General features: G+C 43.0%; 19 protein-coding genes, 1 long non-coding RNA gene and 1 other non-coding gene across 28 annotated transcripts; 13 read left to right on the top strand and 8 right to left on the bottom strand.

Moving 5' to 3' along the window:
- Positions 1–1,049: 1,049 nt before the first annotated feature.
- On the bottom strand, positions 1,050–33,718 carry igf2r (insulin-like growth factor 2 receptor). The gene is made up of 51 exons (XM_037448896.2): positions 33,482–33,718; positions 32,428–32,567; positions 28,458–28,576; positions 26,547–26,645; positions 25,837–25,969; positions 25,214–25,325; positions 24,521–24,629; positions 23,835–23,994; positions 22,458–22,641; positions 22,218–22,321; positions 21,520–21,684; positions 21,290–21,433; positions 21,024–21,179; positions 20,778–20,915; positions 20,308–20,458; positions 19,879–20,047; positions 19,599–19,714; positions 19,028–19,187; positions 18,632–18,808; positions 18,444–18,539; positions 18,241–18,342; positions 17,458–17,620; positions 16,509–16,685; positions 16,276–16,422; positions 15,493–15,671; positions 15,060–15,147; positions 14,686–14,895; positions 14,433–14,563; positions 13,670–13,773; positions 12,976–13,109; positions 12,631–12,827; positions 12,306–12,432; positions 11,972–12,103; positions 11,019–11,178; positions 10,795–10,903; positions 9,882–9,963; positions 9,533–9,666; positions 9,013–9,162; positions 8,754–8,918; positions 8,258–8,468; positions 8,003–8,155; positions 7,530–7,764; positions 7,198–7,334; positions 6,874–6,991; positions 6,089–6,235; positions 5,767–5,951; positions 5,177–5,363; positions 4,935–5,084; positions 4,780–4,849; positions 4,044–4,340; positions 1,050–3,965 (listed from the first exon to the last, which is right to left on the bottom strand). Exons 1-51 carry the CDS (start codon positions 33,616–33,618, stop codon positions 3,819–3,821), a joined length of 7,497 nt encoding a protein of 2,498 aa, XP_037304793.2. The 5' UTR covers positions 33,619–33,718; the 3' UTR covers positions 1,050–3,818.
- Positions 33,719–36,267: 2,549 nt separating this feature from the next.
- On the top strand, positions 36,268–37,944 carry LOC119195061 (zinc metalloproteinase nas-15-like). Its single transcript, XM_037449663.2, has 7 exons — positions 36,268–36,351; positions 36,458–36,527; positions 36,613–36,727; positions 36,875–37,047; positions 37,248–37,329; positions 37,486–37,607; positions 37,871–37,944. Exons 1-7 carry the CDS (start codon positions 36,268–36,270, stop codon positions 37,891–37,893), a joined length of 669 nt encoding a protein of 222 aa, XP_037305560.2. The 3' UTR covers positions 37,894–37,944.
- Positions 37,945–38,983: 1,039 nt separating this feature from the next.
- Positions 38,984–41,396, top strand: ttll2 (tubulin tyrosine ligase-like family, member 2). The gene is made up of 3 exons (XM_062559786.1): positions 38,984–39,205; positions 39,572–40,905; positions 41,075–41,396. Exons 1-3 carry the CDS (start codon positions 38,984–38,986, stop codon positions 41,394–41,396), a joined length of 1,878 nt encoding a protein of 625 aa, XP_062415770.1.
- Positions 41,397–57,396: 16,000 nt separating this feature from the next.
- LOC119194519 (12-(S)-hydroxy-5,8,10,14-eicosatetraenoic acid receptor) lies at positions 57,397–60,176 on the top strand. Its single transcript, XM_037448599.2, has 2 exons — positions 57,397–58,213; positions 58,679–60,176. Exons 1-2 carry the CDS (start codon positions 57,665–57,667, stop codon positions 59,138–59,140), a joined length of 1,011 nt encoding a protein of 336 aa, XP_037304496.1. The 5' UTR covers positions 57,397–57,664; the 3' UTR covers positions 59,141–60,176.
- Positions 60,177–65,001: 4,825 nt separating this feature from the next.
- LOC119194802 (12-(S)-hydroxy-5,8,10,14-eicosatetraenoic acid receptor-like) lies at positions 65,002–68,579 on the top strand. Its single transcript, XM_037449207.2, has 3 exons — positions 65,002–65,459; positions 65,966–66,371; positions 66,772–68,579. The coding sequence occupies exons 1-3, from the start codon at positions 65,302–65,304 to the stop codon at positions 67,240–67,242; spliced, it is 1,035 nt and encodes a 344-aa protein (XP_037305104.2). The 5' UTR covers positions 65,002–65,301; the 3' UTR covers positions 67,243–68,579.
- Positions 68,580–70,469: 1,890 nt separating this feature from the next.
- Positions 70,470–96,939, bottom strand: msraa (methionine sulfoxide reductase Aa). 2 transcript variants are annotated; one of them, XM_037449208.2, is made up of 6 exons: positions 96,702–96,939; positions 85,928–85,996; positions 85,560–85,679; positions 82,121–82,225; positions 81,227–81,333; positions 70,470–71,378 (listed from the first exon to the last, which is right to left on the bottom strand). In XM_037449208.2, exons 1-6 carry the CDS (start codon positions 96,835–96,837, stop codon positions 71,208–71,210), a joined length of 708 nt encoding a protein of 235 aa, XP_037305105.1. In that variant the 5' UTR covers positions 96,838–96,939; the 3' UTR covers positions 70,470–71,207. The 2 variants fall into 2 exon arrangements, with proteins under 2 accessions (XP_037305105.1, XP_037305106.1); XM_037449209.2 differs by lacking the exon at positions 96,702–96,939 and adding an exon at positions 94,350–94,567.
- Positions 96,940–103,646: 6,707 nt separating this feature from the next.
- Positions 103,647–133,810, bottom strand: ift172 (intraflagellar transport 172). Its single transcript, XM_037449626.2, has 48 exons — positions 133,631–133,810; positions 133,064–133,207; positions 132,588–132,700; positions 132,446–132,485; positions 132,186–132,251; positions 131,955–132,034; positions 131,690–131,777; positions 131,400–131,614; positions 131,135–131,258; positions 130,907–131,002; positions 130,457–130,618; positions 130,113–130,166; positions 129,740–129,843; positions 129,016–129,101; positions 127,570–127,682; positions 124,868–125,035; positions 124,144–124,280; positions 123,120–123,227; positions 122,108–122,192; positions 121,862–121,954; positions 121,513–121,590; positions 120,495–120,743; positions 119,530–119,608; positions 118,935–119,055; positions 117,345–117,489; positions 116,199–116,288; positions 115,948–116,045; positions 115,599–115,734; positions 114,571–114,687; positions 113,589–113,731; positions 113,085–113,178; positions 112,412–112,476; positions 112,142–112,322; positions 111,879–111,988; positions 110,439–110,568; positions 109,333–109,431; positions 109,114–109,223; positions 108,606–108,669; positions 108,167–108,253; positions 107,880–107,996; positions 107,666–107,776; positions 107,402–107,521; positions 107,026–107,121; positions 106,262–106,321; positions 106,074–106,172; positions 105,152–105,305; positions 104,855–104,946; positions 103,647–104,399 (listed from the first exon to the last, which is right to left on the bottom strand). The coding sequence occupies exons 1-48, from the start codon at positions 133,667–133,669 to the stop codon at positions 104,310–104,312; spliced, it is 5,250 nt and encodes a 1,749-aa protein (XP_037305523.2). The 5' UTR covers positions 133,670–133,810; the 3' UTR covers positions 103,647–104,309.
- A 610-nt stretch (positions 133,811–134,420) lies between these two features.
- On the bottom strand, positions 134,421–134,492 carry trnaa-ugc (transfer RNA alanine (anticodon UGC)). The gene has a single exon. It is a non-coding gene; the product is annotated as a tRNA-Ala (tRNA).
- A 2,715-nt stretch (positions 134,493–137,207) lies between these two features.
- Positions 137,208–156,906, top strand: cad (carbamoyl-phosphate synthetase 2, aspartate transcarbamylase, and dihydroorotase). Of its 2 annotated transcripts, none has more exons than XM_037448728.2 (44): positions 137,208–137,632; positions 138,363–138,502; positions 138,649–138,778; positions 138,937–139,079; positions 139,266–139,407; positions 140,059–140,230; positions 141,163–141,348; positions 141,449–141,558; positions 141,775–141,917; positions 142,022–142,153; positions 142,423–142,656; positions 142,747–142,968; positions 143,511–143,699; positions 143,801–143,925; positions 144,206–144,339; positions 144,459–144,571; positions 144,851–145,015; positions 145,102–145,187; positions 145,384–145,630; positions 145,735–145,833; positions 146,128–146,352; positions 146,488–146,670; positions 146,762–146,980; positions 147,096–147,263; positions 147,399–147,581; positions 147,820–147,924; positions 148,357–148,602; positions 148,698–148,779; positions 149,100–149,266; positions 149,388–149,552; positions 150,070–150,201; positions 150,512–150,713; positions 150,810–151,000; positions 151,136–151,276; positions 151,770–151,859; positions 152,056–152,134; positions 152,335–152,528; positions 152,644–152,718; positions 153,176–153,388; positions 153,976–154,101; positions 154,220–154,375; positions 154,528–154,629; positions 155,082–155,176; positions 156,188–156,906. In XM_037448728.2, the coding sequence occupies exons 1-44, from the start codon at positions 137,542–137,544 to the stop codon at positions 156,285–156,287; spliced, it is 6,642 nt and encodes a 2,213-aa protein (XP_037304625.2). In that variant the 5' UTR covers positions 137,208–137,541; the 3' UTR covers positions 156,288–156,906. The 2 variants fall into 2 exon arrangements, with proteins under 2 accessions (XP_037304625.2, XP_037304624.2); XM_037448727.2 differs by having other exon boundaries at positions 152,056–152,197.
- A 777-nt stretch (positions 156,907–157,683) lies between these two features.
- dnajc5ga (DnaJ (Hsp40) homolog, subfamily C, member 5 gamma a) lies at positions 157,684–170,782 on the top strand. Of its 2 annotated transcripts, XM_037448731.2 has the most exons (7): positions 157,684–157,873; positions 163,014–163,141; positions 164,145–164,358; positions 164,567–164,723; positions 166,029–166,207; positions 166,702–166,741; positions 166,935–170,782. In XM_037448731.2, exons 2-5 carry the CDS (start codon positions 163,023–163,025, stop codon positions 166,202–166,204), a joined length of 666 nt encoding a protein of 221 aa, XP_037304628.2. In that variant the 5' UTR covers positions 157,684–157,873; positions 163,014–163,022; the 3' UTR covers positions 166,205–166,207; positions 166,702–166,741; positions 166,935–170,782. The 2 variants fall into 2 exon arrangements, with proteins under 2 accessions (XP_037304628.2, XP_037304629.1); XM_037448732.2 differs by lacking the exon at positions 166,029–166,207.
- A 1,545-nt stretch (positions 170,783–172,327) lies between these two features.
- On the top strand, positions 172,328–180,423 carry trim54 (tripartite motif containing 54). Its single transcript, XM_062559838.1, has 9 exons — positions 172,328–172,592; positions 173,012–173,190; positions 174,855–175,041; positions 176,261–176,356; positions 176,766–176,999; positions 177,854–177,876; positions 178,664–178,788; positions 179,489–179,581; positions 180,143–180,423. The coding sequence occupies exons 1-8, from the start codon at positions 172,407–172,409 to the stop codon at positions 179,566–179,568; spliced, it is 1,110 nt and encodes a 369-aa protein (XP_062415822.1). The 5' UTR covers positions 172,328–172,406; the 3' UTR covers positions 179,569–179,581; positions 180,143–180,423.
- A 1,838-nt stretch (positions 180,424–182,261) lies between these two features.
- Positions 182,262–185,646, bottom strand: uts1 (urotensin 1). The gene is made up of 2 exons (XM_037449727.2): positions 184,183–185,646; positions 182,262–183,831 (listed from the first exon to the last, which is right to left on the bottom strand). The coding sequence occupies exon 2, from the start codon at positions 183,826–183,828 to the stop codon at positions 183,400–183,402; it is 429 nt and encodes a 142-aa protein (XP_037305624.2). The 5' UTR covers positions 183,829–183,831; positions 184,183–185,646; the 3' UTR covers positions 182,262–183,399.
- Positions 185,647–185,796: 150 nt separating this feature from the next.
- Positions 185,797–194,641, bottom strand: mpv17 (mitochondrial inner membrane protein MPV17). Of its 3 annotated transcripts, XM_062559839.1 has the most exons (9): positions 194,507–194,641; positions 193,902–193,982; positions 192,166–192,281; positions 191,429–191,521; positions 190,465–190,560; positions 187,097–187,129; positions 186,959–187,011; positions 186,647–186,712; positions 185,797–186,131 (listed from the first exon to the last, which is right to left on the bottom strand). In XM_062559839.1, exons 2-9 carry the CDS (start codon positions 193,972–193,974, stop codon positions 186,023–186,025), a joined length of 639 nt encoding a protein of 212 aa, XP_062415823.1. In that variant the 5' UTR covers positions 193,975–193,982; positions 194,507–194,641; the 3' UTR covers positions 185,797–186,022. The 3 variants fall into 3 exon arrangements, 2 of the variants coding, with proteins under 2 accessions (XP_062415823.1, XP_037305623.1); XM_037449726.2 differs by having other exon boundaries at positions 185,797–186,712; XR_009942834.1 differs by lacking the exon at positions 185,797–186,131 and having other exon boundaries at positions 186,624–186,712; positions 190,465–190,591.
- A 4,230-nt stretch (positions 194,642–198,871) lies between these two features.
- LOC119194980 (poly(A) polymerase type 3-like) lies at positions 198,872–201,901 on the bottom strand. Its single transcript, XM_062559577.1, has 12 exons — positions 201,630–201,901; positions 201,210–201,380; positions 200,981–201,047; positions 200,809–200,890; positions 200,576–200,685; positions 200,422–200,475; positions 200,208–200,319; positions 200,025–200,114; positions 199,769–199,907; positions 199,463–199,535; positions 199,262–199,382; positions 198,872–199,125 (listed from the first exon to the last, which is right to left on the bottom strand). The coding sequence occupies exons 1-12, from the start codon at positions 201,635–201,637 to the stop codon at positions 198,989–198,991; spliced, it is 1,164 nt and encodes a 387-aa protein (XP_062415561.1). The 5' UTR covers positions 201,638–201,901; the 3' UTR covers positions 198,872–198,988.
- Positions 201,902–203,057: 1,156 nt separating this feature from the next.
- nt5dc1 (5'-nucleotidase domain containing 1) lies at positions 203,058–243,967 on the top strand. 2 transcript variants are annotated; one of them, XM_037449391.2, is made up of 13 exons: positions 203,058–203,268; positions 203,361–203,464; positions 205,723–205,814; positions 206,267–206,338; positions 206,469–206,578; positions 206,693–206,772; positions 206,857–206,938; positions 227,601–227,775; positions 229,746–229,843; positions 234,621–234,742; positions 239,605–239,778; positions 241,262–241,430; positions 242,294–243,967. In XM_037449391.2, exons 2-13 carry the CDS (start codon positions 203,372–203,374, stop codon positions 242,401–242,403), a joined length of 1,377 nt encoding a protein of 458 aa, XP_037305288.2. In that variant the 5' UTR covers positions 203,058–203,268; positions 203,361–203,371; the 3' UTR covers positions 242,404–243,967. The 2 variants fall into 2 exon arrangements, with proteins under 2 accessions (XP_037305288.2, XP_037305287.2); XM_037449390.2 differs by having other exon boundaries at positions 203,058–203,464.
- Positions 207,483–213,038, bottom strand: col10a1b (collagen, type X, alpha 1b). Its single transcript, XM_037449389.2, has 3 exons — positions 212,922–213,038; positions 212,343–212,475; positions 207,483–209,429 (listed from the first exon to the last, which is right to left on the bottom strand). Exons 2-3 carry the CDS (start codon positions 212,458–212,460, stop codon positions 207,574–207,576), a joined length of 1,974 nt encoding a protein of 657 aa, XP_037305286.2. The 5' UTR covers positions 212,461–212,475; positions 212,922–213,038; the 3' UTR covers positions 207,483–207,573.
- Positions 243,968–244,508: 541 nt separating the features above from the next.
- dse (dermatan sulfate epimerase) lies at positions 244,509–259,841 on the top strand. Of its 2 annotated transcripts, XM_037449877.2 has the most exons (6): positions 244,509–244,616; positions 246,455–246,898; positions 250,386–250,639; positions 254,394–254,633; positions 256,133–256,340; positions 257,122–259,841. In XM_037449877.2, exons 2-6 carry the CDS (start codon positions 246,474–246,476, stop codon positions 258,857–258,859), a joined length of 2,865 nt encoding a protein of 954 aa, XP_037305774.1. In that variant the 5' UTR covers positions 244,509–244,616; positions 246,455–246,473; the 3' UTR covers positions 258,860–259,841. The 2 variants fall into 2 exon arrangements, with proteins under 2 accessions (XP_037305774.1, XP_037305775.1); XM_037449878.2 differs by lacking the exon at positions 244,509–244,616 and having other exon boundaries at positions 246,765–246,894.
- A 2,467-nt stretch (positions 259,842–262,308) lies between these two features.
- On the top strand, positions 262,309–264,206 carry ndufaf4 (NADH:ubiquinone oxidoreductase complex assembly factor 4). The gene is made up of 3 exons (XM_037449879.2): positions 262,309–262,511; positions 262,670–262,764; positions 262,952–264,206. The coding sequence occupies exons 1-3, from the start codon at positions 262,367–262,369 to the stop codon at positions 263,255–263,257; spliced, it is 546 nt and encodes a 181-aa protein (XP_037305776.1). The 5' UTR covers positions 262,309–262,366; the 3' UTR covers positions 263,258–264,206.
- A 1,828-nt stretch (positions 264,207–266,034) lies between these two features.
- On the top strand, positions 266,035–268,114 carry LOC134107851 (nucleolin-like). The gene is made up of 3 exons (XM_062559785.1): positions 266,035–266,581; positions 267,514–268,056; positions 268,089–268,114. The coding sequence occupies exons 2-3, from the start codon at positions 267,531–267,533 to the stop codon at positions 268,112–268,114; spliced, it is 552 nt and encodes a 183-aa protein (XP_062415769.1). The 5' UTR covers positions 266,035–266,581; positions 267,514–267,530.
- A 1-nt stretch (position 268,115) lies between these two features.
- Positions 268,116–270,428, top strand: LOC119195004 (uncharacterized). Its single transcript, XR_005114189.2, has 2 exons — positions 268,116–270,047; positions 270,162–270,428. It is a non-coding gene; the product is annotated as an uncharacterized LOC119195004 (long non-coding RNA).
- Positions 270,429–271,814: 1,386 nt separating this feature from the next.
- gpr63 (G protein-coupled receptor 63) lies at positions 271,815–277,184 on the top strand. The gene is made up of 2 exons (XM_037449911.2): positions 271,815–272,259; positions 274,964–277,184. Exon 2 carries the CDS (start codon positions 275,079–275,081, stop codon positions 276,282–276,284), a length of 1,206 nt encoding a protein of 401 aa, XP_037305808.2. The 5' UTR covers positions 271,815–272,259; positions 274,964–275,078; the 3' UTR covers positions 276,285–277,184.
- Positions 277,185–282,169: the final 4,985 nt, after the last annotated feature.

Raw genomic sequence — 282,169 nt, 5'->3', positions numbered from 1 at the left:
GGTTCATCATGTTCTCTAAGATAAGTTAAAGTCAAGTCTTAAGATTTGATGGTAGATGTCCCCAGTCTTGAGCCCTTCGAAGGATGCCTACATTTCTTTGGGCCAGGTTGAAGTCTCAAGTCGAGTTCAGGTCAAGTCTGGGTTCTTTTTGAGTTCTAGATTAATTGAGAAAATCCATTAGGATGAGTAGAAGCATTGGCAGAATTGGTGGATTTTTTTTTGGTATTGCCAATCAGGAGGAGGCCTTGAAAGCAATGATGACATTTGCTACCAAGGAGAATGGTGGGGCAATAACTCACGTTGGTTAGAAGGGTGTCGGTATTTCTGCCCCCCCAAAAAAAAGTCCTGACAATTTTGCACCTAAAGACCACCGCGAGGGGATTTGACGTCTACAAACGCGGTTCTTTATGCAGAAAAAAGATACCATCAGAAGAGCTGTGGTCAGTGACAGCAGACGGGGGCTTTAGTTCTCTTAGACTTTTACAAAGGAAGAACACACTATGACATTAAACTAAAAATGTGAAAATCAATCCATTCAAAAAGTGTGAGATGTTAAGATTTTTTTTAAAGATTTGATTAGTATTAATGTAGCTGTGTTTAAAACAGATGATACCCCTTTTATTTTAAAAGGATTAACAGAAATGGTGCTTGTTTAAATAGTTTTGCTGAATTCATTGTTAATAATTATTGTGAGGCATCATTAACATTTATATATTCACGTTATAATAAGGTGACCTGTGCAACTTTGTTATTGGTTATCGGCCATTGTAGTTTCAGAAAGGTTGGTGATGTCACTTAAACTAGTCCAAGTTGAGCCATGAGGACCAGGCATACTGCTAATGAGACTCAAGTTCATCCAGAGGAGTCCAGGTCAAGTCTGTAGTTCCTCAGAGCAGGTCGGAGTCTCCAAATCAATTCTTTGATCCAGCAGGATGAGTGAAAGGCAAATCTTGAGAGCTCCCAGATGTCCCAATCATCTCTAAAAACAAATTGAGTCTAAAATCCTCAACAAATTCTGGCCTCAAAATCGTCAGAATATGGGATCTAACCACAGCAGACCTTTTTATTCAAATAATGCAATCTTTTTTTATTTGACATCAATGTTGTTTTTAAATATGAAACAAGCAAAAAGCTGAAATAAAACAACATATCAGACAACATAACCTACACCAACTCAATCGTAATAATGAACTTCAAAAGTACCGAATCATCACAGAAAATGCATTGTGCTTTTTTTTTCTTTTTTTGTAAGTCACAGCCTGTTTCTGAATCTCAACCTTAAATCACAGAGGCCAAATTAGCTTCACATAACCCAAAGCATTTCTCTGTAGAAAGTCCTTTCATGTCTGCATAGGGACGAAAAGGTTCAGGACAGCACCATGCAGACACTAGAGCTTTGGTTACTAAATACAGCAGGAACAGACTTTATGCAATGATGGAAATAAAAGACTTCACATAATAAACAGCCTCCTTGGTCTCCTGACGAGTCAGTGAGCACAAAGTGGCAAACAAGTTTTACAGAGTTTTCATGTTTGGCATCCTACAAAAAGGTTTAACAAATCTTAAGTACAATTCTTTAGAAATACCCTGAACGGTGAGCCTTCTTTTGATTGACACAATATTTTAGCTTTTTATTTGTTATACCCAATACCTTTTCTGTGGATTGAATACTGAGAAAACCCCAAAAGTGAATTTACTGACTTGATCCCCTTCGTTATGTCCACAATGTACGTACAGTAATAAATAGTGCGACAGTGCTGTTTGTGAGAGCAAATCATTCCAAAACCCTTTCAATAAATCATGAGGTTCTGTCCCAAGGTTGTATATTAACACACGGCAAATTCTGAGAAAGAAATCAATCTGTGAAACGGTCAGCGGGTTCATTCAGTTAGCCAAGTGGGAATAAAACACCTGTAAATGAGAAGCCTCAAAATGTCCCAAGACAAATACTTTCAAAGGGAGACGGATGGTCTGCAACAAACGGTTGTCTTTGGGTATTAGACTGATGTTCAGACAGAAGACGTTTGAACACATCATCTTGGGACTATGATGACTTGTGATGGGCACTTTTTTTCACAATCAAAAATGAAAATATCAGTTTGTTGCAGCCTTAGAAAACACTTGCTTCCTTAACAGGAGAGAAGAAGAACCATCAGACAAACCCTCCATCTTCAGTTGCAGAAACAAGATTGATTGGTTTTGACTTTGCGACCAAAGAATACAGATGCTCCCATCACACTGTGCAGGATTACTCACATCAGTTTAATATACTATCAAAATATCTCAGGCCCAAGATCTCCTTCATTACGGATATACTATTTGATACTGGTTTGATTATTAAGCAGAAAATATGTAAAATGTAAATAAACTGCCTGCATTCTTGATAATTAAATGCTCCTTATCACATGCATTTGGCTAAAAACGGCTGATTTGGCCCAAACAAAGTCGGTGGTACCTGGTTCAAACATGTCTTTTTTTTTTTTCTTTCACCAACATCAACGATTGCAAATGTAAATAATAAAAATGAGCCTTCAATGTACAGGCCGCACAAACGTGCAAAGCTAATTTTCAACTCTGATTCATTAATGCGAGCAGTGGCGGTAGAAATATGGCTTTTGCGGGAGAGGTGTTAGGGGGGAATGGATGGTGGCTTAAAAAAAAAAAAAAAAAACAGCAAACCTAAACATCTCAAATATCCCTTACAACCTCAGTCCTCGCCGTCCCTCCATTCACACGTAAGGCCATCTCTTTGTTTTCTCCTCCAAACCAGAACTGAGATTCATACAGATAGTCAGATCAGACACGCATTTAAATAACAAACAAACGTGTGAGCAAGACAACAAACAGACAAACAAAATGTCCATATTATAGAACCATATCTTCTATGTACAACGTCTCTGATCAACACAAGACAAAAATCAATCTGTTGCCGGATCAGTTGATGACAACGCAAAATAAGTTCATCATCAGGAAGGCATCACGCTTTCTTTTCGGGGGGGAAAGAAAGAGAAGACAGGCCATTGTAGCAACTGTAAACAGCAAGAACAGACAATCGGATGTCTCGATTCCCGACGCTCTCACGGCCCACGACCCAGGGAACAATGCCAGTTATCCCCTGCTTTGTTTTTCTTTGATGGTGGTGATCGTGGTTTTCCTCAGAAAAAACCACCGAATGGTTTCAATATCGAACTTCTTCACCGTACATCTCACTATAGTTATCAAATAGAGCCATGGAAAATAAAAATAAACTCCAAAAAGGCAGCCAAAGCTTTTCTTTTTATCCGACGCAATGACATGGTATTATTCTTCAGAAACTAATTAATGCGGCACTAAAGATCTAAAGCCATGGAACAACTATGGCAAAATAAAGAAAAACACAGAATTCATATCTTTTCACTCACATTGCTGAGCCAGCTTGTCAAAGAAGGTGCTTTGTATGCCTCTGGGGTTGATTTTTAGAGTCTATATTAGATAAATGTAGCAAGATTGACGTAGCTAAAGTGAATTATCTTATTATTTCACTTTGAGAAATGACTTTTATGACTAAGGTGTAGGTCAAAAAACAGCTTGCGGATCGCTTTAAATAATCATCTACCAATAAATATGGAACCATATTGCTAACATTGAAAGTCTTAACGGTGAACATGACGGATTCTGAAGACAAGTCAAGGCCCAGTCAGAAGTAGAATTCCAAAAGAGAGGAAAGGCTATGTTGTTGTTGTTGTTGTCGCTGCTGCTGCTGCTGTTGTTATGGAGACATTCAATGAGAAAGAAGAGTCCAGACTGGTTGTGGTACGTCAGCAGGATCGGCAGTGACATCACACCCTGAGGAGGTCCTCGTCACTGTCGTCCTCGTCCCGTTTCCTATTGGCTGCTGTGCTGTTGCCGGGGGAGCGAGGTTTCCTGCCCTTCCGCTTCCTCTCCGACTCGTCTAGGAGACCCACCAGGTCCTCGTCGCTCTCCTCCTGAAAAGAAGCACATCCGTGAGGTCTGGAGCGCCACATTAGGAAAACAAACCAACACCTGGACAGATGTTCAGGTACCTGAAGGAAGGGGCTGCGATGGGCCGAAGAGTGCCTGGAGTTCCCGGCGTTCCCGGAGGATTTCACCACTCGCACCCCCGGGACGCTGAGCACCTCGTCCTCGCTGTCGTCCTCGTCGTTCTGCTCGTCCAGCGAGAACGTGCGCAGGCCGTCCGCGTTCACCGGCTTGGTCGTGATGTGACCGTTGCCGTGGTTTTTCTTCCCCCGGTGGGAGGACGAGGAGGATGTGGGAGTTGCTTCGAGCTCCTCCATCAGCCACTCCATCTCCTCTTCGCCCCCTTCTTCGTCCATATTGACCTAAGGATTTACAAGTTGGAACAAACACATTCAACCTTTTTTCAGGCACTAGTTTCAAGAATATAACTGTGAGATAAGCCTATTATTTCTTTAATAATACACAAGTGAAAGTCCATAATAAAATAATTACGTAATATAATTTTATATTATATAATTAGTTCTTCTCTCATTGAAATATCACTCTTTTTGATCTTTGCAGTCAAAATTACTATTGACCCATTTCAAAAGGAAAATGGCAAAGAAAGATTCACTGCTGAACCTTTGGAAAAGTGCGGCCAAGACTAATTACCTTGGATTTTCACAATGTGGGGCAATGCTAATGACTTGATGTTTTTTCTTACATATGGCATTGTTTAAAAGCAAAACACTAAATTAAATTATCTAAGTAGTTGGCAGTAAAAGGGAAAACAGAATTAATTTATTCATTAGCTCAACCCACCTTGGAATATTTATAGGAGACTTGGTTTCCTCTCCTGCAGCAGCCAACCACCTTCTGGATCACCAACTCTCTGTTGTTGATGACAAGACACAATTCAGGGAAATAAAAAAAAAGTTCTTGAAATGTTTCAGCTTCCCTGCTTCCCGTGGTCTCACCTCCTCTCCTTCTTGTGGAGCAGCAGCCCGAGCAGGCCGACGGACAGAACCACCAGCAGCAGACTCAGCATCAGCCCCATCGCCGGCCTCCCCCCGGAGAAAGGAGGGGCATCGCCGTCCCCTATATCTTCAACACCTACGTCAACAGTTCTGCAATGAAATTGGAAAGGAAGACTTAAGCACATATTTGGAATTTTCTTAAACTTACATCTCTCATGTAGTAAAGAATGTTTGCTGCTCACGTGAGACCACACACAGCGTCCGTGTGCCACACAAAGAGATACTGGCATTCATCCGTCTCCAGCATGAACTCAGGGATGCCGACGCCTGCCGACGGGTTACAGTGGAACATGATGGTGGACGACACCATTTTTGTCTTCTCCCGCCCACATGGGGACTCAGAGGGCACCATCACATCCAGGTTTCCTCCTAAAGGGAGAGAAGAGGCGTTGGATGGCATGAATGAGTGGAATTGCGATGATCCAGCAAGAATCAACGAGTTGTAATAATAGGACAACATAAGCTGGCCCTCATCAGGTAACACACAAAAGGCTGATGAAGTCACAACAAGTGGTTTTCATAATTTGTGATGATTTTGGCCGTCCATGCTGGTGAACGTGGTTTGTGGGCACCGCAGTCCCTTTGGAAAACCGCCATTGTCTTACAATCATCTCTCTACACACTACGGTGAGTACATAAACGTGCCCAGGAGATTTGGTTTTTGTTGGCACACCAAACATCACGATCGGTCTTTCGCTGTGATTTGACAACTTAATTTCTAAATAAGAGGTTCAGAACCAATTGCTGCTCACTAAACGTAGCAAGAATTTACCTTTTACGTAGTACCTGGCCTTTTTTGAAAAGCCAATCTTGCGTCTGTTCTGCCCGTTGAGTTTGACCTGGCAGATGTTGGCGCCGAGACAGGTGGGCAGCGAGTTGTTGGTGATGCCAGACAACTGGATGTGGTAGACGTAGCGGTCGCCGTTGGGACGGATGTCTCCAGACGCCTGATGGTGGCTGAGAGAAGAAGGTTAACAACAAAGCTAGACAGACGGCCCCAAGTAGAAAATAAAATGACCTTCTCATTTATGCACAAAAGGGAGATATGTTCAAGGAGGATTACGGCGCAGAGGTGGAGTGTGTGCTTGTGTTACCTGAAGTAAAGCGTTCCCAGATTGAGGCTGGCTCCGGTGTCGGGAACTTGGATCGTCCCATTCACCATCTGCACCTCCCGCTGCTTCACAGCACACGCCAACCGAGTCTCCCAGCCAATCACAAACGTACATGTCGCCTTATCGACGCTGTTCATGCGGAACAAAAATGGGGCAGATTTAGTCTGAGGAACATTTCAGACTTCAAGAACCAATTGAACAAGCGGAGGGAAAATAAAAGCAAAATACCAATAAATGCAATAAATTAAACAAATTCAACATTAAGGAAGGAGTCATCCATATCATATAAAAGTTAATATCTAATTGACTCTGCTTTTGGGGGTGCTGATGAAAAGAAACTACCAAAAGAGATTATTCATCTTCAGTATAAAGCCTTGATATTGATCGGAGAAAACAAAACTCATGACTGTGAATTTTGTGTCAGCCAAGAAATGTTTGGCACCGTGCCCAAACTATGCTTTAATGGGAGATGATTTAACACTAAAGACAAACACTGTTTTGTATAACGGGACTAAAAAGCCTACAGGCTGTGGAACGCAACCTATTGTACATTGCTGCATCAGGAGAGAAGACCTCACAATGAGGAAATGATGCATATCCCGAACAGGTAACGTTAAAACAAATATTCTGTTCTCATTCTTTTATGCTTCATTTACATACAGATTTGAAAATGTTTGCATGCAATAGGATCTCAATCTCTTTTGCCCGTGGGGCTGGAAATGAAAAGCTTTCGAAAACCAGCTGATTTGTTCGGGGTTGTGTGTCACCTGATGAGGGCTGGGTGTCCGACAGTGGAGCCACAGCTCAGCTGGATCACAGTCTTGGCTTGCACACCGTTATCACAGACCTCTTCTCCCGCTGAGTAACTGACAGTTATCTTTCCATCTGTAAAAAGCAGATTGAGAGCCGTGATCCAAAAGCCGTAATTTTGTTTAACTCAAAGCCTGCAATGATTTCTGTTTCATTCAGTCGGTTTGGAGTTACAGAACAACAGCATCACCATCTGTTAATACTAGGGTGATTGAAACGTCAAGCACATATTCCTCTTCTCAAAAAGTACTAAACAAAGCACACAAAGCTCAATTACTCACCAACATGGCTCATTTTCTGGGTATAAACTCGGCCCAGGGTCTGGGTAACTCCGGCTGCTGTGTGCCGGCACACAGTTGCTCCCCCTGGACAGCCTGGCAATCCGCCTTGGATACCCTGACACAGGTTAATGAAGTACCTACAGGTAAAAACAAAAAAAAAGTCATTTAAATAAAGGCGGGACTATAGAAGGGAACATTACTGATCTATTTATTTGGATCCAGTATTATAACATTTAGTTCTCAGTTCTGAAACTAAAAGTGGAGTAGTCATGCCCAATATAACAAATCTCCACCTTTCATTATAAGGAGGGGTTATGTCAAGCCAAACTTACGAATCTCCCTGGTGTCTGAACTTCCACGGCTCAGTGAGGGAGGACAGGGTTCGCAGGTCAAAGGTCTGGTGCTGGCTGACCAGCTTACACTCCATTTTCATCGGGGGACAAACGGCACTGGTGCGCCACTGAAAGGTCACCGAACAACCCGCCGTCTCTGAGAGCAGCCGTGGAGAGCCACGGCCCGCTGACTCGTCGCAGGTAAACAATATGGAGGACTGGCGCTTACCAGAGGCTGAAAGAGCAACGAAGCCATTAATAGAAATGCAACACAAAAGAAGAATGATCATTTGATGAATCATTCACGTTAATAAAAACATGTAATTTTTTTTAGCTTTGCCTGCATTACATCCTGTCCTAAACTTTTCATGTCAAAAGTTCAAAGCTTGAGTAATAATGGGAGTTCACAGGGACGGCTTTAGAGTCGTCACATCTGTGCTGTGTTTTCCTCTCTACTGTCAAAGAGCCTTCACCTGCATTGCAGAATCCCCACTTCTTGTCCTTGTCGTAGTCTGCAGTGGTGGCACACCACATCCTGCCATCTGTGCGTTCGTCTTTGGTGCACGCCGTGTATGACTTCTTCATGAGCGTGAAGGGGAAAACGCACACCTCGCCCTCATTTGTCACTGGGACGCACAAACAAAAACCATCAGCCACCTTCTTCAGTTGTCTAAAACACAGTGTGAGAAAAATGTCTTGTCTATACTAGCAGACAATAGCAGGCGTACCTGGTGGGCAGGCATCTCCCCCACCGTACTGCATCAGTATGGCGTCCTCGTCGTGTTTGTAGTCCATTGTCATGGCCTTGCTGATGCCGAAAGATGATGCTGACTTGTCTGATCCAGAACCAGACACCTGGCAAACCGCGCTCTTGTCGCAGGCCGGCTCGGCCACTGAGCCGCAGACGTTGATGTGGTAGACGCTGGAGCTCGCTGGCACCTGATATACAGAGACTCAACTTCACTACAGCACTTAAAAAAGACACAGCTTGCAGCTTTTGGTGGTATTGCGGTTGCAAATTGCAAGCAGACCGAGCCTCAATGTGCTAACTTCTCCTTGTTTGCATCCGGTAACACTACCATAACACTTGTTTAGCTGAAATTTACGTCAGACAATGGCTGGCAGTTGTGACCTTCAGGTAATGGAAAAAGATGACATTCTCTCGCTGGAGCCAGTGATTGGTTTATCCATTTTGGAGGTAGACAACAAGCTTATGGAGCTCACCTTCACTTCACCAGAGAGGACGGACAGTTCAAAGGTGAACTGGAGCTGGGAATCAGTGAGCTGGCAACCGCTGGCGTTGGTGAGGGCGGCGTCCGAGCACACTAGAGGAGTTGCCCACTCAAATAAATAGAGACATTTCTGCAGCCTCAGCATTTGTGGAGAGCCCTGAATGAAGTAATAAAAAAAAGTCACTGGTTTGTTCAAAGACCTTGAGTAATCGAATGCAACGCCATAAAAGGACAGCCAGGTGCTCACTGACCAGATCCAAGCCCCTCTGGCAGGTGAAGACGATGGTCGAGGTGTAGTTCTGTGCAGGGTCAGCCTCGCACTTGGTGGAGCTGTTGTAGGTGATGGACACTTCCCCTGTGGCGCTGTTGATCTCAGGACCGCTGGTAATCCGCCCAATGTCCTTTAAAAGAGAGTAAGAGAGAAAAATGCCTGATTGTTTTTTCTTCATTATTTAGCTTTAACAGGGGTCGCTATTGCTTAATAGGTTACGGCACTCCATAATGTCATACTTCCATCATTAGTGTTGTTATATTCTTTACCTATTTTTAAACGTGTACACAATTAATTAAAGTTACTGCTTCAATAGCATAAAATGTGTATAAATGTGTATAATGTGATTGCCCTTGAACCTTTTTACTTATTGGCAGGGCAGTTTTCATTTTTCATTCAAATGAAAGTTAGGTGAAGGTAAGTGGTCCTTTATCTACCTAGTATTAGAAAATAGTGTGACAGCAAATGCATGCATCTGGTTGTGTTAGCCAGTTTCTTACCACTGGTGGTCCATTGTCGGGGTCCTTACAGACAGCGGCGCCAGGGGGGCAGGTTACCCCTGGGATGGGGTTTAAGGGCTGGCAGATATTGATGTAGAAGTCTGGAGATCCGTCATCTTGGTCCACTGCCTCGTCTTGAAGGGAAACAATTAAGTGGATTGAACTACAAATGTGGACGCTGCATATTTTTGCTCCTAAATTATGTACATAGATGTAAAGACTTGCTGACATGATGCTGATGATCACGTGCTACACGTGATTTTAGTTATTTGGAGAATAGGTTTAGAACCCATCACTGCATGCAAAAAAAAAATATTCATATGACATGCTGACACCTCGGGCCACTGACCTGTTGCTGTGTAGTATCCATTGATGTGGATGAGAGGAGTCAGGTCTATGAGAGCAGAGCCGTTCTGGACCGAACACCTTACCTGAAAATGGAATTAAAAAAAAGGAAGCAAATACATTTCAGTGGTACATCCTTGAAGTGTCACAGTAATATTTTATTTTTTTGAGCCTCAGAAAGGACTAAATTAATGCACAGAATTTCAATCATTGTGTTCTATACAGTGGTTGATGAAATTGTTCTTTCAATATTTTTTTCTTTTGATGGTCTTGAGTTCTGAAAAGTATTGTAGAACAAGGGTTAGGTACGCTGCCACAATTCCTGCAGCATCCCATCAATGCTGCATTCTTGTGTCCTTTGATAATCCTTGAGAACCTGATTAAAGTCCACCTGCAGTCTACGCTCTAAACTGAAATTCAATCAGCTGTGTGAAATGGCAAATGCAGTGCCAATTTACAAAAGAATGCTCTATGTCATTTTTATATTTATTTACCGTTGAGAAAACTACAAGCTCCGAGAGGCAAGTAAGGGGAATTAACAACAATTCTTGTAAAACAAATAGTATTTTCTCCAACCCATTTACACGGATAATAAAATAAAACCCAAAAATGTATTATGAAAGTGAAAGTCAGCTTTTCTTCCCTGCTACACAGACAGAAAATTAAACTACTTCAACAAAAAGCTGGTTTTATGACAGTACACAGATCAAATACAAGCTGGGGTTAAGGCTTTGTGTAAATCATAACTTTACATTTGATTAACAATATATGTACATTCCTTACCAGTTATTTCTTCACTGCGTTGAATGGGGAAGCCAAACATTTCCAAACATTGGATTTTAAGCTATTTTATGACATATAGCAGTCAATGCGTTCGTCTGACCTACCACACCGAAAAAGAGAGAAAACATACTCACTGGCTGTTCGCAGACCAGTGGTGTGTGGAAAGAGAAGGAGTGTGTGCAGGTCTCAGCATTGGAGTAAATGAGAACCGGCTCTGGCGGGGACGAGCCCATGTTAGGTGGCCTGCAAACACAAATGTAAATATTCAACATAGTCTGATATCTCTTGTCTGCCACATGATAAATACATCACTGGTGTTAATGCAAAAGATATGGTAACACATTGTAACCAACATTACCTGCAGATGAAGTGGATGACGGTGTTGTGTTTGAGTTTGGTATCTGCTGGGCAGGTACTTCCTCCTTCATACGTCAGCTCCAGAACCTGATCCTTGTAGGAGAGTTGTCTGCTCACCTGACCGCCGCTCACCACGGTCGCAGCATCCTTAATACACACAGCTGGAACATAATATGCATGAAAAGATATGTTACAATAACTGCCAAAATACAGTTGTGCTAATAGTTCACCTTTTTGCCCTTTAGAATTTATTTTAATAACAACAAACTCTGACCATGCATCACCTGATTGTCTAGAACCGGGTATTCGGGTGCTGCTTGAACATCTCCATTATATTCCTGATGCAGTCTTGGTTGAGGTATGTGCTCCTTCAGTGTCTCAAGTTTAATGTGCAGTAAATGATACAACCCAGGTAAAAGAGCAATCAATGATTTGAGAATAGATGGAATTTTAGGCCTCTTAACGCTCAACTGTGACGCAAAACAGTGGTGACGCACGTCCTCGGTATAACATAAGCCACGCAAACGAGTAAAACTGAACATTAACCAGGGGAGAAGTGAACGAGCAAATCCAGCCCACTGTATTTGCGTTTACTTTGAAACTTTTTTTAACTCCCTGTTCGAATGCATTTGTTGAGGTGGCCGACGCCACCAATAATTGACACCAACTGGGTCTAGTAATCGTGAAATTGACACAAAATAAGTGCTGAGTGAGGTCCAGCATGTCAATATTAAAAAGTCAAATTGGTGCGTTAACCTAATCTTTCCTTATACATATTGTCCACATTTAGAATCCACCTATCTTTATTCCCATCAAACAACCGGTAGTAACTGAGAAATGGAATTTAGCTGAAAGCTGAACCAACCAGTCAACACCAGTGACTGATACCAGCACCAACTGGTTGAAGGCGACTCTGATTGTCGACAAAGTGAGCTCTGCTTTTGGAGCACCTACCGGTTTCTGAGCTGCATCCGGCGTTGGACACGTTCCCACAGATATTCATGCGGAACATCTTTCTGTGTTCCTGGGGATCGTACACAACGTAACCTTCTTCCTTTGTCAGGGTGTTGAGATCAAACAAGTGACCTAAAGGAAAAGAGTCTCACAGTTAATAGAAATGCAAACATTGAAGGAATGAATCTAAACCGAACAAAGTCTATTAAACACAAATACTGTGTCAACACTGCTTTTTTACCCAAGAAGATAATATGATAACTACAAAGAAATAAGAGGTATTTTATATATACAATCCATCTACAGAGTTGGCGTTTCTCTTTTAATGTCTGACCTGTTGCAGGATTGGTGACCCTGCAGTTGTCGTGGTGGCTGCTGCTTAGAGGGCAGGCCGCAGCCGTTAACCAGATAAAGGTGTACACACAGTCCTCAATGGCAGAGATCAAAGAAGGCCGGGAGTCCTGGATGGTACATAGAAACATAGTTATTTTCCCCATTTACGTCTTTACTCAAATTATTACTATTCCCCTGGTGTTCTTGACATAAGGAACGTAATGCTTGAATTATCCTCGGAGAGCATCCAAGGTGTAGGTTTTTTCCTTTACCCAATACAACCGAATTTCTTGTAAGTTGCACATAGTTTGAAAACTTCTGCTCACCACTTTGTCTTTGTCACATTTAAAGCGTATGATGCTGCTCCTGTTGCGGCCTCCACCGGGACACGCCTGGCCGCTGGTGTACTGCAGCTTCAGGACATTCCCGTCCCACGTAGGGCCTGACTCCACTTGCCCCAAATTCACATAGTCCTCTCCGGCCTTCAAACAGGAGGCTGCACTGGAGGGACACTTCCATGTACCTGTCGATAGGTGAGCACAGGGTCAACTGACTGTAATCAGAAGACATTCAGTCTCAAAACGCTCTAATGGAATTCAAATTGTAACCCAACAAGCCAGAGCTGGACGCTACAGTGTAAGTAACAAAAGAAAACAAGCGTGCACTCTGACCTCCCTGCTGCACCAGCGACCTGCAGACGTTGATGAAGAATTGGTTCTTTGTGTCCTCTGTAGAGGGCTCCGCTTCCCAGTTCCGAGAGTCCATGGCGAGAGGGGAGAGGTCGTACGAGTGTCCCTGATCATCCCTTAGGAGAGAGCACACGTGCAGTTTTTTTAATGTTGGTAATTGCGTTTCCATTAAAATATCTGTTTGATACAAGTATCTTCTATCTCCTAAATGCATCAAATCTAGTCATTTATTTTTAGGAGAGCACTTAAAAACGTCTTTGTCAGTACATTTCATTCTTTCCAGAAGTATGTAGATATCTGTGGCCTCCAGTTGTATTCAGAAAGAAAAGGAAAATAAAATGTTTTTTCTACTTGTTTTTGACATTTTTAAAAAAGCAGTGTAAATGCCCATAACTGGTCTATAAATTACCCATTAAGCAAATTAGGTCAATTTATGAGCTGATACCAAATAGTTATTGCTGGAAAATGTCTATTTTGCAGATGGTAACAAATACGTAACCCGAGGGCTACCTAAATCATATTACTTGCAAAGCTGGTTCACTCGGGTTAGGGAACTATTTGGTTCAGCTGAAGCCCATTTAAAAGGGGGCACAGGTTTTATAAATGACAAACACCTCAAAGGGAGAAGAAATATCAAACGAGACAAAAGAGGATGACATGTGGGGCGGATGGTTACTTGTAGGAGCAGCTCGTGGTCTTGACTGGGACGCAGGCCAGAGCGGTGGGCCAGCTGAACATGTATGTGCACTCCGGAGTCTCCTTGATGAACTCTGGTTTACCCTTAACGAGGGAATCGAAACAACACACAATCGGTTAGCTTATAGCTAACTACAAAGCTGGGATGCATGCGTGTGCTTTGAATTGAGAAACGTTAAATGAGATACCACTGCTGACATTTGTAAAAATTATACATATGTATATACACGCACACTATATATATATATATATATATATGTGCTAAAAATAATCAAATTAAATAGTGGAGAAAGAAATAACTTCCCTGAGCAAGATGCCCAACCCCTAATTGCTCCCCAGGCAAAAATGTAATGCATGGGTTATAATGCAATGTAAGTCGCTTTGGATAAAAGCGTCAGCTAAATAACATGTAATGTAATGTAACTTAAGGGGACATAAACGGGTTGAGTTGCTCCTATAATAATGAAACAACACTAAATCAGTAGTCAATTTTGACAAAGGCAGCGCAGACCAAATCCACTCCTTTCGTTCTTACCTTTCATAACACACATTTTTGCGGGGGAGAAAATTCGGGCTTTTTTTCTGATTCACCCACTGCGTAAAAGGCCTTGACTCTTTACACTTAGTACACATAAGGAATCTACAGGAACTTGTAATATAATGTATTTTCAACAGTCCATTAAAAGCCGATAATGTCTGTAGGATTGGCTGCTTTTCGGTCTTTCGGGATGTGAGAAACTCACAGGGTGCCTGTCAGGGTGGCAGGAGAAGTAGATCTCTGTGGATCTTTTGTATATCTTATGACAGATTTCTCCATTCGTGTAGTTCAGGATGAGCTGGTCTCCCACATAGCTTAGAACCTGGGATGCCATTCCTGTGCACACACACACACACACACACACACACAACAACAACAATAATGACATGCATTCATACATTCAAACAACAGGTTAAATATCAAGAATGTTCAAGCAGAGTTTCTTTAATTTGCCATACCTGCTATCTTGTGGTTGTTCCCTTCCACTTGGCAAGAGGAAACCGTTTCAGGGCTTGTTTCTGTGTGACTGCAGATGCCTTTATGGAGTCCCTCGCAGATCGACAGGTGGTAGACGTAGTTATTGCTGGTTACGGAGTGATCTTGACCCTTCAGAGAGCTCAGGTTGAACTCATAGCCACTCTTGGGGTCACGAACTCGGCAGTCATCACCTGAGAGGACATGTTTGGACGGTTGGAGGCACATCTGGTTTCCCCTCATTCAATATTAGCGGTCAACATTTAAATGGCAGTTTTTTCTGCACATATTAAACGATAACATCAGTTGTAAATCTCACAACATTGATAGCCACAGTTTTTATCACTTAAGCTTTTACCTTGAGACTTCCTGATGGGGCAGGCCTCAGATGTCCTCCAGATGAAGACATATTCACAACCATCTTTACGATCAAACATGGGGGAGCCCTGCAGACACACATGTAATAAAAATATCTTTAAGTCTGTTGGGTTGTTGTCATAGAATATACAAAAAGTTAAGACAAGAGAAAATGAAAACAGACACCCTTTTTTGCACCAAAATTAGCAGAAACATGTCTTTTAAACACTAGAATAACCTACAAATATTAATAGACCAATCCAGAATGCCTTTCTGGTCTAGTTTTTTCCGAGTAAGTCCCGTTTGACTTTATAGGACTTTGGTAAATTGAGGAACAGTGGAAATGTAAATGACTTGGGTGTTACTTATTCAGTCCCTCATAAAAAGCATATCCACATTTGACATGTTCTACTTGCTACTTTACTAATACTCACCGGGTTCTCGTCGCACTGGAAGATGATGCGCGTTGAGTAGCGGGATGTAGAGCCGCACTGGTCCCCGTTCTGGTACACGATGCTGATGGAGCCGTCCTCCGCCGCCTGAGGACTGGACTGGACGTATCCCAGGTTAGAACTCTTCCCATTAATTATGCCACAGGCACCCAAAGGACCCACTGGAGAGAAGAAAAGTAGGTAAATAACTCAGACTGCATGTAAGAACAAGCTCAGAAAGGTCTGTAGATTATCCCCAATAGAGTCATGCTTTCTGTAAAGAGACATGGCTATTGACCTTTTCAAATGTATTATGTTAGGCAACTCACCAACCCAGCTAGAATGATGCTGTTACTGTTACAAATGGTAAGGGAAACAATGGACTGACTGATGGCCCACTTAATGATTTTATGGTCTTAGACCGTTTTGATTTTCAAGGCAACAGCTTGAGTCCATGTCAGATTTATGTCTGCGATGACGACCAAAATTCACAGCTAAGTTAGCTTTAAAATAGCTTTTTTCTAAAAACCCAACAGTAATTTATCACAATACGAGGATAAAACTGAATTTAAAATCAAGCTATTATTGTGCGGTCGCCTCTGAACTTTTCTCCATTCTTTTGTTGGTCTCTGTCTTGGAAGCTTTCAAAATGTTTATTACAGACACAAATGAGAGTTAAAGGAGACATTTTAATTCCCAGTAATTGACCATGTGGGCTGCACATCATAGACCCAATTAATTCAAAATCAAGCCAAAGTCAGTTCAAACCTCAACGAACACACTGACCTGGACAATTGCTCAATGGAGGGAGAGGTTTGCAAACGTTGATGTAAAAGTTTTGTGATTTCGCGGCATCTGTATCTATGACGATCCATGGGCTGTCGTCCCCATCCCGCATCAGGTGCCTTAGGTCATACTCGTTACCATGGGAATCTGGTGAGATCAGAAAAATACATTTAGAAAAAAAACACTTTTAGTTTTCGATTACAATGAGTTTTATTTTGTTTGTCCGTCCATACCAATAATCTGGCAGTCAACTGGAGCAGGGATGCAGGCCAGAGCGGTAGAGAACTCAAAGAAGACGTTGTGGACCACGTGTTTCTGCAGAGTACTCAGTTCCTCTCTCAGGAGTTTTAATGAGCCGGGGTGAGAGGTTGGATCACACACAAAATTAATGGTGAAGGTGTCCCGAGTTGCTGATGCCGAAGGGAAATTTAAAAAGAGGAATAAAGTGCAGAGTTAAGAAAATGTTTATCTTTTCACGTGTAAAGAATCACACCGCTGTAAATACAGTAAACACAACTGCACAACAGTGAAGTCAACCATTAAATGCTTAAAGTAGGACCCTCTCATTTAATCTTCTTTATATGCATGCCTCTGCAAACTGTCTTTGTATGGTGGACACAGCTCACTATACTTCACTGCAGCCGATTACAAATTGTAACCTCAGACTCAGATGTATAACGGGTTGAATGGACCGCTTTGGCCACCCGTGGGCTGTCATTGGTACACCTTCTCCGTGGTCTGCTTCCAAGCTATCTGCCTGTCCAAATCATGCGTAAATGTATCGGACAACACTCTTTGCGTTCTCATGACTTCTTCATGCTCCTTGTGCCAAATGCCAAAACGGAAATGGAAAAAAGAGCTTTTATGTACTCAGCACCCACATCGTGGAATATGATGCAGAAAGATTTAAAACCGAAGAGCTGAAAACACTTACTACTTTTTAATCTAAAATAAAGGAAATAGAGGCAGGTTCCCAAAAATGTCAATGTCAATGTTGAATGAATGAACCTGAATAAACCCTTTTACGTCACTTTCTCAAACCGCTTTTTTAAACTTGTCTTGTGTTTTTTTGTTTGTAACTATGTTGCTGCCTCTCTTGGCCAGGTCTCTCTTGAAAAAGAGATTTAATTTAATCTCAATGGAACTGGGTCATGAATAAAGGTTCATAAAGTATATAAATACCAGTGGGCTCGTCCAGGGTTCCCTTGTATGTTAGGGTGAGCAGGCCATCGGTGGAGTACTGGAGGGTCCTCTCCACCCCCACTGGGCTGGACGGATGCCCCTCATCCAGCTCACAGCCGGCCATGCCCGGTCCACATTCTGCCACGTCAGAGCAGATGTTCACCTACAGGGTGTTGAGGAGGAAGGATTATGAACTTTGATGGGACAGCCGTCCTTACATTTCAGAGACAATAGTCTCACAATGCTTTTAGAACACTGCATGAAAAAGGTAAACCCTGGACTGAGGTATGCAAATGTTCTTTTTGACTGACTGAACTTTTACCAAAGACTTGGAAGCTTTTAAAGAACACATCACGTTTTGCCTGACAGGACATGGTTCTACACGTATTTACTGCAGTACTGTTAAGCATTTTTTAGATCATGGTTTTATTTAGGAGTAGATCAAAAAAAATCAATGAAGCATTTAAGTAATTTGTCATGGAACCGCCGAAAGGTTTGCTTTTTTAATATATTATATTTCTTAATTAGAGATGGTTTACTATTGTGAAAACATTATATAAACTAAACAAACAATTGTGATAATTAATGATTCCACTGTTTTTCTTTTTGCATTAAAATGTATATGAATAAAATGTAAAAATAACTCAAATTAAAACCCCATACTGTCTGAGTGGTACAAAAAGCTTTGTGCAACTCACACACATACACACAGGTATGTTAAAACAATGCATGCAAGATGCCTTATTTATGGTTGGCAAAGTGTCAAGACCGTAACTATCTTACCAGGAAGTCTTTGCCATTGCCATTTGTCTTATATCCAGTCTTCGAAGCCAAAAGCTGAAGGTTGAGTTCAAAGCCAGTGTTGGGATCCACCACGGTACAGTTCTGAGACACAGACACACGTCACTCATTTAATTTTCACAGTCACAACTTTCCATAAAGTTGTATCACCAGACAAGAGAATGTCGCGAAGTAGCTCGACTCACTTTGTCGGTGGTGGTTTTGATTGCGCAGGCGGCTCTGGTCTCCCACCTGAAGTTGGCGGTACAGTTCTGGTACATCAGGAACCTCGGAGCCATGGACTGCGCGGCGTGGATCACAAAGAAGAGTCACATCTCAGACATATGCCAGGCAAGACGTGCTGTGCTCCATTGTACAAACAGCGCCGACTGACCACACTTCCTCTGGAGCAGACCAGGTGGATGAGCGTGGTGTATGTGAGCTTCTGGCCGTCTGACTCGCACGCAGAGCCGTCTGTGAACTCCATCCGCAGCCGGTCCCGCTCCTCGATGATTGGCCCTCGCTTGGAAATCCCCACATTACTGATTGATACGACCTCCTTCGGAGAACCCTGAGAACAGAGTGGAGGAAACGGCTACTAATTGAAATTCATATTGATCTCCTTCGGAGAACCCTGAGAACAGAGTGGAGGAAACGGCTACTAATTGAAATTCATATTGATTGGTATGATTGTTGAATGTTAGCACATTTTTTTCAAATGTTACCAGTATATTTTTGTATATCTTGTGAAAAATAAAAAGATCAAATTCTGTTTGTGGACATCACGGACCTGCACGGATATGTACTTCATCTGGCAGACGGACGCTTGGCGGTCGCAGCCTGGGACCGCGTTGATAGGCCGACATATGTTGATGTAGTACTTCTTAAGGTTCAAGGTGTCGGACAAATCCATGGCCTGCCAGTTGGTGATGGAAGTGGAGCGTGACAAGCTGGAGGCAGAAGGTGAAAAAATACCTGATAGAATCTGTGTCTTTGTTCCTTTATCTTGGTTTTAGTTTATATTTGGATGAGTGTGTTATGTACATAACGTATTAGGGCTATTGAACATTAGAAAGATCATAATTATAAAAGGGAGTGGGGGTAAAAATGACATTCATGTGGTAAAATTGGAGGAAAACACACACACCCACACATCTCTAAAAATGTTGACATGTTTTTTTTTTAACAACCACATTGCTAGCTTGCTGAATTGAGTGAGTATGAGTATTTTCTGTGTTTTTTTGTTTATATTTGTGGGTGTATTCTTTAATTCTTTCACAAATGGCCCTAATACCGTGTACGTTGTCTTGTGACTGCCACAGTAACACCTCGGACTAACACAATATGTCTCAATGCAGTACCTGGATAAGTCGTACTGCTCAAGAGTTTGGGGATCTGTCACCAAACACTCGTGAGGCCTTTCAGGACATGCGTAGGACGTGTACCAGCGAAAGTTATAGGTGAAATTGTCCTCCACCTGGATTCAGAAAATTAAGCTTAAAATGACAGGTCACATTGGTGATATGAAATATACCTTAGATACAGGCGGACCATAGACCATAAAGAAAATGTCTAAAAGTGAAAAAATGAATCGTAACAATGAAAGCAAATACATCAGCAGTATGCAGAGACACAGTTTACCTGGAATTCGGGGTATCCTGCTCCAGCTTCTGGGTCACAGAGGAAAGAGATGACAGAGGACCTGAGAGTGTGTTTTACGTTGTTGTACTTGGAGCCGTTGTTGTAGGTGAGCTGGATCAGGCCGTCGTAGTACGACAGGCGGGAGTTTGCTTCCCCAAGACTCCAAGAACTTATGTGGCAGAAAGAAAATACATAAAAGGTAATCACACCACCATGTCTATCAACATACAGAATAATATAAATAAACAATGCAATGAGACATTAAACAAATGGTGTAGGGGCAGGGCACTCAGAATTACATTTTACAGTCTTGACTACTAATTAAACCCCGATGAGCCCATCTTACACCAGTCCCAAGATGAATTGGTCGTAAACTATATAGTATGATTGACCGTAGAAATGCATGCCTCAATGGTTTCTCCTTCTTACCTGGTTTGGACCTGGCATATACCGGCCTTTTCGGGACAGCTGGCGGCTTTGACGGGACCACAGACGTTGATGTAGTAGTCATAGTTGTCGCTGGTCAGGTTGTAGAAGCTACCGTTGGCTTTAGAGAGAGGGGAGAGGTCGAAAGAGAACCCTGTGGAGCAGCAGAGGCCAGTTATAGAGGAGCACTAAAGCCACAGCATAGAGGTTAAAACTGACATTTATTTAAATTTGAAAGTTCCATAAAAAAGTCAACGAATCATGGCAGACAATTGTGATCTCAAGATTGATCAAAATAGGGTGAACAGCTCATCCTACTATGTAAAGTTGATAGTTGATTAATATAGATAGCAAAAATAATTGTTAGATCCCAGAAAGTAATAAACCAGCTGGAGGACAATTACAAGCAGACTTTGTATCTAGAGTGACATATTGATCAGTTCAGATTCTGGCCATCAAACGTTTGTGCGTACCAGCCTGAGGGTCCTCCACTTTGCAATCGTCCCCCTGCGTCTTGGAGAGGACGCAGGCGGCGGCTGTGTACCACTCCAGCTCGTACACACATCCGTCAGACGAAACGCTACGAAGAACCGGAGCGCTCTCCAGATCTCCTGCAAGAAGAACAGTGTAGGAGGAGGCAGCAACACAACCACATTGAAATTAGAGAGAAGAACACACAGAGGATATTAATCATATCAAACCATCTCCGTGTGGCCTACCGGGTTTGCACTTCAGGATCAGCACAGTTTGGATCCTTGTCTTTTTATTGATGCAAAAGCTTCCATCGGTATACACCAGTCTGATGTCTTGTCCTATTTTAGTCTTCTGGGGTGATGAGAGGAAGCTTCCCAAGCTGATCGTCCCATTATCCTTATCTGAGGGAGAGAGAGAGAGAGAGAGACACAGATGGACGATTAATAAACTAAAAAGGCTGCGAATATCAATTTCGGCCCATATTTTTTCGCCCTCGTATATGGACTCTTACCCACGGCACAGATGGAGGAATTCACTGGGCAGCCGACAGCTGCTCCCGTCTGGATGACTTTGTGACAGACATTCAGGTAGAAACGCAAGTCTGGATTTGGAGATTTAGCGTCCACAACCTCCCAGTTCCCACCAACATCCGACCCTGATGCAGCAGAGACACACAGAAAGGTGAAGATTTCCGAAACACACTGAAGGTGCTTCATTAAGTGGCCAATACCGCCTCCTCACCAGGGTATCTTGTGAGGGGTGAAAGGTCGTAGTGTTTGTTGTCGTCTCTGACCCGACACAATAGATCCTCCTTCTCCTTGACGCAGGCGAATGCCGTCTCCCAGTCAAAGTAATACGTGCAGTCTGTCTCCCCTGCAAAGACTGGATTCCCTCGCCCGCCGTTGGCTGCCAAAAGTAATGCACACCATGGATTGAGGATGATGAGATATCAACAGACTAGATGTTAGAACCTTTACATTTCCAAGGGTGACCGTAAAGATAACACTAATAATAGTGTGGAAATTATTGACAAATACACTATATGTTTTGCTAATAGTGAAAAATGTGCACAGAGTAGAAGCCCTTGAGCTGTAACTGCAATGTTTCTTTGGCTCAGAAAGTATAGAGTTGAAGAAAAAAGTAAAATGTCACTTGAATTATCTTAATTTCATTATGCATAATGTATAGGATAAATATATATATATATATATATATATATATATATATATGTGTGTGTTGTAGAAAAAACTGCTCAAGAAAGCAAAGTACCAATAACTCAACAATGTCATTCTACATACAACCAAAAGCTGGTGCCAAAGCCTTATGAGTAGGTTTTGACGTTATTATGAGGTTAAAAAATACAGTAAAGTGAGCTAATGTCAGCAAAAAATGATAAATGTCCTGGCAAATAACCTTCCTAGGGAACTTTTGTGTCTTACATGCATTCTTGTTGCATTCAAAGTTGATTATGGTCATTCTCAGGAAGCCGGAGGAGCATCTGCTCCCATCTGGGTAGATCAGAGTCAGATCTCCATCCGAATAACTACAGATAAAAACAGGGTTATGGCATTGTTCAAGTGTGAAGTCAGCTGTCAGGATTTATATTTTATTCATCTTTCATCTGTTCTGCATTTGAGTTTCATCTGTTTATATATAAATATCACACACACACGCATTACCGTAAAGTCTGGTTCTGAAATCTTCCTGCCACCTTCTTCACGTCTTCGGTCTTCTTGACCTGACAGGACGATACAAACTGGTTTCCGCCACATTTAATAGTGTTTCCACACACGTTCAGGTAGTAGACGTAGCTGTCACCCCCCTCAGTGGGCCCGGAGTGTGCGTAGTACGGCGGATCTGTAGCTAGACACAAACACACACAAAGCAGCTTCAGAAATGGACTTCCATATCATCACTGTCATCTTATCATGTGTATACAACGGATGTTGTCACAGTTCTACTAAATGGTCATCTTTGGTATACTATTTAAATCAATGTTTTCATTCAACTCCCGGCAAGAAAAGAAATGAGTAGTTCTCAAAATAATTATAGGCAACATGAGGGAGCGCTATCAGCTTCAATTTGAAATCAGCTGCATCCTGTGAGATCAAGAGGAAAGAGATCTATTTTTCTGTTTAAAAGAATGAACGGACTATAAACAAGAAGGTCAGTGCAGTTTACTCATACTGTTACTTCCTCTGACTGGGATAAAAACAGCATCACTGAGACGATTCTTCTGGGTTTTATTTATTCATACATATTTATATAAATGTGTAGTCGTGCAAAATACAGAAAAAGGATTGTTTAATTCACACTCGTCTATCAAAACTTAAGCAAACTGCAGTATGCACATTGTTGCTCCCAAGTCTCTATTCTAGAACATGGAAACACCTTCTTCTGGGCTTCTATGTTAAATCCTGCAGATTATAGGAACCAGATTGAGAAATGACGACATGATTGACTGCCCCATCACTTAAGAGGCTAAACTAAACAAGAGTTGTGTTGGTTTTATACATACATACTGTATATTACAGACACAGATACACACAGACACACACACACATATAACATAAAATCAAATCCAGAACAGTATTCTGAGGCATCGTGGTTACGTTTTTTCAGTCAATGCATTACTAACCTAAAAATATGTTATGATATAGGGACCAATACTTCCACGTTACTCTAAGTTTTTGCATTTATCGTCACTCGAGTTATATGATGATTAGCTCTATTTTTTGTTTGTAGAGCAAGCTTGCGTTTCAGCGCCTTCTTGGGCTGTCTCCTCAAAGCAAAGTCTTTTCAGTTTGTTATATACTGTATATTTGGCAATATTTGCAGTCTTTTTAGTTATTCATTGGTTTTAAGTATGAGCAAATGTGTTTGTCTAGTAAATGTTAAGTCTGCAAAATGTAACATTAAGTGTTAGACAAGTTGAGGCGTATAGTAGAACTTGTTTTGTGAAAGTTACATTACATGTAATTTAGCTCACGCTTATGACGCTTATTCAAAACAACTTTGAGTGTGTTGTATGTCATTTCGGAGAAAGAATTACTTACAACTCAAGGTAAGAGGTGTTAGGTCTATTGCGATGTCGTGCTCTTTGCTGGTCATTTTGCAGCTGTGGCTCTCCAGGTAGTCTCTGTGACATGCGTACTCGGTCACCCACTCCACCTCGTAGCGACAGTTCAACCCGGCTGTCATCTTCGGAGTGCTGCCCTGGGAAACACAAGGGCACTTTTAGTAGAGCAGCAACTGCAGAGTTGGACAGACACCAGCGTCACAAATCCCCCCTATTCCTGTCTCATGTATCTGCAAGTACGCGAGTCCGTGTATCGATCCACGGTCACTTTGTCGAAGCTAACTAAAGTTAACAGAATGGCGGTTGCATTATGATGGTTTGAAGCTTTAATCAGTTAAACAGACCACTACGCGAAGGTAAATTATAACTTTAGCAAATGTACTGTCTGATGAAATGTTGTTTTTGTCGAGAAGCTTCGATAAATACAGCTGTTTAATGGAGATTTTAGACTGAATGAGATATTAGACGGAATAATGGGCTGTATGGTATTGGTGTGTGATTGATTCTTGGTATCCACTAAAAGAGAGGTGTTAGCATTGGTATGAGGAAGGAAAAAATGGCACTCTGAATTAGTTTGAAAATACAACGAAATAGTGTGAGCAACAGATTGTAACAGAACAGGTCTGCCATGTGCGTACTGCATCGTCAGTGTGCGTGACCTACTGAATGTCTGCTTGACGGACAGATGAAAGTGAGGCTGACAGCAGGTTTGTGTCCATTGCAGATATCCGCAGGATGAGAATCATCAGCGACTTCATAGCGCAACGTCAGTCTTCAGAGGAGAAACAAGAAACAACATTAGGCGCTCATTTAATTAAAAGAAAAGTGTAACCCTCAGTAGAAATATTGGCTTCTTATGAGCTTTTAATTAAACGCATCTCTGGTCTCAGCTGGGCTCCAGGCCCGTTTCATCTATTCAGTTTGCCTTCCTCAGGTGGGTCGGGGGAATGATGGAGACCTACGTATGCAAACTGGGCTCATCTACGCCTGTGATCTGGCTCAGTAGATGTGTCGTGTCCTGGTTGAATGACAACAGCGTTGTTGGACGGGTAAGTGTCACCACGTCCTGTGACACAGGTGTCAAACTCAAGGCGAAGAGATCGTCATGACTTGAATTAAAAAGGTGAGAGCAAAGTAACCCGCGGGCCGAAAAGGTGTGGCACCCCTGTGTTAGACCTTTTCGAAAAAGTTACTCCAGGCAGCAGCGCCCGCTTGACAGTGACTCCCCCCCCATCCATCGCGCCAACCCCCCCACCCACTGGTCAGCCGAACCATCCGAGGCATCACCCCCCCCCCCCCCCCCCCCCCCCAATCATTTTTAATAGTGTAGGTGGTTGGTGTTCATCAAGAAGATACCTGTCGTTGGATGACAGCTCCAGCTGTGTGGTAGGAGAGCCCATGTTGTAAGAGCCATGAGTGGTGACCAGACAGGCTGCAGACCCCTCCGGACACGATTTGTCTGGTATGGCTGAGGCAGGAAGAGGAAGGGTATGAGGAGATTGGGTGGACTTTAGTTGTATAGCGCTTTTCCATTCTTCCAAACACTCAAAGTACTACAATGAGCACATGTTGTTTATTCACCTATTCACAACGTTCACAGTTATGACAGGAGCTATCACACACAGGGTCACCTGCTTATCGGTAACTATCATCCATACACCGTAGTCACACCTATGGGAGTCATTTTGAGGGGTTTTAATGCCAGTCTTTCCCAGGAGCATATCACCATGCAGACTAGCAGTGCCGGGGATCGAACTGCCAATCCTCTGATTAAACGATTGCTTAAACATATCTTCTTTTCACTGAGCCACAGTTGCTGTGCCACCATAATTAAGAATAAAATGCCTATTTATAATCTAAATCAAGATAATGTGTACTGTGTAAAAGGTGACAGACTAAAATCTTCTTCTCCCTCTTTGGGGACATTTTCTATCTATAGAGTCATGCATTCATCCATTGGCCTCTCCGCGGGTACTGACTTAGACTCCGGCAGATGTTGATGTAGAAGTCAATGGTGTCGTCACCGTCGTCCACCAGATAGCCATCGTTCACCTTGATCAGGGGGCTGAGGTCGTGCTTCTTCCAGTCAGAGTCAAAGGCAAAGCAGGGGACCTGAGGGGTTGATGGGGGACGTTGTTAACAGATCAAAATCAATTAACACTAAAAGAAACAAAGAAAAAAAACCTATGGAGTGCCAGATCAGATTTTTGTGTAGATGTTAAAACGACGTCACAGTTATGTCCATGCCTCTGTAGAGTATTATTAAGGGCCGGAGCACCTGACAGACGTGCAGTAAGAATAAAATAAAAAAAAAACATAATCGGTCAATGCAATAGGTGTAGTGACTGAAGAGTAAGGGTAAAACAAATCAACTTAATATTTTTAAGGATTTCTTATTAATAATAGTTTTTTAGGCTGTCAGCTGCGCTTTCAAGCATTATTTGATGCTTAAAAATCAAGTTCAATTCATTTCACACATTCTTTCAATTATCCCACGTTAAAGGGCACAATGACACCTTAATGGTGACTACATGTGACACGTCCTCCACACTGCTGTGAAACCCCCTCACAAGGGGCCGGGCAGGCTTCTTTTCATTTCCATTTAAACTTGTCCGACTCATTGTTCCTCGCACACCACACCTCAACGTCAAAAACTTCCTGTCGGCCACTCAGATGTTCCACTACGTACCTCTTTGTGTGGCTTGAATTTGTCTTTCTTGCAGGCGGCGTAGGTCCTCCACTCAAAGTAATGCACACACTGAGACACGGCGACAAACTCTGGCGTACCCTGCAGCACACCAACACAGGAGCATGAGTAATACGGAGGGTTTCAATGCGGTCGATGGATACTTACACACTACGGGGCTTTAAAAACACAAGTTCAAGGCGACGAAAGGAACGGTTTAGCATGAAGAGGATTTATTTTAAATGTTACTTTAGAAGGAGAACATTGTACTCGAGGGCAACACTTGAGGAGAGAGAAGAGTGTTTATCAGCTCCTGTTCTTTGGTCAAAACAGCAACTCATCCTTTTACAGGACAACGTCTTGCTTTTCAGTGATTTCTGGTGTTGTGTGAACATTGCTCTTGACTAAAGTTATAAACAAAACTATTTGTTTTGGACTTGAGCTACCTGAATCAGCTTAGCATTGTCCAAACTAAAGGGTTAAAGGGTAAATCTTAAAAAGGCCCCCCCCCTGCAGTGTTTGACCTCAGTATCGGTCAGGAGCAATTTAGCCATCAGTCCCCATTGAGTTTGTTGTTGTGATGTGCTACACATTTATGCCAAAGGCTTTACACTATTTTGCTGATCTCAAAGGTGGTTGTGAGCAACTGCAGGAACAATGGCAGCGAGGAAAACCCTAAACACAATGTAAAAATAAACATATTTCAACACTTACTTTTTTGAAAGTTTAAATATCAATTAAATGGATTCATGTTAATTGTACTGAAAATGTGTTAAGATTAGAAACACTGACCACATGCACTCAAGTGCACTGCTACAATAAAGCCAAAGCTATAAATAATATCAGTGTCACACTATCCTGCCCAATTTAAGAATTCTATATTTTATAAATACTTTGAAACACAAGTTCTTTAATTGTCAAAAGTATCAAAGTATTGAAAATAACTAAATTCATAAGCTGTCCACTGCTGAGGCTGATTATTATCACAGATGACTGATTACTTCTTCTATTCAGCATTAGATGACTTTGTAAAGTCTTTCATAACAAGCCACTTTCATTTCTCCACTTCACAGAAAATGTACCGTAGTCCGCCTTCGTCTGCTGCTGCTCTGTGGGACTCGAGGCAGGAAGCGCCGCGCGTTAGTGTCAACCCACCTCCCCACCACCCCCGAAGCCGCAGACACTGACTCTGCTGTCACAGCTGAATGTCATTGTCCTACATGATTTCCCCTCACAGTTTATCTTCCTTTCCTGGCAGCAGACTCTGCTTTTGGTATCATTTTATAATGAAATGTGAGTCAACTAATACTAAAAACTAAACTTCATCAATCCAATTTGTTTTCATTGTGCTGGATACAAATAATTAAATACAGCTAGGCACATTACCATTGACTCAATATTGCACAACAACATTTTCATACTTAAGCCAAGTTTACAATCTTGCACCTTTGTACACAGCATGTTCAAATAATCAGCAATGATCCATCAACAGAACAACTCAAAACAGCAAAAATGTCTATGGATGAATCCTGACAGCTGGGAAATCCTTATTTCTGATTGGATCACGCTGAGGTCTATTTGGATGATGCTGATCTTCATGTAAGCATAATCATACATAGACCCACTGATAAAACTCTCCCACTAGTCTGTCCTCTCAAGGTTCCACGTCCATGTCAAGATGTTATATTCATGCACACCGATGTCATTACATCAAGTAAACGTTCAACCACTTCTTTTCCCAATATGAAGTCCATCCAGTTTATCCAAATACCACCATCAACCTTATTTTAAGCATAGGGTCTGTTATTTTAACCCCCCCCCCCACCCATCCCCAACCAGCCTGCCACATAGTAGCCTAAACACTCAAGAGCATAAAATCATCCCTTCCAGAGAAGGAGGGGGCGCGGGTCTTACCAGGGTTTTCCCACACTGGAAGCTGATGCTGGTCTGAACGTTGTTGCTGCTCCCGAGACATTTCTCCGTGCTGTTGTAGTCGAGCACCGTGCCAGACAGCGTCCGCAGGCTCAGCTCACCTGCACATTCAGGAACAAGACAAACAGTCGTTTACGTTCCTATACAACTGTAGCTTTATTTATTCTGTGCATTTCTTTAGCCCCCCCCCCTTCTCTTTTTGTCGTATGCTTTGCCAGCCACAGATAACCATATATGTAGGGAGATGTTGATCTACACAGACACTTACTTAACAATCGATGGTGTTTTGCTTATCTTTGTTATTTGTTATACAGACCCTGACTGCAGCAGTCGGTCAGGGGGAATAATGGCTTACCCCACTGACCCACTCTGACCCACACATGACTTAAACCTCTGGAGCATGACACGATGACTGCTCCCAGCACAAGGTCAGTATTTATCATCTGAATAGGAACCGGACAGCAGTGGGAAATGCTCTGCATGTGAAGAACATTGGGGGGGGGGGGGGATAAATAAGCTTCCAGCCAGCTGGCCCCAAAAAACTACTGCAACGTCTATCAATGCGTTGGCCAAGAACTTTATTTTGCAGCCAATTTAACTTGAACATAAGTAAACGTGGATTCAGGGAAGCATAGTTTTCTGTTGTGTTGTGTTTCAATCAATGTTCTTAACGTTTTTTTAAATCTCCTTGTTTTAGAATATGCACTTTGAATATATTGCTATACAAATAAAAGTTTGTCTAACTGATGACCTCGTTCTAGTGTATATTTCAGTGTTTATGTTGAATTTAGTTTGTTTCCAAGCAATACAAACACTATTGTGTGCTCAAAAAGCGGAACTTCCAGCAGTGCTTTACATGTGTGTTCTGTGCTCCCACTGGATGACTCTCAAACGGACCAGAAAGCAATGTAACAGAACAACGAGGACCGACAAACGCCAAAATCTGTACCTGGTTTTCAGAAAACAATTATTTTATTTAACCTTAAATCAATTAACCTAAAAAAGAAAAAAAACCTTATAGAAGTTACAGTGCTCAAATGTAACACTCTATCACTTTATCACGTGTGATAGTTAATTGATCCACATCTTTGGACTCTTGGTCATAAAAAACAAAACAATTTGAAGGTGTTTTATTGGACTTTGAGGGGAACTATTTTCTAAAAATAAGAAAAAACACTTAACCTAAAATGGAAACATAGAGGTAGTGGCCCATACCAAATACTTGATAGTTGCAGCCCTAACTGCAATACTTTTAACAATCATCAATCTACGGACTACAGCTGCTCTTCATCATAGAGCAGATAAACTTGTATAGCCCCTTTTAAATCAAATACAGGTGGGGTAAGGGGAGCATTTGCTATTCCATCGATTTTTATTTTGAGGAAGCAGAAATTACAAATGTCAAAGTGTAAGAAGGGACAATGTGCGGAAGTGTGACCGAACCAAAAGCAAACAGCAAACAGGAGAGAGAGAAAGAGAGAGAGAGAGAGAGAGCGCTGCTGAGTGAGCGAGCGAGCAAGCAGAGCGAGACATTCTTCTCTATTTGAGGGCCGTAGATGAGGTGTTTCCTTGTCATGTGATAAGTCAGCTGTCATGATTAAACTGTGACTCATCTGAAGACACCGCTCCTTGTTTGCCATTCTGTCACTTGTCCTGTGATGGGCTTCTTGAAACGCAACTAAGAACCCAGTGAGGAATAAAATGAGTCGGGGATATACGGCCCACAACGTCGACAGACTGCGGCGCTTTGTGGCCTCAGAAAACCGGTTTGTCCCCGGAGGAAGAGCAAGTCGCCGTTGTGGGTCTGTGGAATAACTCCGTCTGGCAGCCTGTCGTCTTGGGAAAAGGTCACAGGCAGAGATCGAAGACAATGACGCAACCAGAATGAAGAAACTGGCCCCAAATAATCACAGCCACTCTGTGCCAAAATATAAGTCATCTTTAAATTGGTGTTGGATATTAAGAGTAGCTAAGTGTCATGTGACATTAGCAGGTGTGTTTACAGAGTGTGAAGTGTGAGATTGCAACACCACTTCTGAAACTACACCTAGTCCTTATGCATATTAAACTGTGATACAGATTAAAATTTGCACAAAGAAATCACTGATCGTGACCACTGGGAAAGCACGGGTCGGGTTTAAAACAAAATGCAAAGGAAAATGTAGAAAAAAACAATTAGGGAGTGCTCCAAGAGATTTAAGCAAGGACCGATCAGAAAAAAAGTTTGTTTGATATAAAAATTAAAATAAATCACACATGTCTGCTGATGAATGGTAATGGAAGTAGCTCAATGCTCCCCTGAGACAATCAGACCTGTCATTGGTGGTGTGTGTGAACAATGAAATCAATCAACATTTGGTTTAGAGGGAGCTCAAAGAAGTGGACGGAAAACATGAACTTTGTGAACCTGATAATGTTCTCTGATAACATCTTGGTTAAAAAGTTCTTTAGCAATAACAGTTATTTGCATTACTGACTTTTAATGAATCATCAGCCCAAGCTGATGTAATCAATTGTCTGATTAACACAATTTAAAAATATTTAGAGTGATTAAATAAAGATCACTGTTTATCAAACGACAGGTCTGAGTGGGACAACGCAAATCACATAACGTTAACACAAACACCCCAATTTAACCACCACAGGAAGAAGTACAAGAGAAATTGAAGAATTCAAACAATAATAATTAGAAAACTGGCTCCTTATTTAATCATTTATCAAATTTAACATTTTCATTACTTAAACTAATAACAATTAGGCCCATAAGTTTAAAAACAGCTTTATAATTTAATCTTTCTACTTATTAATAAAATAACACTTCCACAGTGCCACAGCTCTCAATCAGACCATTTCAGAACAACAACATCATCTGCATAGAGCAGAGACAGAGGAGCTTCTGCTGTTTGAGGTGAGGGCTACTGGTCTGGGACACTGGTGTGTGTCAGCAAGATCCCCATCTGAGTAGCAGCTGAATCAGCCTCACCAGCACAGATTTCAGATCTGCTAACGTACCGATAAAGCTCTGAAAGACTGATCAATAAAGCATCACTTCCCTCCGCCTCATGTCAGCAGCTATTTTGGTACTACTTTTCTTTCTTACATATAGTAGTTGTCAACAAACTATTTTTAGACTTTGGTCACATTGTTGGTCAGACACCGCCTTGACCAATGGGAAATAATAAGAGCAATTTTTCCTTCCTTTCTGCCCTTTTATAGATAAACAATTATGGATTAAGTAAGAAATAATCAGCAATCACAGAAAGTAAGAGGGCAGACAATTAAAAAATTAAGTATACCAGATATATTGAAGGTTGTGGTTTTCATTTATAATTAGAACAAAACAGCATTAAAAACACATTTGAGCTGAAAATCATTATAGTTATATATCTTAAACTTTCGGTAAACATTTTCAAAAAATACACTAACTGTGACCACAACAACTGAGATGTAGATTCGTTTCTGCAGTGTGACTAAAGAGCCGTGAAATATTTGGATGTCATAAGACACATGGGGACGCATCAGAGTGAAGAACCAGCTCACATGCTCCTTTGTTCCTCATGAACACCATTACAAAGCAGCCTAATGAGCTGTTAGATCGGGACGTCTAAAGGATGCAAAGGCAAGGTCCAACAAATTTAACACACATCCTGCTCAACAACAATGCAGCATTCACAAGTTTAATTTCATTAATTTGACAAAAGAGGGATCAGGACTTACGAAGCTTCATTCTGTCATACAAGATCATATGGATTTTTATGTATCGTAGAAGTCTCACTGTTGAATTTGTATTAGAAGAAAGCCCTACTCACTCTCACTAGTGGCCAATTACAGGTATTCTACCTCAAATAATTCACGTGTCCCAAGGAACTTGATGAAAGGACTCCCACGATACCACCAAACCAGTCTGAAACAGCAAGAGAGGTCTCATGCCACCACGGTCGGTTTTACTCACCCACAGACCGGTTTTCTCCGGTGGCGATGCTTCGGGCGCAGACGGCGGTGCCGGGGTCACAGCCGGTTGATGGTGAAGACTCACAGAGCTTTAGCGTGTAGCTCACCTTATTATCCTTGTCAAAAGCCTCCCATTTATAACTGCAACACAGGGAATACAAGAAGAGAGGTTAAGAAGAGTTAAGGACAAACATGTTGGCAATGCAGCCCTGCAGCTTCGGCTTCCCAAGACCTTTCCTGCATAGCTGATTTACAGAGCTTCCAATAATAATAATAATATGTAATCTTCAAACGGAGCAAGATGCCGAATGCAAACAGAAATCGTCACATTTGAGAAGCTGTGGCTGCAAAGGTTTTTCTTCCTGCATCCTTTCAGTCTTGTACTGTGAATTCTCTTGAAATATTATTCTATACACACAACATTTGGATCAGAAATATTGGCATTCCTTTTGGTGTAACCAAAACAAGGAAATGACATTGAGTCAGCCTGACGTTACAGGCTGCTAGTTATCATTTCAGCATTATTGCTGTGTCAATATTTGAACAGCAGCCGCCTGAACAAAGCTCCAGTTGAAGGAACACAACAAGCAGGCTGCAGGCCCTCATTTAAACTGTGACATAACTAACGCCACACACTGTAAAGTTTATTATCCCTTTCTGTCTTTCGTTCGGCTGCTGAGAGGAGAAACCGTCACGTCACGGTCCGGCTCGCTCGTGACATTTAACGTTGCTAACATTTAGCGTTAGCTTGTTACCAGACAGCTTTTTTTTTTAAAAATGTGACGTTAGCAGTCAGCAGCATTTCACCAGGATAAGAACCCATGGTACTGTAACTGAAATAAATATAAGAAACACTTAACAGGAGCCAGTCATATAATAGTTTGTGTTGTCAATAAGCAAATAAACCACTAACTACTGCATTGCTGAACTAAACTAAAGTGTGATTATCTGCGCCGCCACGTAACAGCTCGACTCTCTGTAACGTTGCGCGTAGTGTTTTGTAGCTGCGGTGTTTCGGTCGGAGGTGTGACGGTTAGCTAAAACCACAACGTTACCTGCACAGGTCCCGGTACCACGGGCTGCTGCTGTCGTCCTCCGCTCCGGACCGGACCGACAAATAACCCAGACACACCACTAACCAAAGAACCAGCTTCAGGGGCGACGAACGACTAGATTCACACTGAAATAACATGTTTACAGCGGTGGATAGCAGTCTGTGGAGCCTAAGACGACATGATACGGCAGTCTATCTGCGGTGGATCAAATCAGCAGGAAGTGAATCCAGCACGTGACATGCAATCACGTGACTCTCACGATGCAAAGCGGTGTCGCCTTCACGGTCTGTGGGGGAACTTGTTTGTTATGGCACGCATCTAACATTGAAAATTAACATCTTATTGTAAAATGATTAAGCAGAGTGATAATAGTGCCGTGTAAATAGTTGTAAAATGTCCTCTGTGGCTCTGGAAGGGAGCTATCACGCAAAACGTGTAAATATATACTAATTACATCTTCAGTCTCAATAACAAACCACCTCAGCCCCAGTGACTAAATGAAATGAATGATTGTTTATGCTGAACACAATTTGCAGAGTCAAACAGTCCATCAGAAGCAAAAATGCCGACGATTCGGATTTAACTATTACTATTAAAATCTAAAACGCCTAATTGACTGGCCTACCTCACATTCTGGTTCAAGTTTATCATAAAAATCCATTGCTTCTAATTCTCCAAACTTTTTATTATTCCAATATGCATGAGTTGCGATGGCAGTGGTTTCGGAGGTACAGTGTATTTTCCACTAATCCAAGAATTGTACCAAGGGTTTGATGTACATATCATGGTCAGCAAGTTTTTAACATTTTCCATACAATAGCGACGACAACATAAGTAAGAACAAGATGTCATAAATGTGTGCGGCCATCACATATACACATGACATGGGTGTACATTATAAGTTACTCAGACACCATTTAAAGATTAAACATTTCCTATCAGAAAATGTCTACGGCACCTGAAGGCATCATTATTGATAACAAGAACAGACCGTCATTCATTTTTTTGCCATTTAAAGGAAAAGGTATGCTGCTTTTCCAGTTACGTGTCTTCTAGAGTGTGTTCAGTAACTGCATGCAGCATTGCATACCCACAACTATGTATCCATAACCATCTATATCACACTGCCATTCAGTTACAATTTCATTAGTAGTTTGCCAGTCGTCAGAAAAAGGAAAAAGGACAAAGATTCAGCTGCCATTACCATGACCACACCATTTATATGGAGCCTTCACGTGTCACATTGCGCCCTCTAGTGCCCGTGAAAGAACGACAACAAAAACTCACACTCACACTCATCGCTTGCTTATTCAAGGACAGCTGTCTAAACAATGTTGGATATTTAACAATTCTCAGTTACTAGAAAAACTTGAATCATTTTCAAATTTTAAACACACTTATTTATCTTTGTTAATCATAATCATATTAAAATTAAAATCATATTCTCAAGGCTAGGACGTTTTGTTTGCAGCCTTTATATAAAAGAGGGGAGAGAGGAAATAGACTTGTAAAAAAGTTCTCAATCTAAAGTCAAGGAAAGTGTATTTATATGATCAGCATACTACACCCCTAGACAACCACAATCCCCCCCTCAACCCATTTTTGAGCATTGACCAGATATGGCTTTTGCCACCCACGGGTCTCTCACAGCAAGAGCGTGAGAACATATTTTTATTATTGCAATGGCAGATTTATAAAAACTAAAAACCGAGCATGGGTTCAGCATGAAAAAATACCGAAAAATGTACTTTATTAAGTATAAGTAATTCCCAATTATTCCTTTCTGATGGGCCCACACCAGCATTGAAACCAGTTGGATGGTTAATGGTGGTTGTGCAAAACATGTCACAATTTATGTAAAGCTTTTAAGTGGCTTCAGAAGTTTCAGTAAGCCAAATGGGTTCTACCAAAACTCAATGCTCTCTCTTTGAGTTTTGAGTTTGTGCCATTGTAACATGCTGAACCAGATTTGACTACTGTAGACTGTGGACAGCTCATATTGTCTGATATGGTCTTTTGGCACATATAATTTGATTGATGGATTTTGATCACTTCAGCTAAACCCTCAGTGAGAGGCCTTGTGGTTGGCAGTGTGAACAAAAGGCATTGATAACTAATTCAGTTTCAACCTGGGAAATCTAATTATTAAGGCTTTTTGACAATTGCAAATCCATCCTGCCTGCACCCAAAGAATCGACACAACAGCAAGGAGCAGAAGCCAAGTAGGCCTAATGGCAAACACCATTCAGGAGCTCCTAATTAGTGACGAGTGATCCCACCTGCTCTGAACGCGTCACGTCATCACGGAGTCCTGAAAACATGCATCGGAGGCGTTTATGTCCACACCGCCTGTCTTTGTTGAAGTCTTGTTGCAGCATGTGGTTCCTAGTGTTCATCTGCACGGTCACAGGTAAGAACTCAAGCCTCCAAACCACGTATCATTCTGAACGAAGATGGTTATTCTCTTTCTTTCCATGCAGCTGTTGCTGGTGTCCCCATACATGTAACCCAGGGGGCCACCGGGAACCTTATAGGTTTGTGTTTGCATGACTTTTTAACTCTGGACCAAACAATTGATGAGGAATTTGTAGCAGACGTGTAGATCGCCTTGTGTTTTACACAAAATGTCAAATGTCCTTTTCAGGCGTCGTCCCCCAGAACGTGACAAGTCCCACAGCATACTCTGCAGATGCAGTGACTCCAATGCTCGACCCGAATGGGACCAGTGCAGAGACCTTCGAAGGTACATGAGATTTGTAAAATGTTTTTCTAACTATTTTTAATACATGCCATGTACAGTGACTTTTTTTTTCTTTTTAATAGACATTCAAGAAAACAGAATTATTGAAGAGGGAGATATTCTGATTTCGGTAAGATACATTTGAAAAAAGCTTTCATTTTAAGAGTAATATCCCAACCAGGAAGCGAAACACAATTTTTAATTTTTTTGTTAATGATTTCTTTTTAAACCTCCAGGGGGACAGGAATGCGGTGCAGAACCTGTGGTTGGATGCCATCGTGCCTTACACCATCAGTAGTGAGCAGGGTGGGTTTTTTGTTTTTTGATCCATTCTGTCTGACGGCTAGAGTGCAGAGCACAAAACCATTTATTTTGCTTTGCTCTCCAACAGCTCATAGAAAATCCGACATCCTCGCTGCCTTTAAGATGATCTCCGACGCCTCGTGCATCCGCTTCGAACCGCACACTTCAGAGCTGAACTACATCAAGTTCGTCGAGGGCAACGGGTGAGAAGATCAGATTAACCCAAGTTGGCATAAAGCATACATTCCCCTCTCTAGTGATGTTTAGCCACGGAGTGTGAAAATACCAAAGGCCTTTTTCATGTTGTGTGAATGGGCTCTTGTCCTCCTGGTTTCCGTTTGTCTCCGTAGCTGTGCCTCCTTCGTCGGTTGTCAGGGAGGACCTCAGTCGGTGTTTATCGGCGACACGTGCAGCAAGGGCAATATTTGCCATGAGATCCTTCACGCCCTGGGACTGCATCACGAACACACCCGCAAGGACCGGGACCAGTACGTCACTGTGAAGTGGGAAAACGTCACGCCAGGTGAACACTTTGGGGAAACTCTCTCTGGGACTAAACTGCTTTCTACAGTGCCAACATTATACATGTTTTTGGGTTAAAGGCCATAACACAATACAAAAAGGTATATTCTATGAACGCTGAACTGTAAGGTACTTGGAAGCGTTTGGCCGAAGATACTGAATTTTCCTCCTGTCTAAAGTAATCTGTTCTGAATTTTAAAGGCAAACAGGGGAACTTCAAGATGGTGTCTGGCAACACGCTAAACCTGAAGTACGACCTTGACTCCATAATGCACTATGGAAAGTGAGTCATTTATTTGCACTGTAACTTAATGATGTCACCGTAATCAAAACAAATAACCTAGAGAAATTCTTGGTTTGTGGATGTCTAATCAAAAGCTTTACCCATTTTATTAAAATGGGTTACGGCAAACAAGGTATTCTTTTTTTTTTTTTCCAGGTATTATTTCAGTAAAGATGGAAGTCCAACAATGTTGCCCAAGCAGAGTGCACCGCACATCGGTCAGAGAACTCATCTCAGCAAACTGGATATGGAGCGACTGAACCTACTCTACCACTGTGGTAACTCACTAGATCACGGAACCGATGTTCCCTCAGAAGTCTGTTCAGTTTTCCTTGACAAAAGTAGTTTAACAATACAGAGATGCAATCAGTTTGTTTCAGGCTCCACCTTAGAGCGACTCTTATTGAGTTTCCTAGTTGGTATTTGAGCTGACAGTTTTGTCTTTCTAAAGCTTCATGACACATTTTTGCATAAAATTGGTCTTGTTTACATTGTGCTGTTGTGACATTATCCAGGTTAAGTCAGACTTTTTTTCTTCCAGATGAGCGGACGCAAGCACAGTGAGCAGCTGGCTGTTTACCTGTGTATATGATTCAATAAAATTGTTAAAATCTTGCTTTTTGTTTGCTTCTAAAATAATGTACCGCATGTCCCAAAAGCGTCACATAGGGTGGTACTAAAATGTCTTCTTCATGAAGCATCAGGTCATCTGAGACATTTAATCTGCTGTCGGGAACAGAACTGGGCAAAGAAGCTTGTAGATTCTAAGATTCCCATCTCTGGGCCTTCTGCTGAGGTGCTCTGCTAATTTAAATCTGGGATGTAAAACTTTGGTTTTTACATACTCTAGTATAGAGCAGACGTGTTACGCCAAATATTACCAATTCTGAGACTTCAATTACAGGAGGTCTAGAACAACACTGCTCTATCACCGGCACATCATTGACTGAGTGTTGTGCTGCCACAATTGCATAAAGCTGTCTGACAGATGACCTCGAGTAGGAGGAGCTAAAAGCGGAGTGCAACAGTCTCAGTGTTGAGCCTTCAGAGACTTGACTGGATACAAATGAACACTCAGCATTCATCGGTAAGGTTCTCAATTCTAATACAATGAGTTGCATTTATTTAAAGAACTTGATTTCAATTTATCATTTCCTGCATTTGTATCTAAAACTGAGCATCACTGTTGTGTGTAAGTTTGAAAAGCCACTTTATTTTGGGCTACATCAGATGATCAAATGAAGTTAGCGAGACTTGTAGTCTGTTAGTGAGCTGCCTCTCTGCAGCTTGTGATTCTTTTTTAGCGAGTGTCAGGTTCAACGAGCGTCTCTGATTTACCGTTTAAATGCTTTACTTTAAGTACACCGCTGACCTGTTTCCATTTCGGCATTTATTGGCGGTTCCTGTTTGTGATTCACCCATGGATGTAAAGACAACTCTCTGGATTCATTTCGTACTGAGAAAAAACGGATAATTAAACAACATTCGGATGCATCCCTTTTCATGCTTTAAAGTGTTTATTTGATGTGCAGCGGTGGTAATGATTCCCTCTGGAAGCACAAGTTGTTCCTAACGGATGCCCCTGTGTTTAATGTTTGGATTGGAGTGGATGAGTTTTGACGGATTCACCTCTTGCTGCAGTTTACGAAGCTGCATGGCTGCATGCCTGGTGTTCAGACTACATGACCGAGGACCACAGGTGGTGAGGGAAGTGCTTTTGGAGCGCGGGTGGGAGGAATATGACCAAGACCAACGGGAGGAAGAAGACTGGAACCTCTACTGGCGGGGCTCCGCGTTTTGCGTCTCTGAGTATAACAACCTGTTCCCATGGCAACGCCTCAACCACCATCCCAAAACTGTTGGCATCACACGCAAGGTGATAATGGTCACATGTGTTAACTTTATGCGTTGAGAGACTTAATTTTCACAAAGATCCCAGAATCATTCGTGTGTTTGCGCTTTACATGACGATGTTTTCCAATATTTCTTAGTATTGCCAAAATAATCTGTTTTACAAAAATATTACGGTAAGGAGTTTTCATTGCAATCAATTGTTGAAAAAAACGGGATTGGATTTAGTACAAGATTCTTGTATTTTGAACGCAAACAACACTCCTGAAATGAACCATAGTTATGATCCCCTAAATATTACTGCAATACCAGGTGTAAATGAGGCTTTTGCCAAAAATACTAAACTCACAATGATTCCAATTGAGAGAATGATTTTTATTATTTTTGGAAGGACTGCTTGGCTCGCAACCTGAAAAGAATGAGAGCCACGTTTGGTTCAGCTCTCTACGACTTCAGCCCCGCCGCCTTCATCCTCCCCAACGACTACACCCGCTTCCTGTCCCAATACAGCCGTCGGCACGGGACCAGGGGGCCGTCAGTCTACTGGATATGCAAGCCCGTGGACCTCTCCAGAGGCCGAGGCATCTTCATCCTCGAGGACATCAAGGACTTGGCCTACGACCGCCCCGTGATCGTACAGCGCTACATCAGCGAACCCCTGCTGATCTCTGGCTACAAGTTCGACCTGCGGATCTACGCGTGCGTGAGGAGCTTCCACCCGCTGACCGTTTACATCCACCAGGAGGGCCTGGTGCGCTTCGCCACCGAGAAGTACGACCTGTCGTCCCCGCGCAACCTGTACGCTCATCTCACCAACACCAGCATCAACAAGTTCGGCCCCTCCTACGGGGCGGCGAAGGAGCGAGTGGGCCATGGATGCAAGTGGACCATGAGCAAGTTCAGGCATTTTCTCCACATCCAGGACGTCAACGAGCTCCTCCTGTGGCAGAGGATCAACAACATCGTCACCCTGACCCTCCTCGCCATCGCTCCGTCCGTCCCCTCCTGCCCCAACTGCGTGGAGCTGTTTGGCTTCGACATCCTCATAGATGGTACGTTGAAGCCTTGGCTGCTGGAGGTCAACTACAGCCCGGCGTTGACTCTGGACTGCCAAGCGGATGTCGCGGCGAAGAGGGGGGTGATCGGCGACCTGATCGATTTGATGAACTACGCATCGGGCGACGGCTTGAGGGGGAAGGCCCGTCGGAGACCGCTTTGTGTCCGCGCTCGCCGGCCCTGGCGTCTTCCAAAGCCACCCGAGCTCTCCGGGTTTAAAGGGACCGGATTACGGAAGCAAAGAAGCGGGGGACAGTCTTCGCAGGAACTCCCTGTGATGAAAGCTCCTCGCCAGCCTGAAAAGATGAACCCGAGACAGTCCGGACAGTACGTGTCTGTGGCCGACTACCGAAGGCTCCTTCCCCCTGTTGAGTCCACCCAGACACATGCAACCAGGGACGGACCGGCCAACCGAACCCACAGGGACACGACCCGTAACCTGACATTCGGCCCGTGTTCAAGGACAAACGCATCGGTGGGGAAGAGACGGCCGCGTCCGGCGCTCGCTCACAAGCGCGGTCCTCGCGTGTCTGAGGTCACAAACCCCGACCGCACTGAAACAGAAGCTGCGACGGGGCGCTCCGGAGAGGCAGGCGCTTCTTCCTCGATACGTGACACCTCCCATGGGGGGCCGGGATCCAGACGGTCAAAGCTCCCCGACATTTACAGGTACATAACGAATAAAGCATAACTAACGCTTAACATCTGCACCAATACAAGAGACAGCTTACCAACTATGAATGAATGTGTCTTATGTTAGAAATGACATTCTATGTAAATTGAGGCAGAAAATAACACCCTTCATATAGTGTAAACAAATGCTGTGGCTGATTCACAGTGGGAATCGAGGGCCGCTGCAGACGGCGAGGACCCCGGCGCTGAAAGAACACAGTCCTCCACTCAGAGTAGGAGACTTCATACGCACATTCCCCTTTAACGCCGCCACTCTGCGGGCCTCGCAGCCTGAGCTGGATGTTAAGGTGGTCCTACGGGAGCTTCTGAAGCTCCCCGCACAGGTGGCCACACCAGGCCACAGGTTGAGGAGAGAAGGGGAGGACGGGGAGGAGGTGAAAGAAGCGGGTCGTGATGAAGACTTTGATGCTCTGCTCTGGGGGCCGAAGGATCCTCCGCTGCTGAGTCGATGTTTTAAACGCCTTTAAGAGTGTTGTTCATATGCTTATTTTATATATTCATCTCAAGGTCTTGCAAAAGATTAATATCACAGTGTAACCGTTCACATACTTTTGGCATTTCTTTGCAGAGAGAAGAGGATGAAATGTGTTTATTTATTAACGGCCTTAATTTATCAAACACATTTTTGTGATGTACTTTAAGATGTAATTTTGTCTAATTTGTGCAGGTTTAGCAGCTGGAAAAGCTGTGCAATACTTTTGTGTATTTGCCCCCCCCCCCCGTGTTCAGCATGTAGTGGTTTAAAAAATCTTAATGGAGTATCACATGTCGATCATTATTTGGGGATAATTACTGATTATTTTATATTTAACTACATGCTACATGAGGGTAAACGTGCGATGTGAGAACATCTGTAGCCTAGTAAGTCTTTGCTCCCAGCACTGAATCCCCAAACACACACAGTGAGAGTCATGATGTCAGATGGGAACTTCTCTTTGTCCTCTTTCCTTTGTGCGTATCCTGCCCAATGCGTGCTTGGTTTCCTGTCGTCCGTTGGGGTAGATGGCCATAACCGTCCCATCGGGATACTTCCTCCTCTTGTACTGGGAAGTGTGGATTTCTGTCCGACCGCTTGGGAAATTCTCTTCTCGCCTGACCTGAAAGAAACAGAAATCCACAAAGCGACATAAACAAATGACATCTTTCTGCTTATGATCGACCCAACGTGTACATATTGGTGTTAGATTGGCATCCAAGATGGTTTAAATATTATAGACACAAACTACACATGTGATACCGTCAGACTGTAAAATAAGAGATTTTTCCATTCCGTCAACCAGAGTCAAAGGTTTGATATCAAAACTCCTCTGTCAGCTCTCATGGTGTCATTTATTCATGAGGAGAGCTGCGAGCTGTCGTTTAGGTGACAGCTAGTGTTCCCTTGGTCTCTTTGGCGGTCCAGACACTCTGATCTTGAAATAAAGCGGGGACATCGTGCGGTGGGAGGTGAACAAGTGGTGCGATTGGGGAAGATCGTCCGCTCGCCGCCGCCAGGCTACAAATACTTAATCGTCTGGTCTGGAAATAAGATCTGTCTTATCCCCCCCTGGGTATCGCTGTTACACAGGAGACACGTTAAAAAAAGACTACACTATTAGTTGTAGTCAGATAGGGGCTGAATTATAATACATCTAGTCTCTAATTGGTCACATGCTTTGATGCTAATTGTATTTCATTCTAATCAGCAGTACTGTGGTTGTTTTTAGAGCTTTTCCTCTTAAATTACCTGCCTTCTGTGGTAAAAGTAAGGCACTACGAGAGCTGTAAAAATGGACTAAAACTGTAAAGTAGCAGCTATGAAATGAACATAAACAAAGTAACTGTCCAATTCCTGAGGTTTGTAGAACGGTGAATGGTGAGCTTGGGAAAGCTTTGGAAACTGGAATACCAATGTAGCTCTTCCATACAATAATATCTAGTATTTCCATTGTGTAATGTTAGAGCCCTCTTTATGTTTTTTTGTGGGGATTCTGCATTCTTGTGACTGTTATATGTCCTGCTAAAATGTTTTGGTGAATTTACAAATTTACGTCTAACTACCAGACAGCTAAAATATCTCAAAGTGAAGACTAGTAAAGCCTCGCTTTTCTATTTGATACATTGCTAAAAAATATCAATTATAGACGCTTTAAAGATAAGGACGATGAAATGTTATACTCAAACCATGACAGACATCGATTTGTTAGTGCCGGCGCTCTCTCACCAATCTGCTTGTTGGGGAACTGAAAGGCCTCCTGACCACTTGGGTGGGTGGTGTGTGTGGACTGTGAAGCAGCTTAGAAATACACCAGTAACACACATGAGATCTAAGTGATCCAAATCAATCTGATCAAGGTCCAAACAACAATGGAATATTAGCGAGGAAACAAAAACTACTGGTAAAGGTTTTAGATATGCATATTGGTAATGAAAAGGGTAGAAATAGAGCCACAGAACACAACTCACCGCTTTCCCATCTTCCAAATGTAAGAAGTTACTTTGCGTATCCAGTCAGTCGGAGTCACCAGGCTCTCTCTTCTCGGGAGATAATGACATCTCCATCAGCACAGAACTGTAGACACGGCCTTGAGGTGTTTTTGATCAAAATGTTTTGTTGACAAGATGCTTTAAAAGGTGATCATTTGCCTCAATACTCACTACTTTTGAAATATTTTTAGGGAAAAAGATTATACAATATTCAAATGTAAAATGTCCTAGTTGCCACTGAGGAGCGTGAATCCGTGGTTTATTTAAATGGACGTACTAAAGTAACCTTGTTATGTTGGGAAGGTTAAATCAAGTTTGGTCAGTGACACGTCTCAGGGAGCATATCAACTTGCACTGCATAACCCTGTAATGAGGTCATGTCGTGCTTGGATACCAGCTTTTGTCCGTCCTCATGAATTATTGCCTGGTAACTTAGATACCTCTTAAGGGTGTATTATGTACTTGAATCATCTGATACCAGCAAGATTTACACTTTAGTAAAAAGGACCTGGTAGCTTTGAGTGTGTGAGACGTAGGTTGCTTTCACGTATTAAAACGCAGTGTGGGAGTCCTCCTCCAGAATATTTCCTTAATTTACAGTTTTCTAATCAATTATTCTGCAACCTTTTATGGTGGAAAACGAAAACACGTAAGGCTCTCAGTCATTCTGTATTTGTTCTTAAATATGAATTCTCCTGTAGATCTTTTTTTCAACAAACGTTTTTTTTTACATTTACTGTCATATCTGTTGAGACAAAACACTTTTTTTCCTCTTCTGTCTCTAGTGTTTTTATTCTCTATATGTGGATGTGGCAACTATTTGCCTAAATGATACATTTAATTAAGTTCAATTGAATTATGAAGCATTGTAATTGAATAGTTCATACGTGTTTCAGTTTGTTAAAAGAATATGTACTATTCATCTGTGTTCTCTGCCATGTCTGGAAATAGTTTAAAGTTGCTAAGTTCAATTTCCCTAAAATAAAAATAAATAATCGGTTGTGGATATATAATATCAAACAGCATTTAAGAATGGCACAACAGACTGCCAGATGATGAGGATAAAATATGGGGAATATTCAATGTTGATTTTTGTGATTTAGATTGAATATGCAGCATTTTACCTCAGACTGCCCCTCCTGATTTATGAAGCCTGCGTGTGTAATACACAGACTGACCACTGGGAGGCACTGTGGCGCAACTGTTTCTCTCTCAGCTAAGAGTTTTCTCTGATAAGCTCCCCCAGCTGGCGTTGTATGGAATGCCGTTTTAGTCAAAATTAAATAAATGACCAAATACACGGTAATGCATAATGACACAGCATTTCATGATAAATAAATGAATAAATACACGGTAATGCATAATGACACGTACTCGGTAATGCATAATGACACGTACTCGGTAATGCATAATGACACGTACTCGGTAATGCATAATGACACAGCATTTCATTTCACGTTCTTATATGCAAATCAGGGGGCGTGGCTATCTATCACATTCAGAACAGACGACAGAGCCGTGTGCCGTCGACACCGCTAGCGAACGCGGAAGCACCCCCCTCCCCCTAGCATGCTAGCATTAGCGGATCAAATCGATCAACATGGGTTATCTGCAGATACTATTTTGACACATATTGAGGGTTTTTTGGAAATACTAGGGCTTGCGGTTCCCACTTCGGCAGCTCTAGACTGCGGTCAACTCAGGCGACACTCGGATATCCGTGGTCAACTCAGCCGACACTTGAATTTTAGTGCACGTTTATGCTGACATTTACGGTACAATTTCTCAAAGTTTGGTCCGGTTACTTGCTCAATACCGTAAATGTCAGCATAAACGTGCACTAAAATTCAAGTGTCGGCTGAGTTGACCACGGATATCCGAGTGTCGCCTGAGTTGACCGCAGTCTAGAGCTGCCGAAGTGGGAACCGCAAGCCCTAGTATTTCCAAAAAACCCTCAATATGTGTCAAAATAGTATCTGCAGATAACCCATGTTGATCGATTTGATCCGCTAATGCTAGCATGCTAGGGGGGGGGGGGTGCTTCCGCGTTCGCTAGCGGTGTCGACGGCACACGGCTCTGTCGTCTGTTCTGAATGTGATAGATAGCCACGCCCCCTGATTTGCATATAAGAACGTGAAATGAAATGCTGTGTCATTATGCATTACCGAGTACCGTGTCATTATGCATTACCGAGTACGTGTCATTATGCATTACCGAGTACGTGTCATTATGCATTACCGAGTACCGTGTCATTATGCATTACCGAGTACGTGTCATTATGCATTACCGAGTACGTGTCATTATGCATTACCGTGTATTTATTCATTTATTTATCATGAAATGCTGTGTCATTATGCATTACCGTGTATTTGGTCATTTATTTAATTTTGACTAAAACGGCATTCCATAGCGTTGAACTTCAAACCAGTCTCTCTCTCTCTCTGCTTGAACTGCTGCTGAAGGGCCTCCATCTGCTGCCTGAGGGCCTGCACACGCATGCGCACACACAAACGCACACACACACACACACACACACACAATTAGCTCTGGTTGTGACTCAGGTGTTGTGGGAGTATGTTTGTAAATGTTTGCACAGATTTACGCCATGAGTGCAACCGATGACAAAAATCAGGAACAGATAAGGCTGGTAGAAAATGTTGTAGGTTGGGCAAACGTCAATTTCGGCAAACATCTCAGGTTGATTTAATGCAAAACAATTAAAAACACGTCACTACTTTGCAGTAAAACATTTCAGAACATGAAAAAAACAATAAATACAACAATCTTTTTTTTGTCACCCTCACAGGCAATTCAGAATAATATAAAATATATCAGTACAACCTAATTATTATTTGATATATATTTTATATTATACTGAATTTCTATACTAAATAAAAAAATATAATATTGAACTATAAAAAGTGTCAATAAATGTGGAATTTACTCACTAGTATTTGTCTAATGTACCTTTTAAGGATGCTTATTGGCTAAATTGTATGTCACATATTTTGGGCCAGATATCATATTTTACAAATCTAATGGGTGCATTCCATATTTCAAAAACACAAATATTGACATTTTTTAAAATTTAATAATAATCTTTTTGGGGGGGGGTCCACAAGGAGGGGGGTTCCAGGTGGGGTGTCGCCCCAAGGCCTTCTATTGGCCATCCACCACTGATCAGTAAACAGAGGGCTAAGATTGTAGTGCTGCTATCAAAGAGCTTGTTATCTGGTTAATGGAAATGACCACGCAACACCGGGGGTTCCAAAATTCCTCCAAACCAGTGGCTTTGAAGAAATGCAGGGTAGTCAATTATTACAGAGGTTAGGGTTACACAGTCATTTCAAGAAAAAAGGCAAATCACCTCCATCATGTCAATGATCAACAAGCACATGTGCGTTCGAAGCTTGGCAAGGAAAGTGGAAGGGGGGGTAAACTGCTTTACGGTTTCTGGTTGAGAAATGCTTTGGCCCTTTGTGGGGCAACACTGCAACAAAGCAGGCTGACAAATCCATATTTAAAAAAAAAAAGCTTTTTTATTAGAAAACATGTTGGTCTATTCCCCTTACAGTCACAGACGCTGCTCATGCTGCAGGTTTTTGCTGCTCAATTCTGATTTATTGCTCTGATCTGATTTATTTGTTTTTGTGGCCATTAACACAAAGAAAAAGGTTGCATTGCAAAATAATGCGATAATGCGTCCCCGCTTTCCAGTTTGCACAGACGGTGAGGTGGACTCAATGTTCTGATCAGCTCTTTTTCTGCATATAAAGGCAGGAAGGAAAACATATTGAAAAAATGATAGAGTCAACCGTTTCTCATGTTCCCCCATCTTAGTTTGACGTGTTAACACAATAACATTGGCTTATTTGCATAGAACACAAAGTACAGCTAAGGCTGATGGGGTTAAAAAATCATTAATCTCCAAAGTTAGTGAATGTCTCTGTCAAATTTCATGGCAAGCCATTTTATAGCTCAACAGGGATTTTTGAGGAAATTGGCTTCCTCCATTGGGAATGTCATTAGTAAACTCTAAAACGGTTTAGTTGATGGGGTTTGAACGAAAAGATCTGATGATAAACCAGAAAGGTTGGTATGCTTGGTATGCTTTTCTTTAGCTTATATATATATATATATAAACTTTAAAGTACACATTTAGGTATATATATATATACATTTAGGTATATATATATATACCTAAATTTGTACTTTAAAGTTTTTACTAGAGAAATTCTCTCAATGTTTGCGCCATTTTTGATATGTCTGGGCCTTCAGGTGGATTCCTTCTTGGTTTCGATGTGTGTATCTTCAACGTAATCTCAGCTCCTGGACATGAAGAAAAACACAAAAGTCAACAGTTATGTAAAGAAATAATAAACAAAACACATTCATTTGTGGAGCAGGACTTAAACCATGGAAGGATCACCATAATAATTTTAAGATGAATAAGTCCAACAAAACAATAGCAGAATACATGATAAAGTAAGGATTTGGAAGATTTAAATTCATTTAAATAAATGTGTATTGAGTTGCAACCCAGTCTCCAAAAAAAGCGTGAAATGGCTACGTTGGTCCACCGTGATAAACGTAGTCATGTTACGTTTTCCCCCAAAATAACGTTACTATGTTACGTTTCTTTTGGCCCCTTCATTTACATTGCTTTGCAAATAGGTCACGTGACTATCAAGTTTCCCGGTAGCGAAAAGAAAAACATGGCGGACGGTCAGCATAATCTCCGTGAAAAACACAATATTTTAAGAAAGCATCAGCATTTGTATGCATTTCGATGGCATTTCTAGCGAGAAGTATGCGCTATTCTTTCATAATCTTCTATCAGAGACTGTAGAAGACCTTCCGTTTATTCGTTTCTGCGAAGATTTGAGTGTCCCTTTGGGAAAGCGTGGCTACGCAACGCCTTTAACGGCGCATTATTAAAAAAACACTTCCAGTGGGGGCGTTACCGTAAAGAAGCGTTCAGCCTTAAAGCCACTAATCGCCAAACAAAACAAACTCAAAGCACTCGAATCACATTATGACTTTTTAAACATAAATTCCGTTATTTTTATGAGTTTTCAATGAAAGAATCCATCATTTCCGGGGGTAGGCATGCCCGGGACATCCCGAATTATGGGCAATTTTGATTTGTCCAGCTTTTTGACAGCTCCAGTCCCGACTTCCAATCACAGCCTCCTAAATCAATGACGCGCCTAAAACTCTCGGATCGAACATTACGTCTTGTTTACATGGGAAAGGGGGGCGGGGCTTCGCCCTCAGAGCGGAGCGTCATTTCTCGCTCCACACGTCTCCTCTTTTTACTGGCCAGGAAAACGGGCGATCTATCCCACGTGGGTCTGGCTCCATTCCATTGGCTCTGACGAATCCATAGAGAGGCGGGACTTATAATTTGCCCGGCAAACGGAGAGATTTGAGCTGCATTGCTTCCACTGTGCGTGAAGTGGCCGTGAGGCCTCCACTAAAGTCTCTCTCTATTTGTTCTGCTTTACTCAATAAAAGTAAAACCTTTACAGATATACTGTCCACACACTAGGCTAACATAATGGAGACTTCCAGGCTTCGTCCTTTATGTTTTATGGGGATAAAGCCCCTGTAAGTAGTTTTTTCCCAAGCAAATCTGAGTTTCTTCTTTTTTTGTGTGTCCCATACAAATATCAAAATATATATACTGATTTTCACATCCAAACACACTCACTTATGTTCCCTTTTATCATGACAACAAGAAATTTCAAGATATACCTTTGGCTTTCATAAATATGACAGTTTTAGTGTGTAAATGCCCAGCAGTGTACGGTCCGGGGGCCCCTATGGGGCCACTTGTTAGATGGTTCGATTAGTCTATCACTACTATACTTTGATCTGACGACTAATTTGCACATCATGCTCGTACCGGCATGGCTTCGCCCTTCCCAGGCATAGTTCATCATCTTCCGGGGTCCTATAGCCAGTGTTGGGAAAGTTTACTTTCTACATTAACTAGTTCAAAGTTTAGTTTACAAATTTTAAAAAGGAACTAGTTCAGTTCATAATTCAAAATATTTGAACTAAGTTCACGGTTCCAAAAAATGAACTAGTTCAGTTCTTTTTTTCCATACGTTGCTGCGAGCTATTTTTTTTTAAAATTATTGCCACAGCCCAGAACCACAGACAGCAATTATTTTATCAGTTTTAACACTGAAGCGATGCATCAGATTTAATCTTCTTATCCAATTTGAATCCTTATCCAACCAGGGTTTACATTAGCATTGAGGGGACAGCATTTCCCTAATGATTCTTTGATGCTATGTTGCTGTCTATTCACTCCACACTAGCAGCAGTTGCAGAGTTTACCCCTACACTACATTCTCAAACACATGCTGCTTAAATGGTCTTTTTTAAATAAGGAATTATTAAAAGAAAAACAGGACAGTAATCATTAAGGTGCAAATGTTTGCAAAGAAAGGTCAGATTCCTCCCATCCTCACCGACCTTGTCAGTAACTTCATAAACTCTTTAAAATTATTATACGCCGCCTCTTTGCTACACTTATTAATGCGCGTTTATGGTGTGTTTTCTATAGAAATCTGGTACCCCATTGAACGATGTTAAGCTGAACGAACGCGCCGTTCATAGACACCAGAATGAACGAGAACAGTGACGTTCATCGGGCATTAATACAGTACGTTGAGTTCACGTTCGCCCAAAATATCAACAAGTTTATGAACGCGTTCAGGCACAACACTGTCCCAAAAGGGCCGGGATCGCACTTCACCCAGCATGCCTCGGCCTTCACTTTTTTCACTACAGAGTTTTGTTGCACCCTGTGACTCCGGCGTTAGACTCCTTCGACTGAGTTTTAAGATGGGTTGGATGGGTTACTGACTAAAATTTATGCCCCCACCCCCTAACTGCCTCAGGGAAACTTGTAAATATAATAAGTCAAATAAGTCAAACAAGCAAGTTGTATCTGGTTTAACCCTTTTATTCCTGTAGGCGTTTTTTAGGTCTCATGCTGGAAATTGCATTTACACACTAAAACTAGGATAACGCATGTCTGATGATAGTGACAGTGAGTCTGTCGATCAAGATGAGGATGGAGACATAGTAGAGGTTGAAAATCCTCCTTGTTGAACACCCCACAATACATTCTGTGCTCCCTCTGGCATAACATTTCTAATGATATCATGTCCCCCCCTTCAGTATTTTAACAAGCCCTTTAAGTTTACATGTTTTGTATGTGGATTTTGTACATACAGTGTTGGTCATTTCATTTCTTTGTTTAATATTTTTGAATTTATGTTTGAATCCATTTGTGGTTAATGTGCTCAAAATGCACTACTTTCTTAATGCTTACATTGCTTGTTTGACTTATTATATTTACAAGTTACCCTGAGGCAACAGACCTAAATCAAGTTAGGGGGTGGGGGCATATATTTTAGTCGGTAACCCATCAAACCCATCTAACAAGTGGCCCGATAGGGGCCCTCGGACCGTACACTGCTGGGCATTTACACACTAAAACTGTATGATTTATGAAAGCAAAAGGTATATCTTGAAATTTCTTGTTGTCATGATAAAAGGGAACATAAGTGAGTGTGTTTGGATGTGAAAATCAGTATATATATTTTGATATTTGTATGGGACACACAAAAAAAGAAGAAACTCAGATTTGCTTGGGAAAAAACTACTTACAGGGGCTTTATCCCCATAAAACATAAAGGACGAAGCCTGGAAGTCTCCGTTATGTTAGCCTAGTGTGTGGACAGTATATCTGTAAAGGTTTTACTTTTATTGAGTAAAGCAGAACAAATAGAGAGAGACTTTAGTGGAGGCCTCACGGCCACTTCACGCACAGTGGAAGCAATGCAGCTCAAATCTCTCCGTTTGCCGGGCAAATTATAAGTCCCGCCTCTCTATGGATTCGTCAGAGCCAATGGAATGGAGCCAGACCCACGTGGGATAGATCGCCCGTTTTCCTGGCCAGTAAAAAGAGGAGACGTGTGGAGCGAGAAATGACGCTCCGCTCTGAGGGCGAAGCCCCGCCCCCCTTTCCCATGTAAACAAGACGTAATGTTCGATCCGAGAGTTTTAGGCGCGTCATTGATTTAGGAGGCTGTGATTGGAAGTCGGGACTGGAGCTGTCAAAAAGCTGGACAAATCAAAATTGCCCATAATTCGGGATGTCCCGGGCATGCCTACCCCCGGAAATGATGCATTCTTTCATTGAAAACTCATAAAAATAACGGAATTTATGTTTAAAAAGTCATAATGTGATTCGAGTGCTTTGAGTTTGTTTTGTTTGGCGATTAGTGGCTTTAAGGCTGAACGCTTCTTTACGGTAACGCCCCCACTGGAAGTGTTTTTTTAATAATGCGCCGTTAAAGGCGTTGCGTAGCCACGCTTTCCCAAAGGGACACTCAAATCTTCGCAGAAACGAATAAACGGAAGGTCTTCTACAGTCTCTGATAGAAGATTATGAAAGAATAACGCATACTTCTCGCTAGAAATGCCATCGAAATGCATACAAATGCTGATGCTTTCTTAAAATATTGTGTTTTTCACGGAGATTATGCTGACCGTCCGCCATGTTTTTCTTTTCGCTACCGGGAAACTTGATAGTCACGTGACCTATTTGCAAAGCAATGTAAATGAATGGGCCAAAAGAAACGTAACATAGTAACGTTATTTTGGGGGAAAACGTAACATGACTACGTTTATCACGGTGGACCAACGTAGCCATTTCACGCTTTTTTTGGAGACTGGGTTGTGAGTTGCTATCTATCACCAAATGAGCTAACACATTTGTGGCGACCAATCTGGCTATTGGTGCATTTTATTACTACTTAGGCATTCTGTACCTAAAAAAAATGATTTCAGCCTTTGGGAAAATGTCGGAAGACGGATCAGGGAGTAGAAAATCTACAGTTTGGCCACTATGTCAAATCGTACTTTAAACCTAAAAAAATTTTAGGACATCATGAAACACTACAGCAATTATTGCTTATTGTCAAACATAACGTTACAGATACCTTGGTTGGATGCTTTAAACACACAGTATATACACATTTCCAGGAGGATCTCCCTGAGTTGGGTCATCTGTGTTGGAGCTGGGCGAAGAGGGTCGTTGCAGAGGCCCTGATGAAGATCTAAGACGCCGCTCCTGGTTCTGGATCTTCGGTAACATCTGTCTCTCTTCAGCCTCGCTGCCATAATCAGCCTCCCCTCGATATAAATGGGATTCCTGGAGGCCGAGGCAGGGAGGAGGGGATGGGAGCTTGGGAAACGGGTGACACTGGGATGCTGGGTTATTTTCATCCTCCCTGCCACTACCATCACCACCAGTAGTGCTTCTCGCATCGGAATGTGTGGGAAATGTGCTGCGTTTCGTAGGTGTTTGGACTCGACTTGGGCAGCTTGACTGGTGCTGATGTTGTCATGGCAGTTCGCCATTGACCGTTAGCCCGGTTTGATCTTGTGCTGCTTGCTTGGCCTCGACTTGCTCACTCTGCAAAGGATGAGAGTGTGTTATTGTTTCATCACAGCGTGCGGATAGAGTTTCCACATTGAAGCTTGAGACCTTCACCGAGGGGTCGTCCGTGATCTTAAAACCAACAATGACTTCCTGATTTCTCAAGACCATGAGGGAAACCTTGTTGTTGGGGCGTTGGGGCGTCCAGATGTGTGTGTTGTCCTGCTGCTGCCGGGATGGTTCCCACAGAGCCTCCGAGGTGGCGCCACATGAGCTCTCAGACATTTTCCTACCAGGTGCTGCGGATTCAAACTGACCTTCGACCTCGTCCTGATCAACAATCCAGTCCTGTGGTTTCCCGCATGTTTTCCATGTCTCTTCACCTGACCCTTTTATCCCTGAAAAGATCGTGACGACGGGGCGTCGGATTGGAGGGTGATTGATCAATTCTGCATTCTGTATCTTCACCTTTTTTTCTTCTTTCAACTGGGATGTGTCTGGACTTTCTCCCTTGTGATTGGCTATCTTTATCTTCTGAGGGATCTGTTTGAGTCGGATAGGTGGAGTTTCTGTTTTGGGCAGGAGGTTGACTTCCCGCCGGGCTGATGGCCTCTTGTGGGCCTCCTGCTGGTCAGTGCTCTTGAAATGATTTTCTGTCCATCCTGGAATCGCCCTTCCCCTCCCGCGAGAAGTAGCAAATCCTCTGTCAACGTCATTAAATCCATTTTTTCCATGTGGAGGGTGAGGTGTAATCAACCACTTGTGCAACAGTTCTTCAGGTCAGTACTGTACATAAAATGTACTTAGTGTACCTGCTCTGAGACATCATACGCTTGTTAGGAGGTGTGTAGTCGGTGGACCCAAAAGCACGCACACAACAGCACTATGTCCAGCCGATTCTTTTATTTTGCGCTGTGCCAAGAAGGTGAATCAAAAACAAAGCAGATCTTTCAAAATGTAAAGCAAAATGCTCCTCAGGCTCAACAGGGGTCGGGAGGGCAACTCCACCGACTTCTTGTAGTCCGAGCTGGGGCAGGGTTCTGGTGTCGAAGCCCGCGGTCCGACACCACAATCACGAGTCTCGTACCGCCGTGTACTCCGTGGTACTACGTGGCTCTGCAGGACCCAAAGAACAAAAAATGCAAAACAGTGAACAAACTCCGAGAGCTCTGTAGACGCACCTGAGACCAGCCTGGGAACTGGGACGAACTGACGACGCGCCTGGGAACACTGAAGCCCTTATACCCGCCACAGGTGATCACTGCAATGAGCCACAGCTGAGCTCCCAAGAGAGGGGCAGGGCTGAAGGTGGGGCCCAGAGGTGGAAACTATATGGAAAAAAACAGACAGGGCAAAAAACAACAGATATGCAGATCGGGTTCCTAACAACGCTTTCAGCTGATCCTCCACACACTTAAAATAACAGTTGAAAAAGAAATGCAAAATAACATCACAGAGTTGAGGTAACAAAGCCGTGGCACAAGTGTTCAACTAAATTTCCTGTTTACGAGTATCAGATCCAACGACCTCCTCTCTCTCTCTCTCTCCTCCGTCTCCTCGGGACGGACTGATTGGCCTCTGCGGTGGTGCCGAAGTGTCTCTGGTCTGCCGTCTGTTCTTTGGATCTAAGTGCATCTGAGAGGGAGACAATTGAAGCACGGCGCTGTATGTGATGCTGACAGGTCACCAGGAAGGGCATCTGCAGGATAGGAGAGAAGGATAGCTTCAACGCCAAAGGTGTGTGACTGGATGAGTGCCAGGCATGACAGCCTGCTGTGAGAACATTTTTGGGGGTGAGTTACAGCAGAGGATAGAGCTTAATGCCGGGGTCACAGGAGTCAGAAGTGGGCCCGACAATCTGAGAACAGGGGTCGCACTGTCGGACTGTCGGACTGTCGGACTGGCCTCTTGTGCCGCGAAGCTGCACTTCTCAGAATCCTGCTTGATTCAAACATTAAAAATGAAAAAGTTTTGTTTGTTTGTTTGAATTATGACTGATTTTGTGTTTATTTTGGCAGTTCCTTTAAAAGAGCGGATTCCCTTTGAAAATCTCCCATTATAGAGCTGCAGGGTCTGAGTTTGCCCAAAGCAGTCTGGGAATCTCACCAGATGACAGGCATTAATAAAAACTACATAGATAGATAATATTCTTTGCGTAATATGATCCATCCTTTTGAATTACAAATGTCCCATAACACGTTAAAAGTTCCTCACAATAACTTTAAAATGCAATGTTTATCATTGTGATAAAGTAATGAATTCAAATGATCCATTTCTTTCTTCTTAGATCAGAAACCGTGAACTTATTCTATAGCCACCACAGTGTGAAATCAACATCTATTTCTAATGGTTGAGAACATTTCAGTCTCCTCATCAGTGTTCAGTTTATTTGACCCAATGAAGAAGAAGAAAAGCATCTGCAATCAATGCAGCAATATCAACTTAATGATTTGGGTAGTTTATGAGCTAACTCTGCTCACTTAAACCTGAGAGCACAACAACTGGAGGAGCAGTTTGACATAGATATAAAGTACAGGTTTTACTGAATGTAAATAAGAATGACTTGTGGTTTGCTAAACTTGTTAAACTTTGTTCCATTCCTGTGCCATGTGGTAAACAGGTGGCACATCGTTGACACGTTGATCTACATTGAAGGAGGTGTTACAGTACATATATTTTTAATTTCCCTATCTCCCATAATAACAGAAGTAACTAATCGATGTCTGTCACTTGAGTGTGTGTGTGTATTCCCAGTTAGAAAATGAGGGAAATGGTGATACGGTTCAGTGTTTGGGTGTCTTGCTCAGGGACACTTTGACACGGGACATGTCAAATGCCAAATGCACCATCTCTGCTCCACGCGCCACATGTCCCCAAACGAATCCTCCAGGTGAGTATTGCTGTTATTGAGCACCAGGGAAACCACACTGCTGTGCTTGGATTAAACCTTTATCCACTGCAGTGTTTACTGAGTAACTCATTACACAATTAAATCATTGACGTAGTAATGTGCACAGGAGAGGGGGGGGGAGGCCCGTCGGCCAAATTGATGGAACACTAAAAATAAACAGCATTAAGAACATGTTTTCCTTTGGACACAATTTGGGCAAAATGATAATATCTTTCTGAACTACTGTCTAGAGAAATACAGCAGTAGCAACAAAATCTTTACTAAACTTGTTTGATGGATCCATTAATTCGAAAAAGTCCTACTTGCTCAGGTGTAACGTTAAGCTCACTACCTGGATCCCATTTGAAATTAAGAGTTTAAACGTTTTTGATGCAGCAGAATCAAAATGAATCTAGTTCAGAATCCAAACTGAACCGACGTTAAACTATAATCATTCCTCCCTCTCAGCCCCTTTTAAAGTTGGCCGCAAAACTATTCAGTTAAATCCTGATTTAATCAGGATGAAAAAGAAATCCCTGTCGGTGCATTCCGAGACAAGATTGATTAAATCAAGAATTCCAGTTGCTCAGTACGAATTTTAAGTACTAGATCAAAGCCAAATATTATATAAATCCTCCAAAGTAAAACCATTCAATTACATGTGTTTAATTATGTTACAGGTACTAAAACTGCTGATGTGTTTGATGTGTCTAGTCTCACGGAAGGGGGGGGGGGGCCTTTAAATAATTTAGGAGAGGGGCCACGTCTGTAAAACTTCATTCCAAAGAGCTGCCTGAACATGTAGCTGAAGCTGAGAAGGAGTTTGAAGCGTGAAAAAGATAGAGGCATGCAGAGTTGAGTGTGAGGGCCGAGGGCTACCCCCCCCCCCCCCCCTCTCCTCCTCCTCCTCCTCTTCCTCCTCTTCCCTCAGGACGCAACATTCCATGCAACCTCGCCTACTTTTCCTTACATAGTAGAAGACATTGGCAGTTGAGCCACGTCCATCTCCCCGAGCCATACACTCAACATCATCAATTCCCAGGGATCCACATCTGCGCACTTGGGGGAATCTTTCTATATATATATATATATATATATATATATCTATATCTCTTTTTTTCAAAACCTCTGCGGAGATGCGCGGCTCCGTGTGCACACAGAGAACTGTCACGTGTGAGAAACAGTGAGTCGAGTCAGTAGCATCTGGGGTTTGCTGAATTCTCACAGTTTTAGCCAATTTTAGCATGAACATAAAAATCCTTTTTCTCACACCAAGGATTGGCCGTCTGTGTGAAGTCGGCTCGAGGGCTCCAACAGAGGCTTGTTGGTGCTTGACCGCGGCGCGCAGACTGTGATTGGGTTTCTGCACAAATTAAATCCCCCCCCCCCACCCCCCACGCTTGTACTTTGTTTGATGTTTAACCAGTTTCCTGTTGAGAAAAACTTTACTGTTATGTTTATCTTTATTTTAATTTTTTTTAAAGGCTCATGTCTATTCAGGTTAAGCAGGTCTTGTTGACTCCACTGGTCCTGCAGTCGAGAAGCAGCCGGTGACTCATCTCGTCGGTCCACAGAAAGGGCGGAGTCTGCAGCACAGGGATAAGTTGCAGGGCAAACTCAAAAGCAGAGAAGCTGTCAAGCATTTCCTCTGCATGCTAGGAGGATCACTTCCAGACCTGATACTGAATGACTTCGGACCCCAGAAACCCACACGAGGACTGAAAGAAGGACATTAAACATAGAACGGGAGTTTAAACTTGTGGAGAAACCTGTTTGGTGGGTTTTTTCTTTTTTTGGGGGGTTTGGCTGGTGAGACTTTAAGTGTGAAAGGTTTTTTCATTTTCGCTTTATTGGAAAAGCACTTTGCTCACTCTGGCTTGTGGGTAACATTTAATCATTCATCCATTCCACCATGCAAACGGAAAGCACCAATGGGTCTGTTTACCAGCTTATCGAGGACTGCGAGGCCACGAACAAGGCGCTGTACAAGTTCTACGCAGCCGTCATGATCGTGATTTTCCTCCTGGCTCTGCCTCTCAACGCATCGGTCCTGCACCTCTTCATATTCAAGCTGAAATTCTGGAAGACCAACACCAACAACATCTTCCTCTTCAACCTGGTGTTGGCAGACATTCTTCTGCTTTTCTGTTTGCCCATAAAGGCATACAACTTCATCCAAGGGGAAAGGCGGAGCGAAAACGACACGGTGTGCAAAGCCATGCTCTTCATGTTGTTCTTGAACCGCGGGGCGAGCATCGCCTTCCTGACGGTGACCTCTATCGACCGCTATTTCAATGTTGTGCACCCCGGGCGCAAGAACCTCCTGAGAGCTCTTAAGAAGTCTCCACACATCTCTGTCTTCATCTGGCTGCTCCTCCTGCCCCTCACCATCCCCACCATGCTGAAGAACTTTGACTGCTGCAACAGCCACAGCCCGGGGCGTGACGATACTTTGGTGAAGGTACGGACCCAAACAATCACAAAGCATAAAAGCCTTCTGGCTTTACTGTGAAGATATCTTGTGAGGGTGTGTTTGAGGTCATGTGTTCCTAACCCATGCCATGTGGCGTACGAGTACTGACCTCAAAATTGAGAAATTTAACGTATTCACATTGCAGTACATCAAAAAAATAGTAATAATAATACACATGGCAACACCGTAAAACTGATATTTTGTGTGATTTTCAGGACACGTGACCTAACTTTGCCTTGCCGTTTGCATTTTGCGCCTTTTTGAACTTTAGGAAGATGTTTTTAAGGGCAGACTTGACTTATGTAAATGATTTGGAGTTGTGGTTAAACTGTTGATCGGTTGTGTCCCAATACGCCGATTATTCGGCGACACAATGGCCAAACATGAGTGAAAAAACGTACAAAGATGATGTAAATGACAAATTAAGATAATCCTCTTTCTCTGGTTCCTAAGGACGTGGTGGACAGCATGCGAGAAGTGGTCTTCTTTTCCCAGATTGTCATCCCCTTCTTCATCCTGGTCTACTGCACGGTGCACATCGTCAACCGGCTCAGGAAAAAGACCGTCGGGGATCGGACCAAGCTGAGGAGGGCCGTCTTCCTGGTGACCTCCGTCATCGTGGTCTTCTCGCTCTGCTTCCTCCCCTGCACCGTGGCCCGGATGGTCCTGCTGATCGCCCGGGTCGAGGAGTGGTCCGACGCCGGGCAGGACAAAGCTACGGTGGCCTTCGACGGCCTCATGGTCCTCTCCTACGTGGACTGTCTGCTGGACCCGCTGGTCTACTGCTTCTGCAGCACCAAGTTCAAAGGCCTTTACCTCTCCAGTTATTTCCCGTTCTTATTGAAAGAGGGTCACGTGCTGCCGGACAGCTCGACAGGAAACACGTTGCCACCGCCGCGCAATAATGTCATTTGAAATGGGGGGGGGGGAACCAAAAGGATTCTACTACAGACTGATGTAGCGTCCCCAAAATGAGGGGACTATGAAGGCAAAACCCAGTTGTTATTTAGGATTCTATATTCAACGCTTCAAATAATAACCTCAATGTGTTTCTATTTTTCTCTTGAATAAAAACGTTGGTAAGTCAAGTATGTATATAGGTACCTATGTAAATAAGGAGCTCTGGTTCTTAGACAGTTGGTCATATATTGCATGGCGTGGTTTTTCTGTGACTCAATAGATCAAATCGTCTGCTGATGGTCTCAGATTTATTCATGGTGGTGGACTTTTTTTCTTTTTGAATAGGAGGGCCAAAGTATGCACATCTGTTTTTCTTTTCTGCTCGGGCAGAGAGTAGTTGTGGCCATAAATAATTATTTTTTTCACTGTGTGGGGGAAAAAAACAACAGGAATCTTATTTGCCTTACGCAACCTTTATCTAAGCCTCGACATGAACCAAATATCTGTGTTAAATGCCATCAGTTAAGGCCTAAAAAACATAACCATGTCACCCATAAGGTGTGGTTTTTAAAACCACACTGGAAATAGTGAAGATTTCCAAACCAAGGGAACTGAAAGGGGGAAGGGTCTGAAACGTGTGCATGTAACTCATGCATATATTACCATGGTCAGTCCCCTAGAATACTTACCCCTGAACACCCATGCAGGAAGTGGATTGTGAAAGTTGAGTTTTTTTATGGATCTGTATAATTGTGCTGTACATATTTCCCGTACGGCCTGGTTCTCTTGTCTTGTGAGTTGAAGAGCCCCCTTTCTGACAAACATGAATCCAGCACACCAAAAGAAATGCGTCAAACCTTTCTATTCAATATGAATCTTGAATCATGCTTTGAACCACGCAAAAAAAAACCTCTACTCGTATTCCCGTGAATCCTTTTGCGCATGTGTTAGTCATCGGGATGGCCTTACGTACATTGATGATGCCATGAACAGTAACAGTACCGTGTCTGTTAATCACTGTCTGCTTATAAATACACTCATTTGAGACTCACAGGTGTTGAAGACGCTTCATTGTGTATCATAAAAATCTGTCTATTTTTATTTGTCAAGGCATCGATTAACAAGGTGAAACGCTACAATGAGTCAATTGTACACTGGAGTGTTGAACAATTTCCATGTCAGGTTGAATTAATCATGACATTATGTTAAACCACAACTAAGGAAAACCCCTGTTTTCTTTGTTTATTTTTTTAAGTGTGACCTCCTTCGCGGAGTTAACAAAGCCGATGCCTGGTAGGCTCCGATTTCTCTGACATCTGATGCTGAGTCCGAATCAGATTTTGGCTGCGGTGGGCCGATTTGCCCCTTTCAAAAACTTGAATGAAACGTCTTATCCTATTGGATCCAAATAAACCCACGTGAAAAACAGCCACCCTGTCATACCCTCTGTTTATTGTAAAGTGACGTAAAATGACGAACAAATGGGAGATGCTCGAGAACAGTTAAAGGTAAAATGTTTCACTGGTTTTAGGATGTACCACCCCATGACATGATTCAGTGTAATAAAAGGATTTATTGATTTGACAAACAACTTTTTTACATTCTTCTGATTATTATAAATGATATTTAAATAATATGTTCCTGATGTATTGTAAAATACATACATGCCCCATCACATCATACCCCATATTCATTTGAATTGTAGCAATGTTTGCAAAAAGACATTTTAGAACTCTGTTTTTGATGGGTTTTTACTGCTCTAATACGTGAGTGTATTAGTACATTCCTTTATTTATTTTTTCCATTCTGTTTCCTTTCTGTTTTCAAAATTATGTTAATATGAAGCCTGAAATATGTTGAAATGACGTTCAATTGTATTACTCAAATGCAAAACTCCGCCGTCACACAAAAAATCCCATGAGTCAATATGCACTTAAGCAATCTTAAAACCTTCAGTTATCTGATTTAAAGAAGGTGTGGTTCTGGTATTCGGCTTTATGGTTTCTGAAAAGCAAACTATCTCAGAAACAAAGGTCAGTCTTCAGTCTCATTTGTGGACATTGTGGATTCAAAGGCTATCCATGGAGTAAATGTTGCATTTGGGGGTCATTTCAACAAGGTGGCTTCAGTATTCTATAAATGTGTTTACATGTATTCCTAGATCAGGAAAAGCAATGTAGTAAAATGTTTGAGAGACATTTTGAGCATTAAAAGCTTGTAATAATAATAATAATTATTATATAATAGCTTTTTTAGTGTGTGTGACTACTGACGTAGTGTGCTGGCTCCCGGCAGGCAGTAGCTGGTTCTTTCCCTGACTGGGACATGTGGAGACAGGATGATCCTCGGGCCGTGGACCAGGGCACACGGGAAAAACTGGAAACTGTTGTGACACAGTGGAACGTTTGAGAGGAGGAAAAAAAAAGACATAACGAGACTTTTCAGGTGGGTGTGATAGTATCCTGAGATAGTATCAATCTTTTTTTGAATATTACTCAATTTCAAGGGACTAATACGTACAAATGGGTCAGGTATGAGCTCATACTGCAGAATGAACCATGAAGCACTTTCAAAACCACATTAGCCGACAAAGAAACTTCTTACCCGGCGACACATTTGTTTTCCATCATCCATGTAAGTAAAGTTTTCCCCTTAATAGTTTGAGGCCTTGTTGGGCTTGATGTGGAGGAAAGCACATTTTCATTTTTAAAGAATTTTCAGAAGCATCTGGTTCAAGTTTCCCCGCTTTTTAAAATATTTGTTAAAAAGTTGGCAACCACCCAACCTGTCGAATGATCACCCTCTCGGTTTCCGCTCCAACTATTTCACACATATCTGACTCTTAAAGGGACAGTTTAGGTGTCGGGTCAAGTGGGGTTTTGCGCGGTACTTTGCCATAGTTGACGTGTAACCTAAACAGGGGTCACCGTGCACTCAGTTTTTAGAAACACACAGGAGTACCAGCACGGGAGCAACGCTATTTACCGCCATAGCAAAACCCTTTTATATATCAAATCAATATCATTATACGTTTATGGCTTTACTGTAACTAGACTATTTTGACAGCTTAATTGCCATCAGACAGCTCTTTCCGCCAGTTATATTCATTGATTGATGAATCTGAACCTGCCCTCTGAAACACACACTGTGAATTCACACACTAATAACAATTGAATAATTGAATGGAGGCAGTGAGACCAGCAAATCCCCTGTTCTGCTTTGACGAAACATTGCTTAACTTCCTGTATGGGGATGGTGCCTCACACAACCCCCCCTTCAAAACACCCAAACTGTCCCGTTGAACTGTACTCCTGTGTTGGCTATGTAGTGATTTATCTGAGCTTGGTACTTAATGGTCCTTAATACAACGGGAAAGACAATTAAACCACTTTAAAATGTATTTTTCGAATATATATATATATATATATAAGAGGCACTATATATACTATATATATGCACTAAAGAATGTCTCATGACTCATTAGCATATGGCAAGAAACTGGTTATTTGGACCTTGCTTTCCAACAGTAAAGCTTATAAGGTTGCTCAACATCGACCTTATCTAAACAAATCGGTCCGGATCATTTACACAACGGAAGCAGTGGGGCAGCCATTGAGTACGTACCTTGTCAGGGATCAGTGCAGGATGGAAGCGATCCACTGCAACGGCGCAAAGGCCGGAAACATCTTAACTTTAAGAAAGGTAAGAGATAAACTGAATATGACAGCGAGGGAGATTCAACGTGAAATAAGAAGGTAAACACCGAAGAGATAGCGCACGTGTGTGTGTGGGTGGGAGGAAGTTGAGGAAGTCCAAACCACTGGCATTTACTGATTGTAATACAGATGTGACACGTGTCTTCACAAGTGCAAACAAGGTAAACAACCGTGTGTCTATGTGCTTGTGTGTGTGTGTGTGTGTGTGCTGTGTGCTGTGTGTGTGTATGTGCTGTCGCCAGCATTTCTGCAGAGAATCAAAGCGGCATAAAGTAAGAAGAGATACGGTCCTGCTGGCATCTTGTTTTACAAATTGAAACGTGGCACTTAGCACGTGGCTCTGCGTGAGATGATACATCAGACGAGTCTGCACGGTTCTCCAGTCAACACCAAGTTGATAACCACGATACCAAACTCGCGACTCCCAGCCCACCCTCTCTAATCCATGCACCAGCATCGCCCCTGTTGTTCTGTTCCCATTTATACAACTTCTCCCACAACCCGCATCGCATGAAAAACCACACAAGCTGCCACGGCCCGGTGAGCCCGTCGGCAACATAATGGCCTCTCGGTGAGCAATGTTGGACCCTGGTGTGAAAGCAGAGTGAACAGACTTGGCTACATTTTATGTTACCAGTTGTTATTGGTTATCGCTGCTGCAGGGGGAAATGACCTGCATTTAGTAAAACGCTCGAGTAGTTAAATGTACTTAAGTTGAGTCGAGAGGAAATTACACGGAGCCTTTAGAGTTTTGCATCAATAAACCAGAGCAACATAGGGTCACTTTCTTTTCTTCAAAGACACAAAGCTACATAAGCAAAGACGTTGTTACTATGGTGTTTCTGAGAAATAGGTATATAATTATCAAATAGTGCCCTGCGTGACAAGCAGCCCTTGACCACATTGGGGCTTTTTTTCTATCTACATTTTGCATGTCTTTGTACTTCCTTTTGCTGCGGATTTACCTTTCATCATCCGTGCAAAGAAGTCTGTCATTTGTTATCGCAACACTTTGAGATGTATTTTTCTTTAAAGCAGTTCCAGGATCCGGTCGACTGGAGTCATCCAGTCTTTTAGAGGAGAAACTGAGATCAGCATTTCTGTGGGAGAGATGCAAAGTTGCAATGACTTTTTAAAGGAGGCACTGTTGTGGTCGAGGGTGCAATACACTAAATGTCTAAATGCCCTCTGCTCATACACACGTGTCCCCGAGCAGAAGTTATGAAACATGAGCGGTTTTACATAATGTCTGGGACAGTGCCTGACAAGTCATTACACATTGTCACGCTAGTGGACTTCTGGTTCCTGCTGACTTATCTTTTTGGAAGGGGGGAGACGTAGGGGCATGGCTCTACAGAGACCCATGTCAACGTTTGAAATCATTACAGTGTCTGGTTGTTTGTCAGTAAAAGGAGCAGCAGGTGGGTTAGGGGTATTTGGGGGTCAAATAATAGGCTCCATGCAATGTCCATTGAGGCCAATTTCTAAATAAACGGTCGTGGAATTATTCAGTTAATTATAATAATAACACTTTCGTTTTTTATAGTGCTTTAGATAAATAGATAAGGATAAGAGACAACATTCACATTATAAAAATTATAAAATAGTTGTTAGTTCTAAAAAAAACTAGTTGCTTGACAAAGGTGTAAAAAGGCGTTTTACGACAAACTACAAAACACAACCCCACCTAACTGAGACATCACTTCACACTGGTTTGCAAATCTCCTCCTTTGCACCAGGGCTAAACACCGGCATCTACCATGACCATGACTGAAGGAGAGTGTGGTCGAGAAAATGACTTAACTTGCCAAATGTCATTCGACAATCATTTATGATAATAAGCCGACAGGCAACTCCACAGACTTCAGAATTCATCAAAACCTGCAATCGGCTAGAAGTATACGCCGCCGCCCGCATCTGCATCTTCAACGTTCTTGCCCCTAACGCATTTATTGTCACCTCACTTTAGTGTAAAGCTAGACATGTGCAGGCATGATGGTTGAGTATCGATAGCCACCTGAGGACTAGTTCCACAACTCGCATCTGACATGTCTTCAAACCCCACCTCCAGCTGCAGAGAGAGAAAAAAAAAAAAAGATCCGTCCTCTCTGGAGGATCAGTAACGGCCTCACATATAAAAGGGCTGGAAGAGGCTGTTTTCTTCTCTTTCAGCTCGTGCTTTGTTTACGCCGCATGTTTTCCTCAGCAGGTTGTGGCACGGCCGGACCGGCAGTGAGGCTCTCGGGAGGGGACTGTTGAATTCGACAGCTCACAGAGAGAAAGGGGAATCGGTGCCTGAGGAGAAGAGGTTCTGGGCCAGCGGCGACTACTACAAGCACCTGAGGAAACAAAGGAAAGGATTTCGATCTGCCCGGAGAACCCTGAACCCATCTTCTTTCCATTGCATTGGTATTACTTCGACTGGGATTCTACTGCTGTAGAAGTAGTGCAGCCTTTTGAATGTTTCGGACAGCTCAGAACATGTCAACGAATGACACGGTTGACCACTGCAAAGCACCCAACCAAATCACATACGAAACCCTCTCCTGGCTGATTGTTGGAGAGTTCGTGCTGGGGCTGCCTCTCAACCTGTCGGTCCTCTACATATTCATCTTCAGGTATGAGGAAACGGTCACTGCCCTTGTTATTTTCATACAGTACTATATCAATGTGGACGAAGGAGTGGGAGGGGAGGTAAAGCCCTTAGAGAGGGAAAAGGTTTCAACTTGAACTTGATAGTTTCATCAGCTGGTGGGAATGGCCTGTGATTTGGTGAATGAGTCAAGCTAAAAGAAAGTTATTGAGTCCAGGAGACTTTGACCTCCTGTGGTTAGCACTTGGAACACCACCCTGATCGGCCATTGCGTGGTGTTGGAGGAACTCCATCTACGAATTGCACAGTTCGCCAAAAATTTGAGAGACTATTAGATAACCACAGACAAATAATCAAAATCGTACAGTGGCAACTAAAAATCTACCTCAAGAAAGAACAAGACAATCTGGGTGTGCTGATCTCGAGATAAAACTCATCGTATTCAACACTGTACTGTGGATATACATGAGCTCAAACAGAACTGAGCAAACGGTGTAGCGAATTACTGCTGTGTCACAACTTCCGCTTCAGGTTCAAGTTCTGGAGGAACAAAAGCGTCTTCCTCTTCAACATCGTGGTGGCCGACTTCTTGCTGGTTGCCTGTCTTCCTGCCAAGGCTTACCACTACCATCACGGCCAAAGGCGCAGCTCAAACAAATGGGAGTGCAAGACCATGCACTTCATGCTGTTTCTCAACCGCGGCGCCAGCATCGCCTTCCTCATCACCCTCTCCATCGAACGCTACTTCAACGTGGTGCATCTCGGGAGGAGGAATATCGTCAAAGTACTGAAGAAGTCCCCTCAGGTGTCGATCCTCATCTGGCTCGTCTTGCTGCCCCTCACCATCCCCACGATGGTCAAGACCTTCGAGTGCTGCAACAGTCACGGCCGCAGATACGAAACCGCTTATCACGATGTGACGGACACATTCAGAGAGGTGGGCCTTTGCTTTTTTCCGTACGAGAGTTTGCATTAACAGGAGCTGTAAAATGGAGGTAGGGAACTAAAAAAAAAAAAAAGGCTTAAATATTTGCCATTGGCCAATACACCGACATGTGCCAAACAGGCCCCGAGGCTATCTGCTGCCAACAATAATAACAACTTTATTTACACTTCCTCAAACCATCACGTGTAAAAATATCCTGTCTAGGAATCACAGCATCTTCAACTTGACACATGTTCAAATTCACAGGATCAATGAAATAAGTGATGAAAAGACCAGTGGAAATCTGTCTTTTTGCTGGTTTTCTAAGCCTTCTTTAATAGAAATAGGACATCCCTGCGTTTTGGACAGTTGACCCTCGTGACCTTCATTTTCTTTTCTTCCCTTCTGAAAGGTCGTGTACTTCGGCCAGATCATCGTGCCCTTCGTCGTGCTGGTCTACTGCACGGTGCGCATCGTCAACCGGCTGAGGAGGAAGACGGTGGGGGAGAAGACCAAGCTGAGGAGGGCCGTGTGGGTGGTCATGTCGGTCGTGGTCGTCTTCTCGGTCTGCTTCCTGCCCAGCACCCTGGCCCGAGCGGTGCTGCTGAGCGTGCGGCTAAAAGAGGAGTGGCAGGGCGCGGAGGACCACGTGGTCCAGGTCTACGACAGCCTCATGGTGCTGTCGTACATCGACTGCCTGCTGGACCCGCTGGTGTACTGCTTCTGCAACTCGGGGTTTAAGGACGCCTACGTATGCACCTTCTGTCCCGCGTTCCTCCGCAAGAGACTGCTGAAAACCAACGTCGGCTTGGGGACGACAACAACAACAACAACTACTACTTGTGGAAATAGGGATCTTTCTTTGCCGATATCAGCCAAATGATATTTTCTTTCTGTCTTTGACCGCTTTTAACGCCACAGATAGCTTAACCACTGATATGTTTGTTTCAGCGTCTGTGTGCATGACCACATTAAACCAGGCCGTGTAGATCTTTATTTCTCAAAACAGGTCACAAATTATGTAAAAGAAAAAACACTAGTAACACTAGTAAAATTTCAAACCCGACTGCACTGAAGAGACCTAGAAGGTTTGTTTAAACTTTCCTCATTCAGGATTTGCATCAATTTCTGATGTTGATCATCAAATTGAAATATTTGTATGAGGATGAATTGCCGACTGAAGATTGTTGTATACTACTGCTGTAAATAAACAGAACACATGTCTACATTACCACGAGATGGAGGCCATCATATATACACTGTGAGCAACAACGTGTGTTTACTGCGTGTTTACTGTGTACTGAGTTATCCACCTTGTACCCTCCTACATCATTCAGACTGCAGTTCCAACCCATTTTCAGGAAGCTGCAACACTTTGTTCAGAATTGTCTGACAGATGACATAGTCTGGTCAAAAAGGGAACATTGTTTGTCGATCCACTTCCTAACTCACGGTACTTTTTAGGCATTACAGGTGGAGCAAGAGCAGAGATTGTCAAGTCGGGCCAGCAAGTTTAAAGCAGAGATAACACACACACACACACACAGCAGCAGAGAAACGACAAAAGAGCAACAACAGTCAGATAGTTAACAGCTAGTAGAACGTTTACACTGTCAAGTCTGTAAATACCAATACGATAAACCTGTATATTTTGTTACATTTGTTTGTGCTATAAAACTTATCTTTTATGTATTTGTGGGAGGGTTGAAGGCAGCATTTCGGCTGGCTCCTCTCCAACCAAACGGCCAATTGGTGGCAGGCCTTAAAAAGCACCTGCCCATGGCCTCAGTCACCTTTGGTTTGGTGCTGTACAGGTATGTTTGGTCTTAAATTCTTTATACTTACACAAAGGGCACCTCTTGTTTTGTGCTGTACAGAGAACCTGCTGCTGTTTTGCTATTGTAGTCCTGTGTTTTCAGGTTCAGGTTACTTCCTGTTGTTTTCCTCAGTCGTTTTTGCTGTGTCCACTTGCCTGTTTTTTTTTTATAAATCTTAACCCCGTTTTTAGTGATTTGTCCTTACTTTGGTTTCATTGTCTGTGAATAAAACTTTTTTTCTTAATCACTATAAACGTCTCTGCCTAAATCCACAGTGACTTATTTGCGTGTCTTTGAGTATTTAGATCTGCGTTGTTGGTTTCTTCCCCTAAAGCTCCGTCACATATTGAAATTTAAATATTATAGCAATAAGATACAAAATACGCTCAGGCCAGCTGCCATCACGGAACAATTCAGCTAGAAACATTCATTTATTTTTTACATGGACATACATTAGTTCTACATTGGTCATATTTCTCTATTATGACATATCTGTATTAAATTAATGTTTCGCTTTCTCAAGCAAAAGCCTCAAAGGCGGCCATGTGGTTGTTCCTCATATCGACCTCTGGATGGCAGCACAATCATGCACTCTAACCCAGGAACAGATTCAGGGGCCGGATTGAATTCTGCTGAAATCAAAGACAGCCAATAATGTGGGCTGTGGGCTCTGCAGATATAGGATGAGGTTTATAAAACAAACCCAAAAAATCTCAAAATAAACAGACAGAAATGTTTTCGTACTGGATGGAGGCACTATCACCAGTTGGCCAGGGACGTACCGAAATCAGCCAGATTCTTTCTGTCTTTTAGGGACATGCAGCAGATTTCTTCTCCCTTGGCCTGGTTGATTTCTGGGAGCAGATAACGCCTTCTACCATACCGGAGTGTCGACACAGACACACAACAGTGCCATTATGCAAAATAAAAAAAGGAGCATCTCCAGGAGCACATTTAAAATAAAGAATCAAACAAACAAACCCAGCTCTTTTTAGAAATAAAAAAATAAAAATTCTCGTGTGGGCCAAGTCTGCAGGTGGTAGAAGTACGGTGGCTGATGTAAAAACACAAAACCATAGTGGCCTTTTCCCAGAGCCGTTTGGTTTGTTCTTAAAGGATCTGTGAAGAGGACTCGTGTGTAGCCACAGAAACTGTTCATTCTAAGGTGATGAGAGCACATTACAGAAAGCGTCCATCTTAATTAATCTATATATGGAAACATATCCCCCCCTTCAACTAAACACCAAGGTCAACATTCAAAAAGTCAACAATTGGAGCTATGGTGAGTAGAAAATGAATCAGTTATGGTACAGCAGGTGGCTGCTGTTAAACACAAAAGCTGTTACCTGGGAAAAGTAATCCAAAACCAAATTGTTTAAACTGAACTGTAAACTGTATTATTGCTCTGTTGATAACCACGATCCCAACTTGGAAAGAACAAAGGGTGAGCTGGGTCACACTGATGTGTAATGAGCCAATATTACCCTTTTATTAAAACTGGGATCCAGTCCAGCTGGTGTCATCCTCGTATGATGTGTGTGTGTACTGCATAGCGCTGACATTAATCAGAGCATTGAGCCACGCTATACTGACAGTTTAGTGAAATGTGTTTTTTCGTTATTATAAAAAATCCATGATTTTTATGTGTCGGTAGTTTTACAGCCTCGTGGTTCAAACTCTGAGGGCTTCTTTGTCCACAAATGACTAAAAACAGAAATAGGCAAACGTAAAGGATTTCAGCATTCGTGAGTTTCCCACCAAAAATAGCCGTCAGATTTGGCTTGGAAAAGCCAGTCAGGTCCTGCAGTCTGCATCATGGAGGCGATCCAAAGCAGCCCAGATCCAAGGTGGCCCTCTGCCACTTTCTAAAGAGAAGCATCTCTTTTTTTTCTTCTTCTTCTTCTTCTCCTTCCCGGCTCCGTGACGGCGATGCCAAGCTTTGGAGGGCCTGGCAACGCTCTCCTCCTGCTGGTGTGCCGGTGTATTTGTGTTCCGTACCGACCAAACACACACAACCTTCTGTACCCAACCCAAATGCACACGGATGAACAGCGATGACAGATGAGTCCAGGACCGAAACGTTGCTTCAGGCAAAGATCAGAGTAAGGAGTGGACGTCTTCCAAGATCCAAACAACCAAAGGTCAAATACATAGTTCTTAATCAGGGACCAGAGCGTTCAAATGTCTATAAACATGATATTGTCGAGTTCGGTGTAGCTCTACTCCTCTCGGCCTTTCAGATTTTCAACAGAAAAGACACTGCAGACTTTTGATTTTGGAAGCTTTGAATTTGATTTTATTTCTCTGCAAAAGTTAACTAATACCTTCAATGTTAAAGTTAAATTATTGTAATCATGAAAACAGATTATTCAATTTTTAATTTATCTTTGCAAAAAAGTAAATAGTGGACACAAACATGATATTAGATTCCTGATTGCATTTGAGGAACAGGCTGTGCAGGACTGGGGTCGTCAAATGACGCTTTTTGTAATAAATGGACAAACTAATAAATGAGCGTCACATCAAACGCCTAAATGTTCTGTAAGTGTGGCAAATTAATTTTCATGGTGTTTATTGGTCCAGGATTACCAATTTTCTTGCAGTTTGACAATCTTATTTTCCCTGGTGTTCAGTGGATTACATCCATTTTAAACATCTAACGCAGGGAATTGCACTGCGTGTGTTGGGGCGTGAACTTGTGCGTACTGCTTGCACTAAAGTGACCAGCAAAGATGCACGCCATTGGCGTATCGCTTTAGGCACTGGTAAGTTCTCAAATCGCAAAGTGCTGAGAAGACAGGCGACCCTTATGGGGGTCCACGCTGCAGTTTTTGTTGCGTGTCCCTGGGTTACATTAGGCGGCAATCTGCTCACTTAATCTTCAGCACAAACTGAGCTCCAGCTTTTTTTGGTTTTCATAGAGAGGGAGATGGATTTGTTTCAAACACAACGCTTTTTGATTCTGGAAGCACCTTGAATCTTTAATTACCCCATTGTTGCGTTCTTATAGACCGCAATAGCTCTTGGCGATCTAGGCCTTGGCTTTGATTCCTATTGGACAGGAGACTCCGGTCCCCCCCAGACCGCAGTACCCATCGGGGTTTTTGCTCAGGTACTGCTGGTGGTAGTCCTCGGCGTAGTAGAAAGGCTTGCCGTCGGCTATTTCTGTTGTGATCGCACCGAAACCTTCCTCGGTCAGCACCTGAAAGAACAAAGGCACGGCATTTGTAGACTCCTAGAGACGTAAACTGAAAAACCAAGTGGGAGTGATGGTTGTTGATGCAATGGAGGAACAGATGAGATGGAAGGGTCTGCGATCTCGGCGGAGTCCCTTTCAGCAGCAGCAACAAACAACGTGGCAGGAATGGAACAGGACGGGAAATCCAAGTTCTATCTGATCCCTTCAATTTTGATAAACCCCAAAAGTTATGCGTTTCGGAGTAAACTTTCCTAACATTTTGGATTCAACGTGTTTTTTTTTTAGTGCACCTGTTTACGTTTTTACATTTTAATTTTCCCTTCCCTGGATCCTGTTTTATGCCTGATACTAGTTCTCCTCCTCTAGTTTCTTTCAGCAAAGCCTCACACTGGAAACCACTTAGTGTCATCTTGGCAAGAAAAAGAAGAAATGTGTTCATGACAAACCAAAAAGAACAGACAATGCACGTACACACACACACACACACACACACAAATGTATCTGCGGTAGAAACAGTTGGTAATGACACCTTGTCCTTGTGATAAAATAACTCAACCAGATGGCATGTGGATGAATCAAAAGACAAAGGCAGCATGAAAAGACACACACACACACACACACACACACACACACACACACACACACACACACTCTCTCTCGTAGAACTTATATTCCTCACAGAGAGGTGTTGCCTTGTTTTGTGGAATGTGTGCAGGCATGTTTACAACACAGCGTGATCATGCCATGGGTGGCAGGAGAGCTTTATTTGGCTCGACGTTTACATGGTTTGTGTTTTATCCGCAAAGCCTCTGAAGCCACACCGCCGGCGTTCCTGATAATTGTCCCCCTTGGTGGACCTAAACAATAATAAAAACTGAACTACACTTTGTGCTCTTAAGGAACCTCCCGCGGACGAGAGCGTGATGATGAAGACTCAAAAAGTTGCTCCGCGTCTGCTTGGTTGAAGTTGTTTGCTAAATTTACTGTGTGAATATTCAGGCTCAATATCGGATAGTTAGTTGTGTTCTTTTGTGTAACTGCGTTACAATTACAAAATCCCAATTACTATAATCTACCGCCTAATTTTACGGGAGGGGTGGTTGTTCCCACAGTACTTACTGATCAATAGAAACGGTTTACGTTCTGCTGTAAATGTAAAAAGGATTAAAAAAAATGAAGCAACACCATCTTGGAACGGCGCGTTCCAGCTGTTAAAAACTGCTCCAACCGTAGAATCCGTATTCTGTTCAATTTATATATTCAGTTCTTTTTTAACTTACTTTGCCTTGTTAAAGCATCTGTTATTTAAATGTAATCCTCCCCCCCCCCCCCAGCACACCTAAAGCCCAGGGGTCGCCAGTGTTCACTTCACCCAACATCCCTCCAGCAGGTAACAGATGATTGGACGGGACTCAAGGAGCTTCATGTCATTTACCCATCCACCTCCATCCATTTAGTGATGGAAGGGGATATTAGGTGCCTCTTGGCCTTCAGGCTCGGCTCAGCCTTCATTCCTAAGACAAAACCTTTGGGAGCAATTTGGAGGTTAACTGGAAGAGCTGGGGATTCAACCGCCAGCCTTTTGATTGAAAGGAGACCTGCTGTCAGCCCAGTGCTGTGTTCACCAGTCACAGCCAAGGGATGAACCCCAGCAGGGCGCCTGGACAAATACCTGGGCTTACATTTTAAAAAGCTTTAACTCTTAAATTTAGATTAAGACGATATATTCGGTTCAACTGTCAGAATATTTTCCATCAAATTGTCTTCAAAATTCAAGAAACTGCGAAAGAAAATACGAATGAGTGCTTGTTTCCATCCACTACTGGAATGGATGATTGGAAGTGGGCTGCATCATCAAACGCCATCTCCCCATAGGGTAAATTGTGACTCCTTTGTCATTGTGATATTAGCCTTCAGGTCAAGTTAAGGCTGTGCTTAAGTAAAGAGCTTTGTGCTATATTTGGTCTCACTCTTGTTTCTGCTCTCTCAACCGTTTCCGATTTGTAATCACTATCATTTATTGTTCTGTCAATTTGCAGATTCATCCTTTCGTATCACACATCGCATCATGCTTCATATCTAAGAAGAGAAAACAGGAATCCGAACAACTGCCGGCGTGTACATTCCTTACTTTTTCTAATTTGTAATCACTTTATCTTATTGGCACCATTTTGCAGATAGACTTGATGTTAAATGGTACATATCCCGCTCAAGAGGATTGAACTGCAGGGGGAAATACTAAAAAGTGTTTTTTTTTTTTAGTAGAGAGACAATCTGACTTAAAGCGGTGCCGGATAATTTCACACACGGGTGCCCCTGAGGAGGTAATTGTTTGAAAACCTTTTTAAGTTCACTGACGTCAACGCTCGGAAGTTGAGAAAGAGGACGTCAGCAAACCAACCCGCAGGGTCGGAGATGCTGCTAGAACCCAAAATACCAGAGAAACCAAAGATCTAACGTTGGCGGGTTCAACTTTTAATGGAGAGTGTTTGCTCCCTGCAGTTTGATTCATCACTTCCTGGACTGACACCACAATTTAATTTGAGTGAGTGGGGCGGAGGCACTAAACAGCAGTGGGTCAGAACGAGCCTCTCTGTTGCAGCTGCACCTCATGATCTCATTTACATACAGTGAGCAGATATATTTGTACAGAACATTTCAAACGCAAAGGGCAGATGAAGTATGAGGAAAAGCCTGTCGTAGATAAATCAAAATAAAACAAAATTAAATTAAAAACAGCACTGGGAAATAAATTGAGCTACGCCATGGCACAGAAAAAAAATGATGCACAATCTTATATAAATATATAAAGATCCGGCAGGCTTAGTGTGATATTGTTTCAGTTGACTGTGATTTGCTACTTGAAGACAAATCTTTAAATGGCATCAATGGTTGTTCAGGTCAGTCGGGGGAAGAAGTGTTTTCAGACTAAACATTAATACGTTGAGCAAATAAATTGTGCATGAATTCAACATTTGGAAGGTCCATCCATCCGTATAAACCATTCCACACCTCAGTCAAAAGTTATGTTTTTGCAGACTAGGCTTGTTGTTTTTTTGCTGCCGTTTCCATTCCTGTGAATTGCAGATTGCAATAAGAAGGCCACCAGTAATGATTCCTTCATCGTGGAAAATGTCATAAATGATCTTAGTCATTGGTCTATTTTGTCTCCTAACTTGGCAAACAAAATATATATTATAAAGATAACGTTGTGTAACGGTAACAGTGAGCTATCAACGGACACATGTAAGAATTCCCATGTAGTTGTGTGAAAACATGCAATAGCGTTAGGTCCATTCAAATCGGTTCAAATTTTACATCAATGTTTTGATGTGTTGTGACGTATTCTTTTTCTGGGTCACCACGGTTCTTTCAGAGCCCCCTTTCAGTTTCACGGGGCAGTACTTCACATTGTACTATGCATTTAAGATATTTATAATACTGACATCAATCCTGCAAAAAAAAAAAAAAAGAAAATGTCTCTTTTTCACGATGCCGGTCTCATGGCATCCTCAACCGTCCTCCCTGCGTTTCAGTGTGGTTGTTTGAGCAGCTCCCGCCACTGTGTTAGCAGCCTGCTATAGATGCATAATTCACAGCCATTCATTTGCATGTCGGAGAAGTAGATTCCTCATTTGAAATGCAAATACCTTGACTGCTCTGCTAAAGCACGGGAAAACGTGAGCAGTGCAGATAAGCACTGGCGAGGTGAATCTGGCATGTAGAAAGCACCGGAGAGGGATTTCATAGACAAAGAGGCACGAGAAAGAAAGGGAAGAGAAAGCGGCATTTTTGTGTTGAGGAGACCTTAGAAGGGGGTTCATGAAAAGAAAACGTAGCCAGAGAGGTGCACTATGAGGGAAAGAGATGCCAGAGCAAAGAATACATGCAGTTCCACCGAGGGAGCACACATTATTACATAAAGCAAGCATGCGAGCAGACACACACACACACAAACACACTCACTGTTACCACTTCCACCTGCCATTTTAGACGCAGTGCACAGCCTAATGACGGGTAGGAGGCCAGAGAAGAAAAGGGAGGCTCCTTTCATGCTGCAAACAAACGACAGCCGACTGCAAGGTAATTTTCTGCAGTGCCGTTGTACTTTACACGTACACACTCACACACACACACACACACACCAAATTCCCCAATCAGAATACAATCGAGCCGGGCGGCGTGGAGAACCCGACACCAAATGAACCAGAGCGTTGTCTCTCTTTATCACAGCTCCTGGTCCAACATTTCTCTCCTCTTCCATCGGCACATCACTTTTTCACTCTTCCATCCTTTGTGTTTCGATGCATGAAATGTGATCATGGGGGGGGGGGGGGGGAGTGGGTGGAGGGGTGGTCAGAGTGGATCCTGTTAAAGAATTCCACTAGTGTCTGGGACAGCGTGTCCTGGGAAAGTGTCTCCGGGTCCTGCTGCATTTTACATGCTCGGCTTGTTTGGAGCGAGGAGAAGGGGAAGCGTGGCGGTCGGCGGCCGAGGGGACAAAGAGTAAGAAAGCCACCTGCAACGACTCCATCGGCAGGAGGGAGGGGGACTTTGCCTGAGATTCTTTTTTTTTTGGGGAGGGTGGGGGGGGGGGGGGCGAAGATGCATTAATATTTTAAAGATGCCGCTGTGCGAACGCTCGCAGAGTCAATGTGCGGAGGTGAATGCCGAATCCCCTCTCAACCGTGAGGGAGGAACAGAAGAAAAAAAAAACGTGAATTATTGAGATGGCCTCGCTTCTTTTGGCGTGAAAATGTTGAGGCTTTGTGTAAAACATCAGCTATAGAGAACTTGATCAAATATGTAAATGAAGGCATACCAAAAAATACACTATCCTAACAAAATGTTACAGTCAGTGCATGCATATGGCTGTGCTTGTGTACGGGTGTGTGCACGGCAGTTTTGCAACTGAAGCGTTTTTTGGGGAGGACAGATTTAAGGCCCAGATGGTTTGGCATGGAGTGTGTTTGCTGTAGGCCAACTGCTCGCAAACACACACACACACACGCACACACACACACACACACACACAGATGGGAGGGAGTGGGGGATGCAATCTGGTGTGAAAAAAATAAAGAGGGTAAACTAAATCTAGAAAGATTGATAGAGGGATGTAGTGATTAGATGGAGGGAAGACCATTATAGATAAAAGCTTCCTTCATGAGACCCCACAAATTTCAATAAACAAAGTTATATTCCCAGAGCCTTCCTGACTGCTAAAATGGATATGTTTATGTCAACAAATGAAAAAAGATGAATACTCTGAGGGCCATAAGTGCTCAAAAAATGGTGACAGCGAATGCCTTAAACCTGCATTTTTTCATAATGGCCATTAGGGAGCAACTTCACTGGTTGCAAAATAAGTAAGATTGTATAGAAATCTATGAGAAAATGTCCCTTGAATTATTGCCTTAAGACCTCAAAAACATTTATTATCTCAGGAGACATTCAAAAAGTCTCCAAAACTCTTCCAAACTGTGATGTTGTTGTTGATTTAGTGTATAATTGTTCCATTAACCAGGGTAGGCTTTGCGGCGCGGCTACCTTGGAATTAACTGGTTGCTACAACAGCATTGTTCGGTCTGGGAGTTGCTTCTTATTTCATCTGACAACTTTAACATTATTTTCAGTTCAATCAAAAATAAATTTAACCTTTTGCTTCCGTACAAAGGTCTTTGTCAGCGTTTGGTAGTCCTTAGCTCCACCCTCTGATGTCACAAAATAAAAATGGCGTCAACCATTGGTATCAAAATTTTATTTTATTTATTTATTTAAGTCAATTTCTCCAGCTTGACTATTTTATTCCCCCGACTCTTGCATACTTTTCACTTTTCTTCTCTTTTCTTCACTTTGACTATTTCAGTGAGGACTCCTTTACATTTTAAAGTGTTCCCCCCACATGCCTATTTGCAGCTCTGCTTGTACATATCTGTCCTTTTCTTGTGTTTCCCTGTGCTTCCTTGTGTCTCCTCCCCTGTTTGGCCTGTGGGTATTTGTGTGGGCGGGGCAAGGGCGCGGCTTCTAACACCGTCTAACCCTTTGGGCTCATCTCCACACCTGTCTACAATCAGACCGTGAACCTCAAACACTTTTAACAACTGGCTTAGTTTCCAGATTGTTTTGTCAGAATCTCTGTTCCTCCGTAACCCTGAATGACCAAGTGTATCCTCGTAGGCCGCCTCACCTCCTCACATGCAGCTCTGCCAGTCACCAGCAGGACTTTCTCCACCTTCGCAGGAGACCTGGGCAGGGTCCTCCAACAACTACATAGGCTGAACCGAACAGTCTCTGAAATGGGACGGTCTGGCATGCGGGGAGGGGGGGGGACTTCCTGCCTGCGTCATCAGCATTACTTTTGCTGCTCCTGTTGTCTAGCAATCTACTGAGCTTAACAATAAAAGCCTACAGCCTAATTACAGATAAAGAAGATACAATTCTTTTAATTCATTTAATTTCCATAACATGATGCATTTCCCGGCATCACTGCTCACTAACCAGCAGGATCATGCAAACACAGCTTTTAGAAGCCATCTGGTGCAGGTGCCGTCAGGTGGTGCAATGGACAACCAGGGAGACCAGAGAAATCAGGGGGCCTGTTGGTGGGAGGTACTATGCCCTATGCTCAATACAGGTGTGGTGATGGTGCAGCAGTGGAGAGGGATTAACGCTGATCACATCTATACCGTCTTTTATTAATGGCTGATCTGCGACAACTGCTTGTTTTCAGACGCATTAACCTCGCAGACATGAAACACGTCCCTAACCTGGTCTCGTATAGATTGTCAGGAATAATTGCTCCAGCTCTAGATGCCTTTCCTACAGGCAGTGTATTAAATATTGTAATGAGGGGGCCCTCTGTGGCCAGTGACAAACTGTGTTTAATTTAAACGATGCGTACAATGCTGCGTTACCAAACTACCGGGATTCATCCTCCATGGACCAACGGGATTCATAAATAAAGTATTGCTAGTAAAATCTAAAATGAATGTGCTCAGTTAAATTCTTTGGATTTTGATATATCTTGTGTTGCTACCAAAATCCGTTGAACTTAATGCTCAAGTTCCCATTTTTGTTGTTGCACTTTTGTTTTGGAAATCCTCTTTATAAAGAGCATCATAGTTTCAATGCAAGAGGGAACAGATGCATACTTGCACACGTCAGCTCCTTCTCCCCTTAATACCACTAAATGGGCTTTCTGGGCCTTGAAACATGCACATTTAACGAGCTGCATGAGGATACTTCTGGGAAACAAGCTGCTGCTCTTTGAAGCCTTGGGAATAAGTCCAAAGATAATTTGGTATAAAGGCTGATAAACTTTACAACCGGGCTTCATCAATTGATTCAATCAATTGATTCAATTCAAGCCCCTTTCAGACATTTGTTGTGTCTTTGTCATTTACGTAATTATGATGGCAGTTATTGAAATGAAGTTCATCTCCACTCCGTCAGGTTTTAGATCCCAATTATATGTTTTAGCTTTAGGTCGAGGTCCGGATTGGGACGGCTTCTGGGTCGAAATCCAGGCCACGTTGCGCCAGTTAGTGACCCCTGCCATCGGAATTCAAATTAAATTATTATTATTTTTTTTTTTATTTGGTTGGTTCTGGTCTTGGTAGATTAGATTAGAAAACCTTATTAATCCCCAGTGGCGAAACTCATTTGCAGAGCACAACAGACAAGAAACGCGTTACAAGGAACAAACAAAACCAGAAGATTATAGAACATGATTTACATCAGAAAGATGCTAAACCTAAAGGTGTTCATTCAAAAACCAAAATTGCTGCTGGTATAGAAGACCTTCTGAGTTGTTTAGTAGAACACAGGAGTCGCTCACTGAATGAGCTTCTGAGTTCATAAAAACACTGTGTGGTGGATGGCCTTCTAAAGAAATGATTGCTTTCAACTTGGTCGTTGTTCTTGTTTCTATAGGGACCTCTAGTGAGTCCAGGGGAAGGCCAACCTGATCAGCTATCCATAGCAGAGCACAGCATAGAGGACACTAGCTAAGGTGCCCTGATGAACACGAAGAAGCTTTCCGCCGATATCAAAGGATCTAAGCTTCCTCGAGAACAAAAGTTTTGACTGAGCCTTTTCAAAAACAGCATCAGCAGCTGTGTCCCGATCAAGACACTTGTCTCAGCTGTCCCATTCCGTCGCCTCCTCGGGACGCGGTCCAGGGCTGGAGCCCCCCCAGAAGCCAATTTGGAGAACTAATTTATCCTTTATGAGGATTTAATATATTCAGGACGGAGGCAGGTGAGCAAACAGCGTGGAAGAGTTCACTTTCATGTGTAACGTTAAGTAATATATAACTCACTTTAATATCTAGTGATATAAATGTTATAATATAACATCACATCCAATATCTTAAGGTTACAGTTATTAGCTCATATCCTATCCTAAGTCCTTGCACACAAGTTAATGTGTTTGCTGTTGTGGTTTTCATTGGCATTGATGGAATCTCCTCTGCCTCTGATCGCAATATTACTTTTAGCTTAAAATAATTATAAATTAGTTAGATTTGAATTTAAAATAACTGGAAAATTATCTTCTCTCTGGCTGAAAGCTTACAGCATATCTTCCTAAATTAAATGAAATAAGTTGAAGATAATCTTCCCTAGCTGTACTTTATACGTTTTTTGGCTTTTAAGGCTTCTACTGTGCAGCAGGTTGCTAGGCAGCGGGAGCAGTGGAGGTAAAGCTGATGAGGCAAGCAGGAAGTCCCCCCGTAGGCCAGACCGTCCCATTTCAGAGGCCGCTGGGTTCAGTCTATGCGGTTGTTGAAAGACTCAGCCCAGGTCTAATGCTAAGGCTGGGGGCTACACGGATGCAGCCTTGGCAATTGGGACACATCTAGTGGTCCTTCTTCAGTTTAATTTACAGTCCAGATAGAAACAAAGATATTTATCTTACCCAAAGAACAATTTATATCTGTTGACCCGCAATTATGACTGGGAACACCTCCTCCCTCCTCCCTCTAAAATCAATAATCAACTCTTTTCCAACATTTAGTATCAATATATTGGGATCTTCCATCAGGAGGGAGAAGGTAGAATTAGACTTTGCCGTAACCCTGGTCCAGAACAGGAAATATCGGTCAGGTCTGAATGGATCTGAAATGAACGTTAACGTAAAATACACATGTGTCCTTTTAAGCAAAATTTGGTATTCCATGTATGAGAAGGGTTTCCTCAAGTATACAGTACAGTACACAGTACAGTAACAGTACAGTAACAGTACTTGCTACAATGTAGTATTGTAAGTTACAGTTGAACCCAGGAACCTTTTTTGTTTGCGTAACATCAAATCAACGCCTTGGAGGGAAATTGTAAAGACAGTAAGGGAGAATTATGATAAAAGACGCACGGCTTTAGACAGAAAAAAAGAGCTGTGAACAGGGGGAGGAACAGGACAGAAGAAAAGGAGAAGCTCATAAAAGGACCAGACTACACTAGATTAGAACAGAATAGAATAGAGCAACAACATCTTCGGCAGTTTCCATGGCAACAAGCCCTGTTGGTGGGATAGTGGTGCAGGAGTCTCAGCAGGAGAGAGTTCAACAGAGGGAGCGTGTTACACATCTTTTGGGTGTGTGTGTGTGTGTGTGTGTGTTATTAAAAGCATATGGCAAATGGAACACAGACACATCCATAATACATATCCGTGTTCTTCCTCAGAAGGCAAAAGCATCTGGGCAAGTGTTTCTGAGATAATGTGAAAGAAAGAGGGATGGGCCGCAGCGGGGGATGCTGGGAAATAGAGTGAGGAGGAATAAGATGAGGACAAAGGAAAGGAGAATTGAGGATGATAGAGGCATTGGAGCCAGATCCGTGGATAGGTGTGTGTACCTTCTGGTATTGATCTTTGGAGGCCAGAGCTTCCTCCAGTTGCCGCTTTGTGTCGGCGTAGATGACGGAGCGGTATGCCGTCCCCATGTCGTTCCCCTGTCGCATCCCTGCACACACACATGCACGTGCACAAACACACACAAATACAGACACAGAAAGCAATAACACTTGAGTGAGTTTTAGTTCTCCTCCGTTCCTGGCTGAGGCAGCATTGTCCAAAAACAACAGCTGACAGCACCTTCCAAATAATATTACTTGTTCCTCTTGGGCCAAAATAAATGCTACATTTAAAAAATATATATATTTTGGAGTGTGAACTGATCAATTCATCAGGTATTCCTTTCACAGTCGGCTTGTCAGCCTGTCAACCACAGAGCGTGGTTTCAGCCCTTGAGTGGTGCGGCTGTAGGGATGACAGCGTGTCTGCCTGGTCCCACACTTTGGTCTCAAGTGAAACATTTTTTGTGACTCAGTGCGAATCCTAATAACTTTCGTACTCTCCTGATTTCGGATCTTCTGCTTTCCAGGGGTCAGGATTTTACATTTGAGTGACACATCGGTTCTCGTCGGCCTTACCTCTGCTTCACATTATGCTAACAAGCTGTGACACCCTATATTAACATGTGACATAAAAGCTTCTAAAGCAGGTGGATCTCAGTGTCTCCCCTGATGTAGAACATCTGGATAACGTTTCATGTGCACAGCATATGCATGGGTAAATTCTGTAATTTTCAACCCTCTTTCCACAAGTTTTTGTGTCTAAGCGACTAATGAGGACAAAAATATCTCATGCTACTTCCTCGCAGGTATCAAAACATTCTGTAAGACCCAACAAGCACTTTATTTCCCTCAGAGGGTTCAGTCGTGAGAGTGTCTGTGGCCTAGGGGTCGTACCTTGAGTCGGGTTGTGGCTTTCCCAGAAAACTTTGAGCAGGCTGGCAAAGCTGATCTGCTCCGGATGGAAGACGACTCTCACTACCTCGGAGTGGCCGGTCATACCTGCAAAGTACAACTCCGGTGAGTCCATGGGACACACTGCAGCGTTTCCCTAGGTTTACAGCTTCAGGGGGGGCGGAGTGGGCGACGGGGGACAGGGGGTAGAAGTTGACATTTAGGGTGCTTCAAATTCACTGCTAATGAACATCTTTTGTATGCAAATGTGTTATTTGCAGGATTCTTTTATGCCATAATTCTTAAACTAAAGGTCTCATGCGTTCAACTTGTGATTAAAACTGCCTTTCTTTGGGTTGCATATAAAGAAGATGTGTTGTGGAGTATTACCGTTGATATATCTGATTAACAATGATATATTTGAGTGAAACATAAAAGCGTTCGGGTAGTTGTTGGTTATAATTTTAATACTATTTGTATACCAATGATTAATGTTTAATTAATTTTCTACCCTTTTCTTTTCAAGGGCAACTTACTTCTTGCGGACTGTGACCGACCCGGCAGTCTTCATCATAAGAGCCTGTTAAATTGTCATTGAACTAAATGTTTCAACTTTTTGTATTCACTCGACCCCTCTAAGTTGATGAAGGCCTCCAGAAAGCTCCAGAAAAAGCAAGTACGTGAGACGAGACTGTCAACTTCTGTTTCAAAAAGGTCAAGAATGACGTGTCTAAGATTTGAACTATAAAGTCCAAAGGTTTCTCAGAAAAAAACTTTAAGAACCGCCAGTTCCCTGGCAACTGATGGAGACATAGTCATACAGCTGAAAGCTCTGGTACTTGTTTTTTTTTTTTTATCCAATCTACAAATAAAAAGCCTCTGGCTACAAGTCCACAGCAGTCCGAAGCCGACTAGAATGTTCCAGCTGACGAGCGGTCGCTGCTTCAGACAGACGGACGGCAGCTGGTGTTGGTAATGCACTGTGACCCATTACGCTGCACCTCATTTTCCTTCTGTCTCTTATTCTACCTCCACTCCCATCCCTCTCTGTCTCTTATTACTTTTTTAATATCAGGAGTTATGGATTCCTACGGTGGATATTGGCGAACAGAGACAAAGCAAAGTCGATATTAAATAAATGCCTCACCGGGTCAATCTCGGAGGAATACATCCATCTCGGAATAGACTGGAAATAAAGTATTGGCTGGAATTGAACAGTCGAGTTGTTGTTGTCCACAGTCTGTACGCTTAACTTGTAAAAAATTGTTATCCTGCATTTTCATTATGTCACTATTTCAACACAAACCACTTTAAAAGGCAACATGTAACAAAACAGTGGCGGAATGCACCCAAGTACATTTTAATAAAAGTACTATACTTGAAGATACTAGGAGGAACAAAAGCAGAAGTGCTCCCCGTTAGAAAACCTCTGATTTTACAGTCGACCAGTGTGTCACCAGCCAAATGGCCGACAACTTACAGTCAAGCAACAGGCGGTACAGCATTTCAGCACCCAGCTATTATCTCTATCTATGTTATATTTAACCACCTCACCCAATTTCATGCTGAATGACTCCATTCCTAGTTTCAAAAAGTCTTCCCTGCAGGTGTTACATTGTATTTATATTGGATTATTTTATTTGGTGATGGCCGAAGAAGAAATACTTGGTTATCTCCTTTTTCATTATACGTGTTCAGCTATAAGCAGTCAGAAGTTTATCATTTATTTGAGTAGAGGAAGATGGATTTAAGAGGAGGAATTAAAAAATGAGAAAATAAAAAGGAGCGTGTTTTGTGAGAAAATGGTGCAAATTTATTTATTGAATTAAAAATGTCACAGTGATTAGAGTGTAAATATTTAATCAAACATGAAGATTGGAAAGGTGTGAGGAGCGCTTCAATTCGCCAAGTGTTTTCTGTCACTGTTCTGCCAAGATACTGTGCCAATTACCAAAACAGACATCCAGCAGTTCAGAACAGGTGTCAATCTTTTTTCCAATCTGAGAAAAATCCAAATTTACTTATTTTAAAATGTACAATAACAGTCGAAGGTTTGGACACATTTTCTCCTTCAATTCAATGGGAAAGTGTCCGTAAACTTTTGACTGACTCTGCAGATATATATGATATATATATATTTCTATATGAAACCTAGGCCTGCAAGCTGTTGGTCTTATTACAATGATTAAAAGAAACAGCCCTATAAAAGTTCATAACATATTCAACAGTGGAGGAAAAACTCTGCAAATTGAACTGTGAGATTTGTGAACTGCTCCTGCTAAAAATACTTCATGACAGAAAAGTCATGCACTCAACCGGTGCTCTCGAGCATTTCACATGGATTTACTCGCTATTTTACTCAGATTTAACAAATCGCTAACAAAGATAAGTGGCCCACTGGATGCCTCCTCGATGCAACCTATTTCTTAATTGGCTGGCAACTAACTAGTACTTTTATGACCTACTTTTTAATCAGTTTTGCCTAGGAATACATTTATGAATGCAAGTCACAATTGTTATGAAAGACATGATACATTCATTAAGTTCAATAGTGAACCTTAATTAATGCTGAGCCTGGTGCTTAAACTTACTTTTTATTTGTTGTCATCGAGGAATGATTTTATTTATCTTGTTAAACTATAGAAACTACTGAGAAGAAAGTCTGTTGATTATATTGAGAGACATGGCTTTTCGGTTTTTCAAAACTTTATCTATATATTTATTGGTAACGTTATATTGGAGAGAATATAACTTCTGTACAGTTGCAAAACACCATTTTCGTTTCCTATTTTGGGGGGTCAGTGGTTTCAGAAACAACTTCTCATCCCATTATGGTTTTTGTGAGTCAGAATATAGTTTGTGTTTATAGTTAAACTTGACATATTTAATTAAAATGTCAGACAGTGAATCCAATGCACCATAAAGGAAAAGGGAATTGATTTGAGACGCGGCCCTTTCTTTTCCTCTCAGCCCTTTGCAGCCTTCTGTTGTTGATCCCAGTTAATCATTCTGTATCTCTCTTTTACTGGGCACCCATTATCTTTGCTCTATATGCATGCAACATCATATCCTCAGCTCTATGTGGATGTAGATAATTGACAGCTGTTTGCTTAAATTTTGAGAAGAATACAACTAAGAGAAAGAGAGGTAGTGAGGCAGGTCTGAGGATGGATTCCCTCTCCATTGGCCGCCTGGATGAATCTCTGGGAGGGGTCATGCATCACACATAAGTGCACACACACAAACACACACACACACACAATCAGCTCAGAGTGGTCAAGCCTCAAGAGCAGCCTTATCCCTGCCCCAGTATAATAGAGCCTGTGGGAAATTATTTTCTTTTCTGTTATGTTGGTCTTGTCCTGTGCATTGATTCTCAGCGGTCTACTGCCCAGTGCAGTGTGTGTGTGTGTGTGTGTGTGTGTGTGTGTGTAGAAAATACCTGTACAGACTTCCTTGTAGGTGGGGTTAGCTGTGTATCCTCCTGCATAGCCCACTTGGGTGGAATAAACCCCATTTTGTCTCCAGAACTTCCTCTCCGCTCCCCAGAAGCAGCCCATGCCTACAAGGAGCAGAAACACAGACAGCTACCTCCAACATCCCAATCCGTTTCACCCAGCAAAAGACAGACATCAATAAGTCAGGCTTCTGAGAAACATTTCATACGCTAGCGTGTCATAATTCCCAGCAGCACCTCAGAATCAAAATCAGAAGCCATGTGGAGGAATTTGTGCAGTATTTGGGAATAACCGGACGAAAAGTCAATTTTAGATTACCAGTTTTAGTTGTATTTTTGACGAGAACACTCACCAAATACAGCCATCTCTGTCCCTTCTGGGAAAGGTGGAACAATCCTGTTCCCACTCACGTGGTGTTTGGCTGCATGAGAAAAAGAGACAGACATATTAGACGTGTCTTGTTGACGACTGGGGGCTGAAACGGCAAAGGACTGCTCATCCATTTACGTAGGATAGGAATATTCGCTTGGTAACTGTAATGCACGTGGGACACAGCGGTGTGCTCAGGTCCTCTGCTTCAGTAAAAGAACAAAAATACCCCATTAGGTGTTACTTCAGCGTCCAGAAGTATTACCTTTCAAATCTGCTTTGGGTATAAAAGGTTCTCATTAAGCAGAATGGATGCTTTCAGAGTGAAAATATAACATTCTGTTTTTGCAAGACCATTTTGATGGTTTAGCTCAACGTGTAGCAAATGTTAGATATTGTGTATTCAGTTGTGCCAACTTTTTAGTTTGTCTTTGTGTTACAATAAATGTCCCCTTTCCTGTTCAATTCAACAGCTTGACGAACGCACAATACATATTTAAAAAGAAAACCTGAATGTTTTATAACACTCCACCAAAACATTAAAAAAACAGGATTGAATTCACCTGAGACTCACACAGACGCCTGTACGGTGACCCACTTAAACAGAACATCGTAGCAGCTGCATTTACTCCAATCAACACACAGCCAGAGGCGCATTAAGACCCATTTGAGGCTAACCAGCCACCTGGTTGAGCTAACGCGCATTAGCGTTAGCATGCTGGAGGATGAGTGAAAGAATGTGTGCGTGTGTGTACAGATGGCTTGCTGTACAATGCTGTGGGGGAGGGAGATGGATTGAAATAAATAGGATGGAATAGAATGAGAATTAAGCCAACATCTGGATAACCCCTCCTCCTCCAGACACGCACACACACACACACACACACACACACACACACACCCACAGTGTTTATGCATGGAAACATAATTGTTTTGTGGAGCAGCATGCCTATAGACAAAATCAGCCAGATGGATACTGCCAACCAATCAGCAGCCTTCCAAACAAGCACACACATCAAAGCACAATTTGTGAGGCAGATTTCATTTTGTCATTTGCCGTATAGATTTAAACTTAGAACACACACACACACACACACACAGGAGTGGTTCTTGTTTGTCTGATGTGAGCGGCCTTTCATCCGGATGAAAGAGAGCATCATCTTCAGAGACACCTTCTCGGCTCCCTTTGTATTCGGAGGCAGGTTTTCTCCACCGTCATTGGTTGGGAGCAGCAGCTCCTCACCTGTCACTGCTAGTGTTTCTATGGTAAGTTGCGCACAACATTGGCTTTGGATCCGAAATGCAAAATAAAAAGGTACCGAACATTTGAATTAATAATGAGCGGAAAAGCGATTAGCATTATATAGTATGTTGGGGAAAAAATAAAAATGATCGCAAGACAAAAGAGAATTATTGTAAGTTATAACTCAGTCAAACAGAAGAATTATAATAAATCCCATAACATAAAATTAATAATAAAATTGATGATAACATAATGCTGATAGCAACATGCTATGTGTTTCTTGACCATGTATTTTATTTGATGGATTTATCTATGTAAATGGTGGTCCTTAATTGACTCATCATAAGTTCAGTATCTTCGCATCAGCCGTCAAGAGCTGGTACATCACCACAATTTTAAAATGAAAATGTACGATCCTTCTACTTCCTCCACCTCCTCACAGATTAGCTTCTCTGTGTGCGTTAGTAATGGCTGCCTTTGGGGAGCAGCGAAGGCATGCTCATTACGGGCCACACACACACACACATACACACAACTCATTAGTATTCTGTCTTTCCCCACTGACATTTACATTTAAATTGTTTATTTATCAGTGTGTGTGTGCGTCATGTATGTATATATATAAAAAAAAAAAAACACACGGACGGACAAACGGACGGACGGACGGACGCACACACACGTGCACAGCCTGCATAATTAAAATGAAACATAAGCTGGAGGCAGGCGGTGCAGATCAGCTGTCTGTCATCTAGTTTCTACTTTACCTCTAAACGCATAGAAGCTCTCAAACGTGCTTGCTTTTCTTTAATAATAAGTCTTGATATCAAACGCAAACACACAACCCCAATCAGCTGTTTGTGGAATGATCAAAATCAGAGCAGATAAAACCCAAAATGTTATTGTTTTTTTAAATCTGCATTTACAGGGGAATTTGCCCTCGTTAAAAAGGGTCAGCGCTCATTTAATTGCACGTAATTTTAAACGTTATCAAATTCTGTACTTTGTACTGTGCTCTCGCATTTCCACATTGATTTGCCTCATTTTTATGGTTCAACAAAAGAGATTCAAGCATCCACCACGCAACAGAGGTCTTTAGATTTTGGAGTTTCTCTGGTGGGTGACAGGTTTACCGTCACTCAATTTCCGTTCCAGCTCCAGCTAACATTCCATGTTACATAATAACATGTAACGTTACATTACATGTTACATTACATGCCATTTAGCTGACGCTTTTATCCAAAGCGACTTACAAGAAGTGCATTTCAACCATAGGGATACAAACTCAGAAGAGCAAGAAACAATAAAAAACGCAACTTCATCAAATAAGCCGATTTACAACTTGTTATAGATAAGAACCATTATAAGTACAATTTAAGTGCTAAAATTTGTTAGTGTTTGAGGCTGGGAGGTTTTGGGCTTCTCATCAAGCCTGAAACAGTGTGAAAGTCGTCTCCAACCAACCGGAGCGGTAACTAGCAAATACACGGTGCCCAAAAATAACCACACAGAGCAGAGACAAGCGGTGAATAATCACCCAAACACATTAAAGAAAGTGAAATACTTTTCAAAAACATTCATTAATATTCTCCAGTTATCTCATATTCCTTCACACACACAAAGTCTGAATACTGGGGCATTTCATTATTGCCGGCGTTCCGGGCAATCCTTTGAAACGCCTGTTCTCGTCGTCGCCTTTATCTCCCCGCCAAGGATAACAACGCCTCTTGTTGATTAATTGAATTATTTTTGTGTGAGGTCGGATGCAAACCGTATATGTGTGTGTGCGCGCATGTTGGAGAAAGACAGAGAAACTCAAGACGATGGGTTTCTTGTACCTCCGCAGCAATGTTCAACCCTGCATGGGCACAAAAATATGAACCATCTAGAAATGCACAAAATAGCTTGTTTGCAAGTTATTTTCCCAGAGAAGATAGAGGTTTACATCAGCTACATAAAAGCCGGTATGTGACCGGTGGCGACCGGTTTCCTGTTGGCGGTGAACGAGTTTAGGGGGAACTTCAAGACACTTTGCTTCGTTTTTTGGGTACAAATGTGTGCGTGTGAGCAGCCCGCCTGCCTCCCGGGCCTCTTCTGCAGCTCCCAAAATCCTGTCACAACGATAAGGCCGATCACAGGACAGGCCTATATTCATGGTGACATCTGCGACACACACCCACACACACACACACACACACACACACACACTTCATTAGTGCTGCTCTATTTCAGCTCCGGCCTACATGCGGTTAAAGGCAGGCAGAGCCGCTTCACAATCGGCTTCATTGCGCCCTTCATCCCTTTTTTTTTTTTTTTTTTCAGTGGTGCAACTAGAATATGAAAAAATTCAAAATAAATAGGTTGGCCTTTAAATTATTGTTGTTTAACGGCTCTATGTACGAGTATGTCTACATCATGGATGAGGGCCGTTCCACTCAGTTTGGCAGATTTAAGATACAGCAGACGTCATCCTGAGCACTCAGAGCTAACGGAGATGCTGAGTCAACGTGTTGTCCTTCCATCCTGCGCCGGACGCATAACGAGTGTCCACTAGTGTGTACACACAAGGAGTCGCGGCACAGAATCGACCCCCTGGGTCGTCCGCGTGTACTGGTGCTCAAGACCTAACAAAGAAAAACAAATATCCAGGCGGGTGGTGTGAGATGTTGCATTTAGAGTCGCATATGAGGCAGTGATGAGAAAGGGTGGGCATCTATTACGGTCATCAGCTGACAATGGCATGACACCTATTTACAGCCTTGTTTATTCATTGCCCTTTGTTTGTAAAAAGTGTAGAAACGTGGTCCTCATAAATGTTTTAACAGTGGGCCGTAAAGGGGGGGGATGTTTACTGCATCTCCATCGGCTCTCAACATGCTGGCTGGTGGAGAAGCGAACAGTTGCTGACAGAGCGAAGCGCGTCTACTCGGTGGCTTCCTAAGCCCTGGGCGCCGCGCTTCATCGATTGTAACTGAATTGTGAGAGTGAGCAAGCCGGTGGAGCACATCGACAGCGTGTTCGCATGCACAGAAATACAATGGATTGTAGCATTCTCTGCTGAATGGTGCACCCGTAGATTATGAGGTTATGAAGCCCGAACCTCCATCAACTTGTTGCCAATTGTTTTCCAAAGAAAAAAATCGATTAGGACGCCTGTAAATTGGTTAAGAACTGGGCCAACAGTTCTTAACCAATTTGTATGTCTCCCATTGACATGGGTCACCGTGACATACAGTGATTAAATGAATCCATGTGGGTCAGCAATCGACTTTGAGGACCAGTATTGTTCTGATGAGGCATCTGATAAATTATCACACTGGTTTGTATTGAAAAGATTCTAGATGATTACATACATACATACATACATACATACATACATACATACATACATACAGCCTCACACCGTCCCCCCCTCCTCCCTTCTTCCCCCCCAAAGTCTGGAGAGGCGCTACTGCCTGGCCTGGATGCCCAGGGCTCCCCCTTCTCCTCCCCCCTGGAGCTCCAGACCTGACAGTGATGAATGAAACATGCAGCTAATGTCTGGCTCGTGGATATTGGAGACACACACTCTCTCACTCACACACACACACACACACACACACACACACACACACACACACACAGAAAAGATTGCCTCAACTGCACTGCAATTAAATCTACAAAGTAACGCCCCCCCCCCCCTCCATTTCCTCCTTCTCTGTGTCAACCTCTCTTTCTCCCTCTCTTATTGACTAGTTTCTTCCTCTTCCTCTTCCTCCTGCTCCACCCATCTCCCCATGTATTTCTCCCTGCTACGACGTGTCCTCCCTCCCTGCAGTCGAGCCTCTCAATCAGCCACTGATTGCCATCATCGTTTTTATTACTGGCCGTCATCACGGCCATCAGCGTTATCGTCATCGTTCTGCCGCAGACGGCCTCGAGGAAATAGTCCCGGCGCAGATATTTTTTCAAGGGTTTCACGTTGACGATTTGTGGGCTTCAATGGGCTTTGGACACAAAAGACCAGGGCTGTTGTTAAGGAGACGCTTCCACTCATGAAACCATTAACACTAGACACAACAATAGCGACTTGTGCTGGATTCAGATTGGCGGGTTTCCACGAGGAAGAAGTTTAGCAGAAGGCAGACGTTAAATTACACAAGTCTTTCCTTGAGCATCCTTGTGTTGAGGGCATATTAGTTACAGTTACTAGTTTTCTGTTGCACCATGACATTGGAGAACCCAACCGTAATTATAATAAAACATATCGAGTCAGAAGCTTTTAGTAACTTCAAAAACAGCCTCAATAACTGTAAAAGCATTTTCTTTCAGAAAAGCAAATGCTTTTACAGTTACAATACGTTTGTATACAGAGGCCCAAAATAGATTTCAAGGGAAAATCAATCAAACTGGCGTGGGCATGTTCTGATAAAATATTTCAAAAGGTTTCAATAAATCATGATTTTTTTGTATTGTTTGTTCAAGGGAAACGCAATCAAAATGGTGTTGGCTTTGTCATTTTAATAATGTGTTTAAACAAAGACTTGATATATTTAATGTTCATCTATTATTGGAAACCTTATTGTTACTTAATATTATAGTACTTAATAAAAGTGAACCACAGATCCTTTCTTCCCTAAAGTCTGAGGTTAGAGATTGTGACTGCAAGAGGACGTGCAAATCCCCAATAAAAAGGTTGCTATTGTTCAGATCACATGGTGAAAAAACAATATTAATCTAGTAATCTGCGGCAAACTAATTTTGCCTTTTAAATGTACGCTTCCTATTTTGTTCTCTTTTCTGCCATGTCCCCTTTGGAAGACTTGATTGACAGTGGTGGTCTGGGGTGTGTGTGTGTGTGTGTGTGTGTGTGTGTGAGATCGACCAGTCAGAGCCATTAGCAGCAAGGCAGTGTGTGTGTGTGTGTGTGTGTGTGTGTGTGTGTGTGTGTGTGTGTGTGGGGGGGGGGGGGGAAATGATGCACTTAAAACATGGTGGGCTGACTGGACCCTTTCAGACGTGCAACCATAGATACACTGCTTACATCTATAGTGAACGTTGAAGAATGGCTTTCTGCACTCGCACATGAATGTGCTCAAAGTCTGGACAACTTTGATGGAGACTCAAAATGCTGATGAGTTTTTTTCCACTGGCACATAGGCTTAGTTAGATTTAATAGGTGCTGGGAGATGATGTTCATTGCAGCGCATATTCATGTGCATAAACATTTATTATATGGCCGCTCTTCATCACGCTGTGTTCATTATTATCTCTCGGTTAACTACAGCTACACGGTGAACTACCACATGCCTTTGTTAGTGACAGAATTGTGATTGTATAATAAACACAAGGGGCCCATTGGCCAAACAAATCTGCATTTTTTTTCATGAATTAGATTGTGACTACTTTTACTTCAGTGGAAGGAACTTAATACTTCCTACACCCACTACTGCTCCTTTGAATCTCAGCATTATGTATGTTGGGTGGTTGACTCTGACACAGATCCACCCCCTTCCTCTCTCTCTCTCTCTCTCTCTCCCTCCCTCTTTGTTTCGATCCGACAGGTCTCTCTCGTTTGTTATGTCGCTCGCATTCTCCCCCTTAAACACCAGTCATTATGTCCTTCAAGGTTATCGGCCCATTTACTGATGGAATCGCGCTCACAGACACACTTTCATGTGCTTGCGTTGTCGTGGCAACTGCTGTGACGACGGTACGGCGGATTGAAGAGCGGCGGAACCTATTAATGCTGCGCGGCGTGATGGACGCGCCGATACGGCTTCGGGTGGCTTCAGGCGGTCCCCTGTTTGTCCAATAAACCAGAGGAGGACACATTAAAGTAAAAGTATGAATACTACACTGTAAAAACTTGCTGTTAGGATTAAAGCCTTACAGTGAAAACGATATTCAAGTAGTACACTTAAGTATGCAAAGACAATTTACGTATTTAAAAGGATCAACAGTCCTCAAGGACCTGTGACTGCTAGATTGGATATATACTTAATTAGAGATGTTTTACTTAATGTATAATTAGGATTCTTGTGTAGTTGGTTCAGGTGGATTATTGTAGTTACGCAGTATTCTGTTGATTGTATTCTGCATTAACCAAAGATTTGACAAAAATATTGAGAAATGTTGTCACAATTACCCAGAAACACAAGTCACTCTTTCACTTACACTGCTCAAAAAAGTTAAGGAACAATTTGAAAGTTTCCGCCTAAAGAGGGCTTAATTTTATAGACACACCGAAAATCAAAGTGAAAGAATTATGTGACAGACCAGTCGATTTTGCTCAAATGAAATGTCTGCACCTGTGAAATGCTTCTCATCATCTTGTGTGGCCCCCACATGCTTGTATGCCTGACAACGATGTGCCACGCTCCTAATGAGATGCCAGATGCTGTAGTGAGGCATGTCCTCCCAGATCTGTGTAAGGGCATCAGTGAACTCCTGTAAAGTCCGAGGAGCAACGTGGCGGCGTCTGATGGACCAAAACATAATGCACCCGAGGTGATTGTGAGGGCCATTCAATTGTATCAATCCACATGACGCCAGGCATTGACGTGCATCAGAAGGAACCCTGGACCTACTGGACCAGTGTACGGTCTGACCACGAGTTCAAGGATGTCCTCCCGATACCTGATGGCAGTCAGACTCCACTGACCATCACTGGCTGGCCCACCACGTCCATCACAGGTGCTCAGGGTGAACCTGCTCTCATCTGTGAAAAGCAGAGTGTTCTACAGCAAATGCCAATCAAGCTCCACGCTGCGGGGCAGGGGGGGCAGAAGTCAAAATTTGGCGGAAGAGGATGTCTCACCATCTAAAATTCAATGACAACTTGGCACCCTGCACCTTCTGACAAAGACCATGAAACACAAATAAAATCCCTGGAAATCTTTTTGTTTTGTAAAAACCACTGATTCAAATCTAAAAATGAAACGCTCTAATTCAACTTCAAGCGTGTCAACTGCGGAAAACTATTCAAAACGGTCAAACGGTAAGGAAACACCTGTTAAAGGTTTTGGCCTGACTTTGCCTCCCCCCTGACCCTCAGGCCCAGTTACCACAAGCTGTTGATCAAAAAATACCTTGTTTTAACTCACATACATGTAAACAACAACCACTGTAACCGTGGTCCAGCTCATTTGGTCAAACACATTGCAGTTAGCGTTCATGCACAAACCTCTTGCTTGGCGCGGGGTTTGGCCTTCCTCTGGCTGCTGGTGGACTCTTCAAGGACAAACCTACCTTCCAGTCCGGTTCAGAGTCGTTGACTGCCACTCGAAAATCCTACAAATACTTTGCTGATGCTAAAACTACAGGTAGCTGATAGTCTGGTCCCTCTGCGATTTGCCTCCCCGGAAAAACCCGGCCGGGTGGGTCCAACGGCTCCAATACGTATTATCGATCAAAACAAAAGGAAATTTCTCGTTTCAGGTTTTTTTTGGGGGGGGGGGGGTTCCTTAGCCCTTTCGGAGGCTAAGAACTTTTTCTCCCTCGTCAGCCGAGCCGAGGCAGAGCTTGTCCCCCATCCACCACCATGCTGGATATTTCTTGATTTCCTCTGGCGCTGCAGCCCCAAGCCAGACAGACAAAGGAGGGGAAGCCATGCCAAGTCTCTCCACTGCAGGCATGGCTTTTGCGGTCCTCTCTGCTCGCCCTCGCTCTTTCTTCGTCGCTCACGATTGTGGCAGCGATCCACAAGAAGACTTGGCCACGCTCCAGAATGTCTGGCTCTCCGTCTGAACCGCTCCACCCGTGCCGACCGTCCTTCTCGCGGTGGAAACCACCCCTCCCTCGTCCGACCCTCTCCGGTCCCAAAAATACCCAACACACTTTGGGCGAATCGGGAAATATGTTGAATTCTTAAGCCTTTGACTATATACTCCTTACATCTACCCGTTGCTTTCAGTCTGTTGAACAATGAACCTCAATAAGACCTCAATAAGTCAATATCTCCTCCACGCAACCTTTACACTTCCTACTCATTATTGTGATCTCTTTTTAATGTAATTTTTTTTAATGGTGGGTGGGTGTGTGTGTGTGTGTGTGTGCGTGTGTTCGCTGCCAGTGCAGATCTATTTATCATGTGCCAAGACTCAGTGCCCTCACTTGTAGTGAAGAGGGGCATGTTGGTGCCAAATGCCCCAACTGCCAACTTGGTGCTGCTGGCGGTCTGTTTTGCAATTATTATTTTTTTAACTCCCTATCTCACACAGCACAGACATCCACACACTTAAAAAAAAATCCATTTACACATTAATGTGACATGATTTAGAATGAATTAATAAATCCATAAATGCACTTGATAAATTGAATCTTACATCTGAAATGTCATGCTTCGTATTCTAGTTCAACGGTTTCAATGTTGTGATGTTTATAGATTTAGTGAAAATAACAGCATTGTGGTGATGTATTCAAACTTCAATGTTGAGGTTGAAAGTAATTTATAACTAATAAAACAAGATGTAGTACTTTTTTGGTTGGTTGTGGGTTGAGTTTACTTTTGTTTGAAGGAGTATAAAAACTGGCAGCCGTTTACTCAGGGTGGTTGCATTAAAGCAGAATAGGTCATGTCAGTTTCAAAAATACGATGAATCTAAAATATATATTCAGACCATTTAATTTGGATTGATTTAATTTGAACTTGGGTGTGTGTGTTTCATAGATATGGATATTAAAGACTTAAATGTCTATTTGCAATAGATATACTAACAAACGCTGCATTTACAAATCATTTCAAGCCACACAACAAATATAATTCAAATCTTGCCGTATGATTAAAAACACTCGAATCCCATGTTGACCACTTATAAAACACAGAATGATACAGAATGATAGAAATAAGACATGAATTGCATGCTTGTGTCCATCTCACTGTTGGTTATTATTAAGGGATTCTCATTGTGCCTATTTGGATTCACAAGCTACCGAGGAGTATATAAAGTACCTACATTGTCACCACATTTAAAAAACGCAAAATATTTATACTAAAATAACACCTTGTTTTGGAATGGGAGATTTTGCATAACGAGTTTTCTTACCTGACGTATGTTTAAATGTTAATATTTTTATTCTTTAACTTGAATAATATTTTGAATGCAAGACTTGTAACAAAGTATGTCACTGCTGTGTAACTACTTTGTTTACAGTCAACGAAGTGAAAGCAATGATGCAGTAGTAAAAGTATAGACCACCAAGTATTGGGATCATAATCAGATATTCACGTTATTTGTGGTATTTTAAAACGGAGCACCCACGCAGCACTGAAGATACAATGTTACGCATGCGCACTAGCACCAGCAGGTGCTAACCTAACGCATTGCTAAATTTAAAGTTTAGCTAACATACTTGCTTTGAGAACGTCTTTATAGGGCGCTTATTTCCGGTCGTTTAAGGAAGGCAACACCGTGAACGTGACCACGAGACAACAAGAACAAACCAGCAAATATGCATTTTGGTTCGCTATGTCAAAACATTAACAGGTAGTAATAGCATGCTTGCTAAAGAAGCTAACATACAATAGCTAGCTTACCGGAAACTTTGAGGGCTTCGGTCCGGCCGGGAAGTGCTGTCGCTTGAGTCGGCATTTGAGCTTTAGAGCCCATCTCTCCCATCCCACTGTTGACAAAATGACGCCAAATCAGACGGAGCCTGGAGGCGGAGACCATGGACACAGCAGCAGCACCGACACACTCCTGCTCCACACCGAAGGCTAGCTCAGCTAGCGTGGCTACATAACAGAGAGCTTACCTAACGTCAACACAAGGCTTGTGTAATGTCGAGGTGCCCACGTGTTACACAACAACGACGATAAACAAAACGCCATGCCTGAATGTGTCATGTTCGCACTTACTGAACGACATTAGTCTCTGAAGAACTAATCAGGTTTTTGTTTCACAGAAACCAATTCCAAGCAGTAAATGTTGTTTACTTGTTTAATGTGTTCTTAACTTCCTCGTCTTTGTCTTGTTCTATTAACTGTCTAATTTAGCAGGGTTTAGGGTTTAGCATTGTTAAAAGTCCAATAGCTTTGCTTGAAAAAAAAAAAACATCATAGACAATTTTCAACCGTAGGCCTATTTCAGTGATGGTGTTTAGTATTGTGCTGCTTATTAAATTGAGACAGGATTTTTTTGCTTTCGGCCTTATCTGCTCCTTCTCTGCCAATGTTGTGAACTTTACACACAAAACAAGATAGAAAGAAGGAGTTGTGGTGTCTTAACTAGAGATTTCGTCATCACGTTGGACTCACTCAACGCCGTGTTCCTCCTGTTTACTCCCCCCTTTTGAGATGATGTTTCATATTAGTCTCTTCCTGCCAGATACCCATCTTGATTATCAAACAAAACCTGTATTATTAGGCATTTTAGGTAAATATTGCAAATTTAATATGCATTTAACATATTCACGGTACTTTATTTATCAATGGAATGGAATCTATATGGATACATGGTTGCATTGAAAACTGACCCCCAGCCATTAAAACCAAAACTTTACAATGTAGAACATACAAGATACAAGAAAATAAACATTATATATGAGAACATCTGTAAAATATGCTAAGAATTCACATGAATAGTCAGTTGATCAAATATAAACAGCAAAGAAAATGTATGTGTAAAACTATACATATCTTATATTATTTGTAATATCCAGGCTTTTTACATTACATGTATTTTAGCTGACGCTTTTATCCTAAGCGACTTAAAATAAGTGAATTTCAACTGTATAGATACAAACTCAGGGTTGTGCGTGGTTTGTTAAAGGGAGCGGGGCTCCTTCAGATGGAAGCCACTGATTTCATGGATTGCAGCTGTAAGTCAGATGAGAGCACAGCCCCCCATCACTCCACTGGTTTCCAGTATAAGCTGAGTAGGAGGGACGGCCAAAGGGGGAATAGATGACGAGCGATAAGAAGCCGTGGAGGAAATGTTGCTTGGGTTGGCAAAACACATGTGACTTTCACCCTTTGATTGTGACGGTGAGGGTCATCTATAATCCGGAAGGATTGTAGATGGTGTTTAATGTGTAAGATGTTTTAGTGGTGGAATGTACACTTTTACATTCCTCTTCTTGAGCACAATGTCGACATACTCACGTCTATTCTCTTCATCCTTCCACTCCATTTCAATTATTACACACTTTGACGGACATGAATTAAAGTCAACCCATGACAAAACAAAGCATGGTGTCCTATTACATGTAGATTATATAATGTGTTTTTAAGCTCTGTATGATATGGTGTTTCCTGAAACCATTTCAACGAAGCCACCGCATTAACAACGGCTAAGTACAGAGTTGGATGTTTCAATTGGTTTGCTTTGTGAGGCAGATGCTCTCACTCTTTTTTTTTTCCTCCCTCCATCCTCAGGAGAGGATGACAAGCAGAGGGAGGACAGAGCTGGAGCTCCATCTGACTCCCACTCTTTCAGAGGACCAGCCCCTCCCCTCCTCCCCTCCTCCTCCTCCTCCTCCTCTCCGCTCTCTCCCTCTGACTGCGCCCAACTTCTCTCACTCCATCCTTCCATTCGGCTACTGTATCCACCTCCTGACTGCACCCAGCACACACGACACCTCGTTTCTGAGGGGTTAAGATATCGCCTGGCTCTTGTTCTCTTCTGGGTTTGGACTATTTTGTGCTTGAAGATGTTTTCTGCAGAGAATTCAAAAAACAAAAATATTTTTTCTTTTTATTTAAAAAAAAAAAAATCAGCTGCAGAAGAAGGACGGTGCGACCTCCGCATCCCTCTCAGCATCCATCCCCGCGCATCCTCAGCATCCCTGCAGGGACCTCCAGAGGATGACTCCGCGGCACATCAGGGCGGTTGGAGAGCCGTCTATCGCCGGACGAACAGGAGCTCCCGCATCGGTGTGTTTTACGGAGGTCTTAGATGCATCAAACGTCGGTAGCTGTGGGGTGATGTTTAAAAAAAAAAAAAGGTGAAAAAATTAGAAAGCTGCGCCATTTATCCAACACCAAGCAATTGATGTTGTTCGGTCTTTCAAGTAAATAGGTTGTTTGAATCTTTCATTCATATCCAATATTTATCATTTTCAGGCCTTGTGGTTTTAACCCCCCCCCCTCCTAGCTCCTTTCATCTGCGCTAGATCTGCTCCTGCAGCAGCCGCAGTGAGCTGTCGTACTCTGCGGAATCTTTGTGCGTTTCTATTTTTTTTTTTTAGTTTGACCAAAATGCTGCATGCACACACTACACCGAAATGCATCCGTAATGTAATATATATATATACATTTGTAATATTACAATAGTAAAATTCTGTTGGTTTTTATTTCATAATTTTAAAAAAACCGCTGTAACTAATATGTATTACGTTATAATGTGAGTTATAGAAGATATTCTGTGTACGCGAGAATTGTGGACATTTTTAACGCAGGCTTTGACACAAACGCCCGACCCCCACAAAGGCAGACCCCCCCCCCCCAGCCCCCTCCCTACCTTCTCTCCCCTCCCCTCTGCATTTTAGGCTACATGAGCTATCTGGGTCATTAGCATTTCAGCGGTTAATGAGGCTGCAGATGGGTCCTCGGCTGTGCCGGAGAGCCGTTGAGCAGCACAGATGCTGCTGCTGCTCCATCGTTAAAAAGGAAAGGCTGCATGGCAGGATGTTTTTTTTTTTTTTGAAGGGGGGGGGGGGGGGCTGATGGCGTGGTGTCCTCATGTGGGATAAGGAGTAGAAATCGCAGCAGCATCTTCCTCCCTGCAGCTGTGTCATTAATGCAGTGGTGCCTCTAACACTATGGCTGCTGCTGGATAATAGAGGTTAACGCTTTCATTGTCCGCAGTGCTCCTCTAAAGGACCACGCCGGTGTTTTTGTTTACCGTTTGTTTTGTTTTTAATACAGTGTGTCCCTATGAATAATTTCCCTCAGCATGTCTATTTTTTCAGATTTTTTTCTCACCTCCAGAATACGTTATTGCATGTTTTTTTTTACGCATTTCACTCTCAAAATCACATTTCAGGGACTTTAATCCGGCAAACAATCAGAGCTGAATATTAGGTTCCCTGGTTGAAATTGCATTAGTATTGTTTAATATGCAGTCAGCTGCCGTCCCAGGCAAGAATAACCATGGAGTCGCACAATCGAAGGGATGCCATAAACAATAGATCGGAGCTGTATTTTGCTGTTTTCCTTTTAAATTTCTGGATGCTGCAACCTCCTCGGGTATGTGCAAATCCTTTAAATGCAGCAAACTGTGAAGGATAACAGGTACATTTGAACTCTAATCTGTGAAATGAGGTGAGAAATATAATATCATTTTTCTTTTAAAAGTAAAAAGCCGCCCCCTCCAAAAGAACGGCAGAGGACCGTGGCCTTTAAGCGCCTGCAAATTCATTTTCATACCAGAGTGAGGAAAGAATGAAAATCAGAGGGTGGACGCTGCAGAAACACATCCATCCCTTTTAAGTCATCACATCGAGCGTGCATCTTTACATAGTCAATATATGGCCCGTTGATATATAGTCGTGTTGTCAGTTCGGTCATTGACTAGAACAGTCCCAGCGTGTAGGCTGTTGTGTGGAGGTCAGCAGGGCGTCTCTTACAGTTGATGACTCCTACACTCACACTCACACCTACGGACCATTACAGCATCTTTAGCCTGCTGGTCTGTCTGTCTTTGCACTGCAGCAGGAGACGCATCATCTTAATGCGCGATGCACTTGTCCGAATAATCACAATACGCAGTAAAATCAGCCTCAATGTCAAATGCTAACGTTGGGTGTACTTGTTTTGTGTAGTCAGTACACACCATGTCAATATATGGTATGATTAGTCTGTTCGCATTTTATGCGTGTGCAAAGTCACAATAAATAACCAGTGCGGTATTTGTCACTTTTGTGCAATTATATAACTAAAACGTGACTCAGTAAACACAGACTGGAGATTTCCACGCTCCATATAATTCTTTACAATTTTTTTTTTTTTACAAAAGGTTTGGAACAATTTCTTTTTTTCAACATAATCCCTTCGTGCTTTTGATGGTAGATATAAAGGAAAGGTATACCATACATGAAACACATATAGAGAGATGAGGTAGGATTGAGTGTTTTTGGAGCAAATGGAGGGGAAAGGGGTTTGAGTGGAATTACTAAAAAAACAAAAAAATGAGTGACAACAAGTCAAATAAAGATAGAAACGCAGAAGAAAATGTATGCAGACTGAACGGAATTGGACTAGTATAGGTTGTTTCTCCTCGTGTTCACAGCGGACCTTGATTTAAATCTCCATACAATTAAGGCACGCGGTGAATGCCAAGAGAGTGGCCTGAAGATCAACGCCAAACTTCACCAGTAGAGTGTGTGAGGCTGCCTCCAGTGGCCACATGGAAGACCCATCAATCTCAGGAGAAATGTAATTAAAAACCAAGGGATTTTTGTAACTCAACAACATGGCTCGCTTCAATAAACATGGCCGATTTATGGGCTTTTTTATATCTGGGAAGAGCTGGATGCAGTGCCACTAGTGGCCAATAGGTTGGGCTCCACAAAATAGTCTCAATCCCTTTCTCAAAGAACATAGTTTCATTTTTTATCTTGACAGTATATTTTAAACTCTTATTACAGCAAAAAAAGTGCTGTGGTTGGTTCTAATCTAACACGTCCACGAATATGGGCCCACAACCTTTGAACTATTTGCTTGTGAATCTTCTTGTTGCACATGATACCATACCAATACCAATGAGGCAATGCAGTTATCATATATGCATTTGCAGAGCAAAATATAATTAAAAAGATTCATTTAGTATTTTTCATTACCTGTCAAAGCATAAAATGTTTCTTCCATCACAATCGTTTGTTTTTGATCCGTTGCATCTCACTTGCATCACCTTCCTCGACAAAGCCTCCCAAATCACAAGAAACGCTCTATTTGTTGTACATAAAAAGGGCCCAAGCCTCAAGTAGGCCTCATTCCTCTGATTCATTTGAGATCTGAAATGCTAGATATTGGATTAAAAATAAGAGTACAGCAAAAACGGTATGAGCGTAGCTAGAGCTTTAAGGGTAATATTTAATATCCGTAATATAATTTGATTGTATAAATGCAGCTTCCAGGAAGGGACAAATATGAAAAAAGTGTACATTTTGAGTGAAATTATCTAAGATATGAGACTGCGAATGATGGTATTGATATTAACAGGTCAACAGATGAAGCCAACAAACACCCCCCAAACGACAATAGTAGAATAGCACTTCAAGCATAATTAGGTTCAGAGGGATATTTTTCATTTGTTGAATCATTCCTCTCTTTAAAAAAAGTCATGAGTCCCGGCGCTTCTCGAGGTCATATTCATCACCTTCATCCTAATACAATAACTGTACTTTAATATGTTCTCCTGAGACAGATGTCTCAGCATGTCTGCAGTAATGTGGATGTGGACATAAAACACCCGTATGTGGGCTGACTTCAGTAAACGTCCTATTCTTGGCTGGAACAGTGTAGGTGAGTGTGAGACGTGGAGCCAGCAGCAGAGCAGCAAATCACAGTCATCGCTCACTAATGCCTTTTTTCCCCAAATACATCGGCTCCTCTATTGGTAACGGATTACATCCGCTGTATTAATTCAAGGGAGTTTTAAAATGACAACTGTTTCTTAGTTTGTGTTTGAACTCCAAAAAATATTTTTTTGTGAATTCTCAAAATAAAGTAATGTTTCAATTGTTTGTGATTTCTGTAGACTTCTGTATATACACATCATTGAATTTGTACTAATAAACATTAAAGTCAATTTGAGCCTGAATCTTTATTTTTCTTTGTTCTATTTTTTTCCACATTAAGACATCTGTAAAATGCCTTGAAACGTTTTTTTCTAGGTTATCTTTAAAATGTATTTGTAATCTCCATAAACCAGTGAAGACCTTAAGTTCATTACATGGTGAACATACCAGTAAAATATCTGGTAAACGCCATCATGCTGGTGTTTAGCTCACAATAGTTAGCTGTCACCGAATGATGTTGTCCTGAGGGATAAGTGAAACAAAAGATGTTTATATTTTACGTAATAAGAAATAAATTACGTTAAAATATAACTTTTTGTGTATGTCATAACTGAGCTTACAGTTTTTCCATCAATAGTAGAGATGATTAAACACAATAAATACTGTGAGTGCAGGGAATAGTATTTCAGGAAACTATTTGTAATTTTACAATTTTATCTTTAAAACTAGTCTTAAAATATCAGTCCCAGCTGGGAGAATGAAATAATAATTATATATATATATAATGAACATACACAAAGGGGACTGAATGTGACGTTTGTAGAATTATAAACACCTGTGCTCTCTGGGAAATTAGATTGGAAACCACACCTGCAATACCATCTATCGCCAGAGGTGTCGGCAAAGAAAATAAGTGGATATCTTTGAGATTGCAGCTTTAAGTTTCTTTCTACAAACATCTCTGTTAGCATCTGAGAAAACCTCAAAAAATGAGTAGGTAAACGAGACAAAATGTAAAAAATGGCATTAAAATCTGCACTGTTAAAATGCTTGAAAACTAACTTTTATTTTTCTTAGTTAATAAAATACATTCCATATCAAAGACAATAAAGGCATTTTCATATATACCGGATAATTTCCGACATTGAACAGTCACTCATATCTGTTGAGTACAAGTCAAAAATATCAAAGTGTCATAAACATCTGCTAGAAACATTTCTTTTTTTCAAATCCGTAAGGAACCTTTGGAGTTACCCAGAAAATGTTGATCTATCCACGTTGAAAATAGTCCTTGACAAATGCGCCGTGTTTGTTTGTTTACAAAAATGGAATGTACTTGAAGTTGAGATCCACAGAAGATAAAGTGTAAAGGGATCTACTTTATGACGAGAGGAAGATTTCATCTATTGTGTGTGGGCTCATCATAAGTGGGAGCACACATCGTGCTTCACACATATGTCTTCTGTGTTTTATTTTTATAGATTTAGTTGCTTCACATGTAACTAAAATTCTCAATAAAACCAGAGTATTAAGATATTTTCCAGGAGACTAAATGCCTGGAAGTACCAACAATTTTTTGAAACAGCATTTTGACTGCCAAATTGACATAAAGTTTAATAAATATATATTTAGCTGGTGGAGAAATAGCCTTTTATGTGTGTCTGTATGTGTGTGTTTGTGTGTATCAACTGAAGGAGAACCCTGAGGCCGGCAGGCCGCCACACCAGTGGCTGATGAACTTCAGGACGTCCTGACACTCTGAACTGTGAGTAGTCTGAAAATAAAAGATAGACAAAAATGACAAAACTGATTAAACGCACGCCGCCACTGCCATCGTATGATGTGAGGTACAGATACAGATTGGTCGACTCACACATAATCACTCATGTTGATGGAGATGATGAAACTCAGTGAAAGGAGTTTAGTCGGTGAGACATCAGGTAAAGTAAAATAGAAAAAAGTAGAAAAGGGGCCCATGTGACTATGATACTACCATATATAATATAATATGATTATTGTCGTGTTAATGTAAATGTCGGCTTTACTGTCGACGTTGGTTGAGCTGGAGCTCTCTTGGAACCATCTCCATTTTTTGGTTGTTTGAGGACATTTGTCACTAATTTTATGAACCATAGTTATCCAAGATCCAAAGGGACAACTTCCCATTGCTTTAGTCTAACCAAAAACCCTTACATCTCTATTAATAACACACCTTTGGCTGTATCTCACCTTTGTGGCCACAAGAAATTTATTCCAGTCTTTCTTGACGGCTACTTTCCCCACAGAAGAGAACTCGATCTTATCTCTCAGCACCGGGTAGCCTGAAAGGAAGGAACGGTGCAGATTGACGGACTAAACTGAATATACATCAGAGCAATGTTCTTCAAATGTCGAATCGGACATCAAAACATCGGGAAATTAACTTTGCCAGTATTTCATTTTTGACATCATAAGATGTGATGAGTGAGTGTTGGTGTGTACACGTGTGCCTGTGTGTGTCCGCCTGCGTGTGTGTGTGTGTGTTACCGGTGAGGACACATGGCAGAGAGCGGAGACCGGTGTTGGCGGCCACCAGCGAGGCCTCGTACGAGTTCCTCTCGTCACGCGGCAGAACCTGCTCCAACCGATTGTCCATGGACACCATCAGCACCCAGTCACGGATCTGCTCCCGCTGCGTGTCCTGCAACACACACACACACACACACACACATTTTCTTTAGAAGCTGATGATTGAAGTAGCTAAAGAGTAAGTCCTCTCTGTTGAAAGTTGAAGCGATGGCAGCTAGTGAAGACAAAGAATATAAGCTGAAGAAAAGTAGTGTTTAAATGATTCTGGGAACAGGAGGGTAGCGTTAGAGGATGTGGGCAAAGACTCAAACTACTGTATTGAGCAGTTTTGCTGCTCGTTTGAGAGGAAGGCGAATAAATGATAATTAAAAGGACGCGTTGAGTGCCTGTAAAATGTTGTTGGTGTACCCGAACAATCCGGCAGCAAATCACTTGCATAGAAACCGTTCTATTTACTGAAAAACGTTGGTGTGTAATTTGATAACAGCTGTTAAATAAAACAATTTGTATAGGGCTAAGTAAAAATGCATCTCGGGCAAAGTGGCTTTGAACGCACCAGCCCGACTTGTGAGGTGAAAAAACCCCATTTATGATACAAATTAGCAAAAATTGATAAACATTCCCTATAATGGTAAGTTTATGAAATATGATTATTAAACGCAAGGAATGTAGTTGTCAGAGCCCAGATTTCTTTAACTTTAGCATTTTCCAGCACTTGAAGATGACTCTTTTAACGGGTAATTTCTTCCACTAATAATAAAACAGCCTCCTCCATCATTTATGGCTGCCCTACAACGTCATATTTACAAATAAAATTGTCAGTCCGACCAGTATGTCCAGTGTGATGTCACAGCCTGTGCTTGGTGGACGGGTGCCTTACAGTGACGCAGAGTTTGGTGGGAACTGGAACCTCGAAGGGAATGTCAGTGTCCAGGAAGTCCGAGTGGTCCAGTGCGTCCAGTGTCCCCTCGTCAACCGCCTGGAGGCAGAAATCGTCCCAATCAGCACACAGACCGAATAACGATGGGAAGCATTTGTCCTCCAGTTGAGCTGCGATGGTTTACTCACATCACACAGATCCAGGAAGTGATTGAAGAAGATAAAGGCCATGTTCTCCCAGCCAACAGCCTGCCAGGTTACAAAGAAAAAGTTACTTTATGTTGATTCAGGACACAGGATTATGTATCAGTCAGAGGAACGGGGATTGTCTAGAAGAAATGTTTATTGGCATATAAAGATTTGAACTATCCTGACAGAAATTCAATGATGAGGCAGAACGCATTCCATGTTATTCCTGGGTTTTCAAAACCGATGACTCGGGTGATGTACATATGAAGCAATTTTGTGACGGGAAGTTTGGGAGTATTTTTTAGCAAATTAGCTGAATCAATCAATACCACCATTTGTTTTTGAGAGTATAAGATTGTAGCAGAGGGGGTTCTTTCATTTCAGCAACAGTAGAAAAAGTTTTTACGATCCTTTACGTAAAGTACTCCACTACGAGTAAAATTCCTGCATTAAAAACCTTAAATAGTGAAGAGTATCATGAACAGAATCTAGGTGTCAGTGTTTTCGTGTTACAGTTTATGTTTCTGGATTTATAATACTGCTGCATTCATGTGTATGTTTCACTTCACTGCTGCAGATAAACTACTAAGGGAAGCTGCCAGATGTAACGTAGTGGCATACGTTATGGAGTGGAGTAAAGGTAAATGATAAAATAATAATTTCAATACTCAGACAGCAACGACAAACTGAACTGAAAGGAGCATTTACACAGACTGTACCCCGAAGTGGAAGAACAACTGTTCCTCTTTGCTGGGTGGACTCACCCTGCAGGCCAGGCCGGCCTCGTAGAACGCTTTGTCTGCAGGAACGAGCTCAGTGTGACGCAGCAGAGACACGGACAGCTTGGCTGCAAGACTGACCTGCAGGAAGAGAGAAGCTCGGGTTTATCAAAGACAAAGCATCTCTCAGAGGTTCTTCGGGAAAACAATAGAACATTTTGGAATGTTATGTTTTTGGTTCATAAAGACTGCCAATATCATAAAGTTGTCTTGTAGATGCACCGGTCCTCACTGTTACTGAACATGCACAGGACAAAAGACACAAGAAAATAATAATAGGGGGAAAAGCTCTAATTCAGACCCAACATGTTTTGTCTAATAAAACATTTGGATCGTCTCCGTGTTCCTGTGTTTGGCGTACCAGCTGAGCGACTCCTTTGGTGGCAGATCGCGTGGCGTAATAGTTTGCGATCAGCAGCATCTGCTCAAAGTCTTCGTGAGCTGGAGAGTTGGCCTCTGCCGACCGGGACATGTTCTCACACTGAAATCACACACAGACACACACAAAAACACACACACACACAAATACAAACAAAACACGTACACCACAGAAAATAAGTTGAGGAATATTAGGAAATTCGCTTTGCGTAATTTGTACGAGAGCCATTCTCCTGATGTCATTTACCAGCTGGAGCAGGAAATCGCGAAGGTCGGCCCACATTCGGTAAGACTCCGGTCCGTCAGTGTCGGGGAGGTTAATCAGGTCCAGGAACAGTCGCTTGTAGATATTAAAGTTCTAGGAGCAGGATAAAAAAAAGAAAGAATACAAATCTAAATACGAAAGGCAACCCGTTAACGTTTTAAGAGGTGACGTTCATTGAAGTGCGTGTTCCCCGTACCTGGGGGTTGGGTGGCGCTCCGTGCTGGACGTAGAGCTGCAGAGCCTTCGGAGCGTCTTCCACCTTGATGAGGTGTGAGGCGTACAGAGCGACGTACTTATGGAGGATCTTAAAGTTCTGGCAAAACACAACAGGGGTGGTGATGATGAAGAGGAACAATAAGAACTATGGTGTTATTTGTGTGTAAGGGACAACTTTACGTCATGTTTAACTCTGAATGAAAGGTTTGGTTCGGGTGAGCATTGCAGCATCTTAGAGCTTTGAGAGTCGGGTTGTGCATTCAGTACCTGTTTAGAGGCCGTCTCCAGACATTTCTCCCACTGGCCTCTCTCTGCATACATGTCCAAAGCTGCCATGACATCCACGCCCACCAGCTATGAGACACACCGGCATCAAAATCAACACACACACGTTAAAATATTCAAGCAATATTTCGCAACTTGCTATGTTCGCACAAGTACAATGTCAACTTTACAGCTTACACGTATGCTCCAAATACTGACTTGTTGTACAACCAGAAATTATGTAAATCTCAGTAAAACACACACAACAAACTAGATCTAAATTGGTGAAAGATTCAAAAATTCAATATGATGAGCGAGTAAGGGATGTCTCGTATTTCGCTGATGGTGGATCTTTTTTTTTTACAATGCGTTAGTATGGAGGCATATGCTCAACAAAATCATGCTCGTTGGATCCCGTATGTGAGTGTGTAGTCGTACGTACAGAGTCCACTTTGCCTTGGTTCTTAAGGTGCTCTTTGTATTTGTGGTCCACATAGTCCTCATACCTGCCAACGAGATCCCAGAAACAAGAAATAGAGCAGACATAAGAGCAGAACTCCAGTTATTCCCAGCTGGAGACAATTCCCATCAAAGTCAGGATCATGTATCACATTGAAAATATGCACAAAAACTTGCTTTTAAAGAAACATGCTATCTACATGTGTTTGTGTAGACATAAACTGAGAGCTTGTTTTTAAAGTGGCAATACATGCGTTTCTTGCTTTCCCTAATCATTGCACAATGTAGTAGCTACAAAAGAATGACGTCAAGACAAGTGCGTCAACTGTGAACCAAAACAGGGAGAGGAATTGCACTTTTGTTTCCTGGTGGCTATAGCGATCCAATGCAGTCACCAAAAGAGTATCGAGGTAAATATCGAGGACATGTAGATACTACTGTTGAGGTGTTAATGTATTTGGTTGGTACTGCATGTGTCTGTGTCTTTAGACCTGGGCTCCAGCTCCTTGGCCACTCGCTTGGCTTTGTTCCACTCCTGGCCCTCAATGAAAACGTCAATCGCCTCTTTGATGAGGTTCATGTTCAGGTAAAGCTCAGCAGCCTTGAACACAAAAACAACACAATAGGAGAGAAATTGGGAAAATTAAAAACCCCAAAAGCTGAACCCGGCTCATACGAGCAATAAATGGCGTGCTCGGGAGTTCACTCACGGCATTGTACTTCTCCAGCTTTGTGAGCTGTGGTCCGACCAACCGGATCACCTCCACTGCTCGATCTCCGCTGAGGAACTTGATGGACAGCTCTGCAGCCTGGACACGGACAAAAAAAACAACATTTTAATTTCAAAATAATGAAAAACAGGAACAAATTAGAAAGGCCGCAACTGTAGAATGTTGGTAATTTGTGTTTGTTGAACAACATTCAAGTAACTGGATTGAAATGAATGTGTTCATTCAGCCTTTCCACAGGAAGCCACATATTGATTGTGCTGACCCTAACCCTCAAACAACAATTCAAGAACAAGCAATAACCAACCCTTTCTTCCTTTTTCTCACCCTGGTTAATAAATAATAATATTCCACGAGGAGAAATTCAAAACAACTATTGATCTGTGAGACCATGTGACCTTCTTTTCAATATCTGCATAGCCGTCTGATCAATAACTGGGGAATCTATTGATGTTGGTGACGCGGTGACCTTTTTCCCTTCTCCCACCATCATGTCGGCTGCCATAATGCATCTGTTCTGTCATCCATCCTCTACAATGTTGTGTGAAAGCACCCGATTGGTGAAATAAACAAAACTGTAATAATTAAAGCTAGATTTCAGATTAGACGTAGCCATACAGTTGTAAATTATACATAAACACATAAATAATTTGATTGCACACATCAGAAAGAGTACAGGTTCTGGGTCATTTACTTAAAATAATTGTCAAAAATCCCTCTTTAAAGTAAGAGTTATTAGTTTTACTCTTTTCTATGAGTATGGAAGTGCCGTTGCAATTTTAATATTGAGGTGTAAGAATTTAAAATGTTAGTTTTCAATATTTTCTTTTGTATTGAATTAATAATAAAAATAATTTCCTATTTTCAGATTGCATCCAAAGATGTGCAGTTAACAATATGAATAGATACAGCATCAAACAATCACAGGTGGATCCAGAGCATAGTTATTAACGGACCCCTCAGATTGACCTCGTCCCCCAGGGTTGGAACCCCGTTCTGATTAATCGACTATCAAAGCATTTGATGATTAAGGCTCAGCCTTACGTGGCAGTAAAAGGAGCTCAATTCATGCGTCGTGGATCTTTTACCTTCATCAAGCACTTCTCCATCAGGGCAGCGTTGGAGTCGTCCTTCACCTTCAGGTAACACTCCACGGCCCGGGAGTGTTCACCTGACTGCTCCCACTCCTTGGCCTGTTCCAGCAGGCGCCCCACTCCTCTGAGCCCACAAACAAACACCCACATATATATTGGCCGATATGCAACATACATCCCAGAATCAGGTACAAACAAAGTGATCAAGCCTATGACGATTCTGTCACTTTTCAACCCGCCCTCCAAAAAGCATAAAATCTTCTATCGAAGCCTACCCGAAAACGCACCTTCGATTGCAACTTAATTGGACTTTGTTCTCCTAAAAGAAGGAATCGGATATCTTTTGACCATGTAACAATGCATTTGACTGTCTACAGCAAAACAGATCCTTTTTTTTCCATCATTGCACCTCAAAACAAATTAAGAAGAACTGAGGAAAGAAAGAAGTTGATGATGATCGGTAAAACTAAAAAACGAAGCTAAACTAAAATGTAAAAAATTGTGTTGGGTAGCAGGATTATTTCAACGTGAAAGGTTCAACATTCGATACCTCTCTGATCAATCATTCTGTCATCTTTCATCTCTGATCATTTTCCTTATCAGGTATTTATGTATCTCCTGAAGAAACAGGCTCTTTTAGCGCTCACACTTTGGCTATAAAGCAGAATATTTGTAATTCAACAGACAGAGAGAGCACACTCACATAAATCATATCCACAGTGCCCCCTTTGAATTAGGAAGGATATCTACTCCCCCCCTTGTTCCTTTTGTCATCATCTCGCTCTTCTCCATGGCCCTACTTTCATTACTCATCTTTAAAAAAAGGCTTCAAACTACAATTCAGCCATGCTTTGTAGAGGCTATGAAGCCTTGTACTTATCTGGAGCCTGAGCTGTAAACTCTGCAGCAATAATTCAGTGTGCTCTCACTTTAACCCTCTCCTCCCCACTCGTTTCCATTGGTAACTTTTGATGTTTGCTCCCACAAGTCATTAAAGCGACGGGAGGAGGAGAAGAGCTGCATGCTGCCGGTCCGCCGGCTAACGAGCTATTCCTCCCAATGTGGGAAAATACATGAGCTGCGTTTCAATAAAGCATCAAACTGACTCTTTGTGCATACATTGCGCTGTGGATGGTGGGAGCCTTGCGGTTTCCACCCTGACTTTTCAGAGGTTTCTTCGTAACATAACAACATGAAAGGTCAAAGAAGACGCATGCTATCTCTTGAACGAGTGTAATGTCTGTAATCCTAAACCTGTCATCTATAATCATAAGTACTTCTAAACAAGGTTGACAAGGATTTTGATATCAGCTGAGGCTAATAACTCTTTGATCAATTGTATTTCTTAATGTTTCGGACCCCCTCAACTACGAGGAACAAAATGTCAACATTTGAGGCCCATCAATTTCTTATACTTTTGGGTGTCAATCTCACCGGATTCCCTTCTTGGAGGTCTCCTCCTCGTACTCCTCTTGGAGCATGGAGAGCTTGTTTGGGAGATACTCCTTACAAATCCGCATAGCATCACTCCACAAGTCTGCATCCTGATGAACCAACATCAAATAGGGATTCAATAGAAATAAATCTGCCCAAAGCTGGAAGGGTCAAAGTCTATGATAAAGAAGAAAACGGTGGTTTGGTAATGGTTTATATATATAGACCATTACTTCCAATGCCAGTTTGGCTCTCACAGCTACCTTGTAATATTTAACAGCGAGTTCGGGTCTCTGGGCTCGGAGCAGGAAGGCTTCAGCCTTCAGGAAGTCTTTCTGTTCAAAGCAGAACTTGGCTTGGCTGACCAGGATCTCAGGAACAGTGTCTGGATCGTGGCCCTCCGCCACCCGCTGCGCACTGGCCCAGTCCTTGTTGTGGATGTACCTGGAGCAGTTCGCACATAAACACGCGCTCACAAAAGTTGTTTGAAGTAGTGCTTGAGCTGACAGTAACACAGACATACATTAACTCACATGAGCACGGCTTCTTTGGGTTTTCCTGCTTTGATGAACTCAACCTCGGCCTCCGGAAACTTTCCCTTTAAGATGATCATAAATATCAGAGGTAAGCACAACTTACTATTCTCGACATGTAGTCTTTTTCTCATATAAATTTGCAATGATTATCAGTGTAATGGTCAAATTTACAGGCCTGAAGACAAAAGATGTATACTGGACATTTTTAGTTTTTTAAGATGTTATGAAAATGTATGTATGTATGTATGGAGCCGGCTGTCATATAAAAGTGCAGCTAGAATGAACAGAATCATAGATGAATTACAGAAGATGCCAACCCAGCACGTCCCAAGGGACTTTAAGTGTGTAAAAGAGATGACCAGGAAGGAACACAAAATCACACCGAGGTAAGTAATAACCACAACAAAATCACTCCAAACAGGTATACAATCGGTTTTAAGTGGTGGGGTCTCTTGAACATCATAATTCCCCCCCCCCTCAAGGAATGAAATAAAATGGATTTCCCTTCAGGTTACATAAATAGACTTCAATTGCAGCAACTAGCCAGTTTTGCAGCTGGAATTAATTGGTAAAGAAAGTGTGGTGTGTGGAGGTGAGAGTTCAAATAAACCCACAGATAATGCTAATGTTCACCAAGGAATAGCACGCAGCAGCTCTAGGAATGATTTACCTCATCTTCCAGGAATATGGCGTGTTTCAAATGGATCTCAGGAATCTTTTCCTTGTTCGAAAGGCGAGCCAAATCAAAGGCAAAGTCAAATGAGCTGGGGGGCAAATAAAGAGCAAGAAATAAAGTCAGGTTCCACCTTACAACCACGGGAAAAGTAGTTAGTAGAGCAGACAAAACACATTCTGCCTCAGATATTCGCTACAATGCCTTCGTGACTTACTGCATTGATCCCAGGTTCTTTTTAGGGAATCAGTGACTAACATGACTCGAAAAGGTTTAGTAAGCAAATCGTTTGGAGAGGTTACATACTACATCATGACCGTAAAACAAAACAAAAAAAAACAAAAAAAATATACACAAAGGTAAACAAGCCCATTCCAACAAATGTCATGAAAGAAAAAGGTATTTATAAATGTATAACTTTCTTAAAATATAAGGTATCTTAAAGTAATGAGATTTCTCAGATAATAACATGTTGTGTCCATGTGTCGTGGTGCAGCTCACAAGTTATTTGAAGCGAACTCAATGGCGTATTCCAGGAGGCCGAACTTGTTAAGCAGCTTGACGGCCGCCTCTCCGCCCAAGCTGCGAGCCCATAGGTAGGCCACCTGCTTCTGGGCTCCAGCCCCTCCATGGCCCTTAGCCACCTGACACACACACAAATATATGGGTAATTATATATATTGTAGGAGTCCCTAACTCCCTCACCGCAGATAATCCCAGTGAAAAGCATTTGACAGAAGCTGTAAAGTTGCCCTGTTCTCCTGAACGCAGCAGCAATAAAGACTGACGGCGCTCGTAAACGACAATGGTCTCTATTTACTTAAGGCCTCCTATCGGATAAAGAGGAGAGAGTTATAGGCAGCTTAAAGAACATTTAAAGTGTTTATTGTGTTTCTGTAAGCAATTATAACTTCTGTATTAAAATTGAGAGCCGCACAGGAAAGCATGTTAGGTACAATTCAGACTCTTTACTTTAGCGGTGATAATACATTTGTTACAAATATTGGTATAATTTAGAAATAATAAAAGGTTCTATTTTTCTTCATTGAAGCCAGTAAGAATTTTACGTGATTACAGGATCTTCCAAGCATTTGTATGGAGAACAGCATTTGTTGTTAGATCTATGCTTGGTGTCTCATTGCCTCCTCTGTCAAAGTTGAAACCACTTAGTTTGTGTCTATACATTTCGCAAACTCCTTTGAAACCACTTTTAACCTAAATCAAAAGGTTGGATAAAGCATATTTTAAGTCACAGATGTGTAATTATGTGTCCACCCTAACCTACCAGCTTAGTTTTTTATTTACTGGTCTCTTGCCTGGATACAGAGGGACAGCAATGGACAAACTAATGCTATTGTAAACATTAGTTGTTTGGAACAAAGTTGTAGGCTTTAAAATTACATTCAATTAGAGTTCAAACATTTTCAGTACAAAACTCAACATTGCGACGAAAGGCTATCAAGGCAACAAAACAAATAGCTACCCTGTATGCTTCCTCCCACATATCGTTGACTCTGTACATGTGGATGGCAGCTTTCCACTCTTCAGCCTCTATGAAGTGGTACTCTGCCTCCGAGAACCTGGATTCAGCCTCCAACTCCTACAAAATACATTTATACCATACACATCGACAGAACATAGCAGGAAACACCACCATTGTTTATGTAAATACAGAAAAACGCAGATACATCTGAAGGCACTAATCTGATAAATAAATGCTCAGAGGTCTCAGAGCGTATCTTGATACAACTAAACTGTGAGTAGTGGAATGTGACAAAGTACATCAAAGTCACCAAGCAGAACAATTACATCCTGCTGGTTGTAAGAGACAAGAACAACTACATCAAGAACAACAACATATAAATAGCCATATTGTTGCTGATGGTCTTGTTTGCTTCTGTGGGTGGCATACAGGCATCAGCATTACATTTTAAAGCTCCTCCTAGTAACTTTCAGTAACGTATTTGAGTACTTCTCCCACCACTGCTTAAGGTTATGAAATAAGACATGTGTGTTGTCTGAATGTGTACATACAAGTTTGGATTCACAAGGTCCTTGTTTTGAATTCAGAGCAGAGTTTTTAGTTATAGAAATTTCTAATTATTAGAATAATGTAAAGCACTGCAGGGCAATACTCAAATGGTAATTGGATTTGTCAGCCATTTCGAAATAAATAGAAAGGGGTAAAAAAAAGTTTGCAAAAGTGGAGCCTACGAGAGCCTAATGATACGAAAGAATAAACTGTTCTTCTACCACTGACAATGACAACCGTGGGTCTGTGGCTCATTACTGATGAGGTAGAGGAGAGAAAGCAAAATAAAAAAAGTTATAATTCTTGAGACATGTATGACTTTGAAATGTCAAAGAATGTGAGGAAATTGACACCTATAACCGCAGTCTAAAGCCCCCAAAATTTTAGTTGAGATGTGTGATACGTGATTCCCGAAATTCTCCTCAGCTTCAATGGCGTCACGACTTGAGGTGAAACTCCATCAGATTAAAATAGTGTACCTTGGCCAGGTGCACGCGGGTCTCTGTGAGCAGGTCAGGGTGATGTTTGGCCACCAGGCGAATGACATCGTCAAACATCCGGTTCTTCTTGTACATGGTTATGGCGAGGTCAGGCTGCTTCACTGTAGCAAATAACCTGCAAACACAAAATACTTCAGTCAGGACATAATAACCAGTCAGTTCGACTGAGGGTCTGAAACTTCCACCTATCCATCGCTAAACACTGTTTTCCTTATTTTTCTTTCTGTAATTACTGCAAAAACATGGTGACCTTATTTTGCTTCACTCCATTGTCATGCTCCGGGGGGCCGGTGATTGAATCAATTACTATAAATAAGTCTCCATTTACCTCTCGGCCTCCTTGAATTTCCCATCTCTCTCCAGTTCCTGAGCTCTGCTGATGTACAGAGCCATGACCTCATCCTCTGTCATACACTCCACTGCCAACTGCAACAAAATGCATACATTTATGTGTATATATATATATATATATATATACACATATTGAAGTGTTTTCTAAACAGGAACATGTTGAATATAATACCTTGTTTTCAACTGAATACTCATACCTTTTAATACTTTGATTTCACCCATACTGACCTTGTGAGCCTCTTCCCAGCGTCCGGCTGTGGTGTACATGTCTATAGCATCCTTGAGGTGACCTCCCTTCACAAACAGTTGCTCTGCCACCTGCATGCCACAAACACACACAAAAAAACACAAAATGCAGTGAGAAAACAATGAATACGGTCTGAATATCTTAAGATCGAAAATTTAAAATGGCATATTTTACATTCATTTTACAAAAAAGTTTAGCCTTCTGACACATCCACTGTATATTTAATAAATTAGAATTTCATTCCTGCAAATAACATATGAAGCTAATTTAGGAGGAACAATCTTTACTGCGTTAATGGTTAAATTCAAGAAAGTTTGGGCAATGAAAGGAAAGTGGAAAAATCGCCACGTAAAGGAAAGAGGTATCTTCCATGGAACCTTTTTCTAACAGAAGCAAATGTACGTTTGGCCTTGGCAATTATAAACACGTTAAGCTATTGTTTTCTTTTGAGATAATTTCTGCAATGACATCACAGGTTCGAGGTTCCTCCATTGTTTTAGTTTGCACTGAATTATACTTTCCAGCAACTTCTGCAAGTTGGAAAGCAAAGAGCCTGTTATCTTAATTACTTTCCGTGAATGTGCCCATTGAGCAAACACACTGAAATGGCCGGCTATTTTCAGAGGCTGACAGTCTGTGGAGGCTGTTTGGCTCAGCTGAGCTCATCAGCATGAGCAAAGCACGATCATCATCATCATCATCATCGTCATGTCTCTTCCTTTTCTCTTTTCTTTGTATTCATACCAGATTTCTCCTCTTCTTTTAAGCTGTACTTTTGGCTACTGCTTTAACGATCCGACTTGTCATTATTGCCAAGGCCCCTTGAGCAGACACAGCCCACACTGCTCCATGGAGACCGAGCTAAAGCTGATACAGAGCTCTGTCTTTATGCTCGGAATGTGTGCGAAGTGGTGTTTGTGTGTGTATGCGTGTGCTTGTCCTGGGTGACCGTATGTATTCCAGGGCGATTAGCAGAAATGACATGCTGATGGAAAAATGTCACTGCCTCCTTCCTCCCTCTGGCGGCCTCTAACTCACTGACAGCTGTTGAGTTCAGGGAGCGAAACGAGTCACCCAACCGCAAAAGTACCACAGAAGCACCTCCCGCCTCGTTCCTCCTCTCTCACCTCATAGTCCTGCATGGAGGCGTAGTACTGAGCTATCTTCACGTAGTATTTCACTGCTGATGAATCTTCCTGCAACTCCAGGATGTGGACGGCTTTCTTCCACTGGCGAGCAGCGATGGCCGCCTCGATGGCTTTAAGCGAGCAGCTAAGAGTGGACCGGAGAATGACAACAGAGAAAACTTAAGTGATGTGTGAATGCTTTTTCACTCACCTCACCTCCCTAACATATTCTCGCTGTGGACTGGAAAATACACCTCGCCATGGGGCTTGCATATATTATTAGTATATTTCATACCATATGCATATTACGTTATATCTTACACCGTATGCTAGTAGTGCTTTACTTTATCCCTTGTCTTTTATTCATATTTCATAAATCACCCCCATAATATTTCATATTATCCTAAACAATGTTAATATGTTACATTGTATGCACCGTATTCTGTGTCAATAAAAACAAAAAATGTGTGTGGCTGTGTAATTCTATCATATATTAACATGGTGTGCACTGCTCACATATTCTCTGCTCTGCTTAATCACAGTACTGTAACTTTATGATGTCATTTTGTCACCACATGCCCTTGTGTATTCTATTTTCGTTACCTGCCCCCCAGGCTGAGTTCATGCATTTGGTCGGATGTGTGTTTCTGTCCACAGCAAATTTGGAATGTGTGTGACTGTTTAATCAAGGACCTCTTGTGGCAAGGGGGATGTACAATTAAATTGTTTTATCACAGCTATACAGATAATGAATTGCTCCTCGGAACTGGCAGGAAGGGGCCACAAGCACAGTTCAAATAGTTAAATGCATTTCTGACAATCGGCTAGGTTTTCGAACCTAGTTTGTTGCAGGCTACATGTGGTCCAAAACAGCCATAGAAAAGCTTGGTCTAGTTTTGAACTGCAGCGTCTGCAGAGTTTGGCAAAATAGGACATGAATTAATCACGTTTTTTTCTAATCCTCAGCAACATCTTGGCTGTAAGGGAGCCAGAGAGGGACAACTGAAGGGGGTTCCACTTTTTGTTTGGAAGAGGAGCACCTTGTTGACGATCTACACTCATCTGTGTTGGTTTTTGTGGTTCAATTCATGTTTTAGTTTATGTCCCTTCATTATTTATTTATGTTACTTTCTATATCCGTCTGCTACTGCAACGGCAGAACTTTGCCGCCGGGGATCAATAGAGGTTTATCTTATCTGATTGTGTTGCCTCAATGGCAAAGCCCAATTAAATTGTGAAAAGTAAATTAACTTTGGTTAGGATTTAAGTTAAACCAAATCATTTTATTAAGGCAAGCACAGATTACAACTTTTTCTGGCAGCGTAAAAATATTCTTAACCTTTTGTTTCCCACTGTAAAAATTGTGATACTCAGATGCTTTTTCAACATGAAAAGAATCTGGACGCTGTATTTATTTGGTATTTTTGGGGAATATCACCACGTTTAAAGCCATCTATTATGGTCCTGGTGATGATTTAAAGACATATTGGTTGTCTCTGATGCTTTTATTAATTTATTTTTGAAACGTGTCATCTTCCCTCCTCTCCATCTGCCCACATTTTTGTCTCCGCACTACTCTGCACTACATACCCTGCTTCAATGAAATGGTTGATGGCGGCGTCCATCTGTTTCTGCTGGACAAGGTAGTCTCCCCAGGTCTCCTCCAGTTTCACCACCTCAGCAGGGAATGCGAGGCGAGCCAGCTCCACCGCTACAGGAAGCAGAAACTTTATTTAATATACTGAACATTTACTGTAGTGTACACCCTCACTCAATGTCCACTTGTTGTCGTCCAAAATCTTGTCACGTGATGTGACAATACATACTGTACTTGTGTTAAATGTACATCCAGCCATGACGGCTGCGCCGTGAGGCTGCATTTCAGGCTAAAGGCTAACATCAGCTTGCTAACATTACTCAAAGTGGTAATTCTAACATGCTACTGCCATTGTTTAGCATGTTAGCATGCTAGAATTAGCTAATAACACAAAGTGCAGCTGAGGCTTATGGGAACATCATTAGTTTTGCAGGTACTTGCATGGAATTCAAATAATTGACTTTTGTTCTAAAGCTAGATAAAATGGTCAGAAGACCACTTGGGTCATTAGGATCTGTCCTATGGTATTCATGCGTATTCCAAATATAGGCTTTGCATTTTCATGCTAACAACATATTACTGATTTACCTTTCCTGAAAGCGCCTCCTTTGCAGTAGCACTCCAAAGCTCTCTGGTTGTTTCTGATGGTCTCATACAGATCTCCTGCCTGGTCAGAAGATATAGAACGTATCAATTTATGAAGACATTTTTTTTTCAAATGTTTTCTGGGTCAGTGTCGTTGGGAATGGCAAGAATACTGTCAAAAAAAGGAACATGGAAAATGTGACGCACACTTTTGGTCCAAGCTGCTTTTCAAGGGCTCGTATTAATATTTATGGCGACAAGGTCCAATCGCACAAAGCCAAGTCCATAAATAAATAGTTTAGCCACTCTGGGGTTGAAGAACATGACCGGCTTGCACAAAGCCCCGACCTCAACCCGCATCCAACACCAACAGGCTGAACCGGAACACCCACTGTGAGCCAGACCTGACAGCTCAACATCACCGTCTGACCACTGATTCTCTTGTGGCTAGACGGAAGCCCAATCTCGTAGAAAGCCTTCCCAGAAGATCGGATGCTGTTATAGCATTACATAAAAACCCCATGACTTTGTAAAGAGATGATCAACTATTGATCACATATGGGTGTAAAATCTGGCTGTCCACACACTCAATTCACTTAGGTCACACACTTCTTCAAGAACAGAATGCACAACATGTGATCTTTCCAAGATACCATCAAAACGCAGCAACACATTTTGTTCTGAAGTCTCGTTCTCTTCTTCCCACTCGTCACGTAAACACAGATGGCTCCCGGAGGAGAACTGTGTTCTCAGACAAACAACTACAGAAAGAAATAACAGACAGATGGAGGGAGAAAGAGTGGGAAAGAAAAGCTCCTCCGCTGATACCTCTCCTCTCCTGGCGTTTTTTAGGAGAAGAAAGAAGCATGAGCAGAAAAGATGGGAATTACCAGTATAGGATACCAGCTGGGATACACTCTGCAGTAAACTAGTAAGACGGATAGTAACGTACAATACATTCCACCCACCCTCTCGTAAAACTCTCCCTTGATGAGACTGGCTGCGATGCGGCCGACGGTGTCGCTGTTGTTGGTGATCTCCGCGTGGCTGATGGCCAGTCGGGCGGCTTTAGCCGGCAGTCCGGCCTTCAGGTAGAGGTTGATGGCCCCCTGGAAGTCTCCCTCGCTCTCCCTTACCTCGCCGGCCTTCTCGTCCTGACCAGTCTCCGTTAACCACTGGTAATGCTTCCCACGCAGGCTGTCCAGCTCCGGGTGGCCCTAGCAGAGTCATTAGAGGTTAGCGGTGGGGTTTGTTTCCGCATTAGAAAAACCTAGAGCCAGAACACTTTGTTGACTGAGACACACATTGCCAGACATTAATTGGGAACAATTCAAATTCGTGTCTTTACGCCATCTAGCAATCAAAGATTTCAAATGTTCACTTTGACATGCTGATTTTCACTGGACCGTCGCAGTTCTACTCACTTGGCAATTTTCGGAGGTTTAAGTTGGCTGCAATTTGCACTCTCATCAGTAGCTGCCACTTTTAAGGTTACATGTTTGTTTTTAGACCTCCAGTGTCTTAGTTAGTGTTTAGTACCAAATTGTGCACGGATCCAACGGCACAGAAATTTTACTCACTGTCTACCTTGTAACAGAGGTGAAAACAAGTGTCACCCTGACACCCAATTAATTTCTGATTCTCATTTTCTTTCCAAGTCTGAACTAAGGAGAATTTATTCAAGATGTATCAGACATGTGACCACAGAAAAGGTTACAGGACACAGTAGGATGTATGGATAGATCCTTACACCCGTGGAAGTTGCCGGTGTATTATGTGCATTTGCAATTGAGAAGAAACAGAGGGCACAATAGAGGAGAAAGGGCTGGTAGAACAGCAGCAGAAATACATCAGAAAATATCGTCAGTCTTGTCGGTGTGTTAGTGAGATCTCAGTTCATGGTCCAGAGTGTTTCTGCCCCTTATGGAGCATCAGAAGGTCTCTCAGGTAAAACACAAAGTATACATTTAGTCTCTACGTTATCACCTTTGCTTCAGCCACGGCAATGCAGTCGTCCCACATGTGGAGCTCCTGGTACATCTCTATTGCTTCATCAATAGAATTCTGCAAAAAAAGAGTTGGAAAAAAAAGCAAGTACAGTGTTTGCCAAGAGTGGATGATCTGGTGAACTCAACCGTGGAATCCTAATTGAAAGGTAAACTATCTGAGCAATCATAAGTGTCACCAACACAGACTGGACAGAAGATAGTGATTGATGGATTTGAATTCAAAAGGAGTTTTGCCACAATGTGTTGCTAAGAATGCATCTGCAATTAATCCTACCTTATTTCTATAAATATACATATTAGAAGTGTGTATGGGGCATGTTGCCAACCTGCTCCATGTAGTGCATCTCAGCCAGTTTAAAGTTCTTATCCAGCATTGCCACGTGGGCTTGGACTTGGAAAAACGTTGTTCCATCCCCTCCCTGGTTAAGAGAGACATAGACACAGATACTCTGAGTGAGACACACTTTCTCCTGTGGTCCCTTTAGTTTGTTTAGTTTCATGACATTTGATGTGTATATGGGCGGTTCTGTGATGGACTGTTGTGTTTTTTTCTGTCAGGTTACAAAACACACCAATTCCTGTGAAACCTTGTCAGCGATCTTGTTTGTTTGGTGGAGGAAACGCAGAGTCGAGACGTCCCCCAATGCGGCAGAACACCTATTATAGAGGAAAAAAGGAGAAAAGAAGATATGTTGAGTGAAGGTGGAACCTAACATTGACAAGAACTGAGATAAAATAAAGCTTTTGTCTAATTAGCCTTTAGGTACGCTGCAGTCTGAGGAGCAGCAAGATAAAAAGCCTTGTCTTAGCATTTTGCCACCACATTACTAACTCTCTGTGAGAAGTTGCATCAGATTAATTTCCGAGCCATGAAAGCTAAACAAAAAAAGTCAGTCTGACTCTTTCGCTTGCCTCCCTCCCTCTCTCATTAACATCCCTTCCATTCCTCATTAACATTATACACTTCAGACAAAAAAATGTCTTCCTTCAATTTCCTGATTTATGCAGATCAGGCCGGGGCCTAATGACTAGCATGTGCATTATTAATGAGAGAGAATTCCCTTTTTTAAGAGTTTCTCAAAACAGAGAAAAATATGTAGAGAGGATGGTTATTATTAAAAAAACTGTCTTTGATGTTTAAGAAGTTAGAGAGGAAGGTCAGGCAAGGAGACGTGTGTGTGTGTGTGTGTGCATTTGTGTGTAAGCACACACGTGTGTCCAAAAGCTTTTTCATTCCAGGTGACGAAGGTGCCCTTGTTGTCTCTGGTCTCTAGTCACAGAGATAAGCCTCACGTACAATCAAGACTGAGACAGAATCTAATTAGCTCAGAGACACTGACATTAGATTTTGTGTGTGTGTGTGTGTGTGCATGTCCTTTTATAGCTACGATTACGAGGACAATCAGTCACTTTGAGACGGGCCTGTTTGAGGGTCAGACTTGGTTTCGGAACAAGAATATAGGCATTTAGTTCTGCCCAGTTAGTTGTTAATTGTGATGGTTAATGTAAGGGGGAGGAGCTAGGGAATGCATGAGGTCCTCACAAACATAAAATGACATAGTTGTGTGTGCGTGTCCTGCTTACCTTTCTGCGATGTGCAGCTGGTGATTCTCCAGAGACAATTTGCTGAGGGTCTTCCACATGGCTTCAGTCTCTGGAGACATCTCCAGAGTCTCAAGGAATGCTGTGGCTCTGTCAACACACATGATGAACAGATGTGAGACTGGGCTGTTACATTACTTCACAGCAATAATTAACTTATGATACTGCCTGCCATGATAACCACTGCACAATACATGCACATGGCCTCCATCATTAGCGACTAACCTTATCTTCTTCTCACCAGACAGAAAGTGTGTAAAAATGGATTTGATTTCAAAGCCGCACTCCACAGGTTGGTAAAGCTGCTAAAAACTGAATTGCCATTATAAATTATATTTTAAGGAATGAATTACTCTATACACCTATTCTAAATGTTTAATGTTTAACTACAGAGGATTAATTATTTTGCTTGTGTCCTTTTGGTTGATTGATTCCAATTAATGAATGATTAACCAATGAATTGGTTAATGAATTAACCAATTGAAAAACATATACATGCCACTTACACTATCACCTCTGTGGTTATTCTAAGATGGGGAGCCAAACTAACCCTGACCAAAATAAATCACAACCAACCAGAAATTACATAATAATGTTGCTTTAGACGGTGAGACAAGCACAAATCACCAAAGTCCCATGAAAGGTTGGCTGGCCTCACTGTTTAGAGTTCAAAGGCACAGTGAGAGTTCAGCTGCAGCTCCTCCAAACTGTGAAAGGTCAGTGGGCGACTATGTAAAAAGCGCCTCTTTAGAGTTGTTCAAATCTTGCCACACGCCTCCCGGCCGCCCTGCCAGCTCTGAAGAAACCCTCAAGATGAGCTAGAGGAAGCTGCTGGATAAAAGGACATCTGGCCTGTTCTGCTCACCCTGCTGTCACTGTGACTCTGACCCTGAATAAGCAGCATTGAGTCGTAAAGGGCGGACGGATGTTCAACTCGACTGTAATGGCGGTGATGGGGCTGACTTTTGTATGCAACGGAATATCAGGCAAATTAGTCAAAATGTACCTGTCGTAGTCCCCGTCGTCAATGGCAGTACCAAACTCAATGAGGCCTTCGTCCAGGGTGTACGTCACAGTTTTGACGCCCTCCGTCACGATCACGTCCGTCTTCTGATCGGCTCTTTCTAGATCAACAATGTCTCCCTGTCAAAGCAAAGTGACACCATTCCTCAAGTACCGCACTCAATTCTTATATGCTTAGAAAACCGTCTCAGAATACCGTACTCAATGGAATATAAAATACTTTAAACTAGGTCTGCCTCAATCAACTAAAAGAACAATTTTACTTAAACATCATTGCAGCAGTAATAATAATAAAATGGCACAATATATATTAATATCTAAAACAGTACTGAGTTTAGATATATCTTGCCGATTATACAAGGATAATTATACATCAATACAAATTAGGACTTGGAGTCACTAGAAAAAGAATATTACAAAAATTGACCACAAGATCTTCCAATATATGTAGAAACCACTGATTCTGCATCAACATGAGGTGAGTTTATTCATCATAAGGAGAACTACCACTGGCAAAATAACACTGATGATGTAATTTGGTCTATTTTCAACATGGGCTTGGACACATATTTTACATGCTTTACAAAGCTGGGGTGTTGTTGGAAAGGCATTGGAATAGCACTGAGCTTAGAGGGAGAGATGGAATTCTGAAAAGGTCAAATATGTCACGTATTGGCAGGTCGTAAAGTTGACACACTACCACTTACCCTGATGGGGAACATGGTGATGCTCTCCGGGCTGTCGATGCTGTACCAGATGCAGAGGTTTCCCCTGTTCTGAGCCACCACCACGTCGCTGCCAGGCACCCACTGGACGTAGGAGCAGAAGTTTAGCAGCGTGGTCTTTGTGCCCGTGTCTACGTCATAGAGATGGAGCTGAGGAGGAAGGAGGGGAGGGTGGGGGGGGGGGGGGGGAAGAGAAGGGCGATTCTGATTGTTAATTGCATCACCCATGGTGGAATTTGATTTCCTGCCTCGAGTCAGAGGAGAAGATTGACACCACTCTGTAATCAGAAGACAGTTAGGTTAGCTTAGCATAAGGATTGGGAACAAAAGATGACAACATGTGTCTACCAGCTCTTTCTATCATCATTGATTAAAATGGAGTATATCGTCTGTTTATTTATTATTTTATCCCTTGTTTTCGGTTTTCTCTTTCTTTGCACAGCAGCAGGATTCTCATTATGATGCCAGATCACATAAAACAAACCCTCCTGCAGGTCAATAATATCAATATTTGCATAAAAAGGGACTTAGACCTGGGAAACCAATTGATAACATATGCTGATGAGTCGTTGTGTTGATGTTCACTACAGGTCTCTGACTATAACATGAAAAGATATTAAACAGCCTCTTGAAGCACAAATCACCGTCACACAATGCCACTTTTAATTTATAGGACAATCTCTCCGAAAAACAGTTATCACGTCCAAAAAACGCTTCAAACTTACATACAGCCAATGAGTTAGTAGTACATGTAGTGATTATGCTTATTTACCAAATCCCTCTGAAGTAAAAGGCATAGTTGAGCTCCTATTGCTTGAACAAAGTTGATTACCTTCCAGTGGCTCCATGTGAGTACTCACACAATTTATTACACTATACCGTTGATGAGTTGAGATTAGATTCTATAAGCTACTGTGGGTCCCAAAGCACTTAATATGTATGTGTAGGTGTGTGTGTGTGTGTGTGTGTACAACCGACCGCCTGCAGGTGTAATCAGCTGCTTTAATATCTTACCCCCCACCATTTTTAATAACGCTGCATCTATAGTTTTACCCTGGAGCTCAGTCAGGCGTGTTTTAATGCAGTGAGAAAGAGCGGCCTGTTGATTAGAAAGCAAGTTTCAATAAAAAAACGTTTGTTATATACAATTTGCCCTTCTTTTTTTATTTCTTACAGGTGTGAAGTGCAGTGAATAAATGCAGATGTGCAAAAAATGTAAAATAGCCGTAATCATTTTCAGTCTGTTATTGATTGTCAGTTACATTTGTATTCACTTTAAAGGAAAAGTTTTCAAGGTTTTTAAGTGGGGTTCTATGAGGTTCATACCGGGATTTATTACTACAAACAAACAACCAGCTTATAATTAGACCTAAATCTAAATACTTATTATTATCCTTCCGGTTCTAATTACTCTCAAACTTCCAATATTTTGCGTGTTGGAGTTCTTTCTGAATTCACTTGTGCAAATACAGAAATAATTCGGGTTTGCAGATTAAACAAGTTACAAGTTATTTTTAAACCCAACTTTTACAACAAAAAGTCCAAAGCCATTGAGGGATTCCCAATTACCAGAGTTCTCCATGTCATCGCGCCAGGGCTTTGAAAACAAACCATTTCATTACACCGGGAGCTCACAGCTTCCCTAATTAATAAAAAGCTGTGAAGTTGTTTTGGGGAAAAAAACAGCTTCCAGAGAGAGGACCTTTAATTCATTTGACTCTGGACAACAAGGCAGACTGACTGAGACAGATGTATGGATTTTTAAACTGAAATTACTTCATTATTAGAAAAATTTGAATCCCGTTGGAAATCTGTATTTGCTCATTTTAAAACAATGATGAACGCATTGCTGAAAAGGCCTGCTGGGTACAGCTTGGTCATCGTCTATCTTATCTAGCGAAGGGTATACTTACTTAACCCCAACTGTGCTGGTAAATGCAACTATGTCACGGCACATGTTTTGCTCAGGACCCAAGGGTGTGAAGTTGTTTGGACGAGAAAGCAACATCGCAGGCAAAGCAAAGCGCCACGTTGTGAGCAGGGCACATTTTCAACGGGAATTGCACTTATTGTAAACAACTTTTTTTTATTAAAATAGGTACATTTGAACATGACCTAACCTAGAGGGATTTGATTGACCCCATCCGACGGGTTGGAAAACATAAATACGAGCAGTCACGATTTGAACAGGATAAGGGGAGACCAGGGAAAAATCATTCATGCTGCACAAAACCCTAATTACACTTGAATGATTGTTAATTGTTCAATTAGGCAGCTTGCTTATTTCATACATACAGTTTCTCACATTATGCTGTCTGGCTTGTTTGCACCGCATTAATTTAAAGAAATAGCCTCATTGCATCAGAAAAAAATATAGTTTTATCCCTGCAGTAAAGTTATCTTGAGACTCTGCAGCCCCCCCGTGGCATCCACATTTATTTTGAAAATACTATTGTATCACCTGGACAAGAAGAACGTCTCCACAAAAAGCCACAAGCCATTATTTGGGTGATGGACGTGGCTTTAAAATTAGAAAAGCCCTGACCACGGAGATTTTTCTACTCAACTCATTACTTTACTAATGATCATCTTATCCATCATCTGCCCAGTCTGCCTTAAGGGTCTCCCTACCATCATTTCCACTCCCACCATCCCTCAGGGCGCTGAAGGTTTTTTATTCTCACCCGCAGCTTCTTGTCCCTGAACAGCAGTTTGTGTCCCGTTTCATTGAGCTCCAGCCAGTCAATCTTGGAGTTTTGGCTGATGGTTCCCAGAATGCAGCCTCCGGCCAAGTCCACTGAGGGAGAGAAGGACAGGACAGGTTTATACTGAGCGGCAGTCAGACTGCCAGTTTGACAGCTTCTCTTGCTAAAATTGTTTTTCAATCAAGTTATCACGCAATCTCTTCGTAATAATTATGTATGATTCTATCTGAAAAAGTACATGCCTTAGGAACTAGTTTATGTTATAAGTCTGCTGATGCTCAAATGTTTTAATCAAAATGTAATATGATCTGGGCAGGGTGGTCCACTCAATGGAACTAATACGGTTTGAGGATGCTAGAGTTATTGTAGCAGTTTAATAAAACGGACAGTGATTATGTTTGAAAAGTAGCTGGCTCAATGTGTAAAACCAGTCATGCATAATGGTTTAAAGAGATACAATAAGAGTAATAATAAGAGTACAATAACGGTAGCATCATCAGCATCCAAAAGTGTGCAGAAGTTGCAGATTGAAGTCGTTCTACAATCAAAGGCCTTCCACAAACACACAGCGAATGTTTATCTGCAAAGTTATGACTCACTATTACTCAGTCAGGCTCGAAGAGGTCACAAGCAAGTAGGGATGAGGCCGTAAATTTGTTGATTCCTACATACAACTTCCTGCTGCTCTGAATACTCACTCAAGAGTGCCAGATTAGGATTATTATGCTGGTGAAAAGAGTTCCCAACAGATGTTGTAATTCCTCAAGTGTGAGTTAATTCAAGGATGTTGAACCCAATTGGCAGCCCTATTGCAAGACCTTTGGGGAGTAAAAAAAAAGGCTTTTCTCTATATGGAACTGTAAGATCTAGAATTTTGGTAAAAATCAGTAGTTTCAGTTCATAGTACATGTTGTTACACCATAGTATAGATGGCTGCAATAGTATAGATGGCTGCAAATTGTCATTAGGATAGAAGCTGGATGACAAAAAATGCTTGCTTGCCAAAGACTTGAGCTTGGACGACACTTTGCTGAGAAGAGCTGAAGTGTGTGGATACTTTAATACTGTAGATTAATATTTTTCTTAAGTAAAATTAGCAGTGCCCAGTGTGAAGAAAAAAAAAACATTGTATGGACTGGCAAATTTCTAAACATTGTACAGTTATATACTGATGCATTCATCGCTATAGACAGGGCTTATTAAAGCTATGCTATGTAATGGATTTTAGGAAAACATTTTCATTCCATCCCGACGGCAATCAATAAAAAGAGTGCTCTGACAGACCAAAGAAGAAAAAAACACGTGGTATCTGGTCTACATAAATGGAAATACTTGAGTAAAGTACCTGAAAATGTCCGTAATTGAGTAAATGTACATTACAATACTGTAAATACCAAAAGAACAAAGTCAAATGGTCATAGTTACCAATGCAGATGGTCTTTATATCGATTAGATAAGCAAGTTTCTTGTTGTCTTCAACTCCTCTCTGCTTCCTTTCATTCAGTCGGACACTGCGCAGACACAAATACACAAACACACCTTCAGTAAAAAACTACATCCAATGTAACATGACATGACATAACATGAATTTACACTGACTCAGCAAGGAAGTATCAAACCCAGCATCTGTTCAGCTACTTTTCAAATCCTGAGGTACCCCTGTTCCCGATGTTGTCATGCCACAGCGCCCAGCCAGAGGCGAGGAGCAGTACGGGCATGCTGAGATCTGCTGGCATCAACTGCAGTCGGCCATTAGCCACCCGGGTACTGTCAGTCATGACCCTTTTGACAGGGCTATGAATTTGAACGTGTAGCTGTGCTGCTCAACGGATGCCTCCCTGTACTGATGCTTAGAATTTATCCACAGCTCAATACACCCATCTAATGGGAAGAGCAGGAAATTCATCTTAGGGATGATTCAAACTGTGACACATTTTATACTTCAAAAAGGTCTGGAAGTATAAAAATCTGGAAGTATAAGTAAGCGAAACAACTATTTACATCTGAATCGGACATACTGACAAAACATCAGTTGACCACCAATGGGGCCCTGCATATGCTTTTCTATTTGGAACCAGACAAACCTGTTACAGTTTTCATTTCTAAACCAACTTGACATGGTGTGTTTGTTTTGTTGGACTGGACCCACCTGATGAGGTGAGGGTTCATAAATTCGGTGCGCACTGATCCCAGGATCTCATTGTTACTGTATTCCACCAGACTCAGCTCCCCGGCATTAAAAATCATACACACCTGAAACAGCAAATGCAGTTACATAAAATAAATTAGCCTGTAATATAATGGGAGCAGTTTTAAGCCACAGCTGAAACTTACTACTGGAAAGGTATTGTTAATATATTCTACAATTTTCTGCTCCTTGGCGAGTATTGACTTGGCACTGCTGTAAACTATATGGGAAAACCCCCACAGGTAGATTTATGTTTAATACTCAAAGTGAAGAGCTCCATAACAGTCCCCTTAATAATCTGTGTGTGTGCGTGTGTGTGTGTTTGTATACGTACGGATTCATTTTCAAAGAAGAACTTTTCGTTTCCCCCTGAACCGGGCCATGGCACCTGAAAGGGAGGCAACGGGGTGTATTGTGTGAAGGAAGAACAAGTAATGTAAGGGTGGCATAGCAGGACCGGTGGGGGACACAGGCTTGAGGAGGTGAATGGAGCTCATTCACGCTGTTCAGAGCGGAAACGGACAGTCTGGCATAACACAACTGAATGAGAACGGCTTACGTCTTTTACGTTCTGTTGAAACCTATGACTGTGTGGGCATGAGTGTCAAAGGCTGGTATTTCAAAACCTCAGCAGGTAATCTCAAACATAGGCAAACATAAGTCAGACATAAGTCCTACCTCACTAAGTTTATTGGTCAGTAGGTCTCCGAGAAGAAGAGTATCGAAGGTGTGGGCCACTAGGTAGCGGTCCTTGCCCATGATCTTGACTTGTTCTATCTCATAGCCATAGTAGGACTTCAGGACCACCCGCGTTCCTGTAGAGAGGTTCCTCACTATCACCTAGAGAAGAAAAAGGGGATTAAAACAGTGACGTGGAGAAGACAAAAATGCCAATAAAGAAATTAATATGATGTCTCTATTTGTGTTTTATGAACGACTTGAATCCAGCACAATTCACCATATTGGAAGTGGATTGTGAACCAGTTAATTGATTAACAAATAGAATCCCTCACAACGGGAAAGAAAAAAAAAGAAAGTCAAAAAATGGAAATTTACTTTGTCAAATTCAAGACACATCAGCTTTGTTGGTTCAGACCCATATTTTAAGTTCCTTCCGGTTGTCTCTACCTGGCTCAGCCCGACGTAGGTCATCTCAAACTTGTTCTTATAGATGACTCTTCGCAAGCAGCAATCAAAGAGCTCCACTCCCCCACACAGCGTTCCCTGTCAAGACACAAACCAAACAGATCAACATGTAACCCCTGCTGCAAATCTTCATTGATGAAGCAAGCAAGAGCAATTGTCTGTCTGAGTCACACTGGATTTCAAATAACACTTTATAAATAAAGCACTTACAGCGCAGAGACGTGATCCGTCTTTCTTCCACGCCAAGCTGGTAATGGTGTACAGGTTGACTATCTCTTTAGGCTTGGCTTCATCCCACGCGCCTCTCCTGGGAGCCCAGTTAAACACCCGCAACCTAAGAGATGGGGGGGGGGGGGGGCAGGGCGGATGAAGGGGTGCAACTTATTGAGCTCTGTACAAAAGATTCAAGTATTTAAGCTGATGGGCATCACTCAGTGTTTTCTGTAAGATGTCAACTGAGAGACCACCCACTGACCGGTCATAGCTGCCGAACACGACGGACTGTCCGCTGGGGCTGGTGGCGGCCACGACGAATTCCCGCTCGCTCCGGTCGCGGCCGTAGTCGAAGGTCTGCAGGACGTGGCCCTCTCTGCCGTAGGCCACCACCTTCTTGTCACAGCCGCCCACCATGATGCTGTTCGCGGCCCAGGCCAGGGCGTAAGGCGGGCACGGGTGCGTCAACAGCTTACCCTGCGGTCAGAGAGGCACAGCGTGTTTGGCAGTCCAACGGCATCGAACGTGTGCCACGAAGGCGGACGGACGTACCTGAGACTCCCCTGAGCCTTCGTCATCGAAGAAGTAACGCACGACCGTCCCGTCGGCGTGGCCTGAGAGGATGCCTTTACCGGAAACACTGACAGGGTACAAATTTTAAAAAAAACTGGCTGAGTGCACCACAGAAAAAGGCAATAAATAAGTATGCCATTTGGGGGCGTTTAGAGGGACGAGCCTGTCAGCATAAAGGTTACAAGGAGTTAAAAAACAACTTATGCTCAGTGGTCATAATTATACATGATGATTATGTATTTACTTGGATGCCAGTGAGACGACACAGGACTCAGTGCCGTAGATGGTCGATGACTTGTTTGTCTGAGTGTTGGCCAGGCGAACCTGTGAAAAAAGTATTTAAAATGTACAAGATTTGCATTCATCATTTGACCAAAAACAGACACCTAAAACAGTCTACCATACTACCACTTATAACACATGAAGAAAATGTATAGAAATGGTAACTATAGGTGAGAATGTGTCGCTGACCCACCTTCCCGTCCACTAATCCATAAACAACTGCGTGCTCAGCAGGCCAAAGCAGGCAAGTCACCGCGCTCTGCAAAGCAATGGATACAATTATGCATTTCCTACCAAGAAAAAATACCTTTTCCGACGCTCACACCAGCCATTATAGTTAGAATTTTGAGTAGGACGTCACTCGCAAACAGGTCAAATGTCCCCGTCAGTGAGTTCAGAAGCAGAGACATCACATTGCATGAAACGCACACGCGTCAACTCCTGTTTACTCACAGTCTGGACGAATTTGTTGCAAATGGCTTTCTTGTCGCCCCTGGGAGAAAAGATAACACAGGTCACAAACATAGTTTGGCATGCGTTGATGTAAAAAATGATATTATCAATATTGGAGATGAAATCGTTCCCAGGACATTACCATTCTTCGCCAATTCTGTAGACAAAGATGATGTTGTCGGACTGGCCGATGGCGATTTTGGTGGAGTCCGGAGAAAAGGCCATGTCTTTGACAACATAGCTATCTTTTCCGTACTGACAAAAGATTCAATTTGATTTTTATTGGCACAACTTGTAGAAGCATTCATAACAAGTAAAGGAAAAACGATTGTTCGGTTGTATGTTTTTCTCCTTTAATTAAGTGAATGTCTGTGATTGGTTTATTAGTCCTGCAGCAGGGAAATGTTTAGCATTTACGGCAGCGTAGGTTAAAGTTGGAATATGAGAGATAGTACAAATAAACCAGATTAAATACACGTACCGTAAATAGGTAGTATTAAAAAAACAAGAATCCATGCGAGTTGTGCCTTCCGTTTGGTGTGGTTTTATTTGCTGCATCCTCACCATCCTTTCATAAACTTCTAAGACATACTTACACCACACGCCCTCCCGACTCACCTTGGAGTCTAGGGGTTTGGTAGAGAATTTGTCCCTCTTCTCTCCCTGCTCGTCATAGAGAAGCACCACTCTATCAACCGTGCAAACTGCGAACTTGGTGTTATTCGGTGCCCAGGCCATGCACAGCACTTTGGCAACACCCTCCTGTCAAGGAAAGCAGAGAGGACACCAGTGGTAAGGAGTGATAACCAGCCGCTTATCTAAACGCCGTAAAACCGATACGTTCTGTGAGGCCAAAGGCTGTTTTGGCTGTGAGTCTACATGTGACTTTTGCCAATGGGCGAATCCTTTTAGACGCAGTCTTCGCTTGATTGTGTGTCAGCGGGTCCTCGTTCCAACCCTAACGCGCAACAGTGGCTAACGAGCAAAGTGAGGTAAATTAGCTTTAAAAAAAAGCATTTTCGGCTTTAATACCATTCAAACTCATCAGTAAAATCACACGGACAGAAGAAAACGATTGTTACGTTCCGGCTTCTTTCGTCCAAGATCATCAACTGTTACAGTCACACATTTGAACTGATGTTGCTCTGAAGCATCATTGCTAGCATTAGCTAACTTGTCACTTACCTGAGGTATTAATAGTGTTTTGAGATACTTCAGTTGCATTTTTCGGAAGTATTTGGAACGGTCCTATGGGGTAGAATCGGCAAAGATGTTGAGATATAGTGCAATCTTTACACCGCGTTCCTTTTGTTAACCAGCTCCGAGATAGCATCTAGGAAGGAGGACATATATGTCGTAAACACAACTGCGATCTCCTTAGTTACCGCTGGGGCTGTAACTAAGGAAGGCTTTTGATGCATTTAGGGTTGTGGGGAATGCCAGATTTTCCCAGAGTTTCATGTCGTTCATTTGACGTTATATTGTAGCGATTCTCGCGAATAAAGCTCTGGACAATGTGTTCTTCTTGGGATTTCATTATAAACCAGGAAACAGGATACTGTGGGCCATAGCCTACGCCGAAACAAAACCGTCGTTTTCCAATAGAAGAACTCTAACAACGTCCCCGCGTCCCCTTACTTAAACCCACCCCCAAACATCACTACATCGCACATTTTCATGGGTGGCACTAGGATGATTGACACATACACTGTGAGCCCCTTACTGACCTTCTAAACTCGGCAAATGTGTAAACTCGCTCACAGAACATATCAGTCCTTTACACCATGAATTCATTGGTTAATAACTATATTAGAAAGCGTTCAATAGGTATATGTCTATTCGAGAATCAAATATTGGTGAAAACAATGTGTCAAATACAATCTTAAAAGAGTTTCCAATGTTATATGGTAATCGTCACAAATATTTAGTGTATACTATAAACAAGGAAAATTTCATCGAGACCAAGACAAAAGTGTGGAGATGCCGGGGATTGAACCCGGGGCCTCATACATGCAAAGCATGCGCTCTACCACTGAGCTACATCCCCTTCCGTGGTTGTGGTACGAAAATATTGAATTATAACCTATCTACACCGATTTGTTTATAACCGCGCAATATGGTTATTTTCTCATTCCGTTTTTCTTGTTTGATATGCAGATATTTTGAATGTTTTTCTGAATCACTCTTAGTCTGGACTCTCCCCTGAGACCTGTTGTTGTCCTCGGGCCACAGAGACAACTGATCACAGGATCACTGAGCCACGCAAACTCCTCCACCACGTTGAGGTGGCGATTTACGGAGGAGATTTTTTTTGTTTATGTGGGAAACCCAGAAAGGAGGGGAAAAACCCACAGCGGAACCCCCAGTGAAGCCGAAATGGAGCCAAGTCCAGAAACTTTTTGCATTTGAGACAACAAACACGTGAACGTAGTTAGAAATAGAAATATGAAGCTATATTTACGATATTCGTTCTATGATATTAAGTTATGTGATATTAGAAATATAAAGTATAAAGCCATGTCTGCTATATTAGTTATATGATGTTATATGAAATTAGAACAATAAAGTATGATACTATGTTTGTTATATTAGTCCTATATTATGTCATATGATATCATTACTATATTATGTTATATGATTAGCCCTATGTTATATATCATTTCTCCTATATTATGTTATATGATGTTAGCCCTATATTATGTTATAGATAATTTCTCCTATATTATGTTATAATCTTTTCCTTCAATCCCTCTTTTGCCCCTCATTTTGTTTTTAAAACCAGCTTATTGGACGATCAATAAAAAGGAGGGATGGAGAGAAGATGGAGGATGGGGAGGAATGCTCAGAAGGACAGTGTGAGGTAGAGGAGAAGGAGGAGGAGGAAGAGGCAGTGACCCACATAATACAACGAAGCAAATCCAAATTATCACCATGTAGACCTCACCTTCACACCCTGCCGCACCTTCCTCTCCCCCCGAACAGTCACAACATCATGTGCTTTCACAATAAAAGGCATCGACGATGACAAGTCAGGTCCAGCAAACATATCAGTTGTGTTATGGTGGTGCATATCACCTCACATCTTTCACCTTCCTTCTCAGGATCCTCTTCTGACCCCCCCGTCCCACATCCCTACACCCCCATCTCTCCCAGGAGAGGTAAGTATCTGACAAACAACAAGGTCAGGTCTTCCTGCTAGGAACAGAGGGACAGATAGATGGTGTGACTTGGTGATAACCAGGACATTCTGCTGTTTCATCCCAAAATAAAAGCCTCTCAAAATGCCATACATGACCCAACTTCTTTCGAAATCATTCAAAAGGTGTTTTTTGTAAATTGCTCTCTACGCACATAGTTTAATATTTCCTCCGGCAAAATGCAACTTTTAGAGCCTTAGTTCTCAAGAACACACTGCCTGGATTTGAAAAGAATCAGGTTCAATCCCTAGGAGGAGTTCGGTCTTTTACAACTCTAAGAATTTTTTAATGATTAATCTTTAATGATTAAATGCAGCGCCCCCTAATCTTCAGGGGTTTAATGTTTACACATCCGGCAATTTTGGTGAGGGCAGGCCAAGCCATTTGGAAGTTATAAATCTTGCCAGATTAAGCCACACCCCTTGCAAAATTCATTAACCGTAATATCTTCTTAAAACCATAAGACAGGTGAGGGCAGGCCAAGTCATTTGGAAGTAAAAAATCTGCCAGATTAAGCCACACACCTTGCAAAGTTAATTAGCCCATATCTCATCAGAACAATGGGTTATCAGCATCATTCTGATATATCAATAGTACATTGAACCAATAATGATCCACCGAAGGTTTTGTGACAATCAAACTCAGCGTTTAGGAGAAATTGCCCAAAATGTGTTTTTCACTCAATTCAAATCTAGTTAGGCGCATTTGCATACTATGATTGACTTTTTTGTAGAGCATGTCGAAGAGGACCTGTGTTACAACTTTCAAGTTGATCGGACATTCGGGCCGGAAACTGGCCTAGTGTGGTCTTTTTCAAATTTCAAGAGGGCGCTATAGAGACATTTCTTTATACACAAACGTGAGACCCAAAAATGATCAAATTTTTTAACAGTCCAGATATCCATGCCAAACTTAACAACTTTTTGAATATGATAAAGGCCCCAAAAAGGCCCACGGTTTGTGAGAATAATAATAATAATTCCTTGAAATACAATCGGTTCCTCTACGACTAGATATTCCAGGCTGACAAAGACTGCCTAAATTCAACATATAAACTGTCTTGATGTTGATTTATTTAGCAGTTTTTCTTACTGTATATTTTATGAGATCTATTTGTTTACCGTAATAACCTGAAACCGTATAGAAAATGCCTCATAAAATTGAATATCCTTAAGTAATTTATGCAACAATCATTTTACGCTCAATTATGAAATTATAAGATACATTTTCATTTAAAAAAAGACAACCTTAAATCAAATGAATGAGAAAAAAATTCCTAATGGTTTTGAAATTATGATTATTCATAGAGAGAGCATGACATGTACGCAAATTGTGGCACTTTCGAGGTAAGGGTTTTAAAGTGATTGATAAAAATTGATCTTTGCCGTTTTTTCACGTGCCCCCCATGTGATGTATGATGTTGTAATTGTTTAAGCTGAAGATTATATGTATATTTGTTTTGGATTTTATTAATGTAAACAATGTAAAGTAAATGTATTTGCATGTCTGTACTATTTTTATTTTGAAACTTCTCACCGGAAATGCAGTGCGCACTACGTCAGATCTCCCTGCAACACGAGGGTTGATTTCCACACTGCCGACGGCGCGTGTGGAACACTTTTCTTTGACCGCGCCGTCCAACTAACCATCATATTATCGAACTAAACTCGCTTTTTGTTCCAACTGCTCCTTTATTTACTCAAAATCCGTGGCCGAGGCGACAGACATCGGCTCCGCGGTGAAATTTGGTCTTACTCCGTAGTTTTTTCTTAGTCCCATCTTTCCTCTCCTGCTACCTCGCGCGGTGTGAGTTTCACGTGGAGACCGGAGGGCTCATCACCACGAAGCATTCATCAATTTATCAGTTACGGTGGTTAGCATCAGCTATCTGAGGGAAACATGTCAAAGATGGCAACCTTGATCCTAGAGGACGGGACGACGTTCAAAGGGCTCCTTTTCGGTGCAGATGTGTCAATTTCGGGAGAAGTTGGTACGTCCATTTTTACGCTAATTTCTTAACTTAAATTTCCCAACGTTACTGCTACTTCAGCTAGCTCGTACCGTATTTACCTGCGTACGTCCCGCTCGCTCAAAAAGCTGACTTCACATCAGACTTTTGGCACACGACGTGGAACGAGTCGACGGCCATGGGTCGGAGTTGCAAAGCGCCAAACCCCCTTTTTTCCAAACTAGTAACTCTACATTACTCCCACAGCGACGTGCAACCTAACTTCCTTCCCCATCTGTTAATTATACGTTCGGTTGGTTGGGGTTCATTAGGCATGCGCACGCCGGCTGACATGCGTGCTCTTCTTTTCCATATAATTCACCATTCGATGTCAGTGTCTTTAAACTCTACGTGTCCTTCTACCACCTCTGGTTTGGAGTGGCAGCGGCATTAGGGTGTTAATTAAAACTGGAGCTTTTTCCTTTTAAATTAAGTGGAATTTTGCTGTAATAACCGCCCCTCAATGTGGTACAGGTGTGACTAATTAAGAATAAGGCAATATTTAAAACTATCACGAGTCTCGTTTAGTGATCCGAGGACCAGATTTAAGTCAAGCCTGAAACTTGCATCGGACTTGACCTTTTATGTTCACCTTTCTAACAAATTGCTTTTTCCCAACACGCTGTCTGAAATCTGGTGTCAGCGACTCACAACAGACTGTGTTACACATTGAAGCTCCACCCGCATATAACGGCATCCTTTGCGCTTCCAGTGTTTCAGACGGGTATGGTGGGCTACCCTGAGGCTCTTACTGACCCATCCTACCGCTGCCAGCTGCTGACCCTCACTTACCCTCTGGTGGGCAACTATGGCGTACCGCAGGACCGAGAGGGAGAATTTGGACTCAGCCAGGTGTGCAGCAATAAGTCACTCAAGCGTCGGATGATAAGCTAATGGGAGGGATTTGGCAGCAAACTCTGTCGGTAATCATGGTGTTTATTATGCACACCAACACCAGACAGTGATGACTTTTCTTGTGCTCGTGTTGTCCTCCTCAGTGGTTTGAGTCATCAAAGATTCACGCTGCAGCCCTCATCATCGGTGAGCTGTCGGAGAATCCCAGTCACTGGAGTTCAGTCAAGTCCCTGGACCAGTGGCTCAAAGAGCAAGGTGTTCCGGGATTACAAGGTGGGGGAAGCAAAATCTAAATGGACTAATACTAATGAATTCATTCAGAACTAATTGCTTGATTTGACAGAATTAGAACCAGTGTTGAAAAAAAAACAGATGTTTGCAAGCGTTCTGATATAAAAAGACCACATGCTTGTCGTTTCTATGGTCTCCAGGCATCGACACCCGCCGTCTGACCAAAAAGATCCGGGAGAAGGGCACCATGTTGGGGAAGCTGGTTGTGGACGGGACTCCAGAGGACAGTATTCCATTTGATAACCCAGACAAAAGGAACCTGGTTCAGGAAGTCTCCATGAAGGTAACCCACCGAAAATAAAGAACTTATCACTTCATCCTAAATTTTGTGCGTTTTTTCTGTCTTCATATTACCATCAAGTTAACTAAAATGTGTGTAGGAAAAAGATCACAGGTATAGAAATTAAAAGGATTGTTCTTGACTTTATATATCATTGTATCCGATTACATCTCCTACGTTTGTGTCCAGGAGCCCAAGGTATTTAACCCCAGCGGTGATTTGAAAATCACAGTAGTTGACTGCGGCATCAAATACAACCAGATCCGCTGCCTGGCTCAGAGGGGCGCCTGTGTTACCGTCGTACCCTGGGACCACCCGCTGGACAGCAAAGGTCAGTCACATACCTCTATGATACCAACCCACTTCCTTTTGGCTTCCGTACCAGACAACATAAGGGAAAGCGGTTATCATGGGTTGGAAAACACATTTAGGTTCAAGATGTCGGCATACATATGGCTTGTTTTTCGCCATAATGAGTGTCTATTCAAAATTCCTGTTTTCATTATCACTTGCTACCTTTTCCATCCAATTCATGTGTATATTTGGAAACTCGATATTTGGACAATTTCTAATGTATTCTACACAGTCACTATTAGCACAGAGCCCAGAAGGTGATTTATTTAGGGTTTTGAGTGCGATCTTTGGTGGTTAAGTCCTATGCATGAAGAACAAGTTTTATTGTCTTTGAACATTAGACAGTCTAGACCCCATCCCCCACAACCTTATCCACCAGCTCACGACCTCCAGGTCCCCCTCCCCCAGCTCTGCAGTGCTCCATGCCTGGCCCCGCCCCTCCTCTCACCCACCACAATGATTGCGCTCTACTGTCAACAAAAGTGTTCACTTGTTCAAAAGTCAGAACCCCTGCAAAGCAGTTGCAGGTCTTGTGCTATTACGATGTAATGCAACAATATAGCCATATGTACATGTATGTGTAACATACCTGTCAATTAAAAGGTTTCTTTTTGGTGTATTTTCCTAGATTTTGATGGTTTGTTCATCAGTAACGGCCCCGGGGACCCCCAGCTCTGTCAGGCCACCATCAACAATGTGAGGAAAGTGGTCTGCGTGGAACGTCCCAAGCCGGTTTTTGGCATTTGCCTCGGACACCAGCTGCTCTCATTAGTCATTGGATCAAAGACCTTCAAGATGAAGTTTGTACCTCATACTCCACACACTGGTTTTCCTCTGGTCTTTATTTATGGCATTCTATTTGGAATTTTCATTTTCATTTCCATCTCCCATCTAATGTTTGCTGCAAATAGGGCTAAATCAGTTAATCAGTCAAATTTGGTTTTGAGCATTCTTCTGGTTTAAACTCGCACATGGAGTTCAGTCTGTTTCTTGCCAAGCTAATAGAATATTTTTGGAGCAGGACAGAGACCAAAATGCGCCCTCGGAGACCGAAACCAGGGAACCTCTTCAAAACCTGTGTACACTATCTAGAAACACAGACATTCATGCCCTTCACGGAGAGTTGTGATGTTAAATCCAGATTTGTGCTGTTCTCAGCAGTCTGCTCTCTCCTGACTGGTCTTGTTATGAGAAAAGGCTGAACAGACAAGCCGGTCCGCTCCCCACTGTAGAACCCCACAGCAACATCTGCGAGACTCCACCGTCGGCCACTTTATCAGGCTCAGAGTGAAGGTCACAGAGGACGGAGACATTTTCCCATCACACCTCTGGAATGTTGGCATCTCATTTGTGGGATTGCAGCTATATTGAGTTCACAGGGAATCTTTAAATGAATCGTGTATTGTATGTCAGCGTTAGACCATAATACTTTCCCTCCTTATCTCAACCTGAAGGTCCCAGAGTTAAATGTAACAAGATTTAAATTTGCTTAAGCTAAAAAGTTGTCTTTTTTAAAATCTGCAGCACACTTTGTTATGCATCTTTTTGCCCTGTTATAATATTTCATCCTAAAAATTGAAGTGATTTTTATTTCCAGGACAGAGATTGTTTCAGTGGCTTCCTGGTCGTACAAAGTTTCTAAAAAAACGTTTTTTTTTCTTCAAAAAAGAAACTGTTGAGAACATTTCTCCCACAATGCTTGGATTACATTTTTGTTACTCTTGTCATTTAGGTACGGTAACCGTGGCCACAACCAGCCTTGCATCCATAAGGGAACGGCTCGATGCTTCATCACAAGTCAAAACCACGGCTTCGCCGTTGACCCAGACACGCTGCCCGAAGACTGGGACGTCCTGTTCACCAACGCCAATGATCACACCAATGAGGGCATCGTGCACAACACAAAACCCCTGTTCAGGTAACGCGCTGAGTGACATTGTGGTGATGTGATGACAACTACAGATGTGAATAAATGATTAAATCTACGGTCGTGCTTTTTTTCCCCATTGTTTCTTTAGTGTTCAGTTCCACCCAGAGCACATGGCAGGGCCCACAGACCTGGTCGGCCTGTTCGATGTCTTCCTTGACACTGTGAAGGACCACAAGGCTGGCAACGCCACCACATCTGGTAAGAACCCAGATTTTTTTTTTAACATACCTTTTATACCTTTTTTTGATTCTCTAATTACTTTAATTGCTTCCTGATGTCTGTTGCATTAAAAACGTAAAAGACAAGACAGCATGTACAGTTTTGCTTTCTCATTAACTTGTGGAAATTAGTGCATTACAGTAACTCTATGAATATGAGCAACACAGTCCAAAACCTTGCTTGTTATTTTTCCAGTCAAGCAACGTCTCATGGACCACCTCACCTACCCGGGTTCCCCGAAGCCTGAAGAGGTTGAACGACCGAGGAAGGTGCTCATCCTGGGCTCTGGAGGGCTGTCCATCGGCCAGGCCGGGGAGTTTGACTACTCCGGCTCCCAGGTCTGTGAGAAATGCCAACAGCAATTCAAATATTCCGAAAATTAGGAGTTTATGAGAGGGCAGGCTTGTTTGGTCATCTGACGTTGTTTTGTCTTGTTCTGTAGGCCATTAAAGCCCTCAAGGAAGAGAACATCCAAACTGTGCTGATCAACCCAAACATTGCCACTGTCCAGACCTCCAAGGGCCTGGCTGACAAAGTCTACTTCTTGCCTATCACAGCGGAGTATGTCACTCAGGTACGGGTGAACGAACATATTTAACATATTTTTTTTGTATTTTATTTAAGGTTCAATACAAATAATATTTTTGTGTTACTGAGAAGTTGTGGATTCTCCCAGTTGAGGTGAGCTGGCTTGCGTGCTAGTTCCTCAAGTCTTTTTATAATTGTAGTCAGTGCAACAAGAAAAGGACAATAAATTACTTTATCTTGTACTGATTTCTTGATTTTCTTACAGCGGCTCATTCCGTATGATATCAATGCTCCGTGCCGTTTTTTTGTCCTCAGGTGATCAAAAATGAACGTCCAGACGGCGTGCTGCTGACGTTCGGTGGTCAGACAGCTTTGAACTGCGGCGTGGAGCTCACCAAGCTGGGTGTCCTGGAGAAGTACGAAGTTAAGGTTTTGGGGACACCCGTCGCGTCCATTGAGATGACCGAAGACCGGAAAGTCTTTGTGGAGAAGATGGAAGAGATCAACGAACACGTCGCACCCAGCGAAGCGGCGCTTTCTGTCGATCAGGTGAGGAGGCTGTTCATCCGTTCCTTCAGAACATGCCTCCTGTTTCTTATGTGTGAATGCGTCCCCTCTCAATCTGTGTGTTTTTATCAGGCGGTGGCAGCTGCCGAACGCCTGGGATACCCGGTTCTGGTGCGCGCCGCGTTTGCGCTCGGAGGTCTGGGCTCCGGCTTTGCCAACAACAGGGAGGAGCTCATCGCTCTGGTGACGGCAGCCTTCGCCCACACTTCCCAAGTGCTCGTGGACAAATCCCTGAAGGGCTGGAAGGAGATAGAGTACGAGGTGGTTCGTGATGCCTACGACAACTGTGTGACTGTGAGTACAGAAGCGCATTGCGCATTGTTGTCAAGCATTAATGAGAAGCATTTTAAGTTGCACAAATGGAATTTTGGCAAAATGGACTCTCCTGCCACAGCATTTTTTAACTTTGACGAATCAATAAAATCAAGCCCCCTGAAACCAAAAGATGTGGAATCCTTTCATTCCTAAGACATTTAATTTTCCATATCAGTATAGATAACCAACATAGTTATTTTTTTCACATTGATATCTGAATTTATATATATATATATATATATATATATATATATATATATATATATATATATATATATATATATATATATATATATATATATATATATATATATATATATATATATATATATAATTTTTGGGTTTGACTAAATATATGTAAAACACGAAGTGTCAAATGATGAAGAGGCATTTCACAAGCAGCAAAACTCCAACCTATTACAAAGGTGAAGTGGAATATTCTAAATAGCATTTTGTATATAAATCTCACTTTAGCATTTGACGATACTTGTATACTTGAGAGTCCCTTTGTTGTTGTTCAGGTGTGTAATATGGAGAATATTGACCCCCTGGGCATCCATACTGGAGAATCCATCGTCGTGGCGCCCAGTCAGACGCTCAACGACCACGAGTACAACATGCTGAGGAATACGGCCATCAAAGTCATCAGGCACCTCGGCATCGTAGGAGAGTGCAACATCCAGTACGCCCTCAACCCAGAGTCTGAACAGGTACACGATATTTAAGTGTTCATACCTGTACCCACGTGTAACTTGGACTGAAGTACAAACACAGATGACTTTAATACCTCTGCCCTAATGATGTTTTGCAGTACTACATCATCGAGGTGAATGCCCGTCTGTCACGGAGCTCGGCCCTGGCCAGTAAGGCGACAGGTTATCCTCTTGCTTATGTCGCGGCCAAACTGGGCCTGGGGATTCCACTGCCACTGCTCAAGTAAGCGTGTAATATCCAAATATGTTAGAAAGAAAACAGTAAACCTCTCAGACTAAGCGTTTACTGTGTAGATATGTGTTCGTATTTTGCTAAAATGTGTTTATTTCAAACTCTGGTATTTCATAGGCAATGTAAGAAATTAGTCACTTTTACTGGACATTAACTAATTATTGACTCGTGCTATTTATTTACTTTTCACTATTGTTTATAAATCCTTCCAAAACGTCTTGGAATTGTGCAATTCAGGATTGAAAATTCTCAACAAATCTATTTCCTGTAGGAACTCTGTTACCAACTCGACAACAGCTAACTTTGAGCCCAGCTTGGACTACTGCGTGGTGAAGGTGCCTCGCTGGGATCTCAGCAAGTTCCTCAGGGTTTCCACTGAGATTGGCAGCTCCATGAAGAGTGTTGGTAAGAGAAAATGAATGCGATTACCACTTACAACTTGTTCATCTTAGCCTGCTGTTGATGAAACCGTATTAGCACGGAGCAACAGTGAGTAGGTCTTCACCAGTACTTCTTCTCGACAGGTGAGGTGATGGCCATTGGCCGTAACTTTGAAGAGGCATTCCAGAAAGCTCTGAGGATGGTGGACGAGAACTGTGTTGGCTTTGACCATACCATCAAGCCTGTCTCTGAGAAGGTAGAATAAAAACGACCGTTTGTACCTTGTCTAAATTTTAAAAATGTTCTGTTGGGTTACCGCTGTTACCTATAATCGGCAGCTTGTTGAGCTCTGTTACCAAAATATTGATCAAATGACTGCTAAAAAAACGCTTTTGCACAAATGCAAATTTACTGATCCATCTGTCAGTTAGATAATTGTCATCGTACTGTTCAAATGCTCAAAGCTAACAAATAACTTGCACATAATAGTTGAGATGTAAGATCACACCTTGTCTCTGCCCACTTTGCTCATCAGGAGTTGCAGATTCCTACGGACAAGCGCATCTTTGTTTTGGCGTCGGCCTTCCGAGCCGGATACACGGTGGACCAGCTGAATGAGCTCACCAAGATCGACCGCTGGTTCCTGCACAAGATGAAGAACATCGCCAGCCACGAGCAGTTGTTGGAAACGTACAACCAGGTAAATATGATGAGAGGGAACTGATGGTGGGGGGGAGGAAGAAATACAACACGATTGAACCCGATATTTGTTGTTCTTCCTACCAGGATGAGAGCGCCATGCCTCCAGAAGTGTTGCGAAAGGCCAAACAGCTGGGCTTCTCGGACAAGCAGATCGCACAAGCTGTACAGAGGTGATTGAGAAAGACAAGACACGTTGCGTCATAGATTTCTTTTTTTTTTTCAAGTTGCCGCAGTAAGTCGGCACCACAATTTAATTTGTATACCAGACGGGATGTAGCTAATCTTGTGGTGCGTGAGTCAAATCCATTCTGTTATTGTCCTTATTCATACCAAAATGAATGGTCTGAAATCTGTATTCTCTTACAGCACAGAGCTTGTCGTGAGAAAGCTGCGTCACGATTGGTCCATCCTACCTGTAGTGAAGCAGATTGACACAGTGGCGGCCGAATGGCCCGCCCACACAAACTACCTGTACCTGACCTACCACGGCACAGAGGACGACCTGGCCTTCAACGACCAGCACATCATGGTGATCGGCTCTGGCGTGTACCGCATCGGCAGCAGCGTGGAGTTCGACTGGTGTGCGGTCGGGTGCATCACAGAGCTCAGGAAGGCATGTCTGAACTAACTGGCATGTAAATGACTGAAATGAGTACGCTATGATAGGAAACATTTCACCGGTAGCAGTCCTTTTTATCTCTTTCTCATTTATTGCAGATGGGCTATAAGACCATCATGGTGAACTACAACCCAGAGACAGTCAGTACAGACTATGACATGTGCGACCGCCTCTACTTTGATGAGATTTCCTTTGAGGTAAAAAAATGTCCTAATAACCAAGAGTAACTTATATCTTCAACTTTTGCAACTTTTGTCCTTATTTCCAAAATTGCCAGATTTTATGTTTCTCTTTTTTTGTTCAACTTGAAAGAAATGTTTAGAACACCTTTTTAATGCATGTGTGATACTGAATAAATTTGGCCATAACCTGAAATACATTCTGAGTAATATACGTAAGTAATTTGGGAAAAGGAGTTGCTGTTTGATGTATACGTGGTTTACGAAGCCACAGAACTTGAGTTTGATAAGTCCCCCCCGGCCATATCTCAGGTGGTGATGGATATCTATGAGAGAGAAAACCCAGAGGGAGTGATCCTCTCCATGGGCGGCCAGCTTCCAAACAACATCGCCATGTCGCTGCACCGTCAGCAGTGCCGCATCTTGGGAACTTCCCCCGAGTTCATTGACTGTGCCGAGAACAGGTTCAAGTTCTCCCGAATGCTGGACACCATCGGAATCAGCCAGCCGCAGTGGAAGGAGCTCTCCGACAGGAAGGTACAGCGGGCCAGCAACATTTGTTTGAAATATACACTTTTGGAGGGAGAAGTGGATGTATTGGTAAGGATCTATATGGGATATAAATATATAATCACGTATAATTTTCCCATTTCTTTTTTTTTTTTTATTCAGTCTGCTGTGACGTTTTGTGAGACCGTGGGTTATCCCTGTCTGGTGCGTCCTTCCTACGTTCTCAGCGGAGCGGCCATGAACGTCGCCTACAGCGACAGCGACCTCGAGAAATACCTCACCGATGCTGTAGCCGTGTCCAAGGAATACCCTGTTGTGATCTCCAAATTCATCCAAGAGGCCAAAGTGAGCCAAGAAAAGAGTGAAAACTAGTAAAAAAAAAAAGCTGAACTTCATAAAATGTCTTTATGGGCTGTATGTCATGCGTTGTGTCCAGGAAATAGACGTAGACGCTGTCGCCTCTGATGGGGTGGTGATGGCCATCGCGGTGTGTGAACACGTGGAGAATGCCGGCGTCCACTCCGGAGACGCCACACTGGTGACGCCCCCGCAGGACCTCAATCAGAAGACGATGGAAAGGATCCAGATGATCGTCCATGCCATCGCTCAGGAGCTGCAGGTCACTGGACCTTTCAACTTGCAGCTGATCGCCAAGGTGAGGACCTTGAATGAACAAATTAAATAATAGGTCTGGCAAATTATTTATTTAGATGGATAACTGGTTGAAAAACGAACAACTATCTTACTAAGCGGTGCTTTTTCTTCCCCAGGATGACCAACTGAAAGTGATTGAGTGCAACGTCCGAGTCTCCCGCTCCTTCCCCTTCATATCGAAGACACTGGGTGTGGACCTGGTTGCGTTTGCAACACAGACTATTGTGGGGGAAGACGTGGAGCCCTTGGGCCTCATGAGGGGGAAAGGGATTGTCGGAGTGAAGGTAACCCAAGTTACTCGTTAGCGCTGAAGTTTCTATTGAGACTGGTTTCCTTAAATCTGAGGATCACCCGCCATTTATCATTTCCCCTTATTACTGTGCGTCATATCTCCTCACCATTCGTCACTTATCCTTCAGGTCCCCCAATTTTCGTTCTCTCGCCTGGCCGGAGCCGACGTGGTGCTCGGAGTGGAGATGGCCAGCACTGGCGAGGTGGCATGTTTTGGGGAGAACCGATACGAGGCTTACCTTAAAGCTATGCTCTCCACGGGTTTCAAGATCCCCAAAAAGAACATCCTGCTGTCCATCGGCAGTTATAAGGTACAGGCATTGACAATAAACTCTCTTTTAAGCAGTTATGAGTTTGGTTCCTGGCTAGCCGGCACATTTGCTGCTGTTCATCCTGGAAATTAGAAAAAATAGATATGTTTAGAAAGTTTATTTGTCTCTGAATTTATTGTGGTAATTTGACCAATAAAAAAAGCTTGTGTAGTCATTAAAGTCTAATAGGCAGTTGGCCTTTTTAAACAGTGTTTATCATGTTTTGTGTGTTTTACAGAACAAGAGTGAGCTGCTACCCACCGTGCAGTCTCTGGAGTCCATGGGTTACGACCTGTATGCCAGTCTGGGTACTGCAGACTTCTATACAGAACATGGTGTCAAGGTAACTGAGCCGTTTCATATATGGATTTATTAGTCTCACTTATTACACAAATATATATTACATGTCATGTAGCTGACGCTTTTATCCAAAGGGATACAAACTCAGAAGAGCAACAAACTAAAAAGTGCAATTTCGTCAAATCGTGAATAGTCAGCCAAAGCCAACCGGGGGGACATGTTCATGTTGGCGTGGAACTGCCGTGTGTGGGGAAAAATAACATTTTTTTTTAATGTTTTTTTAAATTGCACACTTTTTCAGCTGGGAGGGCGGTAATTTCGGGGGGGCTGTTATAATGGCAGGGGAAACACTTAGTGACACCCAATGTATGAATATTATATTGCAAGTTATTTCCCGTCCAGTAATAAAAACATAACGATCACATTAGAATTATCTTCAAAGCCCCAAAACAATCCTCCCGACTTGCGGTTTCAGGTGAAAGCAGTGGACTGGCCATTTGAGGAGGAGGTGAGCCAGTGTCCCACCAAAGAGAAGCAGCGCAGCATCATGAACTACTTGGAGGAAAACCACTTTGATCTTGTCATCAACCTCTCCGTGAGGAACAGTGGAGGTCGCCGGCTCTCCTCCTTTGTCACCAAGGGCTACAGGACAAGACGCATGGCCATCGACTACTCCGTCCCACTCATCATCGACATCAAGTGCACCAAGCTCTTTGTGCAGGTCAAATTCATTGGTGTCTTCATTTGTTGTTGCTCTTTAAGAATGTTATTGAGCTTTTTGTTGGATGTCAACGTGCGTGTTGATTTTGTCTTTAGGCTCTTCATCAGATCGGAGGGGCTCCACTGGTGAAAACGCACATCGACAGCATGACGTCCCAGACGCTGGTCCGTCTGCCGGGTAAGTCATGTGTCAAATGTTCATAATTTGTATCACTAACTACACAAGGGATTTAAAACAAACTTTTGCATTACAATTGTTTGCTCTATGCTGAATGGTATTATATTTTTTGAGGTATCAAGATTCTCTTAAGTGCATTTAAATCATTTCCTGGTTCCCAAAACCTTGATACTGTTGGAATGATGTCTCCAAAGGTATGAATAACCAGGTTAAAGGTTATGACTCACATAAGACCAAAACCAGGATAAGAATTGTAAATAGAATATCAGTGTACATACCATTGAACGTAGTGTTCAGAAATGTAACATTTTGATCCTCAGGTCTGATCGACGTGCATGTTCACTTGCGGGAACCCGGTGCCACACACAAGGAGGACTTCTCCTCTGGGACAGCAGCTGCTCTGGCAGGAGGCGTGACCATGGTGTGCGCGATGCCAAATACTTCCCCCGCCATCACTGACGCCGGCACCCTGGCCTTGGCACAGAAGGTACGCAGAGGTTCCTCTTTTTTTTTAATCCACTGTCAGAATTTTTTTGGGCTTTCATGAACATAAGATATTGTCCGTCATATTATCCAGAAATAAGTCCTGTGTCACATTGTATCATCAGCTGGCCAAAGCGGGCTGTAGGTGTGACTACGCCCTGTATTTGGGCGCCGCTTCGGACAACACCGACGTACTGCCGTCCATCGCCAGCCAGGCTGTCGCCCTGAAGATGTACCTGAACGACACGTTCTCCACCCTCAAGATGGACAACGTATCTCTCTGGATGGAGGTATGTCTAAGCCAACCAAGTTTCTGGTAATATACTGTTTCTTCAAATGTAGGCTAGAAAATAATTATTTTAATAGCCGCAATGGAACGTGATTATTTGTGAACTATTCCCTTTTCTTCTGCTATGTGATAAGAGTAGAATGCTGAATATATTTTTGGCATTTAAATGTAGTTGGTGTATTTTTGACATTATTCTTTGAAACTCCTTTGAAATGTTAAACCCTTTCTGTCAAATTACAACCAGAGCTACATGTGTCTCAAACTTGTTTTCTATTATTGTTTTGTAGTAGAACCCTTCTGAAACTATGGAAAGGAAATAAGTGTCAGACAATAAGTGCCTCAATATATTCAGGAATTTATTTTTGTGATTTTCAGTACTCTGCTCTTGTCAACTGAAGGAATTTGACATTGACATTTTTAATTTGGTAGACTGATTTTTGGAGTCTTAAGACCCTGTTAAAATGTGTCTTTTGTTACCCACCCTGTACACTTAACCCTGTTTCTTGTTCTATATTAAGCACTTTGAGAAGTGGCCGAAGCAGATGCCCATTGTTGCTCATGCTGAGAAGCAGACTGTGGCCGCTATCCTTATGGTGGCCCAGCTATACCAGCGGCCAGTCCACATCTGCCACGTGTCCTCAAAGGAAGAGGTAAAATATTTTGCATTTCGAGAAGTCAAAATTTCAACAATATGGTCAAACTTGTTCACGAGTAAAAGGCTGGATTGTGAGATTGCACACACATTAGCATACACATTAATAAGACAATCAATGTATGCTCATTGTATGTAATTTGTAAATATATGGTTCTTTCTATATGGATTATGTATGTATGTATGTTCTGGTGATGTTCCTGCTGGAAGTATTTAATGACAATTTGCTCCACAGGCCTGATGTCTTCATGCCACATTTTATTATTATAAACACAGCATATTAACCCCTCCCCTTTTCCCTTTTTAAGATCTTGATCATCAGAGCAGCAAAGCAGAAGGGCATCCAGGTCACATGTGAGGTGGCCCCTCATCACCTCTTTCTTTGCGAAGACAACGTGGCGATGATCGGAGACGGACGGGCGCAGGTACGACCCATGCTGGGAACCCGCGAGGACATGGAGGCTCTCTGGGAGAACCTGGACATCATCGACTGCTTTGCTACGGATCACGGTCAGCGACCACACAGAAACCAGTCCGACAGTGAAATAATGACACCTGAGGACGAGAGCGAATGTTTTACTCGTGAACATGTTTTTGTGTCGTTAGCTCCCCACTCTGTTGAGGAGAAGAGCGGGGACCGGCCCCCTCCGGGGTACCCCGGCCTGGAGACCATGCTGCCGCTGCTGCTGACCGCAGTCAGTGACGGACGTCTCATTCTGGATGACATCATCAAGCGTCTTTACGACAATCCACGCAAGATCTTCAGCCTTCCTGTGCAGGAAAACACCTATGTAGAGGTACACACACACATTGAGATGCTCAAGATTGGAGGCTAAAAGCATACAAAGGAACCACTGCTTCATATGTGATCTGGTGAATAATCCTCACACTGGTATTTTGTTAATGACTTCTTCACTTGTCTGGGCCATCAGGTGGACTTGGAGCAGGAGTGGGTTATTCCTCAGGCCATGCAGTTCACTAAGTCAAAGTGGACACCGTTCCAGGGTATGAAGGTGAAGGGAAAAGTCCGCCGTGTGGTTCTTCGAGGAGAAGTGGCCTACATCGACGGCAAGGTAACACACACACACATAGTCGTAGCTTTATTGTCTTCACCAGCCAAAAAGGGTTAGGATTATGAATAATCTGAGTCAATGTTTTTACTGTTTTACATTTATTGTGGTTTGAACACAGGAATTATAAAACCTTAAAATACATAACGGAAACACCTGCATTCCCATCAATGCATTAACCAAATAAAATAAAGGGCTAATATAAGATTCAAAGGAGTTTATTAATTGAATGGTTTTGAAAATGATTTTGTAATCATTGGGGAAGTATATGGAATTTACATCTCCATACATACATATTTTGGGGCTTTTTTTATTTCCAGCATACACATTAAATTAGAATTGAACAAAGTAATGAATGCAAGAAAGGTATGTGTAATGAGCTAATGCTTTAGATCCAAAAACAAGAACTTAAACATGATACGTGTAACATTCTTGTAATTTTCGGTAGTTGGATAGGTTGGTCGTTCTTAATGCTTTTTTCCTCTCTCCACCTCAGGTGTTGGTGCCTCCGGGTTATGGCGAAGACGTGATAGCGTGGCCCACTTCTTTGGTTCATCGTTTTGAACCTGCCAAAGAAAGTCCAATGGTATTCAAAGTGGATGAAATAATAATGGATTAAAAATGAAAACACTTGCGCAAACTGAGGAATGGAAAGTTAAAAATGGATACATGCTAATCTGGAGGACATCGAGTTTTATATTTCCTCTTCATTGTCATCATGGTTCCCTGTGTGGATATTCGTTGCATAGGTTAAGAGATTGGGTATTTCTTGTGGTTTTTAGACTCCAGAGCATTCACGTCCAACCCCTCCCCGGGAAGGTCCAATACGAACCAGAGCACCCAGCCCCCGCCGGTTAGCAGGTGAGAGCCGCTACCTGCTGCCTCCTCGTATCCACCGCTCCTCCGATCCTGGACTACCACCAGGTACCACAAGTCCCATAATGCTGGGTGTACAAACAGTACAGTAGGAGAAAGTAGCTTGAAATATTTGCCTTCTGTATACAGCATCATACTTTGCTTGTCTATTTAACTGGTGGGTTGTGTCGCCTCGTTCTCTGCAGAGATGGTTATGCTTCCAGCAGCAAGCGCTGGCGACGGCTACAGCCACCCTCCTCCTCTGTCCAGGATGCTGTCCCCTCAGTCTGGAACAGGACAGCTACTTGCTGGACCGTTGTCCCACCTTCAGACCTCTCCTCTGCTGCACCCACTGGTGGGCCAGCACGTCCTGTCTGTCAGACAGTTCAGCAAAGAGCAGGTACACCACACACAAAAAAAGACATTGGGTAACATTCGAGACTTGTGCAACCCTTCTTGTTAATGCCCATTATGTCCTATAATGTTTCTCAATTTATATGTTTTGTTGGTTTCAGATGTCCCACCTGTTTAATGTGGCCCACACTTTGCGTATGATGGTTCAGAAAGAACGAAGCCTGGACCTCCTGAAGGTTGGTGCTCTTCATAACGTTGTTCAGTATGTGTGAGGATGCGAATGCACTACACTTGTTTTTTTTCAGGATTTCATTGTTTTTTACCGCAGGACTTGATTCTGAAATTTAGATTTGGGAGGGGACATTTTCACAACCAAAAAAGCCCTGTTTGGGGTAGTGCTTTTAAAAGTAAATTAACTTTGTGGTGGGGTTAAAATAAAGATGTATTACTGATTTAGGATGAGGGAAGAGTATTCCTCTTAAAAAAAGATTTAATATACAGTTGGGCTTTGGTGTTGAGGGAATGAGTCCAGGTTGGATGATGAGTAGTCCTAGGAACGAAGTTATGATTAAGCAGACTGATGAATTTTGAAATATCTGCTACCACAGTGTTTATAACTCGTGCCGGAGAGTAGTTTAGTATTTGTCCGTCTCAAGCCGAGCACTAGATGCATCTCCTGTCTGTACTGTCCAGGGCAAAGTGATGGCATCCATGTTCTACGAGGTCAGCACCCGCACCAGTAGCTCCTTCGCGGCGGCCATGCAGCGTCTCGGCGGCTCCGTTGTCCACTTCAGTGAATCCACGTCGTCGACACAGAAGGGAGAATCTGTGGCCGACTCGGTCCAGACCATGAGCTGCTACGCCGACGTCCTGGTGCTCCGACACCCGATGCCTGGAGCCGTGGAGGTGCGTGTGAAGTCAAGCATGTTTTAAGCATATTTTATGTTTTCATAAGTTTGATGTGGATTTGCACTTTCTGCTGTTTTTGTGGTCCTCTGATGCGGTTGAAATGATACAACTTATAATATAACTAAATTTATGATTATATAATTATAAATGTATTTATTGATTGAGTAAATAAGGTTTGCATGATTATTTTTTTTAATCTCAATTAAAAAGGTCACACAAATTCTCCTGCTCCTACAATTTTAAGATCCTGTTTATAAATGTGTTTGTGAACTCTCATTTGGGTATATCATGGATGGCCCTCCAAGATATGACATATATAGTTATTTTAACATAAAGCTTTTAAGGATGTATATTTTATGTATTTTTGTACTGTTTCTTTGGTTTTAAATATTAACAATTTTATATTTGGACCCCTTAAAATGGTTTCTTAGCCAGAGGGCAAAGCTTAACTGTTTAACAAACAAAGCAATAAAGACACTAATTGAAAAATAATGAAGTTACCTCATTGGTAACTTCATTATTTTTAAAATACGTTTTAAAATACTTAAAATGAGCTACCTTTCATTTGTGTCACTCGTCTTCAGAGTGCCTCTCGTCATTGCCGTAAGCCTGTGATCAACGCTGGAGACGGCGTCGGGGAGCATCCAACTCAGGCACTGCTTGACGTCTTCACCATCCGAGAGGAGCTGGGGACGGTCAACGGCATGACAGTGAGGGATTTATAAAAAACATAGCTATCGCACCTTTTCGACAGCTGCGTTTTTTTGTTTTTTTTTTAAACATGGGCTTTATTGATGTTTCTCGTATCCATAATGCCTTACCTTTCAGATAACTATGGTTGGGGATCTGAAACACGGCCGCACGGTTCATTCCCTCGCCAAGCTGCTGACCCAGTATCGCATCACCCTGCGCTACGTGGCTCCAAAGGACCTCCACATGCCAGCAGAGATCATCAGCTACGTGGCCTCAAAGGGCATCAGACAGGTGGGGAAGCGACTGTTGACATGGTATCACAAGCCGCATTTGTCCAAATATAATCGGATACATTGCTGTTTTCACATAAACATTTCTTTTTCCAGTTTTTTAATTTATCTCAGTTTGGGCCCAAAAAAAGCGTATTTTTTACCTGTTTGCAGGAGGAGTTTGAAAGTATTGAGGAAGCTCTGCCAGAGACAGACGTCCTCTACATGACAAGGATTCAGAAGGAGAGGTTTGCATCGGAGGAAGAGTACAAGGCTGTAAGTGAACTTGTGTTTCCTTCTATTAACAACTTGTGCTTTAGTTTCTTCAGATTAAAGTGTGTACAGTAGAACAGTGATTCTTAACCATAGGGCTGTGGCCCCCGATTGGACCGCCAGCGCCACCTAGAGGGCTTTCAATTTTTGGGCAAAAATTCGCCCAACGCCGTCTTGCAAAAGGCAAACAGCGTTGAGATGGTCCGCTCGTCATCACCGCCGTCCTGCTGCCACCGTGTGAAATCTTTATGAAACTGCCGCTCACGCCAGAGACGCACAGGCAGCTGAGAATGATCGCCTTTGAGTTGCAGTAGTTGGTGTCTAACCGAGAGTCTCTGGCACCGAACCCCTGCAATAGAACATGCCTTTTTTTTTTACTTGGTAAATGATCATTTATGGGATGAAAAGTTGTTTAAAGCAAGTCAGCTTACATTTCCATGTGTTTTGTGTCTCAGTGTTTTGGCCAGTTCATCCTCACCCCTCACATCATGACTGTGGCCAAAAAGAAGATGGTGGTGATGCATCCGCTGCCGAGAGTCAATGAAATCAGGTCAGTCCCAATTCAAACCATGAGGCTTTCCTATGCAATAACCGGTCGACCTCCGGGGGTGTGAAAGGAAAGGAGGTCTACGTGAGTTGTTTGGAAATACTTTTTGGGATGTTTTCAACGTATTTGACAGTATGGAGATAACAAAGAGACAATGAGAAATGGCGTACTTCATCAGCACAGGCACTCGGCTGGATGTGGACGTCGTGGGCCTTAAAAATCGGATGTTCTAGATGTCCTGAAAGTTCATTCTTGAGCTTCCAAACAGTCAATAAGAATGAAGTCACCTCGGTGTCATTTTTTTAGCCGAAGATTTCAATAGTCACACAATCTTCCTCAGCAGATTGCACTTGTCCAGTTATTATAGAATAATAGATCTTCAGACATCCAGATTTCTTGGAACTTTAACGGCCTTTCCCTGGAAAGGAAACTATCTCAACACAAGGTTCATTTAGTTTGTCAATTTACATTTAACTTGAATTTTTCAGAGCAACTTACATTTTTACATTTTAAGAAGTTCTTGGAGCAATGTAACATGATCAAATTGTACCATTTCTAACATGCCAATAAGCAGGTGTCTTTTTGGATATCACTTCCTAAGTATGCGCTCATTGGGATTTTACCACAGAGCCAGTTCATAAGACTGCAAATGCAAGGACTTTCACCAGTAGATTCCACTTAAAGCTTAATTTAGTTCCTTTACTCTGCAACAGACACAGAATTAACAGATATTTAATTAGCAAAAGTACATTTTCAGTTCTTAAATGGCATACATTTCTGTCAATTGATTAATCCAAGAAGCTTAAGTCAAGAACGCTTCCAGGGAGATATCATTTCCATTTAATATAGTGATATTTAATGTGATAAGAGTTTTTTGTTAAAAGCAATTGATCTCGGTGGAAGCCACTTGAAATGCACTTTAATAATCATTGACCGCTCTTCTACAGTAGTGTGTTAGAGCAGTTCTTGAGTCTCATTAAACGTATCCTCTTTTGTTTCTTGTTTTTCTCTCAGTGTGGAGGTGGACACCGACCCAAGGGCGGCGTATTTCCGTCAAGCAGAGAATGGCATGTACATCCGAATGGCCCTCCTGGCCACCGTACTGGGCAGATAGAGCCACGTGGTGTCTATTTGCGGCACAAATTGTGGACATTTTTAAGAGGGATACGTCCTAGACACCATTCCAGCCCTTCAGTGGATTTCTCGTTTCTAGTCCCGGAAGCGTGTTTGTAGAATTAAATACAACAATGAAACTAACTTAATCGTTAGGTTTCCAAACTCGTTTCATGCTGCTACGGACCGTTACTTGTTTTTCAACAATTGTTTTTTTTTCCCGTTTTCCTCTAATCGGCCACTGAACTAGAAAGACTAGACTCTGAAGTCATAACCTCTATGGCCTTATGATGTGTGTTATTAATTAAAGGTATTGGTCACTGAATGAATGAATTTAAAGGGACCCGTTACAATATTAAAATGGAGGAAACGGTGAGAGCTAGCTCTGTTCTGACCAATAATACTTCCAGTTTGCTGTACTATCTACTTCAAAGTGTTGCGTTAACTGAGAATTAATACACACACACACTCTTCAAACTCTGCCGTTAATGGGTTAGGAGTGATTCCTTATACTGCTGCAGTTTAGAAGTACTTTTATGCTCTGTCAACTATTGCCATTAAGTGTTGATGAATGACTGTACTATGTGGAGAAATTAATAATAAAAACTATTTTCTCTTTGCATGTGATGCACTTATTAATATCCAATACTTTTCTATTGTAGTAATTTCATTATTTACTTCATGACCCTTGAGTTTAAAGTAATTTAATTTAATTTAACCAAGAATTGATTTTGATGTGCACCAGTCAGAGAAATTGCATCGTTGGGCCAATTAAGTGGTTTATTACCCGATATGTATAATTTAATTTTGTTAATATATAAATTAGTTTAGAGTAGATATTTGTAGTATTTTGAATGCATGGATGATGGCAGAGAAACTCAATCAAACCAAGTGCGTTACAATAAATGCTGCATTTAAGAACTGTAAGACATTTTTTAATTCAATCCAACTCACAGGCCTGTATGACTCGACACGTTTTAAACATTGAGACAAAATTAGATTCCTAGAGACCAAATGATAGATCAAAATTTGAATCCCTCAAAATACCGGAGCTGCTCAAGTGTTTAAGATGCAACTCTTGCCCACTGTGATGCTGTCATCTAATATCCTACGGGAATGTGTATTCCTATGATTCTTATAATACCTGTATTAATATAAGATGTCACAATCTGATTTCCTCCTAATTACACAGCTTTAGTTGAATAATGAATTCAAAGCAGTTGGAACATTCAGAATGCCTAATAGGTGTTTGTTTTCCTCACGCCGCAGCATATCAATTCCGAGATTATTCATTTGCGAAATCGTAATTAGCCGTTTGTGCTGGAAAAGTGGATTTTGGGGGAAACCCTTGAAAGCAGCACCCCGTTCCCTGGAAGGAGGAACCAGCCAATCACAGCGCGTCTGCCTTCTCGCGAAGAGACGCGCACATGAAGAGGCGACCCGGCGGCGCCACAGCGGGCCATCACTCCTCCGCCACCGGTCCCCCAAAAAAGACGAGCCTTCACTGGAGAGTTAAGACATTAAACCGGATGCCTCTATGATCCAGCCAACCGCACGGCGAGATATACAGTGTTCAGTTTGCACAAGGTAAGGCGTTTAGGGCATTACTTGATCCGCTAGCTTGAGGTTAGCTAACCGTGGATAGCTGTCACGGGCACACGTAGGCCAAACTCAATGCAAAAAAATCTGGCATGTAAAGCTTGATTCTCCACCAAAAAGGGCAGCGTAGCGGGAGCCCCGTGGACACGTAAAACGATTCGAAGCGCCTTTATAAACCCACGCGATGCACTTTGCGCCCGGGACATTTTCCACAGCATCACGCAAATGTTTTTTTTTTTTTTTCCTTCTTAAAGTGTTGTTCTTCTAAACGGGAGGGCGGTGGCATCGAGCACTGGTGAACGCAGATTTCTGCGGTTTTCTGCGGTTCCCGCCCGGTCCGGCGCGCGCCGGATCGTCGGTTAATGCCAAAAGAAACACCGCGGCCACATTGGCCCGTGGTCATGTTTCGCATTCATTAGATCACATCGCTTCGGATGCATCCGTCCTCCCCCGCGACAGCGGTGCCGGGGCTGCTTTCTGGCTAACAGGTAGCCCGCCGTCACGGGGCGCGAGCACCAATCTGACATAGTTAACGTTAGATAGCTATAAAGTACTTCTCTTGGTACTTCCTTTTTGTAGTCTCGTGTTAAGCTGACAGCGAGGCTGCATGTCACCATCGCGGCCGACGTGTCCATCGCTAATCTGATTCAATTCAGCCGGAAAGAAGCCTTTCTTGACGGAATAAGCGGCGTCAAGTGGAATTGTATAAATGTCCCTTTTGTTGTAACGTTTTCGAGTGTAAGGTGGACAGTGACGTTAGTGCAGCGGGATTAGCGATGGATTAGAGCTGCGCGAGGACAAGCCTCACTCCCTCACTCACTCCCTTCCTTCCTCACTCCTTTCCTCACTCCCTTCCTCACTCCGTCACACCGGGTGCTTCGCTTATTCCCATCTCTCCTCCGCTGTAGTTCACAGGGAAAGATACCATCTACTCCACTACTGCTTTGCATCAGTTCAAGTTACTTCGCCGATTCAGATTCATGATACAAGCCGTTATCAACAAGTGTATTATGAAGTACTTTATTGATTCCTAGGGGCAAGTTCACAAACTACCCATCAGAATATAAAGTAAGGTTTTATGAGAAAAATGTATAAATTGATTACTTGTAACAGAGTCATTTTACGTTCAGGTAGAATACATGGAGTACTTTTTCCACATCTGGAGCTGAAGTTGTGAAAACTTGAGAGAAACCACAACAGTGACCGAACCAGGCTCTTCTCCTGCAGGGTGTAGATGTACATGTCACATGACCTTAATATGGATTCTCCCTCGCTCTCTCTTGTTAAGCTGGTGTCAAGATTGATAATCAACCGGAAGCCTTTACTGCAGACATCGTAACCCCCCCCCCCACACACACACACACACACACACACACCACCACGCATGTTGTTACCATTCAATGCGAGGAGATCAGGACGGTTTCGTTTCTTACTTCTGGCTTTCCAACTTTAATGATGAACAGATGCAGCACAGTTTGGGTCGTGGTTGGGGTTGGGAGTCTGCTAGTGATGGAGGCAGGATACGCACACACGGACTGGGAAGCTCATCTCCATCCTCCCCCCGTGTGTAATGAATGGTACTTTTTAATAATACTGATTAAACACCCAACATTGAAGCTCACAAAATGCGTTCTACTTTTTCTCTCTGAGCTGCAGTCATCAGATACAACTGTTGTGGACTATGGCAGAGATATATTTTAGTTTTTCTCTGGGGGCTTGGCGTTGGCTTTTATCACATTGATAACATGTCACACACACACACACACACACGCACACACACCGTAGCTAGTTCTATTTTTGAACAATCAAGTGACGTGCTATTTTAAGAGTGAAAGAGGTAACATCTTAAAAGATGTTGTCTTCACTGAGAATTCTTAGTTTTGCCCTCAATTGTAGTGGAGCAAAACAGGACTTTGGTGTATCGTGCTGTTCTAATAATAGGCTTTTACAAATGGTGTTATAAGTACTTCTCAAACTGGCCCTGAGTAGTAGATTAGGTGTGTCTGCCCACACATTTGCTCTTCTGCTTTTTGGTATTTGTTTATGATATGTGTTTTAAACACTGCTATTACAAGTTTATTTGTATTTTTAACAGTGGTTTAGGTAAGGGTTTCTGCTCTGCAGTACTTTTAGTGTTTACAGTCATATGGTAAGACTGGGCTTTTGTTGAACAAATATCTTGTAAGAGGTTCTATTAGACATTAGGAAAAACTGCTATAATGCTTCATACAGATGCAAAAAAAAAAAGCAGCGAAGGAAGTCACTCCTTGTGTTTAAAGATGATTTTTTTTAACCTTAAATATTAAAATGAAATATATATACAACTATGAAACGTTGTGTGTGTGTGTGCGTGCTCGCATCCATTCAGGCTTTTCTTTTTTTCAAGACTGCACCACCAAGACTGCATTTAGCCAATCAGCCTAATAGACCTGGCTCAGTGACCCTCCATTGATGGCTGCAGGCTGAGGGATCGATCAGTGCAGACTTCTGTGGCTTGGAGGTCTTGCAGGTTCACGCATGAGGCGGAGGCCTCGTCTACTGAACTGTTTCTTCCCGACAGACTGTTTGGACAACTCGGGGTGTTTACATCAGCTCCCTTGGCGTCAGTGGGAACGCCATCTGGTCCCACAGCGCGTCCATCGGCGAGAACAAACATTGGCCATTTTGATCTCTTCTTTGCAGGGTTTATTCAAAACAAGAGTCCGCTCGTCCTAATGTTTTAGAAGCATGGGAAAACCTTTCAATTTGTTGGTCGGTTTCCTTTGTTAGTAAGAAATTGACAACTGGCTGGTTTTCAATAGTATTATTTTTCAGCTCTAGCTGTTGACTGGTATTTGTGTCCATTTATTGCTGCCATATTGCAACCAACAGTGTTTGTAACTTCTTGAAAATGAGTAATGCGTAAAGGGAGTATGAAGCTTTAACCACACAAGGCTCTTTACTTAATCGGATGAGAGACAGTAAAGGTGAAAAGGCTCCTTTCTAAGCGCTTCTAATTTCATATTTTTCATGTGTAGTAGCTGAGAACACGGTGCAAAAGGGTGGCGAGTTCTGCTTGCATGTGAACGGACAAAACGGCGCCAAGTGGGTGAAACTGAAGCGTGACAAACGAGACGTACCGAGTTCATGTTGAACGTTAAGCTGGTGGCAGCACTGTGGACCCCTTCATGGACACGTATTCTTTCTTTGGTTGCTTTTCCTTCATCCTTCCTGTAACCCTGGTCTATACGTGTGACAATATCTCTCCAACGCATATAAACTGATGTTGGTCGTTTCGTGAAACCGATATGATTTATTTTCGAGGTTAATTGTCAGAAAGGTGTTGTCATCTTTTGTCTGTCTTAAATACCCAAAGATATTCAGTTTAACATTAAAATTGAACAAAGACGAGGGAAAAAGGTTCTGTAGTAGACTTATCGATTGGGATGACGTTTGACTAATTCATGACTCAATCAAAATTTTTAGAAATACATTTGTAATAAAAGGAAACTACAGTGCAGCTCTTTAGGAATTGTGACCGTTTTGTCGGCCAATACGATCTAAAATCAAGCCAATTAATCTAATCTCATTTCATCATCTTCCAACCAAACTGCCTGACAAATATACCACTACCACCCCCCCTCCCTCCCCACTTCATACTGGTGTGAGCTGAAATAACAAAGGCCCACAGTTCAAGCAGCTTTAGCATTAGCTGGGGATTTGTAATAACTGTGAAGGTCATCGGTTTTTAATCCTCTGCAAATCTGCCCACTTTGTAATATCTGGGGTTAAAAAAAAACAACAAATTGCCCACCCTAAGGCAGAGATGCTGTCCGATCACACTAGTGCTGCGTGACTAGACAAACCTCAAGGCCCCCTTTTTTTAAAAAATCCCTATGTCGATGTGTTTCACTCTGACGGTCTAATGGAAATGCTCGATGACAAACACAATAACACAAATGTTGTGCGCGTCGGCTCAGCAGCCGCAGTCTGACCGGCACGCGGGCTTTCTCTCCCATGGACTCGGACCGGTAATCTGTCGAATCAGCAACACGTAATCTTCTTTAGTCCACAACCCGGACAGCATTATATGGCTGGCTTAGGAGTCGTCGGGGTGTGTGGGTGTGTGTGTGTCTCTGTGTGTGTGTGTGTGTGTTCGTACAGTAGCCATGGTTTGATAGTAAGCTCTTGTTGCGTATTGTGAAACACCTCCAAGCTATTCAACAGTACAGTAATTGTTTTACGTCAGTCCTGACACAGTAGCAATTCTGGATGAAGTTTTTGATTTGTACGCCTAAAAAGGTTGCCAACCTTCATGTGCACCCTCAGGGATGACCACATGCAGCTGCTGCGTTGTGCGTGAGGCTTTGACGAGGAGGAAAAAAAAAAAACCCAACTGCCATCTCATTTAGCTATAACCAAATGTTCTACCCAACTCTAAGCACATGTGGTCTCCTCACATCTTCACCTCACTCGTGTCCCTTTTTTCACTCTTCTAAAGTCTGATGTCACATTTGATGAAAGGAAATGAAAACATTTCTTTTGACGTTTCATTATTTTAATTTAACGTTTTCAAAACGTATTCTATTTTTTTATTTCATAATATTTATGCAAAATGTGGGCCCTCAGCGTTCTGCCGACGTGTTCTATATTTGAACGTTTTAAATACGCGGTCACAGCGGTGAACGCCACGCTCGGGTTCACGCTGGCCATTGAGGCGGAGACGCGGTGCCAACGAGCTCAGCTGTGTGGGACAACGGGGCAGTGTGCAAAAGACCCACACCAACAATAACACTGTAGAATAACCAGATGCTTACCATGATGCATGATTAAAATTCAAACCAATTAGAGTTGTGTTGCAGCGCCATATTTGATGGACATAATAACCGTTACATCTGGCCTACTTTATTGCGTGTTTTTTTTGTGTGTTTTGTTAGTAAACCTGATCCACATGGATGCTGTACTCCTTCAGACAGAAACGCATCCGTAGTCTGTTGTGTTGTTCTGCTGCGTTGTGGCGTCTGGAACCAAAGGCTTTAGGGTCGACTGCGCCGAGCCTCGCAACATGGCGATAAGCTGCAATGCTTTATCTTTTTAATCCTTCCTTCTAACCTTTTTTTATCATATCTTTACTTTCTCCTAATGACAGACGTGAGCCATGGCTGAACCGAACCCCTCCCGCCCCCAAAGGAAGATGTCTACCGCTGGGGAGAGCGTGTACAAGGTGCTAGGGCTGGAGAAGGGAGCGACGGCCGAGGACATCAAGAAGGCCTACAGGTGTGCAGGCTGCCATCATCAGAACGCTTGCTCCAATCAAGATGTGTCTTCAGGAGGGATTAGGCCGACCACTTTGTATTTATTTCTGTGGGCTCTTCCTAAAGCCTTTGCCTTCCCTTAAATGAGTTGATCCTGTTGCTGTTTGCAAACACTGCCTCATAGGTGGTCTGGTCACTCAGGCGTTCCTCCACCAGTCGTAGACCTTTTCACCCAACTTCTGGAAATGCGCAATCGTCGTGGTGATCCTCTTCCGGTCTGCTCAGGGCGACGGCGGTAAACAAATGGTGCAGGAGTTATTGTAGCGTACCGGGCTGCTCTTGTTATTCCAAAAAAGAAGCCAAATCGATCGTTTTGTCCTGTTGGTTTTGAAGAAAATGGATCCAGGTGGGATGAAGGACCAAACTGTAGCGTTTAAAAGGGGCGCACTGCGGTTTGGGGATCACTGTTTGCCGCTTGAAACCAGAGGCTGTCCCTAGCCTTTTTCCTTGGAACGATTTCACCCCCAAAGGAAAAAGGGAGCCTGTGTTTGTGAACGGTGCCAAAAACGCCAGCTGTTGACTTCTGTAGGAGCAGAGATAAAGGAAATAGCAAAGAGAACTTAAAAACTGGACCACGGGTAGTTTATTTATTTCTTTTTTTCCACCACCAGACTTGCAACGTCAGCGAATGTAATTGTAGGTAAATCTGTGAGTCTTGGATCCATTTTCTCCTGAAGTGTGGACGCTTGACAGGAAGTCCACTTCCACCTTGACGCATTTCCGTTTATTGTGAAAAAGGTCTATTTCTAAAGAGTAATAATCATTTATTGTGACTTTGATGTGGGTGGAGGAACCATAGTTTGTTTTGACTTGTTTTTATACTGAAACCTTTCGTTTTGAACAGCCATTTTACTTGTGACTTGCTGCTAACAATGAACATATCGTAAATGAAATCCAACCCGATCACTCCTTCTCCACACCTCGCGTTGTTTGATTCCCCGTGTGCTCCTCCTCTCTCCCGTCAGGAAACTAGCGCTGAAGTACCACCCGGATAAGAACCCGGAGAACCCAGAGGCGGCGGAGAAGTTCAAGGAGATTAACAACGCAAACTCCATTTTAAATGACGAGACCAAGAGGAAGATCTACAACGAGTACGGCTCCATGGGCCTGTACGTGTCCGAGCAGTTCGGAGAGGAGAGCGTCAAATACTACTTCCTCATGTCCAAGTGGTGGTTTAAGGTTGGTGCTGCGGCTCGTAAAGTCGCTACATGTTGCTAAATGTCACTATTTTCAGTCACACTTAACCTACCTTCTCTTTTTTTTTTAATACATCACTAACGCAGTGCTTAATATATGTGTGTGTGCAAAAGGGTTAAATAAAGTCCTATAGGGTCCTTGCGTGAATGGCTCTTCGGGCCTTAATGTCTGGACGTGTTGACTCCCGCAGGGTCTGGTGCTGTGCTGCACCATGTTCACCTGCTGCTGCTGCTGCTGCTGCTGCTGTTTCTGCTGTGGGAAGTGCAAACCCCCCGACGACGAGGAGAACTACCAGTACGTCGACCCCGAAGACCTGGAGGCCCAGATCAAGGCGGAGCAGGACGGAGGTAGGTCGCGCGGCGCAGGCAGGTTGTGCACCCTTTATGCCTTGTGATTAACTGCTGTCCATGTAGTAGACAGTTCAGACTCCCAAGGGACAGCAGCATTGGACACACGCGGATTGTTAAATCTTTAATTGTTGAATAAATTGGTGTTAATGGAGACCTTGTTTAACAGAAAAATATATATTTTTTTAAAGGTGTTTATGAACTTGTTTAGTGTAGTCCTCTCATTCAGCCACTGGTCAGCTTCTCCCTCGACGACGTGTAAAAGTCATTCACCGCAGGGGTATTTGGTGACGTATTTGATGTTGAAGGACAAAGTGTTCCGAGTTTGTCAGCTTTTTTTCTTTAACACGGACCTTACTTCAGGGCTCAAACATTGACCATGAGACGTGGGAACCTGAGGTGCAAAGGACAAATGCTGTCATTCCTAATTTAACTTAGTGTTTCACTGAAAACCCCCTAAACTATGCTCATCCTAAAATGAAACATTGACTGTTAGAATTCCAACTAATATAATCTTGGTCCGTAATACTTAATACTGTTGTTTATTCACACACTTACTTGGTCTCATATTTGCTTACCAGACACTTTGGTGTTTCTAGCAAGAGAAGTAAATTTCCCTTTTCTTTGGATCGACGGTGTTAAGCAGGTTCACGCACAGCTGTTGCCTTCTGAAATTTAAGAAAAGCAGAGAGGTACAGAGGCAGCTTTTGCACGGGTGTTTTATTGCCAAATGGAAAGAATACATTCATTTATAGTTTATAGCACTGTAAAAAACATTTACAAACTGCTTTATGGTTCAAAAATAAATTAGAAATATTTGAGTTAAACTGATTCCATCAGTAGAGAAGAGAGAAACCTGTAAAATGTTAAAGCTTTTCATAAAGTACACATTGAGGAAGTATGATAATTATCTCCTGTAACTGCATCCACTCGTTTGAAGGTGGAGCGAGCAGCGGGCGGATGAGGGATACGTGAGGGATGCATTCTATGGCTTAGGAATTAACTTTTTATTTACAAAACCCACGTGACCGTCACAGTAGCCTGACTACATCCACTCTGCTACTCTTATTATTCTTTGCCGAGGCATTTAATGACAAAAAATCTCTGAATTAAGAAACGGCACAGCAGTCTGTTTCAAGGGTTCGGAGGTGGTGTGGAATGCTAGGCCGGATTTGTATAGAAAGTTCTTGCGTAGTCCAGCACGTGTGTTACCGTGGAATCGGCATCTGGAGGTGAAATCTGTGCAGAAGGTAAACGCCGGCTCTCACGCTGCAGCGCTCCTGTGTTCATGCTCCGATCCAACAGGTTACACAGTAATCATAGGCCAGCCCAAATCTAATCCAGGCCCGGAAGGCCCGGAAGGCCCGAGTCAGCCCGCCCCCATTCCACTGCCGATGCCTCCCCCGGAGGCCCAGTCGCCGAGCCCGGCCGGTCCAGCAGGGGAGGAGAACCCGGGAGAGACCCTACCAGAGTCGAAATGACTCGTAAGAGCCGCCTCGTCACATTGTCCCGCTTGGTGTGTCCTTGTCGGCTCGCTGTCTGGCTGCACGTTGTTCGTCACCACGTCACTCTTCCATGAGCACCGCGTCACGTCACGCCGCCTTGTACCTCCATGTTGTCTCCATCACTGTTCAGTTTATGTTTCTACCTTTTTTTTTTTCTTCCACTTGTCACTTTTTTTCACTTGTGTTTATTGAGGCAAAATCTGATATTTCTTTTGCTTGATCCCTGAATGGTTAACTTAAAGAAGCCTTTTCTTAGTCAAATATTTAATGTTTCGTTGCACTGCATGTTCCATTCTAGTTTCATACAGAACAGTGTGTGGTCTGCAATCTGTCTTCTGTTTTCTTTTACCATGTTACAGTTTATAACCTTAGCTTATTGTCAGGTTTTTACCCCCAGGAGAGATGTAATCTTTGCTGTAATGGGGTTTATGATATGGAGACGGTAACGTTGTTACTTTCCTTACCTCCCACAGGAAAGTGACAGTGGGGATAAGCCTCAACTAGCAGAAGCAGGTAGGGGAGTTAAATTTCCTTTATGATTTTTTTTTTTTTTTACCCACCGCCACAAGAAGCTCTGTAGAGAACAGCCCTCATATCTTTTGTGTGGACAACCAAGCAACGGCGTTGTCCGCCTGTTTTGATTGGATGCAACAGCTGTTCAGATCTCCATCTGCCTCCCCCACTTCTCTCCCCCTTTCTGATTCAGCCTTTCGAGCCCCTCCTATGATCCAGCCACATCCGACTGCTGCCAGAGAGCAACCTGCCGAAAGCCACCAGCCGGGCCCCGGCCCCCACCTCAATCCTGCCCCCTCAACCCACCGGATCTACCCTACTGGACCACACCTGTAAGGTGGGGGCCTAAAGGCTCCAGGGCCCCCTCAATGGAACTCAAAGTTATGGAGACGTATTCATGCAGATTAAACCACCTACTGGGCTTGAAAAGGCCACACCCCCCCCCCCTCCCCTCCCTCCGCCCCACGCTGCATCTCCCTCCAGCTTGCTGCAATAATGTTAGCCCAGCCTGGGCTACATGGGATCCTGCCAACAGTTGGTTATCCAGGACTAGGCTTAACTACTCCTCACTAATCTGTTCTAATCATAACAAAACCGGAAGGACTGGGCCTCAAGATGGCTGCAAGCGGTGAGCTGCGGGGCTACGCCGTCATAGAAGGCTGCATCCTCACGATCTGTCTGCTAACAGGACTAGGACTGGAATTGAATCTCTCCAGACCTCACCGTACGTCTCCCTCCATTGTGGATGGTGACCGTTTCCCACGGGAGCCTGTGTTCTTTCCCTCTTTCACTTAAAGAAAAAGGATTTTTTTGAATGCCACCTGTGACTGCTGCACGGCAGTGTGACTGCAGAGGACCTATTTTGTTGTTGTTGTTGTTGTCGTTCTCGTTCTTCAGTCTCGTCTCAACGAACAGTCTCATTCCGTTTAATATTGCACCGTCTAATTTACATTGGGGACCCCCGGTGAATATCACACAGACATGACGAAGCGGAATCCGAGGAGATTTGACTCGGCAGAAGCGATCTTTTGATGTCTAAGCCAAAGGCGGGAAGTGAAGGCGTGGAGCCCGGGTCGCAGTCGAGGCTTTTCTTAAAGGCATGCATTATTTTTGTCCCTAATGCATGCTTCGTCGTCGTCGTCATCCCTCCTTCCCCTCGCCCCGGCACACACTCATGTACAGCGCTGGAATACAGTGGGCCCACCAAACCCTAGAACTGCCTGGTACACACAAACACACACACACACACGAGTCATCGTCACTGGGCTGCAAAAACAACCCAGCCCAATGTATTGACTCCAATGGACATGGACAGATGCCATACCATGGAAGATAAATGCACAGCTCGTCCTGCGCTCCCGTTGTTCAGTGAAACTATAAAGCCAACAGCTCCGTGTAGCGTGCCAACGCATGATGACTCGATGGTCTCCGGAATCGCCATTTGTTGTTTTTTCTCCTATAAGTTTGGGTCTATGCACCTTGCAAAGCGAGTCTGTTCCTTTTTGATATAAGTCCAGGGTTTTATTTGACCTCTTACTTCCAGAACATCCAAAACCGGCAACTTTTAAGTTACTTGATAAACTGTCCACTCTGGTCCAGATTCACTAAGGCTGCATTGCAAGGGAAATCATCTGGTTCCATTCATAATGGATTAATAAAGTGACCCTAGATAAAGATGACTGAGATATCATTGTTCTGCTCTGATGTCTGGCTGGCATGAGTGTCTCATTTGCTTATTTATTGCTCCTCCCTGTGCAGACCTTTAGTGAATCTGGATCCGTGTTTAAGCTGCACAGAACCGCACCATGACGATTTTTTGTCTACTTAAATGTTCTTACAATTTGTGGTTTTTGGTTATTTGTTAGACGGGAGCATAAATCACAGGTAGTTTTTAATCGTGGTTTTCTTCTGCATGGTCAACGTTAGTGCTGCAGCTAGACATGGGACCGTTTTAATCAATGAAATGTGGTATAAAAAAACTTAAAACTGGCACTAAATCAGACTGGAATCACTTTACCTTGCACAAAGTCAGGAAGCAAATATTTTTCACTCATCTGACCCATTGATTTTTGTTATTTAGCGAACTCCATTTTTAGTTAACAAAACATTTTTCAATCTTAAATGAGGTTAACCTAAACTACCCCTGCATGGATAACAAATGAACAAAGGTTAAAATAAGAGCAACATTGTGGCTCTGTTCTTTCTTCTCTAATAATTCTTTAATTTAATTTAAATCAGGCTTTTCCAAAGACACTCTTGAGGGTTTTCATGATTGTCCTCATAATGGAAATTCTCCACCATCAACTTTTGTTTGTATTTTCAATTTCATTTCAATCCAATACTCTATTAAAACCTAACATCCCATCCCTAGCTGCAGCAAACAACATTTCTTCCATAATCGATAGCTAACTGGCCACAAGGTGATTTTACTTTAAGGGACTGAAATGATTCATCAACAAATTTTTCCCTTCATCAAATAATTGACTAATCGTTTCAGCTCAAGGTCTTCAATCAAGATTTTGCAACAGGTGATCAAGATGGAAGTTATTGTTACTGGTCTGTACACGAGGCTTTTGACCTGTGTCGGGAGTCTTATTAACCACAAACCTGTGTTTTTATTGAGTCTAATTCAGCTGTGTTCCATGTACAGTCGACCTTGATGCACTTCGCCATGTCTAGCAAGTTAATATCATGGGAATGGTATTGATTAACGTTCACTCTACTTGAGATACACACACACACACAGTTTCATATTGGATTAATTGCCACACAGGTGCTTTGATTAATTGAACATGGGGAATATTAATGTGGTGACATCATCTTGGGGGGGGGGGTGATTCTTCATCAAAGACTTGTTGTCAGCAACTTTTATTCATTTGTTTTATTGTCTGGAACTCACCATGAAACTGAACTGACCCGACGGAGACAGAAACCTTTTCATGTCTACGTATCTAAAATAAAAAAAATACATGAGAAAAATGTTCCTATCCAAGGGTGTTTGAACCGGAGTTTCTGTCTCGACTGATCACATTCAAAACCTTTAAGAATGTTTACTCTGGTCAATGCGTTGATGTGTTGTTGAGAATTATTGTCTCGTGCAAAATACTGTTGCTTGTAGGTACATTTTTAAAAAACATTTTTTTTCTATTTCTAAACTAAATGTTCTCGCTGTCCGCTAGCAGATTATTCCTTTTGGTTTTCCTCCCACAATAAATAAAGGCCATAGTGCGTCTGTGTCAAACTCCGCTGCTAATACTCCTCAATATGAATATTGCCCGGCGAGCTGCAATAGAATAACGTAGACCTCCATGTGGAACCAGCAACCAGGAACGTCTTCTTTTTGGTGAATTACAAAATGTTTCTAAGCCAGCTTGGACTAATACTTTACCTCCATGTCTCTATCGACGTGTATCTCCTTAACCACCGATACTTCTTCACCTCTCAAATCAAAAGCGTTAAAGCAACGAGGCCACAGTGCGCTGAAAGAAGACATTATTTATTATTTTTGCAATTGTTGTAAGATAAAAGTAAATGACAAGATTCATTATTGTGAATTGAGACGTTTAATGAATTAATGTCTGTTTTGTAAGTTATACTTTTTTTTTTTTTAATTCGTCACATAGCATAATATAAATGTAATATACTAATGCGGGGCTGGGGTCAAATAGTGTTTTATGTTGCCTGTTGATGAGTGAAGTCTCTCAGTACTGGTCCAGTGCTTCGTGCTAACCTGATAGCATACGCTTTGTGTTTGATAACATGAACTCAATGCACGTGAATGCTAACAACCGTTAGCATGGAGCTAACGTTCTGTACATGACGTTCGGACTTGTGTTGTCCTTAATCGACTGACTGAAGTAGGACAATCCACTAAATTGCTGTATTCCTAGGAGTGACAACATATTTAAACGACAATTACAACATTTTATCAATGGTGTTTTTTTTTTTTGAGGGGGGTGTACTAACTTGTGGTTCCATTTGGACGATGTGTAAAAGGATTTAACATTAAATTCAAACGAATAAAAAGTGTTTTTATAATCATTTTGTCATTCATTTGTCATTTTCATTTACCCATTTGGCGTTCTCGTGTAGTCACAACAAAATGCGACAACATTGTTGCTTTGTTCATGGTGTTTGTGGAAGTCTTTGGGCGTGGATACACAATAATTACCTAAACATGTAAGGAGAGGAAGCTGTTCGTAGAGATGCCTGAATAGCTGTGTGTCTGTGTGTCCTCCCCCCCCCCCCCCCTCCCCCCTCTCCGGGCCTATAAATAGTTAGTAATCCCATTAATAGCTTAGTCTATTTAGCCCATTCCATTCTGGGGATTAGAAAATACCTTGTGGATTTGGCTGACCTCCCTGCTATCTACTCGCTTATCAGGAAGATCATAAGGTCAAAGGTCAGAGACGTGAGGTCAAAGTGTCTCTGGGTCACATCGTGGAGGAAGTTTTTTTTTTTTTATGGATTCTGGTTTAAAATCTGGATAGGACAGATTCATATTAATTACGTCGTTGTTGTGTTATTGACATTAGTTTAGGCTGTTCTTCATCTGACTTACATTTTAAAATCAAATCATATATAAGATGGGTTACCACACTTCAATTATAAATAATGATGAATTAATGACAAATATATATAACGAAAGTTAATTTCTTTACAGCATAAATGTAACAACTGAATTGTTTTTTATTGTTGCTAAATATGAAGTGTGCTGTTTAAAAGAGTAATTCATGTAGATTGTAGAGATTGCTACTTATCTACATATTCTTAACACCATGTGTAGTTTGAGTCTCCGCCAAGCAGTGCAACCGTCTGTTCTAATTCCTAAACCCAGAACATACGTGACTCAACTAAATGTTCTGGGTGTAACTCTAGTTGAATGTTTGCTAGGAGCTGTGTTTGTTCTGGCTTGATGACTCAATCAAACGCACCACACATTTTAAATACAGCTTACTTGTGGAAGTATGAGTTGCATGAAGTAGGAATCCTGCCTTCAAAAATGTGCCTCAATAAGTGTAACATTTGTAAAAGTAAAAAAATCAAAGCTTAAAAAATGAAGTAAAAGTGCATAGTGACCTATTTCAGTATTGTTTATATATATATATATATATATATATATATATATATATAGTTAGCATAAGTTAGCATGTTCCCTTTGACCACACTAACTAAGGGGGAAAACTGCCTTGACTGCGAGTGTGACGAGTACTGTTGTGACAAACCAAAGTCTGAGCTGAGAAACGGACCCCTGTGTTGACGCCAAAGTGCTAACGAGCTGAGGCATGGAAGCCAGAGGTTGTCTTATGCCACAAGGATCCCTTCTTCAGTGTCAGACTTCAAACAAACATTTTCATTTGAGCCACGGTGGCACCAACCACTGCCCTGTCCTTCGGGCCACGCCCGAAATACCCAATAGCAACCCAAGCCAGAACAAACTGAGGATCTAAGAATAGTTAGCAGCCCGGCTGCTGTGGGACGGGGACGGGGACGGGGGGGGGGGGGGGGGGGGGTAGGCGGGCCTTTATGTGGGGGTTAGACAGGCTGGCAGTGGGGGTGAGATACATTGTAAGAGCCAGAGAAGAAGATAGAGGGACACTTCTGTTGCTCTGCTCGTTCCCCTACCTCCGTCTCCTCGGACCTCTCACTCGCTCCCTGGAGAGGGATGAACTTTGCCCTCAGGCCTCCACCGTCAGGCAGATCTGGGCCCGGTGGCGGCAGAGGAGCCTCCATGGAGAACCTGGAGAAGCAGCTCATCTGCCCGGTCTGCTTAGAGATGTTCTCCAAGCCCGTGGTCATCCTGCCCTGCCAGCACAACCTCTGCCGCAAGTGTGCCAACGACATCTTCAAGGTGAGCGTGCGCTCCGTCTCAGAGGGTCGTTCATCGGACCCTTTCACCCCCGACGCTCATTTCAAGCAGCCATCGTTGTTTCAAATTTCAGGTGCTGTTTTGGGTGTTGACCGAATTTGTCAAACAGCCAGTTGTGGAAGAAATATTCTGATTTTTTTTTTATCCATGCAAAAGATATATAGCACAGCATAGTACTGCATTCAAGTATAACTTCACTAAAAGTACATTACGTTGTTTTTTTAAAATATATTCAGTAAATATTGTAATTCATCAATGTGTAGGACTTTTGATGTACCTTTTGCAGTACTGGTTATTCAATAATGCGTCATCTAAAATCATAATCTGCAAGGTAATTTGTAATTTTTGAGACATCCTCCCACTTGTTCTCCGTCCCCTCTCTCTCTCTCGTCTTCCTCCAGGCAGCGAACCCTCTGTGGCGGTCCCACGGCTCCTCCGGCACGGGGTCCAGTGGCGCTCGCTTCCGCTGCCCCTCGTGCCGGCACGAGGTGGTGCTGGATCGCCACGGGGTCTACGGCCTGCAGAGGAACCTGCTGGTGGAGAACATCCTGGACATGTTCAGACGGCAGGAGTCCTCCAGGTGAGTCTTTCACCCGTATGAAGCCCAACAGAGATTAACCGAAGGGGTCGTAACACACATCTTCCACAGAGGTTTCACAATGTGAGGTCTTTATATGAAACGTTGCAATCAAGAGGCACCACCAACAGAGAGCAGTGTTGTGTTGTGTGTTACTGCCAGTCTTCACCTTTGTTTGACAGCTCCATTGTGCTCATTGCAGACAACAGGGTGACAATTCGAGGCCTGAATTGATTGGTGATGGCTTACTCTTAAATGATTTAATGTGTTCCTCATTTTTATTTACACAGATAATAACCACGGCTGAACTAGGATCTAGGAAGTCTGGAATGAGGGGAATAAAATCTGACAAAGCATGATGTGACAAATCACTTAGCAATAATATGAGACAGTTTCGAAACACTTCCCCCCTCAGTTTATTTTATATTTGTACTTAGTTCAAGACGTGATGTCTGTGCACAGAATAATATACCAAGGAAGAAAAAAAATGTCAAAGAAATCCAATAAGAAGAAAAAGAAAGATAGTAATTCGTCATTTGAAAACTATTCATGCTTTCACTATTTAGAAGCGCAAAGAAGCGTTGTTGTTTCTTAAGTTTGAGATTTTAAACTGCAGAATAAGAAAAAAAATAGGCAAGGAGACCAAAAAAGTCATCAAACATATCTGATGGCATCTTAGATTTGAAACTGAGAACAAGGCTGTAGGTGGAGGTGTCTTTAGGTGACCTTTATTTGGTTGAGTAATGGCTGCAGAGAATAGCAGTTATTCAGGAGCTTTGCATTTTCACTTCAACCACCCTATTCCCTAAGTAATAACTTGACCAAATACGCCAAGCAAGTGTTACAATATCATTGAAGTTGGCCATAGCTTCGTTCATTTGGTTTCCTCAATCATCCGACTCGTGATTCAACACGTTTTGCTCTCTGAAGTTAATTGCTAACAAATTTGCGTTAACGTCAAATGTTGAAAAGTCGAAGCCCCCTGGACACATCTGCCCTTGTTTTGTAAGCTTGCACACTGACTACAACTCCACACTGATATTTAAGTCACCCTCACTCCGAGATAGAAGCCCAAGCGTGAGTCACTGTTGGCGCCCGTCGGAGACAGAAGGCCAGGAGTCCCCTCATTGTGTGTGTGGGCGAAAATACAAGTGATTGTTCACAAATGTTTGGTAACTTGTAGTTTCTCCTACAGAAATATTTTTCACTACTTAATCATCATATCGGTCAGAGACACCTACGTCGGAATACAAAGAAAACTTTTAGTGCGTATTTTTATGCTTTATATAAACGGGATTGGCTTGTCAGGATGCTCCAATGCATCCCAAATACACAGCAAAATCCTCAGAGTTAATTTTCCAGTGTTGGGAAAGAGTTGAAATCTCACTGCAAATTCACTGCAGAGTCAATTTCTACGAAAGAGTTGGAGTCATTATCCAGTTTCAAGATTCATTTGCAACACTTAGTAGAGCTAAATTAACTCTTTGATAGGTTTGAACTGTAACTACAGTGTAACACATCTTGGTGCAGGGCTTAACTCCATGAACCACTGGCTTAGATGGAAGCAAAGGATCACAACAAGTTGGGGTTATTATATGAGTTGAGAATAAAAAGATAAAGTAGTGCGTGAACGTAGGTGATCCATTTCTACTTTGTGTCCCCTCCAGACCTGTGAACATAAAGCCAGAGCAGCAGCAGCAGCAGCAGAAGCTGCTCTGTGAGGAACATGAAGAGGAGAAGATCAACATCTACTGCCTGTCCTGTGAGACGCCGACCTGCTCCATGTGCAAAGTGTTCGGAAAACACAAAGACTGTGAGGTGGCGCCACTCAGCAGCGTCTACATGAGACAGAAGGTGAGGACGGGTCAGCGTCACGTTTATTTTGTAACAAGATGTTGTGTGTCGGTAACAAGCAGGTGTTTTAAGAGTTTATATTTCCAGCTGAAGCCAAGGATTTTTTAAAGGTCAACACGCCAATAAAAGAGGGTTTACAACAGTCCGGGTAGACGTCTCATAAGTGAAGGTGGCCTTTAGCTTAGATACTTCTTAGATATACACAACACACAAATAAATACTGTACTTTACCACTGAAATCTGCCCGGTTATCAAAAGGTCAATTATAGTGACATCAGATATTGTTTTACATCAAACATAATAATTCATCTGCTCATTTGTGGCCCCCCCTCCCCCCCCCCCCCCCCCAAGGACAAAGCGCAGTGGTTTTTGTCATGCAGAAGGCAGCCGCGGCGTCCGGCGTGTTATTGAGCAGTTGGCTTTGTTGACATTTGGGTGCCAGCCTCTCGATCTCCCACTCTGTCGCTGATTCACTCATCTGAAATTCAGATGAGGCTCCAAGGATAGTTGCTGATGCTCCGTGTTCACGCAAAAGGTCAATCGGAAAAGAACAAAAGTCGGTGATTTATCCGCCGGGCCTACTTCGGGAACGTTTGAGAAGGTTCATTACGCCGATAAATGACAATAAAGCTGCAGAGAAGAGGTAAACAACCTGTAAACAAATGCGCGTGATGTCACACGAAGGCCGAAGCAGATGCACGCTAATGAGTCGTGATCCGGTGCTGCGTTCCTCCGACAACACAACCCTCCAAATGGGGTTTAACAAGAGAAAATGATCAGGGATTTTAGAAGAGCACCTTCATCTGCATAGAAGAACATTTAGTGACAAACGGGAAATGTTGATTGGTTGAAAGGTATTTTGAAAAAAAGATCTAATCTGGTGATGAGAAATGCTAATTCAATCTTACACCTGTACTATATTATATGGCATATGATATCAAATTAGATTTGACAATTGGAATAATAATTTTTTTCATAATTATTATTTGTCCCTTACAGACAAGTATGTATAATGGAATGGGGTTGCGTCAATCAAATATGAAAGCTTAATAAACAAATCACCAGATTTAGACCCCAAAAGAGCTAAATAAACAGAATGGACCCACTTTGGCGTAACAGTAAACATGATACAACTCACAAAGGTGAAAACACACAAAGGGTCTAACTGTTGACGTGAATCATTTAGATTAATGTCACTTTGTGTTGTGGACGTTTGCAGACCGACTTGAGCGACAGCATCGCGACGCTGGTCGCCAGTAACGACCACGTCCAGGCAGTCATCACTCAGATGGAAGAGATGTGCCGCACTGTCGAGGTCAGACACACACACACACACACACACACACACACCAACAGACACGCACATGCAAACTACATGAATATTTTTTTATTCTCTTTTTCTCGGGGCCATTCTGTGATGTAATGGCCTTCATGTATCAGCCGATAAAGAGCGCTGAGTGATACTCTGTAACTCAACCCGGATGCATCCCAACATCATTCACATTTTCTGGATTGCCTCGTGTTGTTATTGTCATCCTCCACTTTCGTATTTGCATCTTTGCCCCATTGTATGGAAACTGCTACACAATGGTTTCCTTCTCAATTTGATCTGATAATAGAAACATACTTAAAACCAGGTCCACATTCAAATGAGTCAGTGAGCAGACACCAAAGTGTCAGTGTATTGTACTCCAGCTCTGCCGCAATCTCCTCTCTCACCTCAGGAGAACGCCCAGCGCCGGCGGGAACATCTGGCCGGCCGCCTCGACGGCCTGGTGGCCATCTTGGACGAGCGGAAGCGGGAGCTGGTGGGGCTCGTCGCCAAAGAGCAGGAGGATGAGCTCAGGCGCGTTCGCTCCCTCATCGGCCGCCTCGGCGACCAGCTGGAGGCGGCGGCGGCGCTGGTGGAGGCGGCCATTCGGTCCAACGAAGAGCCGCACGCGCCTTTGTTTATACGGGTCGGTGAGGCCTGCAGGGTTGAGTTGCATCGGTCGGGCGCTGGCGTTGGAAAATACACCCAGTGTCAGTGACCAGTCTGCAGAGAGCTCAAATGAAACAGCATTTTGACCATAAAGTGCTAAATTATCCCTGATATAGGGTGAGATATGTTTGACTCGAACCAATCAGATTATGAATAGCAATGGAAGCAATTACTTAATCAAACATATTGATGAGCATTTCAAGTCTTTTAATGAGGGGTCCCCGAGGGACCAAATGCTCTTTCAAAAGCTTTCCTACAACGATTTCATCGACTGACGTCAAACCCTAATTTGTCAAATCTGTAAAAAAAAAGTGTATTTTCAATTCCTTTGAATCCAAGTATGGTGCAGCTTAATGTAGGGAAAAAAGCACTTTATGGGCTAACAAGCTACTAGCAGCAGTGTTTTATCAAAGCCTTTTTTATTTTATCGGTTGACCAAATTGCCCAAAAATGCTACCATTTCTGGCATGGTGTCTGGTAGTGCAATTTCAGTTAAACAAGCTTTTGACATAATTTGAGCGTTGAGTTAAAACAAAATCTTAAAAGTTACCCTGAAGACATTCACGCCTCCTCTTTCGTGAGACAGAAGGTCTGAGCCTCAGGTCTCCCTGTTTAATGCTCCCACAGAGCAGGTGTTAAAGGAGATTTAAGGAGCACTGCTGGTGGTACCAGGGTAGTAAAAACCATGCGGCCATTCTGCCATTATTTGTAAAAAATCATGTTTTTATTGACGTGTCTTAAGAACGCGCTCTGACCGATGTCGCTGGTACTGACGCAACGTAATTCATTTACACGCTGTCTCATTTCTGTTTGTCTTCTTAACTCCCCCAGAGCGCCAACGTCATACTGGAAAAGTGAGTAGAGTGTTGTTCCTGCTGAATCTGTGAAGAAATTTAAAGACCGTTTCTCAAGTGTTATTCCTAAAAATTCACAATGTATGTTTTAAATACTTCTCAACAATTCAAAATGACATTGAATGACAGTTTAATGTTATGCTCGACAATGTAAACAACAAACTATACAATTATTTTGTGTTAAATTAAAATGGCATATTATAACATCATTTCACTTTCCCACCTTTTATCAAATGCAAATATCGATGTCATAATATTTGAGTAATTTATCATATTTTTAGGTAGTATGGTAGTATGCTATAAGTATAACATACTATATACTGCAATGTTCTATTTAGTCATTTTGTATACATTATGTAGCTAATGATTCATTTATAAATCTTCTCTCAATGCTGCTGCCAATACCCGGCAATGAGATCACTGAGTGTGTGTGTGTGTGTGTGAGTGTGTGTGTGAGTGTGTGTGTGTGTGTGTGTGTGTGTGTGTGTGTGTTTGGTTAGCTGATGGACCAAGCAAATATTAGCCAAAACGAATCATCTTTTCAAATTGTTTGCCCGATTAAGTATTTATAGTTGAAGATATCAATAACAGACGGGTTGTATATTATATGCGTTATTATTCAACAGCAGTGTGTCTTATGATAAGTGAGACCAGGCTGAAATGATGGATGTATTTGTAATCCGAATGGAAACCTCACCACATCTGACCATGAATGAGCCTGGCTCCTTTTGGAATGAATAAAGCGAGTTGTAACAGTGTGTAAAGCTGGTGACGTCCCTGTTGGCAGGATAGCAGAAGCAGCGAGGTCCTCTCACGTGGAGCCCCCACAGCTCGGCTCCGAGGGCATGAGGCAGTTTGTCTTCGACACCGATGACCTCGCCGACATGCTGAGAAACATCCACTTCCCATCAGGTACGCGTTCCTTACATGAATGTACTGTACATTATATATTCACACGTATCATTGTAAAAGTAGGGTATTACTGTCATGGCGGTGGAGCTAAAGGGGTTGATATATATGGCTATTTTCATTCAGTTTTACTTGTCTAAACTGCTTAGTAGTTTAATTTACAACTAGGGTTCATGTCTTATGAGTTTTTCATATGTATTATTGAAATCTTTACCTGTAAATTAACTAAAGCACGTAAATGTAGTGAACTAAAAGTAAATCCTTTTGAGCGAGAAAGGTGTCCACAATGTACATTTTGGAGTTGGGCCTTAGTTTGCAGCTCAGGGATTAAATAAAAGTCAATGAGGTTACTGTTTACATGGGAAATAAGGTAATGCATTGTGTTAGAAAAATTCTCACTCTCACTCATTTCACTGGTGTGAAATGATCAAAACCGGTTTAACAAACAGGAGACAAAGTTGACACACATACACAAGTCAAGTCAGCTCGAAGGTTTTCATGTTCACAGCAGGACTATATAGTAGTGAGATAAACATAATCAAACAGGGTGGAACCTCTGGGCAAATCCCAGGTGCTGGTAGTCGCGTGGATGGAGACGATCATCTTCGACACCACAAAATTATGAAGATCGACAAAACATCTTGATAATCAGATGACCCAGGACACCATGTGCCTCTAAGTGGTTTTTTTTGTGTGTATTTAGGCGACGCAGATGAAGATCCTCATGAATACGGAGAGGAGTCAGAGGAGTTGTTGTTTTCAATGACTGAAGGGAGGAGTTGAATTTTTTCTGAAGGTAAAAAAAGTAAGAATGATCCGATCTTCTCTGAGGGTGTTTGAATCCCCCTGTCAACCTCTGTTGATGAACTGATCTCTCATTAGTAATTCAGCTTCCAGTCATCAGCTGCAAAGGATGCACCTGCCCCTAATGTCAAATGTTTACTTTTAAACACGTTGGTCGACACACACTAGACGACTGATGTTCTCCATCAGGAGATTGCTCATTTGTGATCGAGACACACACACGTTTGCACGCTGAAGACCATCTTTGAACAGAAACGCCCCAAGAAACATAGAAACATATTACAAAGAACCCTTTATGTCATATTGTAATAGTATCTACATGTATTAAATAGACCACACAAAACAGATAAATGACAGCATTTACTCTTAATATGTACCTCTTTATTAGCTTCGATATAATGAATGAACATACTTGTTAATGTTTAAATGTTTTGCTGTTTTGGTTGGTAACGATTTACTTGTTCTTGTGCATAGTTTCCCTTTGTAACTTGGTTTGAAAGGTTATGACTGATTCAAACCACAACTGTAATGATGGTTTTCATTCTGTACACAGAACTATCTGCTGGAATATAATCTAGACGAATCAACCTGATGAACTTGCTACATTCTTCAGAGAACAATGCCGCGTGACTTCTGGATGTGTAAACAAACTACTGTTCGCTAACAAGTTATCCGTAGCACCCTAAACTGATTTTTGCTGACGTGTGAAATCCTCCCTAACAAGACCACTTATGTCGAAAATGGAGGGAGGATTCCCCCTCATCCGCCCCGGGAAGGCGACAGCATCACTCCTGCTCACTCGGCCAGAAGCAGCAGCATCTTCCTCCTCCTCCTCCTCCTCCTCCTCCTCCTCCTCCTCCTCCTCCTCCTCCTCCTCCTCCTCCTCCTCCGCGTTTGGCCGAGCGGCTGGAGAGTCACTGGTGATCGTTGGGACGTGGGATGACGAAGACGCCGATCTGTGAATGTAGCCACACCAGAGGACAAGGAGGACAGGACGAAACGCTGAAACCACGGAAGGAAATGCTACCTTTGAACGTGTGTATCTCTCCCAGCATCAGCCTAGATGCAAGAGCCCCGAGCACATTTTAGCCTCCCACATTGTTGTCAAGAAATCCAGTGCATTGTGGGTAAATATAACTCTCTATGTATAGCACAAAGTGGATTTAGCACCGCATCCTGCGTTGTGGGAGGGGAAAGTAGAAAGATTTCCCTTGTGTGTCTTTTTCCTCCGGCTTTTTCTCATTTTTCTCTTCACTGATCATTTTTTTTTCAGATGTTAAATAAATAACCAAAAATGCACAGACTCATATGAACCTTTCCTGATCCCCTCCCAACTCCATGTTTGATGTTGTGGTTTTCTCCCGGTACTCGGGCTCCCCCCCCCCCCACAGTCCAAAGACATGCAGGTGAGGTTCTCTGGTGACCCACAATAAATGTGACACTTGATTACTGCTGGAAGCTCAGACTGATTAGTAAGATGACAAACATGTGTAAAATTACTCCAGCTGCACAGGCGTTTGTGTGCTTGACCAAATGAAGCACAATCTCATGCTAATAATAGGAAAGTCAAATCTCCCTTATTTAACTATGAAATGTTACTAAAACTTAGGAACAAAACGCTCCTCCTCTCATATGTGAGAGCGCTTTTGATATCTTGAGCCCTTTGAGAATTGAATGAACTAAATGACATAATAAGGTGTTGGAGGTGCTGGATTTTGCATCAGCTGAAGTACACATGAGTCATGAGCTTTGTATCTAAAAAAAATAAAATAATATGTAGTGGCGTAACTTGCAAAGCGTAACAAGAGGAACCAACACGTGCCCTCTCTCACACACACACACACACACACACACACACACAAACAGAGGGTGATTATAGGCGGAAGAATCCCAGAAGAACACCCCCACGGTTCGGACTGAGTCAGAGAAACAAAGAACTCAGAGACCGTTTCAAGTTCTGTGTTTGTTTTCCTCTGTTTTCCTCGTGTTTATCCATCTCAACGACCCAGACAGTGACGTCCATCGTGTCTGGGCCTTCGAACATCCACGGATCGACAGAAATGCTTCCAATCGAGATGTTCTGACTCAACAGACATTTCATTGCAGTTCAGTTTAACACATTGCTTTCGTTAACCGGTGACATTTAGGGCTAACGAGTGTTTTTAGAGCCGTCAGTTGGATGCAGTGGACAGGACGGAGACCTTCGCAGTCCAGAAGCTCCCTTGCATTGGTTTGAAATGGCCATTAATACCTGATAATAATAATTGTAATGCTTGTCCAGTGGGTGGCTTTGTGCACATTGAGAATATTTTTTCACTTATGGTGGCGCTGGAAAAGTTGAAAAAAAAACAGATAAGAAATAATGAAAATAATGTAATTTGTTTTTGAGATACTTGATTGTAGAATAAAATTGCCGCCGCGTGGTGGTGCTAGAAAAAGTCTACAAAACCACCGTTAAGAATTCTCTTCTGGGGGATATGAATATCCCAAAAATAGGTCCAATGAAAACTGGTGAAAGTAGGTGTTGGGATTTTGTAAAGACTGCCACGACCCTGTGTCCCAGATTTCACCACATTTTTACAAACCGATCCATAAACAACATGAAGCAGGTTTTTTTTTTTATCAACGATTACTATACATATCAAAACAATAACAGATTCAAAAGATTTTAATGTTTTCACTTTTTTATTAAAAAATATAAATGGCAAAAAAAGCTTTTTGTTCTTTTGCACTGTCAGACATAATTGTTTTGGGGTAAACGAGACATTTTTTTTTGTTTTTGAAGATCAGCATGCTACAGGTTATACAGTACCAGAGATAATGCACCCAGTCCATCTGAAAGAGGAGGCTGTAGACGGAAACAAATCAACATCAAGTGTGTTTTGGTCTCTCTTTCTACCTCAGATCTACATTACATATTTAGATTTAGATGAGATCTATTTACAATCGTGCCGTTACAACATCAACATCGGAACGCCGTCTTATAACTTATAACAAGTTGTCTTTTCGTATTTCTAAAGATTGATCATTAGCTTGAGGCTCTAGTCCCCCCCATGACCACTTGTTTTTGAGGAACGTAACTTTGCTTTAGTGACCCATTTAATAATGTTGTAGAAGGTAAAGAAACCCCATAAAAAGAGTTTAACTATAGTTAAACTCAAAGTATCATAAGATGAATGTCCATTGAAGGATCATCCCCAACAAGGTTACACTAAGGAAAAAGAAAACGCTTTTATTTGGATGATTGTTCACCATGTGATCATAAATCCAGTGACTATATATTTCACCAAAATGTTTTGGTGGAAAATGTGGAGAAAGGTTTGTCTGAACAACACTCATTACTGGATATATGAAGTATAGGAATGGGAAGCACACCTCATATTCAGGTACATGGTGGTAAGCATCAAAACATTTGATCATAAAGACCGATGATAGAAACCCCAAAAAAATCATTTCTGAATCAAATGTCCAACTTTGTCCAAACGTTAAATCGAGAAATGACACCCGACAGGATCTCTTCCAAAAGTCGTCGTTTCGTGGTTGGAGGGGGGGGGGGGGGGGGTGAAGCCACCGGTCAGTGGACGGGTGAGAAGTTAATTTTCATATTTTGCAACAGAGACTTTAAATAACAGTTAATAATTTACATTTTAGTCGCGCGTTTCGGCCATGCGTAAATTGGCACCACGTGTGCGTAAAATGAAGTGGAGGTGCACAAGGAAACAACTAAAGTCAAAAATCTTCAATACTTAGACAGCGGTTTGGCTGTTGTCATTAGCATTTAAAAAAAGAAAGATACATATAGAGCTTTAATTACTTCCCGACCTCGTCGAGGACTTTGCGGTTGATCAGAGCCTGCTCCCGCTGGCTCTCCATCTTGGCCATCTGGATCATATTCCTCAGCAGGTGGAACGTGAGGTCGATGGACAGCGGGGCTTCTTCGCTCCTTTTCAACAGCTGCACCGCCGTCCTCGCCATCTCGTCCTCTTCCCGGGGCAGCAGGCGCGCAGGGCTTGGGGATCTCTGGCGCAGAAAGCGCACCATGCCGTCGCCCAGCAGCTCGGAGGCTGCGCCGTCGCCGCCTTCGGCCGCTCCGAGGAGCGCTTGGTCCAGCTGCTGCGCCCGGAGGCGGCCGCTGCCATCCAGCCAGCCGGGCACGGCGCGCGGTCTGCCGGCGGCGGGGCGGAGGTGCGAAGCGAGGAGGACCGAGGAGAGGAGTAGGAGCAGTGGGACCGGCTTCATGTCCTGCAACCGGAGGGATTTGTTAAGGTGCCGTGGAATCAAACACCCGTGATCCACTTTAGTGGAAATTGCGTAGCATGTTTTGTATCATGAATCTGATACATAACAATACACTGGAATTCTATTTAAATGGCCCCGGATAATGACCGTTTTTAAGCATCCTGTAAAAGAAAATACGGGGACCTATAATGTTTGAACTTCTAAAAATATAAAATTGACCAAAGGAAAAAAAGAGTTGCAACGAACAAGATCATTCTAGATATAAAGAAATGCGATAGCTAAAGATGGCTTTTATACATTCAATAAAAATCGTTATCTGGACAAAAACGAGTAAACGAGAAGCGCTGCACTTACTTTGTTGTGTCCAGATACTGAGGCGTACACTTTGTGATCGGCCAGTGTCTCTCAGGTGAGAGCCCAGTGTGGAATGTCCCTGTGAGGAGGACTGGAGAGGACGCCGGGCTTTATACATCCTGCCTGCTCCTTTGACGTCAATGCAAACACATCCACCGGTTTGGACACTGGACAACTAAGGACAACAAGGCGATATGGTCCCGAGGGACAGCTGATGCTGTGATGGACAGGTTATAAAGGGTGCTTCAGGTTTATCTACGAGGGACCTCCCAGGGTACAAAAGGGGGAGAAAGGGGCTTTTAGGAGGAGCTCTCTGACGTTGGTGATTTGGCTTGATGGGGAGATTGATTAAATCTTGCTACTTGACTTGATGTTGCTGGTGTTGGATATGCCAAATTACACATAAGATGTCAAGTCCCTTTTAACATCCAGTCTTCCTTATTAAAGTGCAGAATTCTTCATTATTTCGAGCGGACCTCTGCTGTTTCAGACAAAATAGGGAGTTGTTATCTTACCTGCAACTGTGTTTAAAATGTAAAAAACATTTCAGGGTCATTTGCTCAAGCGCTAATGTTGACATTTTGAGAGAACAAGACATTTTCCAGACTTCAATGGTTTAATATTTAGTAGCAGAAAAATGTTTTTTGAGGGACTTAAACTGAGAAACATGGACCAAATGCAGTGAAAACTATACATCTGTTTATACATTGAACCAAAAAACACATGAAGGCCTCAGTGCTGTTTCATTGACCTTTTCACCCTGAAAATGAATAACGCATATTTGGATTTGCGCCGCCGTAAAAATCTTAGAACACTGTTAAACATTTGGTCTCCAGCTGAAGCAACTTTAACATCGATTGATTTCCACTGATGAAGCAGTGCGTTTGTATGGGGCAAAGAACGCAGCTCCACAGCCTCCACCAGCCAAAGCTATGTTGGACAATAAAAGACTTAGAGAGGTCAAACAAACTATTGACATCATTATTAGAAACACTTTGTTTAAAAAAAAAAAACTATTTAATTCAGCAATGAAGAATCTAAACTTCAACCATGCGATAATTAAACAGGGGATAAGTCAATAACAGCTTCCGATTTCTTACTGTGGAGTTCCATCACAGGATCAATGTCTCCGGAATCTAGACCCAGCACCCAGTTAGCTTAGCACAAAGAGCAGGTTAACAAAATTCACCAAAAAATCATTTCTCATCTCTTACAATTACATTTTTACACAGTACGAACACATACAATATAATATTTATTAGTGGGTGCTGCTAGATAAATGGCATTTACTTTAGAGGGAGCCTGGCTAACTGGTTCTAATAGTTTCCTGTTCTTATTGCTAAGCTCATCCGCTGCTGGCTGCACCTTCACATTGATCCTATACAGACCTGAGATCACCTTACCCTGAGCAAACTTTTCTTTTAACACCAGGTTGTGTAGAACAAGTGCTAGGGCTGCACAATACATCAAAGTCCACATGTGCAATGAACACACCACAAAAAAATTGGATATTGCACGACAGGATTGAAGTGGAATAAGAAAACTTCTGCTGCAGCGATTTGTGCTCAGTTTCAATTTCAAACTCAATTTGTTCAATAAAAGAATGTTGGAAAGCATTTTTTTTATTTTTATTGTACAATCAATTGGTTGTATTGCAGCAGTATACTGAAAGCTGCTAAAGGGCAGAACGGAGTACACTTTAACATCTATTTAACAAGTAATTCCTGGCGTTCCTCATGTCAGGCAGCAATAACAAGAATGTCTTCACAGAGCCGTGGATTTGTTTTCCTCCAAAGGCCAGAATACTTTGCTACTTTTACAGCTTGTTCTTACTTATCACTCACCTTTCTGTACATTCTGAACAGAAACCTAAGAACAGCTTCCTTTCCTTTCCCAGAGGAATGTTATTGGGAAGCATGGAATAACAGTTCCTGAAGTAGAAGTACACACTGTACACAGGTGGAGACAAATGGATAAAAACGCATGAATACAAATTGTGGAACATATCGATGAAAATCAACAATATGAAGAAAATCTAAGGTCTAAGGACTTCATTATAAGACCAACAGACCAAAGCAGTTCAGGTGGTTAATGAAACATTATTTTCCTTTGCAACTAGTGGGTGTTAATGTGTGTGTGTGTGTGTGGCTATACAAGGCAGTAAATGCAATTTCCAAAAAGAACAAACTTCCACAGACATTCATGCAAATAAAAGTTGCAAGTGTGAATTTGTCATTCAGAGAAGACAAGCACTTTCTCCCGACCTTTACAAGTGAGTGAGTCAGTTTTACACATTGGAAATACCAGAAGTAAGTTAGACCAGAATGGCCCCTATCACACACACACACACACACACACACTACAAATGAGTGTAGAATCATTATAATCATCATCATCATCATCATAATCATCATCATCATCACCACCAACAACAAGACAGGCCGGACTTGTGATGATCGCTCACATCTTGTTGGCCTTCCATGTCAGGTAGGAGTTCCAAGTAACAGCAACAATCTGGACCACAGCCAGCCTGCAAGCAAGGAGGAAATCACACATGTTTACCCTGGATGGAATTCACCTGATCACAATATCTCCGGAGTTTAGCAAATGAAAGAAGGAGAGAATGCAATTTCTTCACTACTTCAAGAAAGATATGGACAAAGAAAACACAACATTTAAATAATTCTGCAACTACATTAAAATAACACAAGCTTTGAGCCGATACAACTAGACACATGTGATTGTCAGTGCATTAATAGCGGCGTGGACTTCTTACCTGTAGTGGAGTGGAACGAAGTAGAAATTGGCGATCTGGACTGGAGGCCAAAGCTGAAACATAAACACGGGGACAATATGATGCTCAAGAAGTCACTTGTCTCAATAAAATGGCAATGCATACAGGAAGAAAACTTACGTAGTAATTAGCGATCAGAGCATCTGTGTAGTCCTGTGGAACAAGAACAAAAATAGTTTTAAAAAAGTCTTGTAGTGAGTCACGAATTAATCAGTATGGAGTTGTTGATAATGATTTTTTTCTGCTATTAAAACCTGTAAAGAAACTCTCAAAGTTCCGGCCTCCTACCGAGGTCGTAGAGTCAGCCCTCCAACCTCTTCCATCACTCAACAGTTGAACCGCCGGTGTGGGGCGAAGTGAGAAACAGTGATGTGTCGGCACTCCAGTTGGTGGGAGGATTTCATTCCAAAACAAAGCTGCACGCAGGTTTTGTAGCCAAAAATATCAGCAGATGGCAGAGATATTGTTGAGTAATGCTTAACGATCGACATCTCTATTAACCCCCTATGAATACAGTATATTCTAGTCAATTTGTGGTGTGGGACATATTTATTCTCTTTTAATGTCTAACATTCATGCAGCGTTGCACACGTTGCTGCATTAAGGAGGAATTAAATGAGGAAGAAAAGAAAAGGCTGCTGGTTATTTTTAAACAAAGCAGCAGCTTAACAGATCAAGAGTATGTTGCATTTTGAAAAAAATTTGTCTGCCATTCTATTTTATTGTGCAAATCGTGGGCAAATGTGCTATTTTGTGTCATTTTAAATGAATGATTAATTCATTCTACAGCGAGTGTTCACTTAAAGGCTTCAGAATGTAGGGAAACGGGAAGGAGCTGAATGGAGAAAGAGCTCAGGTGCGCATTTGTGTCTTTAATCCTTTCAAGACTGCAGTGCTTACTCACAGGCAAATACCTGCTATTAGTACGTTTCCACCAATGGGCCCAACAATACAGAATACAGTGAAACTAAACATGAAAATAAAGTGAACAAAGTGAAAATGGGAGCCATCTAGGTAAGGATCTGCCAAGTTACGACACAAATGGTGGCGGGTGCAGAAATACTGACAACACAAACCACCGCACACAGAACATCTGTGCACCGTCACGGAAAGGTCACCTCAACACGTCTCGACACAGAAAACAACAAGCCAATGTTCCGGTTACCATCGCTTTTCTGTGTCATTTCTCTTTGAAACTGTTCTCTAATTATGGCCAAACAACCTACTTTGCCACCTGAGGGGAAATTGCCCCCCGCTTACGAGCGCGTCTGAGACCCGTGTCAACGTCGTGAACAGGTGGGTGGGGGGGGGGTATAAGCTGGTTTCAGACCTTTTCCGGTTACTCCACAAGAAACCAATAAACCTCCGTGTCCCCGACAAACAGAGACACAAGACGAGGGACGACCGTCCTCACGTGTGCAGGAGAAGTGGCGTTTGCCCCGTTGTTTGGACGTTTAACCGCCAGAGCGGCTGCTGTGAATGTCCAATCTCACATTTCCTCCGTGCCAGGCGACCTTTTTTTTTCGTAATGAGAACATTTTTCATTTATTTTCTGTCCTTTCTGACATTTACCAGGTTGGCCTTTGGCGTCCTTCTGTAAATAATTGATGGCGACCAGCAGCACGCTGGGTAAGCAGGAGGCGCTGACGGACGTTTGAGCAGCTGCCGCCGCGACGCAAGTTAGCTCTGACCTGGCGTACAAATACACACACACACACATATGTATATATATATGTAAATATATATATGTAAATATGTGGAGGTCTCCAGCTATTTCCACAGTACCCAGCCCCCCCCCCCCCCCTTCCTTTCACTTTTTCCATCACAGGAAATAGTTTCTAATAATAATGGAAGGTGAGTGTTGGCGGCCAGGCGCTGTGTGCTCTCATTTACCTGCACTCGGTTCATGCGGACAGGAAACTGATCTCCAGCCAGTTTGTGTCCCGTCTCAGGTTTAAATTGCCAAACACGAATCAAGTCCAATCAAAACAAAGAGAGTCCAGCCCCGACTTAAAGCTACTACGGGGAGTTTGAACTGCTATGAAACGGCTCAGTGGAGAGCGGGGTCGTCGTCCCATCAGAGGACCGGGGGTTCGATTGATGTTTCCTTATGGCAAGGCTCTCGTCACCTGATGGGCATCCACTTATATATACATATATATGTGTGTGTGTGTGTGTGGTGGCGGGGGTGGGTTTGGCTTAGCTACCGAGGGGGGGCTGGGTGGGGGAGTGGCTCAGGGAACGGTGCCAGGTGGAGGTCTAACTGGCCTCAGTTGCACAGTGTGGGCTTAATTGTTTCTCCCCCTTTTTTAAATGCACAGTGGTGGCGATCCGGGTTCTGGAGAGAAGGCTGAACCGAGACTGCAGGGAGAGAGTCGGGACAGAGAAAAGCTGGATCTCTGCTGCCAATCCTTAATAAAGACAATGACTGTACAGCAACCCTGTGCGTAACCACCTCCTTGTTACCGGAGTCCCACGAGTGACCGGGCACATTACAAGGTGGTGATGATGATGACATGTAGTGTTAAGGCGCTTCGATTGATTGGAAGACTACAAGCGTGATACAAGTACAGTTCCACTTGCCATTTAACCTTCGATTGTTCTGGTAGAGCCCAAGAGGATCTAAATTCTGACGCTCATAATTTGCAGTGAGTTGCATGTTTTAAGGATTTAAGAGATTAAACAATTCCTTCCTTCTAGACCAAAGCTAATACGTCTGGTGAGATATATTTTCAATTAGTATTATAATATTGAATGCACCTATCAATTGTCGCTCTTCTCTTTAAAAAGTTAAAAATGAGGTTACTTGATACATATGAATACAGTCCATGCTTCAGTGTTTTAATTAAAAAAAATTGTGCTGATAAAACACGATGCCAGAGAGAGTAGAATGAAAAAGATATGTCCCATTTGGAAAATGCAACAAAAGACATTTAAACATGCTCCTTAAACATTTCCATTTTGATTTAGAGTGATTAACGTTTGGTCTCTGACTAAACTTCCAGTCTCCTCAACTTCCCACTGGAATACTTTAGACACGTATAACATGCGTCCCTAGAAGTTTAGGCCTGGGAGTAATTACTCGACTTAAGTCCACTTTTAACCTTCCAGCCTTGGCAAACAACAACGAACCTGGTCTTTTTGACAGAGAGGAAGAAAGCGAGGTGTATCCCGGCAGATGGCTCTTCTCCCTCTGGCAGGTAGGAATGTATTTAAGGAGACCTTCATCTCGAGTGTTCACACCTCAGTCAAATAAGTGACGGAAAGCATTTGAGACGCGGAAGGTGACCCGACTTTGTCCGTGTTTGTTTTACTAACTGCGCGTGTGTCTTTCCTGTCGTTGTGCCTCATTCCCACAGACGATAGACATTTATATTCTAAACTGTTGCAGTAAACTCCCACGAGGCCGCGGGGGGGCGGGGAGGCGGAGACGGCGGAGGGAGTGGCGCCTCGCCGATGCGCCGCCATGTGAAATGAAGCCGACTCACCCTCTTGAGCTTGGTGACGTTCTCCTCCAGCGTCAGGCCGTTCAGAGCGCCGGAGATGCAGAGAAAAGCTCCCAGGAAACCCGGAGCGAAGCACAGCTGAGGTACAGAGATGAAGGGAGAGAGTCGGCTTCAGAGAATAAAGCCAAAGAAATCATTAAAATCACTTTGGTGATACTATACTACACTAGTATTAAATTAATGGAATGGACATGAGAATTATAAGGTGGGGTTTATACCCAATAACAATCATCTGAGAATTCATTTTTTTGTTTTTTGTCACAAAATTCTTTTAAAAACAAAAACAAAAATTTATCGAGGGCTGTGGGTGTAATTTTTGAATATGATTTTTTTTTTCACATTTAACCCATGCATTAAGGAAAAATAAGGACAAAATTTATATTTTCCTAAATGGAGGATGAGCAGCATTTGGGACTCTTCATTGGACGCTTAATGGGCGCTTCTGCTCATCGAGTCCAGAATCAACCAACGCAGGCTCAGTGTGACAGCTTGAGACGCCCCTCAGCCTGATTTGAGCAAATTGTATCTGTGTGGTTCCGGCCTCATCCGACCTGTTAGGCACAAATCCTGTTAGGGAGACACTTTGTTTCTTTGGGTCGCTGAAGGTTCGGTTGGTTCAGTTGCCGGCGCTGCCACACCTCCTTTAAGCATCAAACTAAGGACTTTTTCACGCCCGAGTCCCTCGGACCCAGCACGGCTGAGTTTAGACTCCGATCGACGCTAGTAACCTTTACAACGACGACAACCTGCATAATTACAACAGGCTTCACAGAAGCTCACAGACAACATACTACAAGGGAGGATTTGATAATGTATGTAAAATACTTTCTGCAATAAATGAATCAATTCAACCACTTTTAATGACCTATGTCTAGTTTATTTCCAGGCCTTCAAAGCAAAAAGTAGTAGGAGAAGATGAAGAAGAGGAGAGGGATTCTTTTCTCACCTGGTCCACAAGCATTTTCTTCATGGCAGCACTTTTTGTTCCTCCAACCACCAGCCGGTCCAAAACTTTGTACCAACTGCCGATTACTGGACCCTTGGTGGTGAACAAAACAAAAGATGATTAATGGGGCTTCTTCTCGAGCTCTAAACGTTTCCTAATACAGTGTCGCATGTGGATCGTCCACTAAAGCGCCACACACACTTTTCGGTCTGATGCATCACTCCCTAACTTCAGCGTCCGCATGCCGACTGCGGGTTATTTGAATGGAAGCCACTAAACGTCCTTTACTCATGTGAGGAAGAATGATAAATGATGAATGAGTGATGAGACGGTGGTTGCTTTCCAGGTGAAATCGCAAAGCCCTCTTAACGCGACACAAGTCCCGTGTATCAGAGTGAAGACAAACGTCGGCACTTCTCCCCTCCATAATTCATCGGGACGAGGCAGCCGATTGGCCGAACATAAGATCAGTATAGAAGTATAAACCTTGCGAGGGGCCGAGCTGCTGTTGAACTCAATAATGCTGAAGGACCTGAAAGTGAGCAAATTCACAAACATGCAAAGGCCCAAAGAACACGCTGTAGAACATGGATGAGCACGTCATGCCGGGCCTCTTCCAAAAGAGCATAGACGGGATGGACAATGCTGTTGGATGTTTCGGGGGCTGTGGTTTATTTAAAGACTTTTCTTTATCCTTTTTTAGTGTACATGTGGACACATGTGTTACATCAGCTTACCACAAAGAAGAAACCGATGCCCATCATGTTGGCCGTGCGCCGCACGTTGTGATTGGCCAATCCTCTTCGCTCAATCAGCTGCTGGGAGATGACATCACCGACACCCACCAGAGACCCTGAAGGACAAACAGGAAAGATGCTGTGTGTGAGCACATGAGCACATGAGCTTTCATATCCTGGAGGCTTCAAGAGAATCTTTTAATTGGTATCAGGAAAGAAATGTACAAGATAAATACAAGCAGTCAAGAGACTAAAACGGTTCATTGATTACATTTGCAAAAATTTAACATGGATATACAGATATACGTCTAATTAGCGCTGCATGTTCTGAGGAAGATATGTGTCTATAATGTTGAATTTTGCAAAATCACTTGCAATAAATAGAGACTCAGATTCTTCTGCTTTGAGAAAAGGCTTAAAATAAAATAAAACAAAATGCCTGTTGAATAGAAACAAGAAAATGATTTCCAACATTTTTTTGTTGAATAAATTTAAAAATACCTAAATATTATAAGAAGGCTAAATCCTCGGTAATCAACTTGTGGAGTGTTTTTTGTTTTCATTGTGATCAGAGATAAAACCTCATTGTCTCATCAAAAAAACACGTTTACAATAATGAAGCAATGAGATTGCGTTACATTCACCATAACATTCACTCATATGAATAGATGTGCACGAGATTTATCACCGAGTTGACTGATTTGAAAAGGGAAAAAAGCTTTAGCCCCTGTAATTGTGTAATGTTTTATTGGTTGCACTAATTCTGACAACTGCAATGCAAGTACCTAAATGTTAAATGAATTAACCAGAAATTATTTTAATTCTTTGTTTTTTTTTTACAAATTGTATTAAAGCAACTATCACATCGATTTAATGATGAGCTTCAGACATTTTGTGAACATTGCTTCTATCTAGTGGCGATTAAAATGTACTACAAGAAAGTACTAAAACACCTTTTTCAGACATTCTGTAAAATATTTGGTTTAACAGAAGAGTTAAATGTTTCAGTAATAGCCTTCATGTCCCTGACTTTTGGGAGAGTATTTTTGTTCTCAAAAAGGTCAAGAGATCCCATTTGTGGCAGATTGTGGCAGTTATCCTGATCACTACCTTTTGGTGTACAGAGAACACATTACTATATAGTGACTATTGAAAAAAAAAAAGCTCTGGAGTTAAATACGGATCTATTACTGTTTAATTGGTCTGATGAAGGTATACATATTTGTTGCAACGGCTAGGAAGTCCTGTAATTAACCAGGGTTTTTCAATTGAAAAATATGTCATTTTACAATTGAGTCTCAAAGCTGACAGTAATAAGAAACACGCACCAAAAGGAAAATGGGGGTCACTCCGTTCACAGGCTGTCTTTGTTTATTGTGAAACTGGGGCAAAGGTCCAAAAAGGTCCAAAAAGCAAGATCCGAACCTCTTTTTTTGTGTAAATAAGTTAGGTCCAATAAATAATAAAGAAGGGATATATATGCATATTCTGTGTCAGAACGTAGCAAAGAAGGTTTAGGCTTCTCCAGTCAAATCTTGAGGTAAAGTTACTTGTAGTCTTCTACACACTGGCAAAATATTACTTTGCTTATTTAGATGATATATGATATATGACCGAATAAAACAACAACAACGAAAACAATGAGTGCATCAGTCATTATAATTTTAATAGTATACATTAGTGGGAAATGTACGCAGTGTATGTAACGTTAGTGTGCTAGAAGGACTTATTCCCACCAGCGGTCACTAACTGTACTGTCCAGGGGTATTTGGTCATCCATACTTGATAGGATCTCCACAGGCCTGCCATTCTCCTGCCTACGCAAAAAAAATAGAAATAACAAAAAAAGGATGCTTAAAAAACGGGATTCTTCCAGTTTACACCCCGCCCACCGTTAGGCACGCGATGTGACTTAAAACGAAGCCACCCGGCTAATGGGCTCCGTGACGTCTATTAGAGTTAATTAAAGTAGAAGTAATGAAACACGCTACCTCCATAGGATAACACTCATAAGTTGTATTATAAAGTGCATTTTAAATAAAGATGCGTCCTCTGAAAACTATAACTACGCCAATTTGGCTTCAAGAAATTCAAATAGAAGGTGAAACTAGTTGTAATGGAGGGGGGGGGGAAAACCCAAGAAAACTTACTAGTCACATTAAGTAATGCGTTTCGGCGTGACGTTTTAGCAGCAACTATAGTAACGCGTGTTAACTTTAAACGCGTCAGGTCGCTGCTAACTCATGTTAGCTTAAAGTCTGGAACAACTTGTTAGTCAAAGTCACTTCTAGCGTCATTAGTGTAATTAACTGTCCGGGTACATGGAGGTAAGAACACTGACCTGCTGCTGCTCACAAGCACAACTACCACGACACGTAACACTAGTCCAACGTGTTTTAATCCTCAACACATTACAGTAACGTTGGACGTTTAAATTAAATGTGCACATGGACGTGGATCCACCGAATGAGCTTATGAGTGGCCTTCAGGGGTCCTTATCGGCTCCGAATTTGGAGTTGTTATTGTTACGCAAGCGATGCACAATATGCACTTTGTTGTACATTTAAATTAGGATTTACTCAAGTCAAAATATAAATTGGGAGGTTCCGTTCAAATCAAGTAAAAAGTTGTTGAAAGTTATTTTAAACAATACAACAAATTAAAGATGTTGCACACACACACATGTTACAAATTTAATTGAGTTGAAAGTGCAACCCCTCAAAACCATCTGCAGATGGGTTAGAATTTTCATTAGGCTTCAATTCAAATACATACGGTACACGTACCTTTTCCATCTATCTCTTCTCTCGCTACTGACGTTACATGTGTAGTACACAAAGTAAAAACGAGTATTTCCTGTAATCATGAATGCAGCATTAAGGCCGCAGTGTATGTCACTTCCGCTGTAAACAAGAAATATTGAAATCTCCTGCCCTCATGTGGTAAACCCCGATGTGAGACAAAAAATAAAAATGTGGAAATATTCTCCATACATTGATCCATTATTAATTATGACTTCATTATATAATATTATTATTATTAGAAATTATTATCTTCAAAATGAGATTACTGGGATCATATCTATCCCCACTTTCTGATGGGAGGAGGGGCTGCAAGAGATTGGACCTTAAACAGCCACCTTAAACAACATGAATTCAAACTGAACTTTGGACAAAAAAAACATGCTAAATTTAAGAATTACCTCAAAGAGGTGATTTAATGAAGGGGAGATAAACTCATAATATGAATATGACTGTAGTGACATAAGATGACACTGGGTATTTCACTGCAGGATGTGTCAGAGTCAGGTCCAACTGTGTGTTGAATGTAACTATTGGTGCTGCATTTTTAATGTTACCATCATTAACATAACTTTGTTTATGGTCTTATTGAATATTTACATGTGAACATCAGGCCAAATGTTACACCAGGAGGGGAATAATGTATGTTATGCCAGGGACAGTCTTTTATTAGATAAATATACAAAAAAAAATGTCTAACGTTTTAGATGCTTTATCATCTCTATGCAACATAGAGACTCAATGTAGTGCAGGAGTGTAGAGACTAGCATAGAGTACGTAAACTAAATCAGTTCTTAATATGTAAAATATTTTTACACAACCCCGGAATCATCGATACTTAAAAGAAAAAGAAGAAAACACTCAAGAAAATGATTCAACCCTTTATTTTCCAATGAACTATTCTTTTACAATTTACACATTACAGATGTTAAATCATGGACAAACACTGTATTTCTGGGTTGCAGATGGCGATGAAGGCTGACCAGGAGGATGGAGTGTAAGGATGTCGTTGTCCCTCTCGGTCAGCAACATACTCAGTTATGCTTACTGTGAGATACATGAGAAGATAAAAAGTTAAGTCAATACGTAAACCGTTCATTGAATAGCATGTGTAGCATGTATTCTATTAAACCGTGTTTTAATGTTTTAAGATGAATTATTTATATTTTGCTGAGACTGTCAAGTCCAAAATCTGAAGCAGAAAAGGGGAAATTCAAGCTTAACTTCCTGGGATTTTATTTTCTCTGAAATGAAGAGCTTTATTTGAACATGCAAAAATAATGCATTTTTAAATGCAGTCATACTTTTATTTAGTTAATTGAGAGAACATTATTTTCATTTGCACAAATATGTGACAATAAATATTGTCAAAGGAGTTTTAGAATCGTACTAAATTCATTTGATTTGTTAGTCGTGTATTGATTACATACAGATGTTGATGCAACTCTATTCCTCTATTTCTTCACTCTATAATTCACATTATGAACTTTCAGACATTTGCGTCTAGAAATGTTCTCTAACTGGACCTTTTCACATTTTAGTTGAAGACCCCTGATGTAGAGGTTTGCTTCAGACCCTTTAAGGAGAAGTTAATTCTGCACCATTACCTGAGCAGATGAATCTTGACGTCCCGTTTTGGAGCTGCAGCGGGCCTGGTGAGGACAGAGGGCAGCTCCAACAGCTCCACATCGGGCTGATCCTGAGAGGAAATAAACGTGGAAGAAAGTCACTAAACATGGATGTCTTGGAATGTAAACTTTTGGAGGGTTGTTTTAACATACCAGGCAACGTTTGACTCTGTGGCCTGTTGTCTCGGGCTCAGGACTGCGCGGCCTCTTTGTGCTCCGTGGGCTCACACCGAGTGAGACACCAGAGGACTCCGAGTGGAGGCCCTCGGTTGGCTCCTCACGAGATCTCAACCCTTTGGATGAAACCTCCGGCTGAGGAGGACGGCGTCTCTTTCGGTCCCGTGGTTTGGTGGAGGTTGCAGCAGGTCGGCTGGAGCAGTGAGCCACAGAGGCCTGTTTAGAGAACGAGGGGGGAAAATGTGTTGGTGTGATTTGTGTCAACGCGGGTGTGCGTGTTCACATCTGTAGCTGGTCAATACCGCCTGAAATAGTTTGTCGCACCGTGTCAGCTTTGATCTTCTTGCGTCTTCTGGACGACCGCGTGCATTGGCCTGCTGCTTTGGGACCACTCGGCGCGGTGGCGGGGATTCGACGGCCTGCTACGGGCTTTGGTTTCGGAAACGATATGTCGGGCATCTTCCATATGAGTTGGTGCTTGGCCATGTATCTGGCTGTTACATTCATCCCACTATTATAGATCTTACGGCTATGTGCCAGACTGAAGACTGCGACAGCGAATAATACAAACAAGATTTAGAATAACAAAACCACATTGCTTTGTTGTTGTTGTTGTTGAATTAAGATAAATGCAAAACATACTTGTCTTGATGAAGGACGCGAGGGGGACGTTCAAGCTTGTTGTCGGTGTTTTAAGCTCCTCCATATTGAAGAATAGGCCGATCAACCACTTGGTGCTCTGCTTGCCTCTGAAACACATGAAAATACAGTAAACACATCCGACTACCAAAATAACACGCCAGTTCTGATACTGAACATTTGTATTACATGAGAACAGATTAACAGTAAGGGGTTAATAGCAATTAGAAAGTGACATCATTCACTTAGTGGCTACTACTCTTGCCATCATTTAAAAATAACCTAAAATCCCGGGGCCTTACTTGGCACACATGTGGTACGATCCAGAGGCGGACTGTGGGTTAATGTGGGCCCGGTCGATATACAAATGTCTTTCCAGATTTCCTACCAGGATTCGGATTTTAGACTCAACCAGGCCAACCCTGACGAGAGAGAACACATGGTTTTCAAAAAGCGCCACAGCAGGTGGATAGAAAATGACAAATGCTGAGATGGCGGATAGAAATCCCAAAGCCTGACCCAGTTTCCCTTTCTTTGCTCTGTGTACTCACCACTCGAGATGCTGCTTTCCAGGGGCTGAAGAAGCATGCAACAGGATGAAATGTCTACAAACAACAGAGTCACCGCATTGAGCCTTTGTACACAGGCTGTCATCTTTAATACATTTATCTTTTTTTCTGTTTCACCAATAGTAGAATCTCTGATCAATGTGTAACACCATTTAAACAAAAATCTTCATCATTGCATTTTAAACGTTAAACGAAAGAACCTCTGTGGACTCTTTTAAGGGGTAATGCGCTCTTCTTTATGAACCTGCGTGTGTTTATTTCATGTAGTTTTAACAACACAACTTGTTACTCAAGCTCCCAAATCAAGAACACCGCCTGTTCTGACTTTTCTACTGTGGAAGAAATTGAAGAATAGAAGAAAGAGCAAGAAGGATTGTAACCGTAGCAGATTTATTAAAACAGGAGGATACAATAAAGCAATAGAAACAACGGAAGCTCCTGGAACTACAGATTAAAGTCAGATAGCACACATTAACAGCTTCAGTCCAGATTTTACATCCATGAGGACAAATAAGAATTCAACTCCCTCATTTCAGTCAAGTACGGCTTAAGGGTTTAAAGGTTAAATGAATATTTATAAATCCAAATAGAAACAATCAGATGATTCATGTCTGCCAAACAAGAACACAACTAAACTCCACCTGCGCTCTCATTGGGAAACTGGCATTCCAAAAAAAATATCAAGTCATAATTTATATCAGCGGCTCGATAAAAAAAGAATAATAGTGATAATAATACCAGCATATTGATTACACAACAGGCATTTGACAATCGTGTTGGGTCACAACAACAGAAGCATCAGAGTATGATCAGGAGGAGAGAACACAAATAGTGCAACGTGTGAACTCAATACTTTGGTTTTTGAGAACAACACAAACCACGGCACGAGAGAACAGGAGATCATTCACAGGGTTTTGGGTTTTTGTTTTACATATCCATACATATCTTGTATATATACAGTGTGTATATAGTATATATATATTACAAACAAACCAGTGGAAAATGTTCATTAGTTATAAAGGTGTGTGTATCTGTGAATTTTTAGGCAGCTTAATACATACTGGTACTTCTTTAAAAAGTCTGGCTTTTGAAAGAGTTCCAACCAGTCAGCTTTCTTCTTTTTTATGTCCTCAGTGACGGCCAGGCCTGTGAATGAGGAAGGAAACGTTTGAGTCAAACAAAATCACAGAATTGAATATTCCATATACCATTTAAGTTCTCTGAGTTTTAGGAGCAAGGAGAGGTCTGAGAAGGATTTGATGGATGTCTAGTGACTACACACCCCATTCGATCTCCTCCCGCCACACGGCCAAGGTGGAGGCAGACACGTTGAATGCCGTGTTCTGCTGCGGGTACGTCGGGGTGATGATGGGCATCACGTCGCAGCGGTTACTTGGATTCACCTGGAGGTGCAGGGCAACACAGTATTTACTCACGTGCCTTTTGTGCCAACTTACCAACGTTTGGAGCGACGCGTCCTTACCCTGGAATCCCAAACCGGAAGGTTCAAGTTGTAATCCACCGGACGCTTCAACTCAATCGGGACCGGCCACTTCCTGAGACGCAAGGAATTCATTTTGCATTCACACTCGGCTTCACTTTCAGAGTGGAGGGAAATAATAAATACCTAAAGATTCAACCCAGCATGCCTTTGAAGGTGTTCTGGTTAATATTTAACTGGCCTCACATCCAAAGGGTGGGTTCACAAATGTCATATTGTTTAAACAAGCTCAAACAGCATTTAATGGAAACCAGGCATTAACTAGACCCGACAAACTGGAGAACTCACCACATGCTGTAAACTTTGAAAAACTTGTTGACCAGGGTGGACGCTGTGGCGTTTGGGTAGAGCTGACAGATCCTGGCCACCAGTATGGCCCATGACACCCCTCCCAAGAAGCCCAGCATGCTGGAGTAAATGTCACGCCCTGAAGAGAAATACGAGGGTGAGGAAATAAAGTAAGTAATACAAGTATGTGACAATATCATTATTGCTGGATTATCGGATCCATGCATGAGCGGTTGCTCGAGTGTGTTGAACTCACGTTTGGCCCACAGCCTGATGGCTCTCAAAACCAGTTTAAAGCTCTGGACATTTGGCACAGACCTCAGGATCTCCCGTGTGACTCTGTAGCCTACAAACAACACAACAATCACAAAAGGTAACAGAAACAGCCACGCCGGTACCCGTTTGGGCTGTCAGATGCCAACGCTGCAGCGATCCGCACCATTGAGACTCCTGATGCATTGTATGCTTGAGGTCTTCAGAAAGGTGTTGCTTAGAAGATCCATGTTTCCGGGGATGTTGTTGCGATACACACTGGCAAAGAGTAAGTCAATCTAGGAAATAACAGGAGTGCGAGCAAAATCGTTAAGACACATGCAAGCAAATCTGGAATAGTTATGTTGCAGATAGTAGTTTTACCTTTTTCTTTAGCTTACCTTAATCTCCTTATAAGACATAGTGATGACTGGGACCAAGGTGCCTTGAATGGTCTAATGAAAACAATATAGTCAGTCATTAGCCCCAAGAAGGGAGAAAAATGCTCTTTGACTTAAAGAATCACAGCGATAGCAATAAATCCGATAGACTAACCCGAATGTCTTCCACTTCCTTCTGAACCTTCAGCTTCTCAAAGAAAGAGGTGAAGAAGTGATTTCTCTCAATGAATCTGGGTCCGACGCAGAGGGCGTCAATATCATCATCTGTAGGAACAGCACAAACTCATATGAAAAGGAAAGTATACGTAAATGCTCCGAGCCGTTTCCTTCACCATGCACAGCTTGAGCCACGGTCTTATATGCTTGAGAAAAGAAACTGGTGATTACTTTTAGAGTCAACCCCCAGATAATAGGACCCTATTGTGAAGATTTTGCCTCCAACCTTTTCTGTCAGAAGATCAGGTACGTTCTGAAGCCCAAAAAAAGTTACAATGTAAAATCTATTTATGCCAAAACATTCCTTGTTCAAGGAAAAACTATAGATAGATGGATGTCTTACCAGCTCTTTGCAGATTTCTTTAAGCCACTCCTTAAATAGTGACTCCAGCTTTTTCACAACATTCTCTCTGCAAACATTGAGAGGGTTGTTTTAAGTCTGAGTTAAAGCAAAACCATCACATTTTATCTTCATTCAGTTCAGCAAGAACTCACAAAACAGACTGAAATCTAAAATAGCTTTTATATGAAAATAATAAGGTGAAGCTGATGAAAAAAAAGGTAGTTCGTACCTGCGTTGCACCTTCGAGTCGTCCACAAACGCATCACACGTGACCAGAGTCTCGACCAGCTGTTCGGTGAGGATCAGCTGGTCCTCTCCAGGCTGGTCCTCGCTGATGGGAGCGCTGATCCCGTACCACCATGGGGGGTCCGGGGGGAAGGCAGCTTGGCTCTTACATGGACTGAAAAGGGACATTTACGTGTCACAGTGCCACAATCTCCTTTCCGCGTGTATTACACGTACACGCGCGCGCACAGAAACATCACAGAAGCATTGGTTGGAAATATGATGTGAAGTCAGAGTACAATTGTAAAAGAAAATCTGAAATAAAATGTACTGTATCATCGATATCGTGTGTTGTGTATTGATACCAGTTACAACATTTAACATGTTTTGATAAAACAATGGGGGGAAACAACACGTTACTTACGGAGACATGGTTGCTTCGATTGATCGCTTGTTTTATGGAAATATAATCGTTCCCAGTATGAATAAGTCTGTCACTCTGAGTGGCTGGACACGAAGTGAGTGGATTTCAGAACGATCGAGTCTTTCCCTTCCACAAGAGGTTCTCGAACCAAACCACGAAATGTTGTTGTTCGGAGGTCATTCAACTCTTATTCGTGTTCTCTTTAAAGAACAGGATTCCCTGATGTTACCCAGTGAAATGATTACGTCCAAACTAAATGGTAAAATAAAAAGTCTGTTTTGGGACAACAGCAACATTTTCTTCACAGAAAACCTGTACCTGACTTAAAAATATCAAAATGTGACTATTTGGCAAAGAAAAAAGTAAAAAATCTGACAAACCTGTTTTGAGTGCTTTGCAACTTTTAAAAAAAAATGAAAATAAAACAAAAAAAATAAAGATATATCCATATAATTTGACTTTTATTATCTGGAAGTGAACATGGAGACAATACACCGTTGTTTTTACACAAGATAATTAAATTATTAATTAAAACTAAGCCCTACCTTAAGCTAAGGGTAACTTCAATACGTTAACATTTCCCCAGTGCTAAATAGTACAGCAGTTCAGCTAAACATGTGCTCATTCAGGTCGCCTTAACTGTAGCTGTTTAAAGAATAAAAGTTTGTGCAATGAAGTATCACAGGTATCCAAACCTGTGTGATTTGGATTGACGGTGAGCCAGTGACCAGCGACAGTGAACCTTGCACTGGCATAACCCCCAGAACTTACTTAATTGATTCACTTTGGACACCTGATGCTTTTCGAGAGTATACCGACCCTCAAAAAATGCAGTAAGCTGATACCTTGAAGCAGATGTTATGCTGACTCTAGTTTTTGATGCGGTGGTAATCTCCATTTAAAATTAAAAAGCATCCACAAAACATCACATTGGTTTTCTTTAATTTTAGTGTAAAAATACCAATGAGTATGTCATTGGTATTTTTTTGGCAGTGTTTGGGCAGTTAGAAATATGAAAAAGTACTTAGGTAATGGTAACAAGTAATAGGCGAAGGCAATACATTTTCCATCATACATCATAGGTAAGTTTAATATCTTTATTGCTCATTCTATGCTATTTTAATTTGTGGTTCATTTGTTCTCTAAGATTGGTGCACTTGGCATTGTCACCCCACAATGTTAAAATGACGTCACATAAATACTATTTATCACATGGTGTAAATGTATGTTTGAACGTTACAATGACTTGTATAAAAGTAGAAGGGTATCATCGCTTTATTACTTTTACAGCTTGGTCGAACCCATTAACGGGGGCCTCTGCACTTGTGTTGGCTCCTCTAGCCCCCAGGTCCCTTTGCCTAGCCGTGCGTAATTCCCTGCGCTTTTCGGATTCCTTTTGCGCGCATACACCGTGCGTTACGGGTTCGCTCCCCACCCGGAAGCGCGGCACGTTCCCGCCTCTCTGCCGCCTTCTTCTGGCACACAGGAGTTTAACTTCTGATTACATATGGGCAACTTATTGACGTCAACCGTCCACCGGTGATCGATTCCGGAACCTGGTTAAACGGCTTCGGGTCTCTCTGCGTTGGCGGTACCGCACGCGGTAGGCCGAGCAGCGCGTGCACAGGAACCGCAGTCGGTCAGTGACATTGGCACGTTAGTGGTGTTGTGGTGCTGTGCACAAGTTGATGTGTGTGCGGAACGCCTATCCCCCGCGGTTCTCCCCTTCAGCGCCTGCAGCCATGAGCGAATACTTCAGCCTGTCGGACGGTGACGTTATCGGCTTCGACCTGGACCACACGCTCTGCCGCTACCATCTGAAGGAGACCTCCAGGGTGAGTGTGAGGCGCGTGCAGCAGCTAGCTCCGATACGTAATCATACGGTGGCCGTGCCGCTTCTATCCGGCAACACATCTGTATTAAAAATAGCACGCGGCCGTCAATAAGCTCCACGGTCACTTTGGCGGTTTTTTTCTTTTCTTCTCTCGTGCACTGATGCGTTGTGTCGAGGAAAAAAAAAAAGCCCTCTTGTTGTGCGTTAGTGGTTGAATGGAGAAGGGAATGTGTGCTATGGAGGGGGGGGGGGAGAGAGGGATTTCGACTCTCCTGATGCTGCAGTCACTCTGCGTGACTCACGGGTGGAACGGCGGCGGGGGGGGGAGGATCGTGCGTGTCTGCCGATGCTCCCCGATGCTCCGCGGCGTCCCCGCGCCTCATTCGTTACGCGTTAGAAGCATCGGTCGATCGCCGCGGACTCACAGCTGGGACACCACTGTGACGCCGAGTGACAAAGCGCACAGCGGCTGTTTGTTGAACAGCCGGCCAATCGTTACGGCCTGGTTCATCGGGCCTGCGGTTCATTTGTGTCCTCGCTGCTCGTTACCTTACTTAAAAAAAAAAAAAAACCTTACGTCAAAATGGGTATCTATACTTTTCTATTACTTTTTACTCCTTACATTTTAAAAATAGCCTCGTTACTCATATTTCACAAAAAGAAACCCTAATACAGATAAATCGCGCCATCCGGATAGAGTGAGTTGGATTGTGGTTGGATGAGAAGTATAAACAAATAGCAAGCATTCCGACACCCGATTGGTTTAATTCGCGATGCACCTGCAGATCAGAGTGACGCCGGGGGGGAAGGTTCCTTTTTCGGAAAGGCAGTTTGCGGTGGTCGGTTCCTCCGGTGGTCGGATCCTTTTTCAGAACCTCAGTTGGGTATTTAGCGACGTGGACCCGCCGCCTCCTCCTCATGCAAAGTCCATGTCACGTTAAATGAGTATCTTCATGACCATCTAACGTCACAACACAGCGACCTGCAAGTAGCGCAGCGTTTTAAATTAAGTGAGGCTTTGGAAATTAACACAAAGGGATTCTGTATTTGCTCATAAAGCTGGACAAAAGGGTTATGTTTTGATAACCGACCTCTGACAGTTCCGTGTTTCCCTTACATTACTTTTACTTTAATGTAGTTCCAGTAGAACCAGTACTTTTCCACGTTTACTTAAGTAAACCCCTTGAGTTGATACTTCAACTTCTACAGAAGTTTTTTAAACCCCTAGTATCTATACTTCTACTCTAAAGACCATTGCATAATACATATTTGTACACCCTCTCTTAACACCCCTCTCCTGTAATGCATAACCTACTACAACTTAGATTACTTCATTTAACTGCAATTGGTAATCAAAAGCTCTTTCTTAGTGCTCATTTAGGGAGTCACTGTCTCGAGGCGTGTAAGGTCAGAGGGCAGACACAGGTCTGATAAGGATGAGAGTTAGAGACACACCAAGCACCATACAACACTCGCGCTTTGTTCCTTATGTTTACATTAATGTTGGGAGACCACACATTGGATGTGATGGGATCTTGTGTTGCAGTGAGAGGACTTGCTCCTCCTCGATGCCAGTTTAGGGCCAATAGAAATCGTTCCTTTTATATCTAACACGAATTATAAAACATAATGTTCTTCCTGATGTTAGCCAGTTGTTCTTCTTCTAACAAGAATTTAGGATAGGAATATATAAGCATGATGCTATCCCTGCCTGCACCTTTTCAGTCACAATGTACATTAGTTTGTATATATGCTCTACGCATTTTATTGTATGTTTATGATAGAATGAAATACCACTTCATCAACTGTCGCACTTAAACACACAGTGAAGAAACACCCGATACTGAGTAGTTCCTCTCTGCCTGGTGGAGCTTTTTCGCTCATTGTAAGGGTTTCCACTCCTATAGAGCGCCCTTCTACGGTGTTTCCAGCAGCCTTGAGAGGCGGTTTTCATTGGAACCCCTCTGACCAACCCGCCACTCACCACCTGCTCAGCATCTCGTACACGGCAGGCGGAAATACTACTTTTCTCTCTGTCTGAGTTGGCAGTGAATGTTTGCTATTACACATTTATAAGATGTCACGGTTGTGCGAAATGAAATCAAATGAATTGGGAGAAAGAACGAAATGCAACTACTGTGCGGCCAAACATTAGTGGAACCGAAAGAGTTTTCAATGATCGCCTTAAACCACATAATGTAGTTTTGATATTCCCAGCATACCTCTGCTGACAGTGCTCTTTTCTCCTTGTTTTTGCAGCTGATCTATGAAAGTTTTGCCAGGTATCTGGTGGAGCATAAAGGCTATGACAAGGACCTGCTGAACCTGACCCCTGCTACCTGGGATTTTTGGTGAGTCAGCAACCGTAGTATAATGAGCTACCTGTTTAAGCCTTAGGAGCAACAAGACTCCATTCATCGTATGACGTTTCATATTTTCTACCCAACCTGGTGGCAGCGATCAACAGTATCAAGAGTAACAATATTTGGTTTATGTAATATCATCTCATGACCCTTCACTGACTACAGCTTATGGTTATGGTATGTGAAGAAAGCAAAATCCTTGTTGCATTTTAGTTTGTTTTATCCAAAGGATTTTAAAGGCAAATGGGCTTATGTTGTTACTGTTTTTTAGATACCCAGTGTTTCCGCTAGGATAAAACACCTTTTATAATTAATCACTTGTGCTTTGTTAAAATGTGTTCAGTGTAGTGCAAGTGAAGCTTTGCGTCTCCTGGATTTGTAGACAGCAGTGACGATGTGTTGATATAGTGTATTTCTAACATGCTACATGTTGTGTACAGCTTCAAGGGACTCGTGGTGGACCTGGAAGATGGAAACCTCGTGAAGCTGGCTGAGGATGGAACTGTCTTGCGGTATGCCCTCTGCTGCATGAAAAGAGATATTCGCTCTGACACTCCAAACATCTCTGCAGTTACTTTGTCAGTGCTTTTACTGATCTTTGAAATATGTTAATAGAAACCTTTTTATCTCTTGGTTGATTAGAGCTACTCATGGAACCAATGACCTCAGCACTGAAGACATCATCAAACACTATGGTCCAAAGAGGGAGTGGAAACACTTCAACAGCCTCAATACCTCCTTCACAAGATCCCGTAGGTCTTTATTACCTATATCTGCATGTTGTTTGCTCTTAAGTAGTCTGAGGTGCCTTTCTCCACATCGGCCGTCACCTGATGTCATTGACTTTTTTATTTTGGTCTTTGCAGCAAAATACTATTTTTATGACAACTACTTTGATCTACCCGGGGCTCTCCTCTGTGGAAGAGTTGTCGACATGTTGCGCAAGGTAATATTTTATAAGATATAGTTACAAATTTCTAATTGCAATTGGCGAAAAGAATATTCAATTTCAACTTTCATGTTTCAACAGCGTGGGAATGAGGTGAATTCCGACTTTTGGAAAGACATGGTTGCTGCCATTGACCACAACTACAACACGGCTGCGTTCAAAGGTACAGTTTTTAATCCAAAGCAGAGAATGCGGCTCACTGTGAAATAAGAACCACACACATAATACACAAGAAAGATCTTTGTTTTTCAAAGTTTTATTCTGTGTTTTGGTCAGCAAGCGGTACATAACTTAACACATCCAATCGGACATAGTTGTTTAAAAAAAAAAAAGAAAAAAGATACGCAGTTTGAATTTCTCAATGTGTGTTGTTTTACTGATCACAGTGCTTGTGTGAATGTACAGATCTCTAATTACATACAACGTACAAGGGATCACCGTTATGTGAATGTTTTGTATGTATATCACAGGAAATTCTTAAACAACAGACATTAATAAAAAGAAACAAAAAAAGCACCATTTAAGAGACCTTCCAATATTGTTTCATCTTTCTTGGAACTACAAAGGCACACACAGTGGGGAAAGGGATCAATTTAAACCATATACTGTAAAATTGTAGTCATCATTACACCTCAATTACAAGTCAATTCCCTTCTTGGCAAATTATTTTGAACAACATTACTTTTATTGTAAGATTTGAATGGCAGTTTTATTTATTTTTAACCTACCATCTTGATTTGGAATTTAGAAGTAGTTCAAGGGTTGTAAGGTTTTGAGGTTTTACTTGTTTTAGCAGAATCACGTTGAGGCAATCAAGAACCCAGAGAATGCGCAATGAACATTCTCTGCTGCAAATATACCATTACTGTCCTCATCGGGGACCTGGATATAGACTCTGTCACCAGCATTCAACATAAGAACAGTACTGCCTGACATCTGATCCAGGAAGCCTTTGTTGTACTCATCATAGGTGAACATAACTGGCTCCTCGTTTTTGTAGAGGGCGACTAGTGCATTGGCACCATTGACGTGCATATGGTAGCTGAAATAGTAGAGGCCTGGGACCTGGCAGGTGAACACACCACTGTGGGCATCGTAGTGGTTCTCCCCATTGTACACAACCTGGTTGAACGGAATAGGGGTTGCAGCTTGGGGGTAGGCTATGGTCAGCACAGCACTGAAGGCGGACATGGGGGCTTTCACCATTTCATGAGACATCCCAATGTCGTGGGACTTCATTGGCATGCTCTTCTCATTGTGGTAGACCATCTCGCCTGGTGGGCCAGGAGCACCAGGAGGACCTGCAGGGCCTGGGTAACCATCTTGACCTCTGGGACCGGGAGTTCCAGGGGGACCCCGAGGACCAGAAATTCCCTTAGCTGTTATGCCAGCAGGGCCAGGTGGGCCTGGGAAACCCGGATGGCCCTTAGCCCCAGTGGGACCTGATGGACCAGGGGGCCCGACTGGTCCCATAGATCCTGGTCTTCCGTTCTCACCACTTTTTCCTTGTCCTCCTGAGGGGCCTGGGTGTCCTTTTAGTCCAGGAGCACCATTTGCACCTGGAATCCCTGGGGGACCATTATGGCCTTGTACACCCTTTTGGCCTTGAGGACCAGTATGCCCTGGGAGTCCTTGCGGACCTACTTCCCCTGTAGAACCTGGCTTTCCAGTGAAACCTTGGGCACCCTGGTCACCCTTGGTTCCTCTCGGGCCTGGTGCACCTACCATACCAGTGTCGCCTTTGGATCCTTGGGGGCCTCCCTCACCCGGGAATCCCCTCGCACCCTGTGGACCAGCTGGGCCTATAGGACCTAGAGCACCTGTCTGACCAGTATAGCCAGTCGGGCCTGGCTCTCCTTTCTGACCAGTTGTTCCTGGAGTACCGGGGGAACCTCTGCTACCTGGTAGTCCAGTTGCACCTGTCTGGCCAACACCTGGCATGCCAGGTGAGCCTGGTTGACCAGCTGGACCTTGTGGACCTTTAGAACCCATAGGTCCAGGCATACCTGGGCTACCATTCTGGCCAGGTTTCCCTGATGCTCCAATACCTGGAGCGCCTGTGTGACCCTTTGGTCCTGGCAAACCCATTGCCCCAGGAGAGCCATCTCTTCCTGGCACACCACCCTTGCCAGGTTCTCCAGGATAGCCAGTTGCACCAGGTATACCAGCTCCAGATTTGCCAGGCATTCCAGGTGGGCCCATTGGTCCAACTCCACCTGGCGCTCCTTGAGCCCCAGAAACTCCAATGCCTCTGTCTCCTTTGGATCCAGGAAGACCGGGAACACCAGGATGTCCCTTCAAACCAGGCTCACCTCTTTGTCCCACTGCCCCAGGGTAGCCAGCTGGTCCAGGTTTTCCACTTGAAGAAAGTCCAGCAGGTCCAGGTGTTCCATGTGGACCAGGTGCACCTCTGGCACCCATTGGTCCAGTTGCGCCAGGTTCCCCTTTCTGACCAGGGATGCCAGGGCTGCCTGATTTTCCATAGCCACCTGGTGAACCAGGTTTACCAGGTTGAGAGTAGCCAGGGGGTCCAGGAGGACCTGGAGGGCCTTGTTGTCCAGTATGTCCTACACCACTCTTTCCAGGAGGTCCGTATGGCCCCATTGGTCCTGGCTCACCTGGAGGACCTGGAGGACCTGGGTGGCCTACAACGGCTGGGAAAAACATAAATACAGACACGTGATGCAATTATTCTGATGATATAAACAACACAGGTTGTAGAGCTCAGGTGTTTTTGTTTAGATTTATTTGGTTTGATGTGTATCATTTGATTTAGTAAACTGACACTAAAGTAGGGTGTGTACTATTGATCAAGAAATAGCTTCATTTTAAATGGTCTTTTTAACCTTGGTGGAGAAATAACCATAGGTTTTGTACTCTTCTACATATGGCCGCAATCTGACATGAAACACAGCCCCCTATTATTGCAGGCCTGGTTGTGGTGACAGCACTCTTTCCCAGGATAGTCTCCACAGCACCACTGGTTTGAGGTGATGTTCTCACAAAGCTTACGCCTGTCGGCATGAGAGCAGCTCCTGTGAATTTTGGTATAATTTACCTACACAATACTGCACCCCTTAATTTCCTGCACTGAAGGTAGTTAGTGGTCTGCAAGTCGTCAACATCCCCCTGATGCACATCCTGCCACATGTGTGGAGTTTATGGGCCAGGGCAAATTGCTGTATAACACAAGGTTGTTTTTTTTTTTACTGGATTTTTCTCTCTAATCTCTATTTATCAATAAAGTCAACATAAGAATAACCCCGCCCTATAAAACCATGATGCGGCAAGTCAAGGCATTGTTTTTTTTTTTTTCCCCGGCTGTTTTTTTTTTTTTTTCAATCTTTTTCAAGGGCTAACTTTGATATTTGATAAGAGAGAGACAAATCAAAATCAGGAGACTGAGAGATCAGGAATAGCTTGGTGCCTTAACACCTGCGCCAACCAGGCCAGTGGTCCTTTCTCTGAAATAGTTTGTCAGACATTTGTGTAATTTTTATCCTTGTAGGAAATTATAATACATGTGTGTTTTTGTGTATGCAAATCTGTGTGTGTGTGTGTGTGTGTGTAATATATATATATATATATATATATGATGCATAATAACATTTTCCTTCTGACCTCTCTTTTTCAAAATGTTATTTTGAGAAAAAAGGCTGTCATTTTAAGCCACAATAGGATGTGCTTGAAACCCCACGAGGACATTTGTGCCAGAAGTGGACTTTTCAGCAGCCATAAAAACCACAAACTTGAGGTGATGATACTGGCCGAAGTAGCTGAAACCCAAATGACCCAAAACACTACTAAGCACTACTATGCTCATAATCAGAGTGGCAACCATATCCATTCTTAAATTCGTTTAAAAAGCACAGCCCTTTCTTCAGTAAACTTGCTGTGGTTTGTGTGTTTGTTGGATTCACTTGTTGATCTGCGTTGCTGTGCAGTCTATGTTGAGCTTTTTTGTAATTACGTGGTGTGAATGTGAAACCACAAAGCAATTTGTTAGGGTGTGCCTTCAACGCGGTAAAAACATCTGCTTGGGGAATCTCCAAGATTTTTTGCACTTATTGTTGCATTTTCTGTTCTATTTTTATATTGAGTCACGCGAACAAACCCTATTACAACGCCTTAAAAAACGTGTAAGCAAGTAAACGTGTCAAAAGCAGAATTTGAATCTTGGTTTGGTTGGGATTTAATACATTGTGTTATTCATGATCCTGGCAGTTACACCATGATCACCGGTTTATCTTTTGTTCATGAAGCATGCAGAATTGGGCCTCGTTCCTCGTATGTGGCTTACTGAGGGAGCCCGATACATTTTTAGGATAAGATTACATCAATCAGGCTTTTCGGGGTCCACGGGCCAAGTTGGCCAAAATCACCGAAACTTGAACCTGCTTCTACGCAGGCTTAATCAGCTGGATAAGCTTGTTACTCCCCTGGAAAAAAAGGAAGCTCTCTTCCCCATTGATGAAGGAGCGATATCAGTTAGTATTTACGTTTTATAGGGACAGAGTTCTCCGAGATCACAACGATTCTCATCTCATCCCGCTCAACAGACTTGTGGTTGTTCCATGTGTCAAATTTATCAAATACACACATACTGATTCGCCCATACAAAGATTCGCACACGCATGTTGTGCGTCTATATCGAACTCCTAGTTCTATATGGCCATCTCCACATCCATGTAAACTCACACATATATGTGAGAAATAAGCGCATACAGAACATTTTGTCAACACGTGCGAGGAACCTTATATTTTTCCAGAGCACAAATGCTCTTTTACATTTATTCTCCACATGCCAGTTATATACGTTCACAGCAGTTCAGCCAGTTCAACCACAGCCTCTTGCTCTCAGCCAATGGGCCTCCTGGGCGTGCACCCTGATGCCCGTTAATGAAGGAGGGCGGGAATTGGGCCGCCTCATTTACTGATGTGTAGGAGCCCGCAGTTCTCCAGGTACTGGTGCATAAGAGCTGATCTTACAGATCAGACCTAGTGGTGATCAGAATGGTGACTATAACCATTTGAATGTGCAATCAGGACATTTGTGTGTCAAATATTCCGGGCTTTACAAGTCACGATTTTCAGATCAGTTGTTATGGATTCAGCATTGTGCTTTATTTTATGTATTTATTTATTCAAAAAGTGCACCTTTTGGCGGACACCTGCCCCATCGCTTTTCAGCTTCACAAGTTAAAAGTCTGAGAATGTGGCTCTCCTCGTAAGTGGAACTAGAGTTATTTTGCGGGTTCATTGGTTTCTATTTGTTTTCTTTTTCAAACAAAGGACAGTTGGCTAATCGAACTGATACAATCTGCCATCAGTTTAACTGTGCAGCCTGCAGTGATTTGAAATAAACAATGGTTTTGGCTGAAGTTTAATTATCATACAAAACACCCGTAGATCCTACTTCTGTCTGGTTTAATTTGAACCTTCTGTCATCATGCAGATTTCAGAATTTAACACTAACGCTCAATGCCCATGATTGTTCTCAAAGCAAAACTTTGTAAAGCATTTGTCTACATAGACACCCCGAGGGAGAAATGACGTGTGGGTCTCACCTTGGCCCTTCACCGGTTGGGCAGACTTGGTCATTTTTGGCACATGGTAGTACTTCTCACGGGTCGCTTCAGCCAAAGCTAGGAGGACGAGGAGAACACTTGTCACCCGTAGGTCCATCTTGGGAAGCTCAACCTGCAAACACAGAATACGTTAATGAGAAGAAGCATCATTGCATAACCGCACGCAACGAAATGGCCTCGTGAGATGAACCTGTGTGGCTGCACTTCACTGACAGTTTGCAGGGAAAAGCGACGTGCAGTGTGGATGGTAAATCAACAAGATTGGCTGCGGAGAGTAAATATCCGCTTTGCTCTCTTGAAGCGAGAAGCTGCTTTGAAAAGCATCAGCTTTTTAACGCTAATTAAAAGAAAAAGACATTCCATCACAGGCACCTAAATCCCTCCCACTGTGAACGCCGCCGTAGCCCATGGGTTCATGGTGCACTTGCCATGCCACCAGCGCACGCACCACGAGCGACCCTTTCCTCAGCGAAAGCCAGGCTTGCAGTTGGCAATCCCCCCCCACGCACTGACCTGGAATCAGAAAGAAAACCAAACGCCCCCCCCCCCCCCCCTTACCGTGAAGGTCTACGCTCCGGAGAAACAATGGGGGGGGCGTTGGGAGGGTGCTGTCCCGTCCGCTGCGCTGTTATATCCTTAGTTGGGAAGTCTGTCTTTCTGTCTTGAGAGGCAGCTGCTTCTTCACAGGGCACGGGGCTCCAGGTATTTATACTGAGCCCATGGTGGAGGATCTACCTACCCTCGTGGAGAGCCCTCCCTGCTCTGATGTCATCTTTAATGACGGGTGCCATGTCGTGAGAGGTGGGGCCGTCACTCTGAGGTGACAGGCCTGCCTTGCTCCATGTCCCCCCCCCCCCCCCCCCCCCCCCTGTCTCCTCTCTCCTCCTCTGCTTCCTTCTGTCAGTGTAAAGCAGCAGACAGGGGTTGCTGTCCAATTTGCTTTGTGTGAAGTTTTAACAAAAGTTCATTTCTTAATTTATCTCGAATGCGGTTTCATTTGTTTTTTACGTGGCTGTGCAGATCTTAAAGATACCGTGCTTCACTCAGTCAGAAATACACATTAATTACTGTTTTTGACGAATGAGTCAGACGTGTTAAAAACCCTTTCTTGGTGTCCTATTTTAGCCTGGCTAAAAAACATTATGGTTTTGACAAAATGCCTTTTGACAGGATGTTTTTCTGGAAAAGTAAAGTGACAATATTTTCCTCCATTCTGAAGAATGTATAATGGTGAGGCTGTAGTAGACAACACGTACCAGATGGGGCTATTTTCTGTCAGTTTTGGTTCAATCTGTAATCTTCTTTTTTTGCTTCATCATGTGTCAGCAGTTCAGTTCTTAGGTTTCAATGCAGATATCCAGACAGGTAAATGCACAAAATAATACCTCTTTAAATGGAGAATTATATAGTACAGTGACAAAAAAACCTATCTCAGCCAGAATTTATTTGCTATTCAGAGTTTCTGTGTTTGACAGGATGAACGCAGTGTACGAATGTAAATACCACTGGGTTTATTTGTGTTCATGGTTACATTTCTCACAGTAAAAGCCTATCGCGATGCTGGCCAACTGGTGTGTGGTTTGCTGCAGGGCTCCAAAGTGCAGCTTTAGAACACCAGGAGGCACAAGTGAGGTTCCTGCTTTATCATTTCAGTTAAATGAGAGTATACTTGTTATCCTCATCCAAATCTTCTATCATACACCAAGGTAGTAAACAGAGCGGTAATGTAGAATGTTGTACAGTTCTCTCTGGCATTTAAAGATCAATATCAGAATGTGCAATCGTATCATTATCGTGCTGTTTCCAAAATATTTCATTTAAAGGTGCAATGTGCTAAACCTGAACAAATAGCGGTCATAATGTCACCTCTACTAGTGGTCAACATACAATCAATGTACGTTCATCAGTTATTAAAATAAACAACCAACTGTGGATCAAAGGGGGAGCATAAATCTATTGGGTACGTGGCCTTTGCCAGAGGCTGGTTAGCTCGGCAACATCCCAGCTAGACCTTTTCACGGTGTTCATGTGCGCTCCAGAGAGCAACTTTTTTCATCTATTCAGTTCCCCTACAGTGTGAACAGTGTGGAAAACCAGTTTGGATAAAAATGAACATCTAACGAGGTCATTTCAAGCTAGCCAAAACCAGCCCCAGGGGTCTGGTTGCTCCATTAAATAGCAATTAATACACATCAGTACATAAGCAAACATTAGCAGGCATGTGTTCTCCAAAAAATGATACAGAATGGTGTGTTATTATAAATATAAATCATTTATAATAAATCATTTATTCATCACTGTATTGGCAGGATGTCTCGTCACTGTTTTGGTTCACTCGCTTGCAGCAAAAATAGTGACGGCAGACCAAAGGTGTCATTAATGACAACGATGTTGTGAAAGTTACGCATTAAACCTTAAATTTAGAAAAAACAATCTTTTTCCAAAAATAGCTACATCTAGAATGGGAATGATCTTCATTTCTAACTAATGTAAAATAATCCGAAGTCAAAAAGCCTCTCTTCCTTTCGCCCGTATCGTCTTCACTATCAACGTCTCGGCGGCCGCAGATGAGCGCTCAGTGAGCCGTGGCATCCTTGGTAAGATCTTAGAGTTAAATGACAGAGTGCGAGTGGGTGGAGTCGGCATTTAACAACTTTCTAAGCTGCAGAAAAACCACATTATCTCATCGTGAAAGTGGCTCTGACCGCAGTGAGGCAAGGCTGCTCTTTATTTCATTTTGATCTTTTTATTTTGTGTCGGAATTAATGCCTCCCTATCTAAATCTGGCCGTTGGGAGGTTTAATGTAAACGGCTACTTAGACGTCTTAGGTTTTTGGGGTAAACAAGTGCCGCGTATGGCCAGATACTCGCGTTGCACAAACAGGACACGTTCACTGTATGGAAAGCAGTTGGATCAGACAATGATGTGGAGTTCTTCTCTCATGTCTTCAGACACCTCCTGACAGCAGGGTGGGTGGTATTTCTGGGAAGGGTCTTCTCTAAACACTGCTTTGCTCCTCCAAACATCCTAACATGCTGCTGCTGCTCCTGCTGCACGCCAGACGTGACGTAATGCTCCTTCGGTGGCTTCAATTAACTCTGATGATGACTGGGGTTGTGCCAAAATGCACAGCTTCTGTTTTCCATATTATCCAGTGTTTCTGAACTTGAATGTGTTTTTATAAATATTGAGGATGAAATATTTTAATTTGATGCAAATCCATTGATTATTTTCTGCTTTCTAGACTGAGACTGTTAGTTTGTGTGGTAGAAATGAGTGCATTACGCTCTTGGGGGAAATCAAAAGTATCTTAATCTTGTTTGTGATTAAGTATTTATTGCAAACTAACATATAGAAATAATAATAAAGAACACACAAAGCATTAAACGCGAGCCATGTACAGACTCAAGTTCAGGACTCAATTCAGCTGGAGAGTGTTCCTTCTCCCTTAGAGGAGCAGGAAGGTCTGACGAAGCTTCGTGGTCCGAAGAGAAGCTTTAATACACATCGGAGCTCCACGTTGTCCAAACAAAATGGAAAAGAAGCAGAAAGCGCGTGTTAAAGCGATCCACACTTTTTTTGTGCGTCTTATCTCCTGTATCTTGCTCTTTAGCTACTAAATGACCCCACTGTAGTCACTGATTCTTGCTGGGCAGGTAGTGTACACGGGACACATTGGAGCCTTTTGACTGAGTCTGGAAATAAGGTTGATGACACCACAGGTACTGCAGCGAAAACAAGCAGCTGAAAGATGCTAAATACTTCTATAGCGCTCAGGGGAAGTGAGGGAGTTGAACTTTAAGTGATGTCCTTCTACTTGCAATTTGGTACAGTGAGTAGGACATGATTAAAAAGTGTCTCTGTTACAGTTTGTACGGCAGAGAATAGGCCGGGGTCGATATGCTTAACTCCTGATTTGATACCATCTAATTCTGATATTTGGAATGCCAAATTGATATGTATTGCTATTTTTAAGTATTGCCATTCAATGTTATAGTTCATTTAGGAAAGTCTCTAAATCGATATTGTGAACCAATTAATTACAAAATTGCAGATTTGTGTCTGACGGGGATGTACACATATACATTTCTGTCTGTTCTACGTGCCTTTCTTTGTATTTCTCAGCTGTTTCCCTCCATTTGGGCCCAGAGATTAGAGAGGGGCGGGAGAAAGTAATTGCAGGTTGATGTGCCTCTGCCAGCAGGGAAGAGAGGAAAGAAGCAGCTAAAGATAGTGTGTTTGAGTTGGGAAGTGACGGTGGTTCAGATTCAACGTTTTAATATCCAAATGCCACTAAGAGGCACTTGGAGCTTTGTGAATGGAAGGACTGAAGCCGGACCTCCTGCTTCAGTGTTGCCTGCAATTACAGAGACCCAAAGATGAAAATGATGGTTGGGAAGTTTGACCAACCTGAGGCTAACTGGGATTCAGAATAGCAACCAAAAGCCTTCACTGCATCCTCCTCCTATTCCATCTTGACAGAATCTCGCCCCGAGTCGTTATGAAATTATGAAAAGGTCGGTGTCATGAGAAAGACAAATTAGAGCTGGAGACACTTCATTTCTTGCTTACCAAATCAGATTTTGCTCTCATTTTAGGATTTATTTTTGGTGCCGGTAATGGGTTTCTTTAAAGCAAGTAATCTTAATCAAAGCTGAGTAAGTGCCATAATGACCAGTACTTTCCCTTTTCACTGTAACTCCCACGAATGCTTATAGTCAGCAACTTCTCCGGGGCCCGTGTTGCAATCCGTCTCTCCACCAGCTGAAAAAAGAGTCTCGGTCTCATGGTATATGTTGCACATATTTGTATTTCATCTAGTCTGGGGTGATTACTGTGAAGGCCCTAAAATGACAAAAGCCTGTGCAAAAAACAAAATAAATACAGTTGGTTGAAGGTCTACAGGGATTTAAATTATAATCTATTTAATTGCCCAACCCCAGCTGAATGTGTATCGATTGTACTGCGTTGTGCTCCTGGACTCCCTTTGCGTCTTTTGCATCATGCGTTTTGTAGTGTTAATGGTGTCTCCCTCCTTGTATGCCTTCCTCTGGCCCTCCAGAGTCTCAGGGTAGCAGACTCGGGCATACTGACTGACTGTGGAAGTGGTGTTAGTGGTGAGGAAAGGGCGTTAGAGGCCAAACCCAACGCTGCGGCTCCAATGTTTATGTATTCTGGTAGGAATCCGATGTTTACCAAACTACGCAGGGCTCAGGATAATTATGGTGCGCTCCAGCTCCTGCAGAGATCAAAGGCAAACATATTGCAGAGTCATCTATTCTATTGTTTCTATTGATTTGGAGATGCGATGGAAAGTCAAAGCGAGACTGTGGAAAAGTTAACGCGAAAAAACAAACTTTTACGTTCCCTTCACGCTCTTGCCTTGAATCTAATTAATCCAAGGGGACAACAACTACGACACATGATGTCGGCTCCCGGAAGTTCACAACCCTCTCTCTGAACTCGGAAAATCCGGGAATCAGCCACAATGGGACTTGAGATGTATATGTATTGTCTTCAGGTTGTAATGGCATTGGAGTAATGCACTTTAGGTGCTGAAGTGTGACCCCAAAGTTTCTTTTTGTTTTCCTGTGACACTGGAATGATGCCTTTTGTATACAGGGAGGCATTTTAACATTTTGCCAAACTACAAAGAGAAGGCTGTAAATGTAAATTTCACTTCCAAGGAACCCACCTGGGAACGTGTCTGGAGGCCAGGTTGAATAACTATTCCATTGTCCAGTAGATTTGAAAAGATTCTTTTATTTATCATCAACACAGCTGTGGCCTTTTAATGGGTTCATGTGCATCAACAAAGTTTAGCCCATAGCTTAATTGATCATTTATCTACTGCTGTTTTTTTATATGGCAACTAAATGAATTAAAGTAAAAAAAGGAATATTTGACAGGTGGTTGGGATTAAATCAGGGCTCTGTATTTTGGAGAATCCTTGAAGGGGTCATCTATTGCTTAGAGTCAGTTAAGACTAATATGGGATTTTGATCAAGAAAATTGGCTTTAAATGTATTTTGGCAGCAATGAATCGTTTGTAAATTAATAGGCTCAATCACAGCCCTAAATAGCCTCATCCGCACCCTCACTTGTTGGATCGTTATTTTAAAATGAAAGTGCCACCAATGAACTGGTCTTATGATGTGAACCCAGTGCTTACCACCTCCGGTGGCCTGTTTCCTAAATAAACTGGAATCTGTGTGGATTTTCGTTGGTGGCTGCTCCCTTAGCTCAGGTCTGTTGTTGTTTTTGTTGGTTGGGATTTTATTTTAGGTGTTGGGCTGGGAAGCATTACTGAGAACCATTCTTAGTACGGTGAGAAGAATGTGTAAGGACGTTCAGAAGCCCTTGGTCCTCCCAACTAAAGAAACCCTGCATCCCTCAGTGGAAATGAATAAGGAGCAAGTCACGAACAGCATTTATCTCACAGGCAGCATAAATATCTGTGGTTTGCTTTTACCACAGCTGATGAATAGATGGAACAAATTGATATGAATTTGGATGTATTGCACGTTTTTTTTTTTTGCTCATTAAAGTGGCTTAAATAGATTGAATATTTGCTCCCAAAGTAAATATACATGAGCGGAATTTTCTTTATGTTCAGGGTCGTGACGGCATCACAGAAAAGGCCACATCTGGATTTAGATCCGCATTTGAATTATTCATTTTATCAGCATGTGCAACAGCAAATTGTGCCATATGCCTTCTGTTGCTTTTGGCTGCAGCGAGTTTAATGGTTCCAAAAGTTATATTAAAAATGATAAACAGCCCTTTTGTGTTACTTGTTCAAGTAACACAACAGAATGAATGTGGCCATTCGGAAAGGTTCAGAAGGTTCACCTGGATGGTCAGAAGATCTTCTGAAATGGCCACATTTCATCATAGGTTCGACGCCTGTCTAATCTGTCTCCAAGAACTCTTGAGTCTTATGCAAATATTTTACGTTTCAACCCGAGTTTGTTGACCTCCTCAACAGGTGAACATTGAAAATGTCAGCCGACCTCGGAAGGAAAAACGTTCATTAGTTGGATTTATAAAAGTGAAGATAAAAGGCACACAGATTAACTTTTAAAAAATTAAAAAAATGATCGTTTAACATTAAAGAAAATTGACCGGGGTTGTCTTTTAAACTGTTTTCCAGCGGATGTGGGGGTCATTCGAGTGCCTCCCGTGAAAGTATTTCTTCATCATTTAAGTGTAGTTGGTCAATTCCATTGAGGATTTGTTTCATAGAGGGGGGGGGGCTGTCTGCAGAAGGGTGATGACCGCTGGTGAGGTGACTTCAACCAAACAGTTTGAGGTCAGTGAATATCTCCCAGCATCAGAGGAGCAATTTAACAAAAGTAGAGCCTAATTTTCTCAGTAAACTAGGGGACATCTGCATTGGCTTTTATGGTAATCCATCAAATCTAAAATAAGACTTCTTTAAAGTCAGCAGTTTCTTTTCAAACATGGCATTAAACTGCAAAAATACCAAAATGCTCTCATCAAATCCACCACGTCTCCGACCGCTCAGTCACCCCAAAGTCCACTGCTACACTGGCTGCAGAATTTGTTTAGCTCCACGTGGAGTAATTGTTCTGAGGATCCTGTCTGATAGCACGGCTGCTCTCTGGATGTCTCCTTTAACTACAGAGCTGTGGTTTTTTTTGTTTGATTCTCCTCCTGCACTGTAAAAATCCCCTTGCAATTATGCAAGCAATTTTTCCCTCCAAAACCTGTCTCCTAAGCAATCTGCTTTTAGCGACCAGCATTGTGCACCGTTGCGTACCCTGAAAATCCATTTTCCATCCATATCACTGCACCAACACATTCTCCCGCTCATCTTCGTTTCAGACATCGAAAACCAGAATCGCATTCAAGGACGCTGTTGACTTTGGGAAGAGGGAGTCGGAAGTGCAAAAATGCTTCCTGGGTTTTGGGACTAATTCATAAAACACATTTTATTTATACCCAAGCATTTCCATGGTGATTTCTGTGTTGTCACAGTCCACCTCTATCTCTAAATAAAACACATGGTTATCTTCAATTAACTTGTCAGGAAGGTAGTCCGTACATGTGGCAGCTGCATGTTGACATAGCAACTGTATCCATGTCTTTACAGCTTCATAAAGGTTTAAGTTAGACGGTGAGCTCATCAATGCCACAAGCCTGTGGCCCGGAGTGGTCTGGAAAGTGGCAAGTTGAGTTAATTTGATGACTTTGTTTGCATTTCTTATGTGCTCACAGCAATGGCTTTGAAATCAATTCCACGTTCTCCTAATGAGGAACATGTTTAGAGCCATGTTTAGCTCTCCCGGTGTCAGGGGGATTTCATCTGAAGGAGTTTTCCAACGTCCCAGCTGATTGCGCACATTCTCTTTCCTATGCCATAGTAGTTCCAGAGTAGCTAGAAAGGATCGAAGCTCTTTCATCAAATCCGTTTTAGCGTTCAGAGAAATTCCCTTATACCAGAGAAACGACACAAACCTAATATGCTAGCTTTTGTGTTTGTATTCGTCCATGTTTTGATGTGTCTATCCCAGAGTTAATAATAATTATGGGTGTGTGGGCACAAATCAATCGGACTACGGGAGTCTCACATCCCATCCAGCTAAATATTGAGGCATGCCATTAAAGCTCTTTTAATAACGGTAAGCTGCGGCTTCTCCACTCAAACACAACCGACTCGACACGGGGACTCCTCGCTCACGTCACCATGATGGTCCTGCCGTATCAGGATGCTGGATACGTGCCGGAGGGAATGTCTCTGTAGCGTTTCCATCTAAGGCCCTTCTAATGCAAACCTAGCAACATCAAGCCCTTTCAGCGGACATGGTCAATTACACACAGAAACCTGCCTGTAAATTGACTAAAGATTGATTTGAACACCAAGACAAATGACACAAAAGTCAGTCTGACTAGATACCAGCCGAGCTAAGTTAGGAAATGCATAGTTGTGATTTGGGTGAATCAAGACAAATGCGATTTGCAAAAGAAAAGCTGTGAATCTCAGGATCGGGCCAGCTTTGCACGCATCTGTGTGTTTAATGGTGAGACATGATGGTTTTTTACCCAGTTTGTTCAGGATGGGCGACGTTTACCTTGACCCCTCCCGCCTCTGCCTTCTGTCTCCCGAGGACGGGGCTACATGTAAACACCACCAATCCACAAAGGAGATGTAAATGCCAGTTCTCTCCTTGTTAGGATCACAGGATCTGTTTGCTATTGCCGTTCTCCTACAGCTCGGCGACCAATGGGTACACGCGCACCACAGCAACACGTCATTGCGCCAGGGTGGGCATGTGCACTGTTATGTCTGACTCGGCCGTGGCGTCGCTCGCGCTTTGATCTGGCCTGGGGTCAGATAAGCGAACATTTCTGTTTTGCACGCAACGGCAACAGTTGATTTATTTTTATTTATTTATTTTTGTTATTTGAAACTGTTCAAATAAACAAACACACTCCATGCTGATGAACTGGTGGGACCTTTGCTCTGTGCAATACGGCTGTTAGTGGTGTGTCACATTCTAACATGCAACCTCTGTAATCACATGATTGGATGTCAGATATGTGTTTGTCGGAGAACTGATTGACAAACTTAACTTTTCTTCAGATAACAACACGGGGAACCCTCGTCGGTGTCCAAGACTGAAGTGTGCAATAACACTTGTGTCCTGAGGAAGGCTGGTAACACAAAAGACTGTATTTAAAGTGCCTCAATCCTCAGACGACAATAGTTGCAGTCGGTTTAATGGGCCTTTAAGAGCACGCCACACTGGTTTGTGGTTATGAAAAATGACAATGAATGTGTAAAAGTTGTTGCCACGTTGAACCAGATCCCGGCAACACAGACAAAGAACCAATGCTGAGAACTCAAAGCACGAGGCCATATTCTGCAAATCCATTTCATTTACTTACTTCCCGTTGGCATTTATAGAAATTACATTTAAGACTGGAATCCATTGATTTCTGTCAAATTTTCCTGATCACCCTGACATTGCTGACCCAGGGCTCAAAAATCATTTTGAGAAAATGTGGTTGCTGTCAGTTGCAGTTGTGATGCTGGTGATGCTGGTGATGATGGTTGGTGTCTCTTGAGGGACCCACAATCCATTACTTCTATGCTGAAGGGCCATCGGTGGTGGGTCCAGAAAACCAAAACTGAGATCTGTGTCGAACGTAACAGCTGCTCTACTGGTTTGTGTACCCGGAATCAAGGGTGGACATATAAACAAGACCTGAGATTGAAATTCTGTAAAGTACCGTTTGGAAGAAAGCTTTTATTCTTTAATGATGCATTTTGATCATCAAGCTGCCATATAACTGTGTTGTCTTTTTGATTACTCAAAATATGTTGCAACTAAAAATCTCAAGCAAAGTTTTATCTTAAGCTTTGGGACCATTAAGGGATCAGAGACCTGCAGTTATTATAATGGCTGTGCTTTGCTATTTAAATGTATTCTTGGTGCTTTGACGGAATATAAACTGTGCACGAGAAGAGGTGTGTTATGGTTTGCAGTCGGTCAGGAAGTAGAAGTTGAAGGTGCTAAATTGGACATTAATATTCCCTCAAATAAACATTTGATATCTAATGACTCCTTCTGCATTTAACAAAAGAAATGAACAATAAAATGCAAAAACACAAGGTTAAATGGAAGAAAAAAAACGGGTTGTCCCTGCTTTGACACACTGTTGGCATTTATCCACGTGGTTTCATACGTTTCGGTAAGACCCTCTGAGTTTGTGAAAAATGAATTTGGGGGAGATAACTGACATTACTGACATTACTCAACTATCAAGAACCAACCAGGACTGTGAATATGGAGAGACTCCCAACATGCTGCTTTGAGCCTGAAGCTATTGTTTATGGAGATTGCACCTTGGGATGGTCATTCATCACTGAAGTGCCATAATCCCCTATGATTAAAAGGAACCTGGTGGGACTTGCTCAGGATGTACCACATTTTGCATTCTGTGCTTATTTCTTCTGTTAGTTAGCACCCTTCAGCCAAAAAAGATTGACTTAAATATAGGTTATAGGGTTATTCAATTCCTTTTAATTAACTTTAATTGGGATATTTTTGAATAATTTCTTTCTGTGTTCCAGATGTTTCAGCAACTTTTTTAGGCTGCAGGCTGTAAGTGCATAGTGTTTTGCAAGGCTCCATAATTCAGGATGTGACCCTCCTGAGATCAGATCCTGAGGTAGGAGTCCTCACAGTTTTCCTGAGATAGCTCGGGCCAAATATAGCTCTGGTGTGGTGTGATGACACGTTGAAATGTCCCTCGCATTTACTCTGAGCGGAGAGTGACTGTGTGTCTGGCGTCCATGTCCCCCACAGTTATTCCAAAAACCACGGTCCCTTTTATCCTCAACTGGCTGCGTTTTTTTTATTTTTGCTTTTTTGCGGCGCCTTGTCAGCATTTCTTCACGTGGTGGGGGGGGGGTGCTTTGAAATTAGAAATCAAAATCTATAACTGCTCCTAGCGATAGAGCGGGATTTACTTTTGTAAATGAGTAAAGCATTTTGTGCTTTCGCCATTGCTCAAACAAATCCCGCCTAACCCTTTTTCTGACGCAGTTACATGCACATGATGTAAAATGATGAATGATGTTGCAACAGCATCAGTTTATACGGCAAACTGCACTGAGGGCTGTTCTCCATCACACAGATGTTTTAGCTCATCTCCCAATTGGCTTCGGCAACAGTTTGACTGACAGATGGTCCATCCAATCACCTGCCATACTAAATATTCTAAATGTTATCTTTACTTTTTTTAAATTGTTTTCTGTAATGGTTATTGCCATTAAAACGCAACTTTCCAATGATACATAAATACATAAATATTTGCCTATATAAATCCTTAGCAGGTTTAATCATTTATTAAAGGCTACATAAAGTTGATGGTTCTACATTTGAACACATGATGGTAGCATAATAATTTAGCCCCATGCTTATCTATACTTAGCAGAGCTATTATTCAAGTCTTTACATACTCGTATACTAGGAAGTGGGACCACATTAGTGAGGGACCACGTGCTGTTGTTAGGGGAACAGCCTGGGAATTAAATAAAATATGTCTGATCAAGTTAGTTGTTCCAGATGTTTTTAATCTGGTCTTTTTTCCTTATCTCAAACAAATGGATTAATTTGAATAAAGAAAATGTCCATTACAAAAATATTCATTTAAAAGAAAGAAAATCAAATAACAAGTATTTGATTACATTTTTAGTTAGCAACTCAGTTCCTAAACAGAAAATCTACCTTTACCATAATGTCAATATTTGCATGAATTTTGCTCTTAACATGTATTATTGTAGTTCAATATCACATTCTACTTACGCAATTTTAAAGAAAGACATCTCAAAAGGGGTATTGTTAGTGATTTGTTGTCGCTTTCACCGACCGAAGACGTAAAAGAACAAACTTGTTTGCACTTTGAGGCGTAAAATGCAGCAATTTGCGGTCCTTTGGCTAAAAATGGAAAGTCCACAGACAAAATGGCTCGGCCACGGTTTACTACGTGCTTCCAACAGGTGCTGGAAAACTTGCTTTTGTGGATGCTTCAGGGAAATCGCTTGACATTACAGCTTTCTAAAATCCCCCATGTGCTTTATTTAGATGGACGCACACAGAGCTCCTGTATAATGCTCCGATAAATCTATCCGTTTTTAGTATTTTTTTTGACAGCCTTCCTCTTCCTCGCTCATTAACTTGATAAAGAAAACCAACGCGCCGCTGGATTCCGTCCCCTCGTCACATTTGGTCTGTGGCTGTTTGTGAAACGCTCCCGCGCTCGCCCCCTAATCGGCTCGCCCGACTGTTGATTTGTGATATCCCGTCCGTGCCCTTTGATCCTCTCTCTCTGGCGTTGGGCACCTCTCCAGGCGTCCAGGGGCCCCGGCGGCCACAGGCCTGCGGGCCCTTTCTGGGCGCTTCAGTCCGTTCACAGCCAGAGCCTCCACAGGCACAGCGCTGTGCTGCGCTGTGGTGAGAGCTGGAGTGAAGTTTGAAATGTGCGGTCCCAAAATGCACCACGCCGTTGTTCTGGAGTTTCCACTCCACTTCGTGGCGGACGGACATCGGACGTCGTCTACGCAAACAGGAAGTTGTTCATGAGGTTGGATTTACGCTGAGGCCCGTGTCGGAGGGCGAGGTCAGACATAGTCAACGTGTTTAAGCCTCAGTCATAGTCATACATGACAATTATGCAGGAATCTATCATGAAAGAGGATCAGAGGCCGCTACGTCTACGGGATATTCTTGATTGAATAAAGCATCCCCAATGTTTTAACACTACTAGGACATGTGAATCGGGGTCAAGATGATTAATTTGCTCCCAACAACACAGTCCGGTTCCAGCGAAAGTCAAACTTTTTTGTTTTATACAATTTATACACAATTTTCCACAAAGATTCAGGATTCTTTGATTTGATTCCAGATGTCTACTGTGGTGGTTCATTCCAGAAAACAAACTGCCTGTGTTCTGCATCCCCTGCAGTGTGGCATTTGATCGAATGTAACTTAAAGGTAGTGGCGAGGTCAGTTGTCTTTATTTATTTTTTTATGGCACGCATATCTGATTGTACTGTCTCTTAAGCTCCCTCAGCTGACCTCGCTGACCGGGGGGGTAATGGGGCAGGACGGCTTTTTAACAGCCGAGTCCCCGAGGACTAAAACCGCCCCACGCGGGACCTGCTCTTTCTATGAAGGTGTACTCGTGGATTCAATGACAAACAACCACATGTTTACACACAATCATTTTTAAAGGTGTGGATCTGGGGCTCCTGATTGGATCATAGATTTAGCTTGTTTGCGTTTGCTGTCATCTTCTGGTTAGAAACCTCTACTGCCCTCCTGAAGTTTAAAATAACCTTTTTCGAGTCCTGTGTTGCACCACAGGAGGGCAGCAGGGCCAAACTTTTCCAATTGGAAAAGGATTTTCGTAAGCTGCTTAAAGCCCATCACACATCCTCATTTTAGGCCAAACGCACAAGAACCGAGTAGTTTGAAATTAAGCTGATTTTGATGTCAAAAGACGGTTTAAGGTTAAGTCAGGGCCCAGTGGTTGATCTTCTTTTAATTAGAACATTTTATTTGAAGGAAAGTTGAGGCCTCTAAAGGTCCCATTAGATAATTATAAGTGACATCAGAAATATAGTATGAGCCTTTTTTGCTGGAAGTTCAGGACTTACATCCTCTAACTTTGTCCCATCATCAATGCTTTGAGACGCGTGTGTGTGAAACCCTTGACCAAAACCTTCATACTCTGTGTCTTTTATTTTGAAAAAACTTCCCCTTTTGGGAGCTGAACCCCTGCAGATGCCGGGGAGCGGGGCCCAGAAACCCACGAGTGTTCATGGTGATCTCCTGACGTTTTGTCTGTGCTACTACTAGGGTCAAAGATTTGTGAAGAATAAACATTCAACTAAGCTGTCAGAAGGCCTCGAGAATCCCTGAACACAGCGGGCCCAGGACCAGCGCGCTCTCCTCTTGCGTCATCCAAAATCAGTCCGAAAAAATGTTAGCTTCTCTGCCAGGGTCAACACCTCAGCTCGTGAATTCTCCCCACTCATCCACAAGGAGTTACGCCTCTTCTCACCTTTTGGCTCATTCTCTTCAGGCTGCAGAGCAAGAGGCCTTTACAGTTTGCCCCATTTCCTGGTTGCCATTTAGTTTGTTTACATTGCTAGGACTCCCCATTTAGAAGTAATTCCGTAGCAGAGGAAAGGGTGGTGTTTTTTCTCTCTAACTCATCAGTATTAAAAAAAAGAACTGTCTTGTTCCTCCTGTCGTTGCAAACCCCCAAGTTGCTATTTTAAGTTTTCCAAGTTTCTTGCCAATACCCAGAACACATTTTGTAACTCAGTTTCCACACACAAACACGTCAATATGTGCGGCGTCATGTGTCTCTATTCCGTACACCTCGTGTGTTCGACGTCTTAACTTGTAGAGACACTTTCAAATGTTTGAAATTCTGTTCATTTTGACGGTGCAATCCGTGACCTATTTAGTCGTTTATGAGCAGAATTCATCCCCTCAGACACAGACCTGTGGCTCAGTATGGGATTATGGGATTATGTGAAGACGACGATCGATTGTGACGATTCAATTTATTTGAATGTTTCCGATGTGTCATTGTTTTGACTAAAAATAAATATTTTAATGTATTACAAAGCTGGGTGTAGCTTCATTTTTTTGAATCCATCCGTCTTTTCTGTCTTCTCTGTGTTTGTACAGCGGATGCAGGGACGTACTTCCCCAGTGTGAAGAGGGACCCGGGCCGGTACCTGCAGCCCTGCTCCGACTCCGTCAAGGCCTGGCTGCGCAGCATGAAGAGCGCCGGGAAGCTCCTCCTCCTCATCACCAGCTCCCACAGTGACTACTGCAGGCTTATCTGTGAACACATCCTGGGGTAAGGCTTCCCCCTAGGCCGCGACCCCCTCTCCCCCCCCCCCCCCCCCCCACACACACACACACACACACACACACTCTCTCTCTCTGTAACAAGACCAACGCCTGGTCTGCAGCACTTACCATAACTGCCCCCGTGGGATTTATAGTCTGCAAAAGTCTGAGAACATTCCTCTGCAGCTCTCAGGTTCTATCTGTCTATCTTTTTGCTAGATGGATCATTTGTTTTTACCCACCATCACTATCGCACAACTATGCAACAGTCACATATCTGTGAACAGCACTTTTATGATTTGAAGCAGAAGTAAAAAGCTGAAGTTCAGTCATCTCACTCATCTCAAGACACTTGTTAACAGACACCCTTTTTTTTAAAGAAGGGTACAAACTTCAAAATCCTTCTCTTAAGCTTGTGGTTACCACAGACTTTGAGATGTCATTAGGCCAGATCCAGCAAAAAGTAAAGAAACACGTTTTATGTCTCTGTGGAGTGCTTTCAAAAACGATACCAAATACATGATAAAAAAAACCTGAGAAGTACGTCTTCAAGTTTAATCACTTTTGAATTTTCTCATAGGTAAAGTAAATATTAACTCTTAAGTTTGTAACCTTTAAAGCTAAAAAAAAACTACTAAAATTGAAAGGGCAAAACAAACAATTATTGTGTGTCCCAACACCTCATTTTATAAATGTTGTGTTGTAGTTTAACGCTGACTTTGGGCTGCCCCCCCCCCCCCCGTGTTGGCAGTTCAGGCGTGTTTTTTGAGTCTAAGCCCCCCCCTTATACAGCCGATCGAGCAGCTAAAGAGAGCCTTGAAACGAACACAATGGCCATGTGATTGCAGTACTTCAAACAAACACAAGCCCCTCTTGTTCTCTGTGAGGTGCGTTTGCTCTCGCCTGCTCATGAGGCCGTTTCCCTTCCCCCCTACCCCCCCCCCCCCCCCCCCGCTCCGAGCCGATTGTTTCCCCCCCCCCCCCCCCCACCCCCACACACACACCCATATCGCCAGCAGCTCGGTCACTCGTGTTTCCCTTGCTCTCCCCCGCTGTGTCCCCCCCCCCCCGCCTGTGCACGGCTCGCGGTCAGGGGATGCAGATTCATGTTGTGATGTGCTGCGGCAGGAGGCCGCCCCGCCCTCGTCCTGCCGGAGGTTGCTCTGTTCGCACAATTCAGGTCGGCCTCCGCCGCCTGTGTTGCCCCCCCCCCATCAGTGCTGAGGCCTGCAGCCTGGGTGCAGTGAGCGGGCCGGATGCCAGCGACAGGCGGATGTCAGAAGTAGCACGACAAGGTCAGAGCTATCTGACGGGGGGGATGATGCCAAGAGGGAAGGTGCCGCTCGGCGCGGCTGGAGCGAGGCTTTTAAAGCGGGGGGAGCTGCACACTTTATTGATTCATACGCCGCTGTGAAGTGTGGGACTTCTTTTCTGGCTTTAATGAAATGATAACAGTTCAGACGGGGCACAGTATCTTCTTCTCCGACTCTATTAAGTTAGCGTCAACATGAAAAAATCCATATTTTCTAGAAGTTACACACATAATAAATAAAGACTCCCCACACATCCGCTTGTGTATCAAACTGATTGCTTTACATGTTTTAAAGTTCCCAGTAAAAAGTACTTCCTGTCTCACAAGGCTTTCTCGCCTTAAATGGACTATAGGAATTCTCTTCACATATACACTACTTCCCATAAATATACAGTAGTGTAGGTCTCCTTGCAGACTCCATCCGGCCCCCAGCACGCACACTATCACTTCATGTGTGTTTACTTTCTTCTTCCTGCAGCACTGTGAGTGGACCCTGTTTATCGTTCCATGTTTTCCATCATCTGTACAGAGCATTTAGCTTCTCCTCAGCTATTTGCGCTTGTGTAACTCGAGTGGATTTGGATGCCATCCAGGCATTGTCCTTCCTTCCCACGGCGGCCAGGCGCCTCTATCGGAGGTTGACGTTGCTTCTCTGGCTGTTGCAGGAAGGACTTTGAGGAGCTATTTGACGTCATCATTACAAACGCCTTGAAGCCCGGTTTCTTCTCCATGGTGCCCGAGCAGAGGCCCTTCAGGACCCTTGGTGAGTGTCGGCCTACTGCAGTTTAAAAAAAAAAAAACCAAGTCCCAGCAGTCATCTTCATTTTTTTTTGTCCAGCCAGCAGTCTAACCCCGAAAAGATATATTAGAGAGAAAATGCATTCTCATATTTGAGAAATATATATGGTACACTTGCTTTATAAATGTTCAAATCCAGTCAAACAATTAGTTTCAGCACAGTCTCACTGGAAGTAGCCTGTGTGTTTGTCACATATTGGCCCCTCCCCTTCTTCTAACCGGCCCAATCTGGTTTCCTGCGGACTATTTTTGGATATTGTGAAATTCTTATTCATTGGAACATTAAGCATCTTCCAGAGAAGTTTTCAAGAATATAATAATATGTTTACTCACTTCCTCTGTGAGAGTGGCTTAAAAGGAACGTTTATGTATTGTATTAGTGTGTCGTGGGGAATCAGTTCAGCTGTAATCTCCACACAGATTTCAAACAGCTGTTAGATGTGTTAGTGAGATCGATATCAGTCGCCAGCATTTCATTGGCTCTGCTCCTCGTCATCCTGGGCTGTCCTCCCTCTCTCATTAGCCAAGTCATCCGATCCTGGATGCCCGCGTTGAAGGTGTGCACCGGCAACCCTTTGGAATGCCTCCATCACCTGGATGGTTCCCCTGCCAGCGGTAATGCATTATGTGTGACGGCAGGACCATCCACCCAGTGAAATATTCTCCTCAGTTTTCTCTCTCTCTCTCTCTCTCTCTCTCTCTCCCTGCCACGCTGGCAGAAGGAAATATGAGCATCTGCTCTTCCTCCACGCGTACCGGCTACTCCTCTCTTGTTTGGGAACATTCCTCGTTATTACATTCCATTATTTATTTAAAAAATACACTATTTTGAGAGAGATGATTTAACTTGTTGCAATGTTGCGTGTGTAGCAATGACACACAGTATGTATGACTAATCGTCAGCTTTAAAGTATTTAATCCCACTTCCTGCTCATCTGGATCCAACTGGAGGTTTCCTCAAAGCGATGCGTGAAAATCATAAAGGACTAAAAAAGGCAGCTTTCCTCATTAAGAATTACTTTTAATATCACACATGTGACATGGAAGTGTTTTTCAATCTCAGACCTACGAGGCTCATGTGGCCCACCCTGAAAGGGCTTTTCACAACATATTTAATACAGGACTTAAGTTAGTTAGGACAGGTTATTTTACAATAGTCATTTTTGACACGACCTGCCCCGAACCAAGCGGCGTATTCACACAGGAGCAGTTTATAGTGAGTTTTAGCCAGTTCATAGCACTACTGTCGCAATCAGCTTTAGCTAGCTACAAGATGGCATCTGGTTGAATTCCATACAAACTTTACATCGTCAAATTTACATCATCATACATACAAAGCATTAACCTTTAAACCCCCCCCCCCAACAATTGTCCTTTCACCGTATGGCCACAGTCATCCAACTATAAGAATCCTAATCAAATATTTGGCATCTTTGAATGTTAAATATAAAAAAATATATATAGTACAAGAAAGCATTTCATAAGGAAGACCTTACTTAAACCGAGTATTGCTGGGAAAATCTTTAAAGATTGTTATTTGAAATGTGCCGTAATGGCTGAGGGCCACGTCACCAAAAGAAGTTCCATAAATCACTTCCCAGCCTCAGGCTCCCTGAGGTGCCTCATTGGAAATGCCGCAGTAGGTCTAAAAAGCTGCTGCTCGCCTCCAGACCACATATCTCTCTTCCTCCTTTGCTTTAAGTCCAGTGTCTTCACAGCTGTTAGCTTGAGTGAGCATGTGTGTGTGTGTGTGTGTGTGTGCACACTTCCACGTGTGCAGGTGTTCATCCCTGTTCTTTCGCTCTCCCCTGTCACAATATTTATAGCGTATTTAACCTCAGTTTGAACCCATACTTGGTAGAGCAGCGTTTTGTCAGCGAGAGGGATGGTCTTTCACCAACTTGCTGCTGTTGCTCTTTAATATCAGTCAGCGCAGAGCCAGAAGAGCAATTATCTACTTCAAAGCACGTGTTTTATTGATCCCTCGATAACAGCAAAGGACCGCATATCACATTCAACAAGCTATTCATTTAGTGTAATTGAAGATGCTTCACAGCAGTTGCTGCCACAAACACTTAATGTAGTGGGTAACTTTTGTGGTGGTTTCTTTAGTTTTTGTGTTTGTCTAACCGGATTCGTCCCGTTTAGATTAAAGAGCTACAGAGATATGGCTTGAATCCCTAAACTCCCATGATGCACCTGAAAAGCGTCTTGTGGTTGGATATATAGAGCGTAACCTCCGGTTTTGAAAAGTCAAACCTGCATTCTCTCTAATGGCCATCAGGGGGCCACTCCTTCTTCAAAATATGTTTAATTATATAGACATCTATGGGAAATCTACTTCTCACTTACCTGAAGTGCTATTTTCAAGTTTTCTTCAATACAGCATGATGTTTATCTAGTAAAATATGATCCCGTTTAGTGTAAACTAGACAATCAAGCTTTAAGGCGGGCTACCTTGTGATTGACAGGCTCCTGCCACGGCGTTGTCAACTAGACTAAGTCCACCTCTTATAAACAGGCCATGATTTGAGCCGTCATGCTTAGTAAAAGCATGTAAAGTCAAAGCCACCATATGGTAACCGTTAAAAATTCTGTGAGTTCCAGCCAAGATGACGGTAATGACATCATGATTTTCTCCCTCAGAGCCATGGAAGCCATTATAAAACTGATGTTGATGGAAATGTACAATTTTTAATATAATACAATTTAATTGGGGAGCCGTGTTTTGCAGTGACGAAAAATGGAACTTCTTTGAAGCCGTTGAGCAGAGTTGGAACCAAATTTTGCCATGATTTTCCATTGTAATTATGAGAAGTACAAGTGGATTTCAATATATACCTGAGTCGGTTCTTATCTCAACATTGTCAGACAGGCTCTTATGAAATAAGCTGTTAGTTAGTGCTAAAGACGTTTTGAAGAAGGTTGTGACCGAAGTTACCATTTGTTTTCTATTCCGAGAGTTTACTGCTCAACTCTCTCTTTTTAGCAGTTTGAGAGCGTATAAAGTGGCGATTGTGTGAATACAGTGTACAGTGTGTATTACTCTCCATTAGAGCTGCATTAATTCATTCAGAGTCCTATGCCAAGTCTGGTCAGCGGAAGGGAAGACTGACCCGCTGAACATCTCCAACATTTTAGTTTTTTCTATGTCGGGGCAAGTCAGCTTGCAGCAAAAAGCAGCTTCTGTTTGCTCTGCATGAATGATAGTACCAGCACTAACTCTGTTGCCTACTCTTCATGTATACCACCTTTAGGTTGATGCCCAGACATGTCTGGAAAACAGAAACATAAGTGAATACAGACAGAGGAAAGGTTTTCTGCAGACACAGACACCCTCACAAACGTCCAGTCGCTCATGTGTTCATGGAAAGGGATTCTTTTTATATGAATATATTTAAAGAGTTGCAAAGAATCCAAAGATCTGACGCGTCATATATTCCTCTCAAGACCAAAAACTGAGCTAAAAGGAGACTGAATATTGGACTTACATTTGCCAGATGGACACAAACCTGACCCCAAATAAGTGACCATGCTGCTCCATAATTTCTCCAAATAATTCATTGTTTTCCAAACTTTTTGAATGAAAGCTTATACCAACCTTCACAGGTTGTTTCTGCAAGGTAATTCCAGCTTGGACCATTTTTAGCAATTGTAATGTTTCTTTTGCTTGGTCCACCACAACAACGAATCGATGAAACAACGAATCGATGAAATTGATAGAAATCGATTTTTTAAAAAGTGTTTGTAACTAATTTCATAATCGATTTGTTGTGTCACACGATTATTACGTGACTCGGACGTGCGGAGGTGTGCGCGGATCAAAAAATAAAAAATAAGAGCCGAGCCGACGTAGAGGAAAAAGCATCCAGCAGCGCCGGCAGTTGTTGTGAGTCACATGACGCAGGCAAAGACGTCTGTTCGCGTTGAGTCGTCCAAGGTGTGCGAGCAATTTCACATTGAATAAACTAAAAGAGTCATTGTAACATGGAAGGGGAGCACCACGTTGACTCGTTTGGACGTGAGGAATCTCATAGCGCTCAGTTATTTTTTATCTGTATTTAGATGTGTATACATTTAATTAACTTGCACTACAATGATGGTAATAATTGAATGAATGAGCTTCAAGTGAACATGGTGGTGTGTATCGGAGTGTGTGCGTCTGTGAGTGTAGTACAATACAGTGCAGTTCTGACGTTAAAACAAATCCTGGTAAATTTTCTGATTTGTATTTTTCCTTTATTTTTTATAAATTATTATGATGTTCAAGGAGAAACCTGTACTTTCTGAAGTATTTTTTTAAAATGTGAATTTGCAGTTCTGTTTTAGAATAAAGGGCTGGAAATTAAAGCTTTTTTATACTGTTTTTTAAATCTGATTCACCGATTAATCGAAGGAATAGTCAACCGATTAATCGATTATCAAAATAATCGTTGGTTGCAGCCTTAGTTGGTTAGTTAGGTTCAGACAAATATCGTCCAAGCAACATTTTAATCCGTATGGGGGACGGTTTTCTCATTACTTAATTCATATTGCGTTTCACATGGCTGATCATGGAGACGCTATTATTGTGAGCTTCTGGAAGTACGAGGTGGGATTCAGACTGAAGCGGTCTCCACCCTTCTGCTGAGTTGTGGTGATCATTGTCTTGAACCTCTATCCTGTTGCCCATCACAACCCCCTGGGATTAGCTGTCGAGGGTTTGCAGCTGGCGGCGTCTGACTCTCTGTCCTCTCCCGCAGTGAACGACGTGGAGGAGAGCGAGGGCCTGCCGTCGCTGGACAAACCCGGCTGGTACTCCCAGGGCAACTGGCCGCACCTCCACGAGCTGGTCAAGACCATGACGGGCAAGCCGGAGCCCAAGGTAGGCTGCCACCTCGTTTTTTGGACGGAGGTCATGCCTTTTGGGTGCAGCGACATCTCCGGGCTCGCATATGAACCTTGCAAAAGATAAAGGCTTCGCCATGAATCAGCTCAGGGAGATTCACACTAGTGTGCCGGAAAGAAGGAACATGGCCCTTGGCACAGCTGTTGGGTACAATCTTTTTATAAATAGATTACATACAAAGATCCGGAACATGTTGCATGTTGCAGGGACTTGCTGAAAAATGCATGATTTCATAAAAAAAACAAAAACAATGTTTTGCATTAGTAGTGTGTTCTTTAAACTACTACAGCAATCTTAAAATTAGATATGAAAAATCGCAATATATTGCCTTGTGTGCAGAATCACATTATATGGCAATATATTGACTTTAACCTGAGTATGATGATACGTATTGTATCATCACAACTCTTGTTTGCCATGTTAGACATATAAGGACATTGTTATGGTGGCCAGTTTCTGCTGGGATGCCTTGAGGACTGGCCATGGGTGCTTCAAGAATTCTTCAGCTCTACTTTCTGACTTCAGTTTCACGTTTTGAGACATGCCAAAACAGAAGGGGAAATAAACACAAAATGGTTGAAAAAAAAAAAAAAAGCCTCTCACTTAAAATGTGCCACAGCAGCTTTAAGAGATAATACTCCCCATGTCCTCGTTGGTTAGTATTACAGCACAAGTATTCCGGTTACAAGCGTCCAAAAAAGCAATAGAGAAAAGCGTTATTGAACGATTGCCAAAGATAAGCCCCACACCAGGATCCCCCTAAGATTCGGTCGTGGGTCCAGAATTTCCAGAGAAATTTCATGAACTACTCGTGCAAAGACGGGGCGAGCACAAACAATGCTGTAGTGTTTATAGAAAGAAAAATGCCGAACCATCGGAGACCTTTGGCGGTCTGACTTGGAGCCAGCCACCAAAGCTCACATTAGACAGTGTAGTGAAAGCTACTTGGCGGATGGCTTTAACTCGGGGAGGGGAGGCTCGCTGTCCCTCACTGGAATGCCTCATCTGTAGGAAAAATCTATCAAATGGTCTGCAGTGGTCCAGAGGGAGCTGAGAAATGAGGTGTGTGTGTGTGTGTGTGTGTGTGTGTGTGTGTGTGTGTGTGTGTGTGTGTGTGTGTGTGTGTGTGTGTGTGTGTGTGTGTGTGTGTGTGTGTGTGTGTGTGTGTGTGTGTGTGTGTGTGTGAACAAAGCCACCGTGGAGTGCTGTCACGGTGTCTAAAAGTCCAGGAACAACTGTTCTGCGTTACTCACTTTGAATTGAAAACGGGTCTTTTTTTTATGTCTACATTATCTCAAGTTTTGTTCCCCAAAGTACAAAAGAACGGATACCACAGAATAAGAATTGAATGACGGCTCAATTCGTCTGTGTCCATCTCCCCGATGGGGCCGTAGTTGGTTTGGCTCAACAGAATCACACTGGAATTTAAAATCGGTAGGCTTTGTCTGCTTAAGAGTCAAGTATCTTTGCTGATGGCCGTGCAGAAGCAGCGATTTTTTCCTTTTAGTCTTGGGAGCTGCCACGTTCTTTGCAGGGAATGGAGGATGTTGAAATGCTGCTGCATTTTCACATTGACTCACCTGCTGTGCGTTTGTGTCAAAGGACTTTACAGACGCACGTGGGGCCTCAGACCGCTTCTTTTGCTCCGCACGTGAGTGCGATTAAACAGACTAAATGCTGGCTCTTGATCGGTAGATAGGGTTATTATCACCTAAAACTCACACTCAGTTCCGTGCAGGGGGTGTTTGATGCGAGTAACATTTCTGGTTGATAGGGACATTTTAAAGAAACAGCATGAAGCTTGTGGAAATCTCCTCCCCCCCCCCTAAACTAAATATTAAAAGAAGGAACCGATCAAAGCAAAGGCGTAGCTGCTTCAGCCAGCAGTACTCGTCACCGTCCACATCCCTGGCTCCGCCCCCCCCCCCCCCCCCCCCCCCCCAGCCCTCTGCTCAATGCCCCCTCTGTTCCCCCCCGGCCACGTGGAGAAAGCTCTGGTGGAATTCAGTGTCAATCTGCACTTATGGCTCTTTTTAAACACTCCTGCGGGTTGACCTGAGGCACTCAGTGTTTTCAGTGCCCTCCACTTTCACCTGACAGGACTTACTGCAGGTGGGCTGAATGGAGCCATTCAATCCGCTCTCAGAACGGATCGTTGGAGATCCGGGCCCGATTCGCTGTTATCACTCTGAGGTGTCTCTGCTGTTTTGGTAATGACAGGGGAGCACGGCTTCAGGGCTGTCGCCGTTAAGGACGTCTGTTTTTGGGGGGTTGGTGTTGTTTTTTTGATGATTAAGCGCAGTACATGGTGTTTTCCCAATGAGTCATAGCTGTTTCCAAAAGGACAGTGGAGCTAAATTAGTTTACTTCACAAACACACACATGTGTCGCTGGATCCGGGCCCTGTATGATATGTGAAGTAAAAAAAATAATAATGTTGTAAATGTAAAACTTTGTCTGCCTTATTGTGCCTCGTCTGAACTGCATTGAAAACATGTGGAATGATCTCATTCCGTTGGCAAAACCTTTCACAGCTTCACAGGAATATAACCTTATGGGCCTGAAAACTGAGGTTATCTGACAATATTATGGGCCTGAAAACTGAGGCTATATGACAATGTAGCCTCAGTACTCCAGGCCCCACACAGTGTGCTGCACAATGGGCTCATTAAGGCCCCTCTGCATGCCTGCAGCTCTGTTTACCTGGACCTGGCTCTCTGCTTTAACTGCTCCTCTGAGTGATGAGCTTATAAGGGACGGGGGCCCACAGGCCCTCACTGAATGTCATCTTAAAGCTGCAGTGGGTCCTTTCTGATAGTCAGTCGGTCGGGGCAATGATAATAAATAACTTTATAATCACCCAGATGGCGATCCGTCCCCACCAGCACACTGGTTTACATCCGCTCGTGGTAATCATCGTCTCATTGAAGTTGAGGCCGACATTGGCATTGAGCAACAAAATGGAAGTGCTCGTTTCGGGCAGATCGGTGTGTTTGCTCGTATGTAGTCTAACGGAGTCGTTGATGAGGGATTGGGAGACGGAGGGGGTGATGGTTTACCGGCCAAGGGAAACGTGAGGAGAGGAGCACAGCTAGAACTTTTTCAAAAACTTTAAGCGACAAAATGATCGGGGGAACCTTTCCATAAAAAAGTCTACTAGTACACTAAATTGAGGATTAATAACAAAAATAACATGAATTAATAGGAGGTACCGTTCCAAAAAAGTCTACTAATACACGTAAGGAGGGTTAATTGAGTAGCAAAAATAACATACTGAAGAATCTGAAGAATGCATAGTTAATGAAAAGCCGCTTTACAGCCGCTCCTTTGACCACGGGAAGCCATCCCATCACCATCCCATCAGGCGGGACACTTGGGAGTGTGGACGCGCGTGTCGGGACGCCGCCGACAGACCCGGGCGCAGCCAATCACTGAAGTGCGCAAAGCGTCCGCCTGTCCTGCAGTCTGATTCGCGGGTGCGTTCCCCAAACACGCAGCGCACAGGCTGCGGTTGACGTGACTGTATCCAAACACAATGAATCTCTCCTGTAACGCGTTGCCTCCCCGCTGGAATCCTTGGACTCTGTCAATATTTATTGTCGTGATCCCATGACTCTTGCAGCAGTACTGCCGAGCAACGGAAAGTGCGGCGATTGTTTTCTTTTTTTGGTGGGGGCAGAGGGGGGGGCTATGAAGACCAGCTGTGGGCCGTTCTGGGAAAGTCTGGTCGAAATGTGATTCCTGCTTCCACCCCAGCAAAGGGCCCCAGCCCACAGCAGAGCCGATTAGCCTGCATGCTTGTTTACGTGGAAGGGCCGGCCTCGGACGCAGTGCAGCTTCATGAGGGGGAGGGACGCAACGCGGCCACTGGAATGCCCTGTGTGCATCCTCCCTATGGCTGCGCGCCTCCTGCTGAGACGTTGGGTTCAGTCCCGTCCAGCACGCGCTAACAGGCTCGTGCGAGCTCCCTGTGTGAATGTGTGTAAAAGGTTTAGTTGTTTTAGTTTAGCTGCGTTATACAGTTCATCGTAGTGATTTCAGGTGACAGAAAGGGCAGAGGCCTTTGGGCTTCATTACATGGGATGTTGGCTTTGAATGGGGGGGGGGGGGGGGGGGGGGGGGGGGGAAGCTGGATATATTACTTCTTTTGTTCTTCTCTTTTAGCCTTGAGCTACTACCTGAATATAGGCATGATGGCTTCATTAGGTGTACTTTAGGACACTATAATATTTGATATATTTGAATTTATACTAATATCCGGTTGAAATATCACTGGTCACTATGAGGTACAACTCTCAGGTTACACATAGTGATTAAATCCATTGTTAATGCAAAAATAATGGTTTTAAGGAGGTAACATTTGATAAAAACTATCACATTTACTTGAAGTGAATTAGTAGTAATTCTGTATAAACAAAAGTCCACCTTTTTCCCTTTTTGCTTACTATTACTTTCCTAATGCCTTTTTCTTGTGTCAGCAGCGTGTCTTGTAATTTCATCATTATTCACACCTCATTCCATTTCTCCCCCATGTAAAAAAAAAAAAGGCTTTTGAAAACAAATGCTTGTTGTAAAGGGATTTTAAGCTTTGAGTGTGCGACTGCTCTTCAGTTTCGTAATGTGTCTCAGCAAAGCGCGATACAAAAGAGATGTGACGATCAAAGAGGTTGTAATGAGTTTTGCAGACTCATCATGTCTGGTCTAGTTCACCCTGGGATGAGACATATGCCAGCTGACTTTTAACAGCTCGTCAGAAAGTAGGTCTTCACCTAAAGTGGTTGAAAGTAAACACGCTGTGCTCCATGTCCGGGTTTTTTGTTTTTTCCTCACCCCTGCAGGTGGTGTATTTTGGAGATAGCATGAGGTCGGACATGTTTCCTGCCAGCAGCTTTGGGAAGTGGGAGACGGTGATGATCGTGGAGGAAATGGAGGGGGAGGGCGTTCCGAAGAGTGACGCGGCACTGTCCAACGAGGCCCAAGTGGAGCCGCTGGAGAAGAGGGGAAAGTTTGAGGTCAGTTCACCGAAGCAGCTGCCTCCGTTTAGCAGCGAGTCTGCAGGCTCCGGGGTGCATTAGCCGCTGGCGCACGCCCTTAAGTTGGCGGAGCCTTGTCGCTGTGAATGGCCTTTGTCTCACAGAACAGATTAAGACTCCAACCTACAGCATGTTGTGACCCCCAAAAGTCAAAGAAGTGAGGAGTCAGCACATCGACAGTAGCAGACGATCTCTTTGCAGAAATACACAAAGCTGCCCTGAGACGAGCAAAGCATGATGTAGTTAATCTAACACACATACAGCCAAGAACTTCTGCTCCTACACAGCAAAAATTCTTAGAGTTAATTTTCCAGTGTTGAAGTGCAGAGTTGAAATCACACTGCAAAAAGTTGATTCAACTCTTACAGAGTCAATTGTACGCAAAAATGTAAACTCCATGTGTTTAAAAGGCAACACAAGTTGCTTTTAATAAAAGCATCAGCTAAATAACGTTTTATTCAACACTGAGCAGATTTATTTTGACTCTCATTCAGAGTTAAATTGTTAACACTTAGTTTCTCAACACACGCTTGAGTATTGTTAAATAACTATATAAGAGTTCAAATTAACTCATTAACAGCGTTAAAATGGCAACACTTTAAAAAGTGTTACATTGACACTGGAGTGTGGACCTCATGGGGTGTCCATTTTGCTGTGCACTAACTGTAATGTACCAACAAACAGAATTAACCCAGAGATACCGACTCCAGATGCTATCTTGATGGCGATGAGGTAGAGGAAACCCATTTCCTCTTCCTGTGTTTGCCTTTTAATTTATCAGCATGGTCCCTGGTGGTTGCAGACTAATAACACTGGTCCTCCACTTTCTGTGATTCATTGCATGCGCTTACTGTAATGCAAAGGTGCATTTGAACTAGTCACGTAAAGCAGTGTACTTTGTGGCGAGCTTGATCCCTCTCATCTGGGTTGGATTACATGTAGGTCGGAGGTTTCTGCTTCAGCATGCTAAGAGAAATTCCCCATCCGACAGAAATATCAGGCCAACTTTCTTCTGTTTTCTCCTTCCTCCTCAAACATCATGTTCAGAAATATATTTCCTTCAAATCTCCATGACGACGTGATGCGTAATGTTTCCCATGTATCGAATCTCACATCCTGATGACATTAGCTGTCATGTCTGTATCTGTTTGTGTGGTGTCTTGTCACATCCTTTAATCAGCACATCCTGTTGTTACATCGATTGCTGCTCATCAGCTTTTTTTCGCAGTGTAAAAAAAACCAGATGGGTGTTGTATGTGAGATTGGGGGGATTTCCCAGAAATAATGATTCACGTAGTAGTCAGAAATAACCCTCAAAGCTGCTCCGGTTAAACAAGTCTTAAACTGCTGCACTCAGTCAGGGTGGAATTTTCAGCTCCTTTTCATCATGTCTGCACATGTCTTCAAATGTATCTCGTCACAGTTACATAGTTTAGTCTGTGTGTGTGGACTGTCTCAACAGGAGCAGGGCATGAAGTCGCCCTCCGATGTGTCCGAGCAGTGGGGCTCCTACTTTGTCGACGCACATAGTAGCGGAGGAGGGGAAGAGGAGAGCCAGCAACTGACCTGGTGCTGCCACAGCATTCACAAATACAGCACCATGGCCATCCCCAGTGTCGAGCACATAGCAGGTATGTGGCAGCGGGAAGCCGTGGTGAAGTGGTTTCATGCAGATGGGAAAGGCCAAAGACAAGGCTCCACATAGTAATTACACTAATAATTATAATTTATAACCTTCAAAAAGTACTCCTCTAGACACATTATACAGAGAGTACAATTTAGAAATGGAAAGAAACGGGCCTGCAAATAAAAAATTAAAACGAGAGTATATGAATTACAAAATAGGAGACAGCAGAATCCACATAAATCAAAGTAATCTGTATGATAGAAGTGGACACTGATTCAGTTTTCGGAGTGTTCCTGAGTTTCGGGGACCTGAGACAAACGGGTTCGGCCTCCTCGTCCTCGGTGGCCAAAAGGCCTCCGTTTGTGATTCGACGTTTTCTGTGAAAGCTCAAATTCTGCTGGAGGTGATAATAGTTCAGAAACAAGCCGGGGGCCAATAATAAGATCAGATTAAATGAAGACAACAATTTGCCATGGTAAACAGCGTGCAGTACGACTCAAACCGCTTCCTCGTTGAAAACAGGGTAAATTAGACTGTGGTTAGATGTGGTTCAGTGAATTAAGGATGATTTACTCTCTACCACTCCTCGGCTTGAAGACAAAAATCTGGTGAGGTTTTACTCCCTTCGACCAAACAATGTCCATTTGTTTGCCAGCGTATTCCAGTATATGGGCCCATATGGTGCACATAAACACAAGAATGAAACTTGAGGTTTTAAGATCAGAGGGAAATTAACAATCGCTGTTAAAAATCTCAATCCGCCCCCCATATAACGATGACCTTTGGGCTACTTTCACACTGGGGTCATTTATTTAAGTCTGACCTCCGCATTTGACTTTACCTGTTTTTGGATTTGACTCTTTCTAGATCTCCCGCTGGATTACAAGTTCCCCAGGTTTTCTCCAGACAAGCCCTGCACCACCGGCTATTACCCGAGGCCCCCGGATTCTTTGCTGAAGAGGTGTGAGAGTCTGTAATAAAAAAAGAAAGAAAGAAAGAAAAAAAAAAAAAGGGGAAAAGGTTTAAAAAAAAAGAAAAAGTACTCCCTTACCCATTTGCCTCAGGAGAGGAATGTGCCTCCATCTTTGCCTGTAGTTTCCCACCTGACCCCGTCGCCCTCCCTCTGTGGAGCACAGGAAGCAGACACTCCTTACCTGTTCAGAGAAACCATGTGAATGTAAGGCACGGCATCTCTCCAATAACGCCTACATTTGAACGTTGTTTCGTAGTTTAGTGTACCGTACATGTGGAAATATGACAACATTTGTGCGTGTGTGTTTCTGCATACAGTAATTAGAGGAAATGTTGTGTTTTTTATTATTTAATGTGAGAGGCCCTTATTATTTTCTATGGTGTATTGTTTTCAAATTGGAATTCTTTAACCTTTACATAACAAAGTGAACATTTCACTGCCTCTTTATCCCTGAAGGGATTACCTCAAGAATGCTCTCTACTGTAGTCCAATGCTAATCCACTGAAGTCATTGTGTCCGTATTTCTGTACATCGGTTATTGTGAGGTCCTCTTTTTAAGAAAAATATGGTTTAACTGTGTGCATTTTAGAAAACCTTAACATTAGGTTTAAGGTCTACCGTTTCCCCTGTGTCAGTTTTGTAGACGGTGTTATTCTTAATCAGGTCAGACCTGGCACAATGCTGTCCTTTGTGTGAGCTGTCTCAAAAAACACAACTTTGGGAAACACTTAATATTAATGGTGAATGATATAGACTATGCTAGATGTTCTCTGTATCAACTCTTTGGTGCAATAGTGACTTGTGCTCTTTGAGTGATTATGTAAAAACGTGGACTTCTTGTGCTTCATCCGTTTGCAGTGTGAGATATGCTTTACCGACTTCTGAATGGTTATTTTGTCGGTGTGCATAGACGGGTTGTACCATAGTATATTAAAAAAAAAAACTCTGGAAGTTTGCTTGTCTCTCTTGTGTTACCCAAGATCAATTTTATATTCATCTTTGAGCACCCAGGATCTGTTTAGCCTAGCTTAGCATTAAGACTGGTCCAATATTAGCATATACGATTAAATGCGGGAAAATACAACACGCAACAACTTCAAAACGTTTTTGTTGTGCGCATCATTGGGTCTTTTAGAAAATAATCTGGATGTGCACCTGGTCTCTTATTGTTAAACAGTACATTTGATGGACAATGACTAGCTTCTTGACTAGCTGCTAGCTACTGTTTTTTTAGTAATTTTGCTAAGCTGGGCTAAACATCCCGAACTAATATCTGTTAACCACATTGATGACAATGGTTTCAATCTTCTCATCTATTCAAACTAGCTGTCATGTGTGTGATATTTGTCATCCAAAGTAAATTTGTACTTTTACCATGTGTGCAAGTGTTTTATGCATACAGATGTGGTGATTGTTCTCTTCTTTTCTCATCTGACTTGAACATTTGAAATGCACATTTGCCTTATGTTGGATTCATTTGTGGTCTACGATTTTGAAAAACACAGGGAAAGATCAATTCTGTGTTTGAGTGTACCGTTGAGGAAATAAAATGTTCCAGACTTTTCTTACACATGGGTTTCACTTCTTGAGTGTGCTTTGCAACCAATGACCTTGTCTGTGATCATACGCAGGTTTACATAGGGGGAAAAAAAAACCCACCGGGCCCACTTCTGCATTAGTATTTGTTGTTTTTATAAGATGTGTGAAATGTAAAATATCAATGAGATTCAAGCTGCAGAGAGCAAATAACGGCCATTCAAGACGTAACGACTGAATGTCCCGTATCGATGCGCGGGGATTGATGACGTCTTGAAGCCTGTCAAACTCACACGCGGCACACGTGTAAAGTCACTTTTCTCAATATTAAAACCACGCTCCAGTTTCCCGCCGTGTCTCGGGGCGGCTTCGGCGACCTGCTGACCCGGCTGAGTGGGAGGAGGGCAGCGGCCACTCACTTCATTAGGTCCCCATTAAGTCCCTCGCGCCTGCCGCACCCCCTCGCTCCCTAACGTGACGCTCCCTGCGCCCTCACACCCTCCCTCCCTCCCTCCCTCCCTTCCTTCCTCTCTCGCCGCCCCCCCCCCCCCCCCTTTTCTAACGTCGCTTCGAACCTTTTCGGGAGGATTGAGAACTTTTCTCAATATTTGCCGCCGCGGACGAGAAGAAATGAGTGTTGTGACGAGCGGAATGTGGATTTGTGAGCGGCGCTTCTGACAGGTACCGAGGACGTCTTCTCCTTCTTCTTCTCCTTCTCCTTCTTCTTCTCCTTCTTTTTACTTCTCAGTCCACCGCAGCGGAGTCTTTGCGTGGTCGATGCAAACCCGGCTAAACGTACTCGTGTGCGTGGATTTGGGTTATCGATACCATCGATAAATGTTTATTGGGCTTCTGTAGGCTATAATTCCCCTCGGGGTTTCATGAAAGCGCATTTTCCAGTGCGGACTAACTTACCAAATCAAAAGGTGGATTTTTTTTAAATATATAAAACGGAAAGGCTCAAGGTAATGAAGCAAAAGCTAGCGTAACTTGTGAGATCTGTGAAGGAAACCCCACAGCTATAACCCAACATTTCTTTTTTTGACCTCCTTTAACGACGCAGGGCGACATATATTAATCGGTCATAACTGTTTACTGCGTTTAGTAGTTTCTTCCTATTAGGTTTAAAGTGCTGTGAAGGCCTGAGGCGCGCTGCAAAATGGATTTAAACTGGATTGTGTTCTGCTTATTAGTTTCACAGTGGTAACGCTGTCGTTATTGCTGTCGTAATTATTTTATAAGCCACTAATTGATTATAGGAGAATGTTCTATACGGATGTATCACAGCAAAATAGGAACTCCATCCATTAATTGAAATGACTCAAGTGCACATTAGTAATGTCTCCGAATTAGTAGCAGAAACTTGGAGCAGGGCCACAGCAAAGGTAGATGTGTTATGTTGGATCAACAGTCTGACAAACACAACTTGACACTTGAGAAGCTGCATGTAAAATATTAACTGTAAATGAATGTGAATATGGACTCGGCATCTGACTATTTCAAAAACACAAGCGAGTTAGTGGGCATTGAATGCATCACAGTGTACCCTACTACAGCAGATGATGACTTGAAGGGCTCTTTTTTTAATTCACTGTTGAGTAACAAAGAACCACTGATCAAAGACTTTATTCGCCTAGCAAATGCCATATCAGAATATCATCCATTGAGTTGAATAAAGAAGCAAGTGTGGTTTAGAGGCATCCTCAGGAAAAATAGACCACTGGTTTCTGACAGTGTTACTGTGTGATGAATTAGTTATTACTCATCTTCATTGCCACGTCTCAGCTAATGATCCATCATCCTCACGGTTCACCTACGAAGAATGCGACATGTGTCAAAATTAACCTCAAGAGGGGCAGCATTTTCCTCCCGTTTAAAAAAAAAAAAAGAAAAGAAGCAAAACATATTTCACAAATGCCCCGGACCGCTCGCTGCATTAAAATGGACCCCAGTCCAGACTTTGTTGAAATCCCTACCAAAGAGTTTTCCAGCAGGCTTCTGCCAAGAGCTCCAGCAAAGGTCATGGAATTTACTCTCATGTTCAGAGCGGAGACAGCGGGCCAACTCTTTAGAGGTTGTAGAGTAGTGTTACGCCAGGAATGAGCCATCTACGACCTCCTGGCCTCCCTTCTCGCCATCTGGGTGTGCACGGCTAGACTGACCACCTCAGAAACAAATCCTGGGAAGTGACTATGACGAAACAAAGTGTCCAGAGGTGTAATACAATATCCGGATCAGGCTGTTGATTAGGTGAAGTGAAAACCTTATGGCCGATGGGTATCATTATATTTTCGTGCACTATAGAGAATTGAGAATTTGGAATCTGTCTTGGTTTTAACGCCAGTGACTCCGGCGTCATCGGACAGTAGTGGGTTTAGTTCTGGTCCACGTTACTATGGAAAGCCTGCATCATCAGGAATACAGCTGTATCTAATTATTCAAGGAATGTGGGGCTTTTGTAAGTGAACGCTGTGCCGAATTTGGGCCGGTTTTCTCTAATCCATCTCTTCCCCCCACAGTCCCCTGTCTGATGAGACCATGAGAACCCACACCCGCGGGGCCCCCACAGTCTTCTTAATAGGCCTACTGTGGCCCCTGCTCGCCGCGGCGGCTGCAGCAGCGGAAGTGGACCCCAGCGGAGGAATCCCCTTCATGGGGGGCAACTACAATGGTCACCCAATGCTGTACTTCAACCGGGGGGATGTGGAGCAGCTGCAGTACGCGGCCACAGGGACCCATCGGGACATGGCGAAGAGGATCCGCGACGCCGGCGAAACCATGCTGGAGCAGCCGGAGATGTACCTGCCCCCCTGGAGCCCGGCGGAGTTCAGCGCCCGCTGGAACGAGGTGTACGGAAACAACCTGGGTGTGCTGTCCATGTTCTGCGTGCTGTACCCACACAGGGCGGGGGCCCTGGACCTGGCCAAGGACTACATGGAGAGGATGGCGGCTCAGCCTAGTTGGTAGATTTTCTATCCCTTTTATTATTTGATTTACTGCGTTTATTGTTGGGTGTTCTACACGGGGACGTTTGAGCACCTGAGCATTGGTCGCTTTTCTTTTAGCGGAGGCAAATAGGTGTTTGTTCAGAGCTTCCAGATGTGACCTGAAATCTGTTTCCAACCGCATGTGTGTATCCACTGGGTATTAATGCTGAGTCCTCCTGCTCAGAGGATTGCTGGTCAGACGCCTCTCAGGACTGTTCTCATTTTCCTCTGTGGGCAGAGTTCTGGTAAAGATAAGTTTGTGCTCAAGGAAATATGTTTAGCAGCTGTTTGCCGAACATGAAAGGAAATGAAATGCTCAGATGTGAGCTCAATAGCACACTGGAGAGCCTTGGCTGAGATTGTAGCCGACCAGATGAGCGGACAGAAGTTGAACCCCCTCTGATCTAATCCTTTATGTTATGTAAACCAGGGTTGAACGAGATACATTTATTTATTAAGAGGTAGTATATCAGGATGTTATGGTAAGTTGTGGTATAATCCTAATAAGCAGCATAATAAGAAAGTAAGACTATAGAGGACAGCGGACAGGACTTTCACCCTGGTGACCCCTGACCACTTTGGTTTCACAGACTGCGGCGAAACCCAAAGTAATCATTGACTTTCCACTTGATGCGCAACATTGTTCCGCTTGTTTCTTAATGTACGTCTTCTGAGTGCGTTTGTAGTTTGTGTACAGTAGTTCCGGGCCAAAACAATTTTATGTTGTTAACTTATTATTTCAACGCAATCCACCACCTATTTGTAACAATTTTTCTTTAAAAACATTAAGATTCAACTTGACCTGTGCTCTGCTGAACTTCTTGGAAGTAAGACTTTACCAATGAGGGATCAAATGAGCTGAAATGATCCACTCACTTTAAAGAAAAGAGCCCAGAGTAGAGCAAAGAAAATGTTCTTTTGACATCTGAGCTTTGTTCACCTTTGAACGACTGGTTAAAGGGAAGTTGTGATCATTTAACCCAAAACCAATTGCCCCACAATTAACTCCGAGCTATAAGCTTTTCATCAAAGGACAGACCTCCTGAGACCTGTTGGAATAGCTGGCCAAGTTACCTCAAAATAATATTTTGTGTTTACCTTTATTGCATTCTCTGAAACACCTCTGATGCTCAACAGGGTAACCACCATAAATTCCATAGAGTAGAAACACATGTACAAAATGTTAAGCTTGTGTATGAGCCAGTCGCCAAAACTTGTTACCATGCTCCGTACCGTGAGAAGTACAGCTACCGAGTGAGCCCAATCCATCCACCCAGCCAAATTTGAACAAGCGGCATGCAGTCGTCAGGCGTCAACGCTGCTTCCTTATTTCCCTAACAATTTGATTAAGTTCAATAAACATTAGTTCTGCCTGCAAGTGCAAAGTGGCCAAGAAATGGCCAACATTCATTCACAGCCCCCGAGCTCTCCACAGCTTTTATTTTAAAGACTAAGGAACAAAGGTCTCAGAAAAGAGCGCATTAAGAAGGCGGTTGCATCCTGTGTCGGGGTCCATGGCAACCGTCCGATGTTCACTCACATAATCCCATAGAATTAGTGCTAACTAGCTAGCTATGGTGAGGGGTATTTTCCTACACCTCATTTATAGTGTGTCTGTGTGTGTGTGTGGGGGGGGGGGGGGGGGGGGGGCTTAGCCGGTATTATCGTAGTTTGCAGGCCATTTTTCACAATATGACAACGTGTGCCGCAGTGCAGAAAGAAGAAGCCACCGAGCATGTGTTTTCATAACTCCAGAACACGCTGTGAGTTTTTCTCCTTGGCCGCACTTTTATTATGGTCACTGAACCTCTGAAGCCTCGCACGTTGGCTCCAGGAACCAGTCAGCTGTGGTATTCACGGCCTTCAATTATGTCTGCGAGGACTCGGTGAACCATGTTAGGATGGGGCGCTTGTACTTTGTGGCGAACTAGTGCCTGCGCCCTCTTCTTACACTGTCGCTGCGAACACACACACACACACACACGCGCGCGTGCCTTTGTGTGCTTTGGCATGATTCAATACAAAGCCTTTGACTTGGCATAATGTCATTTCGCTTTTCCATACGGGCAGACTGCAGCCTAAAGAAGCAACCCATTTGGTGTTCATTTACATGAGAAAACAGGAAATGGTTTCTCCACTTAAACCTCAGCTGTCACTTAACATGTGGAAGCGATGTATTTGCCAACATTAAATGGATGAGCCGAGCCAATTGTTGCCACACTTCTAGAAGGGAATTTTCTTTGGTATTTTAAAAACAACACCAACTCTTGAGAAGAGGGAATCTGAGGTTGGAATTCCTTCTCTCCGATTATCATCTGGTGCTCTAGAAGTAAAGGCCTGTGACATTAAATGGCTTGATATTCGTTGATAGGATGTCAAAGACAAACACAGTGCTGTTTGACTAAGTAGATTCAAAATATATCAATTATATATCTATTGTATTATATTATATAAGAATTATGCAAATATGTCTCACTTTTTTAAGGTCTGCTTTTACAGACAATTAGGGAAGGACAATTAGCGACGGGTTAACAGCCGTCTTTTCATATTCAGACGTCTTTGAATACTTATTCTACTATACTAATATATTCCGACACATGTACAACGGTGTAGATCAGGGCTCGGCCACTCTTTTGATATGAATTGCATTTTTTTCCTGTTTTTGGACTATATGAGCATTAAGTTGAATTACTTCATCTGTAATTCTATTCCATCCACAGACACACTATAAAAAGCGGGTCTTCATCACGGGTGAATTACACTGGTAAAAGATATGTGGCCAGTTGAGGACCAGACCTCAGAATGTGGTCTGAGCGAGCAGCACCTCATGCTTCCTCAACGTGTCTTTGGGGGCATTAACAGCTGTACTTTAACGTGTCCACTTGTGGTCGGGAAACCCCTAGAGACGCGTGTTAACACGAGGTTGTGAACACGGCCCGAGACTTGGAGCGTGATTTATTGAATCCACTCACGGCTGTCTGAAACACAGCGCCGGGTTTCATCGCCACATCCGAGGTTCCTTTGTTGTTAACTTACGTGGGCAGAATGATTACACGACACCTTTCACTCTTTTACAACACCAACACTTAGCGCCCTTTAAAGCCACAGGAGTCGGCGCTCTTACATCCCAGCGCCCGTTAACCGGGAGAGAATTTGCACACTGCACTTTTAATGTCTTTTTATTTGCACGTACTGGTGCAGCAGTTGCGGTGCGAGCTACTTTTTTTGCATTTTTTGGGGGGGGGGGGGGGGGGGTTTGCTTTCAAAGTGAATAGATGTTTTACAGCCGTGGTAAAGATAATTAAAAGGCTTTTGCGAAGAAAAGAGGGCTCCTTGTTCATGACCAACATTTTCCAGGACTTCACTGCAAAGAGTAAAAATGTGACACCTGATTAGCATTGAATGTTTATCTTCCATGTGCTCCACATATGCCTTGACCCTCGTGTCGATGTTCGTATTGCAGGCTGGTTAAAGACGCGCCCTGGGACGAAGTGCCTCTGGCGCACTCTCTGGTCGGCTTCGCCACCGCTTACGACTTCCTGTACGAGTATTTGAACAAGGGCCAACAGGAGCGCTTCCTCCAGGTGATCGGCAACGCGTCGCGCCTCATGTACGAGAAGTCCTACGTCCGGGGCTGGGGGTTCCAGTACCTGCACAACCACCAGCCCACCAACTGCGTGGCGCTGCTCACCGGGAGTCTGGTTTACATGACCCAAGGTTAGTGGACAGCGATTCGTGTCTTTCAAATGTTTAATTCTACAGAGGTTTTTTTTATTAAATCCTTTTGTAAATCGTGACCCCATTTGGAGTCAAATAGACCTTAAAGCAGGGTGTGGTGAGTGGGGCTAACTTGTGATTGAGAGCTGTTGTGTGTTTTCTTCAATACTTCAAATCTTTTCCAGTTAATTGTAACTTTTGGTAGCCTAAAAATGTCTCATTTGTAGCTCCACCCTCTCCTGTCACTTTTGCTTCCACAAAAAAACAAGATAGCGACTATAGAAACACCAAACTCGAGTCTTCAAAACATAGTCAACATACAACGTCACAGTAACCATGTCTATGGTTTGAGGACTCGTAGCTGCAGGGCCTGTACATGTGATTAGAGCAAGGGGGATTCACAGCATTTATTAATTATTTAATTTCTTTCTATTCTATTTTATCCATGCATGTATAACTCCTTCACTCAGCAGTGGAGCTCATTTTGGCTCCGGGTGGGAACTTTAAGGGCTAGAGACCTGGCTTGGTCCGCATTAACCAAAGGAATTCCATTAGTCCGTTTTTTTACTGTGGAGGTTTAGTCTCATGGTCTTAAAGCCGATTCGGGGGTTTAGAAACTTCCAAAGATGCAGTTGTGGAGGGATTGAGGTAAAAAAAAAACTACCCAGAAATGGCTACTGCCAGAGTTATTATGTCGTTGAGTTGTACACGGCACAGACAAACTGACGGATGGCCTATAAGCACCCGGTGGGAATTGCTTCACATTTGGGTCACTGTGACCTCCCAAAACACTGCTTTCGAGCCACAACTTAAGAAGACGTACAATGTAATGTTGGGGCAGTTTAGTGTTTTCCTTGCATGAAGTCCAGTCTCCTTCGTGTGCGTCCTGAGGACAACAACACCGCGTGCAGCCTACATGTGGGAAGTGCCCATTGGTCTTTGTGCTTTTTGTCCCGCCCCTTCTCCAGTGGGATTGGGCAGCTGGTGACACAAATGTTCCCGTAAATACTTTTTTTTTTTTTTTTTTTTAAACAACCCAAAGAATAGAGACTGTGTGCCACCTCACGCTGGTTCTGTGTGAACAGCGCGGCATTTAAAATGTTGCTGTTATCGGGACAGTGCCACCTTTCACCCTGAGTAACACATCGCCTGCTCTTCACACCACATATACATATGAATGATAAAGGTCATGTATCCCAATTTTAAATTGCAAACCTCAGTCCGCTTATGAGAGAACGTTTTAGACTAAATTTCAGGGCAGTCAGCCTGAGGTCCGAGCTGCACTTAATGACTCTGCAGCACTTCCTTTATGAGACCTGACACGAGTGTTCGCTGCTTAATGTTTCTCTTTGCATCAATATCCTGCATCAAATATTTTGAGTAGCAGGCAATGGAGAAAAGCCAGGAGGTAAAACACCCGCAGCGCTTTGCCTCCAGGGATTTGATTTCTAGCACTAACGATCCTGGCCTGATGCGAGATAAATGGCAGCTGGCTTACAGAGAACCGCTGTGGTCACAGTGATTTTAGTTTAGGCTTTTTTGTGGGGGGGGTGCGGGCAACAACAGGCACAAAGCCCAGTGAACACGGAACTCTATCTGCCTCATTACATTTTGTGTCGAGCCAAACAAAAAGTGGGCCCGCTCCATTTCCAGCCCTTTGTTACCTGGAAAAGGCTTTATGTTATTTAGCCTGCTGAGGGCTTTACGGCAGACCTCACGTAGGGATGATATTTTCAGTATCATATTGTCTCCGCCCCCCCCCCCTGCTATTCACGGTGTGATGTCTGCCAGAGTCATGCATTACTCACAGTAAAAGTGCTGAGAACTCAGGGACTTACCACCAAACAGCCCGACATCTCAGAGTCCAGCAAAGATATAAAAGTCAAGCCTGCTTGTTCAAGATTCAACTCATTTGATACCCAAACTTTCAACCCGTTCCCTCTCTGTCCAATGAGGAGCAGCATTTAGCAACACTCTTAGTATAGATCAGAAAACGAATGTGCAGGCTGCCTGTTATGCACAAAAGCCTGGTTGTTGCACAAGAAGCTTGGTGGACGAGGAGCAGAGAGTCAATGAGCGTTCAGATCCCTTGACCTTTTACATTCTTGTCATAATGTAGGGCTCGGCCACTCTTTTGATATGAAGTGGATCCTTTGATAGTGTGGACTATATGAGCATTAAGTTGAATTTGTTGGTCCGGGTGTTCAGACCCAGCACCCGGACCAACAGCATGGGGGACAGTCGGGCCTGACGACAGGTAGACATTAGACACGTTATTAGGTTGTGGGGAAACAGAGGAACTGCACACTACGTGCATGAGGTGTAGTTTGGTGTCTGGTGTCTAACTTCCTCCTTGTTCTTAATTTGTCCTTTTTATTTATATCTTTGGTATTCCAGTAACCGTTGTGTTGCAGTTCTACGGTAAGCCTTGGGTCATAGTTTTCCTTTGATTTAGTTTTGATGATGTTGGAGTTTCAGTACACTTTTTTTCTGCTATTTGTGATAGCACACTGCTGATGCAGGAGCTGGAGATGTAAACCGATTAAATGTCTTTGTGCCAAAAGCTTTGAACCCCTGCCAAAGTCTACGTTACAAGCACGTTTTGTTGTTCGGCTCTGTGTCGCTTGTTAGCCTCTTCAGTATAAAGGGCTTGTTCCTAAGGGACGAAAACACTGTGACAGTCAAGTTAGTAGCCTCCAACTGCTGTAATTTTATGTTAGCCAAAGACAGAAGCTGCAAGGCAAACATCTGGTATTTTTTCCAATTGTTCCCGTTCACTTGAACCAAATTGTTTATTATTCCTGGAAAGATGTTACAAGGATTTCCTTTAATTTCTTGTTATTACTTTTGAGGAAAGCAATGAACGGTCTTGAAGCCTGAGCTGCTCTGAAGGTGGAGCCGGGGGGGGGGGGGGGGGGGTGTCAGGGGTGTCTGGCCTGTGTGCGGGCTAGCGAAGCTTTGTTTGTGTCAATATGGTCTTTGTGCGTGCCAAGAGTTCCTGCTTGATGGTAAATACCGGCTCTGTGTAGACCAGCGGTCCCCAAACCAAACACGGGGGGCAGGGGGGGGGGCGGGGTGGGGGACTCGGCTGGCGGGCGGGCGGGGCCTGCGCAGTCACCGCCGAAGGCCCGGGGTTCCTCAATGAACTGAGGCCGGAGTGTTTATGTGGTTGCCGCCTCCATAGTAAAGTCTATGTGAGAGAGAATACACAGTGAGGTGTGTGGGTACCGGTACCAGTGGGGGGGGGTCATGCTTTCCACCGCCACAGGTAAATGTTGTGAGTAGAAGGTTTCTTTGGGTAATGCTTTACCTTAGTTCCGTCTGTGTCATAACACACACACACTCACTCACTCATGTGCTATGAAACGCGGGGCCCAAATCATGTATTGAAATACAGGATCTTTAAATCCTGGTACAAATCTTCTCTGGAAGCGCTTTCGTGGCCCCTGATTGCAATAAGGGTTACTGCGCATAGACAAGACCATGACAACAGCCTAATTATCTGATTGTAGATCAGGAAATCTTGATTTTGTATTTCATTCTGAAAATGCTTTTGATGTCCAAACAGCCTCTTTTTTTCACTATCTGCATTCAGAAGATGTCAAACATTTTACTTTTGATGGATTTAGATGTTTATATAAGATGTTCTCATGGTTATTTAATTGGTTTTATGATGTGAATGTGTTAACTAAAGTGTTTGAAAGCTGTATTCACTATTACAGTACATAAAGGAGGCGTTCAATCTGTGTTGCAGGTTACCTCCAGGAGGCCTACCTGTGGACCAAGCAGGTCCTGTCCATCATGGAGAAGTCCATGGTCCTGCTGCAGGATGTGACGGATGGCTCCCTGTACGAAGGGGTGGCCTATGGGACTTACACCACCCGCTCTCTGTTCCAGTACATGTTCCTGGTGCAGCGCCACTTCTCCATCAGCCACTTCGACCACCCGTGGCTGCTCAAACACTTTGCCTTCCTGTACAGGACTATCCTGCCAGGTAGGTGTCACTTCACCTGCTCTGGCCAGCACATTTGTTTGACCTCTTTCTTCTTTTAATACGGGTGAAATATCTTTGCTACTGTTTCACTGCTGTGGATACAAAACCACAACCAAAATGCAGAATCAACAGGTCAGCAATCCGTGACTGAGTGTTTAGCCACAAATGTCTGACACATACAAGATGTGAAATACATACAAGATCACTTTATCCCCAAAGATGGATGTATTAGGTCAGACGGGAAAGTAACCTTGTCAGGCTGTCACAAAGGAGCAGCTGCTCCTCTGAACCGATATGGGGTATGCATGCGTGTAGTCATTACCTTACCGGGTTGGGTTTGCAAAGCTGAGCCGAGCCCTGTTGGGATGTGTGGTCTCATGGAGGTTCAATTCAATTCATTTTATTTTATTTTGTATAGCCCAAAAATGATCCTCAGAGGGCTTTACAATCTACACACATACTCTGTCCCCGAAACCCTCACATCAGCACAGGAAAAACTCCTGTGGTTCTGTACGTCGAAAGTTCAGGGGGAGGGCAGCAGGGGAGGAGGGGCCCCCCGGGTCACGCTCGAGCATTTGGCAGCCCCCTGCCAACAGTTCCTGTATTGGGGCTGAGCTCAGAAAGCACGTCTAATGACATCGGCCAGTAGAGCCTCGGATCCACATGTCTGAGGCCCCCAGTCTGAGCATCACCACTTTGTACGGCGGAAAGATACCGGTCAACGTTTAGAGCCAATGCCCCTCTCTCCTGCCTCTGCACCATTAACTGCTCAGTGTCAATTGAATTTGAATGAAGTTGAAGTATAAGCTGCTTACAGTTGTGGAGTGCATCAGAAGGGGTTTAGTTTAAGCTCCGAAAGAAAGGGAAACTGCAGTTGTGGGCAATAAAAGGAGTGGCGGGTGGAACGCTCTCAGTTCAAGTGCCGGTCGAAGTGGAGCGTCTCTTTAACGAGGCACGAAAAGGGAGCTGAAGTGTCAGTTGCTCCCTTCGCCGTGTAAGCAATACCAAGAAGTAAAGGAAATTCTCTGGAAATGGGGCAACAACTAAAAGACTTTGGAGGGCCAGTTGATGCATGAGCATTTTTAATCAGCTGTCAGTTGACTTGCGATTGTGGGGTCGAAGTGTCATTGCCTGCGGAGTGGAGTGTCCGTGTGTGGACATGTTTGTGTATTTTCATACATATGAAATCCCAAAGGGAGGGTGATAGCGCACCGTCAGCAATGTCATGAAAAAGACTGGAAATTGCTACGTGTCTACGAAAAGGAGTTCATTTTGGTACAAGAAGAAGAAAAACTTTTCAGAAACTCACCCCCATTGTCTCCTCCCAGAAATCCTGACGTGGCAACTTAAAGATAATCCACAGACCTTGAGACACGAAGCTGACAGCACAGAGTTGTCAGCCGGCTTTAATGCATTGTTGGCACTGGGAAACTGAAACGTCAGCGCGACGTCTCTGCGAAAGGAGGCCACTGAAGCTGTGTCTTCCCCCCTTTCCGCAGGATTCCAGAGGACCGTGGCCATCGCAGATTCCAACTACAACTGGTTCTACGGGCCGGAGAGCCAGCTGGTCTTCTTGGATCGCTACGTGTTGCGTAACGGCAGTGGGAACTGGCTGGCAGACGTGATTCATCAGAACCGGGTGGTTGAGGGGCCGGGGCAGGCTGGAAAGGGCCAGCGATGGTGTACTCTCCACACAGAGTTCATCTGGTGAGCACTACGGGTGTTTTTCTGCTGTTTAGAGGTATTATCACTGCCTGCCTGGTATGTCTGCCTTTGTTTCTTATTTCCTTTGACTTTTGTTGTTGTAGAAGTCTATAAAGAGACGCGGACCGATGAGTTAGCAAAGGTATTTCATGCCAGATGAGCTGGAGAAATCCTATTTCTTAGCATTTCCCTTCGTTTCTGGGAATTTCAAAGACTAACAACTTGTTCTTTTGCAGAACAACTTTATTTCCACACATCATCTTAACAGGTTATTGGGGTTCAACATAACAACTTCTCTTATCTAACGATGAAGTTTTATACCATATTGATTTTCACCATGGTCAAGATTTTTTAACCTGGGCCTTCAAACAAAAGGGGGAAGCTAGCCTGGTTCTGTTCAAAATGTAAAGAATCATACCAACAAATCCCAAGGTCACTAATCATCTTGTTTGTTATACCAAAATGTAAGAAACCAAGCATGGTAGTACACGCCCCTGCAAGTGACTTCCTCGAGTCTGTGCCTGTTGCTTGGCAACCTCACAATAACGATAGAGACACTAGCATGTCCAATAAAGATTTAAGCGTGTTCTGTAAAACCCCAAGAGCAGACTCTTTAGGTGGAGCATTTTATGATGATTTTTCACATACACGCATGAGAGTTTTGATCTTGACTTTTACTTTGGAAATCACCTGTTTGAAGACTTTCCATCAGTAGTTGCCTTTGCTTGATGTCCATGTTGCTAATCTGTCCACCTGTTATGCTTCCTCTCCCCGTGTCCTACAGGTACGACCCAGAGCTGATTGCCAAGCCTCCGCCAGACTTTGGAACATCCCAACTGCACTACTTTGAGGACTGGGGCGTGGTGACGTACGGCAGCGCGCTGCCCGCCGACACCAACCGCACCTTTCTCTCCTTCAAGTCCGGGAAGCTGGGGGGACGTGCCATCTTCGACATCGTTCACCGGAACAAGTACAAAGAGTGGATCAAAGGGTGGAGGAACTTCAACGCCGGCCACGAGCACCCGGACCAGAACACCTTCACGTTCGCGCCCAACGGCGTCCCCTTCGTCACCGAGGCGCTCTACGGGCCCAAGTACACGCTGCTCAACAACGCGCTGCTGTTCAGCTCCGCTCTCCCGGGCAGCTGCTTCAAGCCGTGGGCTGGGCAGGTCACGGAAGCCTGCGATTCCAAGTGGCTGAAGTACAAGGCGGGCCTGGCGGCCGACGCCGAGGGCAGAGTCGAGGCTGCGATGGAGAGACAGGGAATGGTCTTCATCCGTGGCGAGGGACAATCTGCTTATAATCCGGAGCTGAGGATCAGGAACTTCCAGAGGAACCTGCTCCTTCTCCACCCGCAGCTGCTGCTCCTGGTGGACCACATCCACCTGCACCCAGACAGCCCGACCAGGGCCATGAGCGCCTTCTTTCACAACACGGAGCTCCCGTTCACGGGCACGAAGGTCGACGGCGTTCACGGAGCGTTTGCTTCACGCGGCGAGGACAGGTACAAGATGTTCTGGATGGACGACACAGGCTACAGCAGCAAAGCAGTGTTAGGTTATTGGAATTACCCCCGAGGGTACCCGTACAATGGCTCCAACTATGTGAACGTCACAATGCCGTTGAGGTACCCTCACACCAGGGTGGCCTACATTTTCGTCGGCCCCGGCGTGGAGGTGCAGAGCTTCAGCCTGCGCGGCGACGACCAGCGGGTGGATATTTACCTGGCCACCAAGGATCACATGTACACCATCTACCTGCTGACCGGGGAGCTCACCAGCAAGCCCCTGTTCGCCATGGTGCTGATGGACCACAAGAAGATCGTGTTCGAGAAGGGGGCGGGCGCGGAGGACAGCTCGCCCGCCGAGGTGGAGGAATACGTCAACGTGATGGAGGACAACCTGCAGCACGTCAAGCCCGTCTTCCAGCAAATGGAGAGACACATCCTGGGACGGGTCCTCAACACCGCCAACTTCCGCAAGACCGCGGAGCGCCTCCTCCAGTTCACCGACAAGAGGAAGACAGAGGAGGTGATCGAGAAGATGTTCGCCATGTCCAAGAAGCAGGGCAAGGGCACAGCGGGGAGGAAGGTGAACCTCGGGGAGACACTTTCCGAGAGTCTGCCGGACATTTTCGCCCAAATTGAGGTGAACGAGAAGAAGGCGCGGCAGAGGACTTCAAAGCGCACTTATGAGGACAGTCCAGAGGAGGGCGAGGGAGCCTTTGCGGAGTACGCGGACGGCCGCAAAAACAGAAAGGGGGCGTTTGTGAAGGGCCGTAGATTCAAGGAGGTCCACATGGTGGCCACGGCCGAGAGCGAGGGGCTCTCCAGCACCGCGTCCTACATCAGACTCTTCCTCCTCCTGAACACCGCCACCTTCTTTCTGCTGCTGGCCGTGTTACTGACTCGCTTCCAGAGAGGCCGAAGTTTGCACACGCAGAGGTGTTTCTACACCATCCTCCTGATCGACTGCTTCATCTTGCTCTACCTGTACTCCTCCTGCTCTCACACACAGTGTTGACGTCCGGCCGCAGATCAGGTGGGGTGCAGCTCACGGCGCTCCACCACACCTCGGTCCGTGCCGATTCTTATGACGCAACATTGGGGTCAGTTTTAGAAAAAGAAAATCAAGACATTTAAAAATATATATTTTTAGAATAAAATGTAATGTTGTAAGAATAAAGAAAAGATAGAAAAAAAAAACAATGTTCCAACAATAAAGCCTTAATATTATTATATTGTAGTCACACGCAGGCTTCATCTATGAACACAAAATAGATTTTAGGAGAGTTTATTGTAAATTGACAATTGTATTTAACTTTCAACATTTAGCATTTTATTCTCAATAAAATATAAATGTCATCCTCATAATGTCATGACTTGTTTTCATAATATTAGTTATTATTGAATTATTAATTGTCCTCTACAATTACAACTTTATACAAATGTTATGATTTATTTTATATCTTTTAAAAAAAGGTTAGTATTCAGAATATTTGGAATGTGTTTTGGAAATTAAAACTCCCACTCTAGTGTATGTTTAAATTGCCAAAAACAAATTTTCCGCTGAGGTCCTCAGGATGGCGATCTTTGGATCACAACTGCATTCTCCCACTTAGTGTGTTCTTGAATTCTTTTTCTTTTTAGACTGTGGCCCAAATACATAAGATCTACATAAAGGGTAACAGGAAAAACAAGTGATTCCAAATAGGAATTGATGAATTGCCGACTTGAAACCAGACCACCTGTGGTGTAATAAGCTTCTGTGGAGCTTTAGAACCGAGTCAGTGTGAAGTTGGTCCTTTGTTGAGTTCAGAGCTCCTGCATTGTGTCAAAGATCTCAAGGTTAGCCACTATGACGCAGTCGCCACACCTGCTGGAGATTTGTCTTGTCTTATCGATCATGGAGACACATTTAAATGTATATATGTGAAAGCGAGATATATTTTTATTCTGTGTGTTTTTCTTGTTTTTTTTACTATTTGTAAATAAAATTACCACATGCAAAAGTACTCATTCATTGTGTGTTGTGTCCAGTAGGAAACGGAAGCCCAGATAGCTCCATGCACTACAGCTAAAATCTGTAGTGCCTGTATCTCTATTCATATCAAATAGATATAAGACATTCACTACTTTGAAGCATTACACCTTGAAACATCTACAAACTCCCCGGGGCTCAGCCATCCTCAACACATCTGTTTACACATTTTGTCATAGAGGCGAAAGGAAGGACATGCACACAATGTGAACAACATAACGTATGAATGGCCGCTGAAGAGCTGGCTCAACAACACGCGGAGACAGACACACACACCGTCAGACTCCATCCATAGACTCGTCTGTTTTGATGCTGCTCTCGTGGTCACATGGGACGGACGGGGTTTAGCGGCATGGATTCCCGTGTCAACTCGCGAGCGTTGACGTTATCTCTTTAGGATTGTTTTATGATGGCAGTAAGGGTTAAAAAAAAGACAAAATAGCACCATGTTTATGATTAAATATGGGTCAAGTTACACTGACTGATGTATTAAGAAGCATTAAGTATCCCGGTTGTGAGGATGACTCGGATGTTGACATCTCCTTCTTCGTCCTTCTCTTAACACTTTTTTATCACAATTTCCCTACATGGGAGGGGACTTTTTACTTTGATTTCAGACATGAAAAACATTACAAATACACAGTTTAATTGTTTTAACTGATCACATTCAAAGTCCTTCTCAAACAGATGCAGACTGTTGGGGGACTATTTTTAGTGGTGGAGTAAAACCCACCTGGTGCTCTGGTGCAGTCATCCCCCAGTCTTTTATTGAACATTTATATCTGCATCTTTGAGGCATCTGAGAAGGATGAATGTTTGTATTACTCTGATGATAAAAGTCTAAAGATAGAACGGACAAAATATGTTTCCAGCACTTGGTTTGATGTTTTTGCACATTTCCGTGTCATGGTACAATTTTGAAAGCTAATCACATCAAAAATTGTGGATATTAAGCACAGCTCATCGGTTGTACAACAGCCGTAACATAAAAGCTAATGTTTTTTCGGACAAACATGAATTAACGGAGCCTGTCTAAACAGTGATAGAACATGGAAGCTTTTATTTATTTATGTGGATGCTCATACACATCTGTTTCAACTCTGCAAATCAACAGTCTAGACCCTCGACTCCTCCTCGCTCCTCAAGCCTCACATTCACCAATGTGCCTCGACGTCGTCTCTTCTTTTTTACTAAGCGTTGCTGAATCCACCAGCTCAACGCAGTAAATAACGTTTATTGTAAGAACTGATAAACGTGATTAATTACTCATCATTAAACGCAAACACCAAGGATCAGTAATCCATTTTTAAATGGCCAAATTCATTTTCACAACACTTTCTTTGATATTTTTTTTTTGCAAATGACGCACTATGTCTGTGTTCCGTTGATTTCTGCCTTATTGGTCGGTTCATTTTTCTTGTTTTTTGTGTGTTTTGTGTGCACAGCTGTGGTGCAACAGAGAAGAATCTTTGGCTGAGAACCTCTGGCCTTCTGGTGACTTAGTGAAGCTCAGCTCAGGAGTCATACACCAGTTAGTAGGTGAAATGAGAAGAATTCATTTCCTCACAAATAAAATAAAAAATGCTGTTGTCAGTGTTTGTTATGTTATGATTGAGCAGATAACCGCCTCCAGATGTGCTCCATATGGCTCTGCCTGTGTAAAAAGTTAACTGTGTGTGGTCTGGCCTGGTCTGAGAACTTGGGGGACGGAAATGGCCAATAAATAATTTCTCAATGTGACAAAAAGGCAGAGCCTTCATATGTATTTCAAACCGCCACCAAACTTATTTTCTTTAAGATGGATAATTTCACTGCGATATAATATCAAATGCTGCCATCTGCTGTTCTTTTTACAGCTTATCTCGTTTTAAACAGTCACCAAAAGAAGTACCTACTTGACGTGGGAAAGAGGAGATATAGTATAGATTAAGTACTTTTTAAATGATTGCTAATCGTGAGATTCATACAAATTTATATATCTGAACATATAACTTGAGGGTTGGGTCTCCTCTCGTAATATCATGTTTTATTCAAGGCTTATCTCGAAACAATGACTTTCTCATATATGTGACTTGATTCATCACATCCTCCTGATTCATGAGTATCCTAATAATAATAATAATAATAACAAAACCTTTTTTTACAACACACTCTTTATCAACAGATCTTAGAGTGCCACAGAGCCAGCAAAAGAGCTAAGACATACAGGTCAAGTCGTCAAGGAAAAGCTACTAAAATTATAGGAAAAAATGTAATTAACTATAAATGATCTTATAGTTGTGTTTTAGTTCTGTGTATTTTATTATCACTTTTTAACATTCCCTTTTTTGTCATCATCGACAAAATCAGGAATTGAGCAATAAATGCACTCTTCCGACCAACAGGTGTCACTGCTGCTCTGTGCCTTCGCCTTTCCCCTGCGGCAGGGACCTTCTCGCTCGCCGTTGAGGTTTTGAACAAACTTTATCAGTACCGGCGTCATTCGGTTACATGTCCAACATGGGCGCACGGGTCGCGCGTATGTTCCGTAATTTCAACCTAGAAAGCCGAGTTCACCGAGAAATCTCAAAAGAAAAGCCCCGCGCGGCGCCGCGGCACGAGGCCAACCTGCCGGCCCCCGACGGGAGCTCTGAAGGTGAGTGCCGGACACCCCCTCGCTGCCTTGCGGGACCGTCTGCTCGGCACGCGCCGCTACATACCGGCTCAGACGCAACGTTGAGCCTCAATGAGCCTTCGGAATGACGACCCGGGAGAAACGTCCACGCTGATGCGCTCGCTGTGTGTTTGTTTCAGCTCTGGAGACCGCGAGGTCAGTCAGCCAGAAGAACGACCCGCTGCTGAGCCTCCTGAAGTCCGTGTATGTGGAGTCGAAAGATCCGGCTGCAGAGGTCAGACTGGGGGGGGGGCACTGATGGCCTCTCCAATGATGGATGGATTTAATTTGAGTCATCCCAGAAACACCCCTTGTTCCGCTAGTCATACACGTTTCAAATGTTCCCAGTTTAATTACATCCTTCCTCAAAAACAATACGGGGTTGTCAGTTTATGTTTAGACGCGTGTCCTTCTGCTCACAGGGCTCAAAGGACGTGGCCGGGGGCGACGAGCCGGAGCGGCGGCCGCTGAGGTTCAGCTTACCGGGGGGAGCCTTCAGCCCCGTGGAGCTCACCGATGTTCCCAAAGGCAAACTGACCATCGTCGAGGCTCTGAGGGCCCTGAGCAGTCACCAGCGCCAGCCTCAGACATGGACGCAGGGAAAGATCGCTCAGGAATATTCTCTGGACCTGAAGGATACCAAAGCTCTTCTAGAGTTCTTCATTCCTTTCCAGGTCCAGATTATACCACCCAAGACGGAAAAGGCCAAGCAGATTAAGGCTTCATAGGACTGGATCTTATGTGAATGCCAGACGTTAGACAAAATATGACCTGGCATTTCTGTGCAATATAAAGTAATGAATAAATAGCAGTCTTTTATTTTAGAATATTATTTCTGCATAGTCCCCTTTTGATTGCTCTGATAAAAGATTCTATTCACACAGGTTTCCCCACTTCGAAAGAGCCAGAAAAGGGGTTTAAAGAAACCTGTTCTGAAGGAATTGTGAGTGAGAAGGAAATCTCATGTTAGTGTGTACGGTCCCGGAGCCACAATGGGTTAGCCTGGCTTTACTTTAAGATATCTTTTCAAAATGTTTTTTTTACAGTTTTGTACAGATGAAGCAAATAAGATGGCATGTCAAAAAGCCATAGAGGTGTTGACTGTTGGAATGGGCCAGCTGTTGCTCCCGTTAGTTAAACTCCGCTGACGTTGTCAAACTCCTGCTCTCACACTCGGAAAGGAATCCGTACTACCTACCTTTTTAAAGCCCCAAATGTGGCAGTTGGGAAATTAATTTATTAAGCTTTCAAGTGGCAGCCGTAGCTCAGGTAAAGGAAGTAATGTGTCTGAACACCTTAAACTACACCAAATTTGTTGCACATGCACAAAGCTTTTTTTGGTAAATAATAAATTATTTAGTTTATTCCATGTGTCGCATCACTTATTTAAAGCCACTGTCATGGGTTCGGTGAATTAACATCTTACACTTTCAACGCAACCAAGTATCAATTGTGATCTGTAACCATCAATGTTGTATTTGTTGGGTTCTGAAGCTTCTGATCAAGGATCACTACTGTTACCTTTGGCCCTGCTGGGCAGAGAAGTGAAAAAGTCAACTGGCTTAAGTTTAAAAATCATGAAAAATGTTATAACTAACAGAAGTAATAAGCCATACAGTTACAAAGTGAAATAAAGTATGAATAGTGTATATTATTTCACGAAATAGAGCAGTCCCAAGTCATATGTGATTGGCTGCACATTCATGCCCTGCTCCTCCCTCGTGAATTCCTTTCTGCTCCAAGGCATCACATGACTCCCTCCTGGCTCCATCTGATGGTTGAATCTGAAATCCCTCACTGACCTGACCGATCCCTGTTCACTTAATACTGCAGTACATTCAATGATCACACCTTTGGCTTAAAGCTTTATCGTGTTAACATAACATAGCATGTGTAATAACATCTCTTCATCAAATTTTAACCATTGTGTTTAACTCTGTTCTATAAGATCAAAATCAGAATGTTGGCCTCGCAGGGCTGTCTTACATCCTTTGCTCATTCACGACCTGACAGGAGAATAAACTCCCAAAAAACCCTCTTTGGGGAGAAAGTTGGGAGAAATCCATAACGAACGACAATTCGCTTCCGTCCCCAGGTTTTAACATTACATCATGACAGGATGTTATTGTCTACAGTATTTATATGATTTACATATCTATACATTTTTATTGATTATAATGCATTCACTTCACCATATAAATGTCATATCTACTATCTAACATCACATAAACATACAATATTTACCATAGCCCACGCAGAGTAACAGTAAATAAAATTCTAATTATGCAGAGTGTAGCGATTACCGCCATCTACTATAAAGGAGCGTGTAAAGGGACTTATGGCAAGGCCAGAGTATTGTTCAAACATCAAAACAAAAATGTCATTAGAGCTGAATCATTCAGAAACATAAAAGCTTTGATTCTGTCTCGTTGCGTGGCTCAGTTTATCCTCGATGCCTCTCACAACGCACACGCGCACGTGACTAAAAAAAACCCACTTCTTCCAGCCAGGTCCCGCCCAGCTGAATAATATGTGGTTTCTATTGGGCAACTCTCAAAAGGAGGCGTATGCAACAAACTGTCGCTGCTGCCATACAACCAGCTTCTGGGTGTCAGTCATCGATGGGTTTGACAAAATCTAACTTATTCTGTTTTGAAAGGCATGCGTGATGATAACCAGAGAGAGTGACTTCCTTCAAAATAAGGCTCTACTCTACAGCAAGACGAACTCGTCTATAATATAATATAATATATATATATTAGTGCTGACTAACTGGAACGCTGAGGAGATATTTATGCTCTTTTATTTAAGTTACTTATTTTTAGGGGGCAAGTATTTGTTCCAGTCTAGCCATTATTTTGGAAATGATGAGGTCATTGGTATTATTCGTTCCCTCAGCACTTGCATTTTCGACCAGCACATTGAATTTCTCTACCTGTGTTAGATTTCATATGCTTTCTTAGAAATATGTCACTATGTGCACACCAGGAACGATGTGCGCTTTGTATTCATTATTAATATTTGCCTGCATGAGAGGTAAGCGATAAGTCAGTAGTAGTAGATTTATAGTCAGACAGGCAGACGGACATGCCATGGATTCCGTGGTAATATTTTAATACGATTATTAAACGTTTCATATTATCAGTTATACGTTATCTTCATTTCAAAAGCTTGTTTCAGACGGCATGTCCATGCACGAACCATTTCAAGTCTGACAATTAATTTGATCAAAAGAGTATTTGATAGTTTTCCTTTAAAGACCACATCAAGCAGCAGACCAAACGTAGGGAACATATATTATGTTATGTTGTATGTAGCATCTGAACAGTTTGATTTCTGGTGGGTTCATAAAAAGACACACTTTGTTATAAAAAAAATCACATTTATATATCATTGAACATTTTCCCACTTGGTCCTTAATGCAATTTATTTCATGATTTTTATAGTCTGCTGCAGTGATAATAACAATTATTTAAGCTGTGTTCACAACATAGCATGATAAACATCTAAAATGTTTGTCTCTCTGTGTTCAGCAGACCTGTCATTTTATAAAACAGGTAAAAACAGCATGTTTCGCTGTTGTCAGGTTTTTTGGAAAGTTGCATAAACAGATATTCATTAAACTGTATTGAAAGGCCAGAACGAAAGAAGGCGGATAATATCGGAATAAATAAAAATCGATATATATTTAATAAAAACGAGAGAACGTACAATCGCGCGCACGCACGCGCGCCCTAAAATGCCATGGCAACCGAACGATGACCCGACCGAGGGTATTTAAGGTCAGCGCACTTTCTGAACGTTCCCTTTGCACTTTGACTTGAACACGAATTTTAAACCTCTTGTAAAATCAAACTGCTCAGAACCAAATCTGTGAGTTTTTGACTGCTGGTCGAGATCTACTGGATACAAATATTGTTGGAGAAGTGAACTGCTAGAAAACACCTTTAGTGGAGCACAGAAGAGGCTGAAAAAGGCCCTCCGGCCGCGGAGCATCGAGGACGCCCACCGGCTGAAGGAAGTTTGCTGCGATTGGACCCTTCGGTGTGCAAGTAAGACAACGTTTTGATCCCCTTATATCCTTAGAAGGGTCTCCAGGTTACAAATGAGTACGACACATTGAGTTTAAGGGTGAAAGAAATAAGATTTGATGGACAAAGACACTCATTCGATGATTTCTCCGTGTAAAATGCTTATTGGAGGGGCGGGATGTGTTACATCTCGCGGGACATCTCTGGGGTGTGTCAACAATTAGTGTAGATGTTTTAAAACACTATTATTTTGGTTTGAGGGTATCAAATCATCGAAATTTAACATTGACATTTGTGAAAAAAGATGGCGCTGAGAACGCCATGGAACGCTCAAATAATTGTTATTATTCGGAAACCACCGGGTCCATAGAGACGGTTGAGGCGTGACGTCACGACGTGCAGGCGTAGTCAACGCGGTGGTTGAAACCTACTTCTGAATGTATTGTTACATGCTCCATACACTATTTCTCTGATATGTAACATTGAAATGCACTCTGCTCGTTGTTGATGCATTTTATAAGAGTGACAAGAGAGCGATTTGTTAAGTAACCGTATGGGACTGCACGTGCGTATCTGCGAATAAAGAGTGATAAACTAAAGAAGTTCATGTGGTCACGTTGGATCAATGCCGCCGTGTTTCACTGACGCACTGCATGTAAAACACGTCCACGCTGTTTATTGCAAGTCAATGACGTCCCGTGCGCACACATGCAGAATGAACGTGAGCTGTGGCTTAGTTGACCCGCTAACTGGCTGATTGAAAGCTTTTTAATATTAGAAACCCTACCGTATTTTTTGTCACAGAATGACAGTAGGGAAGACAATAATGTAGTAATAATAGTTAATGTGGTGATCTGCTGTCGACGTTACAAATTAAAACTGTATTGCTCATGTGATCCAGAAATATTTAATGTAATGAGAGATCCTGACAGTTTAAATGTTTTCTCTTAAAGCTTGTGTTACCTGCATCATGGAGTGTCCCACACAACACTGGCCCCTCGCCGATGACCACGGCGTTCTCCCCAACTCCTCGGATGAGGTAAGTGAGCTTGACATTTATGCTATGGTTGAAGTTGAGTTTCTTCCCCAGGCCTTTTCAGGTGACAACAAAGAGGAGGAAGAGGATGAAGAGGAGGATGAAGAGGAGGAGGATGATGACGAGTCCAACGGATGGAGCGACGGAGGGATGGACTGGGAGGAAGAGGAGGAGGAGGAAGATGATGACGAGTCCAACGGATGGAGCGACGGAGGGATAGACTGGGAGGAAGAGGAGGAAGACCATGAAGAGGACCCTCTCACTCAGACGTGGCCACCTCAGAGCTTCATGACGGAGTTGCGCCGAGTGCTGTCTCACCCCCTCCCCTCTGATGTGGAACGTCCTGCTTCTGTGGGTAAGTTGTTTCCCAGGGCCTTTTCTGACGAGGAAGATGACGAAGACCATGAAGATGACCCTCTCACTCAGACGTGGCCACCTCAGAGCTTCATGACGGAGTTGCGCCGAGTCCTTTCTCACCCCCTCCCCCCTGAGGTGGAACGTTCGGATTCTGTGGGTAAGTTGTTTCCAGGGGACTTTTCTGAAGAGGAAGAAGAGGAGGAGGAAGAGGAGGAAGAAGAGGAGGAAGAAGAGGAGGAAGAGGAGGAGGAAGTGGAGGAGCCCATGTTGGACTTGGAGAGGCAACTGATGCGCTATCGTCTGGAGGCAGTGATATTGCTGTGGGAGCCACACGATGAGGAGGAAGAGGAGGAGGAGGAGGATGACAAGGATTCTGGGTACGACTCCATGTCTGATGGCGGATGGATGGACTGGGTGGCAGAGGAGGAAGAAGAGCAACATGAAGATGGCCCTTTCCTGCAGTTTGTACTACTGCAACCCCCCCCACTTCCTGAAGAAGCGCCGCTCCCAGTCCCCCAGATGTCAGGATTGTCCACCAAGAGGAGCAGGCAAGAGGACGACACCGGTCCCCACCCCTTCTCCACTAAGAGGACCAGGGAAGAGGACTACAGGGAGTCAGCACCCTCCACTTCAGGCCTCGCCCCACCCACACACAGAAGATACTGGCAGCAGGCGGAAGGCAGCGACTCGGATTGATGTCCTGAAGGAGCACCAACCTCACTCTTTCAGATGTCAGGAGTGTCCTCAAACCAGGAAAGAGGACTAAGAGGACAGGTAAGTGTGAAAAGGTTGATGGACGGTGACGAGACACAGTATCTTGAAGTGTAGGCCCCTCGTCCATTAAGAAGACCAGGGAAGAGGACTAGAAGATACTGGCAGTCGGCTGAAAACAGAAACTTGGATTAACAGCGACATTCTGCTTGCTGCAGGATGTCAAACCGCCTTTCCTCGTGTTTCGCGAGGTCGGTAAAGGTAGCATCTTGCAGCAGAGTTTGGACATGTCTCGTCTTTATGGATTGATCAATTTGCGAACCAGTGCAATCTCCCCCACTCCCTTCTCCTGTGGAATGTCCTGACCAAGCGCCAACCCTAGTCTTCCAGATGTCAGGAGTTTCCTCCAAGCAGGCAAAAGGACGACATGGGGCAGGTAAGTGTGAAAAGACAGAGGGACCGTGTCGAGGACCATGTGGACACAGTCCCTTTCACTTCAGGTATGGGCCCCTCCTCCACTAAGAGGATCAGGGAAGAGGACTACACTGAGTCAGCACCCGAAAATTGATGCCTCTGCCCCTTCTTAATGAAGAGCCGAGCAGGTGGTTTTCCCCCCTCCATTTCAGGCCTCAGCCCCCCCCACACGGATCCTGGCAGTGGGCTGAAAGCAGCGACTTGGATTGAGAGCGACAGCCCTCTTGCTGCACAAAATCAAACCTTGTGACTTGCTACAGGATGTGAAACCTTTGTGTCTGGTGAGGACTGATAAAGCCCCAGACAGCCTTTCCTCTTGATTAGCGAGGTTGGCTAAACGTAGGATCTTGTTGTTATTGTTACATATCTCTTCTTTATGGTTTTAATTTGGATTAATAGTTGATGCTATTTACAGAGGCCAGAGGTAAGTACAGGGGATAGTTGTTATTCTGTGTTGTATTTTTCTTCATGATGTTTTTACCAGACCAAGGTAAGTCTATGCTTATTAATAACATGCATACCAAACATGAAGTCTCTATATACTTTGTAACATTAAGGTGAAGGTGACTGAACCAGACAATGTTTATGTAATATTCCCAACATTAAGAAAAGGTTTTCAAGTTTCTTTTACAGTAATCCAGGATCTCCTTGACAACGGAAAAGATGAGCCTACTACAGGACCAGATGAGAAGAATGGAGGACAGGACGAGATGAGAAGGACGGAGGACTACAGGACGAGATGAGAAGGACGGAGGACTACAGGACCAGATGAGAAGGACGGAGGACTACAGGACCAGATGAGAAGGACGGAGGACTACAGGACCAGATGAGAAGGATGGACGACTACAGGACCAGATGAGAAGGATGGACGACTAAAGAGCGGCTGGCGCCTTTCTTTTATTGGGCCAAGTAAGTAATCCTCACTAAAACCACTGAAGCATCAGTAATAACGATTCAACATAACAATGTAAAAGTTGTTTAGTTGAGCTCAAAGTTTTCATCACTTGTGTTTGTGTTTCACAGGGAGAGACTCCTCCAGGCTTTGGTCTCACTCCTGGGACAGCGAAGAGTAGAAGTCAACCAACCCGTCATCCCAGGTGGACCCAGACCCCCCCACAGACCCCTGAATCCCTCTCAGCACACCAGTGAGTCCCAGACCCGCCACCCCAAGACCGCCCGCCCCAGCCACCCGGAGAGAGGACGTCAGCAGCTGTCAGCCAAGAATTCATATTCCCAAAAAATGATCATTCACAACTTAAACTTAAATAAAATGTCATGTTTATTATGATTTATTGTTTCAATTTTCATTGGCCTTTAAATGCATTACTTGTGTTACTGTATTAATACTTGTAAAGCTGTACAGTGCTCAGTATAGTATTTACAATATAACATATAAATATGTGGGGATGCATTAGATCAGTGTTTCTCAAATGGGGGTACATGTACCCCTGGGGTGCACGTGAAGGCACTTCAAGGGGTATGTGAGAGTTTTAAATATATCAATTTTAAAATTGGCATCCATTTAAAAAACCTTAAACAAAAATAGTTATTTAAAAAATATTGTATATTCAGTACGCTATTTTATTTCCAATTTTATTTTCCCCCCCAAAAAAATCCCCATACCAGGATGCTTTTACCAAACCCGGCAGACGCCCACTGTCAACACCTGTCAGAAAAGACGTCCCCAAGGTGCAACCCACCCAAAGTGTTGCTTCGGATTAAGAAATCATACTCAGAGGGTTGAGACATTTGTTGAGAGCCACTGTTTCAGATTATGGCTCAGTCATTACAATAATAATAAAAAAGATTCATACCGTATTTGTGTTGGAAACACACCCCAAATAAACCTGCGTGCAGTGTGTGAATGTTGGACGTCAGCAATTTGAACAACTTGGGGCAACATCTCAAAATCGGATCGGACACTTAACATCCTCAACAAAATACAAAGCCATGTTATTCAATAAACATGATTGTGTATTGTATTATAATGTGACATATTTAGGACTGTTCTGTCTGGTCTTATAGGGGAATCCATAGTTGTGCTGCTTAGTTACCCTCCCTCCTCAACTCACAATAATGACTGCTGCCCTGCAGTTCGTCAGATTTATTTATTCCAATAGTTGTGGAAGCAATACACGTCATGGTGAGCCTATAGCCAATGGGCAATGATAAACAAATAAATGTGAATTTAATATATCATTTTTCATATAGTATTTCCAGCATTTCCCCCCAAATGGGGCTGGCTCCCAGCAGCTGATAAAGGTTTGCTATGGAAAGGGAGCTGCACCTCTTCCTTAAGGAACTCATATAATCCAAAATTCTCCACAACACAGTTACAACGTATATATTTGAAGATGTTGGTATTTATATCATATATATAAAAATCAGCGTCCTTACACTGTAAAAGTTAAAAGTATTGTTCAATATCGCCCAAAATATATTACAATAACATGATCTCCTCAGTAGCTGCTGTCCTTCACCCCCCTCCTCTACGGAATGACTGATATATAATATAATAAATGCCCATCTAATCCAAACTATTGGCAGAAATGTGTCACCAGTGTTCATTGAAAGAGCAATTTACGCGGAGTTCTACGGATCAGGGTCGACGCTTGGTTTTATTTTGAAAGTCCGGACGGGAAGTCGCGTTGCATCATTATACTCGCCGCCTCTCGCGGAAAGTGAGCGTGGTTTGTAACAGCGCGTGGGAATCACTGGCACTGCACGCCTCGAAGTACACAGTCGGTGCCGCGGGGAAAGGCCGCGCTCATCTCAAGTGTGGATGAAGGGAAAAAAGGGGGGGGGGGGGGGGCACGGGGAAGAGTAGCTTCGTGTTATTAAATGATTAACGCTGACTTCACCCACGACTCGCGCCGGTCGTCAAAGGAACAGCCGCAGGGCCCACGCGCTGCGTTTCTGGGCGAGAGGGAGCGGGAGAGAGCGCCATCAGTGGCCTGACTACTGGTCTGGTGGAGGAAGAGGAAGAAAAAGAAGCGTCTATCTGTCTCGACTCCATCCAGGAGGTGAGGGGGGGGGGGGGGGCATTTTGGGGCGGCGAGACGCACCGTTTGGAGGAGGACAGAGCCACCCACAGCAGTACCAACACGGGGGAATGAAGCAGGTAATGTCGGACACACACGTTGAACTCAACCGGGGGCTGGGGTGGGGGGGGGGGGGGGGTCGGGGTGTCTGTCAACAACGCGTCGTTATGACTCTTCTAAATGCTGGCTGGGTGTCGACGAGGAGACGTGCCGCGACCACCCACCGCTCCCCCGCAGAGGGGTGGCTCGGCTCACTCTTTCCGTGGAATTCTTGCTTGTCGTCTCAACCATTTTGGGCTGGTCGAAAAAAACGAGAACCACCACCACCCCCCCCCCCCCCCCCCCCCCCTACCGACAACGGAGCAGCCGAATAGTCGGTTTACAATCAGCCATCAACATGCAGCTGCTGCTCTTACTGCGGAGTCGATGAGGTGAAAGCCTGTTTTGAATGAGCTGTTCTATTCGGCATGACCCCCCCCCCCCCCCAACAACAACAATTGACTCTGTTTTCGGGCTCCTTCAGATCTAGTGTTGCAATGCTCGGAGGGGATTCTGATCTGATTCAGCGTGAATGTCTGCATCGTGTCACATGAGTGGACCAATGTTTATATATTGTGTCATTTAACAATAATGCACTTAATTTGCCTTAAAATTTGAACTGCTAAAAATGTGTTTTGTGATATTTGGATTGAAAAAGTTAAAATCATGTGATTCTTTAAAAAATGCTAAGTCAGTAGTTGATGAACAAAATGGAACTATTATTAACTATTAACTATGATTATTACTATATTATTGCATTTTTGCACTTTACTGGCGGTACTTTGAATTGTGAATAAAAAGGGGCATGCCTACATTCACAATCACGTATTCGGTGGTTTAGAGAATTCAACTTATGACATCCTTTTTGTCTCTGACTAGTCTCAATCAATGCTATAAAATGCGTAATGGTGGATCTAATCATTTTTGCAGATGCATTTCTCTGTAAATGTTGGTCTCCATCAGCCTTTGGTTTGGTAAATCTGCAGAAATCACAGGTCATGTGGAGAGGCAGATTGATCTCACAGACACATCCTCGCCGTTTAATAATCTCAGACAGGTTGCTTTTGCCATGAGCGAATAAATCTCCCCGCCGTCATCTAATCACGCAGCTTTCCAGCACACATTTCGTGCCCTGACTATGCTTCCTAGCGATGAAAGGTTACAAGATGTGGCCGAAAAGCTCTTCAAATATTCTCCCTGCAAATCTCTGTTGCATAATTGCGTTGCCACGCTCAGTATTTGAACAATTCCCTTTGTTGTTTTTTTTTAACGCCAAGTACCGTTCATTTTTACTGCAGGTTGACTCGACTGCTCGGATGCTGAAGCGGCTGTTTGAGCATTTAAGGCCCCCCCCCCCACCCCACCCACCCACCCTTTTAAAGGAGAGGAGAGAAGAGAAGGAGACGAGGTGTCTCCTTCGAGTCCTCGATGCCCGTGCCCTTTAGAAAGCGCGCTGCGTAGGGACTCGAGGCGAAGGGAGCAGGATGTAGGCCGAGATCCAAGCACTCAAGGGCCTCCTTTCCCGGGTCTGTTTTTGCGATGCAGCGGCGTGTGATTGCAGCGGATGTGAATAAGACAAAGTTTTCCCAGCTTCGCTGCTGCCAGCCGGTCAGCTGACCTTTTGTGGTCGTGGTGCCACGAGATAACGCCATTTGTTAAATGACAAATCCAGGGATTGAAGCAGAATCCTCACCTGCGTTTTAACACAGCCACATTAAAGACATCAGAGGCACTGGTCTCATAATAATTGCCTGTAATTGCATTTGCTGGATTTTTTACACCCACGCAAAGACTAAATTAATGCGTAAAAAAAAGAATGAATGTTTAAATGATTCATTTAGTACTTAAAATGGACTGTTTTTCTAAACGGCACATTTGTTGCTTTGCATTTCCTGCTCAGCCATTGTAAATGAAGCCCAGCAGTCCAAAATGTGCACTGTTTATACAAGTGATAAGGTTTTTTTTTTTTTATTGCAGTATTTAAATTGTCCCCAGTTGAACAGCGTTGGCTGTTTGTTGTTCTGTCAGCAGTTAGGAAAAGCGTTTTAAAAGGGTTTCTTATCACATCTCTGGCAAACAGGGCGGGGGGGGGGGGGGGATTTATTTTTACGGCCAATGTTTTTGCATTGCTTTTATTTTTTTATGTGTCCTCACTGTAACGGCGACACCCTTTGAGAATCTGTACACACTGTCCCCTCACCTGGCTGTTGTTTGCCAAGAAATAGTTCCGGTCCAACAACATATTGGGGCTCTTTCCTTTTTATCTTCTCGTACTCGTACAAATAGTCATTTGAGGCGTAATAATTCCGGCTACACACGTCACAGTTGAGACTTGGTGTTCATTTAACAATCAATCGTAACGTTGTAATTTGAATCCCTCGTTCTTTAATACCTACAAACAGGAGAAGCTGAACAGATTGTGATTAGCTTCTGTTTAAGGAAGGTTAATGTGCATAAAAAGCTCTTTGAGCACTATCTTTGGCGCCTACGTCGTCTTTGTGACATCAATTCAATTCATTTTATTTTGTATAGCCCAAAATCGCAAATTGCAAATTTGCCTCAGAGGGCTTTACAGTCTGTACACATGCAACATCCTCTGTCCCCAAACCCTCACATCGGCACAGGAAAAACTCCCCAAAATACAACTTCAGTGGCTATTTGTTACTGAAATGACGGTGGAATCTGTCCTAAACGAACCCTTTGGTAATTTACGTGGCATTCACCGGCTTCTTGTGTGCTCCTCAGGGTCCCGCAGCCATGAAGGCGCTGCCATGCTGCGCGAGGCGGGGGATGTCCGCGCCCGCGGCGTCACGTCTGACGTGAGCTCGCCGGTCACGATGCCCGTTCGCCCCGGGGAAGAATGGTCCGCTCCACTCCTGTTCCGCTCCCGGAGGCGGGGGACGCCAACGCCAGCCTCTGCTGCCTCGTTACGGGGCTGCTGAACCTCTCGGCGGGGCCGCCGACGGCGAGCGCGCCCATGGTCCCCCGGTCGTCCCCGGGGCCGGCGGCGCCGACGGCGGGTCCGCCGGGCGTCGGCCTCCCCCTGCAGGTCTTCTTTTGCTTCGTCATGGTCGCCGTCCTGCTTTTGGCTCTGCTGGGCAACATGGTGGTTTGCCTGATGGTGTACCAGAGGTCCGCCATGCGCTCGGCCATCAACATCCTGCTGGCGAGCCTGGCGTTCGCGGACATGATGCTGGCCATCCTGAACATGCCCTTCGCCCTGGTCACCGTGGTGACCACCCAGTGGATTTTCGGGGACACTTTCTGCCGCGTCTCAGCCATGCTCTTCTGGTTCTTTGTGATGGAGGGCGTGGCTGTGCTGCTTATAATAAGCATAGACCGCTTTCTTATTATTGTCCAGAAGCAGGATAAGCTGAGCCCACAGAGAGCTAAAGTGCTCATAGTGGTCACATGGGGACTCTCGTTCATTTTCTCTTTCCCCCTGGCGGTTGGTTTCCCTCCCTTACAGATCCCCCCCAGGGCCCCTCAGTGTGTATTTGGATACAGCGTGGAGCCTGGTTACCACACCTACGTGTTGATCATTTTGCTAGCCTTCTTCTTCCTGCCCTTCATGGTCATGCTGTACACATTCATGGGGATCCTGAACACCATCCGCCACAACGCCATCCGCATCCACAGCCACCCGGACAGCATCTGTCTGAGCCAGGCGAGCAAGCTGGGCCTGCTGAGCCTCCACAGGCCCTTCCAGATGAACGTGGACATGAGCTTCAAGACGCGTGCCTTCACCACCATCCTCATCCTCTTCTCCGTGTTTACAGTGTGCTGGGCCCCCTTCACTGCTTATAGTCTGGTAGCTACCTTCAGTGACGGCTTCTACCGCAAAGACAGCTTTTTTCAAATCAGCACATGGGTCCTGTGGCTGTGCTACCTCAAGTCGGCCCTCAACCCCCTCATCTACTACTGGCGGATCAAGAAGTTCCGCGACGCCTGCCTGGATCTGATGCCCAAGTACTTCAAGTTTCTCCCGCAGCTGCCGGGCAACACGAAGAGGCGCATACAGCCGAGCGCGGTGTACGTGTGCGGAGAGCATCGCTCGGTGGTCTGAAAGGAGGGATCCCGCCCTCAAACCCCCCAAACACTGTTAGAAACCTGCTTTTTCCTGATGTACCTTTGTCGTTCTAGACCGATTTAGTTGTTTGGTGGTGCGCTTCTGCCGGCATGTGTTCAGAATGAGATCAGCACCGAAATAAAAATAAGGCCAAGTGTTGGTTGGGGCCCTGTTGCTACGGGTACCAGTGAGAATACAAACTGCAAATCCAGGAAGTTAACTTTGTGTCAGATATTGGTGAAAACCACGATCTCTGAAAGCACGTACTAGTGCCCAATATACCCATTACATTCTTAATACCTGACTTGGAGACTTTAGACGGAATTTTCTACAAAAGCCTTTTTTTAAGACAAAGCAAGCCAAATGTGTTGAATGTTATACACAAACAGCCAAAAAAGAGATTTTCCTAAATAGGATACGGCATTAATCAGATAATGTCGGTGATCAAATATTAACTTCATAATAAAGGACATTACAAGAGTTGAGTAATGTGTGTCCAACGACAATCCGTGTGTGTGTGGTGTGTGTGTGTGTGTGTGAATGTGCTCTCCGATTGGTCACATGTCCACTGGGTTTACTGTGTGGAAGGATTCATTTTTTTTTTAGCACTGGAAACCTACAATTCCCATACATTCTGGTCCGGTTCGATTGCCATTTGATTTGAATTTTTCGTTTTTATTTGGCGGTGCAGACACGGTAACACGCTTAATCTTTTGTAACTTAAAAAAAACTATTTTTCGATTTGGGTGCTGATGCCAAATTTCAGTTCATCTTGTGCCACTAGAAGTTGACAGCTACAGATCTTTGTTCACCTACTCAACAGAAAGTACAAACCCCTCCTCTAAGGATGAGGGGAAGTCATCCTGGAAGATAAAAGAAACCTTGAAGTGAAGTAGTCTTCTGAAGGAAACTGTAAAAAATCAATGGAAAAGAAAAGGTTCATAACTCTTGGAATGCACTGAAAGGCAAATACTGTGTGAGAGAAAATAAAACGGGTGAATCCTTCGTTTAATAAAGACGCGCTGCTGGGTTCGATTTGCCACTGGAACCCCAGGGTTTCGGGAGGGGGGGGGGGGGGGGGGGGGAGCACTGTGTGTTTTTAGCTGTGTAGAATCTGTTTTATGAGGCTGTAAATGAAGAGCTTAAAGTGGCATTTGAACACGACACATTTGGCAGGTGTTTTTCTATTTAAATGTTTTGGATGTGCCTATTAATTAATGAGTCCATTTGCCAGTCAGAATGCTGCTATATCTGGTGAAAATGTGCAATTTAAGTGTACTGTACGTTGAATGTAATAAAGAAATGGACATTTCTTACCTTGGTAAAGTTCCTTTAAGTGTGTTTTTCTTTCGTGTGTGTCTGCTGTGCACCGACCCTTCATCCCTTGTGCCAGTGGGTTTGGGTGTACACTGTCACCAGTACTCGTGATGGGATTTGTTTTTTCAGAATGACACTTATTGTCACAAACATTTAATACCTAGATTAGAACTTCCTGATGGAATTTGAAAATGTGATCATACAGAGACCCAAAGCTTCGACTGTTACTATTTCACATTGCACTTCATTATTCTGTCTATTTAAAAAAGGTTATACCTTGTGTACCTCCTTAAGAGTTCAGGCGAATGATGGAGCTGAAAAAAAAAATGCTTGAGGTCTCTAATGTCTACACGCAGCTCGTATAATAACCTGGAGACGCGTGTCATAAGCAAATGTTTATCTTGTGTAAATGTGCGCCCTCAGCGGGACTTTCCACGCCACGCTGCGTGTGTTTACCCGCGGGTGGAGATCTCATTATTGTGCAAATGTAAATATCTGGGGAACATCCTGCTCCCATAAACTGGCGCACTGAGGCGTGTGAGCACTTCAGCCACCCATCCTCTGGCTGATGGGTGCACACACCCTTCATGTCTGCCTGCGATGAGTCCCCCCCCCCCGGGTGATTCTTTGTGAGAGCGTCTCCATCCAAGTGAAACGACTTGGTGGTGTAATAGCACGTGCAGTGCCTTGATATGTTCTCTTACTCCCCCCCCCCCCCCCCACACACACACACACACACCTGGGGGCTCTGGTGTGTTTGTGCGATGCCTCAGTGCTGATTATCTCCCCTCCAGTGCGTCACCCGTGTCTGTTCTTTCCACTCAAGGATTCTACTTCCTGTCATGTCAGCTGAGTGCCTGCGTGAGGGCCCTTCATGCATTGTTCCTCCGTCCTGAGGTTTTCTGAATACTGGGCCGACACGGTGCATATTATTAATACTTTGGCTTGTGGCGTAGGAATAATCAGGACAATGATCCTACATAACGGGAGGACCGAGCAGTACATTTACAGCACCGCAAATTCGATTTCATATACCTTCTTATCACAGGACACATGGGCAATGAACTGCAGTGTGGCCTACACCTGATGCTGTGCAGTAAGTTATGAGGATTAGTGTACAACTACATTTAGAAAATGATCTTTCAAAGTGGAAAATGTAAAAATAATTAAATAAATAATCCAAATGAATGATTATAAAACCTATTGCCAAACACAATTCAGAGTCTGAAGGTCTAATAAATATATTTCACAATTATATGTACTATTTTAATATTAGAAAATGTAGTGTTATGTAATGTTACTGCAGTTTCTTAAATTATTAATATTAACGACATTTCATTTGAACAATTCTGATCCAGTCATACAAGTTATTTATTTATAGTTGGATTAAATGGTTTCATATTCCATTTTTTAAGATCACATTTGAGTGGTATTATTATTGTAAACAGAGTCAAACCCCTCCATGAAGAGGCAGAAATGACACTTAGCTTCTTTAGCAACAACCAGAGGCTCTCAGGTAGAAAAGAAACCACACTCTAAATAACAAAAATCACAAGAGCATCTTCATTGGCGAGCAACACATTCCTCCTTTTCACCACGACGTCTTTGGTAGAAAACGCTGTGTATACACTGATATTACTAGCAAGGCACAGCATTATCGAATACATATTGAATAATAATCTACTTTTATTACAATATAAGATGTACAAATCCCAGGTCAGCGTCTTGTTGTGCCTTTGCCCGTGCAGATATCAGACCTGAGAAAAACGCGTGACCCCCCCTGAGGCCCCGACAGAGCCGGGAGCTCTGAGCAGTGGGACCAGCTTGATTCGCTTCTGAAGGACGCCGTTTCCTAATCAGCTTCCTCGCCGGGGTTCATTATGCAGCCGGCGGTGAGTAATGAGCGTGCGCCGAGCTTTGAAGCTCACTTTAATCATGGACCTGAAGTCTATTACTAAGCAACGTGAACTTAGGGATGTCTCTGCGGGGGGGGGGGGGCGACCGGGGTCAAGTCCACCTGAGGAGACGAGCTCCAGTCAAAGAGGAAATGTGGTTATCTGGCATTGTTCCTCTTTTGGGTTTCTCTCCGTGGTCCTCGTCCACGGGATGTATTTTATTTTTCCCTCAATGAAGCCAAGGCTCATTTTTCTGCTGGGTTTCACATTTAGATGTTGGTACATTCCCTCAAACATTATTCATTTGAGATACAATTTCTATTTGAATTACATCCAGAACAAGAAAACGTGCACAAAAGGCGTTTTTTTTCTTCGTTTTCTGGCCAGAGACAGCAAGGCGTTCAAAGTGAAATGGTTTGTGTCTCTTTTCCTCCTCGTCCCCCCCCCCCCCCCCCCCTTTAATATCAGGTTTGCCTGCAGTCTTCTGAGGCTGTGTGTGTGTGTCACAAAAAGAGGCTGATTGTTGCTTTCTCACCCTTGTTGTGCTGTCAAGCTGTTCCATTATTCTATGAATTCTACCTTGGGTCCATCTTCTGGGAAAATGTCGTATCCTCTTTGTGTCATTTCTCCAAGAATTTTAGATTCCTCGTAATATATATTAAGTGCTCAGGCAAACACAGGCTTTCAGAAAGGCTTGAATACATAATGCGGTTGTTGCTGTGTTCTGCCGATAGAACCAGACTCCAGTGCCCCTCTAATCATAAGTGCACGGCGTGCAGGGGTGAATTTAGATGAGCTTTTATGGATGAAAAACATCAATTATTCCGTCTGGATAAACATGGATTACATTAATGTATGAGCCACTCACACGTTCCTGTGTAATTCAACAGGTGTGTGTGTGTGTGTGTGTGTGTGTGGGGACTTCTATTGTTAGATAATTATATTTTTTATTCTCATACAGATGTAACTAAATGAATGTAGTTTGAGTTGTGTATGTTTTTCTGACATGTTGGTGTGGTGGAACATTAACTCCCACGATCCACTGATTCCTACGTTCATGGTCCCCCCTCTCTCCCTCCCTCTCCCCCCGGAGCTTCTTGCCCACTTTAGTCTTTTCTCAAGGTCGTGGGTGGGTGAGGTGAAGTTGTGCTTTCATCGTTGTTTGGTGACCTTTGGCGATCTTTGTGTTTTAGTCAGTTTTAGTCCAAAGACACATCAATGCCTAGAATGAAATCATTGTTGACAGTGTGTTCTGTGAATCGAGTCATGAGGACATTTTTGTGAAACTGTGCACTGCAAACAAAGACACTGGTTTCAGTGCATGAATCATTTATTTGTTCCCCCGAGCAGTTTGTGTTATTATTATATCATCCAATTTAAAAATGACTCAAAACAGTTATCCAAAATCTTTGAGTGGCAGATTGGTTGTCTGTGGGTGGAGTATTAAAGATCGTTACAGCTCTTAGGTCTATGGTTCAACCTGTTCATCCACTTACCTCCACCTGCTCACCATCTGCTCCTTTTGTGGAATAATGTGGTCATGAATGTTTGAAAAGATTTGAGATGTAATTGATATTTCTAAAACCTCATAGTATAGCATGTTGTTACGATGTCATGAACAAGTAGTTGATTTGTTTAAATGTTAGTGAAAGATCAAAAAGTCACAGTACAGTATGTCATAAAATGTACAAAAATACCACCATCGCATACTATGTCATTAAGAGGTTAGAAAGGTTACACTATAGTATGTCTATTAATGTCATACAGAAAGTTGTTAATCAATCATAGTATTGTATGAAAAAATAGTAAAACATTCAACAACTGTAAGCAAAACCAGTTTATACTACATCCCCTATTTAGGAAAAATGTGCATCAGCAAAATTCTAGTGAATTTCATTTGGTACATAAATATTTCATAATTTCGTATGCAGTGTAGCATCAACAAAATCATTTCACATAATAATCCTCTGGTTGAATTAAAAAAAAACCTAATCAGCATTATTTAATGGGTTCTTTGTGCTGACATTACTAACACTGCATCGAGCACATCTCAGCATATGTTAGCCGACCAAAACCAACCTTCAATGAGTTCAATTAAACACATCAAGATTTCAAGAAAGCACATGAATTTTTACAAAATTCATGTGAACAATTACAGAAATGTATTCAAAGTATAGTATGTGACAAAATAAATCAGGAAATAGTCATTGTGTAGTGTTACAATAACATGTACAAAAATAGCAATGTAGCATGGAGTATATAACTGCTGTGTATGCTGTTTTTGGAAAACAAAAATGGCATATTTTAACTTTTAAATCGATGCTTTTGATTGGTATGAGTCATGCTAAGAGTAGGTGTCTCTGTCTCAGAATATCTCATTTTAAAAAGAATATCCTCATTTGACACCTTCTCACTTTCCAAACCCGGAGGCCTTGGTGGAAAACACAGAGCATGAAGAAAGGAAAAGAATCTGGACTCTCCTGAGGAGAAGCTTGTTTCCATGGTGATTGGGAGAAGGTGCTAGTGTGTTTGATGACCTCGTGGATGCATTTTCTCCTCCTCAGTATTTTTGTCTGCCGGCATGCAGATGTTTCTGCCTCTACATGGTGCGATCACATGCAAGGGCCTTATTTACCAACACACTTTTTCAGAAGGGTCCACCACTGCAGC

This window comes from Pungitius pungitius, chromosome 20 (assembly GCF_949316345.1).
Source record: "Pungitius pungitius chromosome 20, fPunPun2.1, whole genome shotgun sequence".
Classification (NCBI taxonomy): domain Eukaryota; kingdom Metazoa; phylum Chordata; class Actinopteri; order Perciformes; family Gasterosteidae; genus Pungitius; species Pungitius pungitius.
The sequence above is the reverse complement of the archived record's forward strand: the minus strand, read 5'-3'. Positions and strand labels throughout refer to the sequence as shown.

Coding starts and splice junctions, on each gene's coding strand:
- dse (XM_037449877.2), top strand. CDS start 246,474: ATGAGAACCCACACCCGCGGGGCCCCCACAGTCTTCTTAATAGGCCTA. Junction 250,640..254,393: donor TCTGGTTTACATGACCCAAG/GTTAGTGGACAG, acceptor TCTGTGTTGCAG/GTTACCTCCAGGAGGCCTAC. Junction 254,634..256,132: donor GTACAGGACTATCCTGCCAG/GTAGGTGTCACT, acceptor CCCTTTCCGCAG/GATTCCAGAGGACCGTGGCC.
- trim54 (XM_062559838.1), top strand. CDS start 172,407: ATGAACTTTGCCCTCAGGCCTCCACCGTCAGGCAGATCTGGGCCCGGT. Junction 172,593..173,011: donor GTGCCAACGACATCTTCAAG/GTGAGCGTGCGC, acceptor GTCTTCCTCCAG/GCAGCGAACCCTCTGTGGCG. Junction 178,789..179,488: donor AAACATCCACTTCCCATCAG/GTACGCGTTCCT, acceptor GTGTGTATTTAG/GCGACGCAGATGAAGATCCT.
- LOC134107851 (XM_062559785.1), top strand. CDS start 267,531: ATGGAGTGTCCCACACAACACTGGCCCCTCGCCGATGACCACGGCGTT. Junction 268,057..268,088: donor GAGCTTCATGACGGAGTTGC/GCCGAGTCCTTT, acceptor CTCCCCCCTGAG/GTGGAACGTTCGGATTCTGT.
- LOC119194519 (XM_037448599.2), top strand. CDS start 57,665: ATGCAAACGGAAAGCACCAATGGGTCTGTTTACCAGCTTATCGAGGAC. Junction 58,214..58,678: donor GTGACGATACTTTGGTGAAG/GTACGGACCCAA, acceptor CTGGTTCCTAAG/GACGTGGTGGACAGCATGCG.
- dnajc5ga (XM_037448731.2), top strand. CDS start 163,023: ATGGCTGAACCGAACCCCTCCCGCCCCCAAAGGAAGATGTCTACCGCT. Junction 163,142..164,144: donor GACATCAAGAAGGCCTACAG/GTGTGCAGGCTG, acceptor CTCTCCCGTCAG/GAAACTAGCGCTGAAGTACC. Junction 164,724..166,028: donor CAAGGCGGAGCAGGACGGAG/GTAGGTCGCGCG, acceptor CCGATCCAACAG/GTTACACAGTAATCATAGGC.
- msraa (XM_037449208.2), bottom strand. CDS start 96,837: ATGGTCTCCGCCTCCAGGCTCCGTCTGATTTGGCGTCATTTTGTCAAC. Junction 82,226..85,559: donor CTACAAGGAAGTCTGTACAG/GTATTTTCTACA, acceptor TGTACTTTGCAG/GTATGACCGGCCACTCCGAG. Junction 71,379..81,226: donor CCAAAGATCAATACCAGAAG/GTACACACACCT, acceptor TTGTTCTTTCAG/GTGCTGACCGAGGAAGGTTT.
- LOC119195061 (XM_037449663.2), top strand. CDS start 36,268: ATGCCATGTACAGTGACTTTTTTTTTCTTTTTAATAGACATTCAAGAA. Junction 37,048..37,247: donor GTGGGAAAACGTCACGCCAG/GTGAACACTTTG, acceptor TGAATTTTAAAG/GCAAACAGGGGAACTTCAAG. Junction 37,330..37,485: donor TCCATAATGCACTATGGAAA/GTGAGTCATTTA, acceptor TTTTTTTTCCAG/GTATTATTTCAGTAAAGATG.
- igf2r (XM_037448896.2), bottom strand. CDS start 33,618: ATGTTATTTCAGTGTGAATCTAGTCGTTCGTCGCCCCTGAAGCTGGTT. Junction 18,809..19,027: donor TGAAGTACATATCCGTGCAG/GTCCGTGATGTC, acceptor CTCTGTTCTCAG/GGTTCTCCGAAGGAGGTCGT. Junction 14,564..14,685: donor GAACAACCACAAGATAGCAG/GTATGGCAAATT, acceptor GTGTGTGCACAG/GAATGGCATCCCAGGTTCTA.
- gpr63 (XM_037449911.2), top strand. CDS start 275,079: ATGGTCCGCTCCACTCCTGTTCCGCTCCCGGAGGCGGGGGACGCCAAC.
- cad (XM_037448727.2), top strand. CDS start 137,542: ATGTCAAAGATGGCAACCTTGATCCTAGAGGACGGGACGACGTTCAAA. Junction 145,631..145,734: donor GCATCACAGAGCTCAGGAAG/GCATGTCTGAAC, acceptor CATTTATTGCAG/ATGGGCTATAAGACCATCAT. Junction 151,860..152,055: donor CTGCCAAAGAAAGTCCAATG/GTATTCAAAGTG, acceptor TGTGGTTTTTAG/ACTCCAGAGCATTCACGTCC.
- LOC119194802 (XM_037449207.2), top strand. CDS start 65,302: ATGTTTCGGACAGCTCAGAACATGTCAACGAATGACACGGTTGACCAC. Junction 65,460..65,965: donor CTCTACATATTCATCTTCAG/GTATGAGGAAAC, acceptor CTTCCGCTTCAG/GTTCAAGTTCTGGAGGAACA. Junction 66,372..66,771: donor TGACGGACACATTCAGAGAG/GTGGGCCTTTGC, acceptor CCCTTCTGAAAG/GTCGTGTACTTCGGCCAGAT.
- ndufaf4 (XM_037449879.2), top strand. CDS start 262,367: ATGTCCAACATGGGCGCACGGGTCGCGCGTATGTTCCGTAATTTCAAC. Junction 262,512..262,669: donor CCCCGACGGGAGCTCTGAAG/GTGAGTGCCGGA, acceptor TGTTTGTTTCAG/CTCTGGAGACCGCGAGGTCA. Junction 262,765..262,951: donor CGAAAGATCCGGCTGCAGAG/GTCAGACTGGGG, acceptor TTCTGCTCACAG/GGCTCAAAGGACGTGGCCGG.
- ift172 (XM_037449626.2), bottom strand. CDS start 133,669: ATGCAACTGAAGTATCTCAAAACACTATTAATACCTCAG. Junction 121,955..122,107: donor ACAAGGTTTCACAGGAATTG/GTGTGTTTTGTA, acceptor TCTCTTAACCAG/GGAGGGGATGGAACAACGTT. Junction 112,477..113,084: donor CCATATTCCTGGAAGATGAG/GTAAATCATTCC, acceptor ATCATCTTAAAG/GGAAAGTTTCCGGAGGCCGA.
- mpv17 (XM_062559839.1), bottom strand. CDS start 193,974: ATGGCAGGCCTGTGGAGATCCTATCAAGTATGGATGACCAAATACCCC. Junction 187,012..187,096: donor CTCTGATCGCTAATTACTAC/GTAAGTTTTCTT, acceptor TTTATGTTTCAG/CTTTGGCCTCCAGTCCAGAT. Junction 186,132..186,646: donor ACATGGAAGGCCAACAAGAT/GTGAGCGATCAT, acceptor ACCTGTGTACAG/TGTGTACTTCTACTTCAGGA.
- col10a1b (XM_037449389.2), bottom strand. CDS start 212,460: ATGGACCTACGGGTGACAAGTGTTCTCCTCGTCCTCCTAGCTTTGGCT. Junction 209,430..212,342: donor CCAACCGGTGAAGGGCCAAG/GTGAGACCCACA, acceptor TGTTTTTCCCAG/CCGTTGTAGGCCACCCAGGT.
- ttll2 (XM_062559786.1), top strand. CDS start 38,984: ATGGCTGCATGCCTGGTGTTCAGACTACATGACCGAGGACCACAGGTG. Junction 39,206..39,571: donor CTGTTGGCATCACACGCAAG/GTGATAATGGTC, acceptor TATTTTTGGAAG/GACTGCTTGGCTCGCAACCT. Junction 40,906..41,074: donor AAGCTCCCCGACATTTACAG/GTACATAACGAA, acceptor GCTGATTCACAG/TGGGAATCGAGGGCCGCTGC.
- uts1 (XM_037449727.2), bottom strand. CDS start 183,828: ATGAAGCCGGTCCCACTGCTCCTACTCCTCTCCTCGGTCCTCCTCGCT.
- nt5dc1 (XM_037449390.2), top strand. CDS start 203,318: ATGTGTGTGCGGAACGCCTATCCCCCGCGGTTCTCCCCTTCAGCGCCT. Junction 206,339..206,468: donor GAGGATGGAACTGTCTTGCG/GTATGCCCTCTG, acceptor TTGGTTGATTAG/AGCTACTCATGGAACCAATG. Junction 239,779..241,261: donor AGAAGAGGGGAAAGTTTGAG/GTCAGTTCACCG, acceptor CTGTCTCAACAG/GAGCAGGGCATGAAGTCGCC.
- LOC119194980 (XM_062559577.1), bottom strand. Junction 200,686..200,808: donor TCTGGGGGTTGACTCTAAAA/GTAATCACCAGT, acceptor CTGTTCCTACAG/ATGATGATATTGACGCCCTC. Junction 199,383..199,462: donor TTCCGGTTTGGGATTCCAGG/GTAAGGACGCGT, acceptor CTGCACCTCCAG/GTGAATCCAAGTAACCGCTG.